This window comes from Dipodomys merriami, unplaced genomic scaffold (assembly GCF_024711535.1).
Source record: "Dipodomys merriami isolate MVZ:Mamm:240054 unplaced genomic scaffold, mDipMer1.0.p SCAF_16, whole genome shotgun sequence".
Classification (NCBI taxonomy): Eukaryota; Metazoa; Chordata; class Mammalia; order Rodentia; family Heteromyidae; genus Dipodomys; species Dipodomys merriami.
Window position 1 is genome coordinate 12,295,333 of NW_027202937.1, and position 238,681 is coordinate 12,534,013.

The following is a 238,681-nucleotide window of genomic DNA, read 5'->3' on the forward strand; positions in this document are numbered from 1 at the left end:
CTGAGGAATAGAACCCAGGGCTTCATGCATGCTAGGCAAGCACTCTTCCCCTAAGCCACAATCCCAGCCCCAAGTCAAGTACTGTGAAGGCCTCTTGTTGTTTTGGTCAAGGGGGATTGAGCTCAGACCTGGGTGCTCTCCCTGAGCTTTTACACTCAAAGCTAGCACTCCAGCACTTAGAATCCCAGCACCACTTCTGAGTTTCTGGTAGTTAATTGGAGATAAGAGTCTCAGGGACTTTCCTGCCCTGGCTGGCTTTGAACCTCTATCCTCATATCTTTGATTCCCAAGTAGCTAGGATACAGGACATGAGCCATTAGGTTTAAAGACTGTTTCATATCTAGAAGTTATTATTATTATTTTTTGGCCAGTTTTGGGCCTTGAATTCAGGTCCTGGGCACTGTTCCTGAGCTTCTTTTGCTCAAAGTAGTTAGCACTCTACCACTTGAGCCACAGCACCACTTCTGGCATTCTTGTATATGTGGTGCTGAGGAATAGATCCCCAGTTTCAAACATGTGAGGCAAGTACTCTACTACTAAGCACATTCCCAGTCCTAACAGTGAATAGTGACAGAACCCATATGATACAAATACCTTTGAGGTCGAAATGAATGTGTGCAGAGATCATAGAAACAAACTCTGTCAGAATATCTGATTTGGCCCTCAGGCAAAAGCCAGAAGTAGCTGGGACAGAGTGCTGGTGCGGGGGGACAGGGACTAGGACGAAACCCAAGTGCACGGACCTAGATCTCAGCGTCTCAGAGCCAGAGCTGCTCTGGGTGGGGAAGCTCAGCACTGGGGATTCCAGGTCTCCCCAGTTTCACTTCTTCTCCAACCTGTGTCGGCCGCTTCTGCCCAGACACTGGTGACGCGGCACCAGCTCTCGCCGCTACTGGCTGTCGGGTTCTAGAGAAGCCAATCAGTGTCACTGGGGTTCCCGGTTCTAAAGTCCCCGCGGAGCTACCGGCACTCAGATTCTCCCCGGATTCTGGGGCTGGGCTCATGGCGCCCGGAACCGTCCTGCGGCTGCTGTCGTGGGTGCTGGCGCTGGCCGGGACCTGGGCGGGTGAGTCTGGGACCCGTGGGCAACACGAGTCCGCAGGGTAGAGCGAGGGGTGGCGGTGGGGTGAGGGCGCCGTCGGGGGGCAGGGCCCGGGCAGCCGCGTCCCCGTCTCCTCCGTCTGACCCGTCCTCGCTGGGCGCCGCCGGGGTCATTCGGACCCCCTTTGCGTCTCCCGCATGCCGAACCCCTTCTCCTCTCCCGCCGCGCTCCCGGCTCTCACCCGCGCCCGCCCGCAGGCCCCCACTCCCTGCGGTATTTCCACACCGCCGTGTCCCGGCCCGGCCTCGGGGAGCCCCGCTTCATCGCCGTCGGCTACGTGGACGACGCGCAGTTCGTGCGCTTCGACAGCGACGCCGCGAACCCCAGGATGGAGCCGCGGGCGCCGTGGGTGGAGCGGGAGCCGCCCGAGTACTGGGAGCGGGAGACGCGGATCAACAAGGAGCAAGCACAGAATGACCTAGTGAACCTGCAGATGCTGCTCGGCTACTACAACCAGAGCGCGGACGGTGAGCTACGGCCGGGTCGGAGGTCACGACCCCTCCCTGCCTCCCGCTGACCAGCCCGAGCCCCCGGGGTCTCAGGACTGAGGTTCAGCCCAGGCTGCGGGCGCTGCGGGGGGACCGGCACCCCGGGAAAGAGCCGCGGGGTGGGGCCGGTGTCCTCTCCGTGTAGGCCAAAGTCCCCGCGGGGCGCGGGCTGACCGTGGGGGCGGGGCAGCTTCTCACACCATCCAGAGAATGTCTGGCTGCGACGTGAGCTCAGATGGCCTTCTCCTCCGCGGGTACTATCAGCACGCCTACGATGGCCAGGACTACATCGCCCTGAACGAGGACTTGAGCTCCTGGACCGCGGCCGACATGGCGGCTCAGATCACCAGGCGCAAGTGGGAGGAGGCCAGTGCGGCCGAGCACAGCAGGGCCTACCTGGAGGGCACATGCGTGGAGTCGCTGCGCAGATACCTGGAGCACGGCAAGGAGACGCTGCAGCGCACAGGTACCAGGGCCCGGGGACTCCTCCATCTCTTGTGGAAGTCCCCCTCCACTCCCACAGCCAGAGAGGAAAAGGGACCCAGCCCACCACACCCCTTCCCTGCCCAGAGGACCATGAGCCCCTGCCTTTCACATGCTGTGTCACACAGTGGCTCTGGAATCCACCTTGACCTCACGACACTGAAACACACACACTATCTCTCTCTCTGTCTCTCTCTTTCTCTCTTTCTCTCTCTCTTGCTCTCTCTGTGTGTGTGTCTCTGTCTGTCTGTCTGTCTGTCTTTGTCTGTCTGTCTCTCTCTCTCTCTCTTTCTCTCCCTTCCCATCTTCCTCTCTTCCCTCTCCCCATCTTTCCAAGCATGGAGGGGAAGACTATCCTGAAACAAGTGTGCAGCTGGCCCCTTCCACTCTGGCAGTGGCCCTGGGCAGCACCAGGAGGCTCTCAGCATTTGTCCTCAACCAGGATCCATTGTGGCTAGAAGTCTCTTCCAGGTTTTTGGAGAAAGTCTCTCTTATCTCCACCCAGGACAGAGTGAAGTAACTCTTGAGAAATCAGGAGCTTCTGGCCATGGTGATCTCAACTGAGTCTAGGACTCTGCAAGGTTTAGGAGGTGATTCCAGAAGCCTAGTTCCAGCCTGTATCATCCATCCCTGCCCCTAATCACTGTGTTATGTTGGTCACCTGACCTGCAAGGTGGTCCATGGGAGGCAAGGAGATGCATCTGAATTTCTGGGTTCTTCTCAGATCCCCCAAAGGCACACATCACCCTCCACCCCACCTCTGAACATAAGATGACCCTGAGGTGCTGGGCACTGGGCTTCTACCCTGCGGAGATCACCCTGACCTGGCTGCGGGATGGAGAGGAACAGACCCAGGAAATGGAGCTGGTGGAAACCAGGCCTGCAGGAGATGGAAGCTTCCAGAAGTGGGCTGCTGTGGTGGTGCCTTCTGGGGAGGAGCAGAGATACACATGCCATGTGCAGCATGAGGGGCTGCCTGAGCCCCTCAGCCTGACATGGGGTAAGCAGGGCTGAGGGCACAGAGCACAGCTGTGCTCAGAGACAGCAGGAGGCATGTGCAGCTCTCAGCAGGTAAGGACTGAGAGCTGGGTTCACAGTGCTCATCCTCCTTTCCCTTCTCTTCCCAGAGCCGCCAGCTTGGCCCACCATTCCCAAGACTGGAATTGTCATTGGCGTGGGCATCTTTGCAGTTCTGGTTATTATAGCTTTGGTGGTTTTGGTGCTGTGGAGGAAGAGGACTGGAGGTAGGAAGGTGGAGGTCTGAGTTCCTGGGCCACTTGTGGGTTTCAGGCCCCAGGCAGAAGTGTGAGCTGCACTCCTAATGGGAAGTTGCAGCACACTCAGGGCCTTCCCCAGCCTGACAGCTCCTCTTCTGTAAATCACCTGCAAAACGAAGGACACAAAATTCCCCCTCCTGAGGGTGGTGATGGGAACTGATTGCAGCACTCAGGCCCACAGGGACTCAGGTGCCCACTGAGGTCACACTCCAGGAGGTCCTGGGGTCTCTCTTCCCAACTGTTGCCCTCCTCTCTCCTGATGCTTCCTTGGTTCTATGGTCACATTTCTAGAAACTTCCCATGAGGTCAAGTGCCGTGGACCGGGTTCTGTCGGGACGATGGAGGATACCTAGGGGAGGAACCTGGAATAGGATGGGGAGATGGCAAACAGACAACTCACACACATTAGGAGTGGATGCTGAGTGCTGAGTGCGATTTAATGCAGAGGATAACAAACTTTTATAACAGAAGTCTTCATAAGAAAAGGGGCAAAAGGTTACACAATCTTGCTGCAAGGCTTCGTTCTTGGATGGTCACCAGCTGGTCGCCTGAAAGGGCAAAAGTTTACACAATCTTGCTGCAGGGCTTCATTCTTAGGTGGTCACCAGCTGGTCTCCTGAAAGGCACTTCTTTCCGGCTTATCTCTAAGAAATATAATGGGTTTCGACGTTTGTCACCATCTCACCATTACCTTATTTCTATAGAGGCCTTAATTATCCCATAAGATTTTTCCTGTTCCTTCTTTAATAGTAAAGTTAGGGAGGCCTAGATCTAGCAAGTCTCTTAGTAAATGAGAGTACCAGGAAGTTCTTTCTCCTAAGTAGTTATCTCAGCAATTGCCATACATTCCTTCTGTTCTAGCCGCGCCTACAGCTTCTTGTAAATTTCTTACAATTCCTTCTGCTGGATTGACTTTGTGAAACCCCCAATACTTTCATATTTACTTATAACTTGTCTACTAGCCTTCATAAGAGGGGTTTCAGGGTAACTCTGGTGAGTTAGTCATATTTTTAAGACACTCATCAGATATTGGAGTCGTCAACACTTTTAAGAAAGAGCTTTGAATAAGGGAACGTTGACAATGAGTAAGTACAATGAACAGCAGAAACAGTAAAAGATTGATAGGCACTCTTATGAGGAGAAGAAAGACAGAAACACATCTTTTCCCAGGGGTTTTTCCAGCCTTTTCCCAGGAGTAGGCCTCTTAGAAGCCCTATTCTCTGAGGTAGACTTCGGTGAAGTCCCAAAACTTGGAGATAGGTTTCTGTAAAGCCCCATTCTCTGAGGTAGACTTCGGTGAAGTCCCAAAACTCAGAGATAGGTCTCGAAGCCCCTATCATGGTCTGATAGATGGTTTCCCATGCTAAGCAGACTCTACTGGGGTCGGCGTGGCATTTGCCCTTTTTTTTTTTTTCCACCAGTCCTGACTCCGTGTATTAGTTAACTCAATTTTATAGGCTTGGCAGGCTTTGATCCTGCTGGTTTTTAAGATCTTTAAACAATAGCTCAGGACAATTTACTAAAATCACAACTTTTTTACTACCCAGATATTTTTGTAATTAGACACAGAAGGCTCAGAAGGCTTAGTCTTGTAACCATCTCTGACAAATGTAGTTTTTACACTTGTACATCGACAACTGTTAACACTATTTTTTATGTCTTTTTTTTAAAATCTATATTGCCTCATTTCTCCAAAATTTCTGACCCTGGACCCTTGATCTTAAAATGGGGGTAGAAGGGCGAAGGTCAATCTTCTGTAACTTCTTCAAGCTGACTTTAGGGGCATTGATCTTACCTAGCGAGGGACCTATAACTTTAGCCTATTTTACAAAGAGGCTATCAGGGTTAGATGTCATTAAGAATAATTTTTTAACTTTTGACAACTGCACAGACCTTTTCTCTGTCTACAGCAGTGTAGCTTGTATAGCACTCTAGTTTGCAAAAGCATCTTCCTAGATGGCTTAGGAATGTGATCTCTAATGATCCCAAATAATGCCTAAGACAGATATCAATAGAAACACTCTCTCAGGTTTACAAACTTTTTCCTGGGCAGATGAATTTCATGTAACTAGTGTCAGCTCAATTGGAGCTGCCAATTAGAGCTTTTTGGCACATAAAGGGGTTAAGATTTAAGCTATCTCCCACATTTTATAACATTAGCTTTTTACTATCACAGAGGACTGGCAAGTTCCTGTCCCTTACAAGGTAGTCATGAACATTAGGCATGCTTATAAACTCTTCCCATGACCTCCCGGCTCTGACCAGTTTTGAAGGGCCATGCACAAATGACTCTAGGATATGACATTTTTGCCATCCAAGCAGTGGCTTACTGCCTCTGGATGCTCCTCCATTGTTTTTGTCCCAGGAGTGTCTTCTCTACACTGGATAAATGCCTCATTGGCATTTCCCTTTAGCTGGTCGCTGAACTTGAACTCGGGGCCTGAGCACTGTCCCTCAGCTCTACAGCTCAAGGCTAGCACTCTGCCACTTTGAGTCCCAGACTCGGGGCTTGAATACTGTCCCCTAACTCTTTAGTCCAGGGCTAGTACTCTGCCACTGTGAGTCTCAAGCTTGGGGCTTGAGTACTGTCCCCTGACTCTTCAGTCCAGGGCTAGTACTCTGCTGGCTGAATAGAGGTGACAGCCTCTCAGGGACCTTTTTGCGCCCGGGCTGGCTTTGAACCAGTTTGCAGATCAGTGAGTCTTTTTTTTTTTTTAAATTGTATTTTATTTTATTTGAGAACATACTGTACAGAGGGGCTACAATTACATGGGCAGGATAATGCATACATTTCTTACCAAGCATTGCAGCCTCCTCCTTTGTTTACCCTTCACTTCCCTTCCCCCCTCCCCCCTCCCCCCACCCAATTTTACCCCCCTCCCCCCACCCAATTATACCCCCCTCCCCCCCCACACCGACATTGTAAAGCTGGTTTTGACATGACATTTTGTACTTCTCATTGTTGCAACAGGTCCACCTGAATCCTTAAATGACTTGTTTGTCCCCATCTTCTCCACATGTTATACTGACATCAAATATAGTGATTATTATAGGGTTACACTGTGGGGGAGGGACATACAAAGCAACAAAGAAATAATCTTATAAATGTGTTAGAAACACATGCATGAAAGAAACGAAAACATTAAAGTACATATTTAAGGGTTCATTTTCCTAACATCACATTATCTGACCTTTTCCGCTTGACTCATACCTATACTAGATATTGCAAATAAGGGAAACCATGGGACCTATGCTTCTTTGGGCCTGGCTTACTTCACTTAATATAATTTTTTCCAAACCTTTCCATTTCCTAACAAATGGGGAAATGTCATTCTTTCTGATGGAGGCATAGAATTCCATTGTGTATATATACCACATTTTCTTGATCCATTCATCTACTGAGGGGCATCTGGGTTGGTTCCATATCTTAGCTATGGTAAATAATGCTGCAATAAACATAGTTGTGCTGGTAGCTTTAGTGTGGTCTTGTTTGTAAACATTTGGGTAAATGCCCAAAAGTGGGATTGCTGGATCATAGGGGAGATCTATGTGAAGTCTTTTGAGGAACCTCCATACTGCTTTCCAAAGTGGTTGAACAAGTTTACATTCCCACCAACAATGAAGTAAGGTTCCTTTCTGTCCACATCCCCTCCAGCATCTGTTGTTGTTAGAGTTCTTGATTTTTGCTGTTCTAACTGGAGTGAGGTGATATCTCAATGTTGTTTTGATTTGCATTTCTTTTATGGCTAGGGATGTTGAACATTTCTTCATGTGTAGATCAGTGAGTCTTATAAAAGGCCACTTTACTCCAATTAAAAGCAACAAGGTGGTCAACATAGAAGTAGCTTTTAAGCATGCACTTACCTGAAACTTATTAAGTGTCAAAGTTACATCTGACAAACTTGTAAGAATCCTCTGTGCTTTGCTCTGGGCTCTGCTGGAAACTGCTAAAAAAAACCTATAAGAGCAAACTAGAATAGCAATTCTTTTGGTAATCCTAATTTTTTCTTTGTGCACTTTGAGGCAAATATTAAAAACAATTTTACTTTTAAACTTTATAACCAAAAATCCATTCCCTATTTTTTTAAACCTCTTATTAATCACCTTTAATATTTTATACTTTAGTTTTTATTTGTATTTTGAAAAGATCCCTTGAAATCTTGAGGCCAAGTGTCAATCATTGTCTCTTGGCTGCTTGTTTTAAAACAGACACACATTAAGATTTTTTTTTTTTTTTTGGGTCCAGTCGTGGGGCCTGAACTCTGGGCCTGGGTGCTGTCCCTCAGCTCTTCAGCTCAAGGCTAGCGCTCTACCACTTGAGCTACAGCGCCACTTCTGGCTTTTTTCTTTTTTTGCATATGTGGTGCTGGGGAATCGAACCCAGGGCCTCAGGCATGCAAGGCAAGCGCTCTACCACTGAGCCATCCTCCCAGCCCCACATTAAGATTTTTAAACTCATGACAATTTTCCTTAATGCAAGAATTACAGTCACCTTTACTATACTACAAAGCTAGATTTAACATCTTTATAACTTTTAAAAACATCCTAATTGGGGGGGACCAAGATGGCGACGGGGCAGTAGGGAAACGCCACAGCTCTCTCCAACCAAAAAGAGAGTTCGAGTTCCAATGCTTAATCTCCCCAAGAGACCGACAACAACAAAAAGACGAACACTTAGAGAAAAACCAGAGGCGGAGAACAACAAAAAAAGAAAGAGAGGAAAAGAAGAATTTCAGAACAGAGAAAAGCGAAGACCCCTCCCCCAACCTTTACTGGCTGTGCGGCAGTGCGCCAAGCAGCCGGCCAGCCGGCCCGGCGGGGGCTGCGGGAGCCCCAAGAGACACAGCAGAGACACAGGGGGCCGCTTTCAGATCACCAGGTACTGGTTTGCAGAACAGCTGATCGCCAGGAACAGAGAAACCTACCAGCCGGGAGTCTCCACGAGGATCCCACCCCCACCCCTCACTCTCCACCTGAGCAGAGAGGCTCCATCCCGCCAAAGCCGCTCAGCACCAGCAGCGCGACAAAGGGACCGACAAAGGGACCTGTGGGCAGACCACCCGCCCGCCTGATCGCCGCCCGCCCGATCGCTGCCCACCCAATCGCGATCGCAATGACCCGGCGGGGCGCTCTGGCCCCAGAGGTACCGCGAAGAAGCTGCCTAAGCGTGGACACTTTTGACCCGACAGCTTCGACAGAGGCAGAGACAGAAAAGAATCACACAGAGCCACCACCGCCCAACCCAGCCCGGATTGCAACAACAACTGATGACCTACACCACACAGAAACAACCAGCTCCAGGGTGAGTACCCCACAGGGGAAGTGTATCCCTCAAGGGAGACCAGAGCTGGAGGGAATCCCCAGACCCTGACCTAGACTCCCTACCCCAACACCCGGACCACAGGACCCACTAAAACTGGGAACTGTTTGAGAGCTCCACCAGCCCGTGGAGCACACTCAGCTGGCCAGGCAAGAGCAAGAGCGCCCCTGGAAGGGAGCTTAAATGCCCAAGCCAGGAACAACGCCCCTGGGTCAAGACTACCAACAGTAGAAGAAATTTGAACTGTGTCCCCCAGGCTGTATAACCTAGGTGGTATACACATCAGCACAGGCCTAACAAGCGCGCTCCAGGCTGGGGCCGGAACCAGGCCCGGGGATCCGGCACCTGAACAACACAACCAACTCCTCCCAATTGAAGTAAAAAGCTGAGCATACGCCTCAACAGAGGGGAGAAAACCAGGAAACAACACTCCCCGGGAAGCACGCCTGTGACAACAAAAGACCTGGAGGCCCAGGACAAGAAAAGCCCAAACCCCACCAAAACTCCACCCATATACCCTAGACTGGGAATTGGGCAACACAGGCTGCCAGCACCTGATAGTAAGCAGGAGCTCAGACTGTTAAGGCGGCTCAGCAATAGAGTGATAGTCTTGGATGTATGAGGCCCTGGATCTGATTCCTCAGCATCACAAAAGCAAAAAGGGTCAGAAGTGGTGCTGTGGCTCAAATGGTAGGGTGCCAGCCTTGAGCTGAAAAGCTGAGGGACAGCACCCAAACCTAGAGTTCAAGCCCACAACCAGCCCAAAACAAACAAACAAAAACACATCAGGAGCCCATAGCAGACTCCAGTATTTGGGAGAGTGCATCCAGAGCATCTGTTCTTCACAAGAGCACCCGTAGGAGCAAACACAAGCAGTCTAGGCTGCTCAACCCTTCCAAAGGCGGGAACTGCCAGCAATCTACAGCAGAGAGCTGAGAATCCTAAGTAAGTCAGAATAGCAGCTGGAAATAGGCTCCCAACAGAACCCAGATCAGGCACAGACTCTCTCTACCAATACAGAATCAGCAACCAAGCAAAGACAGACACACCAAAACAAAATTGAAGAGCAGTCTCCTGAACCTCCATGTGAAAATCACAGAGAAAAATCACAAGGTTTACCACCACCCAGGACAGCAAGCTCACCTCAAAAGCCAGCAGCCACGCAGGGGAGAGCCCCAGTGGGAGCAAAGTAGGAATGGAGGACAAAAGCTACATCCAAGGGTTGCTGGAGGCAATGACTCAAGAAATAAAGCGAGAAATTGATCAGAAATTGAAAGAGCACAAGGATGAACTATCCAAAGAGATACAGGGTATCAAACAAGAGATGCATGCAAAAATAGAAGCTGCACAAACCTCAGTAAGAAGTGAGATAAACGCCAAATTAGAGGTAATGCATACCTCATTGAGAGGTGAGATCAGTACTCTGAGAACCAACATTGAATCCATAAAGGGATCCATTTCCTCCATGCAAACCACAATAGAAGCCACTGTCAACAGAGTGAATGAAATGGAAGGTAGAGTGTCAGATACAGAAGACAGAATACACCAACTGGACCAAAAAGTGACAGATATGGAAAAATCACTCAAATTAAACCAAAGGGATATTCAAGAGCAAGCAGATAATGCTAAAAAATTTAACCTTCGCATAATTGGAGTGGACAAAGGTGAGGAATTCCAGAACAAGGGAATGCAACACCTATTTAACAAGATAATCAATGAAAATTTTCCCCACCTCAAAAACGACCATCTTAACTACATCACAAAAGCTTATCGAACACCCAACAAGCAAGACCCCAGGAGAAACACTTCTAGACACATTATAGTAAAAATGATAGATCTGAATAATAAGGAAACAATCCTGCATGCAGCAAAAATGAAGAAGGAGCTATACTACAACAGGAAAAAAATAAGAATTACTGCAAATCTTTCCACACAAACAATGAATGCAAGAAAAGCCTGGGAAAGCACCATACGAGCCCTGAGAGCCAATAACTGCCAACCCAGACTGATCTACCCGGCAAAGCTAGCATTCACATTCGATGGAGAACTGAAAACTTTTAATAGCAAAGAAAAACTAAATGAATACATAAACATTAAGCCAGCATTACAAAGAATTCTAAGAGGGGGACACAACCTGAAGAAAGCAACCAGGAACTGGGGCCTGCCCCAAACAGGCATTACTCAAAGTCTAACTGAGCAAGCACAGGAGGAAAGGAAAGAAGAAAAACTTAGGAAAGCGGAATGGCAGGAACAACAATGCATCTCTCTATACTTTCTCTTAATATAAATGGGCTGAATTCGCCAATTAAAAGAAAACGAACTGAGGACTGGATCAGAAAACAAGACCCATCCATCTGTTGCCTTCAGGAGACCCACCTCTCAGCCAAACATACAAACAAACTCAGAGTGAAGGGGTGGAAAAGGATCTACCAATCAAACGCCCCCAGTAAGAAAGCAGGTGTAGCTATCCTGATATCTGACAAAATAAACTTTTCATTAAAATCAGTACAGAAAGACAAGGACGGACACTACATATTAATAAAGGGAACAATCCAAGAGGAGGATATAACCATCATCAACTTATATGCCCCAAATATTGGTGCACCCAGATATGTCAAACAAATGCTCTCAAACTTACAGAATAAAATAGATCCCAATACGATAATACTAGGAGACTTTAACACACCACTCTCACCAAAGGACAGGTCTACCAACCAGAGGATTGGCAAAGAAGCTACCGAATTAAGAGAGGCCATACTTCAAGCGGAATTAACTGACATCTACATAGTATTTCACCCTAAAACAACACAGTACACATTCTTCTCAGCAGCTCACAGAACTTTCTCCAAAATAGACCATATCATAGTTCATGCAAGGAACTTAACCAAATACAAAGGGATCGACATAATCCCCTGTATCCTATCTGACCACAGTGGAATCAAGCTAGTTCTCAATAACAAAGCATACCGCAGAAATTTCTCTAATACATGGAAATTGAACAGCACACTCCTTAACAATGCCTGGATAACAGAAGAGATCAGAGAAGAAATAAAGCATTTCCTACAACTCAATGAAAATGAAAACACCTCACAAAGAAACTTGTGGGACACAGCAAAAGCAGTCCTGAGGGGCAAATTTATTGCCCTCAGTGCCCACATCAAGAGAATGGAGACAGACCAAGTAAATAATCTCATGTTGCAATTAAAACAGCTAGAAAAACAAGAAAAAATGGGACCTAAAGCTACTAGACGAAGCCAGATAACCAAATTAAAAGCAGAGATTAACCAATTAGAAAATCAGAAAACCATAACCAAAATAAACCAAACAAAAAGCTGGTTCTTTGAAAACATAAACAAAATTGATGGCCCATTGGCTAGATTAATTAAAAAAAGAAGAGAGGAAACCCATATTAATAGGATTAGGGATGCCACGGGAAACATCACAACACCTACCCAAGATATCCAAACAATTCTAACAGACTACTTTCAAAAGCTATACTCTCTAAAGGAAGAAAATCGGGCAGAAATGGATGCATTTTTAGAGAAATACAAGTTGCCCAAACTGAGCAAAGAAGAAGTTAACCAATTAAATAAGCCAATATCCTATAATGAGATACAGGAAGCTATCAAAAGTCTTCCAACAAAAAAAAGCCCAGGACCAGATGGATTCACAGCAGAATTCTATAAGACCTTTAAACAAGAACTAATACCCATACTCCTCAAGCTCTTCAGAGAAACAGAGAAGGAGGGAGCTATCCCAAACTCATTCTACGAAGCCAATATCACACTCATCCCCAAACCAGGCAAAGACCCAACCAAAAAGGAGAATTACAGGCCAATCTCCTTGATGAACACAGATACAAAGATCCTTAACAAGATTCTAGCTAACAGAATCCAGAAACACATAAAAAAAATAATTCACTATGACCAGGTAGGCTTCATCCCAGAGACACAGGGATGGTTTAACATACGTAAGTCAATAAATGTAATCCAACATATCAACAGAGCCAAGGTCAAGAATCACATGATTATCGCCACAGATGCAGAAAAGGCCTTTGACAAAATTCAACATTCATTCATGCTAAAAGCTCTGGAGAAAATAGGAATAGAAGGAACATTTCTAAAAACAATAAAAGCCATTTATGACAGACCAATAGCCAATATTATACTTAATGGGGAAAAGCTACAACCAATTCTCCTAAAATCAGGAACAAGGCAAGGATGCCCACTGTCTCCACTCCTCTTCAATATAGTCCTAGAACCCTTAGCCAGGGCAATAAGGCAAGAAAAAGACATTAAAGGGATCCGCATAGGGAAAGAAGAAGTTAAGCTGTCCCTTTTTGCAGACGACATGATACTATACCTCCACGATCCCAAAAACTCCATCCCCAAACTCTTAGAAATCATAAATCACTTCGGCAAAATAGCAGGATACAAAATAAACCCACAAAAATCAGTTGCCTTCCTATACATTGATAATGTACAGGAAGAGAGGGAAATAAAGGGAGCAACCCCATTCACAATAACCTCCCGAAAAATAAAATATTTAGGAATTAACCTAACCAAAGATGTAAAAGAACTATTTAATGAGAACTATAAAAAGTTAAAGAAAGAAATTGCAGAAGACACTAGGAAATGGAAAGACCTCCCATGCTCTTGGATAGGCCGACTTAATATAGTAAAGATGGTAATACTTCCAAAACTAATATACAAATTCAACGCAATTCCTATTAAAATCCCAATGACGTACATCACTAAAATACAGAAAACAGTCCAAAAATTCATATGGAACAACAAAAGACCTAGAATAGCCAAAACAATTCTAGGGGATAAAGACAATATGGGAGGGCTATCCATGCCGAACTTCAAACTCTACTACAGAGCTATAATAACAAAGACAGCATGGTACTGGCACAAAAACAGACCCGAAGACCAATGGAACAGAATAGAAGATCCAGAAATAAATCCACAGGCCTACAGCCAGCTGATATTCGACAAAGGAGCCAAAGACATACAATGGAAGAAACACAGCCTCTTCAACCGCTGGTGCTGGGAAAACTGGGCAGCCACATGCAGAAAACTAAAAGTGGACCCCAGCCTATCACCATGCACCAACATCAACTCAAAATGGATTAAAGACCTTAACATTAAACCTGAATCTCTGAAACTACTGCAGGACAGAGTAGGAGAGACACTCGAACTAATAGGCACAGGAAGGAACTTCCTGAACAGAGTCCCAGGGTCACAACAAATTGGAGAGAGACTCGACAAATGGGACTACCTTAAAATAAAAAGGTTCTGCACAGATAAAGCTATCGCAACCAAGCTAGAAAGACAACCAACTAATTGGGAAAAAATATTTACCAGCAATATATCAGACAAGGGGTTAACATCCTGTATATACAGGGAACTCAAGAAACTAATCCCTCCCAAACCAAACAAACCAATTACTAAATGGGCAAGGGAACTAAAGAGGGACTTCTCAAATGAAGAAATAAAAATGGCAAAGAAACACATGAGGAAATGTTCATCATCCCTGGTGGTGAAGGAAATGCAAATAAAGACAACCCTGAGATACCACCTTACCCCAGTCAGAATGTCCCACATCCACAAATCAGCCAACGACAAATGCTGGAGGGGATGTGGAGAACAAGGAACGCGATTACACTGCTGGTGGGAATGTACACTCATACAACCACTTTGGAAAGCAGTCTGGAGGGTCCTTAGAAAGCTAAAGATTGACCTCCCTTACGACCCAATCATACCACTTCTAGGCATCTACCCTGAACAACAGGAACCAATATACAAGGACACGTGCACCTCCATGTTTATTGCAGCACTGTTCGCAATAGCTAGGATATGGAAACAACCTAGATGCCCCACCACAGATGAATGGATCCAAAAATTGTGGTATCTATACACAATGGAATATTATGCAGCCATTAGAAATGACAAAATAATGGCATTTGCAGGGAAATGGATGGAGCTAGAAGGAATCATGTTGAGCGAGGTAAGCCAAGAACGAAGAGACAAACAGTACATGGTCTCCCTGATAAGTGGATGATAAATCCAAAATGTTAGGTGATATGACAAAACTAACAGGACTTAAGAAACAAAGAACTCCCACTCAAAGAAACAAAGAACTCCCACTCATCTGGTTGAACCACTACCAAATATCCCCATGCTGCTGATCACATATATGGTATATAACATGTGAGCACCGTTATATATTACAGACTGTGATAGACAATTTGCTCCAGGAAAGTTAGAATGAACTTGTGACTTTAAATGAGCATCATTATTCCACAATACTGTGAATTTCCGGAAATTAAGTAATCACTTAATCACAATAAAAAAAAAAAAAAAAGAACCTTGGGGAAGGGAGGGAGGGAGGGGATGGTAGGGGGAAAACAATGGAGGGGGTAACAATGTTCAAGAGGAAGTGTACTCATTACCTTACTCATGTAACTGTAACCCTCTGTATAGTATCTTTACAATAAAAAAATTAAAAAAAAACATCCTAATTGTAGAACATAATTGAAAGTAAGCCACATTATACAAATAATTTTTACCCTCTTTTTAAGGCCTTCCTAATTTTAATGTTAACACATCCAAGGGGAAGTTTTAGCAATACTAATCAGATCATCACATCACTCATTTTAGCCATCATGTTTTCAGTGGCTACCCGCAGGGAAAAGAGACAGAACAACGATGGGCCACTTGGCCCCTCCTATGGAATAGGCAGGCACACACCCAATCCGACTCTTTAGGGTTAGATGAACTTCATTTGTGCCAGCTTGCCTCACCATGGGTGGACTCCTCCCAGGGCCTGTCCCACCATGCATGACCAGCTGAACTGCACTTCTGCTTGTTCACCCCTTACCCCTAAAGATAGGTCTTCTGTTGGCTTCTAAGTTTTTCCCCCTGTCTCTTCTCTTGGTTCTCGAATGAAATACACAGTTTTAGACAGACAGAACAGGTAACATCTTTGACAGTGTTAAACTAACTTTTACATTTAAATTTCTAATATTTATCCCCAAATTTTAGCCAAGGTAATTAAATCCCAAACTGCCAATGCATTTTTTTTTTTCGGTCGTGGGGCTTGAACTCTGGGCCTGGGCACTGTCCCTCAGCTCTTCAGCTGAAGGCGAGCGCTCTACCACTTGAGCTACAGCGCCACTTCTGGTTTTCTGGTGGTTTATTGGAGATAGGAGTCTCATGGTCTTTCCTGCCCAGGCTGGCTTTGAACCGCGATCCTCAGATCTCAGCCTCCTGAGTAGCTAGGATTACAGGTGTGAGCCACCAGCACCTGGCTAAAGAGGATTTTGTTTTGGTTTTTATTTTGGGTCCAGTCGTGGGCCTGAACTCTGAGCCTGGGCGCTGCCCCTCAGCTCTTCAGCTCAAGGCTAGCGCTCTACCACTTGAGCCACATCACCACTTCCGGCTTGTTGTTTGCTTATGGGTGCTGAGGAATCGAACCCAGGGCCTCAAGCATGCAAGGCAAGTGCTTTACCACTGAGCCACCTTCCCAGCCCATGCCAAGGCATTTTTGTTAAGCCAGATAACTTGATTACAGTATAAACAGTCTTATGCATTTTAAAATATTAGTTTTTAAAATACCAGATTTTCTAATTTGCAAGTTAAAGAACCTTTTAAAAAGCCATTTAAAACAATGTGAAGATTTTTAAAATTTTTTGGTAATGTCCAAACCTCATAACCTTTTGAATTTTAAATTTAAACTCACCCAATTGTTACAGCATGCTGACAATTTTTTATCTTTGAACACGTTCACAGACACACACAAAACACACAGATCTTAAAGCGCGCAAAAATCAAAATCAGTTGTACGTATATTACTTAAAGTTTTTAAACAAAAATTTAAGACAGTATTTCTTTTAAACTAGGTACCTTTGTTGGGCTTCATTTTCCCAGAGCTTGCTTGTTAGCAAGGCAATTCACTAATTAATCTTTTGAATCTCTGTGCTGTTTTCATTCGGCAAGCTGAATCCAGAGTCTGCTGAGTGAGCCTGCCACACTCACCCAAAAGTTTCCTACCTCAGAAAACATAAAACGAACACACACACTAAACAAGACAAACAAGTGGCCACAAAGACAACATCAGGTCTCAGTGAATGGGGTGACATCTCACCACTTACCAGGGGACTCGAACCCCCTCTATTTATTCTAGAGAATTTTTCTTTTTAGATTCTTCTGAGATTTTCAATTGTACTCAAATTATACCCCCTCTCTTTTACCTCTTTGAAATGACTGAGCAGGAGGTTGAGAGGAGTAAGCTTGCTTTGTCCTTGCCCCATCTCTGGGACAAGGAGTGTCCAAATTAATAAAACTGAGATAAGAAAGAAAAAGAAGTTAAAATTACACACACACACACACACACACACACACACACACACACACACACTGCTGCATATGGGGGTTGGTAATGTATGCGCACTTGGTCACGCTTTCTCTGGGGAGGTGGGCGATCTGGTCCGGGCACTCCTGGAATTCTAAAAGGGTGGAAGGGGCAATTAAGTGGGAAATGTGCACTCTTCCTCTGGTCTAGGGGATCAGTAAGCCCCTCATCCACCAGCCCCCGGGCTGCGTGCGTAAGATTCAAATTACAGTTAACAGAAGACATATACGCACACTCAAGACAGACAGCAAGCGCGTCAGACTGCTGGTCAGACAGTCTGTCCAGAAGGGCTTCCAACCAGAGAGAATAGGCCAATCAGGGGGACTCGAACCCCCTCTACCCGATCTCGAGGACAGCCCCACCCAGGGGTCCAGGGGACGTCTCCCACTGGCCCCACTGGCAGTCTTATAGCGTGTCCCCCAAGACTCTCCGCCAGCCCCAAGACCACACCTGCAGGCTTTCACCATTCCTGAAATATGAAAATTGTATCAAATGATCTAACTGTTTCTTATTCTCTTGGGGAGGGGCTGGTTGCCCCTCTGTCCATTTTTTGTTTCTCTTGAAGAGGAGTTCCCTCTTTATGGAACTTAGATTTACATTCACTTTTTCAATGGTTCCCTTTTTCTGTTTTTTTGTTTGTTTGTTTGTTTGTTTCCTCTCAAAGGAGGAGTTCCGTCTTTATGGAACTTAGATTTACATTCACTTTTCCAATGGTTCCCTTTTTCCGTTTTTTTGTTTCCTCTCAAAGGAGGAGTTCCGTCTTTATGGAACTTAGATTTACATTCACTTTTTCAATGGTTTCCTTTTTCCTGTGGGAACCAAGGATTAGTTTGTTCTCCCACTGCTGCTGTGGAGTATATGTTTTAAAATAGAGACAAACTATCCTTATTCTTAGAAGATGAATTCCCCATGATTTACTCGTTATCTTTCTCAGCCACAACTGAGGGGCCTGCAGCACCCCAACGAGCTTCTGACCACTATTCCAGGTGAAAAGAAATGAGAGAGATGCTTACCTCCCAAGGTTCCTTGACTGAAGAGACTGCTTCTTGACCCGCTTCATGCCCCACGTTGGGCGCCACCTGCCGCGGACCGGATTCTGTCGGGACGATGGAGGATACCTAGGGGAGGAACCTGGAATAGGATGGGGAGATGGCAAACAGACAACTCACACACATTAGGAGTGGATGCTGAATGCTGAGTGCCCTTTAATGCAGAGGATAACAAACGTTTATAACAGAAGTCTTCATAAGAAAAGGGGCAAAAGGTTACACAATCTTGCTGCAAGGCTTCGTTCTTGGATGGTCACCAGCTGGTCGCCTGAAAGGGCAAAAGTTTACACAATCTTGCTGCAGGGCTTCATTCTTAGGTGGTCACCAGCTGGTCTCCTGAAAGGCACTTCTTTCCGGCTTATCTCTAAGAAATATAATGGGTTTCGACGTTTGTCACCATCTCACCATTACCTTATTTCTATAGAGGCCTTAATTATCCCATAAGATTTTTCCTGTTCCTTCTTTAATAGTAAGGTTAGGGAGGCCTAGATCTAGCAAGTCTCTTAGTAAATGAGAGTACCAGGAAGTTCTTTCTCCTAAGTAGTTATCTCAGCAATTGCCATACATTCCTTCTGTTCTAGCCGCGCCTACAGCTTCTTGTAAATTTCTTACAATTCCTTCTGCTGGAGTGACTTTGTGAAACCCCCAATACTTTTATATTTACTTATAACTTGTCTACTAGCCTTCATAAGAGGGGTTTCAGGGTAGCACTTAACTCTGGTGAGTTAGTCATATTTTTAAGACACTCATCAGATATTAGAGTCATCAACACTTTTAAGAAAGAGCTTTGAATAAGGGAACGTTGACAATGAGTAAGTACAATGAACAGCAGAAACAGTAAAAGATTGATAGGCACTCTTTTTTTTTTTTTTTGGTCCGGTCGTGGGGCCTGAACTCTGGGCCTGGGTGCTGTCCCTCAACTCTTCAGCTCAAGGCTAGCACTCTACCACTTGAGCCACAGCGCCACTTCCGGCTTTTTTCTTTTTGCTTATGTGGGGCTGAGGAATCGAACCCAGGGCCTTGAGCGTGCAAGGCAAGCGCTCTACCACTGAGCCACCTTCCCAGCCCCTGATAGGCACTCTTATGAGGAGAAGAAAGACAGAAACACATCTTTTCCCAGGGGTTTTTCCAGAATTTCCCAGGAGTAGGCCTCTTAGAAGCCCTATTCTCCGAGGTAGACTTCGGTGAAGTCCCAAAACTTGGAGATAGGTTTCTGTAAAGCCCCATTCTCTGAGGTAGACTTCGGTAAAGTCCCAAAACTCAGAGATAGGTCTCGAAGCCCCTGTCATGGTCTGATAGATGGTTTCCCATGCTAAGCAGACTCTACTGGGGTCGGCGTGGCAGTCAAGGCTAGGGGTTCATACAGGTCCTCATGGCACTGCTTTGTCCTGCCTCTCACATGGTGTTTCTCCTACAGGTGACAAGAGAGAAGGCTATGATAAGGCTGCAAGTGAGTGCCATGGGGGAGGAGGTGACCTTTGTTGTGGTGCAGACAGGACCTGTGGGAACTCATGCACCCCGGAATTCCTCCAGTGACGCCTGTGTTCTCTAACCAGTTCCTCTCTTCCACCACAGGAGACGACAGTGACCAGGGTTCTGATGCTTCCCTCAGAGCTGAAAAAGGTGACAACCTGGAGACCCTAAATGGGTGGCAGGGCTGAGGCGCAGGGAAGGCTGTGTTGTAGTTGCAGGGTCTGTGCATTGGGTGTTAGTGGCCTGCTCAGAGTGTGTCGCTAACAGTGACTGATCTGCATTGTTGTGCGTGTTCTTTTCTCCTGCAGTGTGACACAGCTGCTTTGTGTGGTCTGAGAGGCACAGCATTTGTTCCTGCCTCTCCTCCTCCCTCCTGGGACATCATGAGCTCCTGACTTCTCTTCCTGTACCTGGGTTCTGACCGTGTCCAGGCTTCACAGCCCATCACAGCTACAGGAGCAGGCTTGCTAGGTGGGGAGGCGAGGGCAGGGGCCCTGGGCACCTGGAGTCAGCGGCAACCAACCTGCAGGCCTGAAGGAGGAGGAAGGCATCAGTGGACATAGTGAAAGTGAAGCTGGCATCTGCCTCTCAACAGCTCTGCAAGCTGGCAACCAGGGCTGTGTGGGAGCCGCGATCCTAGAGGGCGCCACCCGCCCTTTGAAGGCCGGGCCGCTGAGGGGTGGCGGTGTTTCTGGAGTTGGAACTCAGGTGTCCAGCTTGCTAGGCTGGTGCTCTCCCCCTTGACACTCACGTGGAGTCCTATTCTATCTTCGTGTAATTGCTGAGAGTCTCTTCAACTTTTCTGGTCAGGCTGGTCTCAAACCTTGATACTTCTGCACTCAGCCTCCTGAGTAGTTAGCTTTATAATCATGACAATCAGCCAGGGGCTGGTGGCTCACAGCTGTCATCCTAGGCACTCAGGAGGTTCAGATGTGAGGTTTGTGATTCAATGCCAACCCTGAAAGAAAGTCTATGAGACTCTTATCTCCAATAAAGTACTGGAAAAAGCTGAGGTGGACTGTGGTGTAAGTGTAGACTGCTAGCCTAACCTAGAACCAAAGAAGCTCAGGGACAGTGCCAAGGCCCTCAGTTCAAGCCCCAGGAAGGAGAAAATATATAGTAATGTAAATGAAATAGTACACTTTACATTATATTAATACAATTTAAGTGAAATGTAATATGATTTATTTTTGTAATACTGTGAATTACTTAATGCTGAGGGATTAAAATGGTTGCTTTATGTGAAGTATATCTTACTGAGATTACTAAGAAAACTATGCACTGGCTAGGCACTGCTGGCTCACACTTGGAATCCTAGCTACTGAGGAGGCTGAGATGTGAGGATCATAGTTCAAAGCCAGCCTGGGCAGTGAAATCTGAGAGATTTCATCTTCAAGTAACCAGTAAAAAGGCTGGGCTTGACTTGTGGCTCTAGTGGTAGAGTAGAGGCTTGGCAAGCAAGCTCAGTTTGTAAGAAGCCCTAGATTCAAGACAGATGGAGAGAGAGAGAGGAGAGAGAGTGAGATAAGGACACTGAGAGAATCACAGAGAGAGATAAGTAAAAGGTCTCCTCTTACCTCCTGTTTTAGTGAAATGTGTCAGCCTTTGCTGCCAAGTAGACATCATGCTGTGAGATGTCAGCATGGAAGCAGGGGCAGCATTACTTAGCTGGCTCTGGGCTTGGCAGAACTTTCACCCAGACTCAGGGCAGATCCTGAAGCAGTGTGGGCCAGCAGGTGTGATGACACATGCCTATAATCCCAACACAGGAGTTAGGCAAATTATCTAAGCCACCTGATTCAATTCTGAGCCTCTAATCCTTAACCCTACTTGTTTCAGGGCCAAAGGACACCCAACTAGAGGTTCCATAAACCTGACAGCTACAGAGGATTCACACAGGCTGATTCAAACCAGTTCCTTGCCGTTCTCTTCCTTCTTCTTCTTCTTCTTCTTTTTTTTTTTTTTCCTGTTTGATGGCTGGAGATTGTCCTGGACTTGAACTGAGGGCCGGGACACTGTCTCTGAGCTTTTATACTCAAGGCTAGCACCCTCATTTTGTGCCAAAGCACCACTTCCTGCCCTTCTCTTCCTAAAAACCTACACATTCCAAGCAGTTCAACAGTTTTAATTCTGCCCATTCATGAACATTGGAGGTCTTTCCCATCAACTCCTTTTGTTTCATAGTAGAGGTCTTTATTTTTCTTGGTAGGTTTATTGGTAAGTATTTTAATATAAAAAAGAGTTGGGGGCTGTGAATGTTGCTTAGTGATAGAGTGCTTGCCTAGCATGCATGAAGCTTTGGTTCAACACAGTACCACATAAACAGAAAAGGTCAGAAGTGGCAGTGTGGCTGAAGTGGTAGAGTGCTAGCCTTCAGAAAACAAAAGAAAAAGAAGTTCAGAGACAGAGCCCAAGCCCTGATTCAAGCCTCAGGTATGGCAAAAAAAAAAAAAAAAAAAAAAAAAGTCGGGGGCCAGTGGCTTTCTTCTGTATCCTAGGGAATCAGGAGGCATGGTCTGAGGATCATGGTTTAAGGCCCAACAGGGCAGGAAATTCCCTGAGACTCTTTTCTCCAATTAACCACCAGAAAATCGGAAATAAAACTGTGGCTCAAGTGTTAGAGTACTTGCCTTGAGCTGAAGAACTCAGAGACAGCGCTCAGGCCCACAGTTTAAGCACCACAACTAACCAAGAAAAAGAAGACTTCAGTTCTCCAGATTCAACACCAAGGCCACAATCTCTGTAATCCTGAAGATGGGGCAGGATGGCTGAGATGGGCTGAGCTGCTGTTGTCTTCACATCCACAACTTTGTGTTTCATCAGCAATCATCTCTCTCAAGACTGCAGGAAACGTGAGGACAGGACACTGTGCCTTCAGGAGCAAAGTCATTGTGTTTGACATGATACGTCAGTGTTCTCTGAGCTACAAAAAAATAAAAGGAAATCCTCCCATTACAAACTGACAAAGGTTAGGGCTGGGATGTAGCTCAGTGGCAAAGCGATTGCCTAGCAAGTTCAACGTCCTGGGTTCGATCCCCAGTACCAAAAAAGAAAAGACAAAAAAAAAATACAGTTAAAAAAAAAACTTACAGGGGCTGGGAAGGTAGCTCAGCGGTAGAGTGCATGCCTTGCGAGCATGAGGCCCTGGGTTCGATTCCTCAGTACCATATAAACAGAAAAAGCCGGAAGTGGCTCTATGGCTCCAGTGGTAGAGCACCAGCGCCCAGAACCAGAGTTCAGACCCCATGACCGGCAAAAAAAAAAAAAAAAAAACTGACAAAGGTTAAACACTGTCATAGTGGCATGAACCAAGGGGTGGACAAACAGATCTCGGCTTAATACAAATGCCTTCATTCCCAGTCATCCACAGCTACTTTTGTGACCACATACAGAGAATGAATTAGCTAAGATGCACCATAATATTTAGTAGGGCCTTTGCTCTGCCTCTGTGTACCCTCCACCATGGCTGGTGAGTCACAGGGGATTCAGCAGCTGCTGCAGGCTGAGATGCATGCCATGCAGAAGGTGTCCAAGGCCCACAAACTAAAGAACCAAAGGTAAGCCAGGCCAGAGGGAAGCCCAGGCTGAAATGGCACAGCACGGCCTGCAGAGGGAGATAGAGTTCAAGGCCAAGGAAGCTGGGCACTGGGATCCCATGGCAGTTGCAGCAGTGAGGAGGAGAAGGAGACCAAGGAGAAGATGAGCATCCTCTAGAATGACTTCCAGCAGAACAGGGAGCAAGTTCTAGAAAACCTTTGGCCTTTGTGTGTGACATCCAATCAGAAATCCACAAGCACTGTCATATCCATGGATAGGGCAGGAGAAACTCCTTTCTATGGGTGATGGGTAGAAGCTCTCCACTCTGTACTGGGAGACATTCCATCATTTCTGAACGCTGTAGCAGGTCCCTGCACTGTTTGCAGAGTAGCCAGTCTAGGTTCTTTGTATAAATTTGGTATTTATCCAAAGGGTCATCTTTTCCCTCTTATTTCTCAGGGATTCAATGAGTATATGTTGTCTGTTTTCCTAGGTCTTTCAGTTCAAGCAATGGGTTTCACTTTTTCTTTCTTAGATCTTAATAGGATCAAACCAAAAAGTATAATGCTATGAAGAAAGAAAGGATCAAGGAATGTTTTCCCTCACACCTTCGAAATAGTCAGGGGCTTTATCTATGTAAAAGTAGTAAGTGGTGATTTGTAACTGGTAAAAAGAAGCAGCCAGCCTTAAACAGTCTATTCTGGCTAAGTGTTAGAGCAATGAGTACTAATGTACTTGTTTGGGCTGCTGTTAGTTTACCTTAATCAAAATGACTAGATGGTAGGACTTAAGAACTTATTACATATTACTGAATCATTTAAGAGTAAAACCTATGTCATGTGTTAAAAAACAAAACAAAACATTGGATAGGGCTGAGGATGTGGCTTAGTGGTAGAGTGCTTGCCTAGCTAGCATGCATGAAGCTGTGGATTTGATTCCTCAGTACTACATAAACAGAAAAGGCTAGACATGGCCCGGTGGCTCAAGTGCTAGAGTGCTAGACTTGAGCACTGGAACTCAGGGACAGTGGTCAGGCCCTGAGTTCCAGCCCCCAGGACTGGCTATACACACACACACACACACACACACACACACACACACACACACACACACACACACACTGTGTAGACTTGAGGACAAGTATCCTTAGTACATCAAAAAAAATATATTGAAACCAAGCCCCAATGGCTTATGCAGTAATCCTAGCTACTCAGGAGTTTGAGATCTGAGGATTGTGGCTCAAAGTCAACTATGGCAGTAAAGCCCAGGAGATTCTTATCTCTAACCACAAAAAAAATCCCAGTGTAGCTGTTGAGTGGTGCTAGCCTTAAAATAAAAAATAAGGTCGAGCACCAGTGGCTCACACATATAATCCCAGTTATTCAGGAGGGTGAGATCTGAGGATCAGGGTTCAAACCCAGTCTGGGGGCTGGGAATGTGGCTTAGTGGTACAGTGCTTGCCTACCATGCATGAAGCCCTGAGTTTGATTCCTCAGCAACACATAAACAGAAAAAGCTGGAAGTGGCGCTGTGGATCACGTGGTAGAGCACTAGCCTTGAGCAAAAGAAGCTCAGGGACATGCCCAGGCCCTGAGTTCAATCCTCAGGATGGGAAAAAAAAAAAAAAAAAAAGAACTCCTGTAGAGGGGGTAGGAATAGTAGGCATGGGGGATGAGAGGGCAGGGAGGGTAAGGGGAAACAAGAAGGTGGCAACAATGCATGATAAATGTACTCATTACCTTGCTCATGTAATTGTAACCCCTCTGTACAGTATTTTCACAATAAATAATAACTTTTTAAAAAAAGTCAGCCCGAGCAATAAAGTTGTGAGACTCTTATCTCCAATAAAGTACTAGAAAACCGGGAGTGGTGCTGTGGCTCAAACGGTAGAGTGCTCACCTTGAGCTGAAGAGCGCATGGACAGCACCCAAGCCCAGAGTTCAAGCCCCTATGACTGACAAAAATATAAAAATAAAAATAAAGCTCTGAGGGGCTGGGAAGGTGGCTCAGTGGTAGAGCGCTTGCCTTGCATGCTCAAGGCCCTGGGTTCGATTCCTCAGCACCACATAAGCAAAAAAAAAGCCGGAAGTGGCGCTGTGGCTCAAGTGGTAGAGCGCTAGCCTTGAGCTGAAGACCTGAGGGACAGCGCCCAGGCCCAGAGTTCAGGCCCCACGACCGGACCCAAAAAAAAAAAAAATAAAGCTCTGAGATAGCACTCAAAATCTTAGTTCAAGCACCAGGATCAACACCAAGATAGATAAACAGATAGCTCCACAAAAGCAAGACTTGTCAGTAGAATATGGGCCTGGTCTTGAACTTAAACTCAGGGCCTGGGAGCTGTCCCTGAGGTGTTTTTCTCTTAAAGCCAGTGAAGTTAGGAGGTTGGGAATAAGCAATATGCTTGAAGCAATAGGCCTTGGCCTTACAGCCATCTTGGTGCCTTGCTGGGCACAGGGGCTTTCCACACAGCTCTGAAAATCTCTAGAGGTGATAGAGGACATTCTTTGGATTACACAGGTGTCCTGAGTTGCTAAGCTCCAGGAAAGTCTTCCTTCCCTTAGATAATTGTCTTTGCTTCTTTTTAACATTTTTATTAGGTTTAAGTGTCTTCATCTGGTTATCTTTGCTTCTGTACACTACTTTTGTTAAGATAAATTCCTCACAACTTATGTGGATTTGATCATATAAGCTTTGTGCTAGCTGCATTTGCAGCTGCTGGTCTTTGTGAAAGAGTCTATCAGCAGTCTACCTGCTCTCCAATAAAGACTCCTAATTGAGCCTCTTAAAAAGTGGCTTCTGTGTTTCTTGACCTGAGTTCCGGTAAAACACTGGTACTCTACTACTTAAGATACAGCACCACTTCTGACTTTTTGGTAGTTCATGGAAGATACCAGTCTCACAGGCTGAACCTTGTTCCTTAGACTCACTAGGATTTCCTAAGTCACTAGGATTCCAGGCATGAGCCACTAGCAACAGGTACAAAGAGATATTTTCTTACTTTCTTTTTTATTTTCTGTTGGTCCAGGAAATTGAACACAGGGCCTGAGAACTGTCCCTGAGATCTTTTGCTCAAGGCTATTGCTCTAGCACTCTGAGCCATAGTACTACTTCCAGTTTTCTGGCAGATAATTGGGGATAAGAATCTAACAGACGGGCTGGGAAGGTGGCTCAGTGATAGAGTGCTTGCCTTGCATGCATGAGGCCCTGGGTTCGATTCCTCAGCACCACATAAGCAGAAAAAGCTGGAAGTGGCACTGTGGCTTTAGTGGTAGAGTGCTCGCCTTGAGCTAAAGAGCTGAGGGACAGCGCCCAGGCCCAGAGTTCAGGCCCCATAACTGGCAAAAAAAAAAAAAAAAAAAAAAAAAAGAATCTAACAGACTTTCCTGCCTGGCTGGCTTTGAAACTCTATCCTCAGATTGAAGCCAATTGGTGGCTAATGCCCACCAGAACCGGATATTTATACATTTTAAACATAATACGTCTACAACTATAAAGTGCTACTCTTCATAAGCGTTTACCGTTTGAGAGAGTCGGCCAGTCTCCAAAGGATAAAAGCAAAGAGTAGAGTCAGATAACACATGCACAGAAGCCCACATTGTAAAGGGTATAAAGTTTTCAAGCACAGCGAGAAGAAGACTTTGGTTCCTTTACACTGCATACAAATGGTTTGAATTCAGTGGAGTATCTCTGTGTCCACTGTCTGGCTATCCTGCCATATTCTGCTCTGTTGGTCAAATACTGAGTGGCTGTGCTTCCAACCACATTATCTGCAAGGTTGTAGTGTATCAGAAGGGAACAAGACACAGCTAACCCTGTATACATGTGTAAGGATGTTGGGTCTGAGCGCTCCCTGGCTCTTGACTGCTGTTGCAGTGGTAGATTCTGGTGTGGAAAGTAACCTTTGGTGGTTTAAGCAGATAATCTGATGGAAAAAAACAAACAAAACATCACTTCTCATGCAGAACCTGGTGGATCAATATAGCTGATTCATTCACAAATGGCATCTCCTTTTGGGTCAGCAATGCAGTTAGCATGAGGAGCAAGGGACATTTGGACTAGCTCCTTCTCACTTCTTTGTGCCATCTTTCCCACAGTTTTTCTTCTAACAAGCTTCCTTCTGACCCTTATGATGTTCCTGTCTTGCAGGAATGCTCTTGCCAGACACAAGGACCAAGGCCAAGTCATCTACCCTATGCATTGGACTAGAGTAGGGATGAAGTATGTATTTCCTTGATTTGGGTGACCTGAAAGGTAACAGATATTGGTACTGTGGTGTGCACATTGCTATTTCTGAGATCTCTTCTTATGTGTCACTTGCCTTGCATCCAACAAGTCTGTCAGAAAAGAGCTTAAGGTTTGAATGAGCAATGAGAGTGAGAGGCAGGAGGTTTTATTAAAGCAAACCTTGGAGGGACTTAGCCCTGGCTAAGTGACTTGCAGCTACTGGCTGCAAGTTTTCATGGAGATAAGCAGAGGTGTGTGTGTGTGTGTGTGTGTGTGTGTGTGTGTGTGTGTGTGTGTGTGTGTGTGTGTGCAGCTGATGAAGAGATGGGGCTGTTGCTTGGCTGTGTATGTGTCTGTAAACAGACAGGAAACTGGAATCTTTTGGTGACAAGTGACAATTGCTTAGTGGGTTTAGGACAGTGAGGCCTGGTGGCAAAGCTGTTCCTTGTTCCCATCACTGAAGAAGCCTACTCCTCACCGAGAAGCACTATCGCATGGCAGGGACCCAACTTACTTTTTCACACTCCATATTAGATGGCAGATGTTTTCCAAAAAACCCAGATGCCCCACTCCTGAGGAGTGGATCCAAATATTGTGGTACCTATATACAATGGACTATTATGCAGCCATTCAAAAGGACAAAATAATGGAATTTTCAAGGACATGGATGGAACAAGAGCAAATTATTTTCAGTGAAGGAAGCCAAGAACAAAGAGACAAAGGCCACTGGTCTAGTGGAGGGCTTCAACTTAGCATCCCTCAACAGCTATCTTTGTCTTTCTGTTCTGAGAATATGACATGGAATCAGCTGAGTGATGGTGGCTCACACCTGTAATCCTCAGGAGGCTGAAATCAGAGAATTGTGGTTTGCAGCCATCCTGGGCAGCAAATCTGAGAGACTTTGCTCCAATTTCTCATTAAAGTCAGAAGCAAGGCTGTAATTGTAGCTCCTCAAGAGGCCAAGATCTGAGGATTGAAGCTGTGGTAACCCAGTTTTCCTTTCTTGTTGACCCCACTTATAGTCACATCTCTAGCCTCCATTACAGATTGCTGCTGTCTGCTTGGCCCTGACCACAGCTGAAGAATATCTCAGCCCCTAATACTCTTGGATTTCTGTAAACCACACGTGCGTGGGGTTCTGACCTACAAAGCCCTGCTCCACTGGAGGGCGTTGCTGATCTTCGTCCTCCCAAGACAAGGCATGTGGGTCCTGCCAAAGAAAACTCTTTCATCATCTTCAACCATGCAAAGGAGGAGGGGGAAGATAGTTGGAAACAGTGACTTTGAAAATCTTTCAGAAGCGGTGTGGACAGATAATAAAGACCAAGTTGCAGGGCTGAACTTTCTTCAGTAAATGGGAAGTATACACTGAATAAAACTTGGCATGGAAAATACTGATGAGAAAGGCTAATATTTGTTATTCAGTCAACATTTTTGAGCATCAATGATGGGCCAGGCATTATTATAAGCATTTAGATTATCACACGTGAACAAAACAGACAAAAAATGTCTTCCCAGCTGGTTGCCAGTGGCTCAGGCCTCTAATCCTAGCTACTCAGGATGCTGAGATCTGAGGATCATGGTTCAAAGCCAGCCCGGACAGGAAAGTCCATGAGACTCTTATTACCACTTCCAGAAAACTGCAAAGTGGCGCTGTGGCTCAAGTGGTAGAGTGTTCTCCTTGAGCTGAAGAACTGAGGGACATCGCCCAGGCCCAGAGTCCAGGTGACAGAACTAACACACCCCGCATACACACACTCAAAAAAGTTATTCTCCCTTGTAGAGCCAACAGTTTTGTGGAAAAGCAGAAGACAAACTTTAAAACATTATTGAGAGCTGGGAATGTGGCTCAGTGGTAGAATGCTTGCCTTGCATGCATGAGGCCCTGGGTTCGCTTCCTCAGTACCACATAAGCAAAAAGAAAAAAGCCAGAAGTGGTGCTGTGGCTCAAGTGGTAGAGCGCTAGCCTTGAGCTGAAAAGCTGAGGGACAGTGCCCAGGACCAGATTTCAGGCCCCACAACTGGACCCAAAAAACAAAAACAAAAATTAAAAAAAAAAAACTATTCAGAGGTTTTTGGTTCTGAGTACTAGAAACTGAATCAATCTAGATTAAGGGAAAGGAATTCTCCAGACAAAGGGTGAGTGGCTGTGTTGGGGATACCTCCCAGAGATGGTCGCAGGAACAGCTTGGTGTATAAGCAGCTTCCTAGAACCCAGCCCTGGCGATGATGAGGCAGTGTGAGCTGTGGAATGTCAACATCCTGTCTATTGCAGAACTCACACCTTCCTAGTTCTACATTTTCCTTATGAAGAAGAGTTTCTCTTTGCAAGTAAGCTCTTCAGATTTTAGGGTGGTACATCTGAAAATATCACAGAACCAACTAGACACTGTGGGCTCACACCTATAATCAGACTGAAGTCTGAGGATGAAGATTTGAAGCCAGCTGTGGCAGACAAATCTGAGACTCTTACCTACAATTAACCAGCAAAAACGTGGCACTGGATGTATGGCTCAAGTGGTAGAGTGCCAGCTGTGAGTGAAAAAGCCAAGTGGATTCTCTCCACGTTGGTGCCATTCCAAAGTTCAGAGCCAATCAGAATAGGAAAACCATGGTATTCTAGATTGCAAATTAATCAGCAAAATAGCCAAAAGTTCAGCTGTGTGGCTCAGTTGGCAGAGTGGTAGCCTTCAGCAAAATAGCTGAGAGACAGCACCCAGGGCCTGAAACTAGCACCAACACACAAAACCACACAGGAATAATAAACAATTGTTTCTGTTACCACGAAATTACTTATTAGAATTATAAACAATTCAAGGTTTTATTTTTATGTTAAAGGTGAGCGCACAGCGGTTACAGTTTCAGAAGTCAGGTGAAGAGAACATTTCTTTTTGGACAATGTCAGCCTTTCTCTTGCTTTCCCAGTTTTTCCCTTCTGGCCTCACCCACTAGTTGTATAGTTTATTTTTCACATGCACATCTAGTGCATAGCACTGCTGCATTTGTTCATCCTCTGTGCCTCCATTTTTGTCAACTCATGCATTTATTTATCTTTGCTGGTCATTGGACCAGGCATGGTCCATGAGCTTCTGTTGCTCAAGGCTAGTGCTCTCTCTAACATTTGAGCCACAGCACCACTTCTGGTTTTTTGAGTAGTTCATTGGAGATAAGAGGGCTGGGAATGTGGCTTACTGGTATGCTTGCCTAGCATGTATGAAGCCCTGGGTTGGATTCCTCAGTACTACATACCCAGAAAAAGCAAGGAGTCGTGCTGTGGCTCAAGTGTTAGAGGGGGAGCCAAAGCAAAAGACACTCAGGGTCAGTGCCCAGGCCCTAAGTCAAAGCCCCAAGTCTGGCCAAAAAAAAAAAAAAAGGAAAGTGTCTCCCAGTTTCCTGACCCAACTGATTTCCAACTGACATTCTGAGATCTCTGACCCCTGAGTAACTAGGATTAAAATCATGAGCCACTAGGAACAGGAAAAGTCAAGCTTTTTGTTTGTTCCAGTCTTGGGGCTTGATGAATTCAGGGTCTGGTTTCTGTCCCTGAACATCTTATTGTTCAAGGTTAGCATTGTACTTCTTGAGCCATAGTGCTACTTCTGGTTTTTTCTTTTAATGTGGAACTAAGGAATTGAACCCAGGGCTTCATGCCAAGCACTCTCCCACTAAGCCACATTCCTAGCCCCAAGTCAAGTACTTTGAAGGCCTGTTGTTGTTTTGGTCAAGGGGGATTGAGGTCGACCTGGGTGCTGTCCCTGAGCACTCCATCATCTAGAATCCCAGCACCACTTCCCAGTTAATTGGAGATAAGAGTCTCAGGGAGCTTCCTGCCCTGGCTGGCTTTGAACCTCTATCCTCATATCTTTGCTTCCTAAGTAGAGAGGATTACAGGGCATGAGACATCAGCTTTAAAGACTGTTTCATGGGCTGGGAAGGTGGCTCAGTGGTAGATCGCTTGCCTTGCATGCATGAGGCCCTGGGTTCGAATCCTCAGCACCACATATGAAGAAAAAGATGGAAGTAGTGCTGTGGCTCAAGTACTAGAGTGCTAACTTGACTTGAGCTAAATAAGCTCAGGGGACAGTGCCCAGGCCCAGAGTTAAGGCCCACGACTGGAACACTCCCACCCTCAAAAAAAGAAAAAAATAAATACTTTCTTATCTAGAAGTGATTTTTTTTTTGGCTAGTCTTGGGCCTTGAACTCAGGGCCTGGGCACTGTCCCTGAGCTTCTTTAGCTCAAGGCTAGTTAGCACTCTACCACTCAAACTACAGCAGCACTTCCAGCTTTTTCTTCACATGTGGTGCGGAGAAATTGAACGCAGAGTTTCAAACATGCTAGGCAAGCACTCTACCACTACACCATATTCCCAGCCCTAACAGTGAATAGTGACAGAACCCATATGATACAAATACCTTTGGGTCGATATGAATGTGTGCAGAGATCATAGAAGCAAAGTCTCTGAGGACCTCTGACTTCGCCTTCAGGCCAAACCCAGACGTGGCTGGGACAGAGTGCTGGTGCAGGGGGACAGTGATCAGGACGAAACCCAAGATGCATGGACCTAGATCTCAGCGTGTCAGAGCCAGAGCTGCTCTGGGTGGGGAAGCTGAGCCCTGGGGATTCCCGGTCTCCCCAGTTTCACTTCTTCTCCAACCTGTGTCGGCCGCTTCTGCCCAGACACTGCTGACACGGCACCACCTCTTGCTGCTATTGGCTGTCAGGTTCTAGAGAAGCCAATCAGTGTCACCGAGGTTCTGGGTTCTAAAGTCCCCCGCGGAGCTACCGGCACTCAGAGTCTCCCCGGATTCTGGGGCTGGGCTCATGGCGCCCGGATCCGTCCTGCGGCTGCTGTCGTGGGTGCTGGCGCTGGCCGGGACCTGGGCGGGTGAGTCTGGGACCCGTGGGCAACACGAGTCCGCAGGGTAGAGCGAGGGGTGGCGGTGGGGTGAGGGCGCCGTCGGGGGGCAGGGCCCGGGCAGCCGCGTCCCCGTCCCCTCCGCCTGACCAGTCCTCGGGGGCCCTCGCTGGGCGCCGCCGGGGTCATTCGGACCCCCTTTGCGTCTCCCGCGTGCCGAACCCCTTCTCCGCTCCCGCCGCGCTCCCGGCTCTCACCCGCGCCCGCCCGCAGGCCCCCACTCCCTGCGGTATTTCCACACCGCCGTGTCCCGGCCCGGCCTCGGGGAGCCCCGCTTCATCGCCGTCGGCTACGTGGACGACGCGCAGTTCGTGCGCTTCGACAGCGACGCCGCGAACCCCAGGATGGAGCCGCGGGCGCCGTGGGTGGAGCGAGAGCCGCCCGAGTACTGGGAGCGGCAGACGCGGAGGTGCAAGGGCAGCGCACAGATTAACCGAGTGAATCTGCAGACGCTGCTCGGCTACTACAACCAGAGCGCGGACGGTGAGCGACGCCGCCGGGTCGGAGGTCACGACCCCTCCCCGCCTCCCGCTGACCAGCCCGAGCCCACGGGGTCTCAGGACTGAGGTTCAGCCCAGGCTGCGGGCGCTGCGGGTGGACCGGCACCCCGGGAAAGAGCCGTGGGGTGGGGCCGGTGTCCTCTCCGTGTAGGCCAAAGTCCCCGCGGGGCGCGGGCTGACCGTGGGGGCGGGGCAGCTTCTCACACCATCCAGACCATGTATGGCTGCGACTTGAGCGCAGACGGCCGTCTCCTCGGCGGGTATGATCAGTATGCCTATGATGGCCAGGACTACATCGCCCTGAACGAGGACTTGAGCTCCTGGACTGCGGCCGACATGGCGGCTCAGATCACCAGGCGCAAGTGGGAGGAGACCGGTGAGGCAGAGCGCAGGAGGGCCTACCTGGAGGGCAGGTGCGTGGAGTCACTGAGCAGATACCTGGAGCACGGCAAGGAGACGCTGCAGCGCACAGGTACCAGGGCCCGGGGACTCCTCCATCTCCTGTGGAAGTCCCCCTCCACTCCCACAGCCAGAGAGGAAAAGGGACCCAGCCCACCACACCCCTTCCCTGCCCAGAGGACCATGAGCCCCTGCCTTTCACATGCTGTGTCACACAGTGGCTCTGGAATCCACCTTGACCTCACCACAGTGAAACACACACACTATCTCTCTCTCTGTCTCTCTCTCTCTCTCTCTCTCTTTCTCTCTCTCACTCTCCCTCTCCCCATCTTCCTCTCTTCCTTCTCCCCATCTCTCCATGCATGGAGGGGAAGACTGTCCTGAAACAAGTGTGCAGCTGGCCCCTTCCACTCTGGCAGTGGCCCTGGGCAGCACCAGGAGGCTCTCAGCATTTGTCCTCAACCAGAATCCATTGTGGCTAGAAGTCTCTTCCACGATTTTAGAGAAAGTCTCTCTTATCTCCACCCAAAATAGAGCAAAGTAACTCTTCAGAAATCAGGGGCTTCTGTCCATGGTGATCTCAACTGCAAGGTTTAGGAGATGATTCCAGAAGCCTAGTTCCAGCCTGGATCATCCATCCCTGCCCCCATTCGCTGTGCTGTGTATCCTCAACATGGTCAACTGACCTGCACAGTGGTCCATGGGAGGCAAGGAGATGCATCTGAATTTCTGGGTTCTTCTCAGATCCCCCAAAGGCACACATCACCCTCCACGCCACCTCTGAACATAAGATGACCCTGAGGTGCTGGGCGCTGGGCTTCTACCCTGCGGAGATCACCCTGACCTGGCTGCGGGATGGAGAGGAACAGACCCAGGAAATGGAGCTGGTGGAGACCAGGCCTGCAGGAGATGGAAGCTTCCAGAAGTGGGCTGCTGTGGTGGTGCCTTCTGGGGAGGAGCAGAGATACACATGCCATGTGCAGCATGAGGGGCTGCCTGAGCCCCTCAGCCTGACATGGGGTAAGCAGGGCTGAGGGCACAGAGCACAGCTGTGCTCAGAGACAGCAGGAGGCATGTGCAGCTTCAGCACGTAAGGACTGAGAGCTGGGCTCACAGTGCTCATCCTCCTTTCCCTTCTCTTCCCAGAGCCGCCTGCTCAGCCCACCATTCCCCAGATTGGAATTTTCATTGGCGTGGGCATCTTTGCAGTTCTGGTTGTAGCTGTGGTGGTTTTTGTGCTGTGGAGGAAGAGGACTGGAGGTAGGAAGGTGGAGGTCTGAGTTCCAGGGCAGAAGTGTGAGCTGCACTCCTAATGGGAAGTTGCAGCACACTCAGGGCCTTCCCCAGCCTGACAGCTCCTCTTCTGTAAATCACCTGCAAAACGAAGGACACAAAATTCCCCCTCCTGAGGGTGGTGATGGGAACTGATTGCAGCACTCAGGCCCACAGGGACTCAGGAGCCCACTGAGGTCACACTCCAGGAGGTCCTGGGGTCTCTCTTCCCAACTGTTGCACTCTCTCTCCTGTGCTTCCTTGGTTCTATGGTCACATTTCTAGAAACTTCCCATGAGGTCAAGGCTAGGGGTTCATGCAGGCCCTCATGGCACTGCTTGTGTCCTGCCTCTCACATGGTGTTTCTCCTACAGGTGACAAGAGAGAAGGCTATGATAAGGCTGCAAGTGAGTGCCATGGGGGAGGAGGTGACCTTTGTTGTGCTGCAGACAGGACCTGTGGGAGCTCATGCACCCGGAATTCCTCCAGTGACGCCTGTGTTCTCTAACCAGTTCCTCTCTTCCACCACAGGAGACGACAGTGACCAGGGTTCTGATGCTTCCCTCAGAGCTGAAAAAGGTGACAACCTGGAGACCCTAAATGGGGGGCAGGGCTGAGGCGCAGGGAAGGCTGTGTTGTAGTTGCAGGGTCTGTGCATTGGGTGTTAGTGGCCTGCTCAGAGTGTGTGGCTAACAGTGACTGATCTGCATTGTTGTGCTTGTTCTTTTCTCCTGCAGTGTGACACAGCTGCTTTGTGTGGTCTGAGAGGCACAGCATTTGTTCCTGCCTCTCCTCCTCCCTCCTGGGACATCATGAGCTCCTGACTTCTCTTCCTGTACCTGGGTTCTGACCGTGTGCAGGCTTCTGTGTGCTGTCAGCATCCTGTGAGGAACTGAGGAGCCAGCCCAGCCCTGAGCACCAGGACCCTCCCCACACTGACCTGGGTCTCTTTCCCCTCCACCTGCTGCTCCAGCAGAGGCGGGGCCAGGGCTTCCCCATCCCTGACTTCACTTTCCCTTGCTCTGAGCTGCAGCTGCTGCTTCCCCACTGATAAAGAGAATGTGGATGTGGGTCTGTGTTTCAAATTGTGGTCATGGAAAAAGATTGAATAAATCACTGAATGATTCCCAAAACTTGAGGTAGAAAATAAAACATGATTAAATTCTAGAATCCTCATGTTTGCTCAGCTGTGTTGTGGGCGGGGCCAGGGTTAGCCTGAGAACAGGCAGGTGTGGATAGGAGCTCAGTGCATTCTGGACGGTCATGTATTCAGTCCTCACCTGGGTTGTCTTCCCTGCTCCTCAGTTGTGTTGTTTTCCTAGAACCTTCTCCATGAGCACCTATGATCACAGGGGCTTTTCCTTTGTCAGGACACAGCACAGACTGTGCAGGTGAGACTAGGCGCAGGCCTGAATCCTCTACTAAGGCTCCATCAGTTCTTCTCCATACTTCTGTCCCTTCTTGTCATCCTGCATGAGCTGGTGTCTTGTTGCCTTCTGGGTGTCCTGTGACAGCAGCAGGGGTGTGTTCCTGTCACTGCCTCCCAAAGCACCAGGCAGCCTTGCACAGGGTGTGTGTGGTGAGGAGAAAGGCAATGTGAGCAGCTTGCTTTCCTTCTAGCACTGCTGCCTCCAGTGTGGGTCTGTGCTGTCCCCAGTGCCCTCAAGGGAGCCACCTGTGGGAAGAGCAGAGAGGAGGGATGTCAGGTTTCTCCTGTGAGCTCCCTTCCTGATCCTCTGCATCTGCTCTGCCCACCTTCCCTCCACCTGCCCTCAGCTCTGGCTAGTCCCAGCTCTGCTCCAATCCAAATTTTGGATTGAGAAGCAGAGTTAGAAAGGGATTGCCATCCCCCATTTTGATTGGCTGAGAGGACCTGGAAGTTAGTAGAGCTCATATTCACGTGTGAGTGTCAGGGCAGTTCAAGGAGAATGGGTCATGAGGGCTTTGACCTAGGGAGTGGTGTCATCCATTGATGGATTCAAAACTTGAAAAGAGTTCGGGAAACTCGTTGACCCACTGTGGATGAGGTTCTTTGGGGGCTTTTTTTTTCTCTGGGCCCTGTTATTGCCTTGCTGTACCTCCTGCTGCCAGGAGAGGTGCTGTGCTTCCTGATCAGCCCTGCCTTCCCCCCCAGGATGGACTCAGTCCTTTCAAATCCTGATAAAAACACTTCCTTCTGCTCAACTTCATTCTCCACATATAAATTAATACTCGACTCATCTCTCAATCAAGCCATTGCTTTGATTACCTAACAATTACTTAACAGTGTAAGTTTGTGTGTGTGTGTGTGTGTGTGTGTGTGTGTGTGTGTGTGTGTGTGTGTCTGTTTGTGTCTGTGTGTGTGTGTGTTGCCAGTCCTGGGGCTTGAACTCATTAAGGCTAGCACTCTACCACTTGAGCCACAGCACCACTTCCAGCCTTTTCTATGTTGTACAGGGAATCAATCTCAGGGCTTCATGCATGATAGGCAAGCACTCTACCACTAAGCCACATTCTCAGCCCAACAGTGTAGCTGGGCTTTGGGATTGGTTTCCTGATGAGATTTGGAAAAGTTTGGAGAAGCCCAGGATGCTGGCAACAGCCCTTCTAGTGGGTGGCCAGCCCACAGTGTCCAGTGCACTGTGGACATTGCACGCCCCCTCCTGAGGCTGCAGACAGGAAGGAGGAACTCTATTGAGACCCACTGTCAAAGCCAGAGCACTTCTTTGGGAACAAATACAATCTGTGGACCCAGGACCATCTTTGCTGAGAAGGAACTTGTTCTTATGAGCTGAGGAGAGTAGGACAGGGGAGAAGAAAGAGCTAAGCAGGAAAGAAAGAGGAAGAACTTGTGAGAACTGCTTCCCCAAGTGGTCCTGAGCTTCCTGGGTGAGGTCCTGGTGCTGTAGCTGTCACTCACCAGCAGGTGGCCAAGACTGCAGTAAAGACAGTGTCTGCCCAAGAGGGTGGGGCTCTGCTGTGATTGACTGTCCATTCAGTAGACATAGGGTGAGCACTGAGGGTTTGGCTCATTAGTTTTTTTTTTTTTTTCTTTTCTTTCTTTTTTTTTTGGGGGGGGGGGATCCGGTCGTGGGGCCTGAACTCTGGGCCTGGGCACTGTCCCTCAGCTCTTCAGCTCAAGACTAGCACTCTACCACTTGAGCCACAGCGCCACTTCCGGCTTTTTTTCCTTTTGCTTATGTGGTGCTGAGGAATCGAACCCAGGGCCTCATGCATGCAAGGCAAGCGCTCTACCACTGAGACACCTTCCCAGCCCCCTGGCTCATTAGTTAGTTTGTATCAGAGATTCATTCAGGAAGTCAAATGTCAGAACTGCTGTCCTTGTTCTAGTGTTTTAATGAGAAGAGGCAGGTGCAAGCTCTCTATGAGAGCAAGCAAGGGCCATGTCATGTAGGAGGAAGGCAGTGCTACAGGACAGGGGACAATGTGGATGTAGGGACAGGGAAGATAATTGTGGTACCAGGTGTTCATCATAACCTTGGAAAGAAGTTTTGAAAGATATGGTAGAATTTGTAAGATGATATCTAAGGCCTGAACTCTCAGCCTGGGTGCTGTCCCTCAGCTCTTCAGATCAAGGCTAGCACCCTACCACTTGAGCCACAGCGCCACTTCCGGCTTTTTTCCTTTTGCTTATGTGGTGCTGAGGAATCGAACCCAGGGCCTCATGCATGCAAGGCAAGCGCTCTACCACTGAGGCACCTTCTTAGCCCCTGAAGAAAAGATTCTTACGTGAGGATTTTTTTCCCCCTGTCATGGGGCTTTAACTCTGGGGTTCAGTGCTTTCCCTGAGCTCTTCAGCTCTAGGAGAGCACTCTACAACTTGAGCCACAGTGCCACTTTTGGGTTTTTGGTGGTTAATTGGTCTCACAGACTTTCTTGCCTGAGCTGGCTTTGAATGGTGATTCTTAGACCTCAGCCTCCTGAATAGCTAGTATGACAGGCTTGAGCCACCGGCACCTGGCAGCTGACTTTTTTTTAAGTTCAAGAAAATGTGTAATGAGGGCTGGGAAGGTGGCTCAGTGGTAGAGCGCTTGCTTTGCATGCATGAGGCCCTGGGTTCAATTCCTCAGCACCACATAAGCAAAAAGAAAAAAGCCAGAAGTGGCACTGTGGCTCAAGTGGTAGAGCGCTAGCCTTGAGCTGAAGAACTGAGGGACAGCACCCAGGCCCAGAGTTCAGGCCCCACGACTGGACCTCTCCCCCCCCCCCAAAAAAAAAAAAAAAAAGAAAAAGAAAATGTGTAATGAAGATCAAGACATACAAATTTCCCAGAGTATGGTTTGAATCTATCCAGACCTGTAGTTTCCACATTTGACCGCACGATGGTGATATAAGCCCAGCTTTTTGGTTGTCAGTTTTTGCTATCACTTTAGGTCCGTATAAATAAGTGCTGAAGCTTGGTGCTGGTGGCTCATGCCAGTTATCCTAGCTACTCAGGAGGCTGAGGTCTGAGAATCACCATTCAAAGCCAGCCCAAGCAGAAAGCTCCATTATTCTCATCCCCAATTAGCCTTGAGAAAACCAGAAGTGGTGTGGTGGCGCAAAGTGGTAGAGCACTAGCCTTGAGCAAAAGAGTTCAGGGCTGACACCCAGGTCCTGAGTTCAAGCCCCAGGACAGATTTTTTAAAAAAGTTCTGATTGGCAACTTTGGTGCTTGGAAACCTCTGGGTAAATACAGCCCTTTGTTGGCATAGCCATCTATTGCTCTGCATATGATCCATATTACGCTCATTTTTATATCATCAAACTAAATTTGGGGGTTTTTGGCCTTATGCCACTTTAGAGGTACTTCCCCAGAAAGTTCACACAGCATATGTCAAATAGATGACCCTTTTAACATTCTCAGGTAAGTGGTTCGGCTCCCACTCTGGTTGTCTCCAGTTTATACTCTCAGGCGTAGTAGCCTAGTGGTGGTTAAAATGATTATTTAAAGCCATTTCTGGCGGTCTAATTTACTAATAGGATCAAAGCTCTGAGCTAGGTGCTGGTGGCTCACATCTGTAATTCTAGTTACTCAGGAGGCTGAGATCTGAAGACTATGGTTTGAAGTTAGCAGAGTAAGGAAGTCCATAAGACACTTATCTCCAATTAACCACCAAAAAGTTGGAAGTGGCGTTGTGGGTCATGTGGTAGAGGGCTATCCTAGAGCAAAAGGGCTCAGGGACAGGCCCTGAGTTCAAGTCCCAGGATCAGCACAGTCTCTCACACACACACACACACACACACACACACACACACACACACACACACACACACACACACACACACAGAGCCAGTGCTGGGGGCTCATGTCTGTAATCCTAGCTGTTCAAGAGGCTGAGCTTTGGGATCCTGGTTAAAAGCCAGCCCAGGCAGGAAAGTCTATGAAACTCCAATTTTTAATAAACTATTCAGGAAAAGCTGCAAGTGAGGCTGTGGCTCAAGTGGTAGAGTGCTAACCTTGAGCAAAAGAAGTTGAAGGACAACACTCAGGCCCTGAGTTCAAGCTCCAAGACCTGATGCACACACACAAAAAAGTACTCAAGTCTGAAAGAGACAAAGGAAACATAGATGCACTGACATTTTATACGAATTTGTATGCTAATATGTGCCCATTTGTAGGTGGACCTACCATAGCAGTACTCAACCTGGTGCATCAACAGCAGGTGACCTAAGTGTTTTACAGACTCCAAGACTTGACCAAAATGGTGAGATAAAATGAGTTTAATAGAGGTCACATATGTAAATAAAGGATAGTAGATCAATATACAAGAAAATTACCTGCATATCTATGTTTACACTGTTCACAATAGACAAACAATCTAATCAGCTAGGAGGCCCAATAACAGGCGAGTGGATAAAGATGATGAAATATATTTATGTATTCACATACATATACACTATGGAATATTACACAGCCACAAAAAATATAAAATCATGTCATTGGGAGGAAAATGAATGCAATTGGAGGATATCATACTGAGTGAGACAAGACGAGCTCAAAAAGCAAAATAAAATATATTTTCAATAGACCTAAAAGACATACATGTACATACACATATACAAATCCATATGCACAATTATATGTGTATATAATAAATCCTTTGTTATCACTATATTAACAAAAATATTATATATTAACATATTAAATCTATATTAAGGAATTATTACAATATTATTACTATAGGAATATATTATTATTATATCAATTCCTATATTATAGCATGTATTGTATATTAACATATTATGTAATTGTGGATAAACATAAATATGAAACTAAAAGACTATTTAGGAAGAGAAAAGGAAGGAGGAAAAGAAAAAATATAGAGGGTGAATAATTGTGTAAAACACTGAAAAAAGTATGAAAACAGCATAAAGATACTCATTGAACGCTGCTGACCAATAGGGAATAGAGCATAGAGAAAGCGAAATAGAGTCTATTGGGGGTGGGTACTAGTGGGAGGAGCTGGGATAAGGAAGAGGAGGAAGGAGATGGAAAACTGGGGAAATGGATTATTTGGTCCTTTGTAAAATTGCCATGGGCAAGACTGTCTGTGGTAGCTGCCTGATTTGCAACAATAGCTTCCTCATTTTGCTCTACTTAGTCCCTGGCCCCCTCCCTCTGCTCTCCTTGTCTCTCCCACTCTGCCTGTAGATACAAGGTAATTTGTGGTCTCTGCTGGGATGATTAAATCCTGATCTGACCTGATCTGACCTGTCTCTGTCTTCTTTCTTTCCTTTCATCCACTCATGGCTAGTGTTAGAAGTAGCTCAGGATGTTGGGGTGTCGTGTAGAAATAAGGACACCAACAGGAAAGTAGCTAGGCAAGACAAAAGTTGGGTTTTGCAGAAGGGTGCAACATCAGCAGACAGGCTGCCCCTTCTTTGTCCCTAACCCAGCAGGATCTGCCTCTTTGCTCTCATTGGCCAAGCTCAGGTTCACACTCTGCACAAGGATGTGGCTTAATTAACAGGATGCCACTAAAATTCAAGGAGCTTCCACAGGATGTCTTTATTAAAGTGCTGCAGGAAAAAAGATATAACTAAGGTGTAATTAACCGGGCCAAGCCTCCTGACTAAAGCAAGAATCCGGGCTGGCAAGGTGGCTCAGTGGTAGAGCGCTTGCCTTGCATGCATGAGGCCCTGGGTTCAATTCCTCAGCACCACATAAGCAGAAAAAAAAAGCCAGAAGTGATGCTGTGGCTCAAGTGGTAGAGCGCTAGCCTTGAGCTGAAGAACTGAGGGACAGCACCCAGGCCCAGAGTTCAGGCCCCACAACCGGACCCCCCCCCAAAAAAAAAATAAAGCAAGAATCCTTCAGAAAAAACAATTCTCTCAAGAATAATAGCAGCCGGGCACCAGTGGCTCATGCCTGTAATCCTAGCTACTTAGGAGGCTGAGATCTGAGGATCGCAGTTCAAAGCCAGCCAGGGCAGGAAAGTCCGTGAGACTCTTATCTCCAATAAAAACCACTAGCAAACCGGAAATGGCGCTGTGGCTCAACCGGTAGAGTGCTTGCCTTGAGCTGAAGAGCTGAGGGACAGTGTCCAGGCCCAGAGTTCAAGCCCCATGATCAACAACAACAAAAAAAAAAAAAAAAAAAAAAAAAAACAGGAAAGAAGCAAATTACTTTGATAGAAGATAGGCTTTTCTCACAATAGAAAAGATGTGGAAATATAACAAATATAACAACAGTCCTTCCTCCTCATATAACTAATATAAGCTAATTACAAAAAAAAAAAAAAAGAGGCAGTGTGTTAGTGGTAATCCTAGTTACTGAAGAAGCTGAAATCTGAGGATTACAGTTTTAAGCCAGCCTGGACAGGAAAGTCCTTGAGACTTTCAACTCCAAATAACTACCAAAAAGCTATAAGTGGGGCTCTGGCTCAAGTGGTAGAGTGCTACTCTTGAGTTAAAACCATAGGACAGGTACACACACACATACACACACACACACACACACACACACACACACACACACACACACACCAGACTTTATGAAAGAACAACACATATGAAACAGAATCAAGTTGGAAATTATAATAACAGGAATTATATAAAAACATAATATTCTAATTAAAATCAAATTAGTATTTTTTTGTCAGTTGTGGGGCTTGAACTCTGGACCTGGGCTCTGTCCCTTAGCTCTTCAGCCCAAGGCTAATGCATTATCACTTGAGCCACAGTACCACCTCTGAGTTTTGAATGGTTAATTAGAGATAAGGGTCTCACCAAGATTTTCTTGCCCAGGCCAGCTTTGAATTGTGATCCTTAGATCTCAACCTCCTGAGTAACTAAGATTACTGGTGTTAGTCTGGAACGTTAGCATTTTTTCAAAATAAATAGCCAGTATAAATAATGGCCAGGAAATTTTGAAAAGAGAGCTATCTAACATTGAGAAATTGAAATTAAAATCTCATTGGAATTTCTAGATAAGAACAATCTGACACAAGAAGACTAGGGGAGAACTAACAGAAATCCTAGAGGATTTAGCTCAAAGGAAAAACACTAGGTACATGTTGGAAGGAAAGGAAAAATAAAGGAAAAAAAACAAATGTAGGGGGCTGGGAAGGTGGCTCAGTGGTAGAGTGCTTGCCTTGCATGCATGAGGCCCTGGGTTCGATTCCTCAGCACTACATAAGCAGAAAAAGCTGGAAGTGGTGCTGTGGCTCAAGTGGTAGCAGGCACCATGACTGGCAAAACAAAAAAAACAAAAAACAAACAAACAAACAAATGTAAAGGTATGATGTAGTTGAAACTAAGGTTAACTTTTTTTTTTCCCCCTAGTCCTGGGGCTGGAACTCTGGGCCTGGGCTCTGTCCCTAAGCTTCTTTTAGCTCAAGGCTACCATTCTACCAGTGGGTTCACAACACCACTTCTAGCTTTTTCTGTTTATGTGGTGTTGAGGACTCTGAGGAATGGAACCCAGAGTTGCATGCATGCCAGACAAGCATTCAACCATGAAGCCACCTTCCCAGCACCAAGGTTAACTCTGGACAGAATAAAAATGTCAGATGAGCTAGATGTCAGTACTTCATCCCTGTTATCCTACCTTCTCAAGAGGCTGAGATCTGAGATTTGGATTTCTTTCTTTCTTTTCTTTTCTTTTTCTTTTTTGTCGGTTGTGGGGCTTGAACTCTGGGCCTGGGAGCTATCCCTCCGCTCTTTAGCTCAAGGCTAGAGTTCTACCACTTGAGCCACAGCACCACTTCCGGTTTTCTGGTGGTTAATTGGAGATAGAGTCTCATGTACTTTCCTGCTCCAGCTGACTTTGAACAGTGATACTCAGATCTTAGCGTCCTTAGAAGCTAGGAGGCAGGAGCCACCAGCACTTAGCTGAGAGTTGGATTTCATTGTCAGCCCAGGGAGGAAAGTCTGTGAGACTCTTATCTCCACTTAACCATCAAAAGCTGGACCTGGAGCTATAGTTCAAGTGGTAGAGTGCTGGATCAGGGACAGCACCCAGGTCCTGAGTTCAAGCCCAAGGACAGGCACCAAAAATAAATAAATAAAAAGACAGTTCACTAAAATGTATTTTTTCTCTCTTCTTCCTACAGTCACACTGCATTTCTTTTCTGACTACAAAGTTCAAAGTAAACTTCTCACTCATAATGTAGTCTATTTTGTTTGTCTTGGACATTTCAGTATGGGCATATGAAGACAGCATACTGTGGAGCTCTCTAAGTTAATCTCTCACTTTGTTGCAGGACTGTTCATGTTCAGACACTAACCTTGGAAGTACTGAATGTGGAGTTTTCAGCAATGGGCAATTTCCACAGAAGAATGGCATTAGTGAAGTCAGTGAGATCTGACTGCTTATTCCTTTCAGAACCATGGACAGATCCAGTCACAGTGCCTAGGATGTGGGAAACAGGAGCTTCAACTGGATGCCATCAGATTAGCAGAGAGGAATATTTAAAATACGTTTTCACACACACACACACACACACACACACACGCACGCACGCACGCACGCACGCACGCACGCACGCACGCACGCACGCAGACATGAAGAATGTAGTAAATGCCAAGCAGTTCAGAATGAACAAGAGGTCCCAGGGATGCTGAGAAGTGGAAGGAAAGGCAAAGGAAGAACCTAAGCAACTGGAAAGAGCTAGAAGCGGTTGGGATGGTCATTTTCTCCACCTTGCAATGCAGACAGCAGTGCCCATTCCTTAAATCAACTAATGTAGATTAAGTGTCTTCTGTCTGCCAACCCCTGGGCTCGACTGCATGCATAGAGCTCAGAGAGCTCCTTCTCTCATAGAGACCCTGCAGGCCTGGTCTGGAACAACCTAATCTTGAGAAGTCTGGGTTAAGTGCTTTAACTGCACTGATAGTTTGATTTCAGAGTTTAGCAAACTAGGCAAGAAATATTCCCCCCAAGGAAAGCAACCTCTAAAGAAAGTAATACAATCTCCAGGGAACACCTTTGATATGCAAATTACCCAACCCACCTGATTCATTAGTGAGACTCTAATCCTTAACCCTACTTTCCTCAGGGCCAAATAGCAGACTAGAGGCTCCTTAACCCTGAGAGCTACAGAGGATTCAAACAGGCTGATTCAAACACTGGTGCTTGTTCTTCTCTTCTGTTTTTTATTTTTATTGGTGGGGCGGGGAGGGGGGATTTGTGTTGCTCATGGGACTTGAACTGAGAGCCTGGATGCAGTCTCTGAGCTTTTGCACTCAAGGCTAGCGCTCTACCACTTTGAGCCAAAGCCCTACTTCCTGCCCTTCTCTTTGTAAAAACCCACACATTCTAAGCAGCTCAACAGTTCAACTCTGCCCATTCATGAACATGGGAGGTCTTTCCCATCAATGCCTCAGTTTGTTTTTTGTTTGTTTGTTTTTGTTGGTCGTGGGGCTTGAACTGGGCCTGGGCACTGTTCCTCAGTTCTTCAGCCCAAGGCTCTACCACTTGAGCCACAGCACCACTTCCGGTTTTTTTTTTTGTGGTTTATTGGAGATAAGAGTCTCAAGTTTATTCTCAAATCACTTAGTTGATTGGTTATGGTTTCATTGAACTCCTTTTCCTTCTGACAGGCTCCATTCAGCATTCCCTTCCTGGTCTCCCTGGATTCTTTCAGCTGTCTGTTTATGGATTCCATGAATGCCTCTATTGGTCTTTGTCTATTCTCATCCTGTGACTGTTCTCAGCCTGCTCATGCAATTCCTATATTAATCTTTGATTAACTTCCTCATGCGTCCTCATGAGATTCCTGTATTAATTTTTGGTTAGCTTCATCATGCTCTCAAAGTTCCTGTATTAATCTTTGGTTAGCCTCGTCTTGCTTCCTGTCACGCTCACACTGAGTCCTTTGCAGGTTTTCAATCTTTTCATTCACCATGTTTGCCAGTAGTGTTTGTAGAGCTTTATGGGAACTCTCCTCTGGATTGTTCATTAACTGTTCTGTCATCTGATTATCAAAAGTGGGAGTTGAGATACCGGAACTTGCCATTTTTCTTGTGTTTCTCCAGCTTGTTCTGCCCATTTGGTATGAAAGTAACACTAATTTCGTGCTAGAACACTATTTTAAGGCAAGCATCAACCAGAGTCCTGTAGTTGCACAGTCAAAATGGCTGCAGTACAATCTAGTTCAACAGATACAATCTCTTCAACACCAAACAACTATGGAGGGGCTGGGAAGGTGGCTCAGTGGTAGAACGCTTGCCTTGCATGCCTGAGGCCCTGGGTTCGATTCCTCAGCACCACATAAGCAAAAAGAAAAAAAGCCGGAAGTGGCACTGTGGCTCAAGTGGTAGAGCGCTAGCCTTGAGCTGAAGAGCTGAGGAACAGCGCCCAGGCCCAGAGTTCAGGCCCCCATGACCGGACCCAAAAAAACCCCCAAAAAACAAAAAAAAAAAACAAACAACTATGGATTAATGGGATAAGAACATCAAGGAGGGATTCAGAAGACCAAAAATTAATAGGTTTAGGGAGAATTGTGGGGAAAAATAGGATTAGAGGGATGTGGAGAGGTAAAAGGAAAGAGTGAATTTAACCAAGTCCTTATCTCAGAGAAGAAGTGAATCACAAACAAGACCACACTAAAGCTACCATCACAACTATGTTTATTGCAGCATTATTTACCATAGCTAATGTATGGAACCAACCCAGATGCCCCTCAGTAGATGAATGGATCAAGAAAATGTGATATATATATATATATATATATATATATATATATATATATATATATATATAAATTCTATGCCTCCATCAGAAAGAATGACATTGCCCCATTTGTTAGGAAATGGAAAGACTTGGAAAAAAAATATTGAGTAAAGTAAGCCAGGCCCAAAGATACATAGGTCCCATGGTTTCCCTTATTTGCAATATTGCAATAACTAATATATTTCTGGGACAAGCAGAAGAGGTCAAAAGTTATGTAATATGACCAGATAAGATGATGTTAAGCAAAATGAACCCCAAGATAGGGACACAAGTGGTTTTTTTCTTTCTTGCTATTGTTTCTAACATACTTATAAGGTACCATGTGATTTTTGTTGTTGTTGTTGTTGCTTTGTATGTTCCTCCCCCCATGGTATAACCCCTGTTTTCACTGTATTTGATGTCTGTCTAATTTAGGGAGGGGAAGGGAAAAAACAAAATGTTTAAGTTGGGATACAGGTTGACCCCTTGTAACAGTGAGATGTACAAGACACTATGTTGAAAAGCGAACTTTACAATTCAGGTGTGGGGGAAGTGTAGTTGTGGCAGTGGGAGGTAAGGGATGGTAGGGGAAACACAAGGGAGGAAGCAACAATGCTTGATAAGAAATGTACTATTACCTTGCTCATGTAACTGTAACCCCTCTGTACAGTATTTTTACAATAAAAACATGTATATATATATGTATATATACATATATACATATACATGTATATATGTATATATATATATATATAGGGGGGAGAGAGAGAAAGAGAGAAAGAGAGAGAGAGAGAGAGAGAGAGAGAGAGAGAGAGAGAGAGAGAGAGAGAGAGAGAGAGAGCACGCGCCTCATGGACTTTCCTTGCCCAGACTGGCTTTGAACTGCGATCCTCAGATCTTAGCCTCCTGAGTAGCAAGGATTACAGGCGTGAGCCACCGGTGTCCGGCTTATGCCTTCTGTTTCATAAGTTTTATTGGAGAAGTCATTAATCTTATTGGATAGGTTTATTACTAGGTATTTTAATTAAAAAAAAAAAGTTTGGTTGTCCTGGGGTTTGAACTCAGGGCTTGGCATTTGCTGGGTAAGTGCTTGACCACTTGAACTGTACAGGCTGCAGGCAGACACTGGGTCTGGGTGGCTCATACCTGCAGTCCTAGCTTAACCTCAGGAGGCAGAGATCTGAGGATCAATGGTATTTTTTTTTTAATAAAAATTTATTGTAAAGGTGATCCACAGAGGGGTTCCAGTTACACAATTCAGGTAATGAGTGCATTTCTTTTTTAACAGTATAACCCCCTCAAGGTTGTTTATTTTATTTTTTATTTTTGCCATATCTGGGGCTTAAATTCAGGGCTTGGGCACTGTTCCTGAGTCTCTTTGTGCTCAAGGCTAGCACTCTAGCCACTACCACTTGAGCCACAGCACCACTTTGGTGTTTTTTTCTGAGTAGTTTATTGGAGATAAGAATCTCATGGGCTGAGCCGGGCGCTGGTGGCTCACGCCTGTAATCCTAGCTACTCAGGAGGCTGAGATCTGAGGATCGCAGTTCAAAGCCAGCCCTGGCAGGAAAGACTGTGAGACTCCTATCTCCAATAAACCACCAGAAAACCGGAAGTGGCGCTATAGCTCAAGTGGTAGAGCACTCGCCTTGAGCTGAAGAGCTGAGGGACAGTGCCCAGGCCCAGAGTTCAAGCCCCAAGACCGACAAAAAAAAAAAAAAGAATCTCATGGGCTGTGCACCAGTGGTTCACCCCAGTAATCCTAGCTACTCAGGAGGCTGAGATCTGAGGATCACGGTTCAAAGCCAGCTCCGGCAGGAAAGTCTGTGAGACTCTTATCTCCAATTAACCACCAGAAAACCAGAAATGGCACTGTGGCTCAAGTGGTAGTGGCCCTTGTCTTGAGCTGAAGAGCTGAGGGACAGCGCCCAGGCCCAGAGTTCAAGCCCCATGACTGATTCCCCCACCCCATGGACATTTCTGCTTGGGTTGTCTTCGAATTGCGATCCTTAGATCTCACCCTCCGGGAGTAGCTAGGATTACAGGTGTGAGCCACCAGTATCTAGCTTCAATTGTGGTTTGAATCTAGCTTGGGCAGGAAAGTAGGAAAGTCTCCAGACTCTTCTCTCTAATTAGTCACCTAAAAGCTGGAAGTGGAGCTGTGGTTCAAGAAATAGAGGGCCCTGCCGGGCGCTGGTGGCTCAGGCCTGTAATCCTAGCTACTCAGGAGGCTGATATCTGAGGATCGCGGTTCAAAGCCAGCCCGGGCAGGAAAGACCGTGAGACTCCCATCTCCAATAAAAACCACCAGAAAACCGGAAGTGGCGCTGTAGCTCAAATGGTAGAGCGCTCGCCTTGAGCTGAAGAGCTGAGGGACAGCGCCCAGGCCCGGAGTTCAAGCCCCACGACTGACAAAAAAAAAAAAGAAATAGAGGGCCCAAGCTGAATTCAAGACCCAGGATTGACACACCCATACACAAAAGTAGGCTGCCAGGGAATCAGCCCAAACATCTTACAGGTGGTAGGATAAGCTGATAAACCAAAACCTGCTGGACATTGAAATGAGGCCAGTGGGCTACAAAACAATGAGCAAGTAAGAAGGATAATAGAATGTGGAAATAAGGATGGAACACTAAACCTTTGGTCCTGAGACCGTACAGGAAATAGAAACACACCAATCAGAAAACTCTCCAAGGTCTGCAGTTCTCCCTACTTAACCCTAAGGCCTCTATCTCTGTAATCCTGAAGTGGTGCAGGATGGCTGAGGTGGGCCCAGCTGCTGTCTGGCCATGGACTGTCTTTCATTTTCACTGCCACATTTCTTATCCCCCTCAGGATTTTTCAATTTAATTGTTTTTTTTTTTTTTTTTTTTTTTTTTTTTTGGTGAGTCGTGGGGCTTAAACTCTGGGCCTGGGCGCTGTCCCTCAGCTCTTCAGCTCAAGACAAGGGCTACTACCACTTAAGCCACAGCTCCACTTCTAGTTTTCTGCTGATTAATTGGAGATAAGAGTCTCACAGACTTCCCTTACCAGGCTGACTTTGAACTGAGATCCTCAGATCTCAGCCTTCTGAGTAGCTAGCATTACAGGTGTGACCCAAGGGCACCTGCTTTCAATTTACTAATTCTTTCATTTGTCCTAGTCTTCAGTCTTCATATCTACAACTGTGTTTCATCAGCAATCATCTCAGAAACATCTTCTGACAAGACTGCAGGAAACATTTGGAGAGGGCGATGTGACTTCAGGAGAACAGTCATTGTGTTTGAGATGATATATCAGTGCTGGCTAAGCTACAAAGAGTAAAAGGAGGGCTGGGAAGGTGGCTCAGTGGTAGAGCGCATGCCTTGCATGCCAGAGGCCCTGGGTTCGATTCCTCAGCACCACATAAGCAAAAAGGGAAAAGCCAGAAGTGGCCCTGTGGCTCAAGTGGTAGAGTGCTAGCCTTGAGCTCAAGAGCTGAGGGACAGCGCCCAGGCCCAGAGTTCAGGCCCCATGACCGGACCCAAAAAAAAAAAAAAAAAAAAAAAAAAGAGTAAAAGGAAATCCTCCCATCACAAACTGACAAAGGTAAAACACTCTCACAGTGGCGTGAACCACAGATAGGAGAAAGATCTGGACTTAATACAAATGACATAATTTCCAGTAACCTGCAGCTACTTCTGTGTTGGGATCCAAAAGTTGAGTCTCTCAACATAATAGGCTTAACTATCTCACTGGAACGTCTTGAGGCTGAGTTTATAGAATCCCACCTTTTCACCCCTCCCTAAGTAAATACCCTGCAGCTACTAACGACCACCTTTTCACCTTGCCCTAAGCAAGCACCCTGCAGCTGCTTCGGCCAATGAAAAAGCTTCCTTAATGGCCAATGAAAAAGCTTCCTTATTCCAAGCATATAACTACCCTTGTGTGAAAAATAAAAATTGGCAGCTTGATCAGAATCCCTGTCTTGCTGTAATTCTTCGTGTCTCTTGTCCCTTCATTCCTTCTCGCTTAGGTTCATTGTCCTCGTTGAAGTCCTGCGGGTTGGGACACTTCTGTAATTTCATAAGATAATGAATTAGGCTAAAATGCACTATAATATTTGGCAAACTTTAGGATCAAAATCCTTAGTACATCAAAAAAAAATATTTAGAGGTCAGGATCCAGTGGCTCATGCCTGTAATCTTAGCAACTCAGGAGGCTGAGATCTGAAGATCATGTTTTGAAGCCAGTCTAGGCTGAAAAACCCCCATGAGACTCTTATCTTCAATTAACCACTCAAAAACCTGGACCACCAACACCAACACCAACAAAAAAAGAAAAAAAAAGGGAGAGAGAGAGAAAGAAAGGAAGGAAGAAAGAAAGAAAGGAGAGAAAGGAAAAGAAAAGAAAAAGAGTATCTATACATATTTGAAACGGGGCACCTGTGGCTCACGCCAGTAATCCTAGCTACTAAGATGGTTGAGGGGCTGGGAAGGTGGCTCAGTGGTAGAGTGCTTGCCTTACACTCACGAGGCCCTGGGTTTGGTTCCTCAGTACCACATATGCAGAAAAAGCCAGAAGTGGCACTGTGGCTCAAGTGGTAGAGTGCTAGCCTTGAGCTAAAGAGCTGAGGGACAGCACCCAGGCCCACAGTTCAGGCCCCCATGACCACCACCACCACCACCAACAACAACAAAAAACAACAAAAAAAGAGAAGGTTGAGATCTGAGGATGGTGGTTCAAAGCCAACCAAGGAAGGAAAGTCCATGAGACTCTTTTATTTTTGTCAGTTGTGAGGCCTGATCTCTGGGCCTGGGTGCTGCCCCTCAGTTCTTCAGCTTAAAGTTAGTGCTCTACTACTTGAGCCACAAGCCACTTCAAGCTTTTTCTGCTTATGTGGTGTTGAGGAATTGAACCCAGGGCCTCATGCATGCAAGGCAAGCACTCTACCACTGAGCCACCTTCCCAGCCCCAAGCCCATGGGATTCTTATCTCTGATTAACCACCAACAAGCTAGAAGTGGAGCTGTGGCTCAAGTGGGAGGGTACAAGCCTTGGAAAAAAAAAGCTACAAGACAGCACTCATGTCTTCAGGCCTTTAATTCAAACACAAGGACCAACACCAATAGATTAGATAGATAGATAGATAGATAGATAGATAGATAGATAGATAGATAGATAGATAGATAGATAGATAGATAGAAACTCCAGAAAAGCAAGACTTACAAGGACACTATGATGGTCTTGGTTAAATTCAGGGCCTGAGAGCTGTCCCTGACCTTTTTTGTTTTTCCCAGTCCTGGGGTTTGAACTCAGGGCCTGGGCACTGTCCCTGAGCTTCTTTTGCTCAAGGCTAGTGCTCTACCACTTGAGCCACAGTGCTACTTCTGGTTTTCTGTGGTTTAATAGAGATAAGATTCTCATGGAGGGGCTGGGAAGATGGCTCAGTGGTAGAGTGCTTGCCTTGCAAGTATGAGGCCCTGGGTTCGATTCCTCAGCACCACATAAGCAGAAAAAACCGGAAGTGGCACTGTGGCTCAAGTGGTAGAGTGCTAGCCTTGAGCTGAAGAGCTGAGGGACAGCACCCAGGCCCAAAGTTCAGGCTCACGACTAAAAAAAAAAAAAAAAAAAGAGTCTCATGGACTTTCCTTCCTGAGCTGGCTTTGGCTTTGAACTGCAATCCTAAAATCTCAGCCTCCTGAGTAGCTGGGATTACAGGCATGAGCCACCGGTGCCCAGATGGCTACAATATTTTAGGGAGATAAGCAGGAGTGAGTGAGTGTGTGTGTGTGTGTGTGTGTGTGTGTGTGTGTGTGTGTGTGTGTGTGTGTGTGTGTGTATGTGTGTGTGTGTGGACAGGAAACTGGAATTCCTTAGTGGGCCTAGGGTGTTGAGGCCTACTGGCAAAGCTGTTCCTTCTTCCCATCGCTGAAGAACCCTACTCCCTCACCTGCAAGCACTCTTGCACTACATAGACTCCACTTATTTTTCCCCACTGATTGTAGATGGCAGGAGGCATGACTAACATGGTTTGTTTTTCAGCCTTCTTCCAGGTGCTGCCCCAGCTTTCTTCAGAGTTACTAAGAATCAAGTGCTTCTTCCTCCTACCAGGTTTTCACTTAGTTCTCCAGACTGCTTTTCACTTACCAGCTTTACTCTTCTTTCATTGGATCTCTCTTTCTCCTACTGGGTTGGGTCTCTCCGTTAGATCTTTCCTTTGGACAAAATGTATTCCAAGCATAGTTTCTGACAAAGTCCCTGCCCCTGTGTCTCCTTTCTAAGGAGATTTAGCACTTTCCTATCTTCTGGTGTAGTAAGGTTTGAACACAGGGCCTGGGTGCAGTACCTTTGCTTTTTCTGCTCAAGGCTGGCACCCTACTACTTGAGCACAGCTCTACTTTTGGCTGTTTGGTGGATGACTGGAAATAGTTTCATGGACATGCGTGTGCTGGCTTCAAACTGAGATCTTCAGATCTCAGCATCTTGAGCATCTAGGATTATAGGTATGAGTTCATGAGGTGCACTTTTATTTTTTGAAATCAACAGAGAGCTTTATATACAACGTGCATGCTTCCTTTCAAGAAAATTAAGATTCAATTACTGGCAAGGGAAACAAAACAACAGAAATCAAAAAGAATTTTATGACACAATAAGATTGAAGTTTATCAATAAAAAATAATTTTTTTTTTTTTTTGGGTCCGGTCGTGGGGCTTGAACTCTGGGCCTGGGCGCTATCCCTCAGCTCTTCAGCTCAAGTCTAGCGCTCTACCACTTGAGCCACAGCACCACTTCCGGCATTTTTCTTTTTGCTTATGTGGTGCTGAGGAATTGAACCCACGGCCTCGGGCATGCAAGGCAAGCACTCTACCACTGAGCCACCTTCCCAGCCCTAAAAAAGAATTTTTTTAAACTTCACTGTCAGAAGATGAAAGATGTAGGTCTTTTAAATATTCAAGGCATCATTTTTGTAAAGCGGAACAACTCTTGACAACTATGTCATCTACCTGACAGGGAGAACAGTAAGTCCATAAAAGTGTATATATTCTTTTTTGTTGTTGTTGTTTTGGTTGAACTCTGGGCCTGGGCACTGTCCCTGAACTCCTCTGCTCAAGGCTTGCTCTACCACTTGAGTCATAGCACCATTTCCAGTTTTCTGGTAACTTATTGGAGATGAGTCTCATGCACTTCCCTGCCTGACTGGCTTTGAACCACAATCCTTAGATCTCAGCCTCCTGAGTAGCTAGTGTTACAGGGGTGAGCCACCAGTGACTGGCGAAGTGTGTATATTCTAAAAGACCTCGTGGCCCAAAGTCACAAGTCAGTTAAGCACTGACTTGTGCTGAGTTCTGGTGCTTTGGTCTGCTGTTAAGTATTTTCTCTTTGCAACCACTTACAAACACAGCCCATGTAGTTATTCCATGTTTTTCAGGGAACAGTCCTTTAGTGAGGTGTCACCAAGACTTTGCCCTGTGTCCTAATCCTAGTGGATACAGGGTCCTCCTCTGCACACAGTCCACCTATCCCAGAAATGGAATCCTATGGGAACACTGAAGGGTCCAGGCTTGCTTGCCAACGTGGAATGAGCCATTTCAGCTGAGAAGCCAAAATCTCAAATGGTAATTAGTAGACATCTTCAGAATGATTATCAGACTTCATCCTTTCTCAAGGCCTGCTCTTCCCACAATGCTTAAGACTCTTCTATGGAGCCAAGTGTCAGTGGCTCACTCCTGTAATCCTAGCTACTCAGGAGGCATCTTGGTTCAAAACCAGCAGAGCAGGAAAATCCATGAGACTCTTATCTCCAATTAACCACTCAAAAACCGGAAGTGGTGCTGTGGCTCAAGTGTGGAAGAGCATTCTCCTTGAGCTGAAGAGCGCAGGGACAGCAGCCAGGCCTTGAATTCAAGGCTCAGGATTGGGGGAAAAAAATCTCTATGGGGCCTAGAGGGCATCTTCTTTCTAGCTTGGAAGGAAATAGGTTTCATGAGCTTAATGAGCCCATCACTACTCACCACTTAACTGAATTTGCAGGGAATTTTTGTTGTTGTTTGTGTTTATTTTTAATTTTTTGAGATGAAGTGATTACATAAACCTCACAGTATTGTAGGATAGTGCTACTTAAAGTCACAAACACATTTTCACCTTCACAAGGCATGAGGTGCACTTTCTTTTTTTGGGGGGGAGTCCAGTCATGGGCCTGAACTCTAGGCCTGGGCGCTGTCCCTCAGCTCTTCAGCTCAAGGTTAGCGCTCTACCACTTGGGCCACAGTGCCACTTCCGGCTTTTTTTTTTTGCTTATGTGGTGCTGAGGAATCAAACCCAGGGCCTCATGCATGCAAGGCAAGCACTCTGCCACTGAGTCACCTTCCCAGCCCCATGAAGTGCACTTTCAAGCCATTTTTAACATTGAAAATGGAAGCTGCTTAATGGGACCAAAAGGCCTATGGAAACTAGAATCTCCCTGTCATGTGGAAGGACAAAGATGTAAAGATGAAAGGCAGATTTGGCAGTGAACAAGAAATACGGACAGAAATAGGAAAAGCAGAATTGAAATTCAGTTGAAACGCCACTGAACAGAATCACAGACTCATGCAAACACAATTCAACTTTATTTATGTGGAAGGAGAGGTAAATCCATCCCTGGCAACTGTAGCAGCTTCAGGCTGTGCTTTCTCTTTAGAACTCTTTAGGGCTGTGTTTGACAGGGGCTGTGGTGGTTTGGAATCTGGGTAGAAGAACAGAATCAGAGCAGAATTAATTGTCTAAGATTGTGGCACCCTTTATACCAACTAGACCCAGCTGTCCATCTACATCTCCATGCCTCCCCTGTTGCCTTCCCTGGGGTATCAATATTTTTTTTCCCCACCATGGCTTACCTGTCTGGTTCCCTAGCTGGGCCTCAGGCCGGTCTCCCCAAAGCAGATGATTGGGGTCATTGAGGAAGCGCTGGCTGCGCCAGCAAGTTAGGCAAGTCTGCACTGTCCAACGCTGTCCCCTGCGGCCTGGGGTAAAGGTGGGAGAAAGGAAGAGTGTCTAGGCCGCTGAGGAGAAAAGGTCTGCACCAGTTTTGCCTCCCCTGTTTTTTAGTAGGAATCTCACCCCTACCTTTCTTCTGTAACTCTTTTACGATGCATTTAAAATTCCTTAATTGGACTTGAGGAATTTTGAATTTCTTAACTGCACTCAAGATCTGCTGTAGCCCTCTTTAACATCACCTCTTTCTTGCCCCTGCTTACCTCAAATTCCCACCTCTGGAACCCTCATTTTTTTTTTTTTTCTTTTGGCCAGTACTGGGGCTTGAACTCCGGGCTTAGGCTTCTTTTGCTCAAGGCTAGCACTCTATCAGTTGAGCCACAGTGCCACTTCAGGGTTTTTCTTTCTTTTTTTTTGGGTCCGGTCATGGGGCCTGAACTCTGGGCCTGGGTGCTGTCCCTCAGTTCTTCAGCTCAAGGGTAGCACTCTACCACTTGAGCCACAGCGCCACTTCTGGCTTTTTTCTTTTTGCTTATGTGGTGCTGAGGAATTGAACCCAGGTCCTCATGCATGCAAGGCAAGCACTCTACCACTGAGCCACCTTCCCAGCCTCACTTCTGGGTTTTTCTGTTTATGTGGTACTGAGAAATGGAACCCAGGGCATCATGCAGGCTAGGCAAGCACTCTACTACAAAGCCATCTTCCCATTCTTGAGGGCAAGCAATCCTCAACCACGCCTAGAATTCATGTTTTTGAGGAACCCCACCAATATTAGTATGAAAACAAAACAATCTACTTTCTCAATGAAAGCCTCGCCCCCTTTTCTTCTACACTATTTAAATTGTTCTTGGTCCAGGCACTAGTGGCTTATACCTATAATAATAACTACTCAGGGCCTGGGCCCTGTCCCTCTCCCTCAGCTCTACAGCTCAAGGCTAGCGCTCTACCACTTGAGCCACAGCACCACTTCTGGCTTTTTTTCCCCCTGCTTATGTGGTGCTGAGGAATCGAACCCAAGGCCTCATGCATGCAAGGCAAGCGCTCTACCATTGAGCCACCTTCCCAGCCCCATCGGTGAGACTCTTATCTCCAATTAACCACCAAAAACCAGAAGTGGAGCTGTGGCTCACATTAGTGGAGTGCTAGCTTTGAGCAGAAAAAGCCCAAGGGCAGCACCTGGCCCTGAGTTCAAACATGATCGGCAAAATTAAAACAACAGAAAGTAAATTGTTCTTAATCTATAATTTGAATAACAATGAGGAACCTAGCATTTGAGAAATCTTAGAAACTTGACACGTTTTATTTTTCTGTGAGTCCTAGGGCTTGAACTCAGGATCTGGGCACTGTCCCTGAGCTTCTTTTGCTCAAAGGTAGCTCTCTATCAATTGAGCCACAGCACCACTTCCGCCTTTTTCTGCTCATGTGGTACTGAGGAAATGAACCCAGGGCTTCTACCACTAAGCCACATTCCCAGACCAACTTGACACTTTTTTTTTTTTGGTCCGGTTGTGGGGCCTGAACTCTGGGCCTGGGCGCTGTCCCTCAGCTCTTCAGCTCAAGGCTAGCGCTCTACCACTTGAGCCACAGCCCCACTTCTGGCTTTTTTCTTTTTGCTTATGTGGTGCTGAGGAATCGAACCCAGGGCCTCAGGCATGCAAGGCAAGTGCTCTACCACTGAGCCACCGTCCCAGCCCCCCAACTTGACACTTCTTGACGAATGGTTACTGCGCGTGTGAGGCTCCTCTTAGGGCACGATCAATTGTCAATGGACCAGGTAGGGGAACAAAAGCCAAGTCCTGACGTTAGTTTCAGTAGAGCTGGAAAAGCCTGGCTCCAGCAACTCCAAAGCCCCCCCCCTCCCCCCCCCCCCGTCTAAGGGGAGGGAGGAACGGTTTGGTCGCCCGCCTTGCCCTCCCCAGGGCTCCTTAATCGTTCCGAGGCGGCAGCAGGACTCACGTCTCTGGCGCTGAGTACAGGTGAGGCCGGGGATGAGGAGGGAGGAGCAGCCGCGACACACAGTCCTCTTCACCGAGGGGTCCCTGGGGGCGGAGGCAAAGGCGATCGGACCCCCCCCCCCCCGCTGCGTCGCCCCTCCGGGCCGGCCCCCGCCCGCTCCCGCCCATCGCCGGCCCGCGCGCCTCTCACCGCCGCAGGACGAGCCTCTTGGCGATGGTCTTCTCCGTGTAGCAGTAAAACCTCGCTAGAGCCTGGTTCTCGGGGTCCTGCGCTAGGACACAGTGCGCGGCCTGGGGACGCCAAGCGATCACTATGGGGCCGACGGCACCGGGCCCCGTTCCCCACGCTATCCTAGCGGACTCACCTGGTACAAGAAGCTGAGCCTCTGGAAGGCCTCACGATCCTTCACCTGCCCCGCCATAGCTCAGAGGGAAGACGTAGGCGCAGGCCCCGCCCCGGAGCTCCGCCCCCTGAGCTCGCGCGGCGCCTCCTGGGAAACGTAGTACCTTGGCCCGAAGCCCCACAGAGATACTTTTGTCAACACGTTCCCCCCAGGGGTTCCAGGGCTCCTTTATTTTGGATTTCTTCCAGACTTCCTCAAAACTATAATCATGTATTAAGTAGAGACTAGAGAGGCTAGCATAGTAGGAGAGGATCTTAGGAGTTGGATATTTCCAGGACAGAAATCTAGTTTCTTCATGGAGCTAAATTGGGAGTTTTTTTCTTTCTTTGGGGGGGGTCCGGTCGTGGGTCTGAACTCTGGGCCTGGGCACTGCAGCTAGCGCTTGAGCCATAACACCACTTCCGGCTTTTTTCCTTTTTGCTTATGTGGTGCTGGGGAATCAAACCCAAGGCCTCATGCATGCAAGGCAAGCACTCTACCACTGAGCCACCTTCCCAGCCCCTAAATTGGGAGAGTTTATCTCCCATCTCATTCTCCTGAAGCAAAAGGTAGGTGCCTGGAAGATCTACAGACGGAAGAAAGAGGTTTTATCTTTTAACTATTGGTTTCCCTGTAAATCCTAGCTAATTAGGATGCTGAGATCTGAGGATGGAAGTTTGAAGCCAGTGAGGGCAGTAAAGTATGTAAGACTTTTACCTACAATAAACTAATTTTTTTTTTAAAGCCAGACGTGCCAGGAGCCTGTGGCTCAGGCCTGTAATCCTAGCTACTCAGGAGGCTGAGATCTGAGGATCACAGTTCAAGCTAGCCTGGGCAGGAAAGGCTATGAAACTTTTTGGGGTCCGGTGATGGGGCCTGAACTTTGGGCCTTGGGCGCTTGTCCCTCAGATCTTCAGCTCAAGGCTAGCACTCTACCACTTGAGCCACAGTGCCACTTTCGGCTTTTTTCTTTTTGCTTATGTGGTACTTTCGGCTTTTTTTCTTTTTGCTTATGTGGTGCTGAGGAATTGAACCCAGGGCCTCATTCATGCAAGGCAAGTGCTCTACCACTGAGCCACCTTCCCAGCCCCAAGCCATGAAACTCTTATCTCCAATAAACCACCAGAAAACTGGAAGTGGTGCCGTGGCTCAAGCAGTCGAGTGCTAGTCTTGAGCTGAAGAGCTGAGGGACAGTGCTCAGGCCCAAAGTTCAAGCTCCATGACTGACAACAACAACAACAAAAAAAACCAGAAGTGGAGCAGTGGCTCAAGTGGCAGTGCACTAGTCTTGAGCAAAAGCAGCTCAGGGACAGCACCCTGAGTTCAAGCAGGCATGTACACACAAAGCACTGGTGCTTGTGGGGGTGAAAGTGGAAAGGATCAACAGTGGAAATACTATGGAATGTGGAACAAGGATGGAGGGGAGTGGCCTAGGCCCTCAGAAAACACAAGCTTACTTCCATTTTTGCATTTAACAATGAAATACATTTGGTATTACATGGCCTGGCCACAAAACAGGTGATCTTCACAGCATAAAAACCTGTTAAACTTGTCAACAGTATCCTCTACCAGTCCCTCCCCACCAATACAGCCCAACCCAAGCCAGACAGACAACACTCCTTCCTCTGATGGCTTGATGTCTCCCATTTGTTCAGACATCCTTTGTTTTCCTCTGACTCAGTTAATGACTACTAGTGCCTGAGGTCAGAAGCTGAGGGATGCGAACTGGGGAATGGAAGGGTTGGGGTTGAAAGAAGTATATTCAATTCTAAGAAGTGCAGTGTGAGTCAGAAGAAGGTAAGACTCCCCCCTCACCCCCACCCCCCCTTTCCATTGCAGACCTCTGCCAGGCTGGGTAGAGAACCAGGCCTCCAGCCCACAGGATGGCAATTACCTAAGGCTTCCTCAGTGTAGTGTTTCACATCAAGCGTGTGGTTAAAATTTAGATTCCCAGGCCCATCCAGACCTCAGTCAAGCACTTAAGGCCCATTAATATGTGTTTTTCACACTCAGGGATTCTTACACATCAAGGTAAGACCATTATCAAATTATCACACAACACAGAGTTCACTTCAGTGGATCCTTTGTTCATATTGTTTAACAACCGAAGTATCTTGCCACAAAGAACCACAGTCAAGGCACAAAGGTAAGAGGAGGAGAGTGGACAAAGTCCTGTTGAGGTGGTAGGAGGAACTCAATGCCCTCAATAAACTGCAGTTTCTTGTCTCAGTCTTCAGAGCAGCAGATAATCCCAGTTGTTTTAGTTTGGTTTGACATGCATCACTTTACCTTTTTTGACAGTGTATGTACCCTACAGGTTGTTTATTTTGGCCTAAGATAAAAAATGATATACATTCTCTGTAAAGGGGAATGGCGAAAGGTGAAGGATGCCAACAAACACGCACAAGGCTGTTGTTAACACTCAGTTCTGGGTCAGATGCTCACAGGAAAAAAGGAAGTTGCCTATCTGGTCCTTCCTTATATATACCAACTTCTACCCTGTCATTAGGGTGAGAAAGACTGCTTCAGACTCTATCACCCTTCCTTCTTTCCTTTCTTCCTTCTTAAGACACCTGAACCAGGTAACAGGGCTGACTACTTGGGAGTAGTTACTTAGTGACATTCTTTAGGGGCTTTAGGTAGACATACCTCTTTCTTCTAATACCTGACTCTACCAATTTCTCTTGGGAAAACTGTGGAAGGGTAGACGTGTCTAGCACGATCTCTTCTACCTCACCACTGGAGAGGAGCCACGTAAGCAACTTCTTGGAGACAACCAACTGTAAGGAGGCAGGTAAGAAGCAAGCTCTACAGGGACTTGAGTTCTTCTTCCCACTCTTTCCTTCTCCCTATGTTCCTTGTTCCCTACTTCTGGCCAGTCCTACTCATAGTGGCAACCTTACCCTGGGAATAAGATCAAAGACATCTCCATCTTCTTTATTAGTTTCTAGGGTTATGTTCCTTTAGCCCTCTTCCCTGATCGTCCTTCTAACATTCTTGGTGCTCAGTCTCTGTCCTCAGGCAAAATTGCATAACTTTTGGACCTGTGACAGCAACTATCCTTCATGTTTTTTCAATGTTCCTCAAGGAACAAAATGGAATCGTTTTTTGGGTCAAAAAACAAACAAACAAAAAACAACCAAAACCAAACAAACCACCAAAGGTTTCAGTTTCATTTTGTTTGGGCAAGTTGGACCCTCTCCTAGACTTCTTTGTTTCTGCAAAAGCCTCTCCATCCTTCCTGACCTGTCCTTGTGCAATAGAAAACCTGATGGATGACAGGGCTACAGTTCCCTGGCAACCAGCCCCCCTTCCTACAGTGAGGAGGAGACACAGCTGTGTTGTCATGCAGCCCAGGCCTCCTTATTCCTCTACACAAAACATAGTGACCGCCAGGGTGTTTTTCCAAGATGACTCAGACCTGGAACTCGGCAAACACCAAGACATTCCAGCGGGACACAGGAATAAAGGCCCATAGCTCTTGACCCTGCCTCATCCCAATAAAACCTATTTGCCAACCTGTCATTCCCAATCTGTTGGTGGCCGGATGGTAAGTGGTGCAGCATTCTTCCGACCAGCCCGGATGCCTGGATAGAAGAGGGGCCAAAGTTTCTCTGTAAAAGTATCAGTGAAGGTGTAGATATGAGAGCGGTCTGTGACGTTGTAAAAAGACAGCGTGCCAGCCTCATAGTCTAGGAATATGCCCACTCGCTTGGGCTTCACTTTGATGTGCAAAGGGGTAAAAGGTGTGGTGGTGGCTGCGTACTTGTCCCCATTCCACAGGCGCACCCGCCAGTAGCCAGTCTCAGGGAGTGGAGTCAGTTCGCCCTTTCGACTCACGGAGTCCCTGCACACACCCACTGCCCAGTGGGTCTTGTCGCCTACTTCCACCTCCCAGTAATGTCGACCTGAGGTGAAACCTTCAGTAGCTAAGACGCAAGGGTAGTAGGTGAAACGCTGGGGTGTGTCAGGGAGATCTCGGAGTCTTGTCTCTACAAACTTGACACTCTTCCGATCTTCTGACAGTACGAGGTTAGGATGAGCTGTCTCAGGGTCCAAGGTCACATCCGCTGAGAAGAAGCCAGAGAAGGGAGGTAAATGAGGACACTTTTTCACTTTTCCAGCCTGCAAGTACATAGTTTGGATCCTTAAAAACACCAGATGAAGCTGGGCACTGGTGGCTCACGCCTGTAATCCTAGCTACTCAGGAGGCTGAGATCTGAGGATCGTGATTCAAAGCCAGCCCAGGCAGGAAAGTCCATGAAACTATCTCCAATAAACCACCAGAAAACTGGAAGTGCTGCTGAGGCTCAAGTGGTAGAGCCCTAGCCTTGAACTGAAGAGCTGAGGGACAGAGCCCAGGCCCAGAGTTCAGGCCCGACGAATGACAAAATAAAACAAAACAAAAACACTAGATGGTGGGCCGGGAAGGTGGCTCAGTGGTAGAGTGCTTGCCTTGCATGCATGAGACCCTGGGTTCGATTCCTCAGCACCACATAAGCAGAAAAAGCTAGAAGTGGTGCTATAGCTCAAGTAGTTGAGCACTAGCTAACCTTGAGCTGAAGAGCTCAGGGACAGCCCTCAGGCCCAAAGTTCAGGCCCCATAATAAAAACAGAAAAACATGGCCAACTTTCTCAATCCCTGGTCCTGCCTAAGGGAAGGGAAAAACAATGGATTCACTAACTCATACCCTAAAATAGGTAAGGGCTCCCTTAACTCTGCAGGGCTCTAAGTTAATGGTCTATCTTCTTCCTTTCCCACAGCAGCATTTATCTCTGTGTGGAGAAGTACAAAGGAGGAGGTCTGCAGGCCAGAAAGAAAGGGAAGACACTTATCTCCAATTAACCACCAAAAACTGGAAGTGGCACTGTGGCTCAAAACCTAGAGCAAAAAGAGCTCAGGCCCTGAGTTCAGCCCCATGACTGACCAAAAAATATGAGGGCTGAGGCTCAAGTGGTAGAGTACTGGCATAGTAAGCAAAAAGCCCTGAGCTCAAATCTCATTATGACACCAAAATATAAACAAACAAATAAATAGAAAAAGAAGCATGTATGGGGGGGGGAGGAGAATATGTTTTCCCTGCATATGTATTAATAATAATGACATTCTTTTTCATTCTCAAGATTTGTCCCAGCTAAGGTAATAAATTATATGGTCACTCTATCTTATGACTTAGGTAAATTCTAACCTAAGCCACAAAGGTTCTACCTTTCTGGGTCCCTATTTAAAAGGTGTGGATGTTAAGTTAAAATAGATGACATCTAAGGTTTCTCACTGTGAGACTCAGGGTGAGACTGAAAGCTAGGTAACTAGTGTGGGAGTAGGAAGAAATTAAGAGCCCAGCCGGGCGCTGGTGGCTCACGCCTGTAATCCTAGCTACTCAGGAGGCAGAGATCTGAGGATCGCGGTTCAAAGCCAGCCCGGGCAGGAGAGACCATGAGACTCTTATCTCTAATAAACCACCAGAAAACCAGAAGTGGTGCTGTAGCTCAAGTGGTAGAGCGCTCGCCTAGAGCTGAAGAGCTGAAGGGACAGTGCCCAGGCCCAGAGTTCAAGCCCCACGACCGACCAAAAAAAAAAAAAAAAAAAGAAATTAAGAGCCCATAGGTAGGACCTAAAAACTTCCTTTTCTCTGCTAGTTTCTTTTTGGGAACAACTTACCAATTAGCTGTTTAAGGATTTTCCTTAGGGCAAAGTACTGTCGGGGAAAATGGCTGAAGTTCTTTTTCAGCTCTATGGATACTGAAGTCACCGCCATGGTCTTTACCTTCTCACATCTAGGAGAGACATGGAGGTAGGAGAAAAGACAGGATCAGAGGAAGCTTAAGTCAAGTAAATATGTTGTCATCTTTAGGGAAAAACTGAAATTTTCTATCTTCCCACTTTCTCCCTCCTCCTTGATGTCAATTGCTTTCTTTTGTTATCTGTAGAGAGCTATACGGTACCCTAGACAGTTCCTTATGTTGAGAATGAGCCTCAGAACTTCTTAGGGGCATTCTTGTACTTCATGCAAATTAATAATCATCTTTCTGGTTCTCTCAGCCCTTTCCTCCTGACATCTTGTTTGGAAAGAACCCAACCAGAGCACAAATAGAATCTGGTTCTACATTATCATTTCCTATATCTGTAAGGTCGGCCCTGGGAAGGGGAAGCAGACTCCTCCCTCTTGGCTAAGCCTCCGCCCAGTACCTCTGTCACCTAAGTAACTGGCACACCAGGAGGCAATCCCCTCCTCCTCCCTGCTCCTCCTCCGAGGTCATGTCCTAGGCAGCTTCCTCATCGGTCAGCCTCCAATCAGACTGTGGGAGGGTCCCAGGCCCTGAGGTACCTGTATCTGGTGCACACACCTTCTCCTCAACCCCCTTCCCTATTTAAACCCAGGCCAGAACTCAGCCCTCCCCTTCTGACCATGCCTCTCCACCATGTGTGGTGGGGCAGCAGTTTGGTAAAAAATAAACTAATCTTCCTGCCTGAATACTACGTGGAGTTCTCTTAATTCGCTACTAATTAAACCTACCTATTTGATTTACCTTACATTACCAACCATGTCCTCATGCTCCAAGGGGAAAAGGCCAGTGGTTGTTACTCCTAGGGAATTGTGCTTCCTGCATGCAATGACTCTTTCCTCACATTCTTCCCAGATCTTGCATGACCATTTCATTCTTTCTCCTCCCAACTCATTTCTTGATCCCTTAACCCAAAACTTAAACTCACTCAAAGTGACATACAAATCACTTACTTTTCCAGGGTACTTTTGACATCCTAGAGGGAAAGAGAAATAAAGAAATATTTGTCTTGATATTCAAGGATCATGAGGACAAAAGGTTATACTTCTATCCAAAGTTCTAGATCAGTAAAACAGTCCCTGGGCAAGCCCTGCACCAGTGGCTCATGCCTGTAATCCTCACTACTCAGGAGGCTGAGATCTGAGGATGCTGGTTCAAAGCCACCTTTCCCAAATTCACGAGACTCTTAATCTCCAATTAATCACCAAAAAAAGTGGAAAGCTGAGCTGTGGCTCAAGTGGTAACTAAAGCATTAACTTTGAACTGAAAAAGCTCAGGGATAGCGCCCAGGTTCTGAGTTCAAGCCAAGGGGAAAGGAAAAAACCAAAAACAGTCCCTGGGCAAACTGTGGGTCACAACTCAAGGGGAAGAGCTTCAGCGGGAACTGAGCATCTCTGCCAGCCTAAACCCACTTTTAACTGTTGGTTATCATGAAGCATGGTAGTTTGTATCATTCCCAAATGATTTCTCATATGTTTGTCTTTGCTCCTCCAGGACACTGGTAGCTCCCAGCAAGAAACAGGAATTTGGTCAGCTCCTTACTTTGTCCTTCCAGTACTGACTAGTTTCCATGATGATCAGTATAGACAATTCCAGGCTGGTGGCATAGGAAAATAATCATGCTTTCCCATTGCAGTTTGGTAGCCCCTATCTGTTACTGCCCAATACATTAGTAAATGTGTGCTAGCCCTGATTTGGGGTAAAGAAGAGAAAGACAAAGCTGGGCACCAGTGACTCACACCTGTAATCCTAGCTATTTAGGAGGCTGAGATCTGAGGGTTGCAGTTCAAAACTTTCCTGGGGCAGGAAAGTCCGTGAAACTCTTCTCTCCAATTAATCACCAGAAAACCAGAAGTGGCGCTGTGGCTCAAGTGGGACAGTGCTCCCCTTGAGCCTGAAGAGCTCAGGAACAGCACCAAAGCCCAGAGTTCAAGCCCCATGACCGACAAAAAAAAAAAAAAAAAGACAAAGACAATAAACCTCTGCTTCACAAGGATTTTCAGTTTAATGTGGAAAGCAGATGCACCTACTTCAAAGGACACAGGAAATAATATATTAAAAATATAACAATATATAATATATGAATAAATATACATTGCAGCTTTTCTAATTTAAATAGATTATTTGATATCTAAGATAAAACAATCAAACTTGCCAACACTGTGCATATTTATTTATCTATTTATTTTTTTCAGTCATAGAGCTTGAACTCAGGACCTGGGTTCTGTCCCTTAGTTTTTGTGTTCAAAGTTAGCACTCTATTACTTTGGCCACAGCACCACTTCTTGTTTTCTGGTAGTTAACTGGAGTTTCATGGACTTTCCTGGCTGGGCTGGCTTTGAACCATGATCTTCAGATCTCGGCCTCCTGAGTAACTAGGATTACAGGTGTGAACCTCGGTGCCTGGCCAACACTATGCATCTTTTTTTTTTTTTTTGGTCGGTCATGGGGCTTGAACTCTGGGCCTGGGCGCTGTCCCTCAGCTCTTCAGCTCAAGGCGAGCGCTCTACCACTTGAGCTACAGCGCCACTTCCGGTTTTCTAGTGGTTTATTGGAGATAGGAGTCTCACGGTCTTTCCTGCCCCGGCTGGCTTTGAACCGCGATCCTCAGATCTCAGCCTCCTGAGTAACTAGGATTACAGGCGTGAGCTACCAGCGCCCGGCAACTATGCATCTTTATAGAGCAGAACTATTTAAACATTTTAGAGGTCTCATTGACATATCAAAAATAAGATACCATACATACTTTCAAATATCCTTAAGTTATGTTTCTATTCTTTTTAACATGAGGTAAGTCACATTCTAGAACTGGAAAGCAATAATAACTGCATTTTATAAAACTTTTAAAAGAAATTTCTTTTGTGCTGCTAGTCCTGGGCTTGAACTCAGGGCTTGGGTGCTGCCCTTGGGCTTTTTTGCTCAAGGATATGTTCTACTACTTGAGCCACACTCTACCTCCAGCATTTTTTTTTTTTTTACTTTTATTTTTTTTGGTGATAGACTGGAGATAAAAAGAGTTTCCAGGATGGGGCTGGGAAGGTGGCTTAGTGGTAGAGTGCTTGCCTTGCATGCCTAAGGCCCTGGGTTTGATTCCTCAGCACCACATAAGCAAAAAGAAAAAAGCTGGAAGTGGCGCTGTGGCTCAAGTGGTAGAGTGCTAGCCTTGAGCTGAAGAGCTGAGGGACAGTGCCCAGGCCCAGAGTTTAGGCCCCACGACCAGACCTCCCCCCCCCAAAAAAAAGAGAGAGTTTCCAGGAAAGCCAATGTTCATGGCTCTCGCCTATAGTGCTAGCTACCCAGGAGGCTGAGATCTGCAGATCACAGTTCAAAGCCACCCCAAGCATAAAAGTCCTAGAGATAGAGACTCTTATCTCCAATTAACTACCAGAAAACCAGAAGTGGTGCTGTGACTCAAAGTGGTAGAGTGCTAACCTTGAGCACAAAAACTCAGAGACAATGCCCAGACCCTGAGTTCAAACCCTATGACTTAAAAAAAAGTCTCATAGACGTTCCCACCTGGGCTGCCTTGGAACTTCTATTCTTAGAGCTCAGCCTCTGGAGTAGATAGGATTATAGACATGTGCTGCAGGCCCTGGCTTTATAAGACCTTTAAGGCATAAGTTTTCACTAAGTAGTTCAGACTTTCCTTCTCTAAAGGAGTTTTTTGTTTTGTGTGTGACTTTTTTTTTTTGTACAAATGAAGCATATGATTATTGACAAGATATAAATAGCACAAAAATGATACAAGTACATGGAGAAGTCAGAAAAGCCTTCCTATAGAAAAAAGAACTTTAGAATATGTCTAGAAGAGAGAGCTGGGCTTTGGGAAGCTGAGCAGGGGAAGAGATCACCCCAGACTGACAGACTAGACTACAAAGCTATACTGTGCTTGGCCTGAGGAGCTATGCAAGGGCAAAGGTCAAACCTTCAGCATCTCGAAGCCAGACTGGAAGCACTTGTCCTCCACCTCAGCAGCCAGGTGGGCTAGGTCCCGGCGCTTGTCCCCCAGATGGGCAGCATTTTCACGCAGTTGTTGTAGAATGTCCTGTTCCTCCTCCTCCAGTCGTGAAAGCAGAATCTGCTGCTCTTCATCCAGCCGCCTATGAAGCTCTTCAAACTCCTTTAAGATCTGCTGTCGGCGATTCTCCACTAGTCTCTGAGAGAAAAGAGGGAGACTGTGTCAGCAGGGTATGGGGCCGGAGGTAGCCGCTCCCCAACCCATCATGTACATGAAATAACACAGGCTTCCAGTCTTACTGGAGATGGTTTAACAGGACACACATTTTTCTTTTCCTTTTTCTTTTTTTTGGGTCCGGTTGTAGGGCCTGAACTCTGGGTCTGGGTGCTGTCCCTCAGCTCTTCAGCTCAAGGCTAGCGCTCTACCACTTGAGCCACAGTGCCACTTCGGCTTTTTTCTTTTTTCTTATGTGGTGCTGAGGAATCGAACCCAGGGCCTCATGTATGCAAGGCAAGCGCTCTACCACTGAGCCACCTTCCCAGCCCCAGGACACACATTTTTGTCCTTACTGGAATCTTCTGTAAATATCTCCCCTGGTACCATTCTTATTGTCCCCACTGAGGATTGGTAGTGAGGGCCATTGGGGAGAGTAAAACAAAAGTCAATGTTTAAAAAATTAATTTTGCTGGATGTCCTGCCCCATGCCTATAATCGTAGCTACTCAGGAGGCTGAGATTTGAGGATCACAGTTCAAAGCCAGACTGGGAAGTAAAGTCCATGAGACTTTAACCAATTAATCACCAGAAAACCGGAAGTGGCACTGTGGCTCAAACTGGTAGAGCACTAGCTTTGAGTAAAAAAGTACAGGGACAGGGCTTATGCTCTGAGTTCAAGCCCTAGGACCCACCCAAAACAAAACATAAAAGCTCAGGGTCAGCACTCAGGTCTTGAGTTGAAGCCCTAGTACTGGTATGTATACACACACACACACACACACATATAGACACACACATAATCCTAGCTTTCTGCTTGTTATGCAATATTAGAAAAATATATTTTAAATAAAAACAAATTTAATATAATTTAAAAATCTCTGAATCTTAACTAATTACTTGCAAAAGCCTTTAACAAGGTTAAAGTTCTAGTTCATCTTCTTTTTTTTTTTTTGGGTCCGATCATGGGGTCTGAACTCTGGGCCTGGGCACTGTCCCTCAGCTCTTCAGCTCAAGGCTAGTGCTCTACCACTTGAGCCACAGTGCCATTTCCTGCTTTTCTGCTTATGTGGTGCTGAGGAATCAAACCCAGGGCCTCATGCATGCGAGGCAAGTGCTCTACCACTGAGCCAACTTCCCAGCCCCTAGTTCATCTTCTTATGAACTGGCAGCTTTCTTTTTGGTGTTATGGCATTATCTATTCTCTTCACCTGTCTTTAAGTACAAGGAGGGCGTGGATTGTGTTTTTGTTCATCATTGATATCTATGGTCAAAAACAGGGTTTGGCCTATGTCAAGAGCTAACTAAATTTATTTTTTCTAGCTGGGTGTGGTGGCTCACACCTGTAATCCTAGCTACTCAGGAAGCTGAGATCTGAGGATTGTGGTTTAAAGCCAGCTCCAGCAGGAAAGGCTGTGAGACTCTTATCTCCATTAAACCACTCAGAAAACTGGAAGCGCACTGTGGCTCAAGTGGTAGAGTGCTTGCCTTGAGCTGAAGAGCTCAGGGACAGCTCCTAGGGCCAGAGTTCAAGCCCTACTACTGACCCCCCCTCCCCTGCCCAAAAAAAGAAAACAAAAATGATTTTTTCTTTTTTGTCTAAGACTGGGACTTAAACTCGGTATCCAACATTTTCATTCCCTGGCTGGTGCTCTACCACTTAAGCTATAACTCTAACCCCAAGAGCTAAATAAATTAATAGATTCAAAAATTGTTACTATCCCTGGTTTTGTCACTTATTGGCCTTATGCTTTTGGACTAGATACTTAAATCAGTTCTGTTTGCTCCTATATAAACATGGGATGATAATACCGACCTTATAGTGTATCTAAGTTTACCCCTGTAAAAGATGGTCTCAGAATCTTTCCTTTGTCTTTGTAGCCTTTCTATATCTTACCTGTCCCACGTCTAGCCTAAACTCTTAGACCTCCAACATGGGCAGAACTGCAAGACTTAGTATAACCATATAAATTTGGAAGGTCACAGACACCCAGTGTATTAATGCATAGGACTCAGTATTAATTACTATTTTTGCTGCTACTGATGGGGGTTGAGTCCAACAGAAGAAATAATTCAGATACCAAGATACCATACTGCAAATAAGAAACTGCTATGGAAAAGATTCAAAAGAATATGAATTCTGATGGGCGCCCGTGGCTCACACCTGTAATCCTAGCTACTCAGGAGGCTGAGATCTGAGGATCGAGGTTCAAAGCCAGCCTGGGAAGGAAAGTCTGTGAAACTCTTATCTCCAATAAAACTGGAAGTGGTTCTGTAACTCAAGTGGTAGAGCGCTCGTCTTGAGCTGAAGAGCTGAGGGACAGCGCCCAGGCCCAGAGTTCAAGCCCCATGACCGACAAAAAAAAAAAGAATATAAATTCTTCGTATATGTGTGTGTGCCAGTCCTGGGGCTTGAATGCAGGGCTTGGGCACTGTCCCTGAGCTCTTGTAATCAAGGCTAGTGCTCTAACACTTGAGCCATAGTTCCACTTCCAGCTTTTTGGTGGATAATTGGAAATAAGAATCTCATAGAATTTCCTGCCCATGCTAGCTGTGAATCTTGATCCTTAGATCTCAACCTCCTGGGTAGCTAGGATGCAAGTATGAGCATGAACACCTGGCAAAAATATATGAACTTAAAAGCAAGTTAATTTCGGAAGGGCCATAATACTGAAGAGGAAGTAACTTTTGTCCAAGTTGGCAGATGGACAGAATCCTACAGATGAAGATAGAGAGGGGAAGGAATGAAGCAACATGAGTTAGCCCAACCTATCCTTACTTGAGTTATGAGAATGTTGTTGGTCCTAATGTCACTGGGCAGCTCTGGGAGTTTTCCCTTCTTCCCCAGGGAACCTTCCAGATCCTTCTTTCCTCAATTCCTCTAACAAGCTCCTATTACCAAATAGGAGAGAGTCTCAGGAGAGAGTCTTTTTTTGTTTTATTTTGTTGGCATTGCTGGGGTTTGAATTTAGGGTTTTATACTTGGTAACAGGTGCTCTACCACATCCTTCATCTTTCATCCTTCTGCTCAAAAATGAATTCATGACAAGTAAGTTAAGTACAGTGTTGAAGGACAATCACACCTTTTTTGAAAGAACAGTTTTTCTAAGGAATCAGAATGAATGGATTAAATAATGTGGTTAATTCCTTCAGAGGCAAATACCCTAGGGCAGTGTGAATGAGATCTCCAGTCTTTACCTTGAGCTCCCCTGGCTTCTTTTCCTCAGAGGATTTGCAGCGGGTGATTTCCTGCAGCTTGTATTCCAGGGGCTCCAGGCACTTCTGCAGTTTTTCCTGATGAGTTGGAAAGAATAAGAGTGCTAAAATCAGCTGGGATGCACTGGCATATGCATTGCTCAGACATTAATCTATTTGTTTTATTAATCCATTTGTTTATTATTTTATTTGTAAAAACCTGGGGCTACTCAAGCACTCCATCACTGACCTACATTTCCACTTCTAAGCCCATTTGTTTAGTTCCTATCCATCTCACCATTTCTTGATAAAGCTCCTTTCTTTGCCCATAATTTGAGACATTAACTTCCTACAGGCCCATCCCTTGCCACTGGCTTGTCCTCATCAGCTTCTCAGCTCACCCACTTTTCTTCCCACAGAATCTAGTTTTCTAGTTCTAATCAACTCTGTGTCCTTCCCTGACCCCACCCATTATCTTATGAACAACGGCCTCTTGCTATTAAAGCTACTTTTTTTTTCTTTTGTGCCAGTCCTGGAACTTGAACTCAGGGCCTGGGTGCTGTCCTTGAGCTTTTTTTTTTTTTCTCAAGGCTAGCGCTCTACCATTTGGGCCACAGCTCCACTTCTGACTTTTTTGGTGGGTAATTGGAAATGAGTCTCATGGATGGACATTCCTGGCCAGGTTGGCTTTGAACTGTGATCCTCAGATTTTAGCCCCTGAATAGCTAGGATTACAGGCATGATCTACCAGTTTTGGCTAAAGCTCTTGGTGATGATGCTGAGAATAAAGCCTAGGGCCTTGCATATGGTAAGCACACGGTGTGCCACTGCACTACATTCACAGCTCAAAGTAACCTTTGCACCTTGTTCTCCCATCCAATTCTAACCACTTAAAAATAGAACAAAAACTTGATTACTTATGCCACTAATCACCTTACTGTTTCAACATCTTGTTATATATAATTAAGATAAAATGCTAAGATTCTATTACTTAGACATTTACCCTATGGCTCAGCAGTAAGTTAAACCCCATGCCATGTTCCCCATTATCTAAGGGAAGATGCAAATAGTCTGGTGGATGTCAATCAAATGATGCTACCTATTTCAACCAATAGGAAAACCAGGCAGGAAGCAGAATCAAGAAATCGCAATGCCTTTTGAAGTTTGATCCTCTCCATGAAGTTTCACTCACTATTCCAAGACTATATACACCAATACGCACCCATAAGACACAAAGAGTGTTGCAAACTTTATAGAAAATCTGGGGGCACACTTCTCTACTTCATATTCTAGAGTGTAGTTGATTAGATGTACAGTGTATCCATGTATGCAGGTCTGAGGAGTGAGGGGACTTACAGTTAAGATCAGGTACAGTCCTGCCTCCTGGGCTTACAACCCTTTACCTAGGGAGTGTATCTTCCACCACACTGGCATCTCTCTCTCTCTCTATATATATATATAGACACTGGCATGTGTCTGATCGCTCACCTTGTACTCCTGTGTTGCATCATCCAATGGAACAACGGTGTGGGCCCGGTGGGTGTGGGAAATGGCACATATCAAGCATACAGCTTCCTGGTCTTCATAGCAGAAGAGGCTGAGGGCTTCATGATGCTGGGAGCAGAGTATCTCATCTCGGATCTTCCGTTTAACAGCTTGGAGCTGCTTGGCAATTTCCACCATACTGCCTAGCTGCCGATTAGGCCGAAGACTGCGGTAGCGAGATGTCTTCCGACAGACAGGACAAGGGAAGTCCCTCTCTAGGTCCTCCCACCAGCGGGTAATACAAGCTTTACAGAAGTTATGCCCACACTCGATGATGACAGGCTCCTTCAGATACTCCAGGCACACAGAGCAGCTCGCCTCCACCTGTAGGTTCTCCAGAGCAGCAGCTGTGGAGGCTGCAGAGGCCCCGGCCTCTAACAGACTTGTCTCTGCCATTATTTAACTTCCAAGGAGAAAAGAAACAGAAGGTATAATCCAAAATCTACATATGTGTCCTGGCCCAGGAGATCTTACTTGTAACCTTAGAACCAACAGTTCAAGACCAATGTATACTACTTTGATTTAATAGTTTAAAAAGGAATGTGGGACTTAAGAAGTACCATATAAGCCAAAGGATTAAGATTTCTTAAATTATATATACATATGTATGTATGTATATTTTTTGTTGGTTGTGGGGCCGAACTCTGGGCCTGGGCGCTGTCCTTCAGCTTTTCAGCTCAAGGCTAGTGCTCTATCATTTGAGCCAAAGCATCATTTCCGGCTTTTTCTGCTTATATGGTGCTGAGGAATTGATCCCAGGGCCACATGCATGCAAAGCAAGCACTCTACCACTGAGCTACCTTCCCAGCCCCAAACTAGCTGTATTTTAAAGTCAAATGTTACAGAAGAGTTTTATTCTAATAGTCAATTGGAGCTTAAGCAAGATTTTCTGCCATCCTCTCACTCTTTCACAGGGTAATGAATTGAATTAGGTAAAGGTAACATTGCTTCTTTTTTTAAAAGAATGAAATTATTCTTCCTTTTACAAGACTAGCCTAGAGAAAGTGTACTCTGCTTGGTCTAGAACCTTTCAAGCAACATTCTATTTGTGGGCATTTGAACATTTGGAATGACTAAAAGTTATAAATGCATAGCAACTCTTTCCAAGAGTGTACAGTAACTTCTTGAGAGGAGAGCTGGTAAATCCATTCTAAAAATTAAACAACCACTGAAGTCTTCCAAATAGCCACTTAATTAGGAATTAAATGAAGAAAAGAGGCAATCAAGTCACCCTCAGGTGAAGCCTGAGTCTCTGACAGTAACTTCTTGAGAGCTGGTAAATCCATTCTAAAGATTCAGCAACCACTTTAGTCTTCCAAATAGCAACTTAATTAGGAATTAAATGAAGAAAAGAGGCAATCAAATCTACCTCAGGTGAAGCATCAGACTTGGAAATATATGATAGATTTCTAAAACAGATTGCAGGTCCCCTACTCCAGTCTTAAAACATCAATACTTTTATCCATGATTAAATTGATTTCTCTATTTCCATTTTCTGCCTCTTCTCATAAAGTGACCCAGTCAAAAGAAGGATTTTGGAAGGTCTATGCACTTCACAGAAGTGGCCGTGTGATTAGTTGGGGTAAAAATGCATCAAACAAAATGCATCAAACCCAGGGCCTCGTGCATACCAGGGGAGTGCTCTACCATTGAGCTACATCTCCAGCTTCTGGTAGATGGTTGGCACCCATGAGTGTTTAATTTGGTAACTTATTTAGATCTCAACTTCATCTCTCTATATCAGATAGTTCAGATATTTTTTTTTCCTCTTCTCTACGTATTGGAATCCAACTTGGATTAGGAACCCTGCCTCTTTCCCAGTCTTCTAGCCATGTGGTGGCTTCCTCACCTGGAGGAGTTGAATTGTATGCACATTTGTGGACCACAATGGATCTAGACTGGCAGAGAAGTGGTTTGAGAAAGTAAAGGGGAAAAGGTTAGTGAAAAGTGGAGAGGAGCTGGAGCTTGGGGGAAGGAGAGGAGTGGCGAGGCCCGCCAGCCGTGGGGCTTGGGGTGCCTGTGGGCGGGTCCTTCCTCCTCCCTCAGTCCCTCGTGAAGGGTAGACTTCTGGGACGTTCTCATTTTTGTTTCTATCACTGTTCGACTTCTATCTGGCGACCCTCTCTTTTCCCACCCGCATCTCCATCTCCTCCTGCCAAATCTGGCGCAGGGGGACAGGAGAGAAGAGACAGTCGCCGTGGTGGTTGGCGAGAGGGGGAAAGAGAGGGATGCGTGTCCAGGTAAGGAAGAGGCGTGACGTGAAGGTGGGATGCCAGGCGCTCTGACGCAGCCGAGACCCGCGGTGACGGTGTCAGCTTCCCCCGGGGAGCCGAGTGGCTGCGGGACGGGGGATCGGCGGGGTAGCCAAGCAACGCCGGACGCGCTGACGTCGCCGGGGCGGCAAAACGTCCTCCGCCCGGGCCCAAGGCGGGCGGAGGCAGCGGTGGTTACGTGTGGGGGGCCGGTGACGCAGTGGCCGGGCGCAGGGATGCGGCGAGAGGAGCCGGCCAGCGGGGGTGGGCCGTGCGGCCCCGGCGCGGCGGCGGGACAGCACCTACCTTCCCGGCTCCGGGTCCGGGAGTGCGGGGCGCGGAGCCGCCGGGGCGAGCGCTGCCTCCCTCCTTCCTCCTCCCCTCGCCCCCGCCCTGCGGCTGGGCACACAATACTCGCCGGAAGCGGAAGCCGCGCCGAGCCTTCGTGTCAGGGCGAGCCTGAGGCGCCGGTGGGCGGCCGCGGAGCGCCCCGCCGCCGTGCCCCGCCGCGGGAGGAGGATCAGCGCGGCCGCAGGTCAGGGCCAGCCGGAGACCAGGGCGACCCGGAGTGCCGGCGGCTGCGAGGCCGGCGTGTCGGCCACCCGCGGAGTCCTCCCGAGACCGAGGGCCGCGCATGCGCGTGGAGGAGCGCCGAAGCCCATGGCTCGCTGGGCGCCGCCACTCGGGCGCGCAGGCCGACGCGGCTGCACCGTCCAGGTTGCGGGTTCGAGTTCCGGATAGGTGTTGCCGGGTTCCCCGGTGGGGCCTGGGAGTCGCTGGTTGCCGGGTGAGGGTGGATGGTGGATCTTTCGGCCTCACTTCCCCGGTTTTGGGGTCGATCCGGGTGGAGAACGGCGACTTGAGGCGAAGGCCTATTACGTGGCGGCCCCGCGGATCTCCGCGGATACGTCACTTCCGACCGGCAGAGGTCGGGCCTGTGAATGCTCTCGGGACTGGAGGAGTTCTGCCCTGGGTGAGGTTCCCAGGGCTGCCCCTCCGGTCCCCCTGGTCATCCGCCTGGGTCGAAACGATCCCCCTCTGCCGGCGGGAGACCGAGGCGGTACGGCGCGCGGCTCTGTTGGCCGCACTTGGCCGCAGCGATAGGACGCGGGTTGCAGCCTTGTTCTTCCCACTCGGGTTTGTGCCTTGTTTTCCTCCAAAGCAGATGATGCTAGTTAGGGGATGGGGGCTATGGCTTACCTACTCCGGCTTCTCGTTGCAGTAAAGCATTGCACGTGTGATTTTGGAGGATGCAGGCGAGGGAAAGTGCTGGGGCTTGGGAGTTAGCGTTCGGAGGGACGAGACACTGCGCAGGAGCAAAGGTGGCCCTGCCGGGGCCCTGTCACGCCCAGCATTTGTCACACAGCGTTTGAAGGGAGTAGTCAACTTTATTCTCTTTGGACAGGAAGTGGTTTGACTTGTTCCTTGCGTCAATCTTGTCAGTTCTGTTTACATACTCTCTGTAAATCTCTCACCCTGAGAGCCCAAACTATTTTTTTAGAGAAAATGTCGTGGCCAGGGTGTAAAGATTTAAGATAACGTATTTCAATTGCTTGTGTTCGTTTTTTTATTTCCTTATTCCTTTGCCTTTTGTTTTCCTTACTGTTGCTAACAAGATGAAACGAGAAAAATCCATTAACGTTTTCCCCCTTATCATTCCTATTTGACCTTTAGGGATTTTGTTAATACCATTTGTTATGGTTCAAAAACAGTGTTATAGTTTGAAAGCCACTAACTAGACTGTCAACTTCTAAGCTTGGCTCTCAGAGAGTAATGATGGTTTTGAGGTTTTGATTTATTAGTTTGTAGTATAATGTTAAGCACTCTTTTTTTCTTTTTTTTTTTCCTGGCTTTGTGTCTGTTTGCGTATGTGCTTTCAGGAAATAACTAGCTAGTACATTTCGGAGGGCATATCAAGAATTATCTGGCAGGGCGCCGGTGCCTCAGGCCTGTAATCCTAGCTACTCAGGAGGCTGAGATCTGAGGATCGCGGTTCAAAGCCAGCCCAGACAGGAAAGTCTGTGAGACTCTTATCTCCAATTAACCATCAGAAAACTGGAAGGGGGGGGGCTGGGAAGGTGGCTCAGTGGTAGAGCGCATGCCTTGCATGCCAGAGGCCCTTGGTTAGATTCCTAAGCACCACATAAAGCAAAAAGAAAAAAGCCGGAAGTGGTGCTGTAGCTCAAGTGGTAGAGCGCAAGCCTTGAGCTGAAGAGCTGAGGGACAGCGCCTAGGCCCAGAGTTCAGGCCCCATGACCGGACCCAAAAAACAAAAAAACAGAAAACTGGAAGTGGTGCTATGGCTGAAGTGGTAGAGCTCTAGCTTCGAGCTGAAGAGCTGAGGTGTAGTGCCCAGGCCCGGAGTTCAATCCCCACAACCGACCGACCAAAAAAAAAAAAAAAAAAAGCAGCTAAATGTCTGGCTCACTCCTGTAACCCTAGCTACTCAGAAAGCTGCGGTCTGAGTATCTCATAGTTCAAAGCCCACTGGGGCCGGAAAGTTCTTGAGCCTTTTTAATCTCCAATTAACTATCAAGCCAGAATTGTAATTGTGACTTAAGTGGTAGAGTGCTAGCCTTGAGCAGAAAGTTCAGGGACAGCATCCTAGCTCTGAGTTCAAGCCTCAGGATTGGCACAAAAGAAAAAAAAAAAACTTTATATTGATGCTGAGACTTCAATCTCATAAAATTGCTATATTACATTTACTCCTGTTGAATCAAGTGTAGCTGTAGGCCTTTTCATTAAATTATGTTCCATAAGCTATTACTAATTAGTATTGGCTTATAAAGTAAACCTCTTGGTTTGCACTTGTGAGAAAAAGAAATTGATTTAAAGGTGGATTTAAGATCCCTCCTTACCACCTTACTGCACCGTTGGTAGAAATGTAAACTAGTACAACCGTTCTCAACAGCAGTCTGGAGGTGCCTCAAAAAACTAAATATAGACTCCTGGGCATCTGCCCTGAACATCATGAGCCAGGATATGATAAGATACCTGCATATCCATGTTTATTGTTGCACTAGTCACAGTAGCCAGGATAGGGAAACAGCCCAAATGTCCCACAGCAGATGAGTAGATTTTAAAAAATGTGGTACCTATACACAATGAAATTTTACACAGACATTAGAAAGAATAAAATTATGTCATTTGGAGGGAAATGAATGAAACTCTAACAAACCACGCTAAGTGAGGTAAGCTAAGCTCATAGACACAAATGGCACATGTTCTTGCCAATATGAGGAAATTAGATCTAAAACACACTGCGATATGATAAATTATGCAGGATTCTAGACACTCACACACAGTGAGACCAGAAGAGGACACTCTTAGGAGAGAAACACAAAAACACAATCCCTAAGTGCCTCTTCATATTTACATAAAATATTTATTGAAATGAACTCTGAGATATGGAAATATTTTTTAAAAAAATGTTTATTTTTTGATGATTCTGTCTTTATGGTGTATTATGTATATATCTTTAGGAGGGTGGGAGAGGGTACATAACTCAAGGGAAAAGGTGAAAAAGTGCAGCAGTGGAGCTCACTGAATACTGATGAAAATGAACTATATAACTCATGGGTGGAGAGAGAGAGGAAATGGAAGATACTGCACAAAAAGAAATGTACTCATTACCTGACTTCTGTAATAGTAAGCCCTCTGTATACACCTTTATAATAATAAAGTAAATTAAAAAAATTCCTCTTTACCTTCTCTGATCATTGACCTCACTGACCATCTGGCTGACCATCACGATGGCTGGTGGGCTTCTTACAAACACTAAGACCTCCATACAGAGCCTTGTCTCAGTATTAGACACGAATTAAAGAATTTCTTATTAATCCTTAAAGAGGAGACAGTGATGCACAGTCTAGGAAATCTGGTTTATATATTGCTTACTGAAAGTATGATCAGAAGGCCAGCAGCTTCAGCACAATTCTTGCAATTTGGAATCTTGCAATATAGAATCCATGCTCAACTCCAGGTCAGGGGAAAAAAAGCCAACAAATGTGGATGAATTTCCTGGGCTCCCTAGTCCTAATTAACCCATGGATTCCACCACAAATAGCACCACAAAAAAGTTAATCTCTTGGACTAGAAGGTTTACAAGGGGATCTCCCAAGTAGGGTAGAATCAGTGGGGCTTCGTGTACACGCTGGAGGACTCAAGCTTGACCAAGGTATTATGAAAGTGCTTTCACAAATCTTTTTCTGGCTGGGAAGGTGGCTCAGTGGTAGAGTGCATGCCTACCAAGCATGAAGCCCTGGGTTTGATTCCTCAGTCCCACATAAACACAAAACGCTTTAAGTGCTGCTGTGACTCAAGTGGTAGAGTGCTAGCCTTGAGCAAAAGAACCTCAGGGACAGTGTCCGGGTCCTGAGTTCAAGCCCCAGGACTGGCCAAAAATCCTTTTCCCCATTCTCTTTCCATCACAGGAGCCTTGCATCTGTAGTCTGGGGAGAGGTGAAGAAAAGAAAAGTTCCCAGGAGCTTAATCTGGCTCAGGCTGCTACTGCAATTTGCTTCTTTATTGATTAAGATGCATTGTACTCATAAACTGACATTGAATTGAAACCCATTTGTACAGCTACTTAATGACAATTTTAAAAGCCAGTGCTGGTGGCCCATGCCTGTAATCATAGCTAGTCAGGAGGCTGAGATCTGAGGAACAACGGGTTCAAAGACAGACTGGGCAGGAAAGTCCATGAGACTTATCTCCAATAAACCACTCAGAAAACTGGAAGTGGTTCAATGGCTCAAGTGGTACAGCCCTAGCCTTGAGCTGAAGAGCTGAGGGACAGCGTTCAGGCCCAGAGTTCAAGCCCCATAACCAACAAAGAAAAAAAAAATTTTTTTAAAGGAAAATCTCTCCCTCTCCCTCACCCCTCTCTGGCTTTGAACCGCTGGCTTTGATCCTCAGATCTCGGTCTTCTGAGTAGCTAGGATTACAGGTGTGAGCCACCAGTGCCCAGTGTCTTGAGATCAGATTTTCTGGTGATGAGAGGTCTTAGATCTTGTGGGGCAATTCCAGAAAAAGCATCTGCTGTCAGAGATGGGACTCTGGGGAAGAAGATTAGACAAGAAATATGTTCTTTTTGAACTACAGAAACTAAGAAACATTTGGGAGTTGAAAGTTGGCTGACTCAGACACAAGAATCCTTACTCTTTATGGTCCTAGACCTAGGACAATGTCCAGGCAAATCTGGGTCCCTGTGATTACAAGTCTTGGTCCCACTGAGCAACGACAATAGACGTGAAAATGATCCAGCTAAAAAGTGAGTCCATCAAAACAAGGGACTGGGCACCTACTGAGCACAGTCCGCTCCACACTTGGCCCTCACAGCCTTCTTCCCCCATCTCCCACAAGCTCAGCATAGCAAATGTGGATTCTGGAGGGTTCTGAGGTTTTGTTTCATTTTTGTTGGTCAGGTCATGGGGCTTGAACTCAGGGCATGAGTTTAGCTCAGCTGTCCCTGAGCTCTTTTGTTCAGAGCTTGCACTCTACCACGTGGAGCCAAAGCGCTAGTTTCAGTTTTCTGGTGGTTAGTTGGAGAGAAGAGTCATGGACTTTCCTGCTTGGGCTATCTTTGAACTGTGATCCTCAGATCTCAGCCTCCTGAGTAGATAGGATTACAAGTATGAACCAGGAGTGCCCAGCTGGTTTTGAGGGTTTATTTCTTCACAAGAGTTTTCAGAATCCTGTTCTTAAGCCATCAACTCCACAAAGACAAGAAGTTTGAAGACAATTTTGTGTCCAGATGCTTATTTTCAATAGGGAAGTAAATGGCTGCCCACTGAAACATTACTTTGAGATAAGGATGGAGAAATCCTTGCACCAATCTGATGGAGATGTTAATCAGTGAATAGAACCCAGGAAGGTCAGTGTGAGGAGGGAGACGGAGTCTTGGTGCTCAGGGATGAGAGGCTCATTTCCACACAGGCTGACAAGCATAGACACATGGGTATAGTCAGAAGCCAGGTGCTAAAAAGGATCTCCTAAAGATACAAGTTTATATGTTTGTATTTGGAGGGGGCAGAGGTCTAAGTTAAGGAGCATTTATTTGTGATATTTCTTCTTTGTATTTCCCTCCCTCCCTCCCTCCCTCCCTTCCTTCCTTCCTTTTTGGTGCTGGTTTAGAGGCTTGAGATCGAGGCTTAGAAGCTGTCCCTGAGTTTTGTGCTCAAGGCTAGCCCTTTACCCCTTGAACCACAGTTCCACTTCTGGCTTTTTTGATAGCTAATTGGAAATAATCTCATGGAGTTTGTTGCCTGGGCTGGCTTCAAACTACAACCCTTAGATCCCAGCCTCCTAAGTTACTAGGATTACAGGCATATGCCACTGGCGCCCAGCTTTTTTTTTTTTTTTTTTTTTTTGGTCCGGTCGTGGGGCCTAAACTCTGGGCCTGGGCGCTGTACTTCAGCTCTTCAGCTCAAGGCTAATGCTCTACCACTTGAGCCACAGCACCACTTCCGGCTTTTATGTGGTGCTGAGGAATTGAACCCAGGGCCTCAGGCATGCAAGGCAAGCGCTCTACCACTGAGCCAACTTCCCAGCCCCCAGCTTTTGATTGAAAAAAAAAAAAGTGTTATGAAGGTAAAATAGAGTGGGCTGGGAAGGTGGCTCAGTGGTAGAGTGCTTGCCTTGCACGCATGAGGCCTGGGTTCCATTCCTCAGCACCACATAGCAGAAAAAGCCAGCAGTGGCGTTGTGGCTCAAATGGTAGAGTGCTAGCCTTGAGTTGAAGAGCTGAGGGACAGCGCCCATGCCCAGAGTTCAGGCCCCATGACCAACAAAATAAATAAATAAAGGTAAAATAGAATGATGTGCTTCCAAACTGAAATGGCAATGGCAGCCCCAAATATGACTTAGAAATGTAATTGATGAGATGGGCCTAAAAGGGTTTCTTACAGAGTGATGATACTGGGGGAGGGCTGTATTTACCAGAAGTCATCTCACCAAATAAGTATTTGGTAATGCTTATTTTCTGTGGCATTAAGTTGTAGGTGAAATCTAGACCTAAAGCGCCACCTAGTGTTTTTTGTAGGTCATAGGGCTTGAACTTGGCCTGGGCGCTTGTCCCTGAGTTCTTCAGCTCAAGGCAAACGCTCTACCACTTGAGCCATAGCACCACTTCCAGTTTTCTGGTGGTTAATTATAGATAAGAGTTTCATGGACTTTCCTGCTCAAGCTTGCTTTGAACCGTGATCCTCATCTCAGCCTCTTGAGTAGCTAGGATTACAGGCATGATCCACCGGTACCCAGCACGCCATCTAGTGTTAATACAGCAGACGTAACAACACATTTAAGATACAGACTGGAGAAGTGCTGCATGTATGTGTCCTCTATCCTTTTCCATAATAGATTAAGTCATAAATGCTGACAGCCAGTGGAAGGATGGTCTGTCTTGCTGCAAGTTGACACTTAGGACAGCTAATGGTGGTTGACTCTAAGCATTGGAAGACTAGTTTCATTCAACCATATTCATGTTCTTGAAATGGACCAGATACAGTTTTAATATCACATCATTGTTCCAGAAATCTGTAATAATATCCCCCCACTCCCTCATCCTCTACCTCCAGCACTTGTACTTTCTTCCTAGGTTAGAGATTCCAAATTAACCAGCCTTTTGGTTGCCGTCATCAAGGTCTCTGTGGCTTCTGCCCTGCCATGGGTCCCCCCTTGATCTGGGCTGGAGAGGGGGTTGTAGATTCTGTTTCAGCTTGTGCAGTCAGCCTCAGGGTCCCCCTGAATTGTGTGTACATATTTATTTCCCTGTATTACTGAACAGGATGGCCTGCAGGCCACAGCTCACTGTGGGCATGGTGACAAGTCACTCTGGGCAGTGGAATCCCAGAACAGCTCTGGACATTTACAGATGCTGAGCTCAGAGCCATGCTCAGATCCTCCATCAAGCTGTGTCCATGGGATAGAAATGACATTTGTCTTTGAATACTGTGTCTCATAATGGACTGGAGTCCTCCCAATCCTTTCTATGGGAAAACCATATTTAAATGTCAATGTCAGACCCCTCATCACTCTGGACAGTGACCTCTGACCTCAGTGGCTCTCATCTAGCTGAGCAGCAGGATCCCACTGGAGGCCACTCTGCAGACCATCATGCTGGGCTGTTAGACACAGAGTGCAGGAGCTCTTATTGAACCACTCCACAGAAATCTGGTCTTTGTTTTTACTACTGACAGTGTGATCTGCAGACCAGCACCATCAGCATCTACTGTTAAAATACAGGATCTCATGCCCAACTCCCTAATGTCTGTGTGTTCAAAGTGATATCCAGGTGCATGGGGAAGTCTGGGAATTCATGCTCGTGTACTGTCTAGAAAGCTCTAGAAATGAGCCATCTACTCTGGAGTGTGGTCTGATGAGATTACTAGCACTGCAGCTCCAAGGACTCACTTCTGGCTCCTTTTTTTTTTTTGGTCAGTCCAGCGGCTTGAACTCAAGGCCTGGGTGCTGTGCTTGAGCTTTTTTTGCTCAAGGCTAGTGCTCTTATACTTTGACCCATAGCTCCATTTCTGGTTTTCTGGTGGTTAGTTGGAGATAAGAGACTTTCTTGCCCAGTCTGGCTTTGAACTGAGATCCTCAGATCTCAGCCTCCTGAGTAGTTAGGATTACAGATGTGCGCCACCAGTGCCCAGCTTTCTTTCTTTTTCTTTCTCTCACTTTCTTTCTCTCTTTTTGTCTTGGGCCTTGAACTCTGGGCCTGGGCTCTGTCCCTGAACCTCTCTATGCTCAAGGCCAGAGCTCTACCACTTGAGTCACAGCATCACTTTCTGGCTTTTTTTTTTTTTTGTTTATGTGTCACTGATGAATTGAACCCAGGGCTTCATGCATGCATGCTAGGCAAGTACTCTACCACTAAGCCACATTCTCAGCCCTTTTCTTTTTTGCTGGTCCTGGGGCTTGAACTCTGGGCCTGGGTGCTCAGGAGCTCCATTTTGTTGTTGTTGTTTTGCTTTGTTTTTGCTTAAGGCTAGCACTCTACTACTTGCACCCAGCTTTTTCTGTGATTAATTGGAGATAAGAATCTGAAGGACTTTCCTGCCTGGCCTGACTTTGAACTGTGATCCTCTCAGATCTCAGCCTCCTGAGTTGCTAGGAGTACAGCTGTGAGCCACCGGTGCCCAGCTACCTTTCTCCTTTGTGACCATCGTTCCCTCAGTGTCCTCTGCTGTTCTCAAGGCTGCAGATATTATTTGTATGATGTCACTTTCTAAGTCATCTGCTCCAGCCCACACATCTCTCCTCAGTGTCTCCATTCTTGTCTGCCTGTTGTCAGTGCACCCACCTCATCTGCATTTCTTCTTTCTGATAGAGACCTGCTCATTTGCCCTGGCTGGAATCCAGTGTCTCAGCTCAGGTGATATGCCTCCAGGCTTTGGATATTGACATCACAGGCATATGCCATCACATTCAGCTCCTTTATTTGCCTTTATTTCTAGTGGACGTCTGAGTTTATTATCCCCTGAGTGTCTGCTCTATTCCTTCTCACAAATTGCCTTGCCAGACTTGCCTATTTCTATGTTCTCTCTTTTTTGTACCAGTCCTGGGGCTTAAACTCGGCCTGGGTGCTGTCCCTGAGCTTTTGTGCTCAAGGCTAGCTTTCTACCATTGAGCCATAGCTTTTTTTATGCTTAATTGAAGACAAGAGTCTCATGGACTTCCCTACTGGGTTAATTTTGAACTATGATCTTTCTATCTCAGCCTCCTAAGTAGTTAGGATTATAGGCGTGAGCCACTGGCACCCAGCTTCTTTTTTTTTTTTTTTTTAATGAAATTGTTGCTAATGTTTCCCCTATTCCTTCTCGTATACAGACCCTAGAATCAGGGTTTTAACACATGCATTGAATTAGGGTATGGTGTGATCAACACGTGTAGTCCCAGAACTGGAGAAACAGAAAAGAGGGATTCTGAATTCCAGACTGGATTGGGCTGCATAGGTACATCTTTTTTCAAAGCAGCAAAGCCTTACAATCTAGCTTCAAGATGGGCAGAATCCAATCGTGTTCCCTATTTCTAAGTTCACATCCAAGTCCAAGGAAAGAACACATCCAGCCCTGAGGGCTGACTCATCTTTGACATCTTCCCCTAATCTTTACCTCTTTACATTACACTCAGCCCAGCAGCCAGAGAGATCCTTGGAGAAGGGTAGTTGTGCCCTATCTGTCTTAGCTCAAAACTTCCTCAAGACTTGTGGACCTGGCCATCCCTCTGACCTCATCTCAGTGACAACTCAGCATCTCAGTGACAAACCCAGATTCCTGCCTTTCCACAGAACACAGATAAGATCATGCCCCAAGGCCTTTACATGAGAGGCTCTTCCAGCTTACAAACACTTTCTCTAGATATCCTCTAGGCAAATCCTTCATAGCCTTCAAAACTTCCATAAAAAAAAAAAAAAGAACAGAAAAAAAACCCACAAGAAAGGCCCAGAGTTCAAGCCCCATGACCAACCAAAAAAAAAGAAAAGAAAAAAGAAAGAAAGAAGAGAAATACAAAAATAAAGAAAAACAAAATCTTCAAAAATAAAAAAAACCCCAAACACCTAGTAACAGTCATCTTTCCTTCCCTATACCCACACTATGTCACCAATCCTGTAGCACTGTCCTCTTCCTGCATGACATGGCCCTTCCTTGCTCTCTGAGAGAGCATGCTCCCTGCTTCTTCTCAATAGAACACAAGCTCCACAAGAATGACAGTTCTGATCTCCTTTTACTTCCCTGATGGATCTGAGATACATAATGAGCCAAACCCTCAGTGCTCACCCCAGGTCTACTAAATGGACAGTCTATCGCAGCAGAGCCTGCCCTCTTGTGCATACACTGCCTTTACCACTGGAGCCTTGGCCACCTACTGCTGAGGGGTAGCTGTGGCACCAGGGCCTCCCCCAGGGAGCTCAGGGCCACTTGGGACGGCAGTGCTCACAAGTTCTTCCTCTTCCTCCCCTGCTTCACTCTCTCTCCTCCCTCCCCTGCCCTCCTCTCCTCAGCTAAGGAGAACAAGTTACTTCTCAGGAAACCTTGTCCTTGGTCCATGCATTGTATTTCTTCCCCAAGTGCTCTGGCCTTGGGTGTGGGTCCCAATAGAGTTCTTCCTTCCCTACCTGCAGGATCAGGAGCTGGCATGCAATGTCCGAGTTCCTGTGGGCACTGTGGACTAAGCTCCCACCAGAATTGCTCTGTTGCCAGCATCCTGGGCTTCATCAAACTTTTCTAAATTCCATCTGCAGACCAATCCCAAAGGTTTTAGAACTACACAATTACATAATCACAGCAATGGCCTGACTCTTTGGCAGGGGGTTCCTGTATTAAATTGTTAGCTGGAGAATCAGTTTAAGCAGTCGGAAGTGTTTTGATCAGGGTTTGAAAGGACTGAGTCCAGCCTGACAGGAAGGGTGGGGCACAATAGGGAAGTACAGGGCCTCTCCTAGCAGCAGGAGGCAGCTGCCAAACCCTGTTCAGGTTTTGAATCCATCAGTGGATAATACCACTCCCTAGGTCAGAGCCCTCATGTCCCAGTTCTCTTTGAAATGCCCCCCCCCCCCCAAACACACACACATACACAGGAGGATATGAGCTCTACTAACCTCCCAGACCCTCTCAGCCAATCAAGATGAGGATCACAATCCCCTCCTCACTCTGCTTTTCAATCCAGGAATTTGGGTGTGAGCAGAGCTGAGACTAAAAAGAGCTGAGGGCAGGTGGAGGGAAGGTGGGCAGAGAAGATGCAGAGGATCAGGAAGGGAGCTCACAGGAGAAACCTGACATCCCTCCTCCCTGCTCTTCCCACAGGTGGCTCCCTTGAGGGCCCTGGGGACAGCACAGACCCACACTGGAGGCAGCAGTGCTAGAAGGAAAGCAAGCTGCTCACATTGCCTTTCTCCTCACCACACACACCCTGTGCAAGGCTGCCTGGTGCTTTGGGAGGCAGTGACAGGAACACACCCCTGCTGCTGTCACAGGGACACTCAGAGGGCCAACAAGACACCAGCTCATGCAGGATGAAAAAAAATGGGTGTAATTATGGAGCAAAAAATGGAACATAGGACTCAGGCCTGAGCCTAGTCTCACCTGTACTGTCTGTCCTATGTCCTAGACACAGGAGAAGCCCTGGGAATCTCTAAGGTCTGTGATTACAGGTCCTTATAAGGAGCAAGGAAGACAACCGAGGTGAGGACTGACAATATGACTATCCAGGATGGACTGAGCTCCAAGCACATGGCCCTCTCCACACTGGGCTGCTCACAGCCTAGCCCTGTCCCCACCCACAAAACACTCAGCTCATGGGCTGGGAAGGTGGCTCAGTGGTAGAGCGCTTGCCTTGCAAGCCTAAGGCCCTGGGTTCGATTCCTCAGCACCATATAAGCAAAAAGAAAAAAGCCAGAAGTGGCGCTGTGGCTCAAGTGGTAGAGCGCTAGCCTTGAGCTGAAGAGCTGAGGGACAGCGCCCAGGCCCAGAGTTCAGGCCCCATGACTGGACCCAAAAAAAAAAAGAAATACTGAAAAAACACTCAGCTCAGCAAACATGATGATTCTTTTTTTTTTTTTTTTAACCAGTCATGGGGCTTGAACTCTGGGCCTGAGCACTGTCCCTCAGCTCTTCAGCTCAAGGCGAGTGCTCTACCACTTGAGCCACAGTGCCACTTCCCATCTTCTGGTGGTTAATTGGAGACAAAAGTCTCCAGGACTTTGCTGCCCCGGCTGGCTTTGAACCATGGTCCTCAGATTTCAGCTTCTTTAGTAGCTAGGATTATAGGTGTGAGCTTCATGTTTTATTTTCTGTCTCAAGTTTTGGGAAACATCCTTTGATTTATTACCTATTCAACAATTGTGACAACAATTGAAAAAACTAGTCCACATCATCATTCTCTTTATCAATGGCGAAGTGAGGAGCTGCAACTCAGAGCAAACTAAAGTGAAGTCAAGAATGGGGAACCCTAGCCCTGCCTCTGCTGGTGCAGCAGGTGGATGGAGAAAGAGACCAAGGTCAGTGTGGGGAGGGTCCCAGTGCTCAGGGATGGACTGCCACTTCATTTCCTAACAGGTCCTGACAAGACACAGACACATGGACTCGGTCAAAATCCAGGTACAGAAGGAGAAGTCAGGAGCTCATGTTGTCCCAGGAGGGAGAAGAGGCAGGGTAGGAACAAATGTTGTGACTCTCAGTCCCCTGCAGAGGAGTCATTTCTCACTGAAGAAGAAAAGAACAAGGACAACAATTCAGATCAATCACTGTTAGGGGAACACTCTGAGCAGCCCAACATCCCAATTCATAGTCCCTATAACCACAACACAGCCTTCCCTGGGCCTCAGCCCTGCCCCCCCACATAGGGTCTCCAGGTTGTCACCTTTTTCAGCTCTGAGGGAAACATCAGAACCCTGGTCACTGTCGTCTCCTGTGGTGGAAGAGAGGAACTGGTTAGAGAACACAGGCATCATTGGAGGAATTCCGGGGTGCATGAGCTCCCACAGGTCCTGTCTGCAGCACAACAAAGGTCACCTCCTCCCCCATGGCACTCACTTGCAGCCTTATCATAGCCTTCTCTCTTGTCACCTGTAGGGAGAAACACCATGTGAGAGGCAGGACACAAGCAGTGCCATGAGGGCCTGGATGAACCCCTGGCCTTGATCTCATGGGAAGTTTCTAGAAATGTGACCATAGAACCAAGGAAGCATCAGGAGAGAGGAGTGCAACAGTTGGGAAGAGAGACCCCAGGACCTCCTGGAGTCTGACCTCAGTGGGCACCTGAGTCCCTGTGGGCCTGAGTGCTGCAATCAGTTCCCATCACCACCCTCAGGAGGGGGAATTTTGTGTCCTTCGTGTTGCAGGTGATTTACAGAAGAGGAGCTGTCAGGCTGGGGAAGGCCCTGAGTGTGCTGCAACTTCCCATTAGGAGTGCAGCTCACACTTCTGCCTGGGGCCTGAAACCCACAAGTGGCCCAGGAACTCAGACCTCCACCTTCCTACCTCCAGTCCTCTTCCTCCACAGCACAAAAAGCACCACAGCTACAACAACCAGAACTGCAAAGATGCCCAGGCCAATGACAATTCCAGTGTTGGGAATGGTGGGCTGAGCAGGCGGCTCTGGGAAGAGAAGGGAAAGGAGGATGAGGGCTGTGAACCCAGCTCTCAGTCCTTACCTGCTGAGAGCTGCACATGCCTCCTGCTGTCTCTGAGCACAGCTGTGCTCTGTGCCCTCAGCCCTGCTTACCCCATGTCAGGCTGAGGGGCTCAGGCAGCCCCTCATGCTGCACATGGCATGTGTATCTCTGCTCCTCCCCAGAAGGCACCACCACAGCTGCCCACTTCTGGAAGCTTCCATCTCCTGCAGGCCTGGTCTCCACCAGCTCCATTTCCTGGGTCTGTTCCTCTCCATCCCACAGCCAGGTCAGGGTGATCTCCGCAGGGTAGAAGCCCAGCGCCCAGCACCTCAGGGTCATCTTATGTTCAGAGGTGGGGTGGAGGGTGATGTGTGCCTTTGGGGGATCTGAACCCAGAAACTCAGGTGCATCACCTTGTCTCCCATGGGCCACTGAACCAGCTCATATAGTAGGGACAGGGATGGCAGATCCAGTCAGGAACTAGGCTTCTGGAATCATCTTCTAACCTGTGCAGTGTTGTAGACTCTGGTTGAGATCACCCAAGGCCAGAAGCCCTCGATCTCTCAAGAGTCATGGCTCTGTCCTGAGTGGAGATAAGAGATACTTTCTCCAAAGCACTGGAAGAGACTTCTAGCCATACTGGGTCCTGGTTGAGGACAAATGCTGAGAGCCTCCTGGTGCTGCCCAGGGCCACTGCCAGAGTGGAAGGGGCCAGCTGCACACTTGTTTCAGGGACAGTCTTCCCCTCCATGCGTGGGGAGGGAGGGGGAGAGAGAAAGGAAAGAAAGATAGTGTGTGTGTTTCACTGTGGTGAGGTCAAGGTGGATTCCAGAGCCACTGTGTGACACAGCATGTGAAAGGCAGGGGCTCATGGTTCTCTGGGCAGGGGAAGGGGTGTGGTGGGCTGGGTCCCTTTTCCTCTCTGGCTGTGGGAGTGGAGGGGGACTTCCACAGGAGATGGAGGAGTCCCCGGGCCCTGGTACCTGTGCGCTGCAGCGTCTCCTTGCCGTGCTCCAGGTATCTGCGCAGCCACTCCACGCACGTGTGCTCCAGGTAGGCCCTGTGGCGCTCTGCCTCACCGGCCTCCTCACACTTTTGCCTGGTGATCTGAGCCGCCATGTCGGCCGCGGTCCAGGAGCTCAAGTCCTCGTTCAGGACGATGTAGTCCTGGCCATCGTAGGTGAGCTGATGGTACCCGCGGAGGAGACGGCCGTCTGCGCTCACGTCGCAACCGAACATGGTCTGGAGGGTGTGAGAAGCTGCCCCGCCCCCACGGTCAGCCCGCGCCCCGCGGGGACTTTGGCCTACACGGAGAGGACACCGGCCCCACCCCGCGGCTCTTTCCCGGGGTGCCGGTCCCCCCGCAGCGCCCGCAGCCTGGGCTGAACCTCTGTCCGAGACCCCGGGGGCTCGGGCTGGTCAGCGGGAGGCGGGGAGGGGTCGTGACCTCCCACCCAGCGGCGTCGCTTACCATCCGCGCTCTGGTTGTAGTAGCCGAGCAGATTCTGTAGGCTCACTTTTGCAATCTGTGCGCCTCGGTGCTGATCCTCGTGTCCCGCTCCACCCACAGTGGAGCAGAAGAGCGGCGGGGGGGGGGGGGAGAGGGGGCGGGAGCGCGGCGGGGGCCGGGAGAAGGGGCTCAGAAAGACAGAAAGGGGGCAGGAGGGTCTGGGCGGAGGGGTCCGCCTCCCCCCACCCTCGAGGGTCCCCTCACCCTACCTACCTGTTCCCTCGCTCTGTCCTGTAGATTTGTTTCCCCTGGTTCCCAGACTCACCCGCCCAGGTCTTGGTCAGTGTCAGGGCCCCGACAGCAGCGTCTGGATGGATGGGGAGCCATGACCTCATGCTGAGACTCTGCGGAGAATCTGAGTCCTGGGAACTCGCGGGGGACTTCAGAACACGGAACCCCAGTGATACTGATTGGCTTCTCTAGAACCTGACAGCCAATAGCAGTGAGAGCTGGGCCGCAGTGTTCTGCTGACACAGGTTGGGGAAGAATTCCAGCTGGGGAGACCAGGAATCCCCAGTGCTGAGTTTCTGGGCCCAGAGCCGCTCTGGTTCTGAGACCCTGAGATCTAGGCCTGGGGCTTTGTCCTGATTCCTGTCCTCCCGCACCAGCACTCTGTCCAAGCCTGGGGGCCAAATCAAAGTTTCTCAAGGGTTTGATTATGGGAGCACTGCGCACTCCCACATCCGTGTGGACCTCAAGGTTATTTGTACCATGTGCATTCTATCTGTCAATAGTCACTATGTTCCACAGGAAACAGTCCTTAAAGTGGGTGGCTCATTCCCTGTAATCCTAGCTACTCAGAGGCTTAGATCGCGGTTTGAAGTCAACCCTGGCAGGAAAGTCCCTGAGACTCTTATCTCCACTTAACCACCAGAAAACCTCAGTGGAGCTGTGGCTCAAAGTAATAGAGGGCTACCTTTAAGTAGAAAAGCTCCGCGATATCACCGGGACCCTGAATTCAAGCCCCTGATCAAAAAAAACAACAGTCCTTATAAATACTTGATTTAATAGAAAAGGAGTGACAAAGGGTGACCAAATGCAGCAGTGGTCCTCACTAGACACTAATATTGAAAATAAATTATAAAACTTGTGGTGAAGAGAGGAGGGAAAGACTGGGAGAGCAGGGGAAGAGGTGACATTGTCCAAAAAGAAATGAACTCTTTGACTTTTGTAACTGTAACCTTTCTATATCATCTTTAACATAACAACAAATAAGGCTTGATTATAATACTAATAAGTAATTTGAACTTAACAGAAACAATTGTTTTTGTTTTTTATTTTGGTGCTAGTACTTGGGTTTTGAACTCAGGCCCTGGGTGCTGTCCCATAGTTTTGGTTTTTTTTTTTTGGTGGTCGTGGGCCTTGAACTCTAGGCCTGAGTGCTGTCCCTCAGCTCTTCAGCTCAAGGCTAACGCTCTACCACATGAGCCACAGCACCACTTCTGGCGTTTTTCTTTTTGCTTATGTGGTGCTGAGGAATTGAACCCAGGGCCTCAGGCATGCAAGGCAAGTGCTCTACCCCTGAGCCACCTTCCCAGCCCCAAGAAATAATTTCAAGGATGAAATTTAGTGGTTTTTTTTTTTTTTTTTTTTTTTTTTTTAAAACTCAAGGCTAGTGCTCTACTGCATGAGTCACAGTGCCACTTATGGCTTTTTCTGTTTATGTGGTACTGAGGAATCAAACCCAGGGCTTCATGCATGCTTGGAAAGCACTCTACAGCTAAACCACATTCCCAGCCCTGTAATTTAGTTTTAAAATGCGATTATGTAGTTCTTGCAAATTTATCTCTTTCATAAATCTACAATCCTTTTTTAATATGAGCAGGGAAAGTAGCATTCCATTGATTTTCTTCACATACCAATAAAAGTATTGCTTACGTGTATTTCCATGAGTTCTTCCAAAACAGTTTACACTTTCATCACCCACTAAGGAGAAGAAATTTTCCCACAGCACCATGGTCACAGTCTAGAAGGGCTCTTTTTTTTTTTTTTTGTCGGTTGTGGGGATTGAACTCTGGGCCTGGGCGCTGTCCCTTAGCTCTTCAGCTTAAGGTGAGTGCTCTACCACTTGAGCCACAGCGCCACTTCCAGTTTCCTGGTGTTTTATTGGAGATGAGTCTCACTCACTGCCTGGGCTGGCTTTGAACAGTGATCCTCAGATCTCAGCCTCCTGAGTAGCTAGGATTACAGGTGTGAGCCACCAACACCCAGCAGAAGGGATCATTTTGGGCAAAAAATATTTGAGGAAGGCTGTAACACAAAATGGGGAAGTAAATAAAGCAATGTGTTGTCCCAATACTTCCCTTTTAAACACATCTGTCCCTTTCCTTTTTGGAAGTGTTATCTAAGTTTTAACAATTTTTACAAGGCTGAGTACTGGTGGCTCCGACCTGTAAACCTAGCTACTCAGGAGGCTGAGATCTGAGGATCATGGTTCAAAGCCTGCCTGGGCAGGAAACTCTGTGAGACTCTTATTTCCAATAAATTACTCACAAAAAGCCGGAAGTACACTGTGGCTCAAGTGGTAGATTGTTCACCTTGAGCAAAAGCAGCTCAGGGACAGAGCCCAAGCCCTAGGACTGGCAAAAAAAAAAAAAAATCTTATCAAAACATTTTCTACCATGTGTCATCTATAATTCTGTCTCCCTAGATGATCTATAGCTGTTAAGGAACTGTATTATTCTGTCCATAGGATGAGAGGTAGTAATTTTAGTCTCTCAATGCCAAGCTAAAAAATTCACATATCTGGCACAGGGATTACAAGGGGAAAAACAGAAGTACCACTGTCCACTCCTCCTGTGTTGGAATTCTATTTTTTTTTTTTATTTTTTGCCAGTCATGGTGCCTGAACTCTGGGCCTGGGTACTGTCCCTCAGCTCTTCAGCTCAAGGCTAGTGCTCTACCACTTGAGCCACAGCACCACTTCCAGCTTTTTCTGCTTATGTGGTGCTGAGGAATCGAACCCAGGGCCTCATGCATGCAAGGCAAGCACTCTACCACTGAGCCACCTTCCCAGCCCCTGTGTTGGAATTCTAAGTCATCCATATTGCACTTGCTGTAGGCACTGACAATCACGGTCATATTGATACAGAAAGCAGTGAGCACTGATGCTATTCAGCATATAATACTGCAAAAATGAAGCAGCTTCTCTTCCATTCTTCTGAACATTATCTTCATTCATTTTCTCCAATGCTTCTATCTCAGCTAAGAAATCAGTTCCTTTTTCTGCTGAGATGTTCAAGTCTGAAACAGCATTGAAGAACTGCTGTTCACTAAGGGCTTCCTTTACTCCTCCCTTCTGGAAAAACTGAAACATTCCTACAGTCACAGAACAAGAACTCCAGGCCATGAAGATGAGTTGGTTCTACTGACTGACTGACATCAATCAACCAAACCTTTCCAACATGGTATACTCGCTGAGGTTGGCATGTACATTTATTATACAACTTCTGTACCAAATGAAGAGTTTGGTAGTAGGCTTCTTTCATTTCTTCCCTACTGAGCTTTACTTTTCTTAATTTAGGGGCTGGAACTTGATCATGACCAATAAAAGACAACTAAAATATGTTTTTTGAGCAGTATAACTGTTGGACAAGGAATTCCAGCTCTCTGCATTCTTGTGAGAGTGCGTGTACATTTCTCTTTCTGCCTACAGGTGGATGATCTTACATTGATTTAGTTTACTGAAGCAGTCTTTAAACCTGAAATCATCTTTAATATATTTGTCATGTGTCCCGACCCGCAGGACTTCAACTAGGGCAGTGAACCTAAGTGAGAAGGAATGAAGGGACAAGAGACACGAAGAATGACAGCAAGATAAGGATTCTGATCCAGCTGCCAATTTTTATTTTTCACACAAGGGTATTTATATGCTTGGAATAAGGGAGCTTTTTCATTGGCCGAAGCAGCTGCAGGGTGCTTGCTTAGGGCAAGGTGAAAAGGTGGTCATTAGTAGCTGCAGGGTGTTGGCTTAGGGCGGGGTGAAAAGGTGGGATTCTGTAAACTCAGCCTCAGGATGTTCCAGTGAGATAGTTGGCTCCCAACAGTCTTGATTTTTTTTTTTTTCTTCGATTGTGGGGCCTGAACTCTGGGCCTGGGCACTGTCCCTCAGCTCTTCAGCTGTTGACTAGCGCTCTACCACTTGAGCCTCGGCCCCACTTCTGGCCTTTTCTACTTATGTGGTGCTGAAGAATTGAACCCAGGGCCTCATGCATGCAAGGCAAGCAGGCTACCATTGAACCACCTTCCCAGCCCCTATTTGTCATGATTCTTAAACTCATTAAGGATTGTTTTAAAGACATGGAGAGTACCATTCTACAGGTATGACTTTACTATCTTCCTTCTCATCCTCCATGCTCCCTCTGTATGCATGGAAGACAACAGATTCTTTTCCTGTACTATTTATTACAGCCAGTGATAGTATTCAACATTCCAGAGTTGACTATTTTATACATAAGTAAATGTGTCTTAAGATCAACTGCTTTTTCCCCAGTAGAATGTTCTTTCTTTCCATGAAGGCAGGCACTCTGACATTCTTCTGAATAGGCATGCTGTTGTTTTTTTTTTTTTTTTGGAGGGGGGGTCCAGTTGTGGGGCCTGAACTCTGGGCCTGGGCCCTATCCCTCAGCTCTTCACCTCAAGGCTAGAGCTCTACCACTTGAGCCACAGTGCCACTTCTGGCTTTTTTTCTTTTTGCTTATGTGGTGCTGAGGAATTGAACCCAGGGCCTCATGCATGCAAGGCAAGCACTCTACCACTGAGCCACCTTCCCAGTCCAGGCATGTTGTTTTAAGGCATGGAAAACATGGATTGATAGTTTGAAATCCATTTCAATTCCCTATCCTACTCGAAACTCAGGTACACAATTTTCCATTCTTGCTGCGTTCTTTCTCCCATACACCACTCGATCATGTTTGGTGGTGGTATCTTTTCCTTTTCTAATAAAACCCCTTTTAGGAGTAGGAATTTGTTTTATTAGTCTCTAGGGATCATCACAAGTATCCTGCTAGTCTACTAAGGATGCATTTTTAAAAATAATTTTCAAAGGAAATGGAAACCACTGAAATTTTTTCTTCATGCCTAAGCTGTGCATTATACTCTGTGCATTATACTCTGATGCATCTGAGCCTGCATCGGGTCACTGGAAGTGTCAATATTCTTACCGTAAATAATTGGTCCTTTAGCAACAACAAATTCAGGAAAAGCAGTAGCTTCTTTTTCTAACTGCAATTCTTTAGCCAAGTGTTCACTCATCACATAAGCCAAAGAACAGGATAATATGTTTTGAGGGGTGGCCCACAGTTACTTGACTAGGCCCTTAGGCTGTATCAGGCCCAGGGTCAGGTGATGCCATGCCAACCAGATCAATTCAGTGAAGAAGACAGGGAAAAGAATAGGGCAGAGAAGTTGGGTGCCAGTGGTTCATGCCTATAATCCTAGCTACTCAGGAGGCTGAGATCCAAGGATCACAGTTCAAAGCCAGCCTGAGCAGGAAAGTCCGTGAGACTCTCATCCCCAATGAACCAACAGAAAATCAGAAGTGGCACTGTGGCTCAAGTGGTATAGCACTTGCCTTGAGCTGAAGAGCTCAGGGACAGCACCCCGGTCCAGAGTTCAAGTCCCATGACCACCACCAACAACAAAAAAGAATAAGTAAGAGAGGTGACAGGTTGAGAATCAGACTCTGCTGAGGAGACATGTAGGGTGGTCGTTGGTGGTGCTGGACCTATGGTCACAGATAGTGGCAACTGTGTCTGGTCTCAGCTTTTGTGTTGAAGGCTACCACTCTGCCACTGAGTCACAGCTCCACTTTTGGCTTTCATTTTTAGACATAAGAATTAGATAATTAATTAGATATTAATTTAGTAATAAGAATTTAGATATAAGAATCTCATGGGCTGGGCACTGGTGGCTTACTCCTGTAATCCTAGCTACTCAGAAGGCTGAAATCTGAGGATCATGGTCCAAGCCAGCGGGGGAAGGGAAGTCAGTGAGACTCTTAATTCCAATAAACCACTCAGAAAACCAGAAGTGGTGCTGTGGCTCAAGTAGTAGAGTGCTAGCCTTGACCTGAAGAGCTGAGGGATAGTGCCCAGGTCCAGAGTTTAAGCCCCATGACCAATCCTCCCCTGTCCCCCAAAAATCTCATGGATTTTTCTTTTCTGACTTGTTTTGAACTTCAGTCCTCAGATCTCAGCCTCTTGAGTAGTTAAGATTACAGGCTTGTTTCTGACTTTTTGCTGGTTAATTGAAGGTAAGAGTCTCTCAGATTTGTTTGCCCAGTTGGCTTCAACCCTTCAACCCTCCGCCCCCTGTCTCCTCCCTCCCTCTGTCTCTCAACACAGGCTTCAGGTACATTTCCTGAAAACACTGTGTTTGGGAGAAATGAGACAGATTTTTCATTCTGATGAAATACATCTTTTGTTTTCCCAGTTTATTGGCATTGGTGCATCAAAGGTGGTCGTTAGCAGCTACTGGGTGTTTGTATGGGGGGTGAAAAGGTAGTCGTTAGTAGCTATTAGGGGGTGAAAAGGTGGTTGTTAGCAGCTACCGGTATTTGTATGGGGCAGGATGAAAAGACCGGATTCTGTGAACAGCCTCCTGATGTTCCAGTGAGATAGTCAAGCCTATCATGCAGATAGACTCCCTGCAAGGCTCTCAACACCCTCTAGACAATATCTTTTAGGACCATCCTTCATCTTATTGCTGAATTAGGGTGGAAGATGTTCCCTAAGACCCATGTGTTAAAGGCTTAGTCCCCAGGGTGGTGCTCCTCTGATGGAACAGAACCTCTGAGCTGCACTATATAGTGGGCGGGCCTGAGGCTATTTGGATGGACTTTGGAAAGGAATTGTGGGACCTTGGTCCCTCCTTGCTCTCTTCCCCTTCCTGCCAAATGAGCTGAAATTAACTGTCGGCATGAAGGGAGTCCACCTTGGTGGGAGGTTGTGGTAGAGCAGGGAAGTTAATTCATCTCCTGGCAGCAGTTGTGCTAATATTAGTAGAGCAATGGCAGGTAGGGGGAGCAAAGAAGATGGAAACTTAACAGACATTTCTCTAAGATAACAAATCATGAGACCCTTCCTCTCTGCTATTCCCACAGTCGGTTCCCATTTTAAAAAAAATACTAAAAAAAAACTGTAGTAATCACTACCCAGGAAATAGCACTGGGAGGACAAGACAGTTACACAGTGCTGAAAACTCATTTTTCTATAGCACAGAGATTCTGTGTGCAAGGCCTCCATGCCCCCTTGTGGCAAAATGACAGAAAGACACCGTCTACTGCTGTCATTGACAGGTGGCACCCCAGAAGGGTATAATAGCAGAACCCATATATGGTAAGACCAGGCATAATTATGACATTAAAAAATAATGGAGCCCCGGGCTGGGAAGGTGGCTTAGTGGTAGAGCTCTTGCTTTGCATGCATGAGGCCCTGGGTTCAATTCCTCAGCACCACGTAAGCAGAAAAAAAAAAAAAGCTGGAAATGGCGCTGTGGCTCAAGTGGTACAGCACTAGCCTTCAGGTGAAGAGCTGAGGGACAGCACCCAGGCCCAGAGTTCAGGCCCCACGACGGGACCCCCCCTCCCCAAAAATAATGGAGCCTGAATACAGAATTCAGGTCACTCTGGCTTCTGTCCTGATCTGGAGATAAGACTGACCCTTTCTGAAAAGCAGATAAAGATGACAAAGACACTGGGTTGCAGCAGAGGACAAATGCTGAGAGCCTCCCGGTGATGCCTAGGACCACTGCCAGAGAGGAAGGGACCTGCTGGACACTTGTTTCAGGGACAGTCTTCCATTCTGTGCATGGAGGAAAAGTGACTCTAAGTGTCCTGAGATTGGGGCAGACGTGAGTCATTCTGACACAGCCTGTGAAAGGCAGGAGGGCTCATCCCCCTCCGGAGCAGAGGGAGGGCAGTGTCCCAGGGTGGGCCCCATTTTCCCTCTTTGGTTGTGTGAGTGGAGGGGGGACTTCCACAGGAGAATATCTGTGGTACCTGTGCGCTACAGCATCTCCTTGCCGTTCTGCAGGTAACTGAGCAGCCCCTCCACGCACCTTCCCTCCAATGCTCTGCTACATCAGCTTCCTCCCACTCGGGCTGACGGATCTGAGCTGCCACGTCCGCTGCTTTCCAGGAGCTCAAGTTCCTGCTCAGGAGAGGTAGTCTTGGTCGTAGGCAAACTGAGGGTACCTGTCGGTACCCGGGGATGAGATGTCTGTCCCACATCACCTCAGCAGTACTGGGACTGGATGGCGTGAAGATCTGCCCCGCTCCAGCCCCACGGCAAACTCCGCCCACTAGTGACCACCCACTCAACTCTGCGCACCTGCTCAGCTGGGGCCCCACACCTTGGCTTTCAAAATAAACTGAAAATGAAACAGGTCATCATCATCGCTCCTCTCCCTGCCCTACCTGCCTGCTCTTCGCGCGTACAGGCCAAGTGGCTTCGCGGCTCCCACAAGGTATCTTAGATCTTGACCTTGCGGATAGAGGTGTGGTGACCTCTGACCCGGGCGGTGTGCAGGTTCTTAAGTCTGTGCGGTGTCCTGGAGTTCTGCGTCTCCCGCTCCCAGGACCCGAGCACACCTGCTCCACCCATGGCTCCCGCCACGCGTCCTGGGCTCCGCCCTCAGTCTCCAGGCCTCGTTGTGGAAGCGCACGAACTGCGCCCCTACAGTCCCTTCATTTCCCCCCCCCCCCCCCATCGCGCCCTGCCCTCTCCACAGTCCTCCCCCCACGGCCCATCCTCCCAGGCCCCGGTCCCCTTTCTCCTCCGGTATACACACAGCACCCAGTTTCCAAGTCCGAGTTACTGCCACCACACACCAGCAGCAGCAGGACTCCGTGGGAACTATAACCCAGGACCCCAACGACGCTGATTGGCCTCTCTAGGAACGAGACACCCAATAAGAAGCGAGGAATCAGACCGCGTCACCAGTGTCCAGGTGGAAGCAATTGAACTGGCATTGGGGGCGGGGGAATCCTCAGTGCTGGACTTTCTGACCCAGTATCACCGTGGGTCTGAGACCCTGAACCCAGGAAGAGAGGCACGAATTGCTTAGAGACCAGCCCTGACCATATATAGGAGGACCCTGTCTCAAAAAAAAACAAAAAAAAACAAAAAACAACCAAAAACAAAAGTAGGGGTGGGGTGGAGATTTTTTTCCCATGCTATGGTTTTAATGTGTTCTCTAAAGGTTCATGTATTGGTAACAATCCCTGAATTTATGCTAATGGTACTTGAAGGTTGGTCTCTAGGGATTAGTTATAATTAGTTGAGGGCTGGAGAAGTGGTTTTATTTTTGTCAGTCGTGGGGCTTAAACTCTGGGCCTGGGCACTGTCCCTCAGCAATTCAGGTCAAGGCTAGCACTCTACTACTTGAGTCTCATGGACTTTCCTGCCTGGGTTGGCTTTGAACCATGATTCTCAGATCTCAGCCTCCTGAGTAGCAAGGATTATAGGCGTGAACCACCAGCTCCCGGCCAGGAGTGGTTTTATAAAAGAGAGGACTGATACAGGGCATGGCTTTAGTGGTAGAGTGCTTGACTAACAAACTCAAAAGTCTTGAGTTCAAGCCTTACTACTATAAGAAAAATGTGAACGAGACCCAGGCTAGCATGCTTGCCCATCTCACATGTATGTCCTCATCCATGTTTAGATGCAGCAAGAAGCTCCTCTCTTCATATCATGCAGATATTGGTGTCATGTTCTTGGACTTCAAATTATCCAGAATTGTGAGCCAAATAAATTTATATTCTTTATAAAGTACCTATTGTTGAGTATTTTGCTGACAAGAAAGAGCCTATGACACTCACAGTCTTGAAGAATACTAGCTTGTATTCGTGTGTAAGATGTTTATATCTAGCCATCCCAACCTCCTTTCAAGTTCTGGGGCCATCTCCACTCCTGTAGCTCCCACCCTGCCTCTACCCAGGCTCTGTGGCAAATGCAGACATTATATAACAGGTAGGAACAGGAATACTTTTGCTTTGATTCTCTTTTTTCCAGTATTGTTGAACAGAGTTTTCCATCTGCTAATATTAGCCAGACTTGTTTTCTACTGGTAGCTTAAGATTAGTAAGGAAACTAAATATGTAATTGTACTGTCTCAAAACCCAACTAAGATTTACTCCAGAACTGATTTCCAAAAACTTAAGGAATGCTGACCTATACATGGTGAAAAAGTGTAAAAGTGGGAACAACATAGTTAGAATAAATTTATTAACTTGTCAATATATACAATCTGAGAATGTAGAAAAGATGTGATATTTGATCAGGCATGATTTGAATCACAATAATTACTGTTTTCTGGGCTGCTCAGGGGGATGGCAGAAACGATTAAGAGAAAGGAAAGGGCCTCTAGGAATCTAGACATTGTGATCCGTGACAGAGGTGACAATCCCTTGACACAGGCTTGACACATCAGTGGCTCAGACAAAGACAAATAAAACACAACAGAAAAAAATGATTAACAACGGCACACATTTTAATAAATACTTCAAAGAGATTATATTTCTTGCACCATACATAAAAGACAACAAGTATTAACACTTCCATTTTGGAAACAATGCAGAGATGGCATGAGACTCTTGCCATCCTGTTCCAATCAGCTAAGGGGATTCAGAAACTGGCAGGACAGTCTAGCCAGATAATGAATGGATTGAGGGATAATGTAGAGGAATAAGGGATAAATGGAAAAAAAAAAAAGACTCAAAGACTGTGTTCATGAGGTCTCCTTTCAGGGTCTCAGGGTAAGTCTGGATCTCATGCAATTAAGCCACAGGAACGGGAAAATCCTCCCAGTGAAGGAAGATGAGAATTCATAGATAAACTCTTGAGTTCTCGCGTTGGTAAAGGTCACCTTCCCTCCATCATAATCCAGGGCAACGCCAATCTGCCTTGGACAGTAGGACAGGATCTGGAAGGGCTCAGGGCTAGTACAAATAAAGACCCCTGCTGAAGACAACTTCAGAGTCCAGAATCCCTCCTCAGGGGTGAAGCTGAGAGACCCTCTTCTCACCACTGACTCTCTGGCCACCCCCACCAAGCAGAATTTGGGCCACATTCCATTCTCCTGAGACCATTCCTCCTCTAACTCTTCGCTCTCATTTCTGTACACAGGAGAGGCATAGCTATCAGCGATACCTAGGAACCCACCAAGATAGCTACTGCCAAACATACCTCTGGTTCCACCTCTGAACTTCATTGCTTCCTCCTCCTCTTCTCCCCACCAGACCCTGTCCACTTTCACTTCCCAGTATACTTTCCCCCAGGTGAAGCCCTTACTGCCCAGCACACCAGGCTCAGGATCAAACCGCTGACCGCGCTGGTATTTGTTCATCCACAAGCCAGTGAATATCATACTCTTCCCATTGGGGTACACTAAGAGGTAGCCGTTGGCTGTCTGAGAATTCAGGACGATCTTCACTGTGGGGACAAGGGGATAAAGGTATGACACCATGAAAGCTATCAAGGGGACTTTTCTCATAGGCTCTAGATCCCTTCTGATAGTGGCATCCTTTGGGGACCAGGATAGAGAATATCTTAGATCTTTTTTTTGGGGGGGGGGTCCAGTCGTGGGCCTGAACTCTGGGCTTGGGAGCTGTCCCTCCGCTCTTCAGCTCAAGGCTAGCGCTCTACCACTTGAGCCACAGCGCCACTTCTGGCTTTTTTCTTTTTGCTTATGTGGTGCTAAGGACTCGAACCCAGGGCCTCATGCATGCAAGGCAAGCGCTCTACCACTGAGCCACCTTCCCAGTCTGAGAATATCTTAGATCTTATGTTCACATTACCCTTAATTCCCATATTAAGACCATGGAAAGACAGTATGAAAAGACCTGTAGGAGCATGGTGGTACTGAAATCTCAGTACTTAGGAGGCTAAGACAGGAGAAGGTCAAAGTTGGAGGTTAGCCTGGATTATAGAATAAATTCCATGTCAGCCTAGGACACACACAGACACACACACATACACAGCCTCCTGGTATGTTAGTAGACACCTGCAATCCCAGCTACTCAGGAGGCAGACTCAGAAGGATTGTTCAAGGCTGATTGAGTTCAAGGCTGCCCTAACAAAGTTAGTGAGACCCTATGTCAAAAGCAAAATAAGGGCCTGGGATGTGGCTCAAATGGTACAGTGCTTGTTAAGTATATGTGAAGAGCTGGATGGTTCAATCCTCAATACTTTTTGTTTTTGAAATCAAAAGGCTGGGGGTGTGGCTCAGTGGTAGAATGCTTTCCTAGCATGTAGGAGGCCCTGGGTTCAATCTTTAGTTACACATACAGGCACACAAATCATACACACACTTACACACACACACACACACACACACACACACACACACACACACACAGAGACAGACACATACACACCAATATACACCCCTGTAAGAAGAAATGGAGAGGGCCTGGGCTCATTATAGTTGTGGAAATCTTTCCTCCAAAGTTCATAGTTTTTATATCAGAATAAAGAATTATGATGGATTAGCACCAAGACCTTCCTATTTAAAGAAATGACCCATAAATAAAATAATTTTCTCAGAGAGCTTGTGATTCTGTGTGGGAGAACTCACTTTGTTTGAGGCAAAAATTTGTATACCACCCCCACCAGATACTTACTTGTTTTATATTCCAGATCCCTCATTAACTTTCCTAGAATGAAGGAAGAACATTATATTACAGTAAACCGATTCTGTTGTGTGTGTGTGTGTGTGTTTTATTTTTGGTGGGTCATGGGGCTTTAACTCTAGCCCTGGGAGCTTCCCCTGAGCTCATTAGCTCAAGGCTAGTGCTCTACCACTTGAGCCACAGTGCCACTTCCAGCATTTTCTGTTTATATGGTGCTGAGGAATGGAACCCAGGACTTCATGCATGGGAGTCAACACTTTACCGCTAAGCCACCTTCCTAGCCCCAGTAAACCAATTCTGACAGCACATCTTCCTAGTTCAGATTTTCCTATTCTTTTTTTTTTTTTTTTCTTTTTTTGGGTCTGGTCATGGGGCCTAAACTCTGGGCCTGGGCGCTGTCCCTCAGCTCTTCAGCTCAAGGCTAGTGCTCTACCACTTGAGCCATAGCACCACTTCTGGCTTTTTTCTTTTTGCTTATGTGGTGCTGAGGAGTAGAACCCAGGGCCTCAGGCATGCAAGGCAAGCACTCTACCACTGAGCCAACTTCCCAGCCCCTCCTATTCTTTTTTTTTTTGGCTTGTAAACTTTAAACAGTGACAGACATGATGAAAACTCACATGAAATAGAGAAAGCAATGGCGTTGTTCCCATGTCAGCATTTGCTTAGAGTACCTGCTTCATGAAAGAGTACACTGGACCAAACTGTGTGTGTTTTTTCCTTCTGTACTTTTGCACTTGCAAAAGTTATTCTCCCACTTGAGCCATGCCCATCTTGTTGTGCTTTGTTTATTTTTCAGACAGGGCCTTGGACTAGCTTTTTTTTCCAGGCAAACCATGATCCTTACTCCTCTTTCCTCCCAAACAGCTGGGACTACAAGTGTCTGCCAGCATACCTGGCTTGTTTTTGAGACATGGTCTTGCTAATTTTTACATGAGCTGGCCTTGAACCATGATCCTCATGTTTCTACCTCCTGCAAATTGGGATTATAACACTTGTTTGGCATGATGAGGCCCTGGTGGTTCCATTCCCAGTACCACAAAGAATTAAAAAAAGGGCTAGAGACATGGCTCTAGTAGTAGAAGGCTTGCCTAACAGGTGGGATTAAAGGTTTGCACTGCCATACCTAGTCCCATACTCTCTTCTTTCATGAATCCTAAAGTCCTAGACCCAAATCACACTATTTTTCTATACTCTTAAGTAAATCTAAGATTTCTTTTCTTTTCTTTTTTTTTTTTTGGGGGGGTCCGGTCGTGGGGCCTGAACTCTGGGCCTGAGCACTGTCCCTCAGCTCTTCAGCTCAAGGCTAGTGCTCTACCACTTGAGCGACAGTGCCACTTCCGGCTTTTTTCTTTTTTGGTTATGTGGTGCTGAGGAATCGAACCCAGGGCCTCATGCATGCAAGGCAAGCACTCTACCACTGAGCCACCTTCCCAGCCCCATAAATCTAAGATTTCTTACAAAGTGTTGCTAAATTTTTTAATTGTAAGAAAAGACATCTTTATCATCTTTACCATCTTTATCATGTTATATTCAGTAGTGTTAAGTATATTCACATTGTCATGCAACCAATTTCTAGAACCTTCCCATCTTGTGAAACTTAAACTCTATACCCAGTTAAATAGCAGCTTCTCACTTTCCTCTTCCCTGAGGCTTCTGGCAGTCAACATTCTACTTTTGTTTCTATGAGTTTGACACTCTAAAAACACATGCAAGTCGGCTTACATATTACTTGTCCTTTTATTTTTATTTTTTTAAAGGGATACTTGTCCTTTTAATGAATGGCCTTTTTCACTTAACAAAATGTCCTCAAAGTTCATCCACATTGTTGCATGTGTTTGAGTTTCCTTCCTTTTTAAGATTTAATCATTTGAATTGTGTGTAGATACACATTTTCTCTGTTATTCCTCCATTAGTGGACATTTTGGCTGTTCCACCACTTGGCTATCATAAGTCATAAATTATTCTAATAAACATGGTTATACAAAATATCTATTTTAGATTGTACTTTCAATTCTTCTGGAATATATTCATATTAATGAATGCTATTTTTAATGATGCTGTTTTTAATGTTTTGAGGAACTGCTGTATTGTTTTCCTTAGTTTACTAGTATTTTTAGATCGGAATCTTTCTTTTGTTTCTTTTTGATGGTACTGGATTTTATTTTACTTATTTTTTTTTTTTTGGGGGGGGGTCTGGTCGTGGGGCCTGAACTCTGGGCCTGGGCACTGTCCCTCAGCTCTTCAGCTCAAGGCTAGCGCTCTACCACTTGAGCCACAGCGCCACTTCCAGCTTTTTTCTTTTTGCTTATGTGGTGCTGAGGAATTGAACCCAGGGCCTCATGCATGCAAGGCAAGCGCTCTACCGCTGAGCCACCTTCCCAGCCCGGGTACTGGATTTTAATCTCAAGTGTTCTACCATTCAAGCCAAAACTCAAGCCTGATGGATCATCTTTTTGTTTGTGCATGCCTATACTGGGACTTGAACTCAGAGCCTTGCACTCTTGCTTGGCTTTTTCAGTGAAGGCTGGCACTCTACCACTTGAGTCACACCCCCTACTTCTGGCTTTTGTGCTGGTTAATTAGAGATAAGTATCTCATGGACTTTTCGGCCTAGGTTGGCTTCAACTTCAATCTTCATATCTGAGCCTCCTGAGTAGCTGGGATTACAGGCGTGAGGCAACTGGTACCTGTCCCAACTCATCATTTTTATCCAACTCTGGGACCTATTATGATTGTACCTTTGTTTTTAGCCTGTACTATGGGAAGATTCCCTCCCCAATGAATGTGCCTGGTGCAAGTAACCTGCCCAAGATCAAGAGACTCTGATAAGCCAAGGCCAGAGAGTCAAAACCTAAGGAAACAGCAAGAAAGAAATTTCTCAGCTCCAAACCCCTTCCTTCACCCATTGCTTTACTATACCATGGAATCCTCTCAGTCCTTTCTCTAGAGAAAGAAACTTATCAGAGAATTCTTCTGCCCGCTTTTTGACTGCAGGGCTGATAGGCTTTTCAATCCAGAACTTCTTCCGGGGATACCTAGAGAAAGGAAATTCACAGAAGGAACCAGTGAAAGGAAGAATGGTGACATTCCATGGTCACTCCCCCCCAGCCCCTGCCCAACAATCCCACAGTGGTTTTAAGAATGGAAGCAGTGCAGTGCTCAAGTGCTCCATTCCAATGCCAGGCAAAAGGCAGCTACATAGTTCTGGAGAAGAGGCCATGACCAAGGATCCTCTACCCATCAACATATCCTTTAGGTATCACATTAAAATATGAAAGGGCCATTTCTGCCTTGAAGACCCTTCAAAACCTACTAGCAAACAAGGAAAAAAATAAAGGCAAAACTCTTTCCTAGAAGGAAAGTGAACTTGAGTTCTCTACTAGAAGAGCTCTTCCTTCTAATCCTTTTCTAGTTCTTATCAAAATTAAATAAGAGAAAGAAAATAAAGGGATGTACTGTGAGTGGTATAAGCAAATGAACAAGCAAAGAAGCAGCACTTACTTACCTGCTCATTATATCACTTGGATCCTGGGAAGGAAGAGAGATAGATGACAAAGTCACGAACACAACCTTCTCAGGAGCTATCAGCAGCCCCCATGTGGCCCACTGGGGGAATGGCTTCTCCACAGAGAATGAGTCTCATGGCTGGAACCTGTTCAGCTTTCCACTACAGTGGTGGTTTATAGAAACACATGCTTTTTCCTGCTTTCCTCCATTTGAATTATGTTGGTTGGTCCCATTTGTTTTGTCTTATTGCTCCTTTAACTTCTTCTCTTAAACTCACCCCCCAGAAAGCCAGCTCTCTTCACTATGACACCTTCCTCGTCTCTCTTCCTATTCCTGTTTTTCCCAGCACCTACAACACCTGTCTGGACATACATATGCTAACTTTATTATTGTATACGTTTACCTTTGCATTTACTTTTCTTCTTTGTGCTGGTCCTGGGGCTTGAACTCAGGGCTTGGGGATTGTCTCTAAGCTTCTTTTGCTCAAGGCTAACACTCTACCATTTGAGCCACAGCACCACTTCTGGCTTTTTCTGAGTAGTTTGTTGGAAATAAAGTCTCCTGACTGACTTTTCCTGCCTGGGCTGGCTTTGAACCATAATCTTCAGATTTTAGCCTCTTATGTCGCTCAGATTATAGGTAGCTACCAGTACTCAGTTCATTTATCTATTTCTAACCAATGAGCCTGACCTACTTCACCAAGTGGAATGTTGAGCTCCACCTTTATGAGAATCCAAGTCTTTATATTCTTCAAGACTGACATTAAAAAAAACAACAACAACCAAAAAAAAAAAAACTTCTTCTTTTCTGAAGACCTGCAGGACTAAACTTTAGCTTTGGCCAGCACTGCTGTGGCCACCAGTCTGGCTGGGTGCTGTAATCATAGATATGCAGACCTTAATACTTCAGTGCATGGTCTGTACCTGCTGTATTCCTATCTTGATTTGCATTTGAAATGTTTCCCATAGCCTCATGTATTGGGGTTTTGTTCAGGGCTAATGTGCTTTGGGGAATCAAATGGATCCTGAGTGCTCTGACCTAACCAATAGATTAATCCCTTGATAGATTCATAATATGATGGTAATATTTGGAGGTGTTAACAAAATAGGATTACCATATTGAAGAACAGAAAAAATGAGAATAAACATCCTCTTTCTTGACTGTTGGTCCAAATCCCTTGCTAAGGAAGAGGCCATACTACAGCTTGAGCAAAAGGACAGACACAGTTTAACTGCTTACTAACCTGCAAAAGTTCAAGTGCTGGCTGCCGAACTTTCTTCTCTAACTCAGAAATGAGGGTCCCAAGCCGGACCACCTCCTCAGAGCCTTTCGTGATATGGCTGTTCCGCCCGTCTATGAGTTCCTGCTCCAGCCCCACCAGCAAGTCCAACAGGTACTGCTCTCTCTCTCTCAAGAATTGATGGCCCTGTTCAAACACTGACACAATGTCTTGCCTGTGGTTCTGGAATTTGGTCTACAGCAAATGCAGGAAGAGAAGGATGATTGCTTCTGAGAGGACAGGAAACACTAGAACATTTGTGAGATCTGGGGAGGAGTCCAGAACAGGAATCCCTTCAGTTCACCTCCCCCAAAACACACCTGCCTACCATCCCAGAGCAGTCCCCCTCCAACCAGCGAACACACACACATACACACACAAACCCCCCATACACATGTATACCCGTTCAGTCAAGATTTCTCTCACCAACAGAGCTTGAATCTCATCTTCTCCTGTAGACTGAAAATTCTGAATTCTATCCCTGTCTCCCTTCAGAATCTTCAGATGGTTTAGAATTTTACCCTATGGAAATAAACGCAAATAATCTCAAGAATAAGATGAAAATGTTTTCAATAAAAAGGAGGTATAAAACAATTCCACAGTGAAAACTGATATAATTTGATCTCATGTACTATAAAAACAGAGCACCAGGTGGAAACTTGTGCCTGTGGTAAATGCTTGTTATCTCAGCTTCATAAGAGGCTGAGAGTCAGTAGATGAAAGCTCTAGCCGGGTACTGGTGGCTCATGCCTTTAATCCTAGCTACTCAGGAGGCTGAGATCTGAGGATCATAGTTCAAAACCAGCCCGGGCAGGAAACTCCGTGAGACTGTTATCTCCAATAAACCACTCAGAAAACCAGCTTGAATGCTTGCCTTGAGCTGAAGAGCTGAGGGCCAGCGCCAAGGCCCAGAGTTCAAGCCCCACGACCCGACCAAAAAAAAAAAAAGTTCTAGACCAGCTTAGAAGATAAGTCTATAAGACTCCATCTCAGTGCAAACAAGTCGGGTGTGGTGGCACAGTCCTGTCATCTCTGTTAAGATTGGAAGCCTAAAACAGAGAGAGGGAGGTCCAGGAGGTGTGGCTTGTCCTGGTCCAACAAGCACAGGGTTCTAAACACCCCAGTATAAAAATAAATAAGTTGGGCCGGGCGCTGGTGGCTCACGCCTGTAATCCTAGCTACTCAGGAGGCTGAGATCTGAGGATCGCGGTTCAAAGCCAGCCCGGGCAGGATAGACCGTGAGACTCCTATCTCAAATAAACCACCAGAAAACCGGAAGTGGCGCTGTAGCTCAAGTGGTAGAGTGCTCGCCTTGAGCTGAAGAGCTGAAGGACAGTGCCCAGGCCCAGAGTTCAAGCCCCACAACCGACAAAAAAAAAAAAAATAAATAAATAAGTTGGGGCTGGGAAGATGGCTCAGTGGTAGAGCGCTTGCCTTGCATGCCTGAGGCCCTGGGTTCGATTCCTCAGCACCACATAAGCAAAAAAGAAAAAAGCCGGAAGTGGTGCTGTGGCTCAAGTGGTAGAGTGCTAGCCTTGAGCTGAAGAGCTGAGGGACAGCGCTGAGGCCCAGAGTTCAAGCCCTACGACCGGACCCAAAAAATAAATAAAAATAAAAAAAAATAAAAAAAAAATAAGTTAAATAAGTAAAGCAAGCAAGCAAGCAATGGAACAGATTTCACTCTTGTTAATGAAGAAAAATACAGTGAATTTTATGTTGGCTTAGAGCAGTTTCTTTGAAATAATCTGTTATATGGGATTGGGGGTATAGCTCATGTGGTAAAGAGCTTGCCTAATTTATACAAGGTCCTGGGTTCAATCCATAGCACCACAAAAGACAATCTATATGACAATTTCTAAGGGTTATGGTATAGGTTTTAGATATATTTACATTGCTCTTTTCCACACACCAAGTACTGTATCTTGTTGGGAGCTATCTTCTGGTATATATCTATCCCAAGAGGGAAATCAAAATATCTCTGCTCCCAATTCCTTGTAGCTTCATTCATAAGATATGGAATCAACAGCTAAGGAAAATGTACCATATACATATAATAGAACATTAACTAGCCTTGAGGAAAGAAGGTTCTGCCATTTTAACAATATGTATGGACTTGGAAGACATGATGTATATGGAAATAAGCAAAGTATAGTAAGGCAGATATCATGTGGTCTCATTTGCATTCCAAATCTAAAATAGTCAAACTAATCTAAGCAAAGAGTAGCATGGCATTTGCTAGGGGTTGGGGGGAGATGAGGATGCAGTCAAAGTTTTAGTTATGCAAGATAACCAATTTCTGGAGATCTATAGTATAGCATAAGGTAGTATAGCTAACCATGCTATACTGTCTTTTTAAAATTTGTGAAGGAGTCAAGCTTGGTGCTTATCTGTAATCCCAGAAATCAGGAAGCTGAAGCTGGAGAATCATAAGGTTGAGGCCAGCTTGGGCTATGCAGTGTGACCACAAATTAAAAAATAAAATTGTGGCAGGGATAATGATGGAGGAGGGTGAGATTGATTGGACTACATTGTAAACATGTGTGGAAAGGAAACAATACAATCCCCTGACCCATGTAAGATGAATGCACGCTAATAAAAAAATGAAAAAAAATGGCAAAAAAGGGTATGTCTTTCAAATGTTCTTTTCAAACATGCACACAAAAGCAGCAACAATGATGATGAAGTGGATGGAGGGAATTTGTGGATCTGTGGATGGCGATGATGTGGTCTCAGGTGTATGCTTGCTGACTGGGATGTCCGGCTTCCACATGTCAATCATGCCTCAAAACAGAAGTTTCAAGAGTGGACATTAACCTAAAGGAATACAAGACCAGTGCTGAGGTCCAAGGTGATTCTTACCCGATAGGACTGGGCAGCCTTCTCCAGGAGGACAGCAGCGTGGTGCCTGTGCTCCCGAGACTCCCGGCACATCACACACAGGATCTGCTGGTCGTCCTTGCAGTAGTAATGCAGCTTCTCCAGATGCCGCCCACACAGGTTCTCTGCTCGTTGCTCAGGTGATCTTTCTTCTCGGGGTTGTCTCTCCTCTTCTACCTTCATCCTCCAGATGTTCTCCACCAGGCTGGCCATCTGCCACACATGGCGGATATTCTCTTTCTTAAAAACTGTCTTGCAGAGAGAACAATATAATGGCTGTCTGGAAGATTCACAGACCTTAATGATGCAGTGGTAGCAGAACACATGGCCACAGTCAATGGTCACTGGTTCTCTCAAGTAGTCAAGGCAGATGGAGCACAGCACCTCATCCTCCAGGTTCCTCAGGGGGGAGGCAGCAGCCATGATCTTACTAAGCTCAAGACTGGCACAGTGCCTCCAAAGCCAGGAATCACTTTCTGACACGAAGAGGAACATGAAGAGGAAATGTGAGTTTAATAAGCATCAAAATGGAACCAAGAGAAAATACTTTGGATGTAAAATTATTCCTAACCTTTTTTTCCCTTTCAAAATCCAAAGTTCCCTCTAGAACACTAATCAGGACAGGTTTCAGCCTGCAGAAAGAGATAGGTGTTAATAGCAAGTCACCTGCTCCTGGTGTAAGCTTTTCAAAGATACTCATAGATTTAACTAAGTGGAAGTATTCCAGAAGATCATGGAATAATAAATTCCCAATAAATCTAAAGGATTTCTGTCTAACTCTTAGATAAGCTTAATTAATAATAATAATTCAGTCTGGGCATCAGTGGCTCATGCCTGTAATCCTAGCTACTCCAGTGGCTGAGATCTGAGGATCATGGTTCAAAGCCAGCCTGGGCAAGGAAGTCTACGAGACTCTTATCTCTAATAAACTACTCAGAAAAAGCAGAAAGTAAATTTGTGTCTCAGTAGTAAAGCTCTAGCCTTGAGCAAAAAGAAGCTCAGAGATGGCTCCTAGTCCCTGACTTTAAGTCTCAGGACTGGCCAAGCATGCATGGGCACACATATGCGCATGCGTGCGCACACAGCCACATCCACACACACAAATCAATAGCAGAGAATAAGAATAGAATTTAGGATTACATTTTAAACTCATCAATGAGTATCAGACTTAAGCTACTACAAACTGCTAAGTTCATAGGTCAGTTATTCATATTTTGTCTAGAAGAGCTCATCATTATGTTTTTGTGGTGGTTGTTGTTGGTTGTGGGCCTGAACTCTGGGCCTGGGCACTGTCCCTCATCAGTTCAGCTCAAGGCTAGCACTCTACCACTTGAGCCACAGTGCCACTTCCAGCTTTTTCTGCTTATGTGATGCTGAGGAATCGAACCCAGGGCCTCAATGCATACAAGGCAAGCATTCTACTACTGAGCCACCTTTCCAGCCCCTCTTATCATTATGTTTTTTTAATATGTTTTTTTAATTGTAAAAATACTGTATAGAGGGGTTACAGTTACATGAGCAAAGTAATGAGTACTTACCATTATGGTTTTTTTGGGGGAAGAAATTGCATTTAATATTATGTTTTAAATTAATTTTTCGACCATGTTTTTGAAACAAGAAATGCATTTGCATCAAGTCTAATGTACACATAAATGTGTGCACACATTCTACATACACACACATTAATGGACATTTCATCAAATAATGTATTTATTTCTGGCAATACTGGAGTTTGAGTTCAGGGTCTCACCCTTGCTAGGTTGATGCTCTACCACTTGCTACATCTCCAGTCTACCTTTTTGCTGGTTTGTTTTGGAAATGGAGTGTGGATTTTTCTGCCCAAGCAGGCTTGAACCTTGATCCTTCAGGTTAGCTTCCAGGATGATTAGGATTACAAGGCACAACCACAGGAACCCAGCTGTAAGTTTGTATATTTGTAATATGTACTAATTTTTAATTGCAGCCTATTTTTAAGCATGATATAATTCACAAATTTGATGTGAGGATATCAGGGACATATGCCTTGAAAAACACTAGTGTAAGTCACCACAACTTTATTACTAATGCTATATTTACAGAGGAAGCTACAAAGGCCAACCAGATCACCACGTGCATGTTCTGCTAACATCTTATGCTCATATCCAAGTCCTTCCTATTCTAAGGGATGATACTAAAACCTACCTCATTACCCAAGGCAAGAAATCTACAAGTAGCTAGGCGCTGGTGGCTCTAGCCTATAATCCTAGCTACTCAGGAGGCTAAGATCTGAGGCTCACACTTCAAAGCCAGCCTGGGCAGGAAAGTCCATCAGACTCTTCTCTCCAATTAGCCACCAGAAAACCGGAAGTGCTGTAGTTCAAGTGGTAGAGCACTCACCTTGAGCTGAAGAGCTCAGGGACAGCACCCAGGCCCAGAGTTCAAGACCCACAACTGACAATAAACAAAACAACAAAAAAACTACACCAGAAATAAAAAACTTAAGTCATCCATAAAACATATCAAAAGTTTAAGACAGAGGAATGGCTCAGGTGGTAGAGGACTTGCCTAGCAAGCATGAATCCCTGAGTTCAAACCCCAGTACTATCAGGAAAAAAAATAACATTCAAGTCATTAGAAGCTGAAGAGAAAGAAATTGGAAAAATTGGTTGAAAACTTTCTAAATATAGCCAAGACATTGATTTATATTAAAAAAAAAAAACCACAGTAAATGTCGAAGAGAAGTCACCCTCAGATACATCAAAATCAATACCAAGCTGATATAAACCAAAGACAAATAAGAAAACTTGTGCCAACAGACACAAGAAAAATGATATATAACATGCAGGGGGAAAATTATTCAAATACTGGCAGATTTCTTATCAGAAACCATAGAAGCTGGAAAATAGTGGGGAAATGTAAAGAACTGTAAATTCAGAATTGTAACCAGCAAAAGTATTCTTCAAAGGCTGGGAGTGTGGCTCAACGGTAGAGTTCCTGCCTAGCATGCATGAAGCCCTGGGTTCGATTCCTCAGCATCACATAAGCAGAAAAAGCCAGAAATGACGCTATGACTCGAGTGCTAGAGCACTAGCCTTGAGCTGAAGAGCTGAGGGACAGCGCCCAGGCCCAGAGTTCAGGCCCCATGACTGGCCAAAACAAACAAACAAACAAACAAAAAAACAGAGAGGCTTAGGGACAGTGCCCAGTCCCTGAGTTCAAGCCCTAGGACCCCCCTCCCCACTGCCCCAATACATATTTTTTTCTTCAAGGATGAAAATAAACATAAAAGAATTGTCAGGTAAAGAAATCCTGAGAAATAGGCCACCTGCAAACCTGCTGTCAAAGAACTGTTCATGTAAGCTCTTTTATCAAGGATGATACTAATGGAAAATATGGAATCTTGGAAATTGAAGAAGAGCAGAGCAGTATAGAGATGCATATATAATCGCCTATTTCCTATCTTATAACTTATTTAAAATATATTGGACTTTTGGAAGCAAAGATTATAGACCTGTTGAACAAATAGATATAGCATATTAGACAACTATAGGGAAAGGACCTACATAATTATGGGCTTCTACATTTTACTTGAAGTCACAAATTCTTGACTCTACGCAGACTAAGTAAAGTCAGGTATATATATGATAACCAGAAACTATCTATTAAAACATAAATGTCGGGGCTGGGAAGGTGGCTCAGTGGTAGAGTGCTTGCCTTGCATGCATGAGGCCCTGGATTAGATTCCTCAACACCATATAAGCAGAAAAAAAAGTGGGAAGTGGCGCTGTGGCTCAAGTGGTAGAGTGCTAGCCTTGAGCTGAAGAGCTGAGGGATAGCGCCCAGGACCAGAGATCAAGCCCCATGACCGGATCCAAAAACCAAAAACCAAACAAACATAAATGTCAATAGGTAGCTTGACTTGAAATATTAAAAATATTCAAATAAACCAAAAGAAGGAAGGAAAAGTAGAAGTTAAAAAAAAAGTAGAAAATTAAAAAAGAAGCCGGGTGCTATAATCCTAGCTACTCAGGAGGCTGAGATCTGAGGATAACAATTTAAAGCCAGCCCGAGCATTAAAGCTTGGGAGACTCTTATCTCCAATTAACCATCAAAAAAAAGCCAGAAGTAGAGCTGTGGCTCAAGTGGTAGAGCACTAGCCTTGAGCAAAAAAAGCTCAGGGTCAGTGCCCAGGCCCTGAGTTCAAACCTCAGGACCAGTGCATGTATACATACACACACACAAGGAAAAATCCCACAATAAAGCCTGGCATTGGTGGCTCATATTCATAGTCCTAGTTACTCAGGAGGCTGAGATCTGGAGGATCAAAGTTCAAAGGCAGACCAAGTACACAAATCTGAGACTTTCATCTCCAAATAACCAGCAAAAATTAACTGCAGGGAGCCATGGCTCAAGTGGTAGAGCACCAGCCTTGTGTAAAAAACAAAGCAAGCATGAGCCCCAGTATCAACACAGAAAACAAAACAAAACACCAAAAATAAAATGGTGAGCCTAAATTCAATAATATCAATAATTACTTTTGGATGGGGGGTGTGACTTATTGGTAGAACATTAAATATACATGAGACCTTGGGTTCAATTCCTAGCACTGAAATATACCAACATTTTTTCCCCCAGTGGTAGGGCTTGAACTCAGGGCCTGGGTGCTTTCCCTGAGCTTTTTTGTGCAAGTCTAGTGCTTTATCACTTGAGCTACAGCTCCACTTCTGGCTTTTTTTGGTGGTTGCTTGAAGATAAGAGTCTCCCAAGCTTTCTTGCTCGGGCTGGCTATAAACTGTTATCCTCAGATCTCAGCCTCCTGAGTAGCTAGGATTTCAGGTGTAAGCCATCAGCGCCTGGCTTAACAACATTGTGAAGTATTAAAACACACCCATTAGAAGACAGAGATTGTTAGTATTTGGGTTTTTGTTTTTAGAAAAAAAAATTTATATCTGGGCACCGGTGGCTCACACCTGTAATCCTAGCTACTCAGGAGGCTGAGATCTGAGGACTGCGATTCAAAACCAGCCTGGGCAAGAAAGTCTGCGAGACTCTTATCTTCAATTAACCACTAGAAAACCCAAGTGGTACTGTGGCTCAAGTGGTAGAGCACTGGCCTTGAGCTGATGAGCTGAGGGACAGCGCCCAGGCCCAGAGTTCAAGACCCACAACCAACAAAAACAAACAAACAAACAAACATTTATATTCTACATCTGAAGAATTCATGTTAAATATAATGAAAACAATAAAGTAAAAAAATGAAAGAATTGAAAATTGATGCAAAGGTTTAGATTTTTCATGCTACCTCTAATCAAAAGAAAGCTGAAAAAGGGGTGACACTGATCAAGATGCATTGTATTCATAAACTGCTTTGTTGAATGGCAACTCCCTTGTACAACTATTTAAAGATGACAAAAAAATTGGAAGTAGCTATGTTAATATCAGATAAACTAAACCTTAGAACAATGACATTGCAAAGATAAAGAAGTCCACAACATTATGCTAAAGTGTCAACAATTCACGAAGAAACCACTATAATATCAAATGTGAACACAATTAAGATGAGGATTGTGCCTAGTGTGCACAGACCCTGGTTTGATCTCCAGCACTAATAATCCAGAAACCAAACCAAACCAAACCAAGATGCTGGTAGCACTGATATGACCCCAAATAGACAAACCCAAAATTATATGGCAACTTTAACTCTCCTCTCTCAAAAACAAAACAAAAAAAAATAGATAGAAAGTCAGTAGAGATCAATACCTTGTTATATTGGTGATGGAGTCTCTTGGATTTCTTTCTGGCTAGCTTTGATCCTCTAGATCTTAGCCTCTTGAGTAGCAAGGATTACAGGCATATATGTCCCCTCTTCTACCCCCAAAGCCTTATCATATTAAAATCAGCTACTTAAAGGTCTCAAATTTCAGTGGAGATTTTGAAGAAAGAGAATGTCATTTCCTCTATTATCCCCATTCCTGGTCCCTAGCTCTTTGCCAAATTGTTCCAAATTACCATGGGAAAACACTGTAACCCCCATATTCTTCTTCTTTTCCTTTTTCTTTTTTTTGCCAGTCCTGGGGCTTGAACTCACTCATGGCCTGGGCACTGTTCTTGAGCCACAGTGCCACTTCTAGCTTTTTCTGTTTATGTGGTACTGGGGAATCGACCCCAGGGCTTTTATGCATGCTAGGCAAGTACTCTACCACTAAGCCACATTCTCAGCCCATATTCTTCATCTTTAAAGGGATGAAAAGTTATTTTTATCTTTGTGTTAGATGAAGTATCTCTGTGTGCTCTCACTCTCCCAACATCCCTGAGATTTCGGTATTACATCCATTTATTCTGCCCATTTGTGACAAGGTAATAAAGTCCACTTGCAGAATTGTGAGGCTCCAACAGCTACTATGGGCAGAAGCCAGGACATGACCGGACCTTTGTCCCTTCCTCAGCTTTGGTTTAACCACAAAACATAAAATAAGCATGGATTTGGGGCAGTTAGGGAAGTGGGCTCCCCAATTTTGTTCCCCTCGCTATCATGTCCTTAACTCTGTCACTGCCACATTTGACTTTGGTGGATTTTGTAATAGGCATGGTCAAGTTTAAGACGCATTGTTTATCTTATTTTTTGGTTTTGAAGTTTTATTTAACTGCAAGGATTAGTGGTGCAGACTTGTAATCCTAGGGAAGCAGAAGCAGGAAGACTGTGAGTTCAAGGCCAGCCTTGGTTACATAGTGATACCCTGTCTTAAAAACACAAAACAAGGGGCTGGGAAGGTGGCTCAGTGGTAGAGTGCTTGCCTTGAATGCATGAGGTGTGGGTTCGATTCCTCAGCACCACATAAGCAGAAAAGGCCACTAGTGGCGCTGTGGCTCAAGTGGTAGAGCGCTAGCTAGCCTTGAGCTGAAGGACAGCGCCCAGGCCCAGAGTTCAGGCCCCATGACCGACCAAAAATATAAATAAATAAAAAATAAAACCCACAAAACCAAACCAAACCAGAGTCAATTTGAAGGTGTGTGCCAGCCACCTCTTTAGAGAACTGGACTGGGTCCCCAGCTGATGCGCTCTTTATGTGAAACCGTAAGAATGCCAGGAGGAGCTCAGCTGACCTCGGACCTCCTACCTATTAAAGGGTTCATCTCAAGAATCCCCACGCCCCCAAAGGACTGCAGACAGAACTGAACGACATTAGCTAAGTGAGTCATTCTGCAAAGCAAAATGCACTATAGAATGTTGGTATTTTTCACACCCATCAACCAGAGGTACTATTTTGTTTTTAGCTATTGGCCTGTATCCTTCTCCTGACCACCCACCGTCGTCCCCAGGCCCGGCCCACACTCACCTGCCCGCTTCCTGGGCCTCGCTGGCTGGACTGGGGGACAGACCTGCGTCCCTGGGCTCTGCAGGGGCCTCCTGGACAACCCGATCCCGGCCCCCTGCCCGCCTCCGGGCCCTCAGTGCCACCGTTTGGCCTCTCCGGGGAAAATCCTGCTCCCAGGTAGCCCCAGGACTGTAGCCGTTGCCGGGGACCCGCGTGTCCGCCTCCGGGCCTCTCGTGCCCGGTGATCTCGGGGTGGGTGCGGTGGGTTCCGCGGGCTTTCACGGCAATCGCTGCTGGTAGCGCGCGGTGAGGCTCACCGACGCTGCCATGCGGGGCACACGGATGCCGGCAGTCCCATTTTACAGATTAGCGAGGACAAGGCAGGCAGCGGCGCCAAGACCTGCAGGCCAAGATGGCAGCTCCCAGGAGAGCCCATGGTTGCTAAGCAACAAGGGGGGGAGGGGGCCGAGCCTCCCCCGCCCCCTCATACAGGCCTGGGTCCTCCCACCCCCAGATAGGAATTGCTTCTCTATGTTGAGTTTTCTTTTGCCTTAAAAAAAAAATTCATCTGGTGCTTCTGCCATTCTCACCAGTTATTTGCTTGAAAAAGTCCAAGTGCTCTTCCCTACCTGCAACTTTGGAGGGGGTCTTAGGGTGCTGGGAGTTAATCTCCCCCAGTTTGGTGAAACTGCCCGAAGCCTAAATTATTTCTAAAATAGGAGAGGTGGAGGAAAATGTAGTGAAGATACAGAGAAAACTAGGGCCAGCTTGTCATCTGACAGACTGGGTAGGTAGCTGGAAAGGGGGGTGGGGAGGGACAGGTGGGAGCAAGCAGGTGCCTGCTGGTGGTTCACACCTGTAATCCTAACTACTGAGATCTGAAGATGATGGTTCCAAGCCAGCAGGGCAAGAAAGTCTGTGAGGCTCTGATCTCTAATAAACTACCCCAAAAGCTAGGACTGTGGCTCAAGTGGTAGAGTGATAGCTTTGAGCAAAGAAGCTCAAGGGCAATGCCCAGGTCCTGAGTTCAAGCCCCAGGACAGATACCAAGGGCAGGGGCAGGGGGGCAGCAGCGGGGAGAGACTATATTTTTAAAAAGAACAAGCATTGGCAAGTAAATAAAATGGTACAGCTAATTGTTTTTTTTTGTTTGTTTGTTTGTTTGATTTGGGTCCGGTCATGGGGCCTGAACTCTGGGCCTGGGCACTGTCCCTCAGCTTTTCAGCTCAAGGCTAGCACTCTACCACTTGAGTCACAGTGCCACTTCCAGCTTTTTTCTTTTTGCTTATGTGGTGCTGAGGAATCGAACCCAGGGCCTCTGGCATGTAAGGCATGCGCTCTACCACTGAGCCACCTTCCCAGCCCCTGGTACAGCTAATTGTGGAAGACACTTGAGTAGTTCCTTACAAAGTTAAACATGAGCCAGTAGCTCATGCCTGTAATCCTAGCTACCCAGGATACTAAGGTCTGAGGACCAAGGTTTGAAACTAGCCTACACAGAAAACCCCATAAAACTCTTATCTCCAATGAAAGAAAAGCATACCTATCAATTGCTGTTAAAATTAATTGTGTACCTAGTTTATATCTCTGCTTTGATGTTGTGTGGATTTCCCAAAGGGGTGAAACAAACCATGTGCCTCTAAACTGGCATGGTGCTGACAGCAGAAAGCACAACTCAAATCCAAGTAGAATGAGTAAAAGCAGGGACTAAGAGGGGTTACTTACCGAGCAATCAAAAAGGAGTTCACCACAGGTCTGTACCTCTGAAAGAGCTGTTATAGGTACTCTCCAGAACTTCCAAAGCCACAGGTCCCCCCCTTCCTCAAGCTCTTAATTTAGGTAGTCCTAGGCTTATGGCAGAAACCTGTCCTACATCACCACCTAGTGTTTGAATGGCATAGTAACTACAGACAATTCGACACATACAGTGGGAAAATTGCTTATGACCTGTTCTTGCTTGTGTGTATGTGTGTATGCGCAAGCGAGCATGAGCATGTGTCTAGGGCTTGAACTCGGGGCCTAGGTGCTATCTCTGAGCTTTTTTGCTCAAGGCTAGTACTCCACTACTTGAGCTAGAGCTCCATTTTCAGCTTTTTGGTGGTTAATTGGAGTTAAGAGTCTCATGTGCTGGGCTGGGAAGGTAGCTCAGTGGTAGAGCGCTTGCCTTGCATGCCTGAGGCCCTGGGTTCGATTCCTCAGCACCATATAAGCAAAAAGAAAAAAAGCTGGAAGTGGTGCTGTGGCTCAAGTGGTAGAGCGCTAGCCTTGAGCTGAAGAGCTGAGGGACAGCTCCCAGGCCCAGAGTTCAGGCCCCATGACCGGACCCAAAAAAAAAAAAAAAAAAAGAGTCTCATGTGCTTTCCTGCCCATACTGTCTTCTAATGGCAATCCTTAGATCTCAGCTTTCTGAGTAGCAAGGCATGAACCACTGGCATTGTTCCTTTACTAGGGGGTGTTCTGACATAGGATAGAAACTTATTTCCAAGGATATATGAAAAATATATTGAAAAACATATATATGAAAAATCCATAAGGAAAGTAAAAACAGGCCAATAAGAAAAACAATATTTATTTGTTTTTTTTTTTGGGGGGGGAGTCCGGTACTGGGGCCTGAACTCTGGGCCTGAGCGCTGTCCCTCAGCTCTTCAGCTCAAGGCTAGCGCTCTACCACTTGAGCCACAGCGCCACTTCTGGCTTTTTTCTTTTTGCTTATGTGGTGCTGAGGAATCGAACCCAGGGCCTCAGGCATGCAAGGCAAGTGTTCTACCACTGAGCCACCTTCCCAGCCCCCAAAAACAATGTTTATAAACATAAAAGACATTACCCTGAAAAAGAAATCCAATTGGCTGGGCATGGTGGTTGTAACTGAAGCACTCAGAAGGTAGAACAATGAGGTTAGCCTGGGTTACAGAGTGAGACCCTGTCTCAAAAATCAAGAAAGTAGGGACTGAGAATGTGGCTTAGTGGTAGAGTGCTTTCCTAGCATGCATGAAGCCCTGGGGTCAATTCCTCAGTAGCACATAAACAGAAAAAGCTGGAAGTAGTGCAGTGGTTCAAGTAGTAGAGTGCTAGCCTTGAGCAAATGAAGGTCAGGGACAGTGCCCAGACCCTGAGTTCAAGCCCCAGGACTAGCAAAAAAAAAAAAAAAAAAAAAAAATCAAGAAAGAAGCCGAGCTCTGGTGGCTCACACCTGTAATCCTAGCTACTTAGGAGGCTGAGATAGGAGAATCTCGGTTCAAAGCCAGCTTGGGCAGGAAAGTCTGTGAGAATCTTATTTTAACCACCAAAAAGCTGAAAGTGGAGATGTAGCTCAAGTGGTAGAGTACTAGCCTTGAGCAATTTGCAATTTAATCCTCACTATGAAGTATTAGGAGGATGGAAACTTAATCAACCAAAGTGCTTTGAGGCGGGATTTTTTTTTCTTCCATTTTTGAGTTCACTTTGGAGGTGGGATCTTTGAGAAGAGATTTGAATTAGATCAGGTCAATAGGAGCTCCATGTTTGAGTCCTCTTGGCTTTATAAGCAGAGAGAAGAGAATGAGGGAGGCAGGCCTAAGTGTATGCCTTCCATGTCTTGTCATATGATGTCCTGTGCTGCTTTGGGACTGTGTCAGGAAGGACACTACCAGCAGATGTGGCCCTCAACCTTGGATCATAACTATGAATGTGTTAACACAGGCACTGAGGTAGATGTAAGCAGGAATGAAGAAACACCCCTGGCTATAAGATTCTATTCCCCCTAAACACACACAGAATCATAAAACCAGAGCTGGCCTAAAGCCCTGGACCTTCAATTAGGCTAATGGCCCTATGTTCTCCTATATAAGAGGTACACTTCCTATATCAAGGCTCAACCTCTTACAGTGGTGCTAAACTGGGAATCCCAGAGGATCAAATGTGCAGGCACCTCCTCAATGTCTTCACCTCCTCAAAAGTACAAGAAGATCACTTCCCACATGTGCATGGGCAGATAGAGGAAGTGTCACAAGGGGAGGGCCCCAATTTCAGGCCATCTAGTAACCTTGACCTACTGAATAACAATAAAACCCTCAAGCCCAAACAATTTCAGGTCAGTCTGTCCTTATCTGAACTGCCCACTTAATGTCTCAGAGTGTACTTTCATCGTGCTAAGTCAGCCTTGCTATCTTCACGCTCTGAGTGGTTCTTTCACAGCACTGGGGCAGTATCTTAATCTCAGATGTTGTACCCTGGGAACCCAAACATCCCATCCACTAGTGACCAATCAACATAAACCTCTTTCTTTTATAATTTACCCAATCTGAGGTATTTTGTTATCAGCAAGGGAAAATGAACTAAGACATTTACAAATACAAAGTGATCACATATCAAGGATATATTACCATGAGTATCAGTAAAAAAGGGTATTTAAAGGAAATATTATTCAGCCATTAGAAAAGACAAGATAATGGCATTGGCAGGGAAATGGATGGAACTAGAGCAAAGCATGTTGAGCAAAATAAGCCAAGATCAGACAGACAAATGGCATATATTCTTCCTGATATGTAGATGTTAAATTCAAAATGCAATAAGATATGATGAAATAAATAGGACTGAAGAAACAAAGGACCTTTTCTTTATTTGTTGCATTGTTTTTAGATGACTCCATATTCTTGACCTCACATATAGTATATACATGTACACAGAAGAGGGAAGCTGGGAGGAGAGCACAGAAAAAAAAAAGATAAACAGTAAGGGATCAAAATATTTTTTTAAAAAAAGCTCAGGTAGGAAGAGATTAGGAAAAGATGCAGCTGATTAAGTTGGATTATCACCTTTCCATCTCCTTCTAATTTCTAGTCAATGCTATCCTCTGGGGGTTTATGTTCTTTATATTCTTTGGATAACAAAAGTGTTCATTTTTCAGGTGATACTGACCTGATCCAGGACAAAAAAAATAAAAATAAAAAAATGGATGACTTATCAAAAAAATGAAATTTAAAAGACTAAACATCTATGGGCACTGAATATGTATCTTTCATATCCCACTAAAAAAGAACTGCTTTATGTCATTATTATTCAATAAATTTTTTTTTTTTTTTTTGTCGGTTGTAGGACTTAACTCTGGGCCTGTCAGAAGCTGTCCCTGAGCTCTTCAGCTTAAGGTAAGTGCTCTACCACTTGAGCCCCAGCACCACTTCCTGTTTTCTGGTGATTAATTGGAGATAAGAGTCTCGTGGACTTTCTTGCCCAGGCTGGCTTTGAACTGCGATCCTCATATCTCAGCCTCCAGAGTAGCTAGGATTATAGGTGTGAGCCATTGGAGCCCAGTTTAACCAATAATCTTTGTGGTAGTGGTGGTAGTGGTGGTGTGTGTGTGTGTGTGTGTGTTTTCCCAGTCTGAACTACAGTTCAACTTTCAGCTTTTCAGTAGTCGAGACAAGAGTTTCTCATGGACTGCCCAGGCTAGCTTTAAACCATGGCCCTTAGGGTCAGTTGCGAGTCACTGGCACCTGGTTCAAGAATCTTTTTTTTTTTTTTTTTGTAGGTCATGGGGCTTGAACTCTGAGCCTGGGCACTGTCCTTGAGCTGAAGAGCAAGCACTCTACCACTTGAACTACAGGGCCACTGCTGGTTTTCTGGTGGTTAATTGGAGGTAAGTCTCATGGACGGTCCTACCCCGGCTGGCATTGAACCCAGAGCCTCAGATCTCAGCCTTCTGAGTAGCTAGGATTATAGTAGTGAGCCACCAGTACCCAGCTTTTTTGTTGTTCTTATTGCTGGTTGTGGGGCTTGAACTCAGGATATAGGCAGTCTCTGAGTTCTTTTGTTCAAGGCTAGCACTCTATCATTTTGAAACACAGTTCCACTTCAGGTTTTTGAGAGGTTAATTGGGGATAAGTGTCTCGTGAGGACTTTTCTGCCTAGGCTGGTTTCTAATTGCGATCCTCAGATCTCAGCTCCTGAGTAGTCAGGATTAAGCCACCAGCACCTGGCTTTAAATTAAAAAAAAAAAAAGTATTGTTAATATAAAGGTGATACCTAAAAGGATGATAGTTACATAAGTCAGGTAAAGAGTATATTTTGTTTTAGACAATGCTACCTCTTCCCTCCCACAGAATCTTTTAAACTGGTATCAATTTTCTACAAGTCAATGTCTACCCTTAAAGAGTACTCTACCCTAAAAAAGTAAGTCAAAGGCAAAGATACCAACAATTAGGTAATTCATTCAAGTGCCTGTTAGAAAATACCCCAGTGCAACATGGAAAGGATATATAGTCATTACTTTACATATTATCCTTACAATTTTTTTCTTAGTCCTGTAATTTTGTTTGGATCCAAATTCTGACATCTATCAAAGTATCACTGAAAAGGATATGAAGAAGCCAGGTGCCAGTTGCTCACGCCTGTAATCCTAGCTACTCAGGAGGCTGAGACCTGAGGATTGCAGTTCAAAGCCAGCCTGGGCTAGGAAAGTCCGTGAGACTCTTATCTGCAATTAACCACCAGGAAACCAGAAGTGGTGCTGTGGCTCAAGTGGTAGAGTGCTTGCCTTGAGATGAAGAGCTCAGGGACAGTGCCCAGGTCTAGAGTTCAAGCCCCACAACAACAACAACAACAACAAAAAGAAAGAAAGAAAGAAAATGATATGAAGTTATGAGACTTATTCACTTACACTTATTTTCCAGATTCCTAGGTGATAGAGATAGGAAGAACACAGTTCACGGCCAGCCCAGGAAAAAAAGTTAGTAAGACCTTATCTCAAAGAACAAATTGAACATGGTGATTTACAGCTATAATATCAGCTATGCAGGAGCCACAGAGGTTTAGGTAGCTGAATCATGGGAAAAATACATGAGACTGTAATCTGAAAAATAAAGCAAAAAGGGATGAAAGCATGGCTTAAATGGTAGAATGCTTTTCTAGTAAGTGCAAGGCTCTGGGTACCAAACCTCATAGAACCAAAAAAGAAAAGAAAAGCATATGAAAGCATCATTTATGGGTAAGGGAAATATGTCTAGGATTTGCTTTAAAGTACTCATTTTTTTTAAAGGAGGAATAGAAAACAGCAAATTCTAACAGCAAAGTGTTTATAGTTGTTGAAGCCAAATGGTTCACAACATTTCCTCTACTTTAGGTTTAGAATTTTCCATAATAACTAAAAATGTGTCATGACAATATTTGATTTCATATTCTGAGATAACTGGCTCAGCACTTATAAAGACTTAAAATTCTCAGGAAATTTAAGTTAAAAAAAACAAATTGTAGGCTAGTCACTAGTGGCTCATGCCATAAAGCTGGAGGTGGATATGTGGCTCAAGTAGTAGAGTTCTTGCCTTGAGCAAAAAAGCTCAGGGACAGTCCCTGGGCCCTGAGTTCAAGCCCGAGGACAGGAACACACAAAAATAAATAATAAGTAATTTGTAATTGTTCATTATATAATCCCTTTTCACTAACTTTTGAAGTAAAAGATATTGAATAGTGACCAAATCTAGAATATAAAATATTTTAAGAGCAAAAGCAAGTCACATAGGAGCTCGGCTCAGCTTAGTCTTTCCATCCCATCAAAACCCAGCAGTTCATGCTATGACGGTTCAAAATGCTTTTTTTTTTTTTTTTTCACTTTTAAAAGAGACACTTGTTATTTTTAAGCTTACAGCCAGTTCTTCACACAAAAGCAGTCAATTCTTTTTTGGGGCCCGGTCGTGGGGCCTGAACTCTGGACCTCGGCGCTGTCCCTCAGCTCTTCAGCTCAAGGCTAGCACTCTACACTTGAGCCACAGTGCCACTTCCGGCTTTTTTCTTTTGTGCTTATGTGGTGCTGAGGAATCGAACCCAGGGCCTCATGTATGCAAGGCAAGCGCTCTACCACTGAGCCACCTTCCCAGCTCGAAAAGCAGTCAATTCTTAACAGCAGAAAATTTGCTTATTAGTTTAAGTCTTTGCTAGAAAGCAAAAATACAGATTTAAAATTCAATTTAAAGCTGGGTGCAGGTGGTTCATTACTGTAACCCTAGCTGCTCAGAAAGCCAGGTGAGATCTGAGGATTGTGGTTTGAAGACAGCCCAGGCAGTAAAGTCTGTGAGACTCTGAATTCCAAATAGCCACCAAAAAGCTGGAAGTGGAGTGAAAAAGTTAAGTGACAGTACCGAGGCCTTGAGTTCAAACTCCAATACTGGCACCCTTGCCCTCCAATTAAGTTTAAGCCAGATGCCAGTGGCTCACTCAGGAGGCTGAGAACTAGAGGATTATGGTTCCAAGATATCCCTGTCAGAAAAGCCTGTGAGACTCCATCAACAACAATAAAACAGCAAAAGCCATGGCTGGAGGCATGGCTCAAGTGGTAAGGTGCAAACCAAGGAAACTCATGGCATACCTGTTACCCCAGCAACACTCTGGAGGCTGAGTCAGGAGGATTGTGAGTTAGAGGTCAGCCTGGGCTACATGTCAAGGCCCTGCCTCAAAACAAACAGGCAAGCAAAGTGCCCAGAATATAGAGACCCCACCCCATCTGGGGCTTGAGTTCATTGGAGACACACTCTGCCCCCCCAGTTATTTTTTGTTTTTCCTATTTTCCTAAGAATCTTGTGGTTTTCCCAAGGGTGCGCTTTCCATCTATCCCATCCTCCTTACCTTCAGCTCTTGAGTAGCTGGGATTACAGACGGCCACCACCATGCTTTTAACCAAAGATAGAGATTTCTCACTGATGGGAATGAACTGCCAGGCGTGGAGCTTGCACAGAATGTCTGAAGGACCCAGTGGCACTTTCTTTCCACACCATCAACTACAGGAGCAGGTGGGTGTAGAGTCCAGAGCACCCCCCCCCCCCGGGTGGAGTCCATCCCCTTCACCAGCTCTTTATTCAAACTTCCCCATCCCCAGCCAGGGAGGGGGTGATCGGATCGATTTTAGGCTTTAGTACCCTAACTGCACTCCTTCCTCTCCACGCTCCATCCTAACACCTGCCACCCACCACGACCCCACTCTACGCTTCTCGGCTTACCCTGACACGTGGACTGGAGGGGTCGCGAAGCCTTCGCCGCCTCTCTCCAGCCGGGCGTAGGGGCTGGGCCGGGCCGCTGCCGCCCCTCGGCCCGGGGAGCTGCGGATGCAGTGGGGAAGGGGCTTCCACGCAGCAGTGCCGGACCCGCCAAGCGCCAAGGTCGCGCAGGGACTGAGCTCGCCGCGGGACTGGGGCGGCGACGGAGGCGGAGCAGGAGCCCTGCGGCGGTCGGGGGTCGCGCAGTGCTCCGCGTGGTCGGCCTCCCGGGGCGCGGGTGGCGGGAACTCGCTCGGGGCCCCCTGGAAACAGCGCCCCCCGAGGACCCTGCGTAGCCGAGTTCCCGCCGGCGGGTGCGGGCTCTGCGGTTTTGCATATTCCGCGCCGAGAAGCAGACACACCGATACTAACTAACCAACCCTCAGTTTGCTCTTCTGTCTAGTGGGGACAAGGCCTGCTTATGTAAGGGTATTTTACGTGCAGGCACCTCTGCCATGGTAGTTTTCTTTTTGCAAAATAAACCCTAAGAGTATTTGCTTGCTAACATCCGTCCCGTCCGGCGCTGGGAGCACACTCGGACCGCGTTGGGAGTGGGGAGTCACATTTAACGCTAAGCACCTGGCAAGCGTCGCTTCGCCCAGAAGCGCCAGCTGACCCTGATCCAGTGCTTGGGAATCCGGAAGTGGGGGGAATCTCAGAAGGCGGAGAGGGGATCCTGGCTACTCCAGTCCGATATAGGGGCCTCATGAGGCTTCAGAAGTTAGTCCCCAGTAAAGCCCGCAACTGGGCACCAACCCTGCGCGCCAAACTCCAGCTCCCACTGGGACCCGCCCCCGCCCCTTCAGATTTCAGTTTCTCTGCACCCGACCCGCTGCCCCACCCCCCGCGGCTGCCTGGGGATTTGCCCGGTGATCAGTGACGTAGACGAGACTAAAGTTCCCATTGGAGGACGGAGTTCGGCAGGGGCCAATCCCGGAGCCGGCCCGAGAGAAATCTCGGCGGAGGGCACCGAAGAGCCGGGAGATTACGGGGCGGGGACGCGCTGTCGCGCTGCTGGGCTCGTGGACGAACGAGACCCGGAACACACCGGAGCGGGAGACGAGCGCCACGGGGCGCTGGGTTCGCCGCCCGGAGCTCTGGACCCGTGAGTAGCGGGGGAATCCGATCCGAAAGGCCGCGGAATCGCGATCGCACACACGCGCCTCTAGGTCGAGGTGATTGAATGCGGCCGCCAGGCCCAGGGGCAGAGAGCCGGGCCAAGGCCGCCGGGGGAGCTGGGGAGGGGGCGAGTTCGCGGCGTCCTCCCCACCGGCCGAGCCCCTCCCGCTCGCTTGACCCTCCGTTCGCCCCTAACTGGAGAGTCTTGTTCCGTTTCTGTGTCCGACCCCTTCCAGTCCCCGGAGCCCCAAGTCCGCGGGACCCGGATGACGGTCTGGTGGTTTGGAGCGTTGTAGGTTGATGGCCAATCCCGCTGCATGATCAAAGTCAGGTTTCCTTTCCTTTTTTTTTCCTTTCCTTTTTTATTTTTTATTTGAACATCAGAGTAAATTGATGTTAGCCACATATACTTGGAACCGTGTCTTTTCCCTGCACATTTTCTGGCTATTCAGTCTCAGGAAAAATAAAGTGCATAAATTTAACTTTGTAAAGTAAGTGAGAGGGAAACACTTCAAAATGACCAGTAGATTCCAGATTTTGACACCAAACTGTGTGCTTCAAAAGAGGGAAGAATGACATTTGTTCATGCATGCCTGAACCTTCTGTTAGCTGAAATGATAACCTCCAGCATATTTTACCGTTTTAATTTAAAAAAAAATCACATTTTCTAAAAGGAGACTTTCTCTAGTCTTTCTCAAAACTGCGACTTTTAATATACTTGACTTTTAGAAGTTTTAGATTTATAAAATAATAGAGAAAATTAGTTCAGAATTCCCAGATAGTGCAAATCTGTTTTCCTTTTCTTCAACATTTCTACATCAGTCTGGCATATATTTGTATTGGTTCATTATTATTACTATTACTATTATTACTAGTGCTGGTACTGGGGCTTGAGCTCAAGGTCTGTGTGCTGCCCCTCAGCCTTTTTTCACTCAAGGCTAGCAACAATTTTGCCACAACTCTACTATCAGCTTTTTGGAGTTAAGAGTCTCATGGACTTTCCTGACCTGGCTGGTTTCAGATCCTCAGATCTCAGCCTCCTAAATTGCTAGGATTACAGGCGTGCGCCACTGGTCCCCAGCTTGGCTCATTATTATTGGCCTAAGCCAACAGTATATTCCGATTTTCTTTTTTTTTTTTTTTCTAACATCTTGGTTACCATATTGCATTTAGTTGCTATGTCTCTTGGCTGTGGCAGATTTCTCAGACTTTGGTTGACCTTGACAGTTTTGAGAAATACCATTATATCGGCTTTTCTTCATTGTAACAAATTCCTAAGATAATTAACTTACAAAGAGAAAAGCCTTTTTATTTTGGTGCATACTTTAGGAGGTTTCAGTCCAGAATCTGTTGGCCCTTGTTGGTTTAGGCCTGTAGTGGGGGAGGGGGCTCATGAGTGAACTCACCTCATAGACAGGAAACAAGAGGGAGAGAAATAGACGGGAGTCTCATAAGTCCCTTCTAGGGCACTATCCCAGAGACCTAAAAACTTCCCACTCAGCCACACCTCTTAAAATTTTCACAATCTCCCAATAGTACCGAGGTGAGGAGCAAGTCTTTTCCAATTGGACGTCTGAGGGATAACTGTAATCTAAACTATAGCCTGGGACATGTATATTGTTAGGGTGTCTTTCTATCAATATTTGATGTTTTCCTCCTCTAAAGCTGAGCTTATAGATTATTTAGAGGAGAATCATGGAAGAATTGCCATATTTATACCAAGGGTTTCATGCCATTATCATGATTTATGTCTGTCTTGATGTTGATCTCAATCCCCTTATTTTTTAGGTTTCTCCAAGTTACATATTGTATTACTACAAGTTGAATACTGTATTTCTCTCCCAGTGCATACTGTGTTCTTTAGCAGGAAGTCACATTGTTCACTCCATGTCTAAGAGTGAGGAGTTACTCTCCCTGCCTCAGGGCAAGAATTTGCATATATTACTTGGTGAAATTCTTCTTCATGAAAGATTTGTTCTTCTCCCGTATTCAATTATCCAGTTATTTGTTTATATCAGTATGGACTCAGATTTTAACCTTTTCTTTATAATCCAATATTTATTTTGTTGTTTACATTGTTACAGCTTTGAGCCAGGTGCTAGTGGGTCACTCCTGTAAAAATCCTAGCTACAACCTGCGCCGGTGACTCACACCTGTAATCCTAGCTACTCAGGAGGCTGAGATCTGAGGATCACGGTTCAAAGCCCAGGCAGAAAAGTCCATGAGACTCTTATCTCAGGAAAAAAGCAGGAAGTGGCGCTGTGGCTCAAGTGGTACAGCGCTCGCCTTGAGCTGAAGAGCACAGGGACAGCGCCCAAGCCCAGAGTTCAAGCCCCACGACCAACCCCCCCCCCCCAAAAAAAAATCCTAGCTACTCAGGAGGCTGAGATATGAGGATGGAGATTTGAAGCCATCTGAACAGGAAAATCTGTTGAACACTTATTTTTGTCCATCATGTGGCTTAAACTAAGGGTCTAGTGCTTTCTCTGATCTCTTTTGCTCAAGGCTAGTGCTCTTGAGGCACAGCTCCACTTAGTTTTCTGGTGGTTAATTGGAGATAAAAGTCTCACAGACTTTCCTGCCTGCGCTGGCTTTGAACCACTATCCTCAGGTTTCAGCCTCCTGAGTAGCTAGGATTTCAGGCCTGAGCCACCAGCGCCTGCTTCTGTGGGACTCTTTTTTTTTTTTTTTTCCCTTTGGGACTCTTACCTCCACTAAACTACCAAAAAAACTGAAAGTAGCGCTGTGGCTTAAGTGGTAGAGCAGTAACCTTGAGCAAAAGAAGTACTGGGATAGCACCTAGGCCCTGAGTTCAAACCCCAGGATGGGCACCCAAAAAAAAAAAAAAAAGTTACAGCTTTGGCCATGGATGCTCTTTCAAGTTGACATCTTGCTCCTCCTTTTATAATAGTGCTTTCTGTAGTAGTAGAAACAGTTTTACTTATGTGGAGGCTTATTTTTTTAAAAATTTTATTGTAAAGATGATGTATGTAATGACTCTTGAACTTCACACAAGCTGGTAAACTTGGCAAAACACTTTTTTTTATATTGTTGTGGGGCTTGAACTCAAGGCATGGGCACTGTCTCTGAGCTCTTATGCTCAAGGCTAGTGCTCTACCATGTTGAGCCACAACTCCACTTCTGATTTTCTGGCAGTTAATTGGGGATAAAAGTCTCATGGTCTTTCCTGCCCAGGTTAGCTTTGAACTTTGATCCTCATATCTCAGCCTCCTGAGTAGCTAGGATTACAGTGTTAGAATTACCAGTGCCCGGCAAAACACTATCTTTCTGTTAAAAGTTAAAGAAACGAAGGCCCAAGGACAGTGGTCATTTTTCTACAAGAGAAGAACCAGCTGGAATCAGACTTGGTCAGGCCTTACAGACACTGCAGACCTCAGGTAGAGCTTCTGAGTTGAGTTTTCTTGGAGGTAATTTCAGATTTAGAGGTTCCTCCTTCCCCAGGTCAGAAAAGAAAATACATGAAGTAACGTGTGTGTGTGTGGGGGGGGGGGGTAGAAATGGATTTTTGACCTTTCCCCAAAATTGTATTGTGTGTGTGTGTGTGTGTGTGTGTGTGTGTGTGTGTGTGTGTGTGTGTGTGTGTGTGTGTGTGTGTGTGTGTGTGTGTGTGTGTATGTGTGTATGTACGTGCACACGCGCACGCACAGAGGGAGACTGGAGGAGATGTAGGTAATTGTAGCAAAGATGTGAGCCCTAGGGCTGAAGCAGGTGTGTGATGTTGGAGATGGGACTGTAGTAAAAGACAGGGACAAGCTGGGTGATGGTGGCTCACGCCTGTAATCCTGGCTACTCAGGAGGCTCAGATCTAAAGATAGGTTCAAAACCAGCCTGAGCAGGAAAGTTCGTGAAACTCATATCTATTAACCACCAGAAAAACTGGAAGTGTTGTGGCTCAAATGAAAGAGCACTTACCTTGAGCTGAAAAGCTCAGGGATAGCACCCAGGCCCAGAGTTCAAGCACCATGAATGGGGAAAAAAAAAAAAAGGAGGGACAAGATGAGAAGAGGGAGAAGAGAAGTTCTAAACCAGTGGATGATACTGATTCAATAACAAACTTGCTTTGGGCCATATTCCTAGAGATTAAAAGAAAAATCAGTGAGGTATGGCCCTTAGGTCTACTTTCTGGTTGGGTGAGAAGACAGGTAAAATACCATTAGGAAGCAGGGTGGTCATGTTCTCACAGACACAAAGTGTTCCAGAGCTGCAGGAGCTTGAGTAGGGACACAGCAAAAACCTCAGTCAGGGGGACCAGTCCTGTTAAAGGTGGAGCTGGGCAGGGGAGGAGAGTGGGGAGTGAAGGGTGTTTTCCAAGTTCACCTAGCCACAGTGGGGTGAGGAAGGATTTGGGACTAGATGGATAAGTTGGGACCAGATTGTGTTGGGCTTTGTGAGCTTTGTGCGTGCGTGCGTGCGTGCGTGCGTACGTACGTGTGTGTGTGTGTGTGTGTGTGTGTGTGTGTGTGTATTGGGATTTGAACTCAGGGCCTGAGCACTGTCCCTGAGCTTTTGTGCTCAAGGCTAGTGCTCTACCACTTTGAGCAACAGTGTGTCATTTCCAGCTTTTTGGTAATGAGTCTCATGGACTTTCCTGAAGCTAAGATTACAAATAGGAGTTACCTCTCTTTTCACCCAATCAGAAAGTGGACCTAAGGGTCATGCCTCACTGATTTTTAATCTCTAGGAATATGGTAATTCACAGGTTTCACAGGTTTCCCTTGTGAGTTTTAAAATGAGAGAATAAAGGATGAGATCCACGTGTTAGGAAGGTGGTCCTGGGAACCCTGGTGAGACATGCTACACCTCAAATCTGAGAGGCCATTACTTTATATACCCTTATTTTCAGCTTCACATGGGAAAAATACTTTGTCAGTTAAATTATGATGTGTCATTGATTGTATTTCAGAGATACTGATATGTGATGGCATGAATGTCTTAGTGTTAATAAAAATTAGTAATTTCTAAGTCAGGCATCAGTGGCTCATGCCTATAATCTTAGCTCTCAGGAGACTGAGATCTGAGGATCCTGGTTCAAAGCCAGCCCAAGTAGGAAAGTCTGCGAGACTTTTATCTCCAATAAACTACTCAGAAAAAGCCAGAAATGGAGCTATGGCTCAAGTGGTAGAGTGCTTACCTTGAGCATAGAGAGGCTCAGAGATAGAGCCTAGGCCCTAAGTTCAAGGCCTAGGACCAGCAAAAAATAAAATAAAATAAATAAAAGTAACTTCTAGTGGCTGCAGTGGCTCAAGCTTGTAATCTTGGCTACTTTGGGAAGTGGAGATATGTCAGTTTCAGGCCTGCTTTGGCAAGAAGTTCAGGAGACTCCACTCAACCAATGGCAGGGTATAGTGGCAAGCAGAAGGCTGTGAGTTCAATCCCCAGTACAACCAAGATAGACATGTAAACCCCTAGTTGCTGGCATCTACTGGCTTAGATGCCCCCTTCTCCCAAGTATTAATAGTTACAATATCTCCATCTCTCACCTATGATTGTAGAGTTAGCTGACTCCATTTGTAATCTTTACAACACTAAATTTGATAAACTGCTGTTTCTCTTCTTGATAGTCATATTGTCAGAAATCAGCACAAAACCACCAGAGATTTCTTTCTTTATTCTTTTCCTTTGTTTGGTGCAGGTCCTGGGACTTGGAACTCAGAGACTGGATGTTGTCTCTCAGCTTTTTTGCTTGAGGCTAGTGCTCTACCACTTGAGTCACATCTCCACTTCCGGCCTTTTTTGCTGGTTAATTGTAGTTAAGAGTCTCATGGATTTTGTTGTCCGGGCTGGCTTGGAACTGCTATCCTCAGATCTCAGCCTCCTAATTGCTAGGTATGAGCCACCCGTACCTGACATAATAGTAAGATTTCTGACCCAAAGATTTCAACTGTTGATTCTGATTTGGATGCCTTTGATAACTTTATGTTGCATGGTAAATATACTGATGTACCTACCAGACGTTAATTTCAGTTTACCCCTATGAATGGCCTAGGTATTCTCCCTAGTATTTTGTCATGGTGATACTGAAGCCTAGAAAGGTCATGAATCTAGTCTTGGGCTGTGTAGCAGTTTTGCTGAGGCTAGGTGAAAAATTCAGGTTGCTTTAACCTTAACGTAGGACTGTTTACTGCAGGCTTGGGTTAGAATTACAGTTGAGGGCCCAAGAAGATTCTGCTTGTGTTTCCTCAGAATTCCTAAGGGAAGACCCAGGTGGCAGAGAGCAGGTTGGAGATCTGTCAGATCCGAGCAGACTGTCCTTCCTATGAGGACTCAGGGCCACTTTGTATGTGTTCACACACATACAAAATGTCATACAACCATAATGCAAGTGAACAAAATCAGCTCATCATCACATGAATGAACCTCATCAAGATGTCAAGAAAAAAAAAGAAAAAAAATGCAGTGATTATTCATTTCAGATTGAAAACTTGGAGATATATATATATATATATATATATATATATATATATATATATATATATGGTTTTGGTTGCATATTTAGGTCTAAAGCAAAGGGAAGGAACAATTATTATCTTTATAATTTATTCCATTAGAGCCATTTTTTCAGACCCAGACTTTTCCCTCCTGGGTTCTCTACCTTCCTGGGCCAATCTTGGATATCATGACCTACAGGTAATATGTAGCTTGCTGTTATTTTTTATTATTTATTTACTTATTTTTTTTGTCGGTTGTAGAGCTTGAACTCTGGGCCTGGGTGCTGTCCCTCAGCTCTTCAGCTCAAGGCCAGTGTTCTACCACTTGAACCACAGCACCACTTCCGGTTTTCTGGTGATTAATTGGAGATAAAAGTCTCACAGCCTTTCCTGCCTGGGCTGGCTTTGAACCCCAACCCTCAGATCTCAGCCTCCTGAGTAGCTAGGATTACAGGCGTGAGCCACCAGCTGTACTTGAAGGCCTTGCTAGTCATTTCCTATCTTGATGGAGAGGCGGATTGCTTGCATTCCTTCAGCACACACTTTGCATCGGATGTGCTCTGTCTGAACTTTATGTATTGGCATCTTCAGCCAACTTTTGTACTATTACATGGGAACTTAACACTGAAGTACAGGGTGCAGCAGGGGCGGGGAGCTGGGGTGAGGGAGTGCTTGTAGCCCCAGTCTGACAGGTCGAGACAGGGTTGCCAGATGGGATGGTGTTCAGCAGAGAACTCAAGCTGAAAGAGGGCTTTGCTATGCAGGAAAGGCATGGGATTCTAGGCAGAGAGAATAGTGTTTTCAAGGGTCTTGTGCAGGCAAAATTGTGGCATTTCTTTAAGGCGTGGAGAGGGGTTGGGTTTGGCTCTGGTTTGAGGTGGAGTTGGAGGGAGAGCGGGGCAGGAGATGAGCTGGGAGATGAGGGCTGGGCCTAAATTATCGTAGACTTTCAAAGGAAAAGAAGGGAAGGAATTTTGGCGTTATCTGGGCACCAGAAAACCATTTAATAGTTTTAACCAGAGTGGTTGCATGAGCACCCTGCCACTTTGTACTTCAGTGGGGTGTTTTTGAGGGACAAAGGGAGGAATGGCTGGAGTACTGGCAGCAGAGGTTTGAGTAAGTCTAGAAATCTTGAGGTTTTGCTAATCCCCACTGTCAGATCCTATGGAAGTCCTAAAGGATCTTTCAGTTACATCACTAGAGGTAATAGATCTAAGATTCACAGGGACTTTATTACCTTCACTTTATTACCTTTATTTTAGTATTATTTGGTTTTTAGTTTTGGCGATACTGGTGTTTGAACTTAGAGCTTCACATTTATTAGACACTCTACCACTTGAGCCACACCTCCAGCCCAGATTTGCTCTTTTGTTCTTGTGACCTGTCTGCCTGACCTACAGTAAGCACTTAATAAATAAATACCTCTTGACTGTTGAATGAATTGTGCTACTTGTTTGCTTCAGCTTTCATTAACTTCCCAGGGCTATTAGGATAAAGTTCAGAATTGTTATCCTGGCCCACAGTCTTGCATAATCTGTTCCTCCTATTTCTCTACCCTCCCCCTGCAAAATCCTGACAGTTTGCTCTATCCTTGCTGCTGATCCAATCCGTTCCTCCACTCAAGTCTGTCCTCTTCCTCTAGGCAATGGGTGGTCAGATCCCTCTTTCTCCTAAGGGTGGGGAGCAGTGGAGGGTGCTTCTCCCACCAGCTCTGCCTTCTAGTGCACCAAGGATCTCACCCTCACTTTCTTCATCTGTAAATAATGGGTTCTCTTCTTTCCTGACCAGACTATAGAATCACTTGGGGAGTTTCTGTTTGGTTTAAAATATCAAAGGCTGGCCCACCTCCACCATCTTGGTTCCTTTGGTCTAGGTATGTGTTGAAATTCCTAAATGATTCCTTATGTGTCATCACAGTTTCAAGTCATCCCACTAGATAATAAAGGATTTCTTCTTGTATTCCCTGGTGCAGAGCACAAAACAATCCTTAGGGGCTGGGAAGGTAGCTCAGTGTTAGAGTGCTTGCCTTGTATGCATGAGGCCCTGGGTTTGATTCCTCAGCACCACATAAGCAGAAAAAGCCGGAAGTGGTGCTGTGGCTCAAGTGGTAGAGTGCTTGCCTTGAGGCGAAGAGCTGAGGGACAGAGTTCAGGCCCCAAGACTGACAAAAACAAAAACAATATTCTTAGAGGTAAAAAGAGAGAGTTCATGATTCAAAAATCAGAAAAATATCCAGGTACCCATGTGGACAACTTCATTTTCTCACAAGGCAGGGTTGCCTAGAGGCAAGGAAACTTTAAAGGCTGGTCTCATCTATGTCTCATGATGGCTGTCTCTGAGCCCTGTGGGAATCGGCACTGTTGACAGTGGTGTCCAGAGGCTGGCCCTGATGGTGAGTGTGGCCTGTGCTGCCTTCACAGCACCATTGGTGCTTCCAGGGAATAGAAAGTGAAACCCACACAAAACCACAGAAATTGCACCATCCATCTCTTGTGACAGCCTGCTGCCTAGCCCACAGCCACAACCAGGTCATAAAATTTAAGAGTATAGTCACTGTAGCTTACATGTTCAGATCACTTGCTTTTTTGTCCTGAATTCTGTCCTCCAGGTTTGTTATAAGTGTCTCAGAAGTTTACTTCTAAGAGGATTTATTTTTTTCAGATTAAAATTTGAGTTTTAGGCCAGGCACCAGTCACTCACACCTGTCATCCTAGCTACTCTGGAGGCTGAGATCTGAGGATCGTGGTTCAAACCCAGCCTGGGCCGGAAAGTCTGTGAGACTCTTATCCACTTAAGCACCAGAAAACTGGAAGTGGTGCTCAAGTGGTAGAGCGATTACCTTGAGCTGAAGAGCTCAGGGACAGTGTCCAGGTCCAGAGTTCAAGTGTCATGACTGACAAAAATACAAATAAAATAAAATAAAATTGAAGTTTAATCTGGAGCCCCAAGGGTCCTTAAATGGGGCTCCACAGGGCCGAGAGTCCTAAATTCTGAGATGATTGTGGGAAAGGGAGGCCCAGGTACATGCTTGAGAAAATGGTAATCAAAAGAGCTCTATCCTGGAGGCTGGGGCCCAGACCCAAGCCCATGTACTATTCTAAGTATATGCATCTGAAGAGTCAGTGTTGCCTTTCTCTTCTCTCCCTCCTTCCCTCCTCCCCTCCCTCCCTCCCTCCCTCCTTTCTTTCTTTCTTTCTTTCTTTCTTTCTTTCTTTCTTTCTTTCTTCCTTCCTTCCTTCCTTCCTTCCTTCCTTTCTTTCTTTCTTCATTCCTTTCTTTTCTTTTTTTTGTGCTGGTCCTGGGTCTTGAACTCAGGGCTTGTGTACCATCTCTAAACTTTTGCTCAAAGCTAGCTCACTACCACCTGAGCCACAGCACTACTTCCAGCTTTTTCTGAGTAGTTTATTGGAAATCAAAATTGTGATCCTCAGATCTCAACCTCCTGAGTAACTAGGATTACAGTAGTGAGCAATCAGTGTCTTCTGAAATACCGCTTTGTGGCTTGTGGGAGCCCAAGGCAGCATGGAGCCCAGAGGAAGGTGCTAGCCGTGCAACATGAGAAGCTACAGTGTTGAGAGAGTTTAGCACATGTAGGGGCAAAAATCATCTGCTGTTGAGAAGAGCGAGGCTGGAATGTCTTTTCCCTGGGGATTGGGCCAGGGCGGAGTGGAGGCAGGGACCGCAAGTGTCTGCCTAACAAGGTGTGGATGTTCTCAGTAACACTTTCTCAGCTAGTTGATGTGGCTCACAGTGATTCTCACAGCCAAGAATTATGTTCAGCATCCACATGCTAAAATGTACTGCCAGAAATGACAGTGTCATGGCCTGCCAGTCTGGACAAATGCAGGTTAGATATTTATTCATTCCCTTGACTTTGTAGGGGAGAGGTAAATTGCTGGAAAAGGGAAACAGTAAAAGGTAGATCTGTCTGCGAGGAGTGGCAGGACACTGCAGGCTTTGTCCCTGGCAATGTCTTCCCTGGTTTGCAGAATTGTAACTGGTTTCTGGCTTACCAGAGGCACAAAACTCCCCCCATTGAGGGGTGTGGAACTTCAGGAGTATCCTAACATGTATGTACATATACACCATTGCCAGGAAGTTGCTAGTTTCTTGGTTATTGGGTTCCAGAGCCTACATTTTGAACCTGGGTTATTCAAGCAGTGGGTTTTATTAAGAGGCTTTATATTTTTGGTGGTTACAAACCCCTGCTTCCTTCTTGGGGCTTGAGCCCTGGGCCTCACACTTGTTTGATTTGCTTGCCCACTTTGCTGGCACTCTGCCACTTGAGCCACACACCTCCAGCTTGGCTTTTTTCTGGTTATTTTGCTTGGGCTGGGCCTTGAACTGCTCACTGATCTCAGCCTCCTGAGTAGCTAAGATTACAGGTGTGAGCCTTTTAAGAATATGAAAGAAAACTAAAGCCCCTTCTCCTAGGAAAAAAATTACTTTTTGTTTGTTGAGTCATTTCAAATGTAGTCATGAAGTTCTGAACAATGCAGCATCCTTTGCTGACAAATAGACTAGCATATATAATCTCAACCAATGCCATTAAGAAAGTAAGTTCCATTAAGAAAATAAGTTTGATTTTCAAATTTCTCCTAATGATCTCTAAACTATACTTTCATAGTTTTTTTAAGCCCCTCCCCCCCCAACCAGGATTCAGTCAAGAATGATCTCTCACATTTTGTTATTTTTTTCTCTGTTTTGAAAAGAGCAGGCCAGTTGTCTAGTGTAATGCCTCACATTCTGGATTTATCTGATTGTTTCCTCTTGGCGTGATCCTCTTTCAGCACTTTCACATACAGCCCTCATTTTCTGTGAGCTGGAAGTTAAATCCAAAGGATTCTTTAGGTTCTTTCAAGACAGTTTTGACAAGAAAATTTCATCGGTGCTGCTGTGAGATGCACATGGTTCTCCATCAGGAAACATGGCCGCTTGCCCTCTGGTGTCATGCTGGCTTTTGTCACTGAGTTAAGGTGAGCACTGGACTTCTCAGCATGCTACGTTAGGAAGTAATCCATTGGTGGTACCATGGGGAACCATCCTGTCCCCCCCAACTTTTCATCTAATACTTCTGATAGTTGTATTATTGATCATCTTTGTGTTATAATGACAGTGAAAAGGTGGTTCTTTCTTTCTCCCTTTTGTCTTTGGTTTGGTGGTAGTGTTTTTGTTTGTTGCTGGAGTCAAACCAGGGTCTCATGTATGCTAACCACATGTTCTACCACTGAGCTGTACTCATAATCTAGAATCTGCTTACTAGCTATATTCTCCTGTGATCCCTAGATTTCTACAGTAATTTGCATGCTGTTTCAAGAGGTCTCAGTCCATTGGAACCTGGGTTAAGGTTCCAATGAGCTGAGCTCTTCCATAGTCCTTTTATTCCAGTACATTTCAAAATAAATCCCCATCTCCAAAGACAACACTGTCTCTTCCCCAGTGAAAAACCTCAGCTTTTAAACTTTTAAGCTATTCAACAAAGTGGCAGGAAAGAGCACCAGAGCCCACAGAAATCACCCAGAACCATTTCCTTCTCCTCCTTTCAAACCCTTTTAAGTGAAAGAGCTGTTGAACCACCTTTATCCTCAAAAATAAAACCAGGAAACTGGAGCAGACACTTGCTTAACATTTCTGATATTCTTGAACCTTGATGCTACCTTATTTGCCAGTTAAATTTCTTGATCCCTTCCTTTGTGTTTTCCCCCCCATATTCATTATGTCTCTTAAAGTCACACATATCTAAATCCATGATTGCTTCCATTTGGAACTTAATATCAACAGTATAATAATTCCATATATTTGAATAGTACTTTCTCTTTATAAAGCATTTTTTATATATTATCACAATAGATCCTTAAAGAATAAATATGCTTGCCAGGCGCTAATGGCTCAGCTGTAATCTTAGCTACTCAGAAGACTGAGATCTGATAGATTGCAGTTCAAAGCCAGCCCGGGTAGGAAAGCCCATGAGACTCATCTCCAATTAAACACCAGAAAACCAGAAGTGGTGCTGTGGCTCAAGTGGTAGAGTGCTAGCCTTGAGCTGAAGAGCTCAGGGACAGTGCCCAAGCCCAGAGTTCAATCCCTACAACTGACACACACAAAAAAGAATAGATATTCTTACTTTATAAGTCTATTTATTTCTGGGTTATTAATGTCACTGTTGACAAGGGCCACTGAGCTCTATTGGGGCTCCATTGTGCTATCAGTAATAGTGTTGCCTGTGGTTCAAGCTTGCAGTTACCTTTGGGCCCCGTTGACTGCCTTCCATGCATCCATAGCAGAGCAGCCACCCCCACCCACCCTGAGGCCTAGTGTACCAGAGCACATATGGTACTGTAGCTGCTTCTGCTTATTTACTCTCTTGCCATTACTTTCAACTATGTGATTTGAACACTCACTAGATTTGGGAGTCGAGGGTCTGGGGTCTTCTAGGTTTCCTTTTGTGGACCAGGCTTAGGCTTAGCATGCATGACATAATTATTTCATATAACCTGATGAGAAACCTGAAGGCAAATATGGCTCTCCCCTTTGATAGATGGATAAATCAAGGCTCAAAGTACATAAGGTGGCTGGAGGAAGAGGAGACAGATTGTGTGGAGCCTTGTAACCTTGGTCAGAAATGGGTCAGAAAAAGGTTAGCAAGAGCAAAGTCCTTTGTGGACTGAGCTGTGCCTCCCTGTGCTCCCTGCAGCAGCATAGCAGCGGACAAGGCCGGCTGAATTGAGCGTTCCTCGGGGCTGGCCTCTCCGCCATGAGCTCAATTGGAACAGTCTGCTCTTGTGAGCAGCAGAGCAGAGCCGAGCAGCCAGGCCAGCTTAATGGGGGAGTCAGAGCTGAGAATGTATCCAGTATAACCAGGCTAGATTCTGCTGATAGGTTGAATTTAGAGAGCCCAGCTTTCTAGGGGGAGTGAATTGAACCCAAACCACAGAATAGCCCTGGGAAACACTTCTAAAAGGAGACAGCAACATACAGACCCTTGGTGCTTGTTTGGAGTTTGGGCTTAAAAAAAAAACCAAAAGCCGGGCGCTGGTGGCTCACGCCTGTAATCCTAGCTACTCAGGAGGCTGAGATCTGAGGATCGCGGTTCAAAGCCAGCCTGGGCAGGAAAGACCGCGAGACTCCTATCTCCAATAAACCACCAGAAAACCGGAAGTAGCGCTGTAGCTCAAGTGGTAGAGCGCTCGCCTTGAGCTGAAGAGCTGAGGGACAGCGCCCAGGCCCAGAGTTCAAGCCCCACGACCGACAAAAAAAAAAAAAAAAAAAACCAAAATATTTGCTGCTCTTAGTTCTTCACATCTGAAGGAGAGGAGCAAACTAAAGCAGTCTTTGGCTCCATCAGGACCATAGATGGACAGACAGTTTGTGCACTGCATGAGTAGGGAGCAAGCACCTTTAAACACTGATTTGAGTATATGTTAGAACCAGTTTCCAAGAGTCAGTGGCTGATCGTTCTGTTGTAATTGGTGCGCTGGAGCAACTCCTTGGCAAGCAGAAGGAAGGGGTCTTGCCAGGTATAGGCTCTAGGCAGCCCTGCTCTGCACCCTCCTCTTCACTCTGTCCGTTCCTCAGTTTTCTCATCTGTGGAATGAGGGGATTGGACTAGATTTCCTAATTGCACTTGACTCCCTGTCTGGTTTTTCAAGGAGGAGAAACCCCGCCAGTGAACAGAGGACCTCCTTCATTCCCCCTCCCTTGAACTTGAGCTAAGGCACCATGGCCACATCGGCCCCACTGCGCAGTCTGGAAGAAGAGGTGACCTGTTCCATCTGCCTCGATTACCTGCGGGACCCTGTGACCATTGACTGTGGCCATGTCTTCTGCCGAAGCTGCACCACAGATGTCCGCCCTGTCTCAGGAAACCGCCCAGTCTGCCCGCTCTGTAAGAAGCCTTTCAAGAAGGAGAACATCCGGCCCGTGTGGCAGCTGGCCAGTCTGGTAGAGAACATTGAGCGTCTGAAGGTGGACAAGGGCCGGCAGCCAGGAGAAGCGTCCCGTGAGCAGCAGGATGTGAAGCTGTGTGAGAGGCACCATGAGAAACTGCACTACTACTGCGAGGACGACGGCAAGTTGCTGTGTGTGATGTGCCGCGAGTCCCGGGAGCACCGGCCCCACACGGCCGTCCTCGTGGAGAAGGCCGCCCTGCCCCAGAGGGTAAGTCCTTCCTCAGGACGCTGCCCTGCACTCCCCCAGGGGCCTGGCCTAGACCCCTCTGAAGGGTTCTTCTAGCTGAGGACACAGGCTGAGTCCTCGCTCAGAGCATCCATCTGTCTCCACTGCTTGTCTTTCCACAGGAAAAAATCCTGAACCACCTGAGCATCCTAAGGCGAGACAGAGACAAAATTCAGGGCTTCCAAGCAAAGGGAGAGGCTGATATCCTGGCCGCGCTGGTGAGTGGGCTGCTAAGATCATGGTTCACCTGGGCAGGGGTGGGCAGGGTGAGCCAGGCAATAGATGGCAGCTGGGAGAGATTTCTAGGCATGGCTCAAGGAAGGATGAATGTGGGGCTGGTAGCTGGTGGACCTGGGATTTTAGCTATATGAGCTAGCTGTGTGCTTCAGGCTTTGGGTCTATTTCTCATCTGACCCATGAGTGAGTAGTCAAACTGCAAGGGTCCTGGTCCCCTCACACCCCCCAGTGACTCTCACTTCAGCTGCAGGGCCCATGTGTAGAAGGTGCATCTTTTTGCCAGAGGAGTAAGGAGGGCCTAACTTGACTCTCAAAGAAGTAAGGGAAAGACTTGATTTCCTGAATGGAGGGCAGCTAGAGGGTGTGGAAGGAGGGAGCTGGCTATAGGTCCAAACTGAGAGTGAAAGGGAGACTAGCTTTGATTGTCTAGTGACGTCCAAGCCCATGGTTGCTGTAGGTGGAAAATAGGCAGTGTCTTATGTGCTTGATTAGTGATGGATTTCAGGGGGAAAGAGTGGGTAAGATGGTTCCAGTTTTGTGCTGGGAAAGTGTACATGAAGGAATGTTTGGGCCAGACTCAGCAAATAGGTCTAGGCCCTGGGAAGGGGCAGATGGGGACAGGCAGCTGGAGATAGCTATCAGGTCAAGGGCACCCTCAAGCCCTGGCATGAATGGGTGCCTGTAATTGAGCATCAGTCAGCAAGACTGGAGACTCAGGCAGACCCTGGACTTGGCAGGGGGATTTGGAGGCAGGAAAGGACACCATCTCTGAGCACCCCAGTCCAGTTTTACTGAGGAGACAGGAGTCTGCCCCACATAGCAGGATCGGCTTCTGCAGTATTATGGGATGCCGAAGGGAAGATTGACCAGTTTTTAACCAGTTTTTAGATGACATCAATGAAGCAAAGCTTACTGAAAGGGGGCAACACAGATGTGGTCCAGGAAGGGAAAAGTATGTTGGCTTATGAGTATGATGCAGGAGATTCCTGCCAGAACCCCAGAACCCCACACAGAACCACCTGTAACCATAGAGGCTCAACCTCAGCAGAGTTGGTTCTGGAAACAGTGGAGGGAGCTGTACCGCACTAGTGGAGTCTTTGGGAAGAGGAGGGTAGACCAGCAGCACACAGTGGCTTCCCCATGTCAAAGGCTAAATAACCCATGAGTGAGGGTCACAGGGAAAGAGCCAGCCCTGGTCCGAGAGGCCTCCTGCACCCCTAGGCACCCTTCTTCCTTTCCATTCCTGCAGAAGAAGCTGCAGGAGCAGAGGCAGTACATCGTGGCAGAGTTTAAGCAGGGACACCAGTTCCTGAAGAAGCGGGAGCAGCATCTTCTGGACCAGCTGGCCACCCTGGAGCAGCTGCTCACAGAGGGCAGGGAGAAGTTCAAGACCCGGGGTGTTGGGGAGCTTGCCCGGCTGACCGTGGTCATCTCTGAGCTGGAGGGCAAGGCACGACAGCCAGCTGCTGAGCTCATGCTGGTGAGAGGCTGGGCATGGTGGGGGACTGGGGGTCCAGGGCAGGGGGCAGATTGCCACTCCTCTGAAGGCAAGATATAACTCTGACTTGTCTACTCTGCAGTAAAGCCCTGCTGTTCTTCCTGTATCTTCTAGAACAGTCCTGTGCAGCCACACTTTGGTCATTCTGTTTGTTTTCTAAGTTCTCAGCCTTTTTTGTGTGTGTGTGTGCCAGTTCTGGGGCTTAAACTTAGGGACTTGAGTTGCCTTTTTTTTTTGACCAGTTGTGGGGCTTGAACTCAGGACCTGGGTGCAGTCCTTGAGCTTTTCTGCTCAAGCCTCATGCTCTGCCACTTTGAGCCACAGTACCATTTCCAGTTTTCTGATAATTAATTGGAGATAAGAGTCTCATGGACTTTCCTGTTCTGGCTGGCTCAAATTTCGGTCTCCTGAATAGCTACAGATGTGAGCCACCAGTACCAGGCTTTTTTTGCTCAAGGATAGTGCTCTACCACTTGAGCCACAGCACTACTTCTAGCTTTTTCTGAGTAGTTAGTTGGAAATAAGAATTTCATGGACTTTACTGCCCGGGCTAGCTTTGAACTATGATCCTTCCATCTCAGCCTCCCTGAGTAGCTAGGATTACAGATGTGAGCCACCAAATGCTCAGCTAGTTCTTATCCCCTTAAGGACATCAGCTTCCCTCTCCTTGTCCCCCTTCACCCTATTCTCGTTTTCTTTTTTCCGTAGTGCTTATCACTTACTACATAATTATATTTGTTATGTTGTTTATTGTCTGCTTCCTCTGCTAGGATGTCAGCTCTACACAGGTAGGGAATTGTGTCTTTTTTTTACCTCTGTCTCCCAAGCTTCTAGACCAGTGCCTGGCATGTAGGAAAGATTAATAATTAATAAAGATATGTGGAATGAGTGGAAAAAATTCAATTAATATTGAGCACTGTGGTGGCTGGACTCAGAAAAGAGGATCTAAACAGCATTTCCTAAGAGCCCCCTTCCTCTTACCCTGTCCTTCACTATCTTCCCTCACGTAGACAGTGCCGCCATTCTCCCTCCTGCTCAAGCCATGGCCTGTCCCCCATTATCCTTGGCTAGCAAGACCACTTGAGTCTGTCTCAAATATCCTAGGAGTGTGTAGCTTCTCTTCCGTCTCTACTGCCATCACCCTAGTTGTGGCCATCTGCATCTCCCTGGCCTACAGCAGCCACTTCTAGACTGACCTCTCTTCTTCCATTCCAGCTGCAGTCTAGTAGCTCAAACAAAGCAAGTGTATTTGTTGTGTTAGTAGCAGTTCAGAAGTAGAGGCTTCTGAAGACATCTGTCAGGTCATCAGGGGAGCTGGGTTACTTCTGATTGTTCCACCAGTGTCTAGGGATGTTGTCCTCATCACCAAAATTGTCCAAAATTCAGGAGAAAAGAGGAACTGGCAATTTTTTCTTAAAGGACAAAACCTAGAAATTGAAGTCGTTGCTGTTTTTCACATCCCATTGGCTGGAATGTAGTCACATGACCAGATATAATTGAGAGAACCTGGGAAAATGTTTTCTGGATGGTACCAGTTATAACTCTAGGAGTTTTGACTATTAAACAGGAGAAAGGAGGATACATTCTAGAAGTCCTTTATTAGCCTTATGGAAAGCAAATCACACATATCTTTCCCTTGCTTGAAACCCTTTGGTGGCTTTCTAGTTAACATGGAACAAAATTCAAAAGTCCTACCACCCATGCCTTCGGTGAGCTTGCTCTTCCTCCTTTCCCATTCGCTTTCCCGTTTCTTACCAGTCTTTACTTGGCCGTGTCTTCTTTTACCTCTAGTTACTTGTAACTATCCTTATACTTCCTTTGTTTGTGTCTCCATTGCTTTACTAGAATGTCCCCTGCTGTGTCCCTCCCTCTAAAAAAGTGTTGATTGTGTACAAATGCAGTCTTATTTGATCACATTAATGCTTGTGTTTTCTTTTCTTCTAGGATACTAGAGACTTCGTCAACAGGTAAATGAGCTTCCTATGTGTGTTGTGTTTTATTCCCCTATCGTGTTGCTTCTCCCTGACCATGGTTTATGCTAGTGAGTGGGGAGTAATATTGTGCCAAAGGTACCTACATCTCTGGTTAATCCTGAGTACGTCCTTGGAGATTGGTGGTTGATCTGCCCTTGTGCACACTCTGTAGAACCCCAGCTCCTGGGCCCACTGCCTTTGCTTGAGTTGTGGGCAGGGTGGGAAGAGGAGAAACCTGGTATAGATGGAGTCTGTCACTGGATCCCTGTTTTTTTTTTTTATTTTTTTTTATTTTTTTGGGGTCCAGTCGTGGGGCCTGAACTCTGGGCCTGGGCACTATCCCTCAGCTCTTCAGCTCAAGGCTAGCACTCTACCACTTGAGCCACAGCACCACTTCTGGCTTTTTTCTTTTTGCTTATGTGGTGCTGAGGAATCGAACCCAGGGCCTCAGGCATGCAAGGCAAGCGCTCTACCACTGAGCCACCTTCCCAGCCCCTTGTTTTATGTTTTTATTTATTTTTAAATTTTTTTCTTCGTGCCGGTCCTGGGGTTTGATCTCAGGGTTTGGGCTCTGTCCCTGAGCTTCTTTTGCTCAAGGCTAGTGCTCTACCACTTAAGCTATAGTTCCACTTCTGGCTTTTGTGGTAATTTATTGGAGATAAAAGTCTCACAGACTTTACTGCCTGGGTTGGCTTTGAACCACCAGCCTCAGATTTCAGCTTCCTGAGTATCTAGGATTACAGGTATGAGCCACTGGCATCCAGCGGGAGATAGAATCTTTAATTAATCTTTATAATTGTCATGTGGGTAAGCAAGAAGAGTCTAGTCACAGGTTATTATGTGTCCATCATTTCCTCAGGTATCCACGGAAGAAGTTCTGGATTGGGAAACCCATCCCTCACATGGTTAAAAGAAAGACAGGAGAATTCTCGGATAAGCTTCTCTCTCTGCAGCGAGGCCTGACACAATTCCAAGGTAAGGTTGGAAAGCACCCATCAGGATGGGCCACTGTGTAGAACCAGGCCACTTGGCTATTCAGTGTCCTCTTTCCCCATTTCCCTCTTCAGAGAGTTTGCTGCCTCTTCCTTCTTGCCATCCGGGATGGAACTTTGTCAGATACTTAATACCATCCAAGTAAAAAGTGGGCCCATATTTGGTGGGCTTGAAAGTCACTACTGTCCTTTCGATTTTTTTTCCCCCTTAGGAAAACTGCTGAGAGACTTGGAATATAAGACAGGTGAGTCTATAAATATTCTTCCCAGATTTACCTCAAATAAAGAAAAGTCCCCCTAAAGAAATTCTCCCTTGGCATTTCTCCTACTCTCCATGGACTTGCTCGATGGTCAACCCTTCTGTGTACCATGTTTGGTTATTTGATCCTATACCATCAGTCCTTTTTCTATGGCTGAGTTTCTTCTCATTGCTTGACTATGTGCTCCTATATTGAGAGAAATAGCAGTAGCACCCTAAGTCCAGAAGTCTCTTGCTGAGCCCCCTACTGTGTACCCATAACCCCTGCTTCCCAGTTCTGCTCCACCACATAGCTCCAAGAGACACAAGTCACATAGTCCAAGAGGTAAATAGCATCCCTTGGCTTTTGCAGTGTGACAGCCTTGCCACGGAGATCGGGGGACCCTTTCCAGCTCACTAGTGATACTTACTTTCTTTCCTTGTCCCCACAGTAAGTGTCACCCTGGACCCACAGTCAGCCAGCGGGTATCTGCAGCTGTCAGAAGACTGGAAATGTGTGACCTACACCAGCCTGTACCAGGGCTCCTCCCTGTATCCCCAACAGTTTGATTGTGAGCCAGGGGTGCTAGGCAGTAAGGGCTTCACCTGGGGCAAGGTGTACTGGGAAGTGGAGGTGGAAAGGGAGGGCTGGTCTGAGGATGAAGATGATGGAGAGGAGGAGGAGCAAGGAGAGGAGGAGGAAGAAGAAGAGGAAGCTGGCTATGAGGACGGATATGATGAGTGGGAAACAGACGAAGATGAGGAATCGTTGGGGGATGAAGAAGAGGAGGAGGAGGAAGAAGAGGAGGAAGTTCTGGAAAGCTGCATGGTGGGGGTGGCCAGAGACACTGTGAAGAGAAAGGGAGACCTCTCGCTGCGGCCAGAGGATGGCGTGTGGGCGCTGCGCCTCTCCTCTTCAGGCATCTGGGCCAACACCAGCCCCGAGGCCCAACTTTTCCCAGCGCTGCGGCCCCGGAGAGTGGGTATCGCCCTGGATTACGAAGGAGGCACCGTGACTTTCACTAATGCAGAGTCACAGGAACTCATCTACACGTTTACCACCACCTTCACCCGACGGCTGGTCCCCTTCCTGTGGCTTAAGTGGCCAGGAACACGTCTCCTTCTGAGACCTTAAGTCCCAGCACTAGCCTGGGCCCCACACCCAAAGAAGCTTTACTTCTATGGGCTTCCAGGACGCTGTGATGGAGAAGTGGTGCCTGGTTCGAGCACCTGGAGCAGGGGAGAGGAAGGACCCAAATCCACTGTCACCTACCTCCCCATGGCGGTGGTTCGAGCCTCACTCAGTGCTGTTGTACTGCCCTAATTGGGCTCTTCCCCACCCTGCTGGTTTCCATGGGACCTTCTGCCCCTGAAGACCATGAGAACTCTCTTCCTCATGCTGGACCACCCTTTGCCCCAGCTCGCGTGGTGGAATAAGGAGCTGAGGCAGCATTTTCTGGTTCAATGTGGCATTCTGTGCCAGCTGGCCTGGGAAATGAGGATTGCTTATACCTGAGGCTGTTTGCTGTTTTCAGACCCCCTATAGGTTCCCCTTGCTTGAATTCACTCTTGCCAATCTTCCATTTTAAGCAGACCTCCTCTTACCCTAACTCAGCTAGACGCTACATGAAAATGCTGGAAATACTGACTCCAAATCCACTGAGGTTCCCGTGTCATTTCAGTTGACCACCTGGAGCCAATGGGGATTATTTGATGAAGCTCAGTAAAGGCTGCTCCAGAGTTTGAGCGTCGCAAGATTGCCACAGGCGGTGAGGTGGGGTTCTCTGGAGCTACCTGTGGTTTTAGAGGAAGGATCTAGATATATGTGACTTTGGGGGGTAATATGCAATCTATAAAACATTCCCTCTGCAGATTAGTCTTTGTGACATATCACTCAATCTGGGAATCTAAAAACACCAGGTCAGATACCCAGGTGAGTAAAATCTCTTCTGCCTTGGAGGATCTGATCAATATCTCCAGGACTTCTGCCACCAGCCCTCTTCAGTGGCCGGGCTCTTTTTTAGAAGAGGGAAGGAAGGCAGAGGAGTCGACAACAGGGCCCTCGATCTTCATGTCAGGAAAGATCTCAAGTGTCTTTGTACTGCCTGTGGGTCCAACCCCCATCCCAGACCAATCCAGTCACCTGTAGTGACACAGTTGAACACAGGCTCCTGCTCCAGCCAAAGTCAGGTCCCGGTTTTTGTCCTTATCCATTCCAGTTGTTCTACCTGTTTCCTGTTTATCCAAGTTTTGACTCCTCCCCCCTGCTCTGAGAGACTGCTCCCAGCCACTCTGCATCTGGGTGGTATCTTAGCCACCACACTGTCCCGGAGTTGCCCACGTTGTATATATCACATGCTGCCTGAGTCCCACATACATCTTACTTCTGCCTCTAGTTTTGTAAGCTCCTGGAAGGTGGATGCCATCTCTTAATACTTGTATTCTCCAAGGCACCTAGTGCAGTGCTGGGCGCAGAGTAGGTGCTCAATAAAGACTTGTTTAATGAACAGACTGGAGAGATGAATGTTTACTTGTAATTTTTACTTTTTCCTGGTCAGTCTTGGTGAAAGGCTTTGTCAGCATGACAAAGGGAGGGAAATTGGTGCTTTTCGAAGCTGACTGAACAAGAAGTTTTACCAGTATGTGATAAGAAAACAGTTCATTCAGGTATCACCAGAGCAATTATTACCAAGCAAGGACACATTGTTTAACAAAGCAGTTTAACAATTTATAGAAATTTTACCAGATTATCACATTGTCAATATCTGAGGTTGAAGAATTTTTTTTTTTTTTGCTGGTCATGGGACCTGAACTTAGCCTGGGCACTGTTCCTCAGCTCTTCACCTCAAGGCTAGCGCTCAACCACTTGAGCCACAGTGCCACTTCCGGCTTTTTCTGCTTATGTGGTACTGAGGAATCGAACCCAGGGCCTCATGAATGCAAGGCAACCGTTCTACCACTGAGCCACCTTCCCAGCCCCAGTTGAAGAATCTTGAGAGGATCTTGTGTCATAAATAACATTTGTAAGAACAGGGTGGGTTATAGTCACAAGTTGTCACTATACTGTACCTGAACTAGTAGTGTTCTTATCAGTGCTCTTGGCAGGACACCGAGAACATGCTAGCCCAGACAGCATGGCTCACTGCTTCCTGACCTTCTTTGATGAGCAACTGCAACTTAGGGGGGCTGGCTTTCCCATGACTAGGCACAGGAATTCTGCTGGTCGATGGCAAGATAAAAGAGCGGTCTTTAAAACAACATATGGCAGAAGGAATCTCGAAGCCATCAATATGGTGCATGGAATGTTTTACTTTGATAGCAGTATTGATGGTTTTGCTTTTGTACCCATGTCTTGGTCCTTTTCAACAAGACATTTTCCAATATGTTAAAAGTTCAAGGTTCTAGGTTATATGCATGAGATGAATCTTGTTACTATGCAAATATGCTCTATTAGAATTTTGTTTCATGGTTCTAGTACTTTATATTAGCATTTTGTCACAAAGTATGAATAAGTGATAGGCAAATCTGAATTAAAAAATGTGTGACTAAGCCGGGTGCTGGTGACTCACACCTGTAATCTTAGCTACTTAGGAGGCTGAGATCTGAGGATCACCATTCAAAGCCAGCCCAGGAAGGAAAGTCTGTGAGACTCTCATCTCCAATAAACCACTAGAAAACCAGAAGTGGCACTGTGGCTCAAGAGGTAGAGTTGCTCGTCTTGAGCTGAAAAGCTGAATGACAGTGCCCAGGCCCAGAGTTCGACTCACAACCAACCAGAAAGAAGTGTAACTAAAATGTTGTTATATCCCTTTTTTTGGATGCCAGTACTGGAGCTTGAACTCAGAGCCTGGGACCATTGTCCCTGAGCCTTTTTGCTCAAGGATAGCACTTTACCACTTGAGCTAGAGCTCCATTCTAGCTGTTTGCTGATTAATTGGAGTCTCATAGACTTTTTCAACCTGGGGTGGCTTTGAACTACTAGCCTCTTGAGTACCTAGTAGTACATGAGTGCGCCATGGGTGCTTGGCTCCAGTTATTTTTGTAACTTAAAGAATTGCTAGATTGATTAAAGCTTAGAATTGTTTCCAGTTCCAGAAAAAAAAATGTGTTCCTTTTATCATAATGTGTCCTTTTTCTTAATACTTCTTTCATTAAAGAATATTTTTTGTGATGATATAGTTACCTCAACTTTCAGTTAAGTTTTACCAGAATGTGAATCCCTGTTTCTCTAGCCTACTCATAATTCTCTCATTAAAGTATATTTTCTCAGCTGGGTGCTGGTGGCTCAGAACCATAATCCTAGCTACTCAGGAAGCTAAGATCTGAGGATTGCAGGCCAAAGCCAGCCCAGGCAGGAAAGTCTGAGACTCCAGAGAACTGGAGGTGGAGCTGTGGTTCAAAGTGTAGAGGGCTAGCCTTGAGCAGAAAAGCTCAAGACCCCCAGTTTAAGTCCCATCACCAAAAAAATTTTTTTTTCTGATACTGACATGTTTACATCAACTTTCCTTTAGTTGCGTAGTATATATATGTATACATATATATGTATATATGTGCTCTTATATATGTATATGTATATATATATATGCTGGTCCTGGGGCTTGAATTCAAGGCCAGACACTGTCCTTGAGCTTCTTGCCAGGTACCAGTGGCCTGTAACTGTAGCACCTCAGGAGGCTGGGATCTGAGGATCGCAGATCAAAGCCAGCCCAAGCAGAAAGCACCTGTGAGATTCTCATCTCCAATAAATCACTCAAAAACCAGAGGTGGCACTCTGACTCAAATGGTAGAGCACTAGCCTTGAGCACAAAGAGGCTTAGGGACAGCACCCAGGCCCTAAGTTCAAGCCCCTCAACCAAGAAAAAAATGACCTCAACCAACAAGATAAATGTAGTGCTTGTTGGCTATAATCCCAGCCACTTGGGAGGCAGAGAGGATAATCATGCCCTGGACAAAAACAAAAGACTTGAAAAATAACGAAAAAAAGAGATGGGGATGTATGGCTTAAGTGGTAGAGCACCTGCCTAGCAAGCTCAAGGCTCGGAGTTCAAATCCCAGTATTAAAAGGGGGGGCACAGAAAAAGGATGAGAAGTCATAAAACTGATAGAAATACACTGATCTACACAGTGGATACAAACAGGATGATCTCAGAGTTCAGAGAAGACACTGGCTCCTTGTTTGGAGAAGAAATCACTACTATCAACAACAACCTTTAGCTATACTGTTTATGAAAGAACTAGTAAAACAGGAACCCCTATTGAAAATAGCTGAGTGCCAGTGGCTCACGCCTGTAATCCTAGCTACTCAGGAGGCTAAGATCTGAGGATCATGGTTTGAAGCCAGCCCACTCAGGAAAGGGTCCATGAGACTCTTACCTCCAACAAACTACTCAGGAGAAGCCGGAAGTGGCACTGTGGCTCAAGTGGTAGAGCACTAGCCTTGAGCACAAAGAGGCTTAACACAAGTGTCCAGGCCCTGAGTTCAAGCCCCACCCAGGATAGGTAGGAAGAAAAAGAAGTTGCCCTTTCTTTATTGGAAGCAGTCCATTATTACTTAAAATTTCTGTTTCAGTTGGCTTTTGTGCCCTTAGGGCACACAAAATCCTAAGAAAGATATGATTTGCCTACAGATAGGAACCTGGATCTAAGAGCCAGTGTAGGCTCTCCCGTATTCAAAGTACCTGCATGGTCAGGCACCTTACACAGGTGGTCTCATTCACTCCTTTGAACAATCTGAAGGTAGGGTCAAGTGGCTCAAAGTGATAGAGTGCTAGCCCTGAGCAGAAAAGCTCAGTGCCCAGTGCCCAGGCCCTGAGTTCATGCCCAGTTTTCAGATCAGTAATCTAGAGGCTCAGGGAGATTAAATCTAAACTAACACAACTGAAGTGAGGATTTGAACCAAGATCTTCCAGCTTCTAGATTCTATGCATTTCACAACTGACCACAAAGGTGTGAAATCATTCCTTTCCAAGCAGATGGCACAATTTCCCCAGAGTCAAAGACATGGGCAGAACCAGTGACTTGTACTCACTGTTACATTCTGTATAGTGCTTTTGAGTCTTTTGCTTACTCAGATCTCTAGAGTCCAGTGAGGGGATGATACTGTGGCAGTGGCTTTATTGTTATGATTAGAATAATTGGCTTCTGTGTCTTCTAAGCCCCAGGACCAGCACGCACGCACGTTCACACACACACACACACACACACACACACAGAGGCATTCTCTACAAGTCTGGACAATGCCCTAAGGGGGGGAGGGGTGTTGATCTATCTAGGGCTTTTGAAGGGGCCCAGAGCCTTCTGGGTAATTGAGGGCATTTCTAGCTGTGTGTTGAAACAAAAAGTCAACTGTCTAAATTAACCTAAGCCCAACAAACTCCTGGTTTTTCCCATGATGACTGTGTTGGAGCTTTGCCACTTTTAGTTGTTTCCCCTTGCACTCAATCCTCGCAATCCCAGCTTTTGCTGGGAGCTGTGCGCAGCCGCTCCTGCCTCTGGTTCTTCCTCCACGGGAGGATGGGCACCAGCCAGCTGAAAGGCACAGCGTAAGCAAGGTAAAAGCCAGGTCCAGCCAGAAAGTGGAGACAAGAGGTGGCTTTTTTTTTTCCTTTGTTGCTATTTTTGTTTTCTTTTTATCTGTTCCTTTATCTGTCTTTGGGAGGGTAAGGAGGGCACAGACATGGAGGGACAAAGCATGAACAAATGCAGCAGTGGTACTCTCTAGACACTAGGTTGAAAGTGAACTATGTAACTTGTGGGTGGAGATGGGAGGGAAAAACTGGGAGAGAGCAAAGGAAGGGGTGACATTGTGCAAAAAGAAACGCACTCATCACCTGATTTAGGTGACTGTCACCCCTCTATACATCAGCTTTATAATACAAGTTAAAAACAGACACCCCCCTCCCCCCGCCCCCTCCAGCTCCAAAGATTCGAGGTTCTCAGGTCCACAGGCCTCATGAGGGCACATGGGGGCGCAGCTTGGAGCTGGGCTCCCCGGGCCCCCACTTGGCAAGCTCCAACCTCAGCCTTTCAGAGTAAGGCGGGAGCCTTTTTTCCAGACGGCAAAGAAAGGGAAGACGGTGCTGCAGAAAGCGGCCGTGAAGGTGAAGAGGAGCCGCTGGGTGTCGGCGTCGAGGAGGCTCACCAGGCCCTTCTCGTAGTCCAGGGTGACGTCCACGCGGCCCGGGATGTCGCCCAGCATCAGGTCGGTGCGCGGGGAGGTGCTGGCCCAGCACTGCTGGTGCGCGATGATGACGGCCCAGACGCCCTGGTCGGCGCTCAGGCCCAGCTCCCCCTTCCTCCCCACCTCCTCCACCGCCACCCCCACCGCGCAGCCGCCGCCCTTGCCCAGCTGCACCTCCACCTGCCAGCGGTGGCGCCCCGAGGTGAAGCCCGGCGACCCCAGCACTGCTGGGAGGCCATCGAAGCGCAGGGGGCTGTCGGGCAGCGTCCGCTTCCGCCGCGTGTATCTCCCTGATTTTCTGTCCTCAGAGAGGACCAGGCTCGGGCTGGCCGTCTCAGGGTCCAGAGTGATGATCCCTAGAGAGAGGAGAGAGCTGGAAGCAACCAGAAAGGCAGGGGGAACACTGGGCCTGGGCGGCCTGCTCTTCCGAACCTCAGTTTCTCCATCTGCTCCAAGTGGACAATGGTAACTCTCTCTACCTGACTGGCAAGAGGGGCTGTAAGATTTGCTCTCCAAAGTGTGGGGGGGGCCGGGAAGGGGGGGGAGGATAGGGGGGAGGACTATCACCAGCAGAAGCAGCAGCCACCCCTGGGAACTTGCTGGAAACATGGACCCTACCACGCACCAACTGAACCAGATTTTGCAGTTAAACTTGAGATCCTTTTCTGCACATTAAAGTTTGAGAAGCACCAATTTAATATAAGAGACTGAAAACAAGGTCCAAATTAAACTTAGCTTAAAATGAATTGCTTTTGCTGAGCACTGGTGGCTCACACCTGTAATCCTAACTACTCAGGAGGCTGAGATCTGAGGATCACAGTTCAAAGCCAGCCAGGCAGGAAAGTCCATTGCAACTCTTATCTCCAATTAACCACTGGAAAATGGGAAGTGGTGCTGTGGCTCCAGTGGTAGAGTGCTTGCCTTCAGCAGAAGAGCCGAGGGACAGCGCCCAGGCCCAGAGTTCAAGCCCCACAACTGACTAAGCATAAATAAATAATTTTTTTTAAAAGGAGACTATACTATACTCTTTGCCCCATGTTAATTAGGGCAGGAACTGTTATTCTGTTCATTTTATAGATGAAACTTCCAAGCAGTCTCAGCTAGCAAGAGCTTGAACTGACAACCCGAGTGCTCAGGGTGTGGGACACATGCACTTGATTTGCTATTTGCTCCCATAGAATAAATGGATGAGTGGAAGACGCCACCCCCACCCCCAAGCCCTTTGCTGTTTACCTGAGTCTGTTTCCAGGAGATGCACCAGGTTTTCTAAAGCGAAACAGAAAGATGTATGACTTTTTTCCCCCTTTATTTTGGAGGGGAATTACTGAGGCTTGAACTTGGGGATTCTCACTTGCTAGGCAGGTGTTCTACCACTTAAGCCACACACCTCCAGCCCCCTTTGACACTGGTTATTTTTTTTTTTTTTTTTTTGGGTCCGGTAGTGGGGCCTAAACTCTGGGCCTGGGCGCTGTCCCTCAGCTCTTCAGCTCAAGGCTAGCACTCTACCACTTGAGCCACAGCGCCACCTCCGGCTTTTTTCTTTTTGCTTATGTGGTGCTGAGGAATCGAACCCAGGGCCTCAGGCATGCAAGGCAAGCACTCTACCACTGAGCCATCTTCCCAGCCCCGACACTGGTTATTTTTGAGGTATGAGCACTTTATTTATTTTTGGGCACAAAGTGCCCCACCCCCCAGGCTTCCATTCTTCCACTTGTGCTTCCTGGGGTTAATAAATGCTCACACGGTACCCAGCCATTATGCTTCTCTCTGTAGTTGGGGTAGCAAGCACTCACCACCTTGCCCAGGCTGAGATGAACTTCTCTTTTTCTGGACCCTCCGATTGCTACCTCCTAACTAGCTAGGATTACAAGCTTGAGCCACCATGCCAGGTTGACTTAGTGTTTTGTACAGGCACTCACAAGGGGAGGGTATCCTGGTCACAATGTAAGGTCATAGATGTGAGAAGTAGGGTTCACTTTCCTGGACTCTCAGTCCAGTACCTGTCCTTGAGGAGAAAAAGATGTGCTCTGTGAGCTGGGTGCCAGTGGCTCACACCTGTAATCCTATTTACTCAGGAGGCTGAGATCTGAGGATCGAGGTTCAAAGCCAGCCCAGGCAGGAAAGTCTGTGAGACTCTTATCTCCAGTAAAACACTAGAAAACTAGAAGTGGCTCTGTGGCTTAAGCGGTAGTACGCTAGCCTTGAGCTGAAGAGTACAAGGACAGCGCCCAGGCCCAGAGTTCAAGCCCCACGATTAACAACAACAAAAAAGATATAGTCTGTGGAATGGTCCCCTGAATATAATGGGGTTACCATGGAAGGTTTGGAGAGAGAAGGTGCTTAAAACCAGGTTTTGTTGTTGTTTGAGAGTCTTGCAATGTACCCAAGGTTTACCTTGAACTCGCTATCCTCCTGCTTCAGTCTCCCAAGTGCTCATTTGCCACCACACTCCCAACTAATGGGAGTTGGGCGCTGCAGCCCATTCCATTACCTGAAAAAATCCTCATCATTTCTGGAAGGGTGAGTGTTTTCCTGTGGATGTCTCGGATCTTCTTAATAAGGTCAGGAGAAATAGTGTCTGGATTAACAAAAGTCTTCATTTCACACCTATAGATAGTATGATAATGGGTTAGGTCCTGATTCAAAAAGCAATACTTGATTCATACAATCAAGATTTAAGAGTGGTCTTGCTATTATTGAATACTATTTCTTTATATTTTATGAAACTGGAGATTGGTTGCACCTCTCAGAGCTGAGATCATTACCAATATTGGCCACTAGAGGGAAGTATGGTAGCACTTGAAAAACAGCCTAAACCGATTTCTAATTCATGAGCTGGTACAATTAACTGAAAGGGGTTAGGAAAGAAGAAAAGAAAGGAAATCAAGCCCAGCGCTGGTGGCTCACGCATGTAATCCTAGCTACTCAGGAGACTGAGATCTGAGGATTGCAGTTCAAAGCCACCCCTGGCAGGAAGGTCCATAAGACACTTATCTCCAATTAACCACCAGAAAATCAGAAGTGGAGCTGTGGCTCAATATGATAGAGTACTAGCCTTGAGCAGAAGAGCTCAGAGACAGTGCCCAAGTCCTGAGTTCAAACCCAATGACCAACAAGAAAACAAACCTCAAAATGGTAGAATGCTAGCCTTGAGCAAAAAAAGAGCTCAAGGATAGCCCCCAGCCCTGAATTCAAGCCCCTTACCTCAGGGGAAAAAAAGGAAAGAAATATACATTGTAGTGAAAAGCCCCCAATTTTGATCCCAACTCAATCCTCACTAGTTTTTGTCTATATGAATGTACAACCAATTTACCCCCCGGGTCTCCGCAGAACTTAATCTCTCACAGTTTAAAAAGTCAGTTTAGAGATACTTCCTGGTTCATGGATACCGGATTCATACACTAAATGCTTCCCCCTTCGAGTTACATTGCAAATGGTATTGGGTACTGACACACAAATAATTTCATGGATTACAGACGTTCCTAGATCAGTCTAAAAACCATGACTAATATTCATACTTTTACTTCAATGAGGGAAAAAGATGCCCCCAATTCCAACCCATCAGTTCAGAAGTGCATCTTTGGAACACAAACCTTTGAAAGTTGGAATTGTTATTGGGTGACTCAGTTGCCCTTGGGTCTGTCAGAGTGCTTTCTTTCTGAGTAGTGGTCAGTGATTGACTTAGTGTCTCACATAAAGAAGGTCAGAACTGGGGTGTGGGTCCTACCTGCTCTGGTTGATTCTGAAATCCTACAAAAGAAAGACAAGAACATGTACTTAGTTTCCACATGTTCTTCCTGACAGGGACTCAGAGCATCCTGTCTTCCCTAAAATGTCAGCTGAAAGCGCTCCTTGCTCAACGAGTAGAATCTATGTAATTACTCATTAAACTCTTCTGTCATGTTCCTTGGCTTAAGAAGGACTCAGTCCCTTTCCACTGCTTTCCCTGTCTCAGCCTTACACTGGAGGAGGGTTTTGCTTCCAATGATTACAAGATGGCAGACAGTAGTGACCAGACTGAGTTCCCAGACAAGATTCCTATAACCACAACAAGCCCCATTTATGGAATTCTTCCTGCATGCCTAGGGCCCAGGTAAACATTTTGCATGCATTGTTTGAAACAACCCCATAAGGAGATGCTATGCTTATCTCCATTCTTCGAGGTTAAGACACTCATCCAAGTGACACAATTTTAAGAACCAATACTTGGAAAATCCAAGATGGTGTGACCCCAACAATGTATGCCCTGGGCAAATTTCCAGCCTCTTTAGACCAGAGGCAGACAGCCATTTATCCCTCCCGTTAGAGATAATCTCTTTCTTTTCCTGCCTCTTTCAGTGTCTTCCAGCCCATAGTACAGCACCCATTTCCCGTGGAACCCTTCTGTTCTCCTATGGGGGAGCGTGGTGTCTCACTTGCAGAAGTTCACTTGCTGGCTGCCGACACTTCTCCTCCAGCTCCTCCACCTGGGCTCCAAGCCTGTGGGCCTCCTCAGAGATCTTTGCGATGTATTCACCCCTCTCTTTCCAGATCTCCAGCTCCAGCTCCCTCAGCCTGACCAGCAGGAAATGCTGCTGGGTCTCCAGCTCCTGCTGCAGCCTCTTAAAAGTTGCTTCTACCCATTGCTTCTTGCTTTCAATATAAGACTGCAGGGATAGGGGAAAAAAGGTTGGGGACATGGTTAGAGAGAGGTTCACAGAGCTGGCTTTCAGAAGAATCATCTGTGTACTTATTACAAAGTATAAGAAAACTCCCAAAGGAGAGTGGCCAAGCATGAAGGTTTGATCACAAGCACTTGGATCTTCTGGTATTCTAACACTTAATGTCTTTTATTTTGTTTCTCTCTATGCTCAGAAAGTATATAATTCTTTTTCTTTTCTTTTTCCTTTTCTTCTTTCTTTCTTTCTTTTTCTTTTTTGCCAATCCTAGGGGTTGAACTCTGAGCCTGGGCACTGCCCTGAGCTCCTTTTTGTTCAAGGCTAGCACTCTACCAGTTGAGCCACAGTGCCACTTCTGGCTTTTTCTGGTGGTTAATTGGAGATAAGAGGCTCAGGGCCTTTCCTGTCCAGGTTGGCTTCAAACCATGCTCCTCAGATCTCAGCCCTCGGTGTAGCTAGAATTACAGTGTGAGCCATTGGGGCCTGGCTGAGAGTATGTAATTCTAAAACTCATTCTTCTAAATTGTACTTTGGTAGAATTTGATGTCTTGAGATTATCAGTGACAAGGGCTATACTATTATCTTAGGTAAAATAATAATAATAATGATAATGATAATAATGCCATTTTGTGTTCTTCAAGCCATGTTGAAATGTAAAAAATTTCTTCCATCTTCTCAATGCCCTACTGTATCTCTTTAGAGTTAGGCAGACATGACTATAGTAATATTTTTAGAGAACGATTCAGGCAAAAGGAAGTTGTGATTAGAGACAGGCTGAAGGAGTGCGGGACCTTCGTTTTAGGCACCAAAGTCAACATCTACAAGGCATCTTTGATGACAGTGGAGAAAAACAAGGGAGAACTTTCTGTCCTGAGGCTTTGTCTCCTTGGTCAAAGTGCCAGAAATTCCAACATTGGATTTTTCTCCTTGATAATCTTGCATCAGGAAAAACAAGATGGGAAGGAGCCTGATAGAACTACATCATAGCCTGCTGTCCACAGGGTCAGCTTTATAGTCAAGACTAGAAACAAATACTAATGTACATCTTGTGACCCCAGACTTCCAGGCTATAGATAGATGGTCTCTCTAGGCAGACACATTGGGGAAAGAATAATGGGCCTGAGTCCATTGAGATCAAGAGACCCACATTCTAATAACTTTAACACGAGTGGCTTTGGGTATATCACTTTCCTGGATCTCAGTTATTATTTTTTTTTTGTTTTGTTTTTGTTTTGGTCATGGGGCTTGAACACAGGGTCTGGGCATTGTCCTTGAGCTTCTTTGCTCAGGGCTAGCACTCTATCACTGTAAGCCACAGTCCACTTCTGGCTTTTTCTGGGGGTTAATTGGATATATGAGTCTCACAGGGACTTCTTTCCCTGGGCTGGCTTCAAATCACGTTCCTCAGATCTCAGTGTCCTGAGTAGCTAGAATTACAGGCATGAGCTAGCAGAGCCCAGCCTTAGTTTTTCACTCTGTGAAGGACTGGATATATGTATCTTAGATTAGAAGTTGTCAGAACCATGTCCAGGCCTGAAGTTCTGGCGTTGCAAAAAACCTTCATCTGGAAGCAGGAATGAGAATAGTTTGCCAGTTCTTTTCAGCCAGGCAATAGGTATAAACTAACAGGCTTCCCCAGGTGGCTAAGAAAACCCCAAGAGGTGATAGTACTCAGTGGTGTGGGCCTTACCAGAAGCATTTGGATCTTCTGGTTTTCTTGACACTTTATGTCTTCTATCTTCTCCCTCTCGGTGCTCAGAGATTCTAGTCGACTCTTGAGACGATCCTGTGGAGAGAAGAGGCAGAGAAAGGTGGCTCAGTTAATAATCCAAATCACAAATATTGTCTGTTATATTCCTGGCTCACCACTGAGTGCTAAGAGCTTTGTAGGTGACCAAAGCTAGTAGTTAGCTGGGTGCTGGTGGCTCAATCTTGTAATCCTAGCTACTTACGAGGCTGACGTGTGAGGATCGTGGTTCAAAGCCAGCCTGGGGGCTGGGAAGGTGGCTTAGTGGTAGAGTGCTTGCCTTGTATGCCTGAGGCCCTGGGTTCAATTCCTCAGCATCACATAAGCAAAAAGAAAAAAGCTGGAAGTGGCGCTGTGGCTCAAGTGATAGAGCGCTAGCCTTGAGCTCAAGAGCTGAGGGACAGTGCCCAGGCCCAGAGTTCAGGCCCCACGACCAGACCCCCCCAAAAAAAAAAAAAAAAGCAAAGCCAGCCTGGGCAGGAAAGTCCATGAGACTTTTATCTCCAATTAATTACTAGAAAACCAGAAGTGGCTGAAGGTAGTAGAGTGCTAGCCTTGAGCAAAAAAGAGCTCAGGGACAAGTCCCAGGCCCTGAATTCAAGCCCCATGACTGGAAAAAAAAGGAGGTGGGGTGAGAATGTGGCTTAGTGGTAGAGTGCTTGCCTAGCATGCCTGAAGCCCTGGGTTTGATTGCTCAGTACCACTTAAACAGAAAGAGCCAGAAGTGGTGCTGTGGTTTAAGTGGTAGAGTGCTAGCCTTGAGCAAAAGATTGCTCAGGGACAGGGCCCAGGCCCTGAGTTCAAGCCCCACAACTAACCAAAAAAAAAAAAAACAAAAACAGAAAGTCTAGATCTTGTCCCCAAAGAGGACAGGCAGGAGTTGGTGTTAGGTAGATAGACAAGACTTTTTTTTTTTTTTTTTTTTGTGGTAGGCTTGGGTGCTGTCCCTGCACTCTTCAGCTTAAGGCTAAACACTCTACCACGTGAGCCACAGCTCCACTTCTGGTTTTTTGGTGGTTAACTGGAGACTAGAGTATCATGGACTTTCTGGATTTGAACAGTGATCCTCAGATCTCAGGCCTCCTGAGTAGGTAGGATTACAGGCATGAGCCACAGGTGCCCACAAACAAGACAATTCTTAATCAAGGTATGCACAGGGAGATAGGAACACAGAGGATTCTTCAGCCTTAGAAAGCACATCACAGGCTGGTCCCCCAACCTCCACAAGCTACCATCCTGCCCCCCTAACAGGCCCCTGCCAGCTTACCCGGTAGGGCTGAATGGCCTCATCCAGGATCCCCACGGTGTGGGCCTGATGAGAGGGACCCTCCCGGCAGAGCACACAGAGGAACTCAGCGTCCTTCTCGCAGAAGAAGTAGATCTTCTCCCCGTGCTCCTCACAGTACATCTCCCCCAGAGGGCCCAGGGGTACTGGAGCCTTCATGGGGTCTGTCTGCTCTTCCTCCTGGCACACAGGGCAGAGCAGGAGCCTTCTCGATGGCTGGGCCCCCATCTGGGCCGAGGGCGAGAGGCAGAGCCGGCAGCAAGCGTGTCCACAGCTGGCGGTCACCACATCATGCAGGGTCCCCCTGCACACAGGACAGGCGGCTCCCTGGCCCACCACCTGCACGCATGGAGTTGAGGGCATCACGCAGCCGTCCCCAGCCGGTGCGGGCGCCGTCCTCTGCCTCCGTCCACAGGAATTCCTTTGCCTGAAATTGAGTCACTTGTACATGAGTCACGGCAGCACACTTGTACAAGAATGAAAGACAGGCAGGAATGCCACCAGGGAGAGAAGCCACCTGGCCCTGCCTCTTCAGCTCCCCAGAGCCCTTTGGCCACCACCCATCAGCTAAACGGGTCCAAACTCCAGGACACCCACAACCGTGCAGCCTTTCCCAGCGACAGCCAGGTGTGCACCCTCATTCCTGTCCCCTTCCGGTGTCATGGGGAGCCCCATGAGATCACTGGGAGAAGGAGTTTCTTGGAATCTCTTGACTGTACTAGAGTGGGAAGCACTGGGAGGGAAATGCTGCTTCCTGAAACAATGAGCAGGTAGAGGCCATAAAGCTCTAGATATGGGGTGTGCCTGCCCCCATCAAAGTCCAGCCTTGGAGAATGAGCTCACTGATTTCCGGGCAGCTGAAATGACTCAGTTGAGACATTGGTAGACTGACTTGAAGGTTCCCTTTTTACTTTTCCTGTACTTCTAACTACCCCATCTCTGAGGATCACTGTTCCTTGGCGCTTGGATAACATTGGGTTTCAACTTAATTTTTCATGAAATTTAATCAACCAATTGATTAATTATTTTTGTGGGTGCCAGTACCGGGGCTTGAACTCAGGGCCTTGTGTTCTCATTTGGCTTGTTCACTCATGGCTAGTGCTCAGCCATTTGAACTATGCCTCTAGTCCCGGTTTGTTTGTTTGTTTCGTTGCAAGCAAGAAAACATAATGTAACTATTAACACATTTCAGAAAACCTAAAGAGTTGTAGGCTTTAGTTAAATTAGTTAAAAAGGTAAGCAGGTCTGATCACATTACATAGGATTTACTACTTTGGTATTATTGTATAGAATTCTGATAACAGTCTTTGAGAAGGTGGTTTTACCTGAATTTTACAGAGAAGGAGATGAAAACTGAAAGACAAAGTAACTTTCCAAAGTTCACAGACCTTGAGTGACAACTGTAAGCCTGGAGACAATGCATGTCTTAGTGCCCTTCCCACATGCCAACACTCGGCAGAGGTCAAACAGCCATGTTCTCCATCCACTTACCTGCACCTGCCGAGAAGATCAGGTCCTTCCTTCCATATTCCCACTGAAGGCTCATCTTACCACTCTGTCCATGCACCTTTTCACACCACTTCCTTCCTATCCACACCCCATCATCTTGGCCAAGACCACAGCCCTGGAGCAACATTGTCCATGGGTGAGCCACCATCCATGTGTGGCTACTGTGCATTGAGATGTGGTCAGTTTGGGGGTAGGAGGCGTGGCTCAGTTGGCAGAGTGCTAGCTAATGAGCAAAAGTATCAAGTACCGGATTTGAGTCCTCGTCTTAGACCTGAAAAATAAAAGAAATGTGGTCAGTTCGGGTTGAGGGGTACTGTATATGTGAAATACAGACAAGTTTAAAAGGCTTGGTGTGAGCTGGGCGCTGATGGCTCACGCCTGTAATCCTAGCTACTCAGGAGGCTGAGATCTGAGGATCGCGGTTCAAAGTCAGCCCGGGCAGGAGAGACCGTGAGACTCCTATCTCCAATAAACCACCAGAAAACTGGAAGTGGCGCTGTAGCTCAAGTGGTAGAGCGCTTGCCTTGAGCTGAAGAGCTGAGGGCCAGCGCCCAGGCCCAGAGTTCAAGCCCCACGACCGACCAAAAAAAAAAAAAAAGAGCCTGCCACTGGTGGCTCTTGTCTGTAATTGTAACTACTCAGAAGGCTGATATCGGAGGATTAAGGTTCAATGCCAGCCTGACAGGAAGGACCATGAGACTCATCTCCAATTAACCAAGAAAAAAGCCAAAATTGGAGCTGTGGCTCAATAGTAGAATACCAGACTTGAGTAAAAAAGCTAGGGACAGCACCCAGACCCTGAGTTCAAACCCCAGTACCAGTGCACACACACACACACACACACACACACACACACACACACACACAAACATACACACCCCTCATTTGATAACATATTATACCAAGTATATGTTGAAATCATAGTATTTTCAAAATACTAGGCCAAATATGATATATTATTAAAATTCATTTTATCATTTTATTTTTACTCCTTATATGGGGACCAGAAATGTTGAAGTGCACACATGGATTCTGTTGTTGGTTGGAATTTCTCAAAAGATGCAAGGCTCTGACTGTAAATTGTGGCCACTCACATTTCTTGGGAGAGCTGAGGTGACCTGGCTAGAAATCTAAGGATTTAGATTTCTAATTTGCAAAGTGGAGAGCCTAATAGCACAATCGTATAGAGCAGACAGGTGAAGGAAATGATATCATGTGTTCAAAATATCAATAACAGTGTAAAGTATACAGTCATCATCAAGTTTGGTGGCAATGATTTATTTTTCTTTTTCCCCACATGGGGTATATTCCAGCCTCTTTTAAAGCCCGTGGCAAGCCAGCTAGGGCATTGGTGAATTTGCCCATTCTGTGCACAACCAAGCACAAGGTCTTATCTGAGTCTCCACACTTGCCTATCTGCTGCCTGGCTGGCCCGGGGCTGCCTGATACTGCCAATCTCCCTGGAGACAGCTGGATGCACTGAAGAGAGACTGGGGTGGCATTGCCACTCCATGAGCCAGTCTCTTTCCTGTCCCCTCAAACAAGAATGATCTTTGTCAACAGTGGATGACTGAATAACTAACACCTTCTTTCTATTGGGAGTGGTGGTGAGTGAATGGAGCTGCCCAGCCATGGGCAGTGTCCAGGCTTCAAGAATAACTGAGGCCATCTGGGGAATGCCGTGAACCCCTCTGCACCCTCCCCCTCTGCTGCTCTTTCTCCATCTCTGCGGCTGGCAGGTGTGTCTGTCTTCTCCTGAGGGACTCTGGTGGCAGAGAAGATGCACACAGGTACCTTGTTCAGGTGTGTGTGACTATGTTTCTGTCCAGGGGTGGACACATGTGGGTGTGTGTACCTGCTGATCCCCCTCAGCTGAGCAGCGGAGGTGACCTTCAGGAAGCGCAAGGCTTCAGAGCCCCAGCATGGCCACAGCTGCCTCTGTGACCAGCCTGGTCGATGAGGTCAACTGCCCCATCTGCCAAGGAACTCTGAAGGAACCAGTCACCATTGATTGTGGCCACAATTTCTGCCGGGGCTGCCTCACTCGTTACTGTGAGATCCCGGCTCCGGAGTCTGAGGAGTCCCTCACCTGCCCCCTGTGCAAGGAGCCTTTCCGCCCAGGGGGCTTCAGGCCCAACTGGCAGCTGGCCAATGTGGTGGAGAACATCGAACACCTCCAGCTGGTGTCCACGCTGGGCCCTGGGGATGAAGACATCTGCTCGGAGCACAGGGAGAAGGTCTACTTCTTCTGTGAGGATGATGAGGCACATCTGTGCGTGGTGTGTCGTGAGGCTGGGGAACATGGAACCCACACAGTACGCTTCTTGGAGGACGCGGCTGGTCCCTACAGGGTAGGAGAGGGGACCCTGGGGTCACAGGGTGGAGCTAGAATTGGACTAAGGGAAGCAGAGTAGAGTTATGAAGTTTGGGGGTCACCATGACTCCAAATTCTTTCTCCCCACTTATATGATTACCCAGGCCACAGATGCAAGCAAGACAATGACACTTCTTTGTTTTTTGTGTGTTTTTTTTTTTGTTGTTGTTCTGTTCTGTCTTGTTTTTCCTTTTTGCCAGTCCTGGGGCTTGGACTTTGGGCCTGGGTACTGTCCCTGAGCTTCTTTTGCTCCAGGCTATCATTCTACCACTTGAGTCACAGCACTACTTGCAGCTTTATCTGTGTATGTGGTACTGAGGAATCACACTCAGGGCTTCATGCACGTTAGGCAAGCACTCTACCACTAAGCCACATTCCCAGTCCCACAACGACACATTTATGATTGAAGACTTGAGTTCTAAGGTATTTGCTCCTGGCCCCCCTTGAGCTCATAGGAACTCAATCATAGTAGTTGAATAAATGAGTTATGTTTGCATGTCTACAGGGTGAATGGTGTGTTTAGGTGGGGGTATTTGTGTATAGCTGTTTGACTTATTGTTCATTAATATGTTAGTTGATGTATAGGTAGAGTTGGATGAAAGATGTGGTATATAATGTTATTGGTCATTAAACAAGTATGTGCTGGTTCTAGTTGTTTATGTATTGTGCCTTGGTACAAGTGAGGGTCTGTGTGTGCAGATGTCTTAATTAGTGAATTAGCATTTGGTGGTGAGAGTTTTGAATCTACCACAGATGAGCATTTAGGTGTGCACCTGTTCCTAATCTATTCCAGAGCAAATTACTTTTTAAAAATAATTAGTCTCATTTTTGCACTATCCAAGTTTCTTCTCACGTTTGGAATCATGCCTAGATAAGAAGGAAGGTTATTTATTTGCATATTTTGTATCCCTTTGGGATGTGTCAGGAAGTTGGAATTATCGCAGCAAAGGACATACCAAGCTCAAGATAGATTTTAGGTACCACTTACTAAAATCAAAAGAAATTAGGATATTTAACCTGAACACAGACTCACCGGGGGAACAAAGTTGCAGTCTTCAATGGTATACAAAAGGGAGAAAGCTCTGATGAAAAACCAACAGGGTGGGGGATGGGGAGGGCAGGGGTGAATGGCTTATGCCTGTAATCCTAGCTCTACAGGAGGTTGAGATGCGAGGATCAAAGTTTGAAGCCAGCCCAAGAAGGGAAAATCCGTGAGATTCTTATCTCCAATTAACCACCAAAAAGCTGAAGTGGAGCTGTGATTCAAGTGGTAGAGCACCAGCTTTGAATTAAAGAAAGCTCCCAGACCCTGAGTTCAAGCCCGAATACCAGTGCCCCCCCAAAAGAAAATTGAAGAGGGGAAAGTATAAATTAAAAAGAATAGTACCCCAAGGGTTGTTGTCGGGCTGGGAAGGTGGCTCAGTGGTAGAGTGCTTGCCTTGCATACGTGAGGCCATGGGTTCGATTCCTCAGCACCACGTAAGCAGAAAAAGCTGGAAGTGGTGCTGTGGCTCAAGTGGTAGACAGTGCAAGCCTTGAGCTGAAGAGCTGAGGAACAGTGCCCAAGCCCAGAATTCAGGCCCCATGACTGACAACATAAAAAAGAAAAAGGGCTGGGAAGGTGGCTCAGTGGTAGAGCGCTTGCCTTGAGCTGAAGAGCTGAGGGACAGCGCCCAGGCCCAGAGTTCAGGCCCCACGACCGGACCCCCCCACCCAAAAAAAAAAGAGTTGTTGTCAAGGTGATGATGGCTCAAACTTGTCAGCTAAGGGAGAGATTCCTTTTCTGGGGCATTTTATTCCTAGAGGCAGAGAGTTGGACGAGACGACATCCCTTAAGAAATCATTTTCCTTCTTTGTATTTTGTCCCCTAGGAACAAATACACAAGTGTCTTATGAATCTAAGAAAAGAGAGAGAAGAGATTCAAGAAATCCAATCAAGAGAAAGCAAAAGGATACAAGTCCTCCTGGTAGGTCCAGGTCTAGAATTCACCCTCACTCTGGGAAACATCATTCTGAATTTGAGTCCCGATTCTGGAACTGACTGCATAGCCTCAAGCAACTCTTAACTTCAGTTGAACTTGTTGGTAGAGATTAGAAATCACTTCCTCATCCTGCTACCAGGATTAAATGAGATCACACTGGAGGAGCGGCTTAGTGCTGTGCACGTGGTGTGTGATCCCTACAAGGCAGAGGGCCAGGCCTTCCTCGCACGTCCTCTGAACCAACTTCCCTCCCTGCCCCTTTATGGTCGTTGCGCTGAGTCAATGCTGGGCTGTCTGGCTCCCAGATGGTGTGCTGAGTCAATGCTGGGCTGCCTGGCCCCCAGAGGGGATGGGCAGGTGGAAAGGAAGCCATGCCAACTCTAATTCTGTCTGGGGACTAGGGAGATGGGAGAGGTTCTGATTTTACCACCCAATCTGGGAGCATGTGGAACTAGGCCAAGAGGGAGATGGGAGTGAAGTAAGAAAGAGAAGGAAAAGAAGAAGGAGGAGGGAGAGGGAGGGAAGGAAGAGGAGGCAGTCCTGGTGAAGGTGAGAGCGACATCTTCCTTGTCTCTTGCTCTGTCTTCTCAGACTCAGGTGGCTACCAAAAGACAGCAGGTGATTTCTGAGTTTGCCCACCTAAGCCGATTCCTGGAGGAACAGCAGGGCATTCTGTTAACACAGCTGGAGAGGCTGGATGGAGACATCTTGAAGCAACAGGAAGAGTTAGAATTCCTGGTCTCTAGGGAGATCTGCCGGTTCAGTGCCCTGATCGAAGAACTGGAGGAGAAGAATGAGAGACCGGCAAGGGAGCTCCTGACGGTGAGGCCTGAGCTGTCCCCTGTCCCTGTGGTCCCTGGAATCACTGTATCTTCCTTGGCTAAACTGTGCCTCCTTCACTCACACACATCTGCATCCATGATAGGAGATGAGTTATGAGACCAGAGGCCCGAGTTTCTGCCCATGCTTTCATGAGTTCCTGGTCTCTGTGCTTTCCTGTCTGTCTTCCCATCCCACGTGTATTAAACAGCATGGATTAACATCTGTCACTCTATTAACCATCTCGTGGGGCCTCTGTAAGGATCCATCAGTAAAATGCACATGGAAGTAGCACTTTGAAAAATACTAATTATTTCTGGGTACTGGTGATTCACCATAATCCTAGCTACTCAGGAGGCTGAGATCTGAGGATCTCAGTGTGAAGCCAGCCTGGGCAGACAAATCTAACAGACCCTATCTCCAGTCAACTAGTCAACCAGCAAAAAGCCAGAAGAGGAAGTATGGTTCATGTGGTAGAGCACCAATCTTGAGTGAAAAAGCCAAGTGAGAGTTTAAGGCATGTGTGTGCACACACATGTACGTGCAAACACACACACACACACACACACACACATATACACATGGTACTATGTAAACAAATGCCAGGTGCTGTTTCCAATACAAATTGTTCTTTATCCTGAGTGACCCCTTCTACAAGTCAGAAAGTTCTTCCTGATCTGTATTAATTCTTTGAACTGGAGGAGAGAGATTGGGCTGTGAGCAAGGCATCAGAAGCATCTGAAGGCAAGATTTAGGGGAAATCACTGGGGATGGAGAAACAGGAGACTTCAGTGGGACTTGTTCAACTTAGCCTCTAACTAGTAGAGACAGGTCCCTTCATCACCTGGGTCTATAAAGTAAAGGAGTTGGACTCTGATCCCCAAGGTTTGGTAAACCCTAACAATCTGACCTTTATGCATCTGGTGTCCCTTTCTGAAATGTCCAAGGATAAGAACATAAGAAAAATAGGAAAGCTTTGCATAGTGGCACATGCTACTCAGGACTCAGAGCCAGAAAGATTGAGGCTTGAGGCTAGCCTGGTCAAAGTTAATGTGAAAGCAATCCCAAAGCAAAAGAACTGGTGGTATGGCTGGAATGGTCAAGTATTAGCAAGCACTAAGTTCAACCCCAATATTATAAAATAGAAGGGAAGTTAGGAAGGCAGGGAGGGAGGGAGGGAGGAAGGGAGGAAAACCCTGAAACTCTGAAACTCTTTCTCTCCCATCTAGGATATCAGGAGCACTCTAATAAGGTAAGTCATAGGATGTCCATTTTCTTTTTCCACATAAATACAGATATGTCCCATTGTTCTAGTTACTGCCATATAAATATACAACATCCTGTGTAAAGGACATATATTCACACATAAACTTCCACACATCCAAATGCATTGTCATCTAGAGCTGCAAGTACCCATATCTTATATAGCAGCTGGGCATCCTAGAGGAAGGCTATCCATGGGAACTGAACTGGTACCTCAGCCTTATGAGTAGATGTCTAACTAGCTCTGCAAGCATCACTAAGGAGAAGAATTCCTAGACTCCATTGTTTCTCTGCCCCTAGATGTGAAACCAGAAAGTGCCGGAAACCAGAGGCTGTGTCTCCTGAGCTGGGCCAGAGGATCCGGGACTTCCCCCAACAGGCCCTCCCGCTGCAAAGGGAGATGAAGAAGTTTCTGGGTAAGAGCTCCATGGAGCATAGGTGGCCATACAGCCTGGATTTAGGAAAGGCCTTCTTGCTCCACTCCCCATAGTGGTGAATATTTATATATTTTCCATGCTTTGACTGTGTTATCTGAGAATTTTGATAAATGCTGACTCTGAAAATAATATGACAATATGAAAAACAATAAAAGTGAACATTTCTGAAAAAAAGTTCAACTGATTTGAAGAATAATTAAATTTCATCAGTTGGCATTAAGCAATGTAAAAGATAATGCTTGTGTTAAATCAGCTGGTGGCTCAAGCCTGTAATCAATCCTAGTTCCTTAGGAGGCTGAGATCTGAGGATCTGGGTTCAAAGCCAGCCTCGGAAGGCAGATCCTAGAGACTCTTACTTCCAAATAAGTAGCAAAAATCTGGACATGGAGGTATAGTTCAAATGGTAGAATACCAGCATTGAGCAGAAAAGCCAAGTAAGAGCCTGAGGCCTTGAGTTCAAGCCCCAGTATTCACACACACACACACACACACACACACACACACACACACACACACACACACACATCGAGAGAGAGAGAGAGAGAGAGAGAGAGAGAGAGAGAGAGAGAGAGAGAGAGAGAGAGAGAGAGAGAGAGGGAGAGGGAGAGGGAGAGAGAGAGAGAGAAAGGGAGGGAGATTAAAAATATCATTCTCAATAATTAAAATGCCCAGGGGCTGGGAAGGTGGCTCAGTGGTAGAGCACTTGCCTTGCATGCATGAGGCCCTGGGTTCGATTCCTCAGCATCACATAAGCAAAAAGAAAAAAGCCGGAAGTGGCGTTGTGGCTCAAGTGGTAGAGTGCTAGCCTTGAGCTGAAGAGCTGAGGGACAGCGCCCAGGCCCAGAGTTCAGGCCCCATGACCGGACCAAAAAAAAAAAAAAATTAAAATGCCCACAGCATAATCTGAAGTTCATGATAAATTTCTGATAAACACCATTAGTCAGTAGCCAGTGATGGTATTTACAGGGATCCTCTGGTATCTGACTAATGCCTTGCTTGCTCTTTCTCTTTCCTTCTGTTCATGTGGCTCCTAGGGCTGGGTTGTCTGTATAGGAACTGTGGCTTTTCTGGGAACAGGAAAGGGTGATGGGAGAGGGAAAGGAAAAGCTGGGATGAGAGTTGGAAGGGAATGTGGCTTTTGCCCTTCCCCAGTCTGTGAAATTGTAAATAATGTCCCCTATTTCTTTTCTTTCCTTCCTTTCTTTCTTTCTTTGTTTTTTTTGGTTGGTCGAGGGGCTTGAACTCTGGGCTTGGGCACTGTCCCTGTGCTCTTCAGCTCAAGGCGAATGCTCTACCACTTGAGCCACAGCATCACTTCCTGTTTTCTAGTTGTTTATTGGAAATTAGAGTCTCATAGGCTTTCCTGCCCGTGGTTGGCTTGAATCATGATCCTCAGATCTCAGCCTCCTGAGTAGCTAGGATTACAGGCGTGAGCCTCTAGCGCCCAGCAATGTCCCCTATTTCTAAAAGTCCACCCTCAAAAGCATCACTGTAGAACAATGCTCCCCACAAGTCCACTTCCTGCTAGCATTCCTAGTGACCTTGCAGGAAAGGAAATTTCACCTTATTCCAAGGTTGACTAGTCAGATGGGGAGGGGTACACATACCTATAATCCCAGCTACTCAGAAGGCAGAGTCAGGAGGATTTCCGGAGGCCAGGAAGAGTTTATGAGACCCTATTTTAGAAACAGAACACAAAACTAAAGGGGTAGATGGATGGAGGATATTCTTTTTTTCCAATTTCTAATTCCAGTTTCCAAATTTTGCCATTTTTCTTTAATACTATATTCCTTTTTATGTTTTTTTTATTGTAAAAATAGTGTACAAAGGGGTTGCAGTAAGGTAATGAGTACATTTCCTATGGAGCATTGTTACCTCCTCTTTGTTTTTCCCCTACCATCCCTTCCCTCCCCACCTCCCTGAGGGAGGATATTCTTAGTAGAGGAACACAAAGGTGCAACGTCTGTATGCATCTGATCATATAAAATAACATTTGGGGCTGGGAAGGTGGCTCAGTGGTAGAGCGCTTGCCTTGCATGCCTGAGGCCCTGGGTTCGATTCCTCAGCACCACATAAGCAAAAAGAAAAAAGCCGGAAGTGGTGCTGTGGCTCAAGTGGTAGAGCACTAGCCTTGAGCTGAAGAGCTAAGGGACAGTGTCCAGGCCCAGAGTTCAGGCCCCACAACCGGACCCCAAAAAAAAAATTTATCAAAATGAACTAAAAAACCCCCAAATTAAGGAGGTGGCATGGCTTCAGAGGTACATTGCTTGCTTAGCATGTTCCAGACCCCGGATTCAATCCCCAATATTATGGGAGAAAAAGACTGACTTCTGCCTAATCTCAAATTATTTTAAAGTACAACAATGAATGAGTCCACTTACTTATCCATTAAGCAGATGGATCTTTAACACTTAGCATATTCTTTTTTGCCAGTCCTGGGGCTTGAACTCTGAGCCTGGGCACTGGCTTTTTCTGTGCTTAAGTAGATTTCTGTGATTAAGTAGATTTTGTAGATTTTACTGCCCAGGGTGGCTTCAAATTGTGATCCTCAGATCTCAGGATTACAGACATGAGCCACTGATGCCTAGCTTAGCATGTTTTGTGGCTACAAGTGTACAAAGGAGACATAGTCCCTGCTTGCTCAGAGCTGGGGCAGTGGGCCTCAAAATGGAACCCCACCCAGCAGCATCAATACCCCCTGGAACTGAACATTTGCAGCCCCACCCCACATTTTCAGGAACACCTGAAACCAGGGTATGGTGGTAGGAGCTCCAGGAGATTAAGATGCCCGCACAAGTTTAGAACCACTGGTCAAGATCAAGATGACTGTAGCTTCCATTTGCTTTGCTCCTTTATCTGGGATGGGGATGAGGAGAGGGGTCTTCTCTGGTTTTGACACTAATGAAGTCTTCTCTTATTATTTCCTTTTCACAGAGAAACTCTGCTTTGAGTTGGACTATGAGCCAGGTAAGCAGCCCCCATCAGGATGGGAGACAGTGAGGAGGCCCTAAAAAGGAAAGACAGATTCCCATCTACACCAGGCAATATGGTAGTCATATATACTCACACTCAAGTCATAGGTACACCTATGTATATACATGCCATATACACTTGTGTGTCTAAATATACATGTGCACACCCACGGTAGCCCTCCATATCTACAGATTCTACATTCGACCTCAGAAAACATTCAGGCTGGGTATCAGCAGCACACCTATAATCCTAGCTACTCAGGAGACTGAGATCTAGGGGATCTTGGTTCAAAGCCAGCTTGGGGAGAATAGTCAAGAGACAGGCTGGAGATGTGGCTCAAGTAGTAGAGTGACAGCCAAACAACTGCACGCCTTGAATTCAAACCCCAGTGATGCTAATATATGACCAGAAAAAAAAGTTATATTTGTATTAAACAAAGCCAAACATTCCTTCCCTTGGCATTTTTCCCTAAATAATAAAGTATAACAACTATTTACATAGCATTTACATTTAAGTATTATAATACTTATAATGTAATATTATAGTAGCATTATAATAATATAAATCATCCAGAGATTTAAAGTATATGAGAGAATATATGGAGGTTATATGTAAACATTATGGTGTGTGTGTGTGTGTGTGTGTGTGTGTGTGTGTGTGTGTGTGTGCACGTGCACACGCACACATGCACTGATACTGGGGCCTTAAACTCAGGGCTTGGGCACTGTCCCTGAGATTTTTTTTTTTGCCAGTCCTGGGGCTTGAACTCAGGTCCTGGTCACTGTCCCTGAGCTTCTTTTGTTCAAGGCTAGCATTCTACCCCTAAGCAATGTTCCCAGCCCTGTCCCTGCCTGAGATTTTTTTTTTTTTTTTTGCTTAAGGCTAGTGTTAATACCATTTGAGCCACAGCGCCATATCTGGCTTTTTAAGTTTTTAATTGGAGATAAAAACCTCAAACATTCATGCCAGGGCTGGCTTCAAACCATGATCCTCAGATCTCAGCCTCCTGACTTGCTAGGATAACAGACATGAGATACTGAGGCTTGGGCATATTACATTCATTTATACAAGGGACATGAGTCCCAATACCTATCCCCATAAGAATAAGCGTTTCCATAGAGTACACTGACTTTGTAAGGTCCTGAGGAGAACTGGGTACAAAGGACAGGCTTATGCCTTCCTGATGAAGCTTGTGCTCTGCTGTGCACATGTTCAGTGGAAAGGAAGATAGGATCAAATTGGGACCCAGTGGGTCAGGGAAGACTTTCTGGATGAGGGAACTTGCCTGAGTTTAGAATCCCATTCCCATAACCATCAGGGGCACCTGCTCCCTCAGATGATAGATGACAGGAGGGCCGCCTGGGGACGAGACAGGAATAAACACAATAAGCTCCTTCAAGGCCATTGTTCCCCATCTACCAACCAAAGACCCTAGGGACTCATGGGGTTGCTGAATTTATAGATTTTTCTCAATTTATAGGTACTAAAAATAACAATATGGCTGGGTGCTAGTGGCTCACACCTGTAATCCCATAGCTAAACAGGAGGCATAGCTGAGATCTGAGGATCATGGTTTGAAGCCAACTGGGGCAGGAAAGTCTGTGAAACTCTTTTTTTGGGGGGGGGATCTTGTCGTGGGGCCTGAACTCTGGGCCTGAGTGCTGTCCCTCAGCTCTTCAGCTCAACGCTAGCGCTCTACCACTTGAGCCACAGTGCCACTTCCGGCTTTTTTCTTTTTGCTTATGTGGTGCTGAGGAATCGAACCCAGGGCCTCTGGCATGCAAGGCAAGCGCTCTACCACTGAGCCACCTTCCCAGCCCCGTCTGTGAAACTCTTATCTCCAATTAATCATCGAGAAAGCCAGAAGTGGAGCTGTGGCTCAAGTGGTAGAGCATTTAGCCTTGAGCAACAGGGCTCAGGTTCAGCACTCAGGCCCTATATACAAGCCCCAGGACCAGCACTCAAACAAGAGAAAAGATAAAGTAGGCATCTAAAATTCTATTCAGAATGACTAAAACAGAGTGAATAGGTGCATGAGCAGAGTCTTCTGGGAACCAAGGATGTGTAAATATGTCCTGGGGGAAAAAGCAGGGGTGAAATCAAGAAGTTGAGACCAAGGGGAGAAAAGTCTCTGCCTCTGAGATAGAGCCTGGAGGAGGCAGAGGCGAGTGTGAGGGAAGGCTGGGCCTGGGCCCTATCCTTGACAGCTCAGGGCAAGTGCTCTACCCCTTGAGCCACAGCGCCACTTCCGGTGTTCTGGTGGTTCATTGGAGATAAGAGTCTATGGACTTTCCTGCTCGGGCTGGCTTTGAACCGCGATCCTCAGATCTCAGCCTCCTGAGTAGCTAGGATTACAGGCGTGAACCACCAGTGCCTGGCAATTTGCAGCTCTCTTGAAGACAACAGGAATGTGGTGGGGTCTGGACACGCAGATTCTGAGTATTTCTAGCAAGTTCAGAGGTGCTTTCATAGGAATGCCCAGGTAGGCATGGAGGGCGCTTTCTGGGCCCTTGAACGTCACCGTGCACCAGCTGATGTCTTTATTTCTTCCATTCTTTCGCCCGACAGCTCACATCTCTCTCGACCCCCAGACTTCCCACCCCAAGCTCCTTCTGTCTGAAAATCACCGGCGGGCTCGGTTCTCCTATAAATGGCAGAATTCACCGGACAACCCCCAGCGTTTTGACCGGGCTACTTGTGTCCTGGCCCACAGTGGCTTCACAGCGGGGAGACACTCGTGGGTGGTGGGTGTGGACTTGACCCACGGGGGCAGCTGCACCCTGGGTGTGGTGAGTGAGGAGGTGCGGCGGAAGGGGGAGCTTCGACTGCGGCCAGAGGAGGGGGTGTGGGCCGTCCGGCTGGCCTGGGGCTTCATCTCCGCTCTGGGCTCCTTCCCCACCCGGCTGGCCCTGGAGGAGCAGCCTCGCAAGGTGCGGGTGTCTCTGGATTACGAGGTGGGCTGGGTGACCTTCGCCAACGCCGTCACCCAGGAGCACATCTACACTTTCACCGCCTCCTTCACTAGGGGGGTCTTCCCCTTCTTTGGGCTCTGGGGCCGTGGGTCCAGCTTCTCCCTGGATTGCTGAAAGGGTTTAGTTACCCCAAACTCTAGTCAAGTATGGTGTGGATTTCAACCCTGCCTGGGTCACAGGGAAGACTTGGGATAGAAATGACTTCTGTGGACAATGCAGTGGTGACTGTTGGCAAGGGATGGGGAGACAGGCTGGGGTCACACCATCAAACCTCTCCCCAGGGCTCAGAGATGCGCAGGCATCTGCAGACTCAGCTGCTGCCCGCTCCTCTCATTCCCAGCGAGAACAGAAGTTGCTGTGTACAGGAGAGAGGCCTAGACTTGGAATCAGAAGATCTGGATTCTAGACCAAGCCTTGGATGATTTCAAACAAACAAACAAAATATACATATACATCACCTTTCTTTATCTTGTTTTTTCTTCCCAAAGATTTATTTGACTCCTGTCTTCAAGAAGCATTTGTTGTGTGCTATGAACCTAATAGTGTGAGCCATTGGTGATTTGAAAATAAAAAGGAAAAAAAAAGTTTGTCCTATATATGAGGAATCTCTGGGGAGGCTGGGGAAGATAAGGTGGACATTTCAGCATGGTGTGCTTCTGTGTCAGGGATCCCACTGGGTATTATGGAAGCCTGGAGGAGGAGGCTTAGCTCTGTTTGGAGGGAGGGGGGACTCCCTCTCTCTCAAATGGTGAGCAAGAAGCACCTTAAGAAGGGAGGACAGCCTAGCTACTCAGGAGGCTGAGATCTGAGGATCACGGTTCAAAGCCAGCCAAGGCAGGAATGTCTGTGAGACTCTTAACCACTAGAAAACTGGAAGTAGAGCCTGTGGCTCAAAGTGGTAGCATATCGTCTTGAGCAGAAAAGCTCAGGGACAGTGCCCAGGCCCTGAGTTCAAGTCCCATGACCAACAACAACAAAAAAAGAGAACAGCAGAGAACTGGATGGATCTGGGTGCTGGTGGCTCACACCTGCAATCCTGGCTACCCAGGAGGCTGAGATCTGAGTATACGCGAGACTCTTATCTCTAATTAATCACCAGAAAACTGGAAGTGGAACTGTGCTCAAAGTAGTAGATCATGCCTTGAGTGAAAGAGTTCAGGGACAGTGTCCAGACCTAGAGTTCAATCCCCAGAACTGAAAAAAAAAAACTGGGGGGGGGGGGGGAATGGTCTGTGCCTTCATGGGGCATTGGGTAATCTTCATGAACAAGGTGCCTGGGTAGTCCTAATGAATTTTCATGTGTGTTCATCAGGATCTTCCAGGAACCTGGTTCTGAATGAGGCAGAGTAGCTTAGTGGTTGAGAGATCTTGAGTCAGAAGCCAGCCACTGGTGAATCATACCTGTAATCCTAGCTAAGCAGGAGGTGGAGATCTGAAGATCATGCTTTGAAGCCAATCCAGGCAGGAAAGTGTGAGACTCTTATCTTCAATTAATGAACAAAATTCTGGAAATGGAGCTGTGACTCAAGTGATAGAAAGGCTTGTGCAAAAAAGTTGAGATAGCACCCAGACCCCAAGTTCAAGCCCCCACACACACGTATTCTCTGTTTCTCTCTTGCGCGCGCACACACACACACACACACACACACACACACACACACAGAGATCATGAGTCAGGCATGGATTAAAATCCTACCTATATGAATTTGGCTGAGCAAATAATAAAACTCAGCAGATCTCAACTTTCTTTATTTTATTTTATTTTTTTGGGGTCCGGTCGGGGAGCCTGAACTCTGGGCCTGGGCGCTGTCCCTCAGCTCTTCAGCTCAAGCCTAGCACTCTACCACTTGAGCCACAGCGCCACTTCCAGCTTTTCTCTTTTTGCTTATGTGGTGCTGAGGAATTGAACCCAGGGCCTCAGGCATGCAAGACAAGTGCTCTACCACTGAGCCACCTTCCCAGCCCCTTTCTTTACTTTAAATGGAATAATAATACAATCTTCTTCACAGAATTACCATGATGAGTGACAAGGTATAGAAAGCCAATGTGTATAAAGAAGTGGGACATATGCAGAAATAACTGATACACAATTATAAGAGTTACCCATTTCCGACATGGTGTTTTGTGAGTATCATTGTTGCAATGGGTCATCCTGTGTCCTTGTTTCAGCATTTTGTTATTCCCCTTCCTTCCCCAAATTAGATAAATGTATATACAAGATTCAAGGCACCAAAATCAAATACAGTGACAACAGGTCTATACCATAGGAGGAAGAATATACAAAAGAAACCAAAAAAAATCACATAATACATTAAAAACAACCACAACAAAGAAATCTCTTGTCCATATCTTAGAGTTCATTTCACTTAGCATCATCTTACATGGTCTTATGTACATATTTTTTGAGCTTTTCTGCTTATCTGATAAGATTATCCTAGACATATACTAATTATTGCAAATGACGGAATCCATGCAATCTTTGTTTCTCTGGGTCCGCTTACTTCACTTAATATTATTTTTTCCAAGTCTTTCCATTTCCTAACAAGTGGGGAAGTATCATTTTTTCTGATGGAAGCATAGAATTCCAGTGTGTGTGTGTGTGTGTGTGTGTGTGTGTGTGTGTGTGTGTGTGTGTGAGTATCACATTTTTTTGATCCATCCATTTACTGAGGGGCATCTGGGTTGGTTCTATATCTAAGGTATGGTGAATAATGCTGCGATAAATGTAGTTGTCCTGGTAGCTTTAGTGTGGCCTTGGCTGGGGATGGGAGGGGAGTGGGAGAGGAGAGAGGTAGGGGAAGGAAGGAATGGTGGGAGAAAAAGGGAGGAGGGGGTAAAAATGCCTGACAAGAAATGTACTCATTACCTTACTGATGAAACTGTACAGCATCTTTACAAGAAAATAATTTTTAAAAAAATGAGTTAAAGGGCTGGGAAGTTGGCTCAGTGGTAGAGTGCTTTCCTCCCATGCATGAGGCCCTGGGTTCAAGTCCTCAGCCCCACATAAGCAGAAAAAAGCAAGAAGTGGCACTGTGGCCCAAGTGGTAGGGTGCTAGCTTTGAGCTGAAGAGCTAAGGGACAGCGCCCAGGCCCAGAGTTCAGCCCCCACAACTGGCAAAAAAAAAAAAAATGAGTTAAAGATATTTTAAAAGTCTACATAAAGAATCTGCAAAAAGTTAATTCGTTAAAAAGATAAAGTGGATAAACTCTCAGTCAATCTGACCCTCCCCCCGAAAAATAGTTACCCATATTTTTAAGTAAAAACTGCCACATATTCACTACCTTAAAAGAACCTACATTTATTATCTCACAGTTTGTGCATCAAAAAGTTGGGCACAGTCAGGCGCTAGTGGTTCACACCTATAATTCTAGCTACTCAGGAGCCTGAGATCTGAGAATCGTAGTTCAAAACCAGCCCGGGCCAAAAGGCTGTGAGTCTCTTATCTCCAATTAACCACCAGAAAACTGGAAGTAGTGCTGTGGCTCAAATAAATGGTAGAGCGCTAGTCTTGAGCTGAAGAGCTCAGGAACAGTGCTCAGGCCCAGAGTTCTAGCCCTACAATTGACAAAAAAAAAAAAAAAATGTTGGGTGCAGCTTAACTGAGTCCTCATCATCTTAGGATAATGTAATCAAGGTCTCAGGTAGACCAGAGTCTCATCTGGAGGCCCTACTGGGGAAGGAGATACTTCCATTCTTGCTCAGGTTCTAGGAACTGTGAAGCAGAGGTCTCTGATTTCTATTGGCTGACAGAAGCTCTTCTCAGCAACTAGAAGCTGCTGGCAGATCCTTTCTTCAGGACAGCTAACTTCAGTAAGTCAGCAAGGAAAGGACAGTCCCAATATAAGTAGTCCAGCAAGGAAGAGTCCTAGGAATAGTAAAATAGCTACTGACTCAGCCATATTGAAGCAAGTGACAGTCCTACTCATACTCCTGGGGAGAAGGTCATATAAAGGCATGGACAGACATTAAGAGGTGAGGACCCTGGGGGGCCACAGTTGAGTGGCAGACAGCTGCTGGTACTGGAGTGTAAAAGGAATATTCTTCTCATAGACCTTTTAGGCTCCATATGCTGAGGTGGTCTCATTGCTAGAGAGCTTTGCCATACAGATACCTGGATGATCACCGCCTCCCCCCCCTTTTTTTGTTGGTTGTGGGGGCTGAACTCTGGGCCTGGGTGCTGTCCCTCAGCTCTTCAGCTCAAGGCTAGTGCCCTGCCACTTGATCCACAGTGTCATTTCCAGCTTTTTCTGCTTATGTGGTGCTGAGGAATTGAACCCAGGGCTTCATGCATGTAAGGCAAGCACTCTACCACTGAGCCATCTTCCCAGCTCCTCCCATTTTTAACATGAAATGTGAACTGTGCATGCTACATTGCTTCATAGACAAAAGGGCACATTGTGTAAATGGTCCCCAAGATCGTGGAACTGACCACCACAGTGGGAGCCACAAGTATGGGCCCGGTCCAGAAAGGAGATTGTGTCCATGGGTCACAGAGTAAGACATCACATGATGGCTGTGGGAATGAGGACATAGGAACTTGTTGAGGAGACAGCAGAGCTGAAGATGCACCAGGCAGAGCTAATGGGGGGCTGGACGGGTGGGAGAAAGGTGAGAGAGCAGTCCATCTAAATTCTGTGGAGCACTCCTAGAAGCAAGAAAACCCTCATAAATTCATATATACTCATGTATCTGTTGAGCCTGCACAGGCTGCATAGCATGGATAACAGAGAAGCAGGTCTCCTTGATCTTGATGGAGCCTGTGTGTGTGTGTGTGTGTGTGTGTGTGTGTGTGTGTCTGTGGTGTGTGAGGTTTGCACGTGTCTGCACACATGGAGGAAGGAAAGGATGCTTCGTACCTTTTCAGTAAGTCACGGACATTCTAGGAGGGAAAGAAAGATGGTGAGAATTATCATCAGTTCTCAAGTTCCTGGCAACCTAATTCCTTTCCCAACCGGCTCCTGAAGTCCACTGGGGGGGGGGGGTTGCCTAGGAAGCTTTGAAGGCTTTGAAGGGATTCTCTGATGATGCAGCATGATTTGGCTCTGGACAAACCACCAGCGCCTGTCACCATGTATCACAAGAGACCCTCCCCTTATACGCCCCAGAGGAAGTGTGCATTGCAGGTGGGATGCCTACTCTTCAGGGACAATCCTAGGACTGGGGAGATGTCTTAGGATAAATACCTTCAGTGTAGTGGCATCCAGTTCCTTGGACGTCTTCTCTATATCTGTGAACAGATTGGCAAGCTGGATGACCGCCTTGGAGAGGTAAAGGTATCTGGCTGCCTCTGTTGGCATGTCCTCCAGCTGGCCCAGCTGCTGCTGACAGAGAGCATCCAGCTGCCCCTTGGTTTGGCACTGGCTCTCCAGCTCTGCTTCTAGCTTAAGGTATGTTAAGTCAACCTGAAACCAAAGAAACGGATCTCCCTAAGACCCAGTGGCAAATGGCTCCCTCCCAACCCTCCAGGAGCGGAGAGCTGTGTGCCAATGCACGTCCTCCATCTCTGAGTGTGTCCTTCTACCCTCACAGCAGCGTCTCACCTGCCACAAGTACTTCAGAGACAGCTGTGCCCCTCAGAAAGTTGAGGTAGCTTTTCTTCCCCCCTTTGCACTCTTGTGCATCTCTGCAGATGTCAAGTCTTAGTGTGGTGGAAGTGTGCGTGCACATGCACACATACAACACTTCTCAGCAGGCAACTCTCACTGCCTGCTTTTAGCTCTCTTCAGGTCATAGATTAGCAGAGAGTTCACCCAAAGGAGCAAGGTGAACAAAAAGACAAACTGTTGGGGACAGCATTATAGATTGTGCAGTCATTTTCACTTGTCTCTTCTGATTCTTATGCATCAGGGAGAACAGGATGGGGTTTCAGTTAACATGTAGGTCTAGATGGCCCTTCTGCTAGCTAATCCTTAAACCACATCAACACAGATTTCCAGCCTCCACAACCATCATGTTATCCCAGGCTATTGAGTGACACAGACACAGGACTTTCCTGGATCCCAACTGCCTACCTGCAGAGCCTGCAGCTTCTCCTCCTCCTGCACCTTCAGCCGCTCAAGTTCTCCCAGGTACTTTCTAAGCTTCTTGTTCCGGCGGTTGAGTCTTTCCTAAAGAGACAGACACATCTGTTTGATAAACCAGGGATGAGGGCAAAATATTGGGGTAAGATTTGACGAATCATGATTGGGTCTTGATTCCAGATGAGGCATCTTTAAAATCCTGCATCTTTTAAACAGGCAATTGCTGGGTGCAGGTGGAGATCTGAGGATTGCAGTTCAAAGCCAGCCTGGGAAGCAAAGTCCATGAGACTCTGAGATTCTTATCTCCAATTAACGACCAGAAAACCAGAAGTGGCACTGTGGCTCAAAGTGGTAGAGTACCAGTCTTGAGCAAAAAAGCTCAAGGGACAGCGCCCAGGCCCTGGGTTCAATGATCAACAAAAATAATCATAATTTTAACAAAATAAAACAGGCAACTTTGAGGCATGTCTGAGGTAAGGAACTTGAAAGTTTATTTTATAGATAAAGAAGGAAAAAAGTGATGAATAATCTTTTTTTAAGTTTTAGAAATATAAAAATAACAGATAATGACAGAAGTATTTCTACTTGATATCAGGGTGCTTTTCTTCTCATTTGTAAAAGTCATGGGCCAATCTTCCTTGTGTATATTTAAGTTGCTATAAATTAAGTTAGTGTAATTAATTTGATTTAATTGTAAATGTATAATTTACTGTACATTAAATTTATGCTTTACAATTTAAAGTATGTTATGCTTACAATTTATAATTTAATACAATTTAATTTATGATTTAACTCACTTTATTTAGTGAATGTTAAATTGTAAATAGGATACTATGTGATGTTTGCATACATATTTATATATTATAGAATGGTCAACTCAGGGTAAGAATAACTAACTTCTCAGAAATTTATCATTCCTTTGTAGTAAAAGCATTCAAAAATCCTTCCTTCTAGATTTTTTTCTATACGAATCTTGGTTCTGGGCACTGTCCTTGAACTTTCATGTGGGGGGTGGCATTAGGGAGGGAGGCCTCAGGCTTGAACTCAGGCCCTAGGCACTGTCCCTGAGCCTTTTGTTCAAGGCTAACACTTTACCACTTGAGCCACAGCTCCATTTCTGGCTTTTTTAGTGGTTAAATGGAGATAAGAGTCTCATAGACTTTCCTACCTAGGCTGGCTTCAAATTATCCTCCTATCTCAGCCTACTGAGCAACTAGGATTACAGATGTGAGCAACTGGTGCCTGGTATACTGTCATTTCTTTTTTTGGGGCGGGGGGTCCGGTCATGGGGCCTGAACTCTGGGCCTGGGCGCTGTCCCTCAGCTCTTCAGCTCAAGGCTAGTGCTCTACCACTTGAGCCACAGCGCCACTTCCGGCTTTTTTCTTATGTGGTGCTGAGGAATTGAACCCAGGGCCTCAGGCATGCAAGGCAAGTGCTCTACCACTGAGCCACCTTCCCAGCCCCAATATATTGTCACTTCTTAAAATACTCTTTCCTGATCTGGGCAACTGGGACTCAGTCTTAGCTACTCAGGAGGATGAGATCTGAGGATCACAGTTCAAAGCCAGTTTGGGCAAGAAAGTCTGTGAGAGTCTTCAGCTTGGATTCAACTTGTCCTAAGTGAAACTCTTGATGTTTCATTCAAGCCTGTTCTCCTTAATCCTTATCATTCACATCATCTCTTTAGTAGCTTAAACCAGAAACTCATGAGGTCATGTTTGATTCTTTTTACTCTTTTACCTGCTTTGAATCTACCAATAGATCCTGTCTATTTAAACTCTGATTGCAAACAATTTAAATGTAACAAGACTTGGACACATTTGGACCTCTGTATCTGCTTCCTTTCCCCAGTATTTCCCCAGTATTTCTAGGTCTCAACTTCAATATCACCTTCCCCTCAAGACCAGATTAACATGGGCCAGCCCATTCACACTCTTATTTATTTCCTTCCTGGGTCATGAAAACTTCTAACTTATTTGATTTCTTATGTGTCTGTCTTCCTTACTTAATTGAAAACCCAGGGTAACAGACCTCACTTATCATTCATCCCTACCACACTTAAGTTTCTAATATATTTTCAGGAAGAGCTCACTGTTTTCCTTAAATGAAAAAATACTATTGTTATTTATTTGTGCTCCATTTCCTGTCATTATTTAAACAGAGATTTGAAGACCATGATCATGAATCATCTTTCCACTTCCTACAACGCCTAACACCACATTCTTCCCGAGTTCAGGCCTGAGTAAATCATTTAGTGAGTGAGTAAATTTTTCTCCCTCAGGTCTGACTCATTGATTATTGGAACGTCCCTTCCTGCTCCCCTGTAGAACACACACCTGGGGGTACAGACCAACATTGAATACTCCCACTTCACTTTCCTGCATTGTTTGTCTACCTTTCTATACCTTTCTATATCATCCCCAAACAGTGTTCTTGCAAAATCATGTGTCAGAAAGAAGACTGGAAAATCACCCTTCGTTATTGAATAGAAAGACACTATGGTGTAAATATTGCCTGTCTTCCATCCAATCAAATACTAATTGGTTTGGAGTGGGGAAAGATGGATGAAAATAATTCTTAAGTTAAATTGACAAGATTAACATACAGGAATATCCACAGAAATTCTGAAAACCAAGAGTACTGTGAAGTTTCCAAGACCCACTTAACAGAAATGGAGAGGGCAGGTTTTGATTTGCTCCCCCCCAACCCGCCGCCGTGGCTATCCTGTAGTTGTAGTTATTTAAAATTTTGTATCTGCCTATTTTTCATTCCTAAGGAGATTAAGATGGAGACCAAATAATGTTGCCAGCTACAGATGATTAGATGATTACTCATCTATAGTTGATGAGTTGATTTACTCTCTAAAAAGATAGGAGTTGGAGATCAGACTTCTGGGGGGGGGCTCGAAGGGTGGGGAGGTGTGAAGGGGTTGTAGCTACAAGTATGAAGACTGAAGGACAGAGTGGATGTGCAGCAACATCACACACTGCCTGAGGCCAACTGCAGTGTGACTATTATGTCAATGACAGTGAAAACTCAGAAAATGGCCAGGAAAAGAGAATTGTTTCATTGAGGAGCCCTGAGTGGTAGCATAGATTTCTCTAGTAAACTAGCAGGAGCCTCAGATATGCTAGCACATGGGCAAAAAGACATAATCTATCAAGAATTTCTGGGGGGGTTGGGGGGAAGGGCTGAGAAAATAGAGCAACAGGACAGCCAAGAAAAAATTAAAAGTAAGTAAAGGGTGCCACAGCTAATGAAGAAGTAACAAAACAAAATCGATAAGAGACTTTCCTAGCAAATGTTCTTCAAAGGAGAAGTCAAAGAAGGAAAGGGGAAGGGGGAGGTGTGAAACCATGTGTTAATTTCCAATTTCAATTACTTAGACGATGATTACTAGCCCTTAACTACACTTCTAGCCACGTTTCTAGTGCTGTTAACCGCAAGGCAAACAGTCTCAGTACAGAAAGGGTTTTACTTGATCTAGTCTAACTTCCTCAGTCTACAGATGAGCAAACAGAGTCGTACATGCTGGGAATCCATCATCAGAGTGACAGCATGGCTTTTTAGATGATCTCACATAAAGGCAGAATGCCATCAGATATACACAGAAAAGCAAAGGCAAGGATCGACAACAGGATTGGGTAGAAATGACAAAAGAAGGTGGCTGAGCCTCTAGGGTACTGGGTACAGGAAGGAGTCAGTAACTGGGAGGGGGAGGGAATGGGGGAGAATGGACGGCAGAACCACCTTACCTTATAGTGGCTGATGGCATGTTCAATGGTTGGCTTGGGATGGGACTGATGTTCAGGTAATGCCAGGCAGTCCACACACAGCAGGCTTCCTGTCTCCTCACAGAAACTGCATATCCTTTTCAGGTGACGGGGACAGATGTAACCTTCACCCAGCACGTCCTCAGAACAGGGCTTCCGGCAGAGGGGGCAGCAGAGGACCCTGGACGTCGAGGCCTCCACATGGTGAGTCAGGCACACTCGACAGAAGAGGTGTTTGCAGTCGGTGCTCACCGCTTCCTTCAGGGGTTCCAGGCAGATGGGGCAGACACCCTCCTCTGGGCTGCTTTTTTGCAAAGAGACCATATCCTCCACACACCCCACCAAGCTGTCCATAGGGTGTTCTAAAGGCCTGGCATGCCACAGCCCCAGAGGAGAGGACTCAGCTGAAAGCAGCCACAGAGTGGCCTAGATGTCAGGACTCAGGCTCCGACTTCAAGCTATTCCCATTCGCCATCAAGAAGGTCAAAGCATGGACCACACAAACCAGGATTCTGCGTGAGTTTCACAAACTTCTCATTAGCTTTGTTGTACACCGGTCTGTTTCCCCTGTGTTTGTTAAACTTGAAATCAATCTGTTTTTTTTCTACACACATGGAGGAAGCAGGTGATTCAAAAATGAATCGGACTTCGTGTAAGTGGCTCATGTCTATAATCCTAGTCACACAGGAGGCTAAGATCTGAGGACTGCAATTTGAAGCCAGCCTGAGCAGACAAATCCAAGAGCCTCATCTCCAATTATCCAGCCGAAAGCTGGAAGTGGAGCTGTGGCTGTAGTGATAGAACACCAACCTTGAGCACAAAGGCTCATTGAGAGCATAAGGCCCTTAGTTCAAGTCCCTGGTCCAGCACAAACAGACACACAAAAAAAACCCCACAAGTTTTCTTTTCCTTTTGAGAGTTTTCTGTGGATATTTTTTATAATTCAGAATTAATGGGGCCAGGATGTCATTGTGGAGGCTGGAAGGGAAACCCTCATAGCTTTACAAGTTAAATATTTTCTCTGATTTGCTGTTGGCTGAGAGAGTTTGGTAGGCGCTTTGGCTGTTCTTTCCTTTGCTGTCATCCTGGGTGGCTTACTGCTATTGATTGCTCTACCAACTTTGTTGACGAGCCACTTTCCTAATACACATGGTTTCCAGGGTTATACAAATGCCACAGTGAAAGAGAAAGAGAAAGCAAACAGGACAGGGAGCAGAGCAGAGGTATAATGTATAACGCTTGAAGCTACCTGGTTCCTATCTTCCAAACCACTACTAACGATGAGCCAGAGCAGGAAGTACACCCCCCCCCACACACACAAAACACTCCCTTTAAATACTATGCATCATGGGCTGGGAAGGTGGCTCAGTGGTAGAGCGCTTGCCTTGCATGCATGAGGCCCTGGGTTCGATTCCCCAGCACCACATAAGCAAAAAGGAAAGAAGCTGGAAGTGGCGCTGTGGCTCAAGTGCTAGAGCGCTAGCCTTGAGCTGAAGAGCTGAGGGACAGTGCCCAGGCCCAGAGTTCAGGCCCATGACCGGACCCCCCCCCAAAAAAATAAATACTATGCATCTACTCTCATTGTCCCATACTATACTTCTTGCCTAATCCTACTCTCCTTCCCTCCCCCCCAAACAACCCTATCTTAGTTTCCTACCTTAATTTCTCCTTTGTCAATTTCAGGTAATTTTTCTCTGGCTCCAGACCTAGGGAAGAAGGCTAGCAGGTGAATGAATGGTCCTTCTTATATCCTGCCAACTATATATGCTTGTGTGTCAGTAAAACTGGAGTAGGTGAAGGGACGTTCCCTAAGAAGTGATGAATTACAGGAAAATGAAAGGTGCTATGGTTGCAGGTAATTGGAAGTTGATATGGACTTTGTTTTCAGGTGTGGTTTGTTTGCCTAGGAGAAAGAGGAACGTCTTCGTGTCTTTAATGCTTATGTTACGTGGCCTGACAGTTGTGAGCAGAATGGAAACCCTCCCTCTCCTCCTCCCCCAAATCTGGTTTCAGCCATTTTGTGGATCCTCGGAATCAAGCATCACAAGGCTGTGACATGTATTTCTGGATAATGTTAGAATATCAACTGCCCATCCACTGTCCTCCAACTTCCCTCCAGACAGGAGGCATTGACACTACAAGGGTGCCACTATAAGGGTTGTTACTTGAGGCTCTTAAGAATCTGAGACTCATTCTGGGTGTTAGTGGCTCATGCTTATAATACTCAAGAGGCTGAGATCTGAAGATGGGGATTCAAAGCCAACCCAGGCAGGAAAGTCCATGAGACTGTTTTGTTGTTGTTGTTTTGTTTTGTTTTGCCAGTCCTGGGCCTGAGCTTCTTTTGCTCAAGGCTAGCACTCTACCACTTGAGTCACAGTGTCACTTCTGGCTTTTTCTATTTATGTGGTACTGAGGAATCAAACTCAGGGGTTCATGCATGCTAGGCAAGCACTCTACTCACAAGCCACATTCCCAGCGCTATGAGACTCTTATTTCCAGTCAACCACCAGAAAACTGGAAGTGGAACTGTGGCTCAAAGTGGTAGAGCACTAGCCTTGATCAAAAGGGCTTGGGGACAGTGTGCCCAGGCCCTGAATTCAAGCCTCACAACTGACAACAACAACAACAACAAAAAAAGAATTTGAGATTCTGACTAAAAACCTCCCTTCTCAACCCCACTTTGTCATTGTTTGCTGTGGGATATGTCATATTCTGATATCATAAATATATATTGAGTCTTCATCTCTAGTCAACTTTTCTTCCTACAGTCCTCTTGAGAGAGAGGAGCATGAGAGGTATATATTTTAATTCAGATTAGGTTCATTTCTTTTTTTTTATAAAATGCAATTATTGTTATTGTTAAGGTATACAGAGAGGCCACCATAAGTCAGGTAATGAGTACATTTCTTTTTTAGACAATGTCACTCCTTCCTTTGCTTTTCCCCATTTTCCCCCTTAAGTTCATTTCATGATTGATTGCTGGTACTGTGGCTTTAACTCAGGGCCTTGCACTAAATTACCTTGTTCACCTTGTTAGTTCCATTGGTGTTCTATCGCTTGAGCCATGTTTCTAGTACAGTATTTTTTTTTGCTAGTTAATTAGAGATGGAGTGACAAGGCTTTTGTTTTTGCCTGGCGTGACTTGCAACTGCCATCCTCTGAATCTCAGCCTTTTGAATAGCTAGGATTATAGACGAGAACCACCAGTGCCCAGGAGATTAGATCTCTTTTAATTAATGAGAGTTTATGATCTCTAGGTAGGTGACTCTCCGAGGACGGGACCTGGTTGCCAGAAGAGCCAACCACATGATTAGAAAAGTAGAACTTTACAGCCCTATCTCTAACCTCCTGGGAGAAGAGCAGGGTATCTGAGTAATCACCAATGCACAGTGATCTAATCAATGGTGGCTACACATGGAAGTCTCCATAAAGGCCCTTAAAAAAAAGGTTTTGGAGAACTCCCAGGTTGGCAAGTGAAAGAAACTCTTGTGCCCAGGATCTGGACCTAGTCCTATATACCTGTTCATTTGCACCTGTTCATACACGATTCTAGTGCTGGGGCTTGAACTCAGGGCCTGTGCACTGTCACTGAGATTTGTGCTCTACCACTTGAGCCACAGCTCCATATCTGGCCTTTTTGGTGGTTCATTGGAGATAAGAGTCTCATGGAGCTTCATTCTCAAGCTGGCTTTGAACTACAATCCTCAGATTTTTTTTTCTTGAACTTAGGGCCTACATGCTGTCCCTGAGCTTCTTTGCTCAAAGCTAGCATTCTACCACTTAAGCCACAGCTCAGCTTCTGGCTTTTCTCACTGGTTAATTGGAGATAAGAATCTCACAGACTTTCCTAGCTAGGCTGGCTTTGAGGCAAGATCCTCAAATCTCAGCCTCCCAAGTAGCTAGGGTTACAAGTGTGAGCCATTAATGCTCAACTTGAATAGCTCTGATACTAAATCAGTGACAGTAACTAAAGCATTTTCTTGACTTATGTAAACCATTATAGCAAATCATTAAATCTAGGGAAGAGGTTGTTGAACTTCTCATTCCTAGACAAGTGGCCTGGGGACTTATGAAGCATATGTGAAGTGAAGGGCAGTTTTGTGGAATGATACACTTGAGGTGTCTGTGCCAACTCTACATAGTATCATCCCCGGATCAAATGATAGAACTCTTTAGTTATGTCAGAGAGTTGGAAAAGTGGTTGATGTGAGAAGGAGTATTCATATATTTGGTATTACAAATATTGAAATCATTTTTATATGTTTCATCCTCTTTAAACATCCATGGTTCCTAATATACTTAGCCCATTGTAATATCTTGCTGTTCCTTTAGTACTGTAACTCCTAAGCAAACATCAGTATTCTTGTAAGAATCTCTCTGACAATTCTAAACTAAAATCTCAATGATGTCACTCAGTTCACATGCCCAAAGGCGAAGACTCTGAAACCTTAAGTCATTATCAGTCCTCTTCTTCAAATTCTCTCCCTGCTAGCTTTTGTCTCCTCATTTTCCTGACCACCCATAAAAGGAGACCCATTGCACGTTAGGGTTATCAGGTGTAGCTACTGGAACTTCAAAGGCAGAGGACCCAAGTTCTGATCCACAAGTTCTGATCACCACTCTGACCTTTTTTTCTGAGGTTAACCCTACACAGCTGCTGGAATCTCTCTGGGCCCAAAGCCATTAAGATCCTTGATTCAATGTACTTACTAAATTATTCTTACATGGGTTATCTGCCACTGTCCACAACAGGCAATGAGATGGTCATTCCTCAGTCCTAGGAAGGTTTTTCTATATCAATGAACAATAGGTGGCGCTATCTCCCAGGAAGCTTCTGAAAGATAGTTGGCTACTGCCATGACCAATCACTAGGGCCCCTTAAAAACTGCAGTGTAGCTGGTAGGTTACACCTATAATCATAGCTACTCATGAGGCTGAAATCCGAGAATCTTGATTTAAATCCAGCCAGCCTGGGCAGTAAAGTTTGTGAGACTCTTATCTCCAATTAATCACTAAAAAGCTGGAAGTGACCAGGTGCCAGTGGCTCATGCCTGTGTAATCCTAGCTACTCAGGAGGCTGAGCTCTGAGGATCACAGTTTGAAGCCAGCCTGTGAGACTTTATTTTTCCCCCGGTCGTGGGACTTGAACTCTGGGCCTGGGCGCTGTCCCTCAGCTCTGCAGCTCAAGGCTAGTGCTCTACCACTTAAGCCACTGTGCCACTTCCAGTTTTCTGGTGGTTTATTGGAGATAAAAGTCTCCTAGACTTTCCTGCCTGGGCTGGCTTTGAACTGTGATCCTCAGATCTCAGCGCTCTGAGTAGCTAGTATTACAGGCGTGAGCCACCAGCGCCCAGCCCTCTGAGACTCTTATCTCCAATTAACCACTCAAAAACTGGAAGCTGTGGCTCAAGTGAGAGAGCTCTAGCCTTGAGCACAAAGTGGCTCAGGGACAGCACCCAGATCCTGAGTTCAAGTCCCACAACCACCACCACCAACAGAAAAACTGAAAGTAGGGGTGTGGGCACCTACTAAGTGATAGAGCACCAGCCCCCGATCTAAAAAGCCAAGTGAGAGTACCAGGCAAGCAGAAGGCCCTGAGTTCAAGCCCCTATATTTACACACAACAACAACAAGAACAACAACTAGAATAGCTTGAGGAAATTAGTTATACACGGAGATGATAAAGAATTCCTCTGAGAGGCGCACAGGTTGATAGGCCAGTGTGTGGCTAGTGTGGGAGTAGAACAGGATGAATCTATGCCCTGAGTGGAATGTGGGTGATTGTCCTACTTACTGGAATATTGAACTAGCCGCACCTATTTCAAGGAAAAGATAAGGCACTTCCTTGTTTTTTTTTTTTTTTTTTGGGTCCGGTTGTGGGGCCTGAACTCTGGGCCTGGGCGCTGTCCCTCAGCTCTTCAGCTCAAGGCTAGCGCTCTACCACTTGAGCCACAGGGCCACTTCCGGCTTTTTGCTTATGTGGTGCTGAGGAATCAAACCCAGGGCCTCATGCATGCAAGGCAAGCACTCTACCACAGGGCCACCTTCCCAGCCCAAAGGCACTTCCTTGTGACAGAGGAGATGATGACCTCTATTCCAAGTTCACGGAGGCAGAGAGAAACTTTCACAAGGTGTGAGCAAATGCTGAGCAAGATGGTGGTGAGGCCCAGAGTGAGAGGCAGCTTGAGGTGGAGGCCACTCTATGGCCATAGCTGTGAAAAGGAATATCTAATCTACCATGAGCTCCAACGCTTTCCCACCGGCTTTACTCCAGGCACCGGCATGCACCCAAGCAGATTGTTCCCATGGCCCCATATGTGATAAGGTTTGCAAAACCACATATGTTGGTGGTGGTGGTAGTGGTTGTGGGGCTTGAACTCTGGGCCTGGGTGCTGTCCTGAGCTCTTCAGCTCAAGGCTAATGTTCTATCACTTGAGCCACAGCACCACTTTCCTGCCAGGGCTAGCTTTGAACTGTGATCTTCAGCTCTCAGCTAGGATTACAGTAGATAGGATTACAGACAGGTATGAGCCATCAGTGCCCAACACACACACATACACACACACACACACACACACACACACACACACAGTTTTACTACTCCAGTCCCAAATACCTTTTGACTTTAGTCAGGATTGCACTCTCTTTCCATTGTCTCTTCCCTCTGTCATTGTTTCTCTCAGTCATTGGCATTTGGAGATCTAGGTAAAAGGGGCTTATGTGGTCTGTGTTTACTAAGATGTGGTGCATTACCACTCTGGTACCTAATCAGGCTATTGCCAGCTGTCTCTGTGTAGAAATGGCTTCCAGGAACACCTTGGCCCCGCACTGATCTAACTCACCTGACTTCAGAGACTAAAGTACAACTAAAGTCACCATCCGAGCAGGATAAGAATGAGGCACAGTAACCACTGGACAGCGGAGAGTGTAAGAACAGGCTGGGAAGGCGGAGCAGACTCCTCCCTCCTCTCGATTACGTCTCCGCCCAGTACCAGCGACTCCTAGGTAACAGGAGTCCGTCACCTCCCCCACTCCTCCATGAGGTTACGTCTGCATGCGGTGTGGCTACACTTTCTCCCGCCCCCTGACCTTGATAAGTCGTGGTCCGGCTTCCAACTTGACCAGAGGTGGCCTACAAATAAACCTCTCCCTTGCCTGAATACCACGTGCTGCTCTCTTTCTTCTGCTGCCAATTTAATTTACCTAACATATATGGTGCCGTCACTTGGATAGGGTTTTTTTTTGGGGGGGGGGTCCGATCATGGGGCCTGAACTCTGGGCCTGGGTGCTGTCTCTCAGCTCTTCAGCTCAAGGCTAGCGCTCTACCACTTGAGCCACAGCGCCACTTCCGGCTTTTTTCTTTTTGCTTATGTGGTGCTGAGGAATCGAACCCAGGGCCTCATGCATGCAAGGCAAGCCACTGAGCCACCTTCCCAGCCCCTCTTGCCATTTTTGTATCAACACTGACTTCAAGGTTCACCTGTTCCCCTCTTGGGCCTACCAAGCCTCTGCTTCAGGAGACTTCTTACATACTTCACTCAAGGACTGCATCTACCAAGGGACACTGCTGCTTGCTGCCTTCTCTTGCGGAGGACCACAATTCCACCTTTTACCCCTAATGTGGACGCCCCTTGTCAGCAGGAAGTAGCCTGAGAGGTCCTTTAAAGGCTGGACTGTAAGGTCTACCCTAGGAAGGCGGAGCAGACTCCTCCCTCCTCCTGGTTGAGTCTCCGCCCACTACCTGCATCACCTAGGTAACTGGCACACTTGGAGGCAGTTACCTCCTCCCCTGAGGTCACATCCACATCTGGTGTGGCCACACCTCCTGCCCCTGGCCTTGATAAGCTGTGGCCAGACTGTGGTTCAGCCCTTTTTTTCCTGCTCTGTGTGCTTGATCAGAGGTGGCCTACAAATAAACCTTTCCCTGAATACCACATGCTGCTCTCTTCAGCTGCCAATTTAATTTACCTAACAGCAATAAATCCTTCCATCCCCCAGTTGTGGAAAATTACATGTTTAAGACCCACTGTCATCCATGATTAGTCCTACGTAATTATTCACCAGGGGAAAATATTCTTAATCTATTTCTACATAAATTCAATCAAAATTATTCTGATATTTAAAAAGTAGATAGTGTTGGGTACCGGTGGCTCCTGCCTGTAATCCTAGCTACTCGGGAAGCTGAAATCTGAATACTCTATCAATGTTTGGTCTGCCTGGGAGTACAACCCATCCCCGCTTCCTCTTTATCTGCCAGAAACCAGTGATCACCTGACTGTCAATCACCTGACTGTGAGTCAGCAAAGGATCCCGGGCTCTGAGATCACTTCCTCATCTGCTGAGGTCATTTCCTTAACCTCCCTAGCCATGCCTCCCTCAGACAGTTCCCCAGGCTCTGAGATCACTCCCACATCTGCTCTGGTCCTGCCTCCCACCGTTCCCTATATAATACAGCTCAACATGAGTCCCTCTCTCTCTCTTTTCTTCCTTCTCCTCTGTCTCCACATGCATTCATCTCTTGCTGGCCTGAAGTTTGCTCCCCACCCACCCACCCGCCCAATAAACTTTTTCTGCCTGAACCATGTGGCTGTTTCCTTTCCGGGGAACCTTAAAATCGCCAAGGCTGTGTTCCCATTCCTTAACAGGAATTGTTTTTTCAGGTTTATTTACTATGATAGGAGAAAGTACAGTTTATTCCTTCTCAACTGACAAGTTCCATTAAAGAATTGTTTTCAAAGGCAGAGTGGATAAAAATTATAAAGCTAGTTCAGCTTCGTAGAACATGTCTCTAATCTCGGCACCCAGGAGGCTGATTAGGAAATCAGAAGTTGTAGACCAGCCTAGACTACTAAACCAGGTCTTGTCTCAGTATAAAGAAAAACAAACAATTGAAATATAGAGGAAATACGGCAATAGACCAGAGAGTTATTAGACATAGTGTTTGTATTTTTAGTTTGGTTTGTTTTTTGTTATGAGACAGCCTGTTATTAAGCATCTCAGGCTAGCCTTGAACTCTGGATCATACTGATTCAGTTAGACTGTAAAAGAAAATTATAAAAATAATACTGTCCAAATAAAAATAAGAACATTATACTTAAATGAAGGTGGCAGAATTTTTTCATTTATTTTTAAAAGTATCTCTAAGTAGTTGTACAAAGGAGATACCATATAACAAAGCAGTTCATGAACACAACGCATCTTCATCAGTATCATTCCCTTTGAGCTACTCCTTCCCTTTTCTTAGACTTGTGGCATATACAATGAATTCTTGGCTGCATTCTCCTCCCCTTTCCCACTTCATTCATCTTCCCCTCTCCCATGGCCCCACCCCCTCCCTTAGATGTATACATTTCCCCATGTTGATTTTCTTGGGCTTTGACCTAGGTCAAAGTCTATTTGAGCTCTCCATAGACTCTGCTATATTTCAGTTAATCCTGTGTCTGTGTATTTCTAGATATATAAGCACATTCTAGCTATCACAAATGAGGGAATCCATGCAACCTTTCTCTGGGTCTGTCTTACGTGATATGATTTTTCAAGTCTTTTCATTTCTTTATGAATGGTACAATATCATAGATGAGTAAAATTCCATTGTATGTATATATACTGCATTTTCTTGATCCATTTGTCAGAAAACTTTAATGTAAAATTAAACTAGACTTTCTCTTCTGGGGAGAAATTCACCTATTTACCTGACTCCTAGATTAGAGTCCTTTGACCAAAAATGCATTGTTTCTTTTCTTTTTCTGAACTCAGGGCCTTGCACATGCTAGTCAAATATGAGCTACATTTCCCACTACAAAAAAGTGATGAGCCAAGATCAAGAAAGAGCCCTTTAAACCAAGACTCCTCCCAAAAGTATACTATCTTATTCCAATAGAGGAATTGATTGGCAGGTTGTCTTTTCCCACCCTGCTCCCTGCCCTCAGGTTGAACTGAATGATTATGTCTATTCCAGCCAAGAGAGAAGGAAGATTACTTGTGTAGGTTATCAGAGAACAAGATGCTCAACTAAACTTGAATTTCATGTAACTTTCTGTCTGAGGTGTTACATTATTTATTATGTATCTGGAATTCATATTTAACTGAGTGTCCTGTGCTTTTGTTTATTGAATCTGACAAACCTTCTTGGCTAATCTAGGTCACAAAGTATCATTTTGACTGGAAAAGACAGTCTTGAGGAATTGAAGATAGGGTAGATGGAAGTGGAGAAAGCCTTTGGAGGAGGAATTCAGACTTCATTCTGTAGAAAATGGAGGCCAACTGCACATTTTGTTTTGTTTTAAGGTCTGAGACTGGGACTTGAACTTGGTACTTGATAATTTTACTCACTGGCTAGCACTCTACCAACAGAGCTACTTCTAAAAACAAAACAATATTTTTTTTCAACTTTTTCTAATTTTAAAAACAAGTATGGCTGGGTGTTGGTAGCTCACACCTTCCTAGCTACTCAGGTGGCTGAGACCTGAGAATTGCAGTTTGAAGCCAGCCAGGGCAGGAGAGTCCCCAAGACTATTGTCTCCAATTAATTACTAAAACCCCCAAAAAGAACAACTATAACAAAAAAAAACCGCAGGGCTAGGAAGGTGGCTCAGTGGTAGAGTGCTTGCCTTGCATGCATGAAGCCATGGGTTTGATTCCTCTGCACCACATAAGCAGAAAAAGCTGGAAGTGGCGCTGTGGCTCAAGTGGTAAACAGTGCTAGCCTTGAGCTGAAGAGCAGAGGGACAGCACCCAGGCCCAGAGTTCAGACCCCACAACTGACAAAAACCAAAACAAGACAAAAACCCCAAAAAATCCAGAAGTGAATCTGTGGCTCAAAGTGGTACTAGCCTTGAGCAAAAAAGCTCAGGGACAGAGCCTAAACCCTGAGTTCAAATCTCATGACCTACAAAAAAAAAAAGCAGGTATGTAGCTGAAATATATATATATATATATATATATATATATATGGAAAATACAGAAACCTATATAAGAAAGGATTCATAATTCCACCAACCAGCAGTAACAACTCTATATTTGCTGATAATCATCTCTAAGTTGATGCCCATTTAATACCTTCTCCAGTCTGTTTTGGCCACCCTAGCCTTACTACTTATGTCTCACATATCTTGTTTTATTTTTTTATCTCCATAATTATGTTGTATGATTCATCTTTTTTTTAGTTTGGATTCTGTTTTATTGGTGGTACTAGGCTTTAAAAGTCAGGGCAATTGCATGAATGCTCTAGTATTTGAGCCACACCCTCAGCCCTTTTGGGCATTTAGTTTCTCTTCACTGTTTTAATAGGTACAGTCTACAGCTTCTGCCTGGGGAAAACTTAAGATTTCATTCTCCCTCCCTCCTAAGCAGGTGGGATTGCAGACATGTGCTACCATGCCTGGAATTATAGCCACTTTTCATAAACTCTGTGCTTGGAAGTCATATGTAATATGAAGTAATATGCACAATATCATTTTTCTTTCAAGACCTCAGCTCTTGTTAATTGGAACATTTTTGGTTTCATACTACTGAACCTACTATACATCTCAAATATCCACTCAATTTAATGGATGATAACAAGGAGAATTCTAAGAGAATAGAATACCTTTGGAGAGCCAGGTGTTTTCTTCTCCTAGATTACTCATTACTGTAATCCTAACTACTCAGGAAGCTGAGATCTGAGAATTGTTGTTCAAAGCCAGCTGGGGCAGGAAAGTCTGTGAAACTCGTATTGCCATTTTTTTTTTTTTTTTAAGCCAGAAGTGTCTGAAGTAGAAGTGTTAGCCTCAGGGACAGTGCCCAGGCCCTGAGATCAAGCCCCAGGACTGGTAAAGGAAAGGAAAGGAAGGAAGGAAGGAAGGAGGGAAGGAGGGAGGGAGGGAGGGAGGGGGAAAGGAAAGGAGGAAGGAAGGAGAAGGAAGGAAGGAAGGAAGGGGAAGGAAGGAAGGAAGGAAGGAAGGAAGGAAGGAAGGAAGGAAGGAAGGAAGGAAGGAAGGAAAAGGGAGGCTGGGAAGGTGGATCAGTGGTAGAGTGCTTGCCTTGCATGCATGAGGCCCTGGGTTCGATTCTTCACATAAGCAGAAAAAGCCAGAAGTGGTGCTATGGCTCAAGTGGTAGAGCACTAGCCTTGAGTCGAAGAACTGAGGACAGCACCAGGCACAGAATTCAGGCCCCACAACTGACAAAAAAAGAAAGGAAGGAAGAGAGAGAGAGAGAGAGAGAGAGAGAGAGAGAGAGAGAGAGAGAGAGAGAGAGAGAGAGAGAGGGAGAAAGGGAGAGAGGGAGAGAGGGAGAGAAGGAAGGAAGGAAGGAAAAGAAAAACAACAACAAACACAAAAAAACTGTTTGGTTTCCAATAGTTGCCATAATTAATATAACCATGTAAATTATATCACCACAGACACCTTCAAAAATGAAGATTGTGCCATTAATATTTACACCAGGACAAAGATAAAGCCAAGAAACTGTTTCAGGTAAAGCAGAATGTAGAATTGCTCTGGCTATAGTCATAAAACTACTCAATATCCCTGTGTGATTTAAGATTAAGACCGGAGAAAAATATGTGTCAGGCACGGGTGGTTAATGCCTGTAATCCTAGCTACTCAGGAAACTGAGTTCTGAAGATCTCAGTTGGAAACCCACTGGGCAGGAAGGTCCCTGCGATTCTTATCTCCGATTATTACCAAAAAGTTGGAAGATTAGTTGTGGATCGAGTGGTAGAGTGCTCAGAGACAGGGCCAATGCCCTGAGTTCAAGCCCCAGGATTGCAAGGATAACAACAACAACAACAAAAAGAATTAATTGTGCTTCTTGGTGAGGATGGTGGCCATGCTGGAGAGAGGAGAGGGGAAGAGTGGAGGCTGAAACCAAGGGATGGGGAGGGAGGAATCAGTCTTCTCTTGAGACAACAGGGAGGAGAAAGGGTTAGATGTGAATGTGTTGAGGCATAGAGAGAGTTTCGGTGGTACTGGTGAATATTGTTACAGTCAGAACAAACACCATAATCTGCAGGAGCTGGTGGCTCACATCTGTAATCCTAACTCTGTAATCCTAACCCAGCCTATGCAGAAAAGAGACTCCATTTCCAATTAATGAGCAAAAAGCTGGGTTGGAGGAGGCTGACATCTAAGGATCATGGTTCAAATCCAGCCTGGCCGGGAAAGTCCCCAAGACTCTTATCTCCAATTAACCACTAAAAAGCAAGAAGCAGTGGAGCTGTGTGGCTCAAGTGGTAGAGCTCTAAGCCTTTGAGAAAAAATATCTAAGGGACACTGCCCAGACCCTATGTTCAAGTCCCAGTACTGGCATATGCACACACACACACACACACACACACACACACACACACACACACAAAGCCAGGCTGGAGGCATGGTTCAAGCAATAGAGCACCAGTTGAGCAAGCAATCCCTGCAACCCAAGGCCCTATGTTCAAACCACAGTACTGGCAAAGAAAACAAAATAAAGTTCTCAACAAGGGAAGTCAAGGATGAGAGAAACACAGAAGGAAGATGCACACAGAAGCCAAACAAAGCAAGGAATTAGCACAGATGGAAATACTGAAGACATGCAAGGGAGCTCAGCAGAGGACAGAGGACTATAGGAGCTGTGGGGAAGGAAAAAGGCAACAGAAAAGCCTTTCAAGAGCTTCCAGTCACTCCTTCCACTCCCTACCTATGCAGACACAAAGTCCCTGTCAGTGGACTTTGGTGTCCTGGTTTTTCTGGGCTCAATCAACTGCCTTATAAACGTACCTTTGTGAGTCCAAAGTTCAGGACACCTTGCCCTAATTTATAAGCAGCATACATTCAATCACAATATCCATTTACTCTCAAGAGGTACTAAGATAGGATTGTCTGCGTTTTTTTTCTCTTTTTTATATTTTCTACTTTTGAATTTTTATTTTTTTAACCATTCATTTGCTTCCCCTCCCATGCTATCTTTGTTTCTTTCCTTCCTGATCCCTCTTTTTGGTAGACTCTCTGACCTCCACCTCCTCTTTTCCTAGATCCACTGTCAACCACAGGTTTTGAGACTGTACACTTGAGAACCTCTGTACACCAGAGGATCATCATGGCCAGTCAGCAGCTCACCAGCAATCTCCAGGATGAAGTGATCTGCTCAATCTGCATGGACACCCTTCAGGAGCCTGTCACCATTGACTGCGGACACACTTTCTGCCTCAGATGCATCTCTCAGGTTGGAAGCTCATCAGATGAGCTTCTCAAATGTCCCCTGTGCCAGAAGTTTGTGCAGAGGAGCACAATCAGGCCCAACTGGCTGGTGGTAAACCTAGTGGAGAAAATCCAAGCTATTGATCCCTCTGAGATCCAACCAGAAGAGAGAGAGATGAGATGTCCAAAGCATGGAGAAAAGATCCATTACTTCTGTGAGCAAGATGGGGAATTCCTCTGCGTTGTGTGCCGGGACTCCAGGGACCACCGATCCCATAATCCCAGCTTGATAGAAGAAGCTGCCCAGCATTATCAGGTAGGCATGTGGGGCCCTTTCTCTACCCCATCTTCCTGCCCTCTATCAGAGGAGGATTCAGAAGGGGTTTGGAACTGTTGCCTACTCCAGGTGACAGTTTGGTTTGAATTTGTTGCCCAACTCCTTTGCACTTGAGTGAGCAGTCCGCAGTCAGGTACAGTGGGATCAAGGCATCTGGGAAATATTGCCCTTTTGCAATCAAGGCATGAGGGAGAATGGTCCAGATTTGAATTTTGAATCAGATGGTTTGGATTCCAAGTTCAGGCTCTTAAGTTTAAATATGACCATTGAAGAATCACTTTATCACCTTCAACCAGCCATCCTCACCATTCAGTGGATCAAGTCTAGGTCCTGGCACATGCTATGCAAATGTTCCACCCCTGAGCTATAAGCTATATCCTTTGCCTCACCTAACAAACTGGATCAGGGGGGCTGGGGATGTAGCCCAGTGGTAGAGTGCAAGCTTGTCTAGCATGTACTAGCCACTGGTCCTTAGCTTCTGAGAGGAAGAAAAAAGGAAGAAGGAAGTGGATGAACAAAACCTATCTGTTGACAGACAGGGAAAAGGTTGTGGGAATTCTTGGTTAATCCCCAAACGCCATCCAAATGAATTAGTAACAGAATGAGTCATGAGTAGCAAATCTTTTCTTTTAGATCATTAAAAGTTCTAGATTTCTCCTGTCCCACTCCTCAGCACTCATCCTACCCAGGAGAGTCTCCCCTGCTCCTCTGAGGGACTTGGGTGGGTTTTAGGAGGTAGAGTAGTGCCTGGTACAGCCTGCCCAAATGGCTCTCCCTCTCCCCTCCAGGGGCAGATTCAATCAAAGTTGGAAGTCTTGCTGCAAAAGGAGAAGGAAATAATACTAGAGAAGATAAAAGGTGAACAGAAAAATGATGTCTTCCTGGTAAGAAAGAACTTTATTTCTTATGGTGCTCAGAAACTGTACCATCCAAGCTTCAAAAATCCCTTTTACACTGACCCTCCGAAAAGCATCTATGGGGCTAGGAAAGTGGCTCAGTGGTAGAGTGCTTGTCTTGCATGCATGAGGCCCTGGGTTCGATTCCTTGGCATCACGTAAGCAGGAAAAGCCAGAAGTGGCGCTGTGGCTCAAGTGGTAGAGCGCTAGCCTTGAGCTGAAGGACAGTGCCCAGGCCCAGAGTTCATGCCCACAACCAATTAAAAAAAATATATATATATATAGTAATCCCTCTCAAGAAGCATCTATGACAAAGAAGGTAGTACAGAGCAGGGTGGGGTACAGGGAGGACACACTGGGGACATGGGGGAACCCACAAGGGGGCATCGGGGCCAGATGCAAACAGGCTTTTGCTGACTGCACCACTTAACCTGCCTGAGTACCTCCTCACCCCACCTTGTTGTCTCCAGCCGTGCCCAGGCGGTATAAGGAAACCCACACTGGTCTTAGAATAGGAAATGCTAGTTTTAAAAGCAAGTTCTGGAGCTAGACGTCTATGGCTGATGCCTGTAATCCTAGCCACCTGAGAGGCTGAGATCTGAGGATTGCATTTTGAAGCTGGCCCAAGCAGGAAAGACCGTGACACTTATCTCCAATTAACCAGCAAAAAGCTGAAAGTAGAGCTGTGACTAAAGTGTAGAGCATTAAGCCATAAGTAAAAAAGCCACACAGGAACAAAAGGCCTTGAGTTCAAGCCATAGTCACACACACACACACACACACACACACACACACACACACAGTGTACCATGCTCTGCCCCTCCCAGATCTACACACACACACACACACACACACACACACACACACAGAGTGTACCATGCTCGGCCTCTCCCAGATCTTCACTGGAGAGATTGATTCTCCATTTGGAAATGCCACCCTCTACTTTCACCTGTTTTGTTTTGTTTTGTGTTTGGTGTGTCCAAGGGAAAAAAAAAATCTATGTAAGAGCAAGTGGTAAATAAACCAAAAAGCCTCAGGAAATGTGAATTTTAGACACTTAGATCCTTGAAGGTAAAGTGATAAAACGTAATTCAAGCCAGGCACCAGTGGCTCACACTTGTAATCCTAGCTACTCAGGAGGCTGAGCTCTGAGGATTGCAATTCAAAGCCAGCCCAGGCAGGAAAGTCTGTGAGACTCTTATCTCCAATAAACCACCAGCACCAGAAGTGGTGCTGTGGCTCAAGTGGTAGAGCACTAGCCTTGAGCTGAAGAGCTGAGGAACAGTGCCCAAGCCCAGTATTCAAGCCCCATGACCGAACAAAACAGAGAAAAAAAAAGCCCACCTAATTCAATCTAAACCTGAGAACGTGGGGAATGCCTTCACAGTTGGTGCCCCCGCCCCCCCCTCCCCCCCCCCCCCCCCCCCCCCCCGTCCCGAGAGTCTGCAGCAGCTTGCTGTGTCTGCATTGGAAGTCAGAATAGAGTTGAAACACTCCCTACTTGAAGGTCAGCTGGGAGGACCTGGGAGGCCGCCACCCTCTCATCTCCACATTCTTCCCCTTGTGCCAGAGCCAGGTGAGGCTGGAGAAGCAAAGGATCAAGCAACATTTCAGATTCCTGCGGCAGGGCCTAGAAAAGGAAGAGAATTTCTTCATGACCAGGCTTCACTGGCTAGAGATGGAAGGAGCCAAGGGGAAGAAGTTCTATTCCATTTCTACCCAGGCACAGCTGAACTCGCTTGAGAAGCTCATCAAGTCCCTGAAAAACAAGCAGCAAATGCAGCCCAGACAGCTGCTGGAGGTGAGTTTCTTGGAGCAGCACTACCCAGAGGTAACAGTGCATCCTCCCCGGGTCCCCGTCTCAGGCATGCACATGGACCAGCTGACTGACTGATTGCTGAGACTCTTGCGCCCACCTCTAGTCTGTGAGCAAGAAGATATGAGCCCCACATACGATTTAGAATTATACTGAGGTCCAATGTGTGATGTAGAAATATGTGAGTCACATGTGACATCTAGAAATATAATCGGAACCACATATGTAATTTAGAAATACATTTCAGTCACGTGTGGACTTCCACTTTTTTTTTTAGTGGCCACAATAAAAAGATGAAAAAGATACAGGTAAAGCCAGTGATTCATGTGTATAATTCTACTACTCAGAAAGATGAGAGAGCTGGAGAATCATGATTTGAAGCCAGCCAGGGGAGAAAAATCCCTTGAGACTTAACTAATGAACCAGCAAAAAGTGGAGCTGGAGGTATGGCTCAAATGGTAACATATCAGCCTAGCATGTATGAGGCCCTGACTTCAAGCCCCAGTTGCCATCACAGGAAAGAAGGGAAGGAAGGAAATAAAAGAGAGAGAAAGGGAGGAAGGAAAAGAAAGGAGAGAAAGGAAGGAAGGAAGGAAGGAAGGAAGGAAGGAAGGAAGGAAGGAAGGAAGGAAGGAACTCATGCAAAGCCATTGTATTGCTCTGATCCGCTTGCAAGTCCTGACTCAGTCTCAGAGACACAATTCATCTTTTTTTTTTTTTTTTTTTTTTTTGTCCGTCATGGAGCTTGAACTCTGGGCCTGGGTGCTTTCCCTCAGCTCTTCAGCTCAAGGCAAGCCCTCTACCACTTGAACTACAGTGCCACTTCTGGTTTTCTGGTGGTTAACTGGAGATCAGAGTCTCACGGACTTTCCTGCCTGGGCTGGCTTTGAGCCATGATCCTCAGGTCTCAGCCTCCTGAGTAGCTAGGATTACAGGCATGAGCCACCAGCACCTGGCACAAAATTCATCTTTGGAACCTCACTTTTTGGTTCTTCTTGAGGTGTTATCATAGTCCTGTGTACTGGTCTATCAAGAGCTTCTTGGAGCAGCCCTCCAAGTAGTGGTGGGGGGAGGGAGGGAGAGACTCTGAGATGTTCATGCTCTACTTCCAGGAGGGTCCAAACCGCCTCCTTGGTTCCCATGCTCTATTCAGAGGCTAAGGCTGTGCTATCTGTTTCTCTTCCAGGACATCAAAACTCTCCTGTCCAGGTATGGTAGAACACCCAGAGCCTAGTGCTTCCTGAGTCACTCATGTTCCTAGCACTCAACAGAAATCCAAACACACCCCACCTCCTCTGCCATGAATACCCATACACTCTGCAGCCAACTGTTGATGCTTCAGGTAGACACTTGAGCATAAGGGTTGGTGGGCGAAGAAAGCTGTTTTCTCTGGCTTTCTGGCTCTTCAGCACACAGTCTATTTCCTGGCACTTCCTACATGTCCCTTGCTCGTTTTGGTAGGGCCTAGCACCCTTGCTCACTCAATCTCTCTCTGTTCCCCTCTTTCCCTTCTCTTCTCTCTGCAGTCAAGTCCACTTCCACATTCCCTCAAGTTCATTCCCAAATTCATTCTGGCCCCATGTCCCTGGCCTGGCCTCCCCACCCTCAGCTCATTCCCTCCCCAGACAGTCTTCCATCCCTGTGTGCCTCCCTCCCCATCCTACGATCTAACCACCCAGCTCAGCTATGTATTTATAGGAGCAACGTATTTCAATTTCTCAACCCAACCCCAGTTCCTGAGGGGCTGGAGAAAAAATTCAACGAAGCAAAATCCAGTCACAATGTCATCACAGAGAACTTGAGAAAATTCAAAGGTAAGGAAAAGGCTGCCAGTGCCCTGATTTGCCAACTGTTCTAGAGGATTATGTCCCCATCACCCCAGGTGACCTGTAACTCCTGGGTGCTGGCAATCATCACTGGATCCTTCAAATGCCAGCTTGTCTAGCAACACTCTGCTATCTTTTTGCTCTGTTGTCTGCCTTTGCTTTCTTGGCATAGCCATGGAGGGAACCTGAACTTCCTTCTTCCTCAAGAGGGCGCTCTTCCCAGTGCAGTGGCTATCAGCAATCTGGTGTTTATTTGTCTGGGGGACACAAAAGGGACAATGTTCCATTCCTCAGTACCACATAAACAGAGAAAGCCAGAAGTGATGCTGTAGCTTAAGTGGTAGAGTGCTAGCCTTGAGCAACAGAAGCTCAGGGACAGAGCCCAGGCCCTGAGTTCAAGCCCCAGGACTGGCAAAAAAAAAAAAAAGACAAGTGCTACCTTCCTGAGACACTAAAGCAGAGAGGGTATTTAATGTCTGGCAAGGGGCTCTTCCTGGCTACATAAGAAGAGAAATATCCATTGGAAGCTGATGATGTTTTGAAGGAAATATTTCTACCTCCTTTCCAGGAAATAGAAACTAACCAGATCGCAGATCACAGCTGGATAGACAGGGGCATAGATGTTCTGTCAGATAGTTTTCAAACTTGTCTAGGTTTGCAGTTGGGAAGCCGAGCTGGCATGTGTGAAGACTTTTTCTTTTCTCTCTTTTCTTTCTCTTTCTTTCCTTCCTTTCTTTTTTCTTTTTTCTTTCTCTCTTTCTCTCTTTCTCTCTCTCTCTCTCTCTCTCTCTCTCTCTCTCTCTCTCTCTCTCTCTCTCTCTCTCTCTCTCTCTCTCTCTTTCTCTCTTTCTCTCTTTCTCTCTTTCTTTCTTTCTTTCTGTGTTGGTCCTGGGGCTTGAACTCAGGTCCTGGGTACTGTCTCTGATCTTTTTTTGCTCAAGGCTAGTGCTCTACCACTTGAGCCACAGAGCCACTTCTGGCTTTTTCTGAGTAGTTTATTAAAGATAAAAAAGAGTCTCATGGACTTTCCTGCTCAGGGTGGCTTTGAACCCTGATCCTCAGATATCAGCTTCCTGAGTAGCTAGGATTATAGGCATGAGCCACCAGTGCCTGCCTGTGAGGACTTCTTTTACTGCTTCTTATCCTGTACTAAGCTAGGAGCAGACAGCTGAGTAGAGTCTTCTTTCTAGAAAGATCCCAGGAGTCCCATACCCCTTTCCCAGAACAGCATTTTGATCCTGCCAACTTTGCTTATGTTTAAGCTTTGCTTTCTGGCAATAACTGCTCTGCGTTTCCCAATGCTTCCAGCCCATCACATATAACTGCAACAAACAAGCAACCTGACAGACACTCAGGTCTAAAACATTTGGTTTCTGTGTTAGAGTTTTAGAGAAGGATATCCCTGCAGATTTGGGAGGTAGACATGCTCTATCATCTTCTCTATTCTGTGTGTGTGTGTGTGTGTGTGTGTGTGTTCCTCTATATCTTTCTCTATCTTTGTTTCTCTCTGTCCCTCTCTCTATGTGCCTGATTGTCCATCTGCCTGTCACACACTCATACACCCCCCTACCCGCACCCCACAGAGTCCCCAACTCCCACCTGGGCCAAGGAATGAGGGAATGGAGAAGTGACAAGGAGTCTACTTACACCATGGGTCCAATCTCCATGGTTCCCTCTGCTGAAGCTCACTGCTCCACGTTCGGGGATGGCTGGGCTTGGAAACTTGGGTGTGAGAATGCCTGGACTTCAAAGTGTATCAAGGGCCTCATAGATGTGGTGCTCCCAGACAGTTTCTTCTGGCTGTCATTCGGCTGATCCCTCACATGAAGGTCACTGTGTCTCTCCTGGCTCTTCTCCATAGCTGAGCTATTAGCTCTCAGGGGGAGCTGCCCACCATTCTCCCTCTGTGTCCTCCTGCAGCTGGTGCTTGGCACAGAGACCACAAGGAACTCAGGCTAGCATTCTCACAAGAAACCTAGGCCAGGCAGGAACCATTGTCCTCGAAGGAAAAAATGTAACCTAGGTAGAAAGTTACCCCCAAAGAAAGTAATGCAAAAAACCACATGGACAGAAGTCAAATAGAAGAAAGATGTATTGCCAGCAGAGCTAACAAGGCCAAGTGCTCTTGAAGAAAGGGAGAAAATGATGCTGTCTGGCTCCTTGGAGGCCCCTTTTATGTCACCGGGGGCAGGAAGTGGGAGGTGCCTCACCTACTGCACAGTGGCTGCCATCAAGATCAGAGCTTGGGTCTGCTAGGTGGGCCTTTTCTTAAGAGTCCTCAGTTCTAGGCCCAGCCTTTCACTGCCCAGAGGAGTCTCTGGCCCCTGCCTATCAGCAGCAGGAGTGCTGTGTTTGCTCTGGGAGGAAAGGGCTGCCCATCAGGAGCTTGATTCCTTTTCCCCTTAAACACTCTCTCATGGAGAGAAGGGTGGAATTGCCCTCCAAGCACCAGAATGTGGGACAAGCTCCCCCCGCCACTCTTACTGCACCCTGCTCCTGCAAGGCAGCTCCACAGCAAGCGCCGTGTACCTCTTGTCGTGGCATTTTGGGGATCTTGTTGGTTTTGTCTGCTGGGTGGTGTGTACAGGGCTAGATGTATGTACCTGCTAACTGTATGTGCCATCAAGCACTGAGACATGGTTCTAATTCAAATAGGCAGCATTTGAGGGTTCCACAAGATGTAGTATGCAAATGGAATGTAAAATATAAGCAATACTTTTCTTCAGTGGTATCTCACTATGTTACCCAGGCTGGGCTTGATGTGGTGGGCTTAAATGATATTCCTGCTTCAGCCTCTTGGGTAAGCTAGGACAACAGATGTTAGCCACTGAGCCCAGATGCAGACATACATGTGCACGTGCATGCGCGAGTGCACACACACACACACACACAAATTTGGTGGGAGAAGTACTGGTGTTTGAACTCATACCTCTTGAACTATACCCCCTATCCTTTTTTGGTTCTAGTTATTTTTTCAGATAAGCTTTCCAGTTTGTGCTCCAAATTGCCTCCCTGCTTAATCTGTCCGAAGTCTCTCCATGTCCTTCTGTTCTCTACCCCATAGAAAACCTACAGACTGAAAAGAAGAAAGATGAAGCCAGATTCCTCAAAAGCCTGGATGAAAAGGACAAGAAGAGCTGTAAGTGGGGACTGGCAGCTGCTTCTTGTTGTGCGGGGGAAGTGGGAATGCAAAGGGAAGGATTCTTTCTCTACAAGAAGTCCCCATATGGGTGCAGAGCAAGCCAGTCAGCTGAGAACAGGTTTATACAGATACGTTTTATTTATTTATTTATGTAGGTTGGTTGTGAGGCTTGAACTTGGGGACTGGGTACTGTCCTTGAGCTTTTTGGCTCAAGGCTAGTGCTCTACAACTGTGAGCCACAGCACTATTTCCAGTGTTCTGTTGGTTAATTGGAAATAGGACTCTCATGGACTTTCCTACCCAGGCTGGCTTTGAACTGCGATCTTCAGATCTCAGTCTCCTGAGTAGCTAGGATTACAGGTATGAGCTACTGCCATCCAGCTGTTTGGTTTTATGGTGCTGACAATCAAATCCCAACCTCCACATGTGCCAGGGTCACTGGTGCCTGGCTGGCTGTTTTAACTTTGCAACGTTCTGGTAATAAATTTGTTTTCTCTCTCCATTTCCTAGGGAACATGTTAGAGAAAAACAATCCAGAATTGCCCTCCCCAGGTAGGAGTCCTGCCCTGCCCACTGCAGTCTTCCTGTGGGGACCTTAGAGTGACAAATGCTCTATCCCAAGAAGTCAAGAATGTACTAGGAAAAGTAGAGATTACATTGCAGAAATAACTCCCTAATGTGCAAGTCTCCTCACGCTCCCTGGCCAGTCAGAATGGAAAGGGAAGAAGGTAGAGCACAAGGGGGCGAATTTAAAGACACTGTAAGGAAACGCCCCCCTCGCAGACCTAATCTCCGCCCCCATGCCAGCGCCTGCGCAGTCGGTGAGGCACCGCCCACTTCTGGCCCCCAACAGCATCAAAGGGTCCCCTGAGGTACCAGCCAGGGCATTTCTCTCCCTTCCTCAGGGGAGCTTGAAATTGTTAGCTCTGCTAACATTAAATCTGGTCTCTCCTCTGACTTTTTCGTCCGCATAGTCTTTGGGGAGCCATTTTTACTTTCATTTTGGGGGCGGAAACCCGGGATCGGTTCCCCAGGGCATGGTCCTCCTCGGTTGGCCTCAGTTCCAGCAGCACTGCGAGCTGCAGGGTCGGGGCTTCTTGTTGGCTCCGCCCACTGACCTCTCGTTTCTCTTTTCCTTTTCCCTCAATACAATGAACAACTAAACTCCTCAACGGGCACCATGGCATGCCCCTCCCTCCCCGGGGCCTCCCTTGCTGGGACAGTCACTTCCGTTTTACTCCAAGCACGAAGCAGGGCTTCTTATGTCGAGGTTCCTCGAGACCGAATCAACTCTGAGAACACCGGGTCGGGGCGGATTGAAGACCCACGCTCAGCCTTGAGTGAGTGACTGAAGCTGTCCAGTGTCCCGGGTTAAGCAGAGTGGGGTCAAGTGAGTGGGGCCTCGGGGAGAGGCCAGAGCTACTGATCGTGGAGATGGGATGGTGGTCATGGTGGTGAAGGAATGAAGTAGTTGAGCAAAATCAAAGGAATAGGACCACCCCTGGCCTCTGGTGCACCTTCTTTTTTGGCTGCTTCTTGTTGCTTTGGCTAGGGCTCCCCCTAGTGGATAAAAGCTATCTCTACAGCCGGGCGCTGGTGGCTCACGCCTGTAATACTAGCTACTCAGGAGGCTGAGATCTGAGGATCGCGGTTCAAAGCCAGACCGGGCAGGAAAGACCGTGAGACTCCTATCTACAATAAATCACCAGAAAACCGGAAGTGGCGCTGTAGCTCAAGTGGTAGAGCGCTCGCCTTGAACTGAAGAGCTGAGGGACAGCGCCCAGGCCCAGAGTTCAAGCCCCACGAACAACAACAACCAAAAAAAAAAAAAAAAGAGCTATCTCTACAACTGTCTCTCTCTGGTTTCTCTTAACCAACCCTCTCTCTCCCTACCGCCCTCCACTTTTGTTGGTGTCAGTACTTGGGTTTGAACTCAGAACCCGGACACTGGCTTTTTTTCTTTTTCTTTTCTTTGTGCCGGCACTGGGGCTTGAACTCAGGGCATGAAAACTGTCCTTTAGCTTTTTCTCTTAAGGCTAGTGCTCTACCGCTTGAGCCACAGCTCCATTCCACTTGCAGCCTTTTGGTGACTAATTAAGAGATGAATCTCCTGGACTTTCTTGCCAGGGCTGGCTTTGAACCTCCATCCTCAAATTTCGGCCTCCTGAGTAGCTAGTATGACGGGTGTGGGCCACCTGTGTCCAGCATCAACTTATTTTTTTTTAATTTATTGTTATAATAAAGGTCATGTACAGAGTGGTTTGAATTACCTAAGTCATAATGAGTATACATTTTTTGGACAATGTCACTCCTCCCAGTTCAACCCCATTTTTTAAAAAAAATTCTTTTTGTCAGCCTTGGGGCTTGAACTTTGGGCCTGGGCGCTGTTCCCCAGCTCTTCAGCTCAAGGCAAGCACTCTACCCCTTGAGCCACAGTGCCACCTCTGGTTTTCTGGTGGCTAATTGGAGATAAGAGTCTTGCAGAAAGCCGGGCACTGGTGGCTCACGCCTGTAATCCTAGCTACTCAGGAGGCTGAGATCTGAGGAACGCAGTTCAAAACCAGCCCGGGCAGGAGACACCATGAGGCTCCTATCTCCAATAAACCACCAGAAAACCGTAAGTGGCGCTGTAGCTCAAGTGATAGAGCACTCGCCTTCAGCTGAAGAGCTGAGGGACAGTGCCCAGGCCCAGAGTTCAAGCCCCACGACCGACAAAAAAAAAAAAAAAAAAAAAAAAAAGAGTCTTGCAGACTTTCTTGCCCAGGCTACCTTTGAACCACGGTCCTCAGATCTCAGCCTCCTGAGTAGCTAGGATTACAGGCGTGAGCCACTGGTGCCCAGTAACGCCATTTTAAACAATTGTTTACCCAAGCAGCATTTCAGCTGTGCATGAGGGCCAAAGTAAAGCTTGCCTATGACTCTAATCCATCCCCAGGAACCAGACCATTGTGACACTTGCCCACATTCCCACATTCTCTCCTCTTATCTCTTCCAAACTCCCATATCCATCAAAGAAAAAACTAATACTGCAGCTGGGCACTCGTGGCTCACACCTGTAATGGTAGCTACTCAGGAGGCTGAGATCAGAGAATCGTGGTTCAAAGCCAGGCCAGGCAGGAAAGTCCATGAGACTTTTTAATCTCCAATTAACCACCAGAAAACCGGAAATGGCACTGTGGCTCAAGTAGTAGAGCACTAGCCTTGAGCTGAAGAGCTGAGGGACAGCACCCAGGCCCAGAGTTCAAGTCCCACAACCAACAAAAACAAACAAAAACCTAATATTGCAGCAAACATTGAGATTAGATAACAAATCAGGAGATAAAATGAGGTCCACATTCCTAAATTTTGTGCCCATGACCTGGAATTCTTCCAGTCTTGATCAGTTGTGACTCCCTGTCTAAATCTAATAAAAATGGGAGGATGAGGAGAGACGTTCTTGGATATCCCTCCTCCTGTATCTCACCCCTCATTCTTGAGTTTGAGGGGATTTCACATTAGAAAGTTACAGCAGCTCAGCAAGACAGACCCTTGATTTCTCAAATTAGCACCAAACCTTGTAAACAGGGAAGAGGTGATTTCATCTTTGAAATGATACCACCATGAGGCTGGAAAGGTAGCTTAGTGGTAGAGTGCTTGCCTTGCATGCATGCGTCCCTGTGTTTGATTCCTCAGCACCACATAAGCAGAAAAAGCTAGAAGTGGCACTGTGGCTCAAGTGATAGAGCTCTAGCCTTGAGCTCAAGAGCTGAGGGACAGTGCCCAAACTCAGAGTGCAGGCCCCATGACCACCACCAACAACAACAACAAAAGAATGAAAGACTACCACCATGATTAGTGGGGTGCTCCCCGATGGAACCACGAAACAGAATATGGTGAAACTTGGGATTAACTTTAAGGAGGGGACAGGAACTCGAACTTCCCTGGGGGCTTGAGCTATATTTGACTGAGAAAGCCTCCCTCCAAATGTGTAAAAGAGCTGGAAAATTAGGGTCAGGATAGCTTGATTTCAAGCTGTCCATCTTTCCCCTCATCTTTCCACAGTTGCTGTGACCCTGGACGCTGACACTGCTCATCCAGACCTCAGCCTGTCTCTGGATCTAAAGACAGTGACACTAGACTTTATCCCCCAGAGTGATTCAGCTGAGCCCACGAATCCCAAATGCTTCTATCCTTTCCGCTGTGTTCTGGGTTTACCAGGTTTTTCCATGGGCCGCCAGGCCTGGGAGGTGGAAATCCAAGGGCCCAGGGGTGGGGCCTCTGTGGTGGGCGTGGCCTCGGAACTGGTACCACGGAGGGGCCACTTGCGTCTGGAACCTTTGTTGGGCTTCTGGGCTCTGCGCATCTTTGGCTCAACGTGCCAAGCGCTCATGGAGAATTGTACCCGCAAGGATCTGCCAGTCTGTCCAAGGAAATTGGGTGTCCTTGTGGATTACAACGACGGGAAGATCATCTTCTATGATGCCACCAACAACAATCACATTTACACCTTCCAAGCCTCCTTTCCCGGGCCGATCTTTCCTTTTTTCCGGCTCCTGTTACCAGGCACCCAGGTCACCCTGAGTCCCTAGGGTCTGACCCCCTCACTTTTGGATGTGCCACAGTTGTAGGATTGAAGCTAGACTTCCCGAGGCCCTTCTGAAGATGACACGGATGCAGGCTTGATGTTCTGACCCCATTTATAAGTCGTCTCCCCATCCCCCACTAATATGCCTGGATCGAAAAGAAAGGCTCAAATATCTGAGAAGACTATGCTCAGGGCCATTCATTACAGCACTGTTTGTAACAGGACAAGACAGGACCATCAACAGGTAACGTTGGAAAAGCCTTGCTGAGAAAGCATCCTGGTTGAGACTCAGGTGCAAGGCTGGACTGCTGATCTTGGATGCCGTTTTCCTCTCTGCATTGTTTTCTGTAGTCCCTATGGCTTTGAACATGCCTTGACCCATTGGGACCTCATGCTTTCCTGAGATCTGAAAACTAGGGTGCTTTTTCCTTTCAGACTCAGCCAGGATTGCCCCAATGCTACTTTACAAATGATACTAGCAATCTATGATTATGCTGCATTTTACATAGGAAAAAGAGGCATTCAAACATACAGTTGCTTATAGTTCTCTTTTTAAGTAGAAAGACAACCAAAGCCTAGCAAAAAGTTCCTATTAGGGAGAGGTAAAACTAGGTAGAAGGAATGGAAATTAGTCTTTTCTTTTTTCTTTTTTTTTTTTTTTTTTGGTCGGCCATGGGGCTTGAACCCTGGGCCTGGGTGCTGTCCCTCAGCTCTTCAGCTCAAGGCGAGTGCTCTACCACTTGAGCTACAGCGCCACTTCCTGATGGTTTATTGGAGATAGGAGTCTCACAGTCTCTCCTGCCCGGGCTGGCTTTGAACCGCGATCCTCAGATCTCAGCCTCCTGAGTAGCTAGGATTACAGGCGTGAGCCACCAGCGCCCGGCTGGAAATTAGTCTTTTCTAAATAGATTCTTTTTGTATATTTGACTTTGATATCATGTAGATTTTTTACAGCATTGTAAAACAATTTAAATGGGACAAAATTAATCTGTGTAGTTGGTAGCTTACTCAACAGGGAGAAATTATTTTAAGTGATTAACTAGCATGGTGCTGTGGGCCTGTAGTTCCAGCCATTTGTAAAGCTGAGGCAGGAGGACCACTTTAGTCTATAAGTTTGAGACTAGCCCCAGCAACATAGTTAAACCCTTTCACACAAAGGGGAGAAGGGCTTGGAGGCATGACCTAAGTGGCAGAGCACCACACAATGAGCAAAATTTCAGATCCGGTGTTGGAAAAAAAAAAGACACTAAAGGTAATTTTAAAATGCAGCAATTTTGTTACAATTTTAGCAGGGTGTGTCCTAAGGAGCAAAACAAATAACAAATAAATCTTAACTTTTTAGTTATATCAGTAGGAATCAAAATAGTGTCATTCTGAATTGATTAGGTTTATGTATATACATACATGGTAGGGCAAGGCAAATAATGAATTATGTTAGTGTTACCAGAACTAGATTTTCAACCTAAAAATTAATTTTATCTTATGACTATGACACAAAAAGGGGAAATAAACACACGATTCTAGATTTAAATAGGAAAACTGATTTTTTTAAAAAAACCTTATGTTGTATTCTCCTTCATAATAAAATTTATTTCTTTGGTTTGATCACAAAGATCCAAAATTAAGCATTCTAAAACCTGTCATATCTTGATCTATCAGAATTATTTTGACAATTCCATGGAGATGCAATCTGAAAAATCTCATAAGGCAAAGAAACAGTCTCTTCAAGAAAAAAATGTCTGGAGCCTTTATACAATTAATATATACTATAAAAAAACTGCTGGGGGAAAATAAGAAAAGGGGAACATACAAACTAAAAGTATACCTAAACCAAACACAATAACAATCTTTTTCAGAGCTTGGTTTAAACAAGTTAATTCTAATTTAATTTTGTTGTTGTTGTTTTGGGTTTTGTTGTTTTTTTTTTTTGTTTTTTTTTTTTTTTAGGTGCTGGTATTGGGGGCTTGAATTCAGGGCCTAGTGTCCATGCTTTTTTTTGCTCATGGCTGGTGCTCTACCACCTGAGCCATACCTCCAGTCCACCTTTTTTGCTAGTTAAGTGGATATAATCTCTTGGACTGGCTTTGTACAGCAATCTTCAGACTTCAGCTTCCTAAGCAGCTCAATTTACAAGCATGAACTACTTGAGCCTGTTATAATTCAAAATTCAAATGTATGGAAGACATCAGTAGGTATGAGTCTCTTGATATCCCAGTCTTGGGCAAAAAGCAGGGCAAAAAGTGAGACCCCGTGTGAAAAATAACCAAAGCAAAAAAGGGCTGGGAACGTGGTGTATGTGGTAGAGTACCCGCCTAGCAAAAGTGAACTGCCTGAGTTCAAACACTAGTAATGCCCCTAGAGATGAACAAAAAACCTAACGGGAGGGAAGGGGAGTTTCTACAACGAGGCATCCTCAAAGCCCAGTCTCTCAGGGTCAATATTTGTGATTGAATTTGACTCAGAACGGACAAATCCATACAGAGGTGCTTTTTAGATTCTGCCTAACAACTAGGTTTCACCTTGGACTAGGGAGAGGGGTGAATGGAATCCTTCCATTGCAAAGACAAAGCCATCGGCCTTTTCTAGATCCTCAGAAACCAGAGTCATCCCCAGGACCACAGGCACCCTGCCCCGCAGCACCTTGGCCCCCAGCACCCTGCCCCCCAGCACCCTGCCATCACAACAGAGATCTTGTCTAGAGGTGCCCTCTGAGGAATAAAGTTAAAGGACTTTCCTGTTTTCTGGATGATCCTGAAACATTTTAAAGGGACAAAGAGTTTTAAACTCAGAGCCAACAGGACAAGACGACTGCGCAGAACAAGACATTCACGATCGATCGCCATCGGAGTTTAAGGTTCTGTGGGTTCCTTCCTCTTCTGCTCTGTCCAGTGGTTGGGTGCGGGTTGAACGACTCGGGGCGGGCGTTCCTGAGCTTGCACAGCTCTCTGGTTGGGACTGGGAAGTGCCAGGGTGAGTGCGGGTTGCCCGGCACGTGTCTCCCCGCGGAGGGCGGGCCCAGGTGCTGGGCGGGAGCCGCCAACGCCCCGGAGCGCGGATTCCAGGAGCGCGCAGTCAGCCCTGGCCAGGCTACTCTGTCCAGTTCCCCCGGTTGCCCGCGAGGCGCCCAGATTACATAAGAAGCTTTGGCTTCCGGGCAAAAGGGACAACTTTGGGCTGGGGACACCCAGGCCTGGGCTAACAAACAACCCTGCTCCTGACGTTTGTTCAGAATCCTCCCCGGAACAGTAGCTTCCTTGCTAACAGTACAAACCCAGGACTGTCTTACACTGAGTTCTAAATTCTAACTAACCCTAGATAGTCAACACAGACCCCAGAAAGAGTGGGTGTTAACACCCGACTAGACTGAAACTATATCCTGGACTAGCACTGGTAGCTCACACCTGAAATCCAAGCTATTTAGGAAGCTGAGATCTGAGAGAATCTCATCTCCAATTAACCATCAAAAAGCCAAAAGTGGAGATATGGCTCCAGTGGTAAAGAGGGGAAGCTGAACAAGAGTTCAAGCTTAAGGGGGAGGGAGGAGGAGGGAGGGTAGAAGGAGGAGAAGGAGGAGGAGGAAGAGGGGGGAGGAGGAGGAGGAGGGGGAGGAGGAAGAGGGGGGAGGAGGAGGAGGAGGGGGAGGAGGAAGAGGGGGAGGAGGAAGAGGGGGAGGAGGAGGAGGAGGAGGAGGAGGAGGAGAAGAAAAGAAGAAGAAGAAGGAGAAGAAGGAGAAGAAGGAGAAGGAGAAGAAGGAGGAGAAGAAGAAGAAGAAGAAGGAGAAGAAGGAGAAGAAGGAGAAGAAGGAGAAGAAGGAGGAGGAGAAGGAGGAGAAGGAGGAGAAAAGAAGAAGAAGAAGAAGAAGAAGAAGAAGAAGAAGAAGAAGAAGAAGAAGAAGAAGAAGAAGAAGAAGAAGAAGAAGAAGAAGAAGAAGAAGAAGAAGAAGAAGAGATTGTCTTGGCCTCTCATCAGAGTTCTGGCTGGTTAGTCAGGAGGGGACTGAATCCTTATCAAGGACTTCCGGTTCAATTCCTTTATCAAGGGTATTTTCTGCCCATCCACATGGTTATAACAGTACCAATGCCAATTTGTTTCCAGAGCTTTCCAGTTTACATTACCCCCAATTACTCCTTTCAACCTCTTGATTCGTTATCCTTATATTCCTGAGTTTCAGATGTAATAAAACTCAAATCTTTCAACCCCAAGCATATACAAGAGCCATCATGAAAGATAAAAAGTCTCTTAAAATACATGATAGAATAGTTATAACTAATAATTACCTTTTAATAGTATTCCACCGCCCACCCCATACTCTAAACTTTTATGTTCATTTCCTGGTTCTATCACAACAAATTAACATAGACCAATAGGTTAAAACAACAGAAGTTACTTTCTCATGGCTCCGGAAGCTAGAAGTCTGTAATCAAATTATGAGTAGAGTCCTGCTCCCTCAGCAGGGTGTAAGGGAGAATCCTTAGATATCTAAGATACCCTCATTCCTGGTAGCTTCTGTATTGACAGGCCTTAGCATCTCTTGGTTCATGGCTGTATCCCTCCCGCCTGCCTCCGTCTTCACACAGCCTTCCTTCCTCCATCTCTGTGTCCAAGTTTCCCTCTCTTTTTGTTTGGAGGGGTGGTCAGCCATGGGGTTTGAACTCTGGGCTTAGGTGCTGTGCTATCTTTGCCCTTTTTTACTCAAGACTAGTGCTCTACTACTTTGAGCCATAGCATTACTTCTGGTTTTCTGGTTGTTAATTGGAGATGAGAGACTCACAGACTTTTCTGCTGACTTTGAACCATCATCCTCAGATCTCAGCCTCCTGAGTCGCTAAGATGACAGGTGTAAACCACTAGCACCCATCTCCAAGATTCCCTTTTATCAGGTCATCAGTCATACTGGATTAGGCCCCACTCTAATTGATTCTATCTGTAAAGACTTTAACTTTCAAAGGAACACACCTTCATAACTACCTGGGCCTAGGTCTTTATCATTGTATCTATCAAGAAGACACATTTCAATCCACAACTCCAACTATCAGCCACTACAAAGTGATGGTATTTTTAGCATGACTATGTTTATTGCAGCATTATTTACTATAGCTAAGATATGGAACCAACCCAGATGCCCCTCAGTAGATGAATGGATCAAGAAAATGTGGTATATATACACAATGCCTCCATCAGAAAGAATGACATTGCCCCATTTGTTAGGAAATGAAAAGGCTTGGAAAAAATTATATTAAGTGAAGTAAGCCAGGCCCAAAGAAACATAGGTCCTATGGTTTCCCTTATTTGCAATATGTAGTATATGTCTAAGTCAAGCAGAAAAGGTCAGATAAATTGATGTTAGGGAAATGAACCCTAAGCTATATATTCAAATGTTTTTTTTTCTTTCATGCTATTGTTTCTAACACATTTATAAGATTATTTCTTTGTTGCTATGTATGTCCCTCTCCCACAGTATAACCCCTGCTTTCACTGTATTTGATGTTGGTATAATTTGTGGAGGGGAAGGGGAAAAACAAATCATTTAAATAAGGATACAGGTGGACCCATTGCAACAATGAGATGTACAAGTCGTTATGTCAAAAACAAACTTTACAACTTTGGTGTGGGGAGGGGGGGTAATCGGGTGGGGGGGAGGATGGGAAGGGATGGGAAGGGGAAACAAAGGAGGAGGCTACAATGCTTGATAAGAAATGTACTCATTATCTTGCCCATGTAATTGTAACCCCTCTGTACAGTATTTTCACAATAAAAAAACAACAACAAAGTGATGGTATTTTAAAAAAGAAACAATATCAGGGAAGTGGTTGTATATGTGTGTGTGTGTGTGTGTGTGTGTGTGTGTGTGTGTGTGTGTGTGTGTGTGTGTTGGTATTGGGGTTTCAACTCAGGGACTGGGTGCTGTCTCTTATTTAGCTCAAGGTTGGAATCTACCACTGAAACTCTACCACTCCTCCACTTCTAGCTTTTTGCTGGTTAATTGGAGAAGACTTTAATGGACTTTTTGGCTCAGGCTGGCTTAGAACCATGATCCTTAGCTCTCAGCTCTGTGAAGAGCTGGGATTATAGATGTGAGCCACCACCTCCAGGTTCTCCCACACTGGTTTAGATGAGCTCTTCTGTGAGCAGAGAGCAGCCCCCAGGCCAAATCATAAGGATCACAAGTCATAAGGATCTGTTTATGTCTCACCCCATCACAGCCAAGAACTTCCTGAAAAGCCAAGAATCTTGTTTCACTTGTCTTTGGCACCTAGAACAGGCTGTGGTATATGTGGGTGCTCCATAAATACTTGGTGAGTGAATGCACAACTGGTCTGTCCCTTCGGACAGCACTCCTTACTTTAGTACCATCTTAACCTATGCAGCATGAGGTAATTCTTTTTTCTTTTCTTTTTCTTTTCTTTTTTTCTGTTAGTCCTGGGGCTTGAACTCTGGGGGGGCCTGGGCACTGTTCCTGAGCTTCTTTTGCTCAAGGCTAGCTAGCGCTCTACCACTTGAGCGACAGCACCACTTCTGTTTGTTTGTTTGTTTGTTTTCTAAGTAGTTTATTGGAGGTAAGAGTCTTACAAACTTTCCTGCCAGGGCTGGCTTCAAATTAAGATCTTCAGATATCAGCTTCCTGAGTAGCTAGGGTTATAGGCATGAGCCACCAATGGCCAGCAGTCCAATTCTTCAATGTGGGTAGCACAGGACAAAATTGTTATCAATGGCCTCCAGGTAGACTCCCCCAAGAGTTCAACTTGCAGTTGAACAAGTTTAGTAAATTATCCCTTACAGGGAAGTAGACGGTGACCCAAAGGGAATCATAAGACATCTTATGTAGTAGCCAGAAAACCAGAAGTGGTGCTGTAGCTCAAGTGGTAGAACGCTAGTCTTGAGCTGAAGAGCTGAGGGACAGAGCCCAGACCCAGAGTTTAAGCCCTAGGACTGTCACTCCCCCTCCCCCAAAAGATACATGAGAGCCAGGCACAATATACTCTTAGTAAGGTTGCTCACACCTGTAATCCTAGCTACTTAGGAGGCTGAGATCTGACAATCCTGGATTGACACCAGCCCACACTGAAAAGTATGTGAGGTTTTGTTTTTTTTTTTTGTCGGCCGTGGGGCTTGAACTCTGGGCCTGGGCGCTGTCCCTCAGCTCTTCAGCTCAAGGCGAGCGCTCTACCACTTGAGCTACAGTGCCACTTCCGGTTTTCTGGTGGTTTTATTGGAGATAGGAGTCTCACGGTCTCTCCTGCCCGGGCTGGCTTTGAACCGCGATCCTCAGATCTCAGCCTCCTGAGTAGCTAGGATTACAGGCGTGAGCCACCAGCGCCCGGCTTAAGTATGTGAGTTTTATACCCAATCAACCATCAAAAAGCTGGAAATACAGGTGTGACTCAAGTGGTAGAATGCCTAGAGATAAAATGGCAAAGTAGTACAAAGCCCTGCATTGAGACCCCAGTCCTGACATGCATGTTCACACACACACATGTTCACACACATACACCCACAGAGTATATGTGATAGGAAAACTTATTATAGGACTTGAGCTTTGGATTGGATAACTTGGAGAGAGACTAAGGGAAGTTATGGATATTGCTCTGGATAAATACTACCAGAGACCAGATTCTATGAATACCTTAATCATATCTATAGGAAGGAGAGACTAAAATAAGGATAACACTATTACTACTTGGGGCTGGGAAGGTGGCTCAGTTGTAGAGTGCTTGCCTTGCATGCATGAGGCCCTGGGCTCGATTCCTCAGCACTACATAAGCAGAAAAGGCAGGAAGTGGGGCTGTGGCTCAAATGGTAGAGGACTAGCCTTGAGCTGAAGAACTGAGGGACAGTGCCCAGGCCCAGAGTTCAGGCCCCACGACCAACAAAAACAAAAACAAGAAAAATGTGTTACTACTTAAAAAAAAAAAAAAAAAAAGCAGTCACCATCTGACAAATTGGTCACAAGGTCAATTTTCCTTCTGGACAAGAGAAGATGTTTGGACATTTCTGTGGGTGGCACCGTATTTTTATATTGTTTTGTTTCCTGTACTGGTATTCTATAGGAGCATTTCTGCATAGGAGAAGAATGGGGTTTAGGGTGAGTGTCAGGCCAGCTTCTGAATGGAAGAGCTTAGTCTGTTTTCAAGATGAATTGGTGTGATTGGAGCAGATATGAATATGTGGGGTAAATCCAGTTCAATGTGTGAACTCTTCAGCTAGAAAAGGTCTTGTTTCATCTCTATGATATCCAACTCTGAGCCCAGACATCAATTCCCAGGCCTCTGGGCTAACACTTTCTGCTGTCACGGTCACCTCTTCTGTGGCTATGATTTCGCCAGGTGACCCTGGTGATGCTGAATTGCAATTAAAGAGCAGCCAGCTTTTTGAGGGGGATCACTGAGATTTCTTCTATCAAGATAGCCCTATTTTCCTAGGGCAAGACACCGTAGCTTGTTTACTTGTCTGGGCCGTTTTTGTTTGTCATCCTGCCTCATATCATGGCCTCTCAGTGACTCCCCTAACTATTCATGGGAGGCCCAAGGAAGAGCTATTAGATATGAATTCTTTGTTGGCTTTGTGACCGAGGCCTCTGACCAGACGGGTTCAGCTCACTGGACCCCAAGGGCCTTCTTGTCTCTGCTCTGTGCCTGTTGGCGTGGTGACCTCACCCTGGCCGTCAGTTTCAGGGATCAGTGACTCATTGTGGGATAAATCAACAGCCTGGCGGATGCTTGGCTCCTGAGCTCTTGGGGCTCTTTAAGGATGTGGGGCTGTGACCTTTCATCCTTTAGTCCAGTGTCTCTGTCAGTGATCCCCTTTCCCCAACAGAGCCTACAATGTGTTCTTAACCTTCAAACTAGACATCTCTGATGTTGCTGCTGCCTCTTCATCATCCCTGTCTGCCATAGGCAGACTCTTCTAGATTTTGTTTTGTTTTAGAAGAAGGCTCTCACTATGCAGCCCAAGAAAGCCACAAACACACGATCATCCTATGTCAGCCTTCCAAGGGCCAGTATGTGATTACAGGCATGTGCCATCATACTCCAGATGGCTTGTTCTTGAAGGTTCTTTACCTCTTTTTCCTCCTACACACATACACAATGCCTGGCCTTCTTTTCCTCTCTGTTCCTACCTCTTTCTTTCTTTACATCTGCTTTTTATCAGATGTGTTTGTTGTAAGACCTTGAACAAATTACTTAACTTTCTGAGCTTTAACTTTTCGCATCTGTAAACTATGGGTAATTGGCAATGATAATTATCTTGTAGCATTGTGAAGATCATTTCTTTTTTTACTAGATGAGTAATTATGTATTCATTTATAAAGAATTTATACAAGGCAGGTAGGATAAAAGTCTCCTTTGGCTTTTGTCTCCCTACATCCTAATTTACTGTGATTTTTTAGGACATTTGTATGTGTATTTCCATGTATACTTAGAAATACATATGAATGTATGGGATTTTTATTATTATTTTTTGTTTTAAATTTATTGTGAAAACACTGTACAAAGGGGTTACAATTACATGGGCAAGATAATGAGTACATTTTTTTTTGTAAAGATACTATACAGAGGGTTACAGTTACATGAGTAAGGTAATGAGTACACTTCCTATTGAGCATTGTTACCCCCTCCATTGTTTTCCTCCTACCATCCCTTCATGTATGGGATTTTGAATAGTGATAAAGTAAGAAGGAGGATGGGAGAATATTGTGTTGGTGGATCATGTGGGTATCTGTTTTTTGTTGGTGGTGGTCGTGTTGGATTTTTTGGTGCTGACACTGGGGCTTGAAGTCAGAGCCTAGGCATTGTCACTTACAGTTATTTGGTGATTAATTGGAGATAAAGAGTCTCACAGAAATTCCTGCCCAGTCTGGCTTCGAACCTTGATCCTCAGATCTCATCCTCCTGAGTAGCTAGAATTACAGGCATGAGCCACCAGCTGCTTCATTTGTAAGGTTTCTTTCTTTGCAAGAGTATATATTTCTTTCTTTCTCTTTTTTGTCAGTTGAGGGACTTGAACTCTGGGCCTGGGACCTATCCCTGTGCTCTTCAGCTCAAGGTTAGCGCTCTTCCACTTGAGCCACAGCACTACTTCTGGTTTTCTGGTAGTTAATTGGATATAAGAGTCTCATAGACTTTCCTGCTCAGACTGGCTTTGAACCACAAACCTCAGATCTCAGCCTCCTAAATTGTTAGGATTATAGGTGTGAGCCACCAGCACCTGGCCACAAGGTTATATATTTCTAATAAGAGTAAAGCAGTCTGGGAGGGTGGCTCAGTGGTAGAGTGCTTGCCTCGCATGTGTGAGGCCCTGGGTTCGATTCCTCAGCACTACATAAATAGAAAAGGCTGGAAGTGAGGCTGTGGCTCAAGTGGTAGAGCACTAGCCTTGCACCCAGGCCCAGAGTTCAAGCCCCATGACCAACAACAACAACAAAAAAAAGTAAAGCAATGGACAATCCTTAAAGTTGGAAGGTCATATAGGAATCACATCATCACATCATTCTGATAGTTCCAGATATATAGGTCAATGCCCCAGATAAAATTGGCTAAAAGAGTTGAAAGTAGGGGTAGCATTGCCATTTTCCCTAATTCATATAAACTATTTGCATGTATTATTCCTATTAAAATCCTAAAATAACCTAATTGTGCTCTGTGCTCATTTAGTTTCATCAGCCCCATCAAGATCTGCTGCCCACCCACTCCCTCAGCTGAGTTTCGCACGCTTCCTCCCTCCCCCTCTCCATTCCCACGTTCCAGCTGTGTGCAGCCCTCCTGGTCTCTCACACCCCCTCCAATCTATTCTCCTGCAGCCAGAGAGGGCTCTGGAACAGATTTAATTAGTGTGTGTTTCACACTTACTTCAAAACTCTTTGAGATTTGCCTAGGGTAAAAGATGGATGTCAAGTGCAAGGCATGGCAAATTCTATGTCCCCCTTGGTGCCAGCCCTAGACATGTGGCACCACTCCCACCAAACACTGTAATCTCCAGCCCTGAGCACCACCTGTCCAGCTGCACATGCACAGGTTCCATGCTGCCCTTGCTCAGTCCTCCCAGTTCTTCCAAACCAAAACCATCTTCTTCCATCCCTCCCTCCCTCCCTCCTTCCCTCCCTCCCTCCCTCCCTTTTTCCCTTCTTCCCCTCTCTCCCTTCCTCTCTCCCTCTCCCTCTCCCTCTCCCTCTCCCTCTCCCTCTCTCTCTCTCTCTCTCTCTCTCTCTCTCTCTCTCTCTCTCTCTCTCTCTCTCTCTCTCTCTCTCTCTCTCTCACACACACACACACACACACACACACAGTCCTGGGGCTTGAACTCAGGGCCTGAACTCTGTCCCTGAGCCTCTCTATGCTCAAGGCTAGCACTCTACCACTGGAGCCACAGCACCACTTCCAGCTTTTTCTGTTTATGTGGTACTGAGGAATCGAACCCAGGGCTTCATGCTAGGCAAGCTCTCTACCACTAAGCCACATTCCCAGCCCCCAAAGCCATTCTCTTGTGCATATTTCTGTAACCTAAAACTCACAGTATATAATGTCTTGTACTTTTTTGGGGAAGGAGGGGGTCCGGTCATGGGGCCTGAACTCTGGGCCTAGGCTCTGTCCCTCAGCTCTTCAGCTCAAGGCTAGCGCTCTAGCACTTGAGCCACAGTGCCACTTCCAGCTTTTTTCTTTTTGCTTATGTGGTGCTGAGGAATCGAACCCAGGGCCTCATGCATGCAAGGCAAGCGCTCTACCACTGAGCCACCTTCCCGGCCCCCTGTCTTGTACTTTTTTTTCCTTTTTATTTTTGTTCTGGTACTGGACTTGAACTTAGGGCCTGGGCACTGTCCTTTAGCTTGTATCACTCAAGGCTGCCACTTGAACTACAACTCCACTTCTGGCTTTTTCAGTGGTTAACTCAAGATATAAGTCACATAGACTTTCATAGACATCATCGAGTTTCCTGCCTCTCACCACTCCCAACTTCACAGCTTTGACTTTGAGCCTCAGAACTCAGCCTCCTGAGTAGCTAGGATTATAGGTAGGAGCCACTAATGCCTGGCTTGCTTTTCTTTTAACCATGGGTCTTAAAGATCTTTCCATGCCAAGTCAAATAAGTTTTCCTCATTCTTTTCTTTGTTTGTTTGCTTTGTTTCAATACTAGAAATTGAACCCAGGACCTCATGCATGCTAAGCACTAGCTCTACCATGGAGGTACACCCTTAGCCTCTCCTCATTCTTTTCAACTGCTACGTGGATTGAATTGCATAACATCTGTGAATACATTGTGCATGCCATCTAGCATGTAGGGATGCTCAATGATTTCACTTAAGTCCCTATCATCCCAACATAATGGAGAAACCCTCTGTCACCCCATAATACTGTGGCGGTAGCATCCTCCTCGCCCTTTTGATGGGCATGCACTGATTTTAAATAGATCCCGAGTGGAACATCAATCTCCTCCCTATCATTTCTCTAGTTTCTCCATCCAGTTCCTTTCACATCCTGCCTTTGTTCTCTTTGAACACACCCAATTCTCCCACACAGTGTGCTTACTAGCTTTTGTGAGACAGGCCCTCGCCTGCCCCCTCCCACCATGCACTGGTGCAAGGTTTCCCTCTTCCCAGACATTCCCTGTAAAAGCTTCCATAAGCTGCCCTCCCCCAGAGGAGCCTCGGCCTTGGGCCGCACCCCATCTGGTTTCCACAGCTTACATCACTCCTTCACTAGAAGAAGCTTGGTCTTTTGAAGGCACTCTGTGTTACTATATTAGCACATCACTTGGTATAAGAAAAGGGCTGGGGGAAGGGTGTAATACCTGTAGGATGAAAAGGTTTTGACTTCCTAAAAGTCCAAGCTCCCTCTTCTATCTAACATGCCACCTTCATACACAAAAGGTGCTGTGGGTTAAAGAACAGGTAGAGAGGGCTGGGAATATGGCTTAGTTGTAGATTGCTTGCCTAGCATGCCTGAAGCCCTGGGTTCAATTTCTCAATACCACATGAACAGAAAAAGTTGAAAGTGGCGCTGTGGCTCAAGTGGTAGAATGCTAGCCTTGAGCAAAAGAAGGTCAGGGACAGTGTCCAGGCCCTGAGTCCAAGGACCAGGACTGTCAAGAAGAAGAAGGAGGAGGAGGAGGAAGAGGAGGAGGAAGAGGAGGAGGAGGAGGAGGAGGAGGAGGAGGAGGAGGAGGAGGAGGAGGAGGAGGAGGAGGAGGAGGAGGAGGAGGAGGAGGAGGAGGAGAGAATTTACATCTTTATAATTGTATGGTTTGGGGTAATTTGTTTTATCTCTCTGGACCTCCGTTTCTTGATCTGTAAAACAGGAGCAAAGACATCTATAATATCTGCTGAATGAATGCTGGCATAAAACATACAAAGGTGCTTTAAAGTGTAAAAATGGCTGGGCACCAATGCCTCATGCCTCTGTCATCCTAGCTCCTTATGAGGTTAAGATCTGAGGATTGAGGTTCAAAGCCAGCCTGGGAAAGGAAAATCCATGAGATTTTTTTTTTGTGGGGGGTCCGGTTGTGCAGCCTGAACTCTGGGCCTGGTGGGGGGGGGGGAGGAGGAGAGGAGGAGGAGGAAGAAGAAGAAGAAGAAGAAGAAGAAGAAGAAGAAGAAGAAGAAGAAGAAGAAGAAGAAGAAGAAGAAGAAGAAGAAGAAGAAGAAGAAGAAGAAGAAGAAGAAGAAGAGGAAGAAGAGGAGGAAGAGGAGGAAGAAGAGGAAGAAGAGGAAGAAGAGGAAGAAGAGGAAGAAGAGGAAGAAGAAGAAGAAGAAGAAGAAGAAGAAGAAGAAGAAGAAGAAGAAGAAGAAGAAGAAAGAGGAGGAGGAGGAGGAGGAGGAGGAGGAGAAGGAGGAGGAGGAGGAAGAAGATTATTACCTCTTATCTCACTTGTACTTCCAACTCTGTGAGAGTCCAGATGAAGCCTCTCCCCAGGCCCAGTCACCTCTTCCAGCCTGTCCCCACCCCATACGTCCCTTCATTCATTTCTGATGCTGGAGTTTCATCCTCCCACCCACTCCACCTAACTTGTGGGTCCCAGTCCACCCCAAATTACTCCTCAGTGTCCACTTCTCTAGCCTTCCTCTTGATCCTCCCAGGCGTCAGTCCATCTTCACAGCCTCCTCTGAGCCATCCCCAGATCTTTTGTGGGTTTTCTCCCTCTGCTCCCTTGAAGCCCCTCCCTGTCCTTTGTGCCCCATACACTGCCTTGGGGCAGGGGAGCCTGGCATGGGTGTGGTATTCAGGACGCTGGCAAAGGTGCTCAGAGATGTCAGATAAAAGGGTGCCAGATGTTATACTTTGGGTAGGGAGGGGCTTGATGAGGGGAGCTGGGAGTCTAAAGCAGGTCCTGGGGCCAGTTTTCCTCTCGCAGAGGCAGACCAGCGCAGGGGTGGCTAGAGGAGTGAGTTGGGGGGAGTACCTCTGAAGCCCTGGAGGAAGTCAGAGGGAGAGGCGGCTGCACTAATTAGCAAGCTGGATGCCAGCCGCATGCCAATGATAGTTTGACAATAGGTCACTAGGGAAGTAGAAGGAAGGAAGGAAGGGAGGGACAGAGGGAGGGAGGTAAGGAGGGAGAATCTGTCATGTGAACCAAGACCCAGAGGCTCATGGGGCTGGCTCTCAGCTCCTTGGGCTTTTCTAGGTCACTCTCAGTGTTGCTATCTCTGTCACTGAGTCTCCCCGGCCAGACCTCACACTTCCTTTCATGTTTCGGACTTGGTTTCTCTGACTCATAGTTCATGTCTCTGAGGCTCTTTGTGGCTGTGTCCCTGGGAATCAGGTGTCCAGCTGTGTTGGGGGAAAAAATACTTGGAGCCCTGACTCTGCCCCCCCTCCCCACCCAGGCCCAGGTAGACTTTGATCTTTGCAAACAAACCTCTTAGTTTGCACTGCCTCCAATTTCCTCTATATTACCAGAAAGTCAATATGTTCTCCTGTATCTGGTAAGAGATCAGTGAAATTAACTCCCTCCCACTCCCAAATCCTTCGAAAATTGCCAGGCACTGGAGGCTCGTGCCTCTCAGGAGGCTGAGATCTGAGGATTGTCGTTCAAAATCAGCCCCGGCAGGAAAGTCTGTGAGACTCTTATCTTCAATTAACCACCAAAAATGTTAGAAGTGGCACTGTGGCTCAAGGGCTAGAGTACTAGCCTGCTGCAAAAAAGCTCAGAAACAGTGCCCAGGCCCTGAGTTCAAGCCTTAGGATACACACACACACACACACACACACACACACACACACACACACACACACACACACACACACACACACACACACACACACACACACGACATCTTAGAAAATTATCAATTGCTGATGCTAACATGAAGTATTTTTGCTCCTTTTGGTTTTACCATTACTTTTTTTTTTTTTTTTTTTGCCAATCCTGGGGTTTGAACTCAGGGCCTGGGCACTGTCCTGAGCTTCTTTTGCTCAAGGCTAGCACTCTACCACTTGAGCCACAGTGCCACTTTTGGCCTTTTCTGTTTGTGTGGTACTGAGCCCAGGGCTTCATGCATGCTCAAGAGTAATCTACCATTAAGCCACATTCCCAGCCCTTGCCACTACTCTCGATTTCATATGTGTATCTAGGACTGCAGTGTTCACAAAGGCAGCCTGGTGCATAGCCCAGCCTTTAACAGATCTGCCCACCCAAGCCAGCTGTTCCCTGTCCCTCCCCACCTCAGCCATCAGTTGCTCCATCCTCAAGGACTGGGACCAAATCCCCCAAAGCTACCTGATTCCTCTTTTGCTTTCTACTCCATATTCAATGAAGCAGTGAACCCTCCTAGCTCCCATCAACACAAGTCCAGAATCATCAGCCTCTTCCTGCCACCTCCTCTGCACTGGTTCACCTCATTTCATACTAAAACAAGTCCTTACTCACTTGGAGGCCATACACAGGTTTTACCTAACTCCTTACTCCTTCCTACTGTGATGGGTCACAGTCAAAATGTCAGGAGCTGAGATCTGAGGATTGTGGTTCAATGTCAGTCCTGGCAGAAAAGTCTTTGTGACTCTTATCTCCAGTTGACTGCCAAAAAAACCAGAAATGGAGCTGTGACTCAAGTGGTAGAGCACTAGTCTTGAACTAAAAAGCTTAGGGACAGCACCCAGTCCCTGAGTTCAATCTCCAGGACCAGTACACACACACACACACACACACACACACACACCGTACTTCCAGCCTGAATTTCATGTTTAGACTGGGGCTCACTCGCAAGATGTCATATTTTGTTTATATGTAAGCAGTCCAAAATCTGGAAAATCCTAAAATCTGAAGCAAATCTAGTTTCAAGAGTTTTGATAAAAGATACTAATCTGGGGTTGGAGGCATGGTTCACATGGTAGAGTACTAGTTAATGAGTGAAAGTACCAGATACCAAGTTGGAGTTCTGGTCTCAGACTAAAACAAAAAGATACTAATCATATACTTCTCATGTTGATTTGTTAATAATCCCCCTCCCACTAGAATGTAATCCCTAGGAAGGTTTGTTCTTGTCTACTCCATTCCCTGCTGAATTCCCAGTTCCCAATAGTTTTAGCATGTAGTAGGTATTCAATAAATATTTATTGAATGAATGAATACAAATCATTTCTTTGGCTCCTCAAAATAATTGTTCCATGTAATATATGTAATTGCTTACACTATACAGTCACAGAAGTAATGAGTTGAGCCAAATCTGGAGATGAAAGCCAATTCTCATGTGGTATGCATGGTCCTTGATGCTATCTATGCAGTTTAGGTTAGCCAGAAGAGTAAAGGCGTCTTTTAACTTCAAAATAGGGTGTTAGGATGAGTGGATTTCTTGTCTGAGGGAAGGTAATGCCTGCTGCTTCTTCCATTGACCCCTCAGCTGCTTCAGTCCAAGTTCATCTCCCTCCCCTCAGCCTCAGCCCTCCCCTGGGTCCTCTGGGAAACTGTGAATCACAGAATCAGGGGAAAGCCTTCCATTTCTAGCTTCCTACATGATAGCCATCCCGGTGGCTGCCCTTTATATGTGGTCCAGGAAATAAGATGGCAATAAAGCAAAAAAGGGGATGAGAATAAGCAGCAGAAAAACGAGAGGGAGGGAAAGGAGAGAGAGCTTGTGAGGTAATTCTGCAGAGAACAGCAGCAATCCTTACAATCTCTTGTCTAACTGCAAAGGAAATGTCATTCCTCTGTCCTTATCTTCTCTCTATGATTCTCTTTCAACAGCTAAAGCTGTTAAGAATTTTTCTCATCTGTCTGGGGGGGGGGGGGTGCGCATGCGCACTCGCACCACTACCAGGCCTTGAACTTAAGGCCTCACATACTCCCTTAGCTTTTTTTTTTTTTTTTTTTTTTTGGGTCCTGTCGTGGGGCCTGAACTCTGGGCCTGGGCGCTGTCCCTCAGCTCTTCAGCTCAAGGCTAGCGCTCTACCACTTTAGCCACAGCGCCACTTCCGGCTTTTTTCTTTTTGCTTATGTGGTGCTGAGGAATCGAACTCAGGGCCTCAGGCATGCAAGGCAAGCGCTCTACCACTGAGCCAACTTCCCAGCCCCCTCCCTTAGCTTTTTACTCAAGTCTCGTGCTGTACAACACCCCTACTCCTGGCTTTGTATGCGTGCATCCTGAGGTGGTTTGAACTCAGGATGTGGGCGCTGTCCCTGACCTTTCTTTGCTCAAAGTGAGCACTCTACCAATTGACCCATAGCTCTACTTCCAGCTCTGTGTGTGTGTGTGTGTGTGTGTGTGTGTGTGTGTGTGTGTGTGTGTGTGTGTGTGTGTGTGTGTGTGTGTGTGAAGGTGAGAGTCACAGAATTTCCTACCTAACTCCTGCCCTGGCTGGCTTTAAATAGTGATCCTCACATCTCATTCTCCTGAGTAGCTAGGATTACAGGAATGAACCACCACACCAAAACACTTCTAGCTTTTTGCTGGTTGAAGTTAATAGTCTTTTTTTTTTAATTGTGAAAATACTGTACAGAGGGGTTACAATTACATGGGCAAGATAATGAGTACATTTCTTATCAAGCATTGTAGCCTCCTCCTTTGTTTCCCCTTCCTATCCCTTCCCATTCTCCCCCTGGCTCCCCTCCCCCCCACACCGAACCCTCCCCCCCCTCACCATAGTTGTAAAGTTCATTTTCGACATAACAACTTGTACATCTCCTTGTTGCAATGGGTCCACCTGTATCACTATTTAAACGATTTGTTTTTTCCCTTCCCCTCCACAAATTATACTGACATCAAATACAGTGAAAGCAGAAGTTAATAGTCTTATATGCTTTCTGCCTGGGATGACTTTGAACTATGATCCTTCGATATTCAGATCTCAGTCTTCTGAGTAGATAGAAATATAGGCATGAGCCACAGATGCCTAGCATAGGTTTTCTCATTTCAGGCATAACACTTGTATAGACCCTGCTGCCACTCCAGGAATTAGAAACTCATCCTTGATTTTCCTTGCTTCATCCTCCAAAAACCACACCAATACTCTTGTCAGTTTTATCTACAAAATATAGTTCAAAGTGTCCTACTCATTCCAGTCCCCAGTGTGGCTGGGCATGGGCCTCCCATTTGCTGCTTCTGCTCTTTGTGGGGCTGGCCTCCAATGTTAGCTGTTTCCCCAATGTCCAGGTCCTTATCCTGATCCCTAAGGTCTTGCACAGCCTGACTCTTGGTGTCTTTCCAAGTTAAGTCCATGTTAATTCCTGTTACACTTCAACTTTATCAAGATCATACCCACTTCAGAGCCTTTGTAACAGCCATTGCTGTTGCTAGAGGGCTTTGCCTCAACTGGTCTCACTACTGGGTCCCTGTCATTAATCAAGGCCCAGGTCAAATGTCACCTCCTCAAAGCAGCTTTTTATCTCCCTATGAAAAGTAGAGTACACCTCCTCCAGTTAATTCTACTTTACATTTCTCAAAGCACTTATCAGAATCTGTAATTACCTTGATAATTTGTTTGTTTACTTGCTTATTCTTGGTGTCTTCCAATAGAATTTAAATTGTTAAAGAACCAGGGACCATATCTGGCTTGTTCTCCACTATAGCTCCAACCCCTACAACATTGCTAAGCACATAGTAGGTGCTTAGAAATACTTGTTGGATGATTAAAGGGGATGAATGAGTAACTTCACACCTGTTAAAGGAATATTGCTACAAAGCTGGAGGACAAGAAGGCCTATGGAATATTAGGATGAATAATTAGGATGAATATGGAATAAAGGATGAATAAGGAAGTACTGGTAGCAGTGACAGGGCTGTTGTTAGAACAAATGAACATCTAGGATGAACTTGAAGAAGGCATGACTCTCAGAGAAACTGTTGTTCCTATGCAGAGATTTAAAGGTAAAGGGCAGAGAGAGGCTTCCATGAGGGATAGAAAAAAAGAAGAGACTCAAGAGTGATTATAGACTCAATGGAAACCAAAGGCAATCTTTGGGAGCCCAGTGCTGATAGCTCAAGCCTATAATCCTAACTACTCAGGAGGCTGAGATCTGGAGATCACAGCCAGCTCAGACAGACAAATCAGAGAAACTCTTATTTCCATTTAACTAACAAAAAAATCAGATTTGGAGGCATGGCTCAAGTGGTAGAGTGCCATCCTTGAGTAGGAAAAGCTAAGACAGCATCCAGGCTCTGAGTCAAGCCCTAGTACTGGTATACCAAAGAGAGAGGGGGAGGGAGGGAGAGAAGGCGAGAAAGAGAAGAAATGAAGGAAGAAGGAAGGAGGAGGAAGCAAGGTAGGAGGAAAGAAGGAAGAAAGCAAAGAAGGAAAGGAGGAAGGAAGGGAAGAGGAAAGAAGGAAGAAAGGAAGGAAGCAAGACTGGAAGGAAGGTAGGAAATTCCTTTGAGAAGGGTATTGTGAGTGGGAATTTGAAAAGAATAATGGTCTCCTTAATTTGTGTTTCATATCTCTTAGACTTTCACATTTTTTGTTCAGGCTTTTCACTTCTCTCTCCTTAAACCCTCTCTTCATTTACAGGTTGACTCTGAAATCATTGCCATTCATTCTTTAATCTGTCAACAGAACCCTCAATCTACATCCCCCCCATCAGTATACTTGATGATGGACACGCCCTATCTGCCTCATTACACTCCCTAATGCAGTAATGATAGATTAGGGGTGATGATGGATACACTGTAGCTGCTTTATCACACTCCCTAAGGGCAGGGGCCAGGACTGTCCTGTCATCAGTCTCCCAAACACCTCCATACCTACCTCTCCCCCCTTGAAGGTTTAAAGACGTGTGAATTGTTCAAAAGGATGAGATGTTATTGATGTGGAGACAAGGTAGAACAGAGTGTAATTAAAAGGAGAGGAAGACAAAGGGGAAGTGAAGAAAAAGGAAGGAAACATCAGGCTAAGATCTGTCCCATCTCTAACATCCTTCAATGTCATTCATGTTTAACTCAACATCACACAGACATCCTGGAAGAGAGTGGAATGGGGCTGGGGGCCAGAGATGGAGGGGAGGCATCTACTCAAGAAAGGAGAAGAGCTGGGCACTGGTAGCTCATGTCTGTAATCCTTGCTACTCAGGAGGCTGAGATCTGAGGATCGCAGTTCAAAGCCAGCTGGGGGAAGTAAGTGTATGAGACTCTTATCTTCAATTAACCACGAGAAAACCGGAAGTGGTGCTATGGCTCAAGTGGTAGAGCGCTTGCCTTGAGCTGAAGAGCTGAGGGATAGGCCCAGAGTTCAAGCCCCATGACCGACAAAAAGAGAGGAGAGAGAGAGAGAGAGAGAGGGAGAGAGAGAGAGAGAAAGAGAGAGAGAGAGAGAGAGAGAGAGAGAGAGAGAGAGAGAGGGAGAGAGGGAGAGAGAGAGAGAGAGAGAAAGAGAAAGAGAGAAAGAGAGAGAGAGAGAGAGAAGATATGCATGCCAACAGAGAGACAGGATCCAGGATCCAGTAGCTGGGGTCAACTGGAGCAAACCAAGCCAAGTTAGCATATACACAAAAATCACCTCTACCCTTCAAATATGGAGTTGTTGGAGAGGGAGAAGAGCTTGAAAAGGGAGATGGTCCTGGCATGAATCTGTGTCCAAATACCTTTTCCCTTACCTGTCCCAGAGCCATGAGGTATGAACTCATGATAACCAGGTATATAAAGGCTGAGTGAAGTATTGTTTTCAGGAATTCTTCATCATCTGGCTATAGAAGGGGGATGAGAACTGGGTCATGTGTTTCTGCAGCCAGACTAAGCACCAAGTCTCATATCACATGAGCATTCGCCAGCACCATGCCTGGCACATGCCAGCGAGGAAGGTCTATTTGACTAGAAAGGAAAAGAATCTCTTTGAATGGCATTTAAAAGGTATCAGCGGCCAAGCACTGGTGGCTTATGCCTTAATCCTAGCTACTAGGGAGGCTGAGAGCTAAGGATCATGGTTCAAAGCTAGCCTGGACAGGAAAAGTTTATGAGACTCTTATCTCCAATTAACCACCAGAAAACCAGGAGATGAGCTGTGGCTCAAAGTGGTAGAGTGCTAGCCTTGAGCAAAAGACCTCAGGGAGAATGCCCAGGCCCTGAGTTAAAGCCCCATGACAAAAAAAAAAGTATCAGTAGAGTCAAAGGATCCTCTCACTTTGCCCAATCAGTGATGAGTAACTCAACAGCTGGCTTGAGGCATGTCAAATGCCAGGTTCTGTTTTCAGGTGCACAACGAGCAGCTGTAAAGGTTTCATTCCTGTCCCTATACTGCTTACTGCTTGCCATCTGTGGGAAAGAAGTAATAAATGATAAGGATGGTGACAATACACTTGAGTACAGAAATAGTGTATTGCTTTGAGGAAAATGACTTGAAATATAAATAGTAAAGAAATTCTTTGGGCTGGGAAGGTGGCTTAGTGATAGGTAGAATGCTTGCCTAGCATGCATGAAACCCTGGGGTTTGATTCCTCAGTACCACACAAACAGACAAAGCCGGAAGTGTGCTGTGGCTCAAGTGGTAGAGTGCTAGCCTTAAACAAAAGAAGCTCAGAGACAGTGCCCAGGCTCCAGGACTGGCAAAAATAAAATAAAATAAAAATAAAATTTTAAAAAGCCCCTCGTATAGTTGGATGTGCACAAAGCTGGATGTGATAGAGTACTGGCCTGGCAAGTGCGAGACCCTGCTTCCATCCCTAGCACTGCAAAAAGACAAAGAAGAAAGGCCTTTCCACATGTGTTATGTTTGGTGTGAGATCTGAATGTGATGCTGGAGGGAGCTGAGTGAAGCATAGAAGAAGAGGGGCCCAAGCAGAAGAACAATGAGGGCAAAAACTGTGCAGCCAGATGTGCCTTGGCTTGTTCAAGGAATGGAAAATATAAGGCTCTGCATGCAGCTAGAGCAGAAGGAATGAAATGGGGGCGGGTCCACCTGTACACTCCGTCATGCAAGACATCGTGCAAGAGCTTTCAACATGATCAGTGGCTGGAGCCCATCCCCAGAGGTTCTGTCTAATTAGTTTGAAATATCACCTGGGCAACAGCAGTTTGAAAGTTTCCCAGGTTTTACCATGTAGTCAAGATAATGAACTAGGCTGGGCACCAGTGGCTTATACCTCTAATCCTAGAAGCTCAGGAAGCAGAGATTTGAGGACTAGGATTTGGAGCCAACTCAGGTAAGAAAGTTCGTGAGACTCTTATCTCCAGTGAACTAACAAAAAACAGGAAGTGGAGCTGTGGCTCAAGTGGTAGAAAGCTAGCCTTGGTAAGAAAAGCTCAGGGACAGGGGCCAGGCCTTGAGTTTAAACCTTGAGTTTAAGTCCCAGTACTGGCACACACCCCACCCCACCCCACCCCAAACAAAAACAAAAACAAAAACTGAACTACTGACAAGAGAAGTTTTTCGGGTCCGTGGCAGGACACTTGCATTGGGGACAGTAGATAGGAGGTTCCTGAAGGGACTCGTTTCTTTACACTTCAGGCCTAGTTCCAGGAAAAAAAAAAAAAAGTATTGTCAAAAGCTAGACAAGTTAGAAATGGAGCCAAGAAAATGAAACAGTCCAAAGGGAAAGATACAAAAAGGACCAACAGGGGCTGGGAAGGTGGTGGCTCAGTGGTAGAGCACTTGCCTTGCATGCATGAGGCCCTGGGTTCGATTCCTCAGCACCACATAAGCAAAAAGAAAAAAGCCGGGAGTGGCGCTGTGGCTCCAGTGGTAGAGCTCTAGCCTTGAGCTGAAGAGCTGAGGGACATCGCCCAGGCCCACAGTCAGGCCCCACCACCAGACACCCCCCCCCCCCCCAAAAAAAAGGACCAACAACAAGACCAAGAGAGATAGCAAGATTCACAAAGCAGGACAAATAGTGAGGTGTACAAACGGCCATGTGCAGTCAGGTACAGTGGTGCATGGCTATAATTCTAACACTTGAGATCCTGGTGCATAAAGAGTTCAAGTCTGAGGCCAGAATGGAGCTACATAATGAGACTTTGTCCCATAGCAAACAAATAAGCAAAAACAACAACAAAAACCTTATGCTAGTGCAGACAGATTCCAAGAGCCACAGACCCAGGAGGAAAGAACAAGCACATAGTTTCCTATTGCTGCTGTAACAACATCACCACAAACTTAGTGCCTTAAACAACATACATTTATTGTCTTAGAGTTGTGCAGTTCACAAGTCTGGACAGGGTCTCGCTGGGTAAAATCAAGGTGTGAGCAGGGCGTGGTTTTATCTGGATGCTGTAGTAGAAAATCCATTACCATCGCTTCTGCGGCTTTTAGAGGCAGCTTTTAGAGGTCTTTTAGGGAGAGGGAGAAGGGCTTGAGGGCTTCCTTAAATCACAGCTCCTTTTCTCAATTCTTCAAAGCCAGCAATGTCAGGCTGAGTACTTCTTATGCTGGTGCTCTGTGGACCAATGTAATAGTTTCCATACTTTAAGCCCAACTAATTGTTCCAGCTACACATTAATTCCCCATTTCCAAATAAGGTAACATAGTCACAGTTTCCAGGAAATAGAATGTGGTATCTTTTTTTTGGGGGGGGGGGAGTGGGAAATAATTCTACCTACTATAGCATAGACATGCACTTTTTGCCCAACAGATTGTGATCATCCTTGTAGGTGTTGTGCTTAAGTTTTGTTTGTGCACTGAGCAGGGAGTGTTGCTCCCAAACAAATGTACATACATTTGTTTGTGCAGATTTGTTTATCACCGTGTCATACTTGAGTATCTTCCTAATTGGGATGGGGAGGAGGAAGAAGAGCGCTGGAGGGGGTATGTAATAAAGTGCTGCTGCTCCATAAAGACTCTGTGCTCTGGTATTATTGTTACTATTGGCAGTAAAACTAATGACAGAGTGTCTCTTTACATGTTTTGGTTGAGCATGTCCTTCTATCCCCTAAATAATCCTGGTGTCCATATTAGTGAGTGATATTCAATGGATATGAAACTATTGAGAAATACTTGTGATGTTTGCACTACACAAGTGTATTTGTGCGTGCATATTGACCTTTGGACATCAATATCTACACAACTGCTACACAGCAAATCGCATGATCACAAATGTACATAGCCAAAGATATACTTATTATCACCTCCCCAAAGGTAGCCAGTCCAGAGACACATGACATGGTAGAAAGAGAGGAGGAGGGAGGGAGAGGAAAGGACAAGGAAGAAGAAAGAAGAGAGAAGAAAAGGATGGTGGCAGAAAAGAGACAGAAAGAGGTGAGGGAAGAGGGTATAAGGAAAAGAAATTGGGGGGAGGGGAGCAGGAAGCAAGAGAGAACTTCAGGCATCTGCAGTGGTAAGAGGTCATACCCAGGGCACAATCAGAAGAAGATGTGGGTATGGCTCCTCAATCTGGTCATTCTCTTGGTGTGTGATCTTGACAACAAGCCCTGTTCTTTGGGTCTCAGTGATCCAAGACCATTGACATAGATCATTCTTGGGGCCATCCCAAAGAAGGAGAGAAAAAGAAAAATGAAAATAAGAACACACCGAAGAAAAGAAAGCATGAGAAAGACATAAGAAAGTGAAGAGAGGCCCTGGGAGCCAGCAAAAGGCCTTCCCTGACTCCTTGAGGCAGGAATGTGGGCGTCTGCCCCCACTCCTTATCCCAAAGCTCCACAGTGTCCTTAGGCCCTTAATAGGTAAGGAAGAGGGAAAGCAGAGAGGCGCCGGCAATGACAGCCACACACACCAACACTCGAGGCCTGCCAAAGCCACACCAACCAGGATCCGAGCTTCCGGCCCCCGGCCCCTAGATGAAGGTGTGCCAGCCACCTGGGATGACTCATGCCCTGGCGATGTGAGCGCCAATGCCAGGAGCGAGCTCGAGGCACGCTGCCCATCGGCGCACCGCAGGCATGGGG

At 46.1% G+C, this 238,681-nt stretch overlaps 10 protein-coding genes and 2 pseudogenes across 27 annotated transcripts; 6 read left to right on the forward strand and 6 right to left on the reverse strand.

Moving 5' to 3' along the window:
* Positions 1-964: 964 nt before the first annotated feature.
* Positions 965-20,003, forward strand: LOC138828289 (class I histocompatibility antigen, Gogo-B*0101 alpha chain-like). 2 transcript variants are annotated; one of them, XM_070024279.1, is made up of 8 exons: positions 965-1,066; positions 1,300-1,569; positions 1,781-2,056; positions 2,798-3,073; positions 3,201-3,317; positions 19,552-19,584; positions 19,710-19,757; positions 19,916-20,003. In XM_070024279.1, exons 1-8 carry the CDS (start codon positions 1,003-1,005, stop codon positions 19,918-19,920), a joined length of 1,089 nt encoding a protein of 362 aa, XP_069880380.1. In that variant the 5' UTR covers positions 965-1,002; the 3' UTR covers positions 19,921-20,003. The 2 variants fall into 2 exon arrangements, with proteins under 2 accessions (XP_069880380.1, XP_069880381.1); XM_070024280.1 differs by lacking the exons at positions 19,552-19,584; positions 19,710-19,757; positions 19,916-20,003 and adding an exon at positions 3,642-6,758.
* Positions 20,004-22,895: 2,892 nt separating this feature from the next.
* LOC138827782 (V-type proton ATPase subunit G 1 pseudogene) lies at positions 22,896-23,422 on the forward strand (annotated as a pseudogene).
* An 8,711-nt stretch (positions 23,423-32,133) lies between these two features.
* On the forward strand, positions 32,134-35,626 carry LOC138828290 (saoe class I histocompatibility antigen, A alpha chain-like). Of its 2 annotated transcripts, XM_070024281.1 has the most exons (8): positions 32,137-32,255; positions 32,499-32,768; positions 32,982-33,257; positions 33,929-34,204; positions 34,331-34,444; positions 34,831-34,863; positions 34,988-35,035; positions 35,194-35,626. In XM_070024281.1, the coding sequence occupies exons 1-8, from the start codon at positions 32,192-32,194 to the stop codon at positions 35,196-35,198; spliced, it is 1,086 nt and encodes a 361-aa protein (XP_069880382.1). In that variant the 5' UTR covers positions 32,137-32,191; the 3' UTR covers positions 35,199-35,626. The 2 variants fall into 2 exon arrangements, with proteins under 2 accessions (XP_069880383.1, XP_069880382.1); XM_070024282.1 differs by lacking the exon at positions 34,331-34,444 and having other exon boundaries at positions 32,134-32,255.
* A 19,513-nt stretch (positions 35,627-55,139) lies between these two features.
* Trim39 (tripartite motif containing 39) lies at positions 55,140-76,127 on the reverse strand. Of its 6 annotated transcripts, XM_070024289.1 has the most exons (10): positions 72,504-74,926; positions 71,019-71,114; positions 67,576-67,806; positions 64,604-64,626; positions 63,526-63,641; positions 61,749-61,933; positions 57,671-57,771; positions 57,482-57,564; positions 55,429-55,554; positions 55,140-55,277 (listed from the first exon to the last, which is right to left on the reverse strand). In XM_070024289.1, the coding sequence occupies exons 1-10, from the start codon at positions 72,954-72,956 to the stop codon at positions 55,165-55,167; spliced, it is 1,527 nt and encodes a 508-aa protein (XP_069880390.1). In that variant the 5' UTR covers positions 72,957-74,926; the 3' UTR covers positions 55,140-55,164. The 6 variants fall into 6 exon arrangements, with proteins under 6 accessions (XP_069880390.1, XP_069880389.1, XP_069880386.1 ...); XM_070024285.1 differs by lacking the exons at positions 55,140-55,277; positions 55,429-55,554; positions 57,482-57,564; positions 57,671-57,771 and adding an exon at positions 75,119-76,118 and having other exon boundaries at positions 59,926-61,933; positions 72,504-72,963; positions 74,410-74,458; XM_070024283.1 differs by lacking the exons at positions 55,140-55,277; positions 55,429-55,554; positions 57,482-57,564; positions 57,671-57,771 and adding an exon at positions 75,119-76,118 and having other exon boundaries at positions 59,926-61,933; positions 72,504-72,963.
* Positions 76,128-87,973: 11,846 nt separating this feature from the next.
* On the reverse strand, positions 87,974-90,473 carry LOC138828293 (saoe class I histocompatibility antigen, A alpha chain-like). Its single transcript, XM_070024291.1, has 7 exons — positions 90,400-90,473; positions 89,912-90,187; positions 89,039-89,314; positions 88,795-88,911; positions 88,348-88,380; positions 88,175-88,222; positions 87,974-88,017 (listed from the first exon to the last, which is right to left on the reverse strand). Exons 2-7 carry the CDS (start codon positions 90,165-90,167, stop codon positions 87,989-87,991), a joined length of 759 nt encoding a protein of 252 aa, XP_069880392.1. The 5' UTR covers positions 90,168-90,187; positions 90,400-90,473; the 3' UTR covers positions 87,974-87,988.
* A 3,002-nt stretch (positions 90,474-93,475) lies between these two features.
* LOC138827934 (serine/threonine-protein kinase RIO3 pseudogene) lies at positions 93,476-95,806 on the reverse strand (annotated as a pseudogene).
* Positions 95,807-100,924: 5,118 nt separating this feature from the next.
* LOC138828294 (tripartite motif-containing protein 26-like) lies at positions 100,925-127,742 on the reverse strand. Of its 5 annotated transcripts, none has more exons than XM_070024295.1 (9): positions 127,606-127,742; positions 111,304-111,364; positions 110,715-111,208; positions 108,282-108,377; positions 107,820-108,050; positions 106,575-106,597; positions 105,989-106,104; positions 103,061-103,093; positions 100,925-101,870 (listed from the first exon to the last, which is right to left on the reverse strand). In XM_070024295.1, exons 3-9 carry the CDS (start codon positions 111,153-111,155, stop codon positions 101,182-101,184), a joined length of 1,629 nt encoding a protein of 542 aa, XP_069880396.1. In that variant the 5' UTR covers positions 111,156-111,208; positions 111,304-111,364; positions 127,606-127,742; the 3' UTR covers positions 100,925-101,181. The 5 variants fall into 5 exon arrangements, with proteins under 5 accessions (XP_069880396.1, XP_069880395.1, XP_069880398.1 ...); XM_070024294.1 differs by lacking the exon at positions 127,606-127,742 and adding an exon at positions 126,991-127,047; XM_070024297.1 differs by lacking the exon at positions 127,606-127,742 and adding an exon at positions 118,049-118,412 and having other exon boundaries at positions 110,715-111,204.
* Positions 127,743-127,999: 257 nt separating this feature from the next.
* Positions 128,000-150,216, forward strand: LOC138828296 (tripartite motif-containing protein 26). 3 transcript variants are annotated; one of them, XM_070024301.1, is made up of 9 exons: positions 128,000-128,131; positions 139,385-139,570; positions 142,244-142,751; positions 142,892-142,987; positions 144,256-144,486; positions 146,449-146,471; positions 147,337-147,452; positions 147,682-147,714; positions 148,160-150,216. In XM_070024301.1, the coding sequence occupies exons 3-9, from the start codon at positions 142,314-142,316 to the stop codon at positions 148,840-148,842; spliced, it is 1,620 nt and encodes a 539-aa protein (XP_069880402.1). In that variant the 5' UTR covers positions 128,000-128,131; positions 139,385-139,570; positions 142,244-142,313; the 3' UTR covers positions 148,843-150,216. The 3 variants fall into 3 exon arrangements, with proteins under 3 accessions (XP_069880402.1, XP_069880401.1, XP_069880403.1); XM_070024300.1 differs by lacking the exon at positions 139,385-139,570; XM_070024302.1 differs by lacking the exons at positions 128,000-128,131; positions 139,385-139,570 and adding an exon at positions 128,183-128,201.
* A 4,507-nt stretch (positions 150,217-154,723) lies between these two features.
* Positions 154,724-162,940, reverse strand: Trim15 (tripartite motif containing 15). The gene is made up of 7 exons (XM_070024304.1): positions 162,560-162,940; positions 161,236-161,331; positions 159,303-159,533; positions 158,615-158,637; positions 157,379-157,494; positions 156,121-156,153; positions 154,724-155,243 (listed from the first exon to the last, which is right to left on the reverse strand). Exons 1-7 carry the CDS (start codon positions 162,938-162,940, stop codon positions 154,726-154,728), a joined length of 1,398 nt encoding a protein of 465 aa, XP_069880405.1. The 3' UTR covers positions 154,724-154,725.
* A 2,662-nt stretch (positions 162,941-165,602) lies between these two features.
* Trim10 (tripartite motif containing 10) lies at positions 165,603-177,482 on the forward strand. 3 transcript variants are annotated; one of them, XM_070024310.1, is made up of 9 exons: positions 165,603-165,825; positions 165,916-166,437; positions 168,332-168,427; positions 169,034-169,264; positions 170,491-170,513; positions 170,825-170,940; positions 173,896-173,928; positions 176,503-176,723; positions 177,188-177,482. In XM_070024310.1, exons 2-9 carry the CDS (start codon positions 166,009-166,011, stop codon positions 177,326-177,328), a joined length of 1,290 nt encoding a protein of 429 aa, XP_069880411.1. In that variant the 5' UTR covers positions 165,603-165,825; positions 165,916-166,008; the 3' UTR covers positions 177,329-177,482. The 3 variants fall into 3 exon arrangements, with proteins under 3 accessions (XP_069880411.1, XP_069880410.1, XP_069880412.1); XM_070024309.1 differs by having other exon boundaries at positions 165,603-166,437; XM_070024311.1 differs by having other exon boundaries at positions 165,603-166,437; positions 176,503-176,678.
* A 3,886-nt stretch (positions 177,483-181,368) lies between these two features.
* Positions 181,369-187,025, reverse strand: Trim40 (tripartite motif containing 40). Of its 2 annotated transcripts, none has more exons than XM_070024316.1 (5): positions 186,684-187,025; positions 182,919-183,014; positions 182,193-182,309; positions 181,764-181,786; positions 181,369-181,552 (listed from the first exon to the last, which is right to left on the reverse strand). In XM_070024316.1, the coding sequence occupies exons 1-5, from the start codon at positions 187,023-187,025 to the stop codon at positions 181,486-181,488; spliced, it is 645 nt and encodes a 214-aa protein (XP_069880417.1). In that variant the 3' UTR covers positions 181,369-181,485. The 2 variants fall into 2 exon arrangements, with proteins under 2 accessions (XP_069880417.1, XP_069880416.1); XM_070024315.1 differs by having other exon boundaries at positions 182,091-182,309.
* An 87-nt stretch (positions 187,026-187,112) lies between these two features.
* Trim31 (tripartite motif containing 31) lies at positions 187,113-216,416 on the forward strand. Of its 2 annotated transcripts, XM_070024299.1 has the most exons (11): positions 187,113-187,217; positions 199,084-199,156; positions 200,692-201,173; positions 201,983-202,078; positions 203,661-203,891; positions 205,093-205,115; positions 205,605-205,720; positions 208,797-208,871; positions 209,385-209,426; positions 210,098-210,214; positions 212,916-216,416. In XM_070024299.1, exons 3-11 carry the CDS (start codon positions 200,757-200,759, stop codon positions 213,440-213,442), a joined length of 1,644 nt encoding a protein of 547 aa, XP_069880400.1. In that variant the 5' UTR covers positions 187,113-187,217; positions 199,084-199,156; positions 200,692-200,756; the 3' UTR covers positions 213,443-216,416. The 2 variants fall into 2 exon arrangements, with proteins under 2 accessions (XP_069880400.1, XP_069880399.1); XM_070024298.1 differs by lacking the exons at positions 187,113-187,217; positions 199,084-199,156 and having other exon boundaries at positions 200,537-201,173.
* Positions 216,417-238,681: the final 22,265 nt, after the last annotated feature.

Coding starts and splice junctions, on each gene's coding strand:
- LOC138828289 (XM_070024279.1), top strand. CDS start 1,003: ATGGCGCCCGGAACCGTCCTGCGGCTGCTGTCGTGGGTGCTGGCGCTG. Junction 2,057..2,797: donor GGAGACGCTGCAGCGCACAG/GTACCAGGGCCC, acceptor GGTTCTTCTCAG/ATCCCCCAAAGGCACACATC. Junction 3,074..3,200: donor GCCCCTCAGCCTGACATGGG/GTAAGCAGGGCT, acceptor TTCTCTTCCCAG/AGCCGCCAGCTTGGCCCACC.
- LOC138828290 (XM_070024281.1), top strand. CDS start 32,192: ATGGCGCCCGGATCCGTCCTGCGGCTGCTGTCGTGGGTGCTGGCGCTG. Junction 33,258..33,928: donor GGAGACGCTGCAGCGCACAG/GTACCAGGGCCC, acceptor GGTTCTTCTCAG/ATCCCCCAAAGGCACACATC. Junction 34,445..34,830: donor GTGGAGGAAGAGGACTGGAG/GTAGGAAGGTGG, acceptor TTTCTCCTACAG/GTGACAAGAGAGAAGGCTAT.
- Trim39 (XM_070024289.1), bottom strand. CDS start 72,956: ATGGCAGAGACAAGTCTGTTAGAGGCCGGGGCCTCTGCAGCCTCCACA. Junction 71,115..72,503: donor ATGCAACACAGGAGTACAAG/GTGAGCGATCAG, acceptor CCAACTCATCAG/GAAAAACTGCAGAAGTGCCT. Junction 63,642..64,603: donor GTCAAAAGTACCCTGGAAAA/GTAAGTGATTTG, acceptor TGTCTCTCCTAG/ATGTGAGAAGGTAAAGACCA.
- LOC138828293 (XM_070024291.1), bottom strand. CDS start 90,167: ATGTTCGGTTGCGACGTGAGCGCAGACGGCCGTCTCCTCCGCGGGTAC. Junction 89,315..89,911: donor GGAGACGCTGCAGCGCACAG/GTACCAGGGCCC, acceptor TTCTGGGTTCAG/ATCCCCCAAAGGCACACATC. Junction 88,223..88,347: donor AGGCTATGATAAGGCTGCAA/GTGAGTGCCATG, acceptor CTTCCACCACAG/GAGACGACAGTGACCAGGGT.
- LOC138828294 (XM_070024295.1), bottom strand. CDS start 111,155: ATGGCTGCTGCCTCCCCCCTGAGGAACCTGGAGGATGAGGTGCTGTGC. Junction 106,598..107,819: donor CAGCACTTGAACTTTTGCAG/GTTAGTAAGCAG, acceptor CTTCCTTCCCAG/GATCCAAGTGATATAATGAG. Junction 103,094..105,988: donor AGGACTGAGAGGATTCCATG/GTATAGTAAAGC, acceptor CCTTCATTCTAG/GAAAGTTAATGAGGGATCTG.
- LOC138828296 (XM_070024301.1), top strand. CDS start 142,314: ATGGCCACATCGGCCCCACTGCGCAGTCTGGAAGAAGAGGTGACCTGT. Junction 144,487..146,448: donor CAGCTGCTGAGCTCATGCTG/GTGAGAGGCTGG, acceptor CTTTTCTTCTAG/GATACTAGAGACTTCGTCAA. Junction 147,453..147,681: donor AGGCCTGACACAATTCCAAG/GTAAGGTTGGAA, acceptor TTTCCCCCTTAG/GAAAACTGCTGAGAGACTTG.
- Trim15 (XM_070024304.1), bottom strand. CDS start 162,940: ATGCCCTCAACTCCATGCGTGCAGGTGGTGGGCCAGGGAGCCGCCTGT. Junction 161,332..162,559: donor AGGCCATTCAGCCCTACCGG/GTAAGCTGGCAG, acceptor TTCTCTCCACAG/GATCGTCTCAAGAGTCGACT. Junction 158,638..159,302: donor CAGCAAGTGAACTTCTGCAA/GTGAGACACCAC, acceptor TTTCTTTTGTAG/GATTTCAGAATCAACCAGAG.
- Trim10 (XM_070024309.1), top strand. CDS start 166,009: ATGGCCACAGCTGCCTCTGTGACCAGCCTGGTCGATGAGGTCAACTGC. Junction 170,941..173,895: donor GGAGATGAAGAAGTTTCTGG/GTAAGAGCTCCA, acceptor TCCTTTTCACAG/AGAAACTCTGCTTTGAGTTG. Junction 176,724..177,187: donor GCAGCTGCACCCTGGGTGTG/GTGAGTGAGGAG, acceptor ACCTCTCCCCAG/GGCTCAGAGATGCGCAGGCA.
- Trim40 (XM_070024315.1), bottom strand. CDS start 187,025: ATGGTCTCTTTGCAAAAAAGCAGCCCAGAGGAGGGTGTCTGCCCCATC. Junction 183,015..186,683: donor ATGCCATCAGCCACTATAAG/GTAAGGTGGTTC, acceptor CTGTCTCTTTAG/GAAAGACTCAACCGCCGGAA. Junction 181,787..182,090: donor TGGATGCCACTACACTGAAG/GTATTTATCCTA, acceptor TTTCCCTCCTAG/AATGTCCGTGACTTACTGAA.
- Trim31 (XM_070024299.1), top strand. CDS start 200,757: ATGGCCAGTCAGCAGCTCACCAGCAATCTCCAGGATGAAGTGATCTGC. Junction 201,174..201,982: donor AAGCTGCCCAGCATTATCAG/GTAGGCATGTGG, acceptor TCTCCCCTCCAG/GGGCAGATTCAATCAAAGTT. Junction 205,721..208,796: donor GAACTTGAGAAAATTCAAAG/GTAAGGAAAAGG, acceptor TCTACCCCATAG/AAAACCTACAGACTGAAAAG.